The 231736-nt window shown below is 39.6% G+C and overlaps 1 protein-coding gene across 1 annotated transcript; it reads left to right on the top strand.

Annotated features, from left to right (window-relative positions):
* The first annotated feature begins 12956 nt into the window (after positions 1-12956).
* Positions 12957-197243, top strand: ANO2 (anoctamin 2). The gene is made up of 25 exons (XM_074572779.1): positions 12957-13063; positions 16074-16250; positions 16311-16475; positions 50122-50220; positions 54483-54634; positions 55863-55917; positions 56811-56859; positions 59999-60054; positions 60269-60310; positions 66176-66240; positions 83593-83727; positions 86320-86480; positions 90322-90404; positions 104325-104408; positions 150525-150587; positions 156123-156324; positions 160941-161052; positions 162256-162313; positions 163161-163261; positions 171786-171934; positions 185251-185403; positions 185508-185560; positions 187487-187668; positions 194518-194623; positions 196219-197243. The coding sequence occupies exons 2-25, from the start codon at positions 16137-16139 to the stop codon at positions 196498-196500; spliced, it is 2721 nt and encodes a 906-aa protein (XP_074428880.1). The 5' UTR covers positions 12957-13063; positions 16074-16136; the 3' UTR covers positions 196501-197243.
* The last annotated feature ends 34493 nt before the right edge of the window (positions 197244-231736 follow it).

Genomic DNA, 231736 nt, shown 5'->3' with positions numbered 1-231736 from the left:
AGCAAACAACAACAATAACACGGACAGAGGAATACACAAACACGGTTACGGAACCGCCGCTCACCGACCGGAGCCGGGACGCCCTCCAAGCGGGGGCTTCCCACCCCCTCCCCCGGCAGCTCGGGGCGAGCGTGGCTCACAGGGCATGGGATACTTGTGGCCCCGTGGAAAATTAGCCCTACCCCCGCCGGAACCAGGACAATCCCAAAGCATTTAGCATTGTCTTCAGAGACATTACATTTGCATTCCCCACTTGAGACCTTAGTGACACACTGTGGACTTTTACGGTTTTGCTCTTTTTTTCCCCTCTTGTCAAGGAGTACAGAAATTATGGCATAAGATTTCATAGTAAGAGGGTCATGTTCTTGGTACACAAACAATACTGGATATGTCTCAGACAACCAAATGTATTTCTGCAATGCATAGACATGTTCCTCCTGAAGCTGAATGGAAAGAAATTGTGTGCTGAGGACAGGCTGCGTGACTTCTGCAAGTCCTCAGTACTTGTGAATGGGGCTTACCTATTTATTTGGCACTTCCGCATATCAATTGAAGAGACGGCTTATGAATAATTTCCCTTATTTCCAAATACCAGAACTTCATCTGTTGCATTAACTACAAAAGTTAGAGTTCTTTCAAATGCAGAATTGTCAGTGGCAGGTTTAATTTAGTTACTGCTGCCAGGGATAAATTTAGCAGAATTTCATCTCCACTTGGTCTGGTCAGGATATGGAAATCAAAAGGCAATCAGAAGGTGGATCCTGGTGGAATATAATGCCAGTCAAGCAGTTTCATTGGGAAGTGCTAATTTCTCAAAAATATGAACAAGGGAAAACTGTTCATTCTATTCGCCTTTTTGAAAGACAAGAAATATTTAAACTTCTCATTCAATTTACTTTTTTAAAAATATATATAAATATAAAAATCAGCTATATATGCCTCCTATTGTTATAAAAAAAACCCCCAACCACCCCAAATTTTCCCTATGTTTGTGATAGAATCACTAAGGCTTAGGAATAGGCTGTGGGTGAAAAAAAATCATAGTTTTTCCAGCTCTAGCAGAAGTGAACCAGTGAAAAGCATATATAGAAGTCCTGAAGGGTAAGAGTGCTCCAGAGAAGTCTAGCAGAAAAGGGCAGGAAATCAGGTTATCCTTGTGCAGTTTTTAGGTTGGCATCTGTAGAAATGGAAGGCATTTCAGAGGACACTGTCACCATTGTCCCTGGGTCACAGGGAGGAAAGTTTTGAGATGAAGAGCTATTGCTTCTCACATGAATGCCAATGCGACATTATTAAACGGGTCAAAACACCTCCCCATCTGCATGAATGGCTCCCTTTGGGAGCAAACAAAAACTCCCTCTGTGCTTTCAACTAGAAAGGCAAGTTGTATTCCTTTTTGAGAGGAACCAGGCAGATCCCTTCTTCATCTCTTTTGCCATTCAGCTGTGGATTCAACACATATTGAATTGTAGGCCCTTTTTTCCCTTACTATTATTTATTCAAGACATCCTCTATTGCTGGACAGTGCTAGGAGAAACTCAGGGCTTGGGCTTTCTGTGCATCTCTGTTTCTTCTGCTACGGGACCACAAAAACCCCAGGGAGGGAAACCAAATTTTAATTGATCCCAGTCCCACTTACTGCAGTAGATCTCTGTCACCAGTTTTCCTCCATCCTCGCACTAGTTCCTTGTAGCTGGCTCTGGATATTAAGCTCCCCGACAGATGGATTTGGGTCACCCAGGTAATCAACTGCACAGCAGCTCATGCTGAAGCTGCAAATAAGCAACACCTGGAACAGCAGCCTGCAACATGAGAGAGAACCAGAGAAAAGGGGTGGATAGGGATAAAAGGCAATGTCTTACTCTTCCCCTCACCATCGCTGGACTGCCCCTTTGTTTCCATTGGTGCCCTCACCCAGACTGACCTTTCTTAGCTCATGAAACAGCATTGCAGCTAAGGCTTCAGGGACATCTTCTAATCAGATAATTGTATAAGTCAGGGACCAGCTTATTGGCATAGGGAGCACACACAGGAGCATCCACAGGGGCAGAGGTGGAACCACAGTTTTCTGGAGCTTCTGAAAAACAGACACATGCAGCAACAGAGTGGATGGAAGGATCTGCCCGACAAACAGGCGAGCATTCCTGCTTTCATTACTTCTGCCTCAATTAACAAGAAATATCTTGTGGATTTAAGTGTCTCAAGAGAGAAAAAGACTTAAATAAAGATATTGGCTTTCATAGTAGAGCAATTAGTATTTTTTCCTAAGGAGCTCCAGGTTATTTATTGGAAAACTGCTTGGTTATAAGATCAAATTCATAGCAGAAGTAACTCAGTGTGATTGGATGAACAGAACTGTATTAAGACTTTACACCGCTTCAAGAACACGTGTCATACTGTGTGGTTTTCTTCACCTTCCTTGGTTGCAATTTTGCTTTCAGGCACCCATGCCAGTGCATTGATTAAAGTGGGTGTGCAATACTTCCCATGAGAACTTATTGGGTTTTCTTACAGAATAGAGTTCTGTGGACTTCTGTATGGTCTATATGTTATTATTCAGGCCTGGCTATCACCTGTATATTCCAAGCAAAGACAAGGCCCTCTTGTGCTCAAGGCCAGAAGGAGCTTCTTCCTTGAAAATCCTGTCATAGAAACAGACAAGCAGGAAAAAGCAAGAGGAAGGGAATATTATAACATCTCCCTTGACAGACTGAGAAGCTACATACATTTGTCACCTTGACCTGCTGGCATGAGAATCAAACTTTTTCAGGCAGCCTGCCCCAAAAGAGCTGTCTTTCATCTAAGGCTTTAACGGTGCCAGTAAGGCAATGGGCTTAGACTTCCTCCATGCAGGTTCCGATTGCCTTTCACACAGCCCGGTTCCATTTAATGCAACTCTGCTGTTTCCAGAAGCAGTCTTCCCTAGCAGAAGTGAAGAACGTAATCATGCCTATATTCAAGTATCTGCTTAGTAGAGAGTTGTGTACTGTATGAGTGGTAGTGTGCCCACACATCAGACAGCGCTGTGCTTCAGACTGCTTTATTGACATTCACCAGCAGAATCCAGGCTTTGAGGAACATTGTTTTTCAACTTGTACGTACTGCTTGTTTTGAGCTATCTTAGTCTTTGCCTTTCTGCCAATGATTCAGAAGGTGTCCCACCACTTCAGAAGACCAGCTGGATCGTTAAGCATGCTACAGGATAGATTTACAGGAACATTAAATGGATTTGGGGAGGAGTCTTATATAACTTCTTAATTATTAAATGCATCTAATCTCTCTGATAACTTTTACAGACTCGTAAGCACCACTCCTCTACAGCAGGTGAAACACAATGTAGTACATTGGTATTATTTGTCTCAGCTCTGCATTGTCAGCTAACCCCATACCCAGGTGCCTCAGGAAACATAGTGATGCCAAGCTATGATTTTCTCCATTGGAAAATGGCCTTAAAAATAGACTACAGACTCAGTTCCATTTTAACCAGATGGATATTGCTTCCTATCATATTGCCTCCTGTGTATATTATTTATTACCTCAGCTAACTGTATTACCTGTAACGGACCCATCCTTATGTCTTATAGGAGCTAGTAACTTGAACCCACGTAGGTAGAGCTTTGTGTCCACAGGGATTCCAGCAGGACCTGGCTCTACGTTCCTACACTATCCAAAATTAGTGGGTATGCCTTTCTGTTCTATCATTTAGTTGGTGCAGCATATAATGTGGATATAAAATAGCATAATTTTAAGCAAATATTCATTCCCCTCTCCCGGAGATATGTACATACAAAGCAGTAGGTTTGCTCTGTGTTAAGGGAGCAGATTAATTGGTTATAAAACATCAAGGCAAAAAGCAGTTCAACAGTTGCTTCTCTTGGAGTATTCTCTGCCCCACTTTGCTAGCAAAAAGTTACCGGGAGCTCTATGTGATTGCACTATTGCCCTGTAGAAAGTAAGCATAAACATTGAGATCTGTGTAACTGTGGACATTTCAGCAAAGCAATCAAACAAAGAGCAATTAATTTGTTCAAAGCGATGGGGTGGTTATGCAATCAAAAAAAATTACAGGCCTCAAAACTTGTATGCGTGGGCTAGTGTGCAAACAAAAGACTATATGAAGTAGCATCCCCCCTACTAGAGAACTTAACACGCAGCAACTGAGAATACTTTTTTTGATTTTTTTTTTATTTCTGTGATCTAATAGTTTTTAGACTAATCAGTCCAGAAACTTTGGAATCCAGGTTGTTGCCTGTTTTGTAACTGAAAGCCGTTCTGAGGTTAAGATAAGATACTAGCAGGGTAAGAAGAACAATGATTTGATACCTGTTGATACATTACTTAGAAATTAGGAAATGCCACTCCAAAGGAGTAACTAAGAAGGGTGGGGCAATTTAACTTTCCCTATATGAAGACATTATTCTATGTGAATAGAAAAGTAATTATTAAAAAAGTATTCTGTAACGTTTAAAAGTACTCACCTTCCCTGTATGCATAAAGACCCTAATCATTACTTTTCCCCTTTTGTCAGGGGTAAATCGTAGCACAGAAAAGTTTGACTGACCTGTATAAAGCCATTCAAGATGGAGTCTGGGGTCCTAACTTCTCTCCTTTTTAAGTAAAACCAGGCATACAGCATTAATGTAGGTTACACATAAAATTCCTCATATGGCACTTCAGTTGAGCTGAAATAAACAGATGAACGCAGTCATCTAATTTAATCTCATTCTCTTTGGTCTGACTATAGTCATTTCATTAAAAGGGAAACGACCTCATGACAATTTGTCTGGAGTTTAAAGCAGCATGTGTATTTCTTAGCCTTGCTGGGAAAGTTTTACAGCACCCAGCCCAAGTTTTGGGACACAACAGCCACACCGGTCCCTGTATAAACTCAGTATCTTTGACTGATAGTTTAGCCACAGTACATCTGTACATTTCTCTGTGATATAGAAAACTGCTATTCTTGCTGGTCATGACACAGTGCGCGATGCTAATTCACAAGCTAGTAGAAACACTGTACTTTATTCAGTCACTGAATAAATCCATTTCCCCCTCTCACTCTAGTGAAACTCTTGTAGTGTCCTAAATAGGCTAAAAGAAGAAAAAGGTTTGAACTCCAAATAATTACACCTCCCTCCAATCATCATTAGCAGATAAAAGTCCTTTCTCAGATGGTATTAGTCATCAACAACTTTTCTTCCCAATACATTGCTTAAATAATAAGGTTGCAGGCTAAGCAGGATCCATCACCCGTTCTGATTAGACAGTTGATTACAAGATAATCCCCTGAATATTTCATGCAGGAATGACAGTGCTGCATCCAGGCAGTAAGGTAACTTGAGTAGTTGAGATAGAGCCTTATAAAAAGGTTTCTGCACTTACCTCCTACCTGGAAGCACTGTAAAGCTTTGCTTTACAGCAAAGACACTCTTCCCCACAGAAACCACCTCCAGGATAGTCTAATCCTTGAATAACAGTTTTTGGGACAGAGCTGGCTGGTTTTGCATTAGCTTTTTTCTTCCTTTCCTCCACTGCCTTCTGGGGAGTTAGGACAAGATATGTCTCTTGTTACGTTGCTTGTTGAGGCATTATGGAGCATGAAGACAAGATGCTGAAGTTCCAGCAGAGAATTGCCATGGCCTCTCAGGTCATGGGAGTTTTTCCTTGTCCCCTCTCTTGCCTCCATGATAGTAATCACGAAAACAGAAGGTCTCGCTAATTAGCTTCAGTTTGTGGTTTGCTGACAGCAGGATCAAGCCAGGATGGAAATAGCTGCTAGTGCTGTTCACTACTTAAGCCAGGGCAGAAGCAGATTGTGCACACGGTCAGTGTAGCCACATCCTATTAGCACTGACGCAACTTCCAGCCAAACCTCCAGGCAACATGGAAACACACAAACCCGGTAAGTTTATTCTCTGCTTCATTGTTAATTGCTGCCTATGAAGTTTAATAGGTGGAAAGGGGGTGGGTAACAGAGAAAGGAATACTTTGAAAGGACTTATCTGTCTTCTTTCAGGACATTTTCAAAAAAGGAAATACAAAAAGAAAAATCTGTGGCCCAGGTTACATGCAGACAGCTCAGAGACAAAACATGTAGAGTTCATTTCTTCTGAAGTCTCGGGAGTGCAGCTGTGGGTCAGTGTTGTGATCCTTGTGGAAAAGACAATCGCTAGGCAAATGTCGTGTGCTGGACTTCTGCTGTTTTCACCTGCATTTGCCTTATTGCAATGCAACTGGGGGGAGTGAGCGATATCCTTTTTCAGAAGACAATGTGCAGCAGTGAGCTTTCAGTTCCCATATGCAAGGAACAAATCTGCTCAGTGCATAAAACCTTTGTGTTTGAGTTCCCAGTGTACAAGCTTACAATAATGTTCAGGGCTGATACTGTGTCACTATTACTTTACTGCTACAGTCAAAAGCTCTGTGGTTCTTTCCACATTATCTCATTGTTTCTGGGGCCGCAGCTCTGCTATGAACTCCAAACTATGTTACACCTCACTGAATTCTGCTATTTCTGTGCTTTCCCATCCAGTCTCCTTCCTAAAATTATTTGTATATCAGACCACAGTGTGCAAAGAGCCATTAGATTTAATGCCTACTGCTGATCTTTGTTTAGTTATTCCAGTGTCCTTTTTCTATCTCTGGACCTTCACTGTTGGACTTAGTCCTGATATATGCTTTATGTCGGAAAAATCTGGTATTTTCTGTAATCTTTACATGTAGAGTAGAATTGGGAAAAAAAAACTACCAACCCAAAACAACCAAAACCAACAGGAGGGGAGTCTGTAAAGTTATATTCACAGTTGTGTTATATAGATACAGCTCCATTAATTCTTCAGGTAATGTAAATATTCATGAGGCATCTCAGGGTTTTGTGTTTTGTACTGTGTGGTTCCCACACCTGTCTCCACAGCTCTACTCTGTTTCCTTCATTCTTGACCATTCAGGTTCATAGCCTTCCACCCTTTAAGAGACTCTTTGTCTCATGGTATGTGCCAGAGGTGAATGAGCATCTTCATTAACTGAGGTACATTCTTCCCGCTCCTAATGTTGGAGGTGAGGGCTCCTGTGTACAAGGTTCTAACCAAAGGAGCACAATCAAAGGTTTGTACGTTTGTGTCTGTGACCACAGATATTCAGGTCAGTCAAAGCCAGCAAGGAGCCGTGCTCCCCCTTGCCTGCCCCGTCTGTTTGAGGTGCTGCAATGCTGTTGTTCAGGGGCAGACTGTGAGGGCCCGGAGTGCATCCCCCTTCTAGGCGTTTAGTTGGCCATGTTAAAGAGTTTAGCTGGCTGAGTCCAAGGCCAGCTCCTTCACCAACCAGAGCTGTTTTGAAGAAAGCTCAGGTGAGCTGCCCTCCTTTCCCTTGGGAGCTTCTTTTCAGATAAGGCTTTACTGCTCACCCCCGCCTGTTTTACGCTGCAGCTGAGCTACATCTGCACCAGGTCTTGGACCTTTGCCAGTTTGGCCCTGACTTGGACCCAGGGGCTCTGCTTCCCAGCTTGACCTCAGACCTGCCTTGTCACTGGGGGATTACTGAGCTGTGTCCAACCCTGATCACTGTTTCCAGCACTGACCCTGACCTGGACTTGCTGCTCTGCATCTGGTCTTCCTGTCAGTGGGGGTCACTGTGCCCTATCATGCTGTGCTCCAGGCTCACCTTTCCCTGTGGAGCAGATGGCCACGAGCCTCCTTTTCCTGAAAATGATTGTAAATGGATTGTTATTATCCTTTGTGTCAGCGACTCTTACTTTAAAGAATCAGTGAATATGCATTCACACAAAGGGCCAGAGGGTTATGGACAAGCCTCTCTGTTTACCGCATATTAACAGCTTCCTGAATCATTGTAGTGTCAAAGTGCATGGTGATATGGGAAGAAGCTCAGCTTGTGCCAGAATTACTTCTTGAGCACAGCTCCACCAAACTCAACACAGCTGCAACAGAGTGTGATTTCCTCCACTGTGTCTTCAAGACTACCATTAGTGCCTTTTAAGAATCATAGGAATTAAAGACAGACAAGGCTTTTTGGATTGTCTCTAATGCTCTCTAACGCAGCATGGTACAAATTAAAGAAAATTTATGATTAGAGGGCATGAAGCCTACCATGAAGAGGAGGAACTTAGAGGAAGCTTCTGGGAAATGGAAGTATAGGTGTGGCTTGGAGGAAGTAACAAGGTTTAAGACAACATCAGAGATGGAACAGCCCCGCTAAAGCTTAAGATAGGTAGCACAGCCCCAAGCAATTCCCTGACTACTTTCCATCTTCATCACATTGTCCTAGCCATATGCCCTGGGTTAGCAGACCTCCTGGGGAATGAAACTGGGGATGCAACCAAAGGGACAAAGAAGTGGAGCTAGAAGTAGAAAACATAATGTTTTCAGGTTTGCCACTTCCTACTTGTTCCCCCACAGCTGAGTTTCCACCAAGAGACATGAGATCCAAATTTGCAGCCTGTGGTTTGAGTCCTCATACAGTACCTTTCAGATTGCAGATGGGAAGGGAAAAATCACCTATGAGAAATCCTGAGTAATGCCTTTGACAGCCTGAGCGCATCTGCCTGTCTGGACCCCATTCCAACATTCAGTTTGAAATGCCACATCCTGAGCCTCCAGGACACACAGCAAGGAGATGCTCTGAGTAGGAATTAGTATCTCAGTTGTGTCCCTTTACATTTGGCTGTACTTAACACTGTTTCCTCTTTCCTCCCCAGCCTCCAGAATACGACCAGAGAAGAAATACTCTTTATAGAGGGAACTGTCTAATGTTGAGTTTAGTTATGGGACTGATTTCAGTAGAAGCAGCTAAGTAATAGGGGACTAAACATCTAAATAGTTCTTAAACCATCCTGAAGAAAGAAATATCAGATATCTGAAATTTAAAGGTCAAACTCTATCCTTCTTTTATTCAAAAAAGGAGTTTGAGAACACTGCACTAATCTAAATTATCTTTAATGAAACCTACTGCACCTTTTCCTCCAAGTAATATTGAATAAAGAATGGATTTCCTACATAAAAAAATTATTCCTAGACATTTTCTCTCGGTGGCCTGTTTCCTTTAAGCTTGACCAACATACATTCCCTTGTGTCTGGTGATAATTGGTATATTGAAGAAACAAGAGGTGGCAGTTTAAAACAGAAAACAGCAGTGCAATGAAAATGCTTGCATACTTATACAGGCATAACTGGCTGTATTGAAATGAGCAACTCTAGATGTGCATGTTCAGGACCGAGAAGTCATCAACTTAGTGGGGACCTAAAGAACACATGTGTAACCATGGTACATCTTTTTATTTATATATATCCTTTAAAGAAGATATGTTTAAGTTGAGCTACAGAGAAACAGTAAATTCAAGTAGTTCTTTTTCATACCTACTTGGAGGGTGGAAGGAACAACAAGTTTGCCAAACAATGCTCCTAAATTGCAGATGTTTTTAACAGCCTTGCAGAGGAGTCTGTGCGAGTACAGGTATACTTTTGACTGTGGTGTCTTTCAGAAATGCAGCCCATTTTCTGATACTTAACCGGAAAGAGAGGAGGATAAATGAAAGCAGGCCAACGTCTGTGCCCTGGGTAGCCAAACCATTTATAGTGTATTCTGCAAGTGGTTGTGCCTGTGGTAATCTGACCATCTGGACCACTCAGATCGGATAATTAGCTGTTACTCAGGATTTAATACAGAGCTCCTAATTAGGTAGAGTCCCTTAATGCATATTTCACAAGCATTGCAGTCCTTTAATACACCCTCTCACTCCTTCCACTTTTGGCAGTACGTGCAGCTTCTACATCATTGCACTTTAGACAAGGAACTGGAAACTCAAATGGTGAGGTCAATTGGTACACATGCATCTGACCTGTAAGCTTACAAAAAGCCGAAGCAAAGGAGTGCAGAGAGACTGTGTGAGCAAGTAGATGATTACTGGCTGTGAATTAGCATTGGAACTAGAGCTGGTCACTGGTCTCTGTGCTGGACATACCTTGTCCTTGGAAGCCATTTACAACTTAAAGAAGTTTGACAGGAGGGATGGCTCCTAGGGTGTTTTTCTGGAATGAGTGTAGTTCTTGAATATTTGCTTTCCAGGTTGAATTCAAGATTCACTCTATTGCTGTTCTCTGGGATATCTTTCTCTCTCTCTCTCTCTATATATATATATCTGTACCAAAGCTATGCATGTGTGCATGTATAAAACTGTATATATATACCCATACATACACACACAGCTTGTTTCTATTGACACTAATTCCTCTAGAATATTTACAGAATGAGAACATGTAAGGCCAGATGTCATAAAGGCTTACAGGGTAGAATGAGGTCAGGCAGCCTCTGAAGCAGAAGCCCCTGAGGTACTGAGTGCAGTACCACAGGCAAGCACTGTCAAATGTGGAACTCATTCACAACAAAGCATTTTGATTCAGTCAGTTTGATCTGGGAAGATGAAAAGCTTTTGGGAGAACAGGAGTCTTCCAAATTCAGATATGGAAATTGCATTTCTATTGAAAAACTTATTCTGACTGGAAGTCCCTGACTGCCTCGCCTGCTTACCAGTGTTAACCTCAGGTTCGTGACACAGTTCTGGAGGTTGGGAAGCATAATGGAAATGAAATCATTTTATTATAAATGAAATGCAGATTTTTTTCCTAGGCCCAGTTAAAAGGACTGGGAAGAAAAAAAGGTCTTTAATTGACTGTGCAAAGGTCTTGTGAGATATCCCAGGCTTAGTCTGAAAATACTGGAGAAACACTGTGTGTAGCCTTTGGGAATGAAACCTTCACTTATTAATTATTTTGCTTGGAGTTTCCCTTGTGGCATCATTATGTGCTTCATTAAAGTAAACCAATGCAAGCCTCCTTGAGAGATCAGAAAAGGAAGATTGGCGAGTCAATCTATGGTACTGTTCAAGTGCTGCAGGACCCTAATCCATTATTGATAGAAAACATAAGAATAATTTAGGGGTCAGGCTCCCCCCTCTCCAAGCATTACCATTTTACTGGCCCCTCTCTTAGTGCATGATTGTGGGTAAGTAGATTCAGCCTGTGTAGAGGGCATACAAGATTAGCAGTAGGACACAATGTCTGCCTTACACTCTTTGGGGGAAAAAAAAAAAAGAAAGGATTCAATTAAATAAGGGGGAAATATGACTTTGAGATTTTAGCAATCTGCCCCTGTGCAAATAAAAAAAAAAGAGGAAAAAAAAGAGAGAGAGACAAAGTTTTGCTATCACCATCTAGAAGAATGGATCCTTTTAGATTTCCGTTGAATTATTTGAAGATGATGATCACTGCACAACTCTATAGGTTTCCTGCATATAGACACATCCTTCAATGCTCTGTCTTTTGAGATGCAATTTAAGGTATTTCTGCCACCAGTTGGCTATTTCAGCAATGCAGGAGAAACACTCTTCAGTCACATGAACGCTGAGAAAGAGACACAGCTGTTTCTGCCTTCCCTCTTCCCCTGCTTCCATCACCATGAGGAAGGTGTGGAGTAAACTGCTCAAATTTCCCAGCACTTTCTTGTGGAGAAGGGTGAAATTCTTTCTCATAACACAGTGCAGCAGACTGGAAAGTAACCATACTATGCTGTTGAAGCTTCATGTTTCCTTAGACAGAAGGCGAAAGTGGAGGAAAAAAACGGCAGCGTTCCCAGGATTGCCTAGTAAGATATATGGGAGCTGAAGAATGTTCCAGTTATTTCTTCTTCCAGAGGAAGACAAAAGTCCTGACTGGAAAGGCATGGCGGTCTGTCTGTTTAGTGGCAGCAGGTCTAATTGTGTGGGTAGATGGGTCTGCTACACCTACGTCTTCTCTCTGGTAGAAAACACTAATGCTTGAAGGACTCAGCTGTAGTTTTTCACTCCTGTAAGCTTCTCAAAGAAACTTGAAAAGATCTATCAAAAGATCAAAAAGTGAAGACCAATCAACCCCATTTCAGTTATAGCACCACTAGAGGGGGAAAGAGCATGAAATATTGGTATGTCAAAAAAGTTTCTGTCCCCATTATTTTTTTTTATCATCATTTTTTTCACTGTACTACTGCCTGTATGGGATTGACTTTCTGCATTTCCTACCTGTGACCAAGATATTCTTCTCATATCTTGTTGTTGCTGTACACGGCGCTATGGCAGGTGGTGGTGGTGGTGAACAGGGAATGTCATGTAACTCCTCGCCCCCCCCAGCTCCTACACTATGATGCCTTGTGACCATGTCATTTTCCAATACAAGAGACGGTGAAGACATCTAAAATGAAAGGGTTTCAAGACATTAGTCCCTCAAGCCAAAACATGTAGGCATAAATTTAGAGGTACTTTATGAGAATTGCACACCATTACGTGTCCAAAAGTTAAGAGTTCTTAGTGGAATTGGACCATTAGCAAGAAGTTTGAACCTGTACCTGATCCCATTAGATTTGGTTACATCACACTAGAGCTGAAACACAGTCCATTTCAGGCCTAGTTGTAAGCTGTAAGCAAACGTGTCTCAGTTCGTTTGCAGTGATTAGGCTTCCATCTGGCAGGAGTACTGCACCTAGAAAACCAGGGCACAGTCACTTAAGACGCACAGCGCGCTCATGTCCTGGGAGTACTTTGCTAGCTGCAAAGCACTGACTGTCCAGCTCCTAACCTCATGACAGGAGTAAAAACATTATTGACCCACCAGGGCAGTGCTGAGCTAAGTGCAGTGTTGTGTCATCGTTCCCCCTTCCCCAGCAGTTCACCCAGGTAAGTACCCGCTGTTCCTCTGCAGCTGTATGCACCCCTTCTCCATTTATTGAAGCGCAGCATCTGAAGTTGAATAGTATCTATTAACTGCCCTATTTCCTGTTCCTTTAGGAAACTACCTGCACAAAAACTGCTTTATATTACAATGCTTACCTCTTATTTTCAGACTTTCCTCTAGTGTCTTCACACCCAACTCTGAACAGACAGAAGACGGCAAAATCAGCAAGGTACTCTTTGTCATCATACAACAGCAAATACCTCACAGTTCCTCAAAACCGGAATTCCTTTCATGGCAGCAGGATCAATGGATCTTTTGAAGCACCTAGCTGTACAGAGTCCTTCAGCAGTTCTGTAAGTAGGATTTTATGTTCATTAATTTACCTCTAATACCTTTGTGATGAGGAAGAACCTTGAGGCAGGGTGAGCAGAGCATTGTGCACTCCTCCTGTGCCAGAATGTCACATGGTGAGGAAAGCAGTGCAAATTTAGGGCCAGAAGATGTCCTTCCTGAAATCTGTGGGAGTTTTGATTTGCTTTCTGTGCAATAGACACCCATAATAATGGGGATACCACTTTGCTGCCAAGAGTGAGGAAAAGAGTCAACAGAGAGGGAGGGAGAGAGAGGCATTGTTTTATCTCCTCATCGTTTTATTCTGTGTAACTCCAGCAACATCAAATGTTGCTATGGTGCTCTCTCAGGTGGCTGGGATGTGGCAGCTGGCTACACACAAGTAATAAACAGGAAAATCTCTTAGCAACTTTTCATGTTCTCCAAACTCCTCGCTCCCTCTCCTGTGTTTTGTTTGTGCTTCTCATTTCTGCCCACACTTGCCAGTAAGGGAGGAGACGATGCTTAGAGCTCCTCTTCTCTAGAGTCAGCTAATGCATTGCGTTGTGCCAGTGACCTGGCAGTGGTGACATCACTACTTCTGCGCTGTATAGCGTGAAGCCCTCTGGAAGAGAGACGAGAAATCTGCAACGGGTTTCTCTTCACTGTGGCAGAGATATGGATCCAGGAGGTTTGCATGGACTGCCTGTGAGTACTACATGAAGATGTATTGAATGTGGAAATGGGGAATTGCAATAAAATGCTGTCTCCCAAGCAGTTTTACATTCTGCCAGGATGAGGCGTGGAGTGTAAGTTTAGATATGCCTAAAGGGAATGTATATACACTTTACACATAAAGTGTGTGGTAAGTGTAATGTGCAGAACAGATTATTCGGTGGTAATTTCATGAAAGAATGAACAATGTAGTATGCATATAAAAACAAGATTTATTTAGTGATATGATGATTGCAAGCTACTTTGTGGGAAACCAAGTGAAGTGAAGCAGTGAAAAACAAGTATTTGGGAGAATTTGGGGTATATAATAATATGCACATTTATATAATACCTTCAAAAATTAATGTTGTGTTAACAAATGAGAAAATTGCTATACAGTACGCTTAGTTAACTTTGCATTCAGGACTAACGGTGCATGTAATGGACAGGGAGATAGGGAGAGAAAGAAATCTGTAACTGGTACCTGTCAAGATTTTACTTGTATAGCCACCTATGGGAACCATAAATGTCTGGAATTAGGTTACAGGCTGATTGCTTTGGATCAGGTTAACCCTATTTGTTTACTTCTGTGTTGTTCCCCAGCCACTGGATGGCTAGTGTCACTCTAATGGATGACACATATAGAGGTCTGTGAAGGGCTTTAAGATACAGCATTGAGCTGGAAATGGTGGTTGGTAACAGTTTTGGAAAACATATGGGCCGTCTTAATGAACAAGAAGTGAAAGTGAATGCCTTACATTTGATATCAGTGTTCGACATTGGTGCCACAGAATTGCTATCCAAGCAGGGGTGCAGTGGTGGGGGTTAGCACTGGAACAGCTTCACCCCAGAAGGGTTCAGATAGTGGAGACAAGGAGGCAGGGATGGTCCGAGGGGGCAACTGAGCGCAACGTAGGCAATTTGAATGATTTCTAGTCATTCCTTTTGCAGAATTACTGGTCATTTACATAGTCTTTTCACAATATGTTAAAATACAGATCAGCTAGCATTTTTAGCCATCCATGGGGCATATGCTCTCTAATCCCTGCTATTTTCCAAAGCATTTCTGTCCAGCTCTTGTACCACATTGAGGATATTTCTCCCATTCTAGCACAGACCAGTTTCTTCCCTTTCTTCCTGCACACAGTTTTTTGCTTCCCTCCCCTGCCCAGCTTTGCTCCACAGCACATCCTTTCCCCTATCCCAGTCTGTAATGTGATCCTTATTCTCACTTCTCCATTCCATTTCAAAATCTCAGTATCATAGAATCATAGACTTGTGTAGGTTGGAAAAGACCTTTAAGATCATGAGTCCAATCATCAACTTAACACTGCCAAAACCACCACTAAACCGTGTCCCTCAGCACCACGTTTACACGGCTTTTAAATAACCTCCAGGGATGGTGACTCAGCCGCTTCCCTGGGCAGCCTGTTCCAATGCTTGATAACACTTTTGGTGAAGAAATTTTTCCTAATATCCATCCTAAACCTCCCCTGGTGCAACTTGAGGCCATTTCCTCTAGTCCTATCTCTTGTTACTTGGGAGAAGAGACCGACCCCCACCTCGCTACAACCTCCTTTCAGGTAGTTATAGAGAGCGATAAGGTCTCCCCTCAGCCTCCTTTTCTGCAGGCTTAAGAGTCCCAGCTCCCTCAGCCTCTCCTCATAAGACTTGTGCTCCAGACCCCTCACCAGCCTTGTTGCCCTTCTCTGGACTCACTCCAGCACCTCAATGTCTTTCCTGTATTGAGGGGCCCAAAACTGAACACAGTATTTGAGGTGCAGTCTCATCAGTGGAGGGGGAAATCGTTCCCCTCACCAGTACAGGGAGACAATCACTTCCCCAGTCCTGCTGGACACACTATTTCTGATCCAGGCCAGGATACTGTTGGCCTTCTTGGCCACCTGGGCACACTGCTGGCTCATATCTAGCCAGCTGTTGACCAACACCCCCAGGTCCTTTTCTGACGGGCAGGTTTCCAGTCACTCTTCTCCTGTATGGTCTGTGTACATGCAGGAGGATAGAGGCAGCGTCGGTGTGTACCTCCATACCCGACCGTCAAGTAGGTAGGCAGATATCCCACGTGTTGGGATAAGGCCGCTATCTTTAGCCACTCTCATTTGCTTTTGGTCGGAGGAGGTCAGCGTGACTTCATCTGGTCTGCAGAGAGCATGTTTGTAGGCCATTCCGATCACCGGCTGACCTCCAGTTTTGACTCTGTGCACCTTTATGTGCTTGTGTGTAGATAGACCCCAGGCCAGCCAACCTGTTGGGCTTTTTGGCTTTCTTGTCGGTGAGACTCGTGTGTTTCTCTCCCAGATTATAAACAATTACCTGGACGGGACGCAAGGAGGGGCCGTGGACAAGGCAGCGCCAAGTGGCATGCATTTCAGGGACAGCAAGAGAAAGGTTGACTACGTGTTAGCCTACCACTACCGAAAACGCCTGGCTCGGCACCCACCTGGCGTGGCCTCACCTAAGCCGACACACAGATCTGCCTCCTTGGCCCTGGTTTCCAACGGAGGGACCGAGAAGGGCCGTGCTGAGCCACAGCAGCAGGACGGTGGCCAACGTGTCCCCCAGGAGCAGCCGGGGCTGCCGGGGATAGAGGTGATCGAGCTCGGCCCACTGGATGCCCTGGAGGAGGAGAAGCGGCTGCAGCGGGAGGAGTACGAGCGCAACTTGTTGGAAGCAGGGCTGGAGATAGAGAAAGACCCTGAGGTAAAAGGGGGAGAGTAGCTCTTCATGCATGGCACCAGGTGCCCCGATGGGTAGCGGTCACTTCGGTATCGGAGGTGGCTATGTGCAGGATGCAACCACAGCTGGGCCATGCTGTCAGGGCAGCTCAGCGGCGGCTGGGTGCCCAGGGCATGGCTGCCGGCTCTCCCTGCTGGCAAGGAGCCCAGCTGTGGCCATACGTTAGGGCCCGGCCTGACCTGCCTTCATTCCTGCCCTGCATTAGTGTAAACTGAGAGGCAAATCACACCTGTGCCGACTCTTAAAAATGAGAGTATATGCCGCTTTCTTTCTAACACAGTCCCACTGATTCCCCCACTGTCGCCTCTGCAGCCACAGCACGTGTAGGGTGGTCTGGAGGTATGTCTCATGGACAGCTTGAGCAGCTAATCCTGAAGACAGTTTGTTCCTGCTGAACAGTAGTTCAGTACTGAACAGTCCTGGGTCAAATGCTGCCGCCATGGCAACCCCCAGTTAGGGATCTGCAGGAATATGTTGTACAAGCTATTTTATGCATGCCTAAAATATGGCATGAAGCCAAGAATAAGATGTCAGAGGTGTTTCTGTATTGCTTGGTTCTTACTGCCTAGGAAATACATGGTTGTTATTGCTGTTTAATGCACTATTGAATCTTATTTCAGCAGAAAACATATTTCTTTACCTAAATGTTCTCATGGCATGCAGTGGACACACTTTTCTTACCAGAAAATGCGTTTACATTTTAATACTGTTAAAATGAAGAAAGGCTCTCAAGTAATTTGCTGGAATACAAAGCGCTGTTAAGATATTTCATATTTCCTCAGAATAACTTGGTTCCCAGCCATACCTAAATTTTGTGTCATTTTATTCATTCCGCCCACAAAATGAACAGCTCCTAGGCTGCAACAGGAGAACCTCCCAGGCTTTAATGTATTTATTCTCACCACATGTGCATGATGTTGGAAAGCGCTATGGTCATATCAGCTGGGAGCTGTGGTTAGGTCACTTGACTGCAGCCAGTCGGTCTATTGAGCACGGGTCTTCCAAATCCCATGTTGACACACTGAGTTCTGTGCTATCCCTCTGGACCTCTTTGAAAGCCACGGATATTTATATCCACTGAAGGGGAGTCTTTGCTGGGTTCCAGTTTTAGGTGCTCCATTGTTTTTGACACCAAATTTAAGAAACTTAGGTCTTCTTTTCAGAGGTGCTGAGAACTTACAGCTCATATTGCTTTCAGTGCAACCACTCAACACTCCCAAAAGGGGGACCAAATTGCAGATTGCGTCTGAAAATTTGAGTCTAGCTAACTTGGCATAGTGAACACAAGTTAAATATCACTGGCAGGAATAGAAAGAAATAGAAAACCCTTTTGACTCTTAACATTTTCCTTGCTCAGTTTGCTGAGTTGCAGGTGGCTATGGGTTGTATTTCACTGCATACCCTGGCTGAGCCATCCTTGCACTGAACAGAAAAAAGTGATCTCAGATTCTGATTCTTTTATGCTAAACATTTGGGTTAAGGTTCAATACTGCTAACACATGACTATCTTACCGCTATGATTTTTATAACCAAATTGCATAAAGCCCCTGAGAACAGCTGGTTTTGGAGGCTTCTTTCAGTTCTGAATTTCATCAGAACCTGAAAAGTCTAGCTGGAGATTTGGATTTGATTATTCGATTCATTACTTACCCGAAGTCCAGCTGGATTCAAATTCTGGTTCAGACCCCTTCCAAGTGATGACATGCACTCTTAAATAATATACAAAGTAATAAATGATGTCATAGAGATGGTCAAGAAAAAAACTTTTTGTCACGGTTTTCCTTCTGTAGAGGAAAAGGCTTTTTGTAAATGTTCCGAGGAAATTGTTTTGCAACCTTTTTTTTTTATGGGAAAAATTAATTGATTTTGAAAATTACAAAAAATGCAATCCCATCACTTCTCTATCTGTATACATGTATGTACATAATCACTCCTGCCCCCCCAACACACAAGCTGTCTAATCAAAAGGGAAGGTGTTTTTCCCTCCAGAATCTCCTGAGAAACTGGAAAGGACTATGCGTTATCCTTTTACTTCCCTGACCAAGACATGTGGCTTTTAGTTCCTTTTCTTTTTCTGACTTCACTTTTGGGTTTTTTTTCCTCCTGTTAGTTAACTCCTGTTAAAACATGCTGAAGCTGCTGTTGTTATCTTGCTGTGAATTTCACAGAACGTGCTGATCAGGCACATGTGAAGGGTACAGCTGGCCTTATATGTTTATTAAAATTGTGTGTTGAACTGATATGAGAAAAACTTCTGATTTTAGTCCTAGTGAAACGATGTGTCTATAGTTCATTAAACTCAGAATAGTCTTAATCATAGCATGCTATATTTTTAGTGAATACCACAGTAGACTTTCAACTCCTACATTTCTAGTGGTGTACACTGAACAGGCGTGTTTGGGGTTTTTTGTTTGTTTGTTTCAGTGCTAGTATAACAAATGGATCTTTTTCATATAGTATTATTGGAAGTTGAGGCATATTCTATAATACATATCTCACTCTTACCATATGTTCTGGACCAGGTCCTAAGATGAGTCTATTCTCCTGTTGTGCTGGCTGCAAAGATAACTCAAAACAGTTGTATGTGCTGCAGCTCCTGTATGAGGGATTCTACTTTTGGACCCTTGGGTTAGAACAGGTCTTAGTTTCTCTACCTTATGTCACCTGCATACGGTCTTGCAAAGAAAGATATTATTTCCAGAACAATAGGATATCCCGAATACAATTGCTTTCCTGAAACAGCGTCAGTTTTTACTTGAAGCAATAGCAATAGAAAGGAAGAGAGCTAAAGGGTATCTGCTGTGTCTGTGGTCTTCAATAAACATCTCTGCACTGTCCTTTCTATGTGGCCTAGAGTAGCTATACAGCTATAAAAATTATCTTTGATACAGCATATGTAGTTAGGTTCTTGTTAACCTCATTGCTTGAATAAAAAAAACCCCACCACTCCCCCCCGCCCCCAAAAAAATAAAAAAAGGATCAAGCCATTGTCCTCTGGGAGTCCTGAAGCATATATTTACTAAGTGATACAGCTGATTCAGCATTTAATGACTTCTAAGGGCATCTGTCGTTTTCTGGCTGGTAAATTGCTTAATCTCAGTTAACTCTACTTTGTAAAGACTGCAAACTTGATTAATCTAAATGAACTAAGTACAGCATCTTTTGCATCGGGCTACTCAGTCTACTAACCTCACAGGATATTTGAGTTCCTGTAGAAGCTGATTTTGTAGGCTAAAAATCATAGAATCATGGAATCATAGAATTGTTAGGGTTGGAAGGGACCTTAAAGATCATCTAGTTCCAACCCTGCTGTGAGGGACACCTCACACTAGATCAGGTTGCTCAGAGCCCCATCCAGCCTGGCCTTACAAACTTCCAAGGATGCGGCTTCCACCACCTCTCTGGGCAACCTGTTCCAGTGTCTCACCACCCTCACGGTGAAGAACTGCCGCGATTGAGAGACGGGACGCTGCTTGATGCAAGCAAGATGTCCGTTTATTAGACGCGTCGGAAAGCTTTTTATACAGCTACTTAACAGTTACATAAATTACGCAAATTCTATCATTTCTAATTGGCTTAGCTCTAAATGTTTCATTACAATAATCCCTCCTACTTGCGGTTTCGCTACATGCTAGAAGCTACAGTTTTGGAATGTGCTAAAAGCTACAGTGATAACTTGTTGCTTAACTCCCTACTTCTTCAAGGTTATTTATCTCAGACCTGCAAGGCCAGTTGTTCCCTGGCTCCTCAGAGTTATTTGTCTCAGATCTGCAAGGTCGGCATGCCTTCAAGTTTCTTGCATACTTGTACTTTTCCGTTAGCTGCTTCCTAACGTCCAATCTGAATCGACCCATCTCTAGTTTTAATCCATTCCCTCTAGTCCTACCATTACCCGACATCCTAAAAAGTCCCTCACCAGCTTTCTTGTAGGCCCCCTTAAGATACTGGTAGGCCACTAGAAGGTCTCCACGGAGCCTTCTTTTTTCCAGACTGAACAACCCCAACTCTCTCAGTCTGTCCTCATAGGAGAGGTGCTCCAGCCCTCTGATCATCCTCGTGGCCCTTCTCTGGACACGTTCCAGCACGTCCATATCTCTCTTGTAGTAGGGGCTCCAGAATTGGACGCAGTACTCCAGGTAGGGTCTCATGAGAGTGGAGTAGAGGGGGAGAATCACCTCCCTCGACCTGCTGGCCACGCTTCTCCTGATGCAGCCCAGGGTACGATTGGCTTTCTGGGCTGCTAGTGCACACTGACGGCTCATGTTGAGCCTCTCGTCCACCAGCACCCCCAAGTCCTTTTCTTCAGGGCTGCTCTCAAGCCAGTCACTGCCCAGCCTATATCGGTGCTTGGGATTGCCCTGACCCAGATGGAGGACCTTGCACTTGGTCTTGTTGAACTTCATGAGGTTGACATGGGCCCACATCTCCAGCCTGTCAAGGTCCCTCTGGAAGGCATCCCTTCCCTCCAGCGTGTCAGCCGCTGCACACAGCTTGGTGTCGTCGGCAAACTTGCTGAGGGTGCACTCTATGCCAGCGTCCATGTCGCTGACGAAGATGTTAAACAAGACTGGTCCCAGTACTGATCCTTGAGGGACTCCACTTGTCACTGGCCTCCACTTGGACATGGACCCATTGACAGCCACTCTTTGGGTGCGGCCATCAAGCCAGTTCCTTATCCACTGAATTGTCAGTCCATCAAACCCATATTTTATCAGCTTGGAGACCAGGATGTCATGCGGGACAGTGTCAAAGACTTTGCTCAGGTCCAGGTAAATGGTGTCAGTTGCTCTCCCCTTGTCTATTGATGTTATGACCGTCTCATAGAAGGCCACCGGGTTTGTCAGGCACAATTTGCCCTTGGTGAAGCTGTGTTGGTTGTACCCAATCACCTCTTTGTTATTCTTCTGCCTCAGCAGTGCCTCCAGGAGGATCTGCTCCACAATCTTACCAGGCAAGGAGGTGAGACTGACAGGCCTATAGTTCCCTGGTTCATCCTTCTTTCCCTTTTTGAAAATGGGGATTATGTTTCCCTTTTCCAGTCAGTGGGGACCTCACCAGACTGCCATGACTTTTGAAATATAATAGAGAGTGGTTTAGCAACCTCATCCACCAGTTCCTTCAGTACCCGTGGGTGTATCCCATCAGGTCCCATGGACTTGTTCACTTTCAGGTTTATCAGATGGTCACGAACCTGATCTTCACTTACGATGGGCAGTTCTTTCCAACCCCTGCCATTATCTTCTGTGACTCTGGGAGTGTGGTTGGAGCCCTTGCCAGTGAAGACTGAGGAAAAGAAGTCATTGAGGACCTCGGCCTTCTCCATATCACTTGTCACCAGTTCTCCTGTTTCCTTTCTGAGGGGGTCCACACCTTCCCTAGTCATCTTCTTGCCATTAATGTACCTATAGAAATTTTTGCTGTTTCCCTTCATCTCCTTGGCTAGATTTAATTCTAACTGAGCTTTAGCTTTCCTCACCAGGTCTCTTGCTGCTCAGGCAGCTTCCTTATATGTCCCCCATTCTAGCTGTCCTTTCTTCCACTCCTTATAAAGTTTCTTTTTGTGTGACACTCTGTCCAGGAGATCATGTTCATCCAGGCAGGTCTCCTAGCATTCTTTCCTGCCTTCCTCTTTGTCGGTATAGTTTGCTCCTGGACATGGAGAAGGTGATCCTTGAATATTGACCAGCTGTCCTGGACTCCCCTTCCCTCTAGAGCTTTGTCCCACGGCACTTTGGCCAGCAGATCCCTGAAGCGATCAAAGTCTGCATGCCTAAAGTCCAGGGTCATAAGCTTAGAATACATCCTCCTAGTTGCCCTGAGGATCTTAAATTCTATCACTTCGTCGTCACTGCAGCCAAGGTTATCCCTGAGCCTCACATTGGTCACCAGCCCTTCCCTGTTGGTGAGAACGAGGTCCAGCATAGCACCTTTTCTTGTTGGTTCCTCTACCATTTGGAGGAGGAAGTTGTCATCAATGCATTCCAGGAACATCCTGGATTGCTGGTGCCTTGCTGTGTTGTCCCTCCAGCAGATGTCAGGGTGGTTGAAATCCCCCACGAGGACCAGGGCCTGTGAACGTGAAGCCACTTCTATCTGCCTATGGAGGGCCTCATCTGGTCAGGTGGCCTGTAGCAGACCCCTACTGTAACATCGCCTTCCCCTATCTTCCCTTTAATTTTAACCCATACACTCTCAAACAGCTCCTCGTCCTTCCCCATGTGGAGCTCCATCGATTCTAGCTGGTCACTGATGTAGGGGGCAACACCTCCTCCCCTCCTACCCTGCCTGTCCATCCTAAAGTGCCTGTATCCATCTATCCCTACATTCCAGTCATGGGAATCATCCCACCAAGTTTCAGTAATAGCCACTATGTCATGGCTTCCCAGCAGCACAGTGGCCCTTAACTCATCCTGTTTATTGCCCAAACTGCGGGCATTTACGTAGAGGCACTTCAGCTGGGCTGGCCACGTCACCCTCTTGTGTGAATCCCCCTTGATTCCCTTGGGGTGTCCCGGTGGGTCGTCTCCGGCTTGCCTCGGGGCAACAATTTGAGAGCCCTTGCTAGGACTCCAGCCCTCTGCCCCTGATGTGCTGCCCCACTGTTTGTCACAGGCAAGCGTGAAATTATTGACCCCTTCCCCCTTCAAATCTAGTTTAAAACCCTATCAATGAGCCCTGCCAACTCCTGCCCCAGAATCCTTTTCCCCCTCTGGGATAAGTGCATCCCATTAGCTGCTCGCAGCCCTGGTGCCTCATATACCAAGCCGTGATCATAAAATCCAAAGCCCTGTTGACCACACCAGTCCCGGAGTCATGAATTGACCTGTTGACTCCTCCTATATATTCCCTCATCTATCGCTGATGTCAGAGGGATGGAGGAGAACACAACTTGAGCTCCTGATCCCTTTACCAGTTGCCCTAAGGCCCTGAAATCTCTTTTAAATGATTGTGAGCCTCTCATTGCTACCTCGTTGCTTCCCACCTGAAAGACCAGAAACGGGTAATAATCTGAAGGACTCACAAGGGTGGGAATTTTACCTACAATGTCCTTTACCTGGGCACCAGGGAGACAGCAGACTTCTCTATGAAGCGGGTTCGATCTGCATAAACAGAAATATTTAGATGTCAGGAAGTTCATTTCTAGGAACACAAGATAGCATTATGACAATTTAAAAATCTTTTTTTCTACAACTACCTTTTTGAAAAAGTGGAAATTTCCTTATGTTAATATGTTTGGTAACATGATCTTAATAGGGTTTTTATATGCTGAATAACTAGGGACAAACACCTTTCTCATTTGTATTGTCAATTCATTGTGTAAAAGAATAGAGACAACAAAATTAATGAAGATACAATTTGTCTGTGGAGAGAGGAGTATTACTCTTTTTTGAATATGTGGAAAACAGGCAAGATTATGGCCTGTCTCAATATCCACCCAGTTATTTTTTGTGAGTAAAGGAATTTTTGACTAGTTTTCAACTTCCTTATAACTTTCTATCATTTGTTATTGCTGTCCTCCAGAGAAACTTTGCTGTCTCGTAATATAACCTTATTTGGTTTGTTTTACTGTTTTTAAACTGAGATACTATTTTGCATGTCCTAGACAAAGTGCACAGTGAAAGCAATGGGCATAAAATTGAATGTTACAAGTTTTTCCTCTCTAATGTGACACTGAGTCCCCATAATGATGAGTGGTTGTAATGAGATTTGACAACCTTCTTGCCATGCTCCCTAGTAAAGTCATACCTGATCCATTGCATCTATTCACATGTTATAACAAACACCGTCACCATCAACTTTCAATCCTGATGTTCTGTGTGTCAGACACTACAAGTGGCAGATCAAGTTTAAGGAGCTCTTTGGTTGGTTATCTTCTCTTCAAATCAAAATATTTGGGTGGTCCAGTCTAGCCTGTGCCCACGAAAACAACCACAATTTAGGGTCATGTAGAAGTGATATTTGGTGGAAAGAATAGAACAGAAGAGGAAACTCCCTGTTCACATCTGATGATGGCAACATGGCAATATAGAACTACCGTGTTGCATAGTTTGCTAAGAATAAAAAAAAAGTTTGCATCTGTGACTGGCCTGTTTGACCAGTCTATGAAGTTGGATAAAATTGGCCTGGTGTTGACTCTTGCACGTGTATGTAGAATTAACTACCTTGTATTTTACAATATTACATAGTGACTAATACAGACCCCACTAATATAGATCATGTAAACACATTAATCTGTATAGTGTTAAGCATTTGCAGGATTTGTTTCCCCTGCTTCAAAGTAATGCAGTTCAGAGTACAGTAAAACTCTTTTTCCAAGGTCTCCATGCCAGAACCCAGATTCTTTGGCATGTCTTTGTAAACTGCAAAGGAATGCCAGCAGGTCACATTTACCCTTGTGAGCTAGCTGCCAAAGCCTGGATAGTCATCTCCAAATAAACCCTATTTATCACTAGTGGCACAAGTCAAATTTTCATCAAATACAGAAAGAATTGCCTGAGATAGGGCCACCTTAAGAGTATCCTCAAATATTCCACCTTGATTCCCAGGAAGGGCAATAAACACCATTGACTTTGCAGGTAGTTCTTGGGGTTGCTTTTTTTTATTTTTTTTTTGTTTGGTTGTTTCAGGGGAAATTGATTGTTGTGTTTCACCTAATGTGGAGCACCAGTAGTTCACTTAAATTTTAATTGTACTGCTGCTTTAATGACTGCAAATGCAATATGTCATGTATTCAATTAGTGTTATGTATGGCAAAGCATAATAGGAATAGAATAAGAAGACACTGGAGATGCACCTTGGCATTCTGACAAAGTAGGATCATTTTCGAGCACATTGGAAATGAAATGTACTTTGCTAAATAGCATTTAGGAGATGAAAATATCTTTTAAGGGGAAGATGATGACAATTTTAAAGCCAAGTGTAAATTATCCTCCAAGAAGCTCATCTAACTTGAATTTTAGACCTAGCGTAATTTTAAGGGCGTCTCATTAAACTCCGTTGGCTACATTGCACTTTGAGGCAAGGAAGTCCTTAAGGTCCTCAATGTATCAGCTTACGCAGTACTGTTGATAACAACACTACTGATGATGGTGGTTGTGATTGGATTTTTCTGCTTGATATTCCAAGGCATGTTTTTGAATTTTTGTGGAAAAAAAACCCCAACCCACAGAAAAACTAAAAAACAAACCAACCAACCAAACCAACATCCCTAAAATCCCCCCAAACCCAAAGCATCTCCACCCCCAAACCAACGAATCAACTCCACCCACACCGCCCCAGCCTGAATCAAAGCTTATAGTGCTGCAGCTAGATTTTATCTATGGGATTAAATTGCACTGTTTGTCACACTAATGTTCTCCCCATTTGCCTGTGGGAGAAGGCTTTCTCTTTTATGTTCTGTCAGCTGTAAAGGACGAGAATAACCAAAATAACTTCATGGTAAATGGTTCAATGAAGAGGACCTTTTTTCTTTCTCTGTCTCCTCCTATCCCCATCTCTAGCTAAGGACTTTTCTGCTGAGCAGCGCCATCAATGTTCTTGCTATATGAGTAATTTTCTTGGGTCTGCTATATTCTCTAACATCCTCTCGATGTCATATGTAGCTTATTTTAATGTTAATAGTTTTCATTGTGAAAAAGTGGAATTCCAATGCTCAAGAGTTTAATTTATTTGGATAGACCTTTTTTTCCTTCACAAAGCATTTTTTTGGTATAAAATATTTCAACTTTTAGTTAAAAGGTTATGGATATTGCTTAACTTAGTAGTAATTAAGAGCCTGAAAAAATGATGTCTTTTTCCAAAATCTATCAATGTGACTTGCAGATAATTCCAAGAAAAGCATCTCATGCCCTTAGTTCATGTGGCATCTGGCAGGTACTCAGTGTGAATGTTATAGTTGTCTCAAAATGTTCATTCATCTAAAGTGCAAAGGAAAGCTTAATAGTAGCTAACATTAATTTTAAAAGGATAGGGAAATTTAATATGAGCCCAAGACCTTTATCTATGTTAATGAACGCCTCCTGAAGCCAATGAGAATGCGTACACAGTAATGTAGTATTGCAAGCAGACAGGGGTCTTTTGTGCTCTAGGTCTTTGGACTTTGTATTTCACTCTCTCTTAGTACAGCACTCGGAACAAGGCAATACTTCTTTGGGGGCCTCTTAGTCTACCAATTATATAAATATTTGATGGTTATTTTTCAACGACTCTAGTTACAGAAGCATTAATTAGCTAAAACATGTTCTGATCCTGTATGTTACTTATATGGGCTGAAATGTAATACACGGCTCTTATAAAATTAAAGTTGAACAGGCAAGGTGAGGTTTTCAGTTGTAGTGAAGTGGATGTGATGAAAATATTGGCAAGTTGATTAACTATTTAAGAAGGAATTACGACTCCATTTTAGAGAGGATTTTGGAGTAGCCCCATGGGAGTTAGGTGTGGTTCAGTCAGTATTAAAATAATGATCCATAATAACAGGAGACTAGGTAGAGCGACTGTGCTGTCGAAGCTGAAAAGTTCATACTATGAAGCCTGTTGTTTAACGATTGAATAGATGAACGGGCAGAGAGACTCACTCTGTGTATTTTAATTAACATCCAGACACTTAATGCTCAGCTATTAGGTACCTTAATCAAAATAGCTTCCAAGGGATTTAGAGAAAATTGAAGAGGTGTACAAAAATGGGCGTGTAAGTTATCGATGACGTTTATAGAGCTCTTGGGCCAGCAATGATAAATCTCATCAATTGTCTGCAGGTTGGGAAATGGAGGGATCAATATCTTGAATTTCACCTGGTGGTAGATTTGGGGTGTGCATTCTGGTGATATTTAAAATGGGAAGTGGGCAAGAAGCATCCTATTTTTACATATATTCTTACACAGTGCTGTTTCTATCAGACTTGGCTGGTAGAAATGGCAAATAGCCTCCTGAATTTGTGTCTCCATTTCACTGTGTGCTGTGTTGAGTTTTGTCACCTGCTGGAGGAGCTATTTCCATTTCTACAAACCGCCAGATAGATAAGAAGCCCACAGAAATGGCTTATACATGTCTGCTAGGGCATAGCAGGAAGAGAACTGGATGCTTGTAGGATAGCGGACAAAAGTAACAAAATTAGCTGCTTGGTTTGTTCACAGATGAATCCATGAAAACATTTTTTAATTATCAGTGGTCTTGTTTGCAGTAGAAATTTTAATCTGCAAATTAAATCCATGGAGACAATTTGGAGAGCACCAGAGGAAGCCCCGAGGGATGCTGCACTGCACTGATGACGCTGCAGTAGCTAGAGTGACTGCAGAGAAGCCTTGGAGGCTGAAGTAGTGCTAATTTCTGTAAGGTGTTTAGGCCAGCGCAGTTTGAATAGTAGTTTCATGAAAATAAAGTAGTAAAACATGAGACAGTATGGGGATACTGGTCTGGGGATTTATTGCTTTTCTGACCTCTTAAAGGACAGAAAACATGCTGCTATTGATTGGGGTGAGGAAGCAGCTTCTACAGGTGCTGGGTGAGGACTGCCCCTACTGCAGCACCTGCTCCTGATGCATCTCATCCCATTCTTTGGCAGAAGAAGAAATCCTGGATTTCAGAGATTCTGTTGTAGTGGAAAGGTGACTTTCTTTGCTTTGCTGTCCCCAGGTAATTGCCTACTTTGTCTATATATGCACTGTTTTATGTTATAAAAGACTTGAGCTAAGATGGTCCCTCACTGTTCTTGTGCTTTTTGGCCTGTATGAAAGTAGATTAAAAAGCAGTTTCTGTCTGAAAACTCTGTGTCTGATCCACAGAAACTGAGAAAAAAGGACAAAAATGAGAAACAAATTCATTTTTCTTCTGTGGATGGAAAAAATAGGGACTAGGATTTGTTCTTCAGTCACTTCTTTCTTTATGGAAGAGGAGAGAGGGGCATGTTTTCCAGTGAGCAGAGATAGATGGCATTCCCTTCCAGAGCCAGGGAGAGTAAATCAGAGCTGTCATGCCTTTTCACTGCCGGACAAAAGAACAGTTTCAAGTGAAGCGGTAAGTGGTTTCCTAGAAAGGGATCTTCCACCTCTGCTATTTCTGTTTTGGCCTGATGCAACTGGCTATGGAAAAGTCTTGACTGTCCAGGGCTTCTGGATTGTCATAGTAAGCATCAGTACAGTGTTACATCTCATCTCACAAACCAGAGCAAAATCCAGTTTATTTTTGTGGAAGTGACAATGAATATTGTTGAATGGCTTAGCTGGGGGAGAGGATAGAGAAGGGGTTAGAAATTAAAACTGGAAAGTCAGGGAGAGAAAGAGAATAAAAACCCCTGAAAGAACATGAAAAGGAAAGAAAAAAACTCAAACAAACAAAAAAATAACCCTTCAACCAACCAACTAAAAGTACAGTGACACCCATGCCAAGGGAATGCCATAAAGTGGTATTTACCAGCTTCTGTCATCTCAGATTCGGGAACAGATTCCAGCAGAGAAAAGGCTGGGGGGTATCTGACTATGGAAATTAGTCTTTGAAGAACGATAAGACTGTCTTATGGGGAAAAAACAACTGTTTGTGTACATGCGGAGTGAGGGAGTGGAATTTGCTGTCCTTTAGCAGATCCAGGGAAAGGCAACATAAATAATGACTCAGGCTTGTGGGGTTCTTTTTATATGTTTTGGAATCTTTTTAAGTCATCTTGCTTTACTGATGACTCTAATGGTTGTGTGTGTCATTCTGCCCAAATTTAAGTTATTAAAATGTTGGTTGCTTGTGACATTCTGGCTGGACAGACAAGCATATTTCTCATGAAGAGAGCCACTGTAGGGCAGGAATTATTCGCTTCCAGATGCACAACTAGACCTTTTTATAGTGTGTACATTTTTAAATGTTATTTTGTGTATGAAAGGGAGACATTTTAGAATGAAAACTGGATTCATGTTCAGGCTGTTGATATGGATAGTGGAAGTGTCTTTTAAAGGAAAACAAAGTAATTTTCCATTAGAAATCAGAATGTTCTGTTTAACACAAACTGTTACTTAAATCCTTTCTAGACCTAAGTTCTAGGTAGCTGCTGAGCTCCACCAACTCAGTAGCAGTTTGGACGGATGAGCACAGATTTAGTGGTGGGAAGCTGTCATAGATGGAAAGATTAGTTAACTGCCGCGCTTTTACTGCAAGACAACAAGAATCTGAAGATACATATATATAAGCGTGCGTGCACACACACACACACATATATATACAAAATGGAGGGAGAAGTGAAGAGCATGGTTCACTGGTCTGTGCTGGGTCTGTATGGGAGTTGACAATGAGTCCGTTTTTTGTTTAAATTTGGACTGTTCTGATGGTGACTGGAGTCATCTATTTTCCGCTGTTAAAAGATCTGTTTTGGCCACTGGAAACAGTCAAACTCTTCTCCGGTTCTCGTGTCTATTTCAAGTATGGCACAAAGCTGTTGTGTCAACTCCATGCTACCTAGGAACTCCACCTATTTGTATCACCAGAGGTAGCACTATGGAACCAAATGCTATCTCACTTCTTAACTTTTTCAGTGAAAAGGAGTGAGGGTTGGTCTGCATGATCTGATTTTAATGAATGGATTTGCAGAAAGGGGAAACAAGAGAAACCAGAAACCATGCAAGGTTTTTGAAGGCCTTTTGTATTTTACTTTCATGTAAGGACGAATATGTTTGATGATACCTAAACAGCAGCTTCTGAATGTTGTTCCTAATTTCAAAAATGTTGAGCATCGAGTTGCTCTTAGCAGTGGGAACTGTTGGATGTATAGCACTGGGGAACACTGCCGCATTTCATGTTTTTAAAAATAGTTTCAAGAGGCTGCCTTTTCAATCTGGTAGGAGTTGCATTTATGTTTTTCATTTTTAAGAACAAATAGAAAAAAACACAATGTACTGTCATAATTCATAGATACCATGATGGCATCTGCAGTGTTACAATGTTATGAAGCTTTCAGGCAACTGCTCACAGAAGTTCTTCTCTCCTTTCCACAATGACCCAAGAGATCTATGTAGGTGAAGGTAGGGCCCATGTGGTTCTGGAAGAACCCACTTCACTTGCCTCTCTCCAGTGTGGTCTGAACTCCAAGGCTGCACACTGCAGCAGACTGTCCCTCAAAGGGGCTTAGCATGATAACCATTTAACATACCACAGGTTGGGACTTCTGGAGGAGAAAAGACCTTTGAGATACAGCTTAGTCAAACTGAGGTTGGTTCTATGTATTAACCATGCCTACGTTCTGAAAAAAAGGGAACTGCAATACATAAGCCATACAGGACGTTGTAATCAGATTGGTTTCAACTAGAATTTGTTTTGTATTCATCATATGGTCTTTTGAATCATAGGACAAAGCAAATCATTCCAAACTGTATCACGTGTTTGTTTTTGTTGTTACAGATCACCAATTACTTTTGCCTGAATAGAGCAACTAGGAGAAAAATTTTAGCAGAGTCCATCAGGCTGCACGATTCCCATTAATGTTGATGGGAGTTAGGTGACTAAATCCCCATGCACAGCATGGAAAATTTACCCTTCGGGGTGAATTCTCTTCTTGATACACAGGCCTGATAATTCTGTGAGCCCTAATAAGTCTCCTTTATGTATACGGGTATGTGTTCGTGGTGTTTGGCCAAAGAAATAATCATGTAAGAGCTAGATTTTGATTTTTGTGCAGTTATTCGAGGTTAGTATTAAAATAACAAAGATTTAATGACCAGAAATGAAACACGTGGACAAAAATATTTATCTTGAATAGGTGTATGGATTTTTTTATTTTTTTTTAATAGAAATGGATAAGTCTGCTTTAGCTCCACACTCAAGCTCTATCATCTAGGAATTAATTCATCAGTCAGTGCTGGCTTCTCCCTTCAATTCCTTGATCTACGTGATAATTTTAGGGCATTATTGAATTCACTAAAAGGATTGAGACCTATACATTTATGGTAATTCTTCAGGTAGAATTAGGTAGATGACCTTTGAATTTCATAAGATGTCTAGTGGTGAAGCAAATGAACAAAGTGTATTTGAGAATGAGCTACTGATAGTTAGGGGAAAAAATGAAACTATATAGAGTGATATTTCTTCTTATCTTTGGAAACAGCAACCTTTCTAGGCATAACACCAAGACACCATTCTTGAAAATGTGGAGGTGGCCATTACTTTCTGTAGGCTAGTGTCAACATTGAGTATACTGGAAGAATACCAACATCTTTCTCTTCCAGAGGAGCACAGTGTACTTCCCTTAGCCATGGCATCAGTTTACCAGATGGAAGACAGGGAATTTGTCTGCAGGCTTTGTCTACGTATTCACCAAACTCAGTTATGACTTCCCTGGAGTAATTCAGTAATACAAAGAAAATTTAGCATCTCTGAGATACAAAATATATTCAAAGTCTTGTAAATGTTTAAGCAAAACTCGTAAGCTGGCACCTCCAAAGTGCTAGTTCTGTCTACTAGTTATTTTTCCTTAATCCCTTCAAAATGGAGAAAAAGCATATCCCTGTCCATCCTATGTTTAGGAAATTTCTGCAGATCACTCGGAGTCCTAACTCTGCTCCCATTGAAACTGGCAACAGGATGCAAAGGATTACTTATCTTTCATAATCCTTTGAAACAAAGTTTTAACTTTAGTTCAGGTTCTGTAGGTCATCTTTAGCCTTTCTGAATTTATGTGTGATTGTTTCTACCCCTCTCTTGCCTTAATTATCTCCCATTATCCTCACTCATTTCTAAGTTGTAATACCCCGATGCCTGTCTTAAAAACCTTTGTTGTTTCTGCTCTTTTATCAACCCTCATATTCCATATTTCATATTTCATTTTACAGGCTTTGAATAGTCCTTCTTTGCTTGTCTCTTAATGTTTACACGTATTCAGCTGCCACTGAACCCTGTTAGGTAATCAAGACAAATACTGCACCCTTTCATTGTCCACACTCTGGATAGCGGGATGTAGGAAATTTCATATGATATTCTTTGTTATGTAGGTGTACTTTCAGGCTTTTGCAGGACAGGTCAATAGGCTGCAGTGCCCTGTACCTCTGGCAAGCCTACTTGCTTGTCACAGGTCTCTGTGGGTTCACTGGATAAAGTTTACTCTCTACCTCCAGTGGCACCACTCGGCTTTCACAGGTCAGTGCATGGCAACTGCTTCACTGACCAGTGCTTGACCTGCTCACCTCTCTCTGGCCTCTGTGTACTCACCGCTGTACCTTCACACCAGTCTTCTGCAGCAGGGCTCACCTATCCATACTGTCCGTCAGTTATGATCAGTCACAGGCCTATATGAAGTCATAATATCCAAGACATCCGCTCTTCTGTGAAAGTCTGGGGACTGCTATGTACGTGAGGACTTCATACTCCACGACTGCTTATTTGCCAAAGGCTTCCATGCAAAGTTTTGTTCCTCCCTTATTCTCTCCTGTTTTAAAGTAATGCCGTCCTTAAGAAACTGCTCACCCAAAGCTGGCAAAGTTCGGCTCCAGTTGGGCACTGACGTTTGCTCATTAGAGGACTTGTTTTACTTTTAAGCTGATCTGTTGCAGGAGGCATTTAAGAGCACCATGGTAACGATGTAAGTCACAGCTGGCACCACAAGGGATCTCAGTTTGTTTTTCACCTGTGAGCCACGGTTCACAAGTGACTCTCCTGGAAAGTATTTGTCGGTTTAGGGGCGTTGTGTCACATCTGGCCGCCAGCTGGTAAGTCTCTTCACAGGAAAGTCAGCATGAAGAATGTTTTTAAATGCTCCAAGATCCAGCTGTAAATTGTTATTAATTTCCAGATCTTCATAATGCTCTACTAGCATTATCAGACTCGCTCCCTGTCAGGACAAACCCCACATATCAGGAGACCTGCTGGATTATGTTATTAAAGACAGATCATCTTAGTATTAAAAAGTAGTTGTACTTTATAATATAGTGATTTGTAACCCTCCCGATATGAGTATAGCTATTCTGTAGCAATATGCTGTGCTCCTTGTAATTAATTCTCAATTTCCATTATTTCATAAAAGATGTAAATGTAATTATAATGTAAAACCAATTTTGTTAATGTTTTAGAATTTTAAGTACCACAAAAGACTAATAGGTAGCTCTAAAATGTATTCTTTCACTTGTATACGTGTCAGTGGTAATTATCAAAGAAAATAATTGTCATATAATTACGGAGCACTCCAGTGCGATTAAAATCACAATAATCAGTGTAGCAAGCTGTAAGCCAAATCCAGGAAGTGAGGCACTGGACCTCTTCCTGCTACCTGGACCCTTGAAAACAGATGGGAAGGTGGAAGAAATGCAAGAGTGGGAAGGTTGTTTCCTTAGTACAAATCTAAGTGTTCTTTCAAGTTGGAACAGGACAGGGTAAATTAATATTGCCCAACACTCTCTGTATCTGAGGTAAGTGCCCGTATTAGCATATGGGCTTATATAAATGGGTGGGTACCTTTGAGGAACAAAGCTCCTCCTGGCTCTCAGCTGCCTGCTCAGCCCCATCACTTCCTATGGAGGAATGGCAGGGGCTTGAGGAGTTGCTGTTACCTCCTGCACGTGAGCTGCTCCCGCAGCTTCCCTTCTTTTGGTTCCCTAAAGTAGCAGTACTTGTCTCTGGCAGTCACTCCTACCAAGTGAATGGCTCATGCGGACATAAAAACTGATTGCTAGGCTGAAAATATGGCAAGATTCATACCCATGTCTTTCTCCATGTCAATGCCGAAACTGTCAAATGTCAGACTTTTAGAACTTAAAATTAATACTACTGCCATGTAGTTAAATAGATGAGGATAGAGACAGGAATAAAACATAACTAGCCAAAAGCTGTAATGGGTCTGAAGGTATTTGTGGGGACAGGACCTCCTGTGCCTGTCTTTCCTGGCATACTGTCTGAGCTCCTTACAGTTCTGGTTTCCAGTTTTCATGTCCTGTAGTGTTGAAATGTGTTCTTCAAAACAACAGTAAAGTGAAGGCTGGAAAATGAAGTGATGCTAACTCTTTTCACTGACAAATGGGTTTTCAAACTTATGGAAGCATTCCTATGAAGGGGAATAAGAATGAAAAAGGGGAAGTTGGTTTCTTAGCGGCACGTCTGTATTAATCTTTACAGTTAATGCTCAGAACTGAAAACCCTCTGTGCAGGTGTGCTTTCCAAGGCTTCTGTTCTTCACATGATATTCTTTTACCTGCACACACCCTCTGAACTCCTTCAGCTTTTCTTCTGCTCAACGAATTTTTATCTTTATTCTGCCAATTCCCTGCAACAGCAACGGCTGTGTTTATTATGGACTGCTTTTTATAAATTATAAAACATCAGTTGTTAATCATAAAATAAATACCAATTAAATTATTTATAATTTTATAGTTACTAAATATTGCTTACCAATCTGTTTTGTTCAGCTCATGGCAAAAGGTTCACTACTTCCATAAATTTAAAATTACTTTTCTCTAAAAAGCTGGGTTTAGCAAATATGTTATGGTTAGACTGTGATGCATGCCTGTTAACGACAGGCAGGAAAAATGTACTGGAGTGAGATTTTAATGGAAAATACATTTATGATTGATCAGAAGTATTTGTAGATTCATGACAATTCAATTATTAATTTGAGGGAGAAAACCCCAAAGTTTTGGAAAAGCACACTGTTTGCTTTATTCTTTTTTATAGACTGCACTTCTGATCTGTTTCAGAATGTTGTTTCAGGAGGAGATTTGCCTAAATGCTATTCAAAAACAAAGATTTAAAAAAACTAAAAGACAAAACCTCCCAAAAGTAAAAAAAAAATTAGTCATTAACTTTGAGTCAAACAAAAGTTTTTCTTCTTGCTGTTCTTTTCATTTTTTCAAACATCCTGAAGGCACGGGGCAGGCTGATCTGAGTTACGGATTCTGTGAATCTACCCTCTTCTTTCCTGCCCTGAGCAATGTGTCCGGCGCATTCCTCTGTCCTGCAGCGCTGCCAGGAGTTGATCACTCGATGTGTGGATCCAGTTGAAAGTTAATTGCTGTTTAAAACTAGGATTTAGTTTTCAGGCAACCGATCTGGCTAAAGAAACTCACTACCCAATTATATAAATGTGACTACTGGCCCAAGGGGGTGGAGGGGTGGGTGTGGAGCCAGGGCAGGGAGGAATTTGGGACCACAACCTCTGTAATTTACACCGGCCTGAATTTATGCGAAATGGCAACCTACCATTTAGCAACCTACCTGTGAGCCTGCAAGGTGAGGTGCTCAGGTGGATCAGAGAGAGAGGACCAGTGGTATTTCAGGCAGTTAAATTCCCCGGTGTGCTGCCTTAGAGAATAACAAAGCATGAGCCGGGATGCTCCTGCTCAGGACTCACTCTCAGTGCTACTCTCTGTATTCTCATCCTACTCTGTCGGAAGCCTAAAAGCTGCTTATTCCTTTGCTGGGGGCAGGGGGAGAAGGTTTGAATGCCGAGGCAGTGTTCCTAGACGGTCAAAGTTCAAGCAGGGGTTTCTAATTTGGAGATATAGATATAGATATATATAAAAACTGTGTGTATGTATACTGTGCGTGTGTATATATATCTCTATACTAATGTGTGGACTTAAGGTGAATTAAGGTACTTCTTAGACTTTTGGAGTTATATAAACTTACGTATGCGTGTTTGTGCTTTCAGTCAAAAGGAAGCATTGCAATTACTTGCATTTTTTTTTGTAAACCATCTCTATAAATATTTGAAAAGAGCTAACACATGTTGCAAATATTTAGCTAATGGTCTTTGTTGAAATGAAATTCAAGAAAGCTCTAAAATCATAATATCCTACTAGTATTAAGAGGTCATTTTGTGTATGTGTGAATGTTCCCGTTGAAGCCTGTTTCAGCCGAAACATCTGTTCAGTTATCTGTGATTGATGCGTGAATTTTTTGGCAAAAGCCCCACTCAATATTTTGAATAGTGAATGCTAAATTTAAAATTATATTCTTAATGTTTTAACATCATGTGCAAAAGTTGTATAACCAGATCTGGATCTATGTGGTTACTGCTATTTATACTACTGTTGGGGTGTATGACAGATGAGAATCCAATGTGTTCTGAACAAACGCAGAAGAAAAAGATGGGTCCTGTATTACCAAGATTATCACTTGAGTGTAAGGAAATAGAACAGAGTAGCCAAGATAAATCGCAGTGGGAGTACAAAGAATCAGTGAAATGTGCTGTGCTCTCAAACTTGTGTAAATGAGATCTCAGTCTGACCAAAGGAGTTCATGGTTAAAGATATTACAATACATTTAAATTATCCTTGACCACAAATGCAATATTTGTGCAATATAAATGCAAGTAAGGCTATTTTGTAATGGAAGGCAAGTCCACAATTTTCTGTATTGTTTCTTTAGTATGCCAAAATATGCATTTAATTTCTTGCCATGCCTTAGTCTGCTCATTTTTTATTGTTTGCAAATTACTGCTTAAATCTGCTTTTGTTTGTTTGTTTGTTTGTTTGTGTGTTTTTCTTGCTCTCGGTTTTGCAGAATAACTCTTGAGTCTCGCATCTCACAATACTGTCCCTACTGATTGCCCAGAACAAAAAGCTGAACTGTGGTCAGGACTAAGCAGATTTAGTGATGCCCCCCGCAAATGGACCATAGTTTTGCTTGAGACAGCTGTGTTTACTGAACACTGCCAAAACAAGTAAAAAGAAAAAAAAGGCAAAACAAAAAAATCCCCGCTTTTTTCTTTTGTTCTCAATCCTGATAAATCCTTTCTGGTAGAGTTAATGACATCACTTGACGTGTGGTCACCTCTGAGCTGTTCATATATGTTAAGACTTATCCAGTGATGCCAGGCATATGAGGACAGTGAATGCTGTAGCGTTCTCTCTTACGAGCCCATGTGCTGAAATTCTTTCTCAAGTAAGCAGTCACTGAAGTCCTTAGGAGCACACCCTACTGAGGCACTCAAAACTTAGCATAATAGAGTTTTTGCTACAGGAAGGACTTCCTGTAGCAGTGTATGCGCAGTTCGTGAATGCTCTTCAAGTACCCACTTAAGATGCACGTTTAAGTGTGCAAATCTATCCGGGCTTTAAAAATGATGGCTAGATTCTGCAGAACTTAATAACACCAGTATAAAAAGATTTCTTTTTTTCCCTCACTGATTTCAGAAAACTTTGACTTAGTGCTCACGGATAGCTATCGTGATGTATAGAAGGAAATACACTGGAGAGTAAGCGCATTACGGGACGCGTCTGAGGACTGCAGTGCCTAACCTACAGGAAAGATTTGGCTTGAGCATCCTTAGCCTCTGAGCAACTGTCCGACCTCACACACAGAGCTCTCCAGGTAGTAGCTGGCTTTTGCTATGCAGGATTTGGGTATTCCGTTGCTGAAAATATCTTCCCATTATTAAGTCACAGCCTCGCATAGTGTGTATGTGGCTTTGTTACACAGCCTCGCTTTTATGAACTTTCAGTGTTTATCAGAAAATAATAGTACTTGCTAATACTACTCAGCGTGGCAGAAATATGGGAAAAATATGGCAGAAACATGCCAAAGCAAAGCTACAAACGTGTTCAATGTGATGCAATACATATATTTTTTTTCAAAAAAAGCTGTCTAGACAGAGGTACTATGCGATTTTCTTTGGGTGTGCTGAAGTTAAGCAAGCAAAAAGATTTATGAAAATGACAAAATGAGGAGTACTTATAATGAGGCATAAAATGGATTTTAAAATGTGGATGAAGGTGCTTACTGTTATTAGTGCATAACACTACATTTATTACAAAAATCTGGTAGTGATTTCCTGTAAATTTCGATTTGTGAAATACCACCAGATTTGGAATAACAAATCTTACATTTTTGCTTTGATAATTCATTTCCCTCAAGGCACAAATAACTTTGGTGTTGTATCAGGTTAATATTCATATTCTACTTTCTATCTGCTAAGTTTCTTTTTCATAGTTGAAAGTTAATGGTCCACCTGACCCTTACATCTCTACAAGTGCTTTGTTCAGCTTTCTACATAAATCTTCATAGTACAATGGCAATCCAAAAATAAAATCTTACTAAAATGTGTTTTTGTTGAATGCTGCTGTGAAATGTGTTGGAGAACCTACAACTTTATCATGTGTCAAGCTTTAACAAACATTGTTATAGTAATGACATTTGCTGACAGTTTATTCTGAGAATTAGAACAGAAATTAAATCTCACATTTCAGTTACAATGATTTGGCAACTGATTTTTTTTTATTTTTTTTTTTTTACCTGACAGATGGCTGGTCAAATAAACAATATAGCTGATAGCTAATCTCTTTTTAATTTTTGTGTTACAGAGGAGCAAATTGGCACTTGTAAATCCTGACTGGCTGCTGCTGCTATTTTTTTTTTCTTTTTTTTTTTTCTGAAGAGTGACTCCAGATTTATGGTGATGATAGAAATGAGAGCTAAATCTGTCCAACATAGGTTATGGCATGTGCAAAGCAGTACTGCTAGGATGGATGAATGCAGCATAATGTTATGATTTAATGCCTTGTGGTTAAGTATGTGTTGTAATAGGTGCGCTACTGATATGTACTGAGTGATTGTCTTTTGGACCATAATTTCTGGGGAGCTGAGACACCCAGTATAGATGGGAGAGATACATGATGTGATAGAGTGTATTAAGGGCTGATTTTCAAAACTGTTGATAATTTAGCATGTTCCACAGACATCACTAGAAAGTGCTGGTTAATTAACATATATGAAAATCTAATGTTGGCCATCTACTAGCTGCTGTCAGTAGTGATCATCACGCCCCTGTGTGACAATATTATTTCCAGCCTAGGTACCGCAGTAGCTGAAAGAGCTGGGTCTCTTAGAGCTCCAGAAATGGTATAATACTGCACTTTCCATCTATGAATGAGGTGTTTCTTGGACACTGATTCCCAGCCTGTTTGCCAAGCTTCTCATGTTAGGCTCAGCTGCAGTATTTCAAGCAATTATTTCTCTTTGCTTGATGATTTGCTCAGATTGCAGGGCTGCTGCTGTTGTTGCTGCCTTCTAATCATCTGGAGAGCCTGCAAGCATCCAGCAGAGCTTATCAGCTTGGCCTCCGCACTTCATCTGAAGCATGCTTGTGCCTCACTGCCTAGGAACTGCTTCTCTAGGAAGTCCTTGGATGCAAGGAACTAGTCCCAGAGTTATTGTGGCTCTATTATACCCCTGCTGATGCTGGCCAGTTGGAAATGCAGTCTGGTTCCTTGCATTATATGTGTTTAGTAGAAGAAAAAAAGACATTCCTGCCTGAATTTGGTTGTCTCACTTACCGAAGTAGTACAAGAAATGCCATTGTACTCTTTTACAATCTGTCTTTGCTCTTCCCCACACCTGACTAAAGCGAATAGCACCAGGATTGTAAGTACAACCTAACAATAATAAAAACATATCATGTTGCAACTAACCACAGTCAAGTACTGTAGTCTGGAGGTGGGATGAACTCCCTTAAAGAACACATGCTTTGAAGAAGTTTAAACTGTAACATTGTCAAGATAAGCAGGGTTATCTTTTGTACTCAGTGTTGTGATTTTTTAGTGCCAAAATGTAGGAAAGGCAGATATAGTGACCTTTTCCAGTGCCCACTTTGCCCATCTAAAGTTAAATTCCACCTAATAGACAATAGGTCGCTAGTCTTTGTAGCCTTCAAATCAGTTTTTGAGCATTGATGTATCTTGACTCATCCAGTCTGAGATCTTTTGGTTGAAAAGAGAAATGAATTTCTGAAGCAGGCGTGGAATATGCCATACTTCAGTCCTGCTCCTGCTTATTCCTGTTGACAGCTACCAAGAATAGTACAATTTCCCTTGTAATATGCAAGAAGTGTTTTGTGTTTTTTTTTCTCAAATACCCAGAGTATTGGGCCACATAACAAATCAGCATCATTAGCTTTCCTTTGGTTAATTGGTGAAGATGAAAGTATTTCTGAGCCTTAAACCTCAATAATAAAATAAATTTTAATTATTTTCCTTGTGTTAAGTCTTGTCTGGATTTGTTCTTCCTTTAGTCACTGTTTGCAGAATCCAGATTAACTTTGATCTTTTCGCCTTGCCGATAAACCTGCATGAGTCCAGACTCGAGAGTGTTCCATTTTCAGGTCATAACCCTCAATCAGACCCATCTAAATAGCTCTGTTAACTTGGTGTAGCTGTGCCAAATTACATCATCTGACAGCCTAGCCTGATAGTCTCATTAAAAATCAGAAGTAAAGCAATTGTATCATAATCTGTGTTACTTATTATAAACTAATCACCAAATTGTAGCATGATCTGAAGATATGTGAGATTGCGAACTAATGACAGCTCTTGGGTCCCCATTATTCTCTAGACTTGAGGTGCTGCAGAGTGCGATATGGTGGGGAACCCCGGCATGATGTGAGCACCTACTGAGACACCTTCATCATCCCTGTTCCGCTCCACCACTGAACAGAGAGCTGTTAACAGCCCCTTTTTTGCGTGGCATGCACGTGACTTTCATGACAATAGTGAATCGTAGCAGCCTACAGTCTGTCCAAGGGTGAGGCAGTTAGATTGCTTACTGTGTATTTTTTGGCTATGCAGTTCATACAAGAAGAGCTGATAGTAGGAAGTAGGAGGTCCGATACTAAAATCTCTCCTATTAGATCTGGTATATTACCATAAAATCATCCTATCATTTGAGACAGTCCATCAACATAGTACTGTGTATTTAACAGTTGCAATGGTAAAATATTTAGGAAAGAATAGGAACAGTACAAACTTTTATGACACTTTTACTATATCTACTGATGACAGCTACTTTCAGGTCAGGTAATTTCCCCCACTTGATGTAGTTCGTCTATCTAGGAACTTTCCATGGATCTCTCTTCCAAAGTCTAGTATAGTTTCTTCTTGAAACATCATAGATTTTTTTGCACCCACATAGTCTTTTGGCAAGACAGAAGTACTACTACCCACTGCATTGATATCTGTGACCTTTTCTTTATTTTGAGTCTGGCTTCCAACAGCTTAGTCTGGCTTTGTCTGAGGGCCTTCAGTTCTTGCCCCAAAAGAGACAGTAGGCAGTCCATTCACACTCTCTCTCCTTATCACACATGTTTTTATACACTTCTACAACGTCTTCCTTAAGATTGCTCTTTCCCAGAACGGAGGCTCTCAGTCTACTCAGTGATTCCTATATAGCTTGTCATAGCAAGGCTTTTATGGTGATCTGAACCTCTGAATTCATTTGCAGCCTAATTTATCTCTTTGGAGGTGAGGAGACAAGGAGACATTTAGTTCAAGATGTGGATACAGCATGGATTGCTATGTTTAAATAATATTTTTTTCTAAGTCTCTATTCCTATCCTAATGGAATGTAATGGTTGAATTACTTCTTGGCTTTTGCAAAATACTGAGCTGATATTTTCAAGGAACTTTCTATTGCAACCCCAAGATGTCATTACTGACTGGTGTAGGTCAGTTCAGAGCCCAGCATGTTATATGCGAAACTGGTTTTAACCTATGCATATTGCTTTATTTTTATTTACATTTAACGCCATTTGCCATTGTTCAGTCTCTTACTCTTATAAAGCTCTTGTACGATTTTTCACAGTCTTCTGTTATTGTTGCTATCCTGAAAAACTTCATCAGCACAGTTTGTCTTCTCATTGCTTATCTCTTTTTCCAGGCCACTTATGATGATGTTGTACAGTGCTGACTCTGCAAAACCCCTTAGATGACTTTTTTTTCAGTGGTGCAGGATCTTCTCCTACCCCCTGTTTCCTGTTGGTTAACCAATTATTTATCCACCCCAGGACCTGTTGCCTTATCCTAAATGTGTCACATGATGTTACTGTGCGACTGCCAGTGCTTCTTCCCCATCTCTCCCTGCTTATAGTGAAGCTTTAACTGTCCAGGGAGGTTTTGAATTCCCCACCAGAAAACCAGCCAACCAGAACAGTTTGAGAGTCTTCATCTTCATCCCCTTCCAATCAAGCCTCTGCAAATACAGCCAACCTTCCTCTTAACTGCTACTGATCTTTGGGGAGAGACCTCAAAGGGAGACACCAACCTGAAAAGGCCTGTAGCATATGATTAGGATACCTAGTAAACGTATACATTTGTACCATCTGTTAACACTTTTAAATTAAAGAAAAGTAAACCCTTCAATTTTTTTTTCCAAGATTGAATTGAAATTGAAAATCTTTCAACAAAAAATTAAATCATCCCTTTATTTGCTTGTTTGTTAATACGCCCGATCAAGTATTGGCTGATGAAGCACTATTTAAGGTGCCATTCCTCTGTTTTTCACTTTGGTATCCTACCACTCCTTTTTTTTCCATCCAAATATTTTTTCTTTAGATTGAGTCTGCCGGAGTGAGGGTTCAGTCTCAATTCCATTAATCCCCCTACTGGTAACATGCCTGTTATCTGGTCTAAAGATTGACTTCCATGATCTTGCTGCTTCATCTGGAAAATGGTTTAGGGTATAAATCTCTGTGCAGATTACCGCGTCTCATTCCCTCAAGAGGAATTACATTTTGCCCTTTTTAATGTTAACTCTTTGGCCTCAAGAAATTTGTTGATTTTATTATTGATAATCAAGTCTGATATGATGTATTTTACAGAATATTGGCTTATTTGCTAGCTAATTTGGCACTGAATGTATCCAGGACAGCTGATTACGTGTTTTTCCATTCCCACTGCCAAAATACAGGAGGTGGTAGGGTAGACACACTCCTCCCTTCCTCTTTGAGGAAGTCTGATTTGGGTGGGTTTTTTTCCCTTTTGCATTTTATTATTATTTCTGGTATTCTTCAGTCTCAGAAGATCTATTGAAATTGTGATATGCTTTTGTAGCAAGAAATGCGTGTCATTGACATAGGAGAAATTTGCTGATAAAGTTACTGTAAACAAACAGGGGAGATTTTGCTTTATATTTCAAAGTTACATTTTTCAGGCTGTTGTAATTAAAGCCCATAGGTAAATATTTGGAAAATAATCAGGAAAATGCATTAATTTTGAAATCCAAAATATGCATTGGGAAAAAATTAAAAATTAATAACAATCCTGACATGCTTGTTACTCACCTCCATATAGGTTCTGCCTTGAGTGCTGCAGTAATGCAGAGGTCTGTGCCTTTTTTGTATTTGGCAGACTTAACAATCTATTCTACATTTGTGCTTGAGTTTCTAACAGCTCATTTTCATTCTGTTGTGTGCCATTAAATATTTCCATCTTCTTCAGGGGAAGCACGCCTGTGTTTTCAGGCTTCCTGTATCATCTTCTATTCAGAGACAGTTTCTGTCTGTAGATGAGTGGGAAGATTTTGTTTGGAAAGGTAGCAATGCCATGAAGAAACATTGCAAAGGATGTGCAAAGTCAACTGTTTCATTCCACAATGCTTTATCTAAGGAATTAAGGTCATATAGTTTCTTTTAAAGTGTTTTGGTCAGAACTTTCATTCCAAGGTGTTCTGTTCTTTGCTTATACACATTAGTATATTCTTTAACTGTTTATGTTCAGAGGTGGGAGTTAAGAGAGTAAAATAAACAGGACATTAACACTGTCACTGTTGGTATAAATGAAGAAAGAGAAAGGAAAACTGTCAAAATGTGTAAATTATTGCAGCTTTTCTTAAGGTCTGAAATTTGGACTTGAGCATGTTTGCTTTGTCTTTGTTGAGCCACTGAAAATAAACCTAACTGTGAACTGGATGGAGTTTACCTTTGCCATCAGTGAATAAGCCTGTGCTTTGCATCTTTACACTTGTGCTACGTGTGACTGGTTTTCTCTCAGGAGTGGGACAACTTTTTGGAGCTCTCGAGGATTGCTGCTAATTATCTGTAACACTGTTGCAAGAGAATCTGCAGTCATTAATGAAGATCCCATTATGCTAGGCACTATACAGCCATAGAGTAAGGTAGATCCGTACATCAGAGAAATAATGAAAATAGAAAAGGGGAAGTTTGGCAAAAAGTAAAAGGACTACAGTTTTTGAAGGTAAAATGTGAAAATTATAAGATGCGTAGTATGGCTACTGTCTATAGCCATACACTCTTACTGTATTATTTGAGCACCTCTTTATCTGTAACATATTTATCTTTACAAATGTCTTTTCATAGAGGGAAGTTCCATTATCTTCATTTAATCAGTGACAAAGAATTAAATTACTTGCCTACAATTACATACGTAACATGAGTAGGGAATTGTTCTGGACAGACATTTCCATATCAAGACGTTCCGGGTCTTGATGTCTCACCTGAACTAGTGCACTTTCTTTCCTTTATATAATGTAACTGACACATACTTTGAAGAATCAGTTTATCTATGATTTTAGATAAACTGATTTTGTATCTTGGATACAAAACGTTAAGATCGGCAAAACACCAATGCTTGTATAAATAGAGATTCAATACATTTGGCACAAAACATAGACGCTTTCACAGTTGCTGTCTGAATCTGGCAATGCTGTGTCATTCCATCACGTGCTACCTGTGCAGGGGGCCAACAGCTCAGTATTTGGCTTGGCTTTTGTAAAACGTATCTGACCAGAGTTCTGTGCTAGTAACATGAAATTGCATTTTACCTGCACTTTCATTGTTATTTGCCTCAATTTCCAGGGCTGGTATCAGGAGACTAGATGTTAATTTTGAACAATTGCATTTGCAGACGTGACTGACTCATTTGGTGATGGAATAAATAGGAAGATGATTACTTTTACTGAGCTACTGGGACCTGTCTTTCCTCCCTACAAACTGCCTCGTTGCTTTCCTAGTGTGGCTGGTATTACCAATGTCAGCAAGAGATGTCTGATTATATTAACTGAAGTCATTAGAAACTTTCTGTCTGTATGTGTCTGGTATTTTTCTATCTATTTAATAATCACAGAAGGATAAAATGTTTAAGGCCAAGATAGTTTGTCTTTTTAAGAAGGAAGTTTACATGCTTCAGGTTCTATAACTCATGCCTTTCCATTTCCTATGTATATTTTTTTTAAATCATAAAACAGATTAGCAGTTCCCTTGGTCTCCCTTAGACAGTAGTTAATCACTTCTGTGCAGATTCTTTCTATCTGTCAGTGTTTTCTTTCTTCCTACTAAGATACACAGCAGAAATCTATTTCTTTGGACAAGTATTTTAAAATAACTGATTTCCTTTAATTGTACATTATATACAACTATATTTCTTTAATATAGGATGAGGGATGAGTGATGAAGAAATAATGAGAAAGACTTACTAAAATATAGCATTTAGCAGTGAATTTTGTATTTAGAGGATTGATAGGAGCAATATACTAACCACAAAAAAGTCTGTGGCTCTACCAGAGGATAAGTATTGGTTTTGCCCTTTTTGTTGTCTTGACTGTGACTGACAAATATGATGCCTTTAGCATCAATTTGCTCTAGCTCATATTAGAGATGTCTAAATAAACTGTTGAGAAAACTTCATCTTGAGGTGACAGGACGCATGACAAATGGGTTGTCTGAATGAGGTAAGGTGGGAGTAAAATTGCCCAGAGAAAATAATGTCACTCTGAAAAATCTTTGAGATGGACAAAGATTTTTGACCACCTTTTACATGCCATGCTTTTATGGAGCAACAGAACTTCTTCACAAACTCCTGTTGCAATAGAGAATGCTTCACAGAGCATCTCCTCAGTATGTGGCCTGTCCCTACAAGATCTGGAATTGAGAAACTGTGAACTGGAATAGATTAATAAAAGCATGGTAATTGTGTTATAGCGGTTCAAAAATATTCCATGTTATGGTTGTAATTGTCAAATTGAAATATGGATGTGCCGCTAACTTTAGAATGACAAACTTCTCAAAGTTGATATCTGACTTCTGTGGAAACCTAAGTTCAACGACAAATCTCATTTTTTGGGGAGAGAGAGCTTTTCTACTTAGTCTAGCTATTATGCTTGTCTAGCCATGTTTCAGAACCTTCATCTTTTAACCAAAAAGAATAATCACTTTTTCAGTTTTCACTAGTCAAATTGTAATTGATAGGAGTACATTCTTTATATACATCTATATAAGAGCTTTTGTAGTTATAATACTTATTTTTCTGCTATGGCCTTGATGATGATAAGTTTGCAATAAATCTTAGACTTGCAGTTGAAACTTACTAATGTATTTTACTGTTATGGTGTGAAAGATAGAAAAAGTCTCTTTGGAGAAACTGGAATTTTATTCAGCCTATACATTTCCGCTATAAGACAGAAAAAAATGCAATATAGGCTGCTGTTAAAGTCCTGTTTTAAACTGCTATGAATACATGATAGACTAAAAGAAATATCTGATATATTTTTCTTCATGTGCTGATTGAAAAGCAAACCAGACCTTCCAGATTTTCTTCCATTTGACTTTAATGCTGAATTTTCCTACTGAAATGGGAAGGCCCAATTCAGTTTTACAAACTAGAAAAGAAGCCAAGATATAAATACATCTTGAATAATTCATAACCAACTTATTGAAAAACTTCCACTCTTGAAACTTATTGGAGGAACTCTGTAATATGGAATACAGATTTGATGAAGAAAGGATCATGAAAGCAACAAATCTGTTTGTCATCTGCATCGCAATGCTTAGTCATTTGAGTAATATAATGAGGGGGTGCAATGATATAGACATAGAACAAGAATAAAGTCCTGTGGGACATCAGCTGTAAGTGAAAAAGGACTTGATTAAGGATGGCTGTATTAAATAACAAGTGAATGGTCAGACAAAAATAACATTAGCCAGCACAACATGTTAGCTTTAGTGATACATCTAGAGTACAATGAATAAGCAATAGTGACTGTGAGTATTCAAAATAGAAGACTGACAGCATTTTGTTACAGCAAATATTATTCATGAACACATGCACCTTGATCATTTCAGGTGATTAACCAAATGACACCACTTTTTGGATGTCTCTGGCAGACAGTTATAAATCCACTCTGGCAATGAGAAAAACAAGTTCTAACTTTTGGTAGAATGTTTGCAATACAATAAGCACTCTGGGAATAAGTTAACTTGAACGGATCTTCGCCAGTTCTCATAATGACAAAAAGGGCATGCAATCAGGCAACTGGAACTACTGCAGATGAAGGCTTGAAAAGTGGAGAAAGGAGCCTTACCAGAGCAGTAGCTAGCATAGGTTTTTATTTTGGTGTCTCAGTAGAAAACTAGGTGTATGGTTTATCCCTTGAGATATGAGATTGATGATTTAAAATTTATTTTAAATTTCTTTGATTAATTTTGATGTTAGGAAAGTATAGGAAGAAGTGGGAAACGTGGTTCTAGTAATCCCAAGATAAATATTCAGCAGTCTTTTGTTTTGCATATTTTGTTTACCATGCACCAGGAATCACCTAGTCCTGTTTTCCCGACTTTATTTACTTTGCCGTAGTCTTTGTTAAAATGATCTCAGTTTCCTATTGTGGGGTGATTTTTAAGGTTTTTAAAGACTTTTAAGGCTCTGATTCCTCAGCATCTGTTATCATTTCGCGAACAGTACAACTTTCCAACATATTTTTGTTCAAGCATACAAAGGTCATATTCTTCATCTGGTCTTCTCTCTCAAATTATCTGAGTGATTTTATTTGCAATCTGTGTAGTCATATGAGCCTGAGCTGGAAACAACCAATTAGATCAGACTGTCCCTTCTCTTGCCAATGTGGAATATAGTCCCCCAGATAGAGGACACAAACCTGATTTTAGCTAAAGCTGAGAAGAAGCCTCCTGATCTTCACCCACTGAAATTTAAACTCTCATCTGTTATTAATACATTTTAGCAAATGATTACCAGAACATCTGCTCATGCTCAGTAAATTTTTACTTCCTTCTCTTAAAGCTGGCTTCCCCAGAGGTCTGATGAGAGAGAGATTCTGCAGCCCATTCTGCTCTTTAAAATAACATCGGTCCACTGAAGAAATGGCAGCTGAAAGTGATGTAGGGATCGTTATAGTTCATATTGCAGCTATATGGGAAATAAGAGCAAAATGATTGCAATAAGAATAGTAGGATTTCCAAATAACTCTTTTTTTTTTTTTTTTGAAATCAGGAAGCATTATGAAACATTCAGCAAATGCCATTTTTTTGTGTTTACATGAAGTTGTAAGCATTTATACACTTTGAAAAGATTAAATACTGGTTCTAAAATGCTGATACCACTGTGATATGAAACAGCTTTATTTGGAAATTGATATAAATTGTATGCAAAACCATAAAAAATAGCATTGTGGCTGAGAGGAGAGTTTTTTCTGAGGCAAAAGTGCTACAATAGTCTTTTAGATTCAGACATACGTTTAGACTGTTAATCATATTTCTGTTTAAAAGTTCTCTTAACTCAAAACTTTTGAGAAATAGAACTTTCCTGGAGTACATTTCCAACAGAAGATGCTAAGTTTCCATGGATACGATCTATGTTCCCAGCTTTGTTGAATTATGCTGCTTGTTGATTATAGTAACATTAAGCTATGTCCGTTAACATTCTCTCTCTAGACATGTGCAACTGTTTGTACATATAACAGGCAGCTACTTACAGGTGGGGCACCCGAGTTTTGCATTTATGTCCCACATGTAACCCTGCTATGCTTTTCATCAAGTTGGATACCCTGCGATTTTCAGGATATACGTGAGGGAGTGCAAGTAGAGGTTCATGCTTCCCTGAAGGGAGGGGACTGTCCTGATCCTTACACACATATGGGTGGGAAAATGAAAAGTGACAGTATGCCCTAGCACCAAAGCCCTGAAATGCTACACGAAGATCATTAATCTTAGCATTAATCAAGCCTTTAAAGTCTCCTTCTGTCCACTCCCATTCCCTTCCCAAAATATGTCCTCATATCCTCTTTCTAGTCTCCCTCCCAACTTTTAGTCCCTTCATTTCCACAATAAGCATCTATCTGGATAATTTACTGATATAATTTATTTGTGTGCATTGAGGAAAATTCTGTATCAACACGCCTACATTTCATTTTCATGCTTTTTCCAGAGGTGTTGCTTTCTGATCTTAGAGTGCCTTTGTGTAGCTCAGATGTGCTACTGGGGCAGCATCCTCTCAACAGCCCAGATCGCAGCAAACTGAGTGTACAGAAACCCTCTTGTGTAGTCATCTGCCTCTGCACAGCATAAACAGTTTTTACATAAATATTAGGCTCATGTCTCTCTTCAGAAGTTAAATTTGAACATTTTGTTTAGGGTTGGTACTCTGCAGATATTTAGAGCAGTAAATGTTGGGCCTGATCTGCTGTAAGCAACAACTAGTCTGATAAAGTGTCCAGGAAATAGTTGGGCAAAACTGAAAATGGGAACCTAACGCAAAGCCCACCCAGAGCAGAAAAAATGTTTTTTCTTTGTTGATTCAGGTGGACTCAAAAGCCCACTAATGAAGTCAGATGAGTTACAAAATATCTGAGTTTGGAAGCTGTAGCTTGGGAGTTTCTGGTTTACATGATTCCAAATCTGGAACTGTAACCTTCAGTCTTCACTGCTAGACTGTAGGCAGCATATTAATGGATTTTAGAGCATTAGAAGAAACAGTTTTGAAGAACAGTCACTCTTAAGCCAGTTGTAACAGAAGTTGGTTATTCACTGTGATTGCCTACTCTTGCATGATTTAGTTGGAGTTGACATCTTGAAACCTTATTACTATATTCTGTTCAATAATATTGAAATACATTGGTTTACTATTTTATGTTTCAGAATAAGAGCCAAGGATTGAGTTTTGTCCGTATACATGCACCTTGGCAAGTACTTAGTCGAGAAGCAGAACTCCTTAAAATAAAAATGCCCACTAAAAAGGTAAGTATCTTCCATCTTCTATCAACTAGATGTATGGCTGGAGAAGGGTGGATCAGAATAGTAGATAATGTTTAGAAGCCCATAGAGTTACTTTATTTCAAAATCAGAGCAAATGAACTGCCAGGCTTATTCTTTCACATTACTAATTATTTTGAGATGATTTAGTATTCAGAGTCACATTTAAGATGGGATTTTCAAAGGGGATTTCAAAAGCCACAGAGGCAGCTGGCTGACAGACTGTTTTCAGAAGAGTGATGACAGTGGTGAGTTTTAAGGAGGGCTCTGAAAGCTGAAAAGGCAGTAGCTATTTGGATTTTTGTCAAGGAACTTTCCTCAAAGTTGAGGTGCAGTATGGGAGATAGTATGATAGTTGGTTATTGCCGTAAGTTTTCTGTAAAGTCTGGGGATGCTGAGAGAGTCTGTTCTGGTGGTATCAACGACTTAGTGAATTCAGACTTGCCCTCTGTCATTAAAGCTTTGGCTCGCTCTCTTCTTTACAGTCATAGTAGCTGAGAATATCTAGACCTTTCAGCAGAGTTGCTGGCAAACATTGTAAATTCTGAGGAGCTGATCTCAAAATTTGTGGTCCTGCAATGATTTAGCGTGTTGGCTAACAACTCCACTGAAGTCGTCGGAACTGCCCTGTGCTTTCAGTTAGTGATACTCATCAGTTGCACTACCAGTACACAACCAGAAAGCAAGCATGACAGGAAAACTATGTTCATGTCTTAAGTTTTTGCAGTTAAAGACAGTTGGTAGAGAAATTTTCAGTAAAGAAAACAAAAATCCATTTTGAAAAACTGAAATCTTGTATTTTGGGGATTTGGCAATACAGACGGAAAAATTCAGCCAGTAACCACTAAAAAGGAAATTCTATTTTTGTTTTGACAAAAGGTTGTTTTCAAGGCATATTAGGTATTTTCTGTGATCATATTTTTATTTACTCAAACATCCAATGAAACCATAAACAAAGTATTTTCAGTGGAAAGTATCTGTTTCTAAACATGATGAATTGGTTGCAAAAATTTTTTTTCAAATATTCAGTCTTAAATCATTTTTCAGGACAAATGACATGCTGGGAAAAGGTACTTTTTGAGCAATTTTAACTATATGTATACTTCTGAATATGACAATACAGTTATTTTTGATGAGTAAGCATGGGCCACACTCAAATATGAGTATGAGAAACAAACAGAACCAACCAGAAGCGTTGGTCCATTCCCAGAGCTATGATGTCTCTGGTATTAGTGAGACTTGGTGGAACGAGTCCCACGGCTGGAGTGCTGGGTTGGAGGACTATAGGCTGTTCAGGAAGGATAGGCAGGGCAGGCGAGGTGGAGGAGTTGTACCACATGTAAGGGACAGGTTGGACTGTACAGCCCTTGCAGTTAGAGATGGTATGTTTGAGAGCCTCTGGGTGAGGATTAGGGGGATGGACAGCAAAGCAGATGTTGTTGTGGGTGTCTACTATTGATTGCCCAGACAAGGTGATAGCACTGATGAATTATTCTGTAGGCAATCAGGAGAAATTTCTGGATTGATAGCCTTGTCCTGGGAGATTTCAACTTCCCAGACATTAACTGGGAATATGGTGCTGCTGTAACAAGTAAGTTTGAGAAATTCCTGAAGTGTGTTGAAGATAATATCTTGCCACAAGTATTCAGTGAGCCAACTAGGAAAGATGTCCTCCTAGACTTGGTATTTGTGAATAGAGAAGGACTAATGGGAGATGTGATTGTAGGTGGCTGTCTTGGCCACAGTGATCACAAAATGGTTGAGTTTAAAATTTTCCGTGTAATGAGAAAAAAGATCAGCAGAGTTGTTACTCCAGATTTCAAGACAGCAAATTGTAAATTACTCAGGGAGCTAATTAGCATTTTTCCATGGGAATCCATTTTTGAGGGGTTAGGGATCCATGAATGCTGGTCAGTTTTTAAGAACCACCTTTTAAAAGCACAGAAGCAGGCAACTCCAGCATGTTGCAAGTCAAGCAAACTGGGCAGAAGACCAGTTTGGCTGAACAGGGAACTCCTCATGGAACTCAAGAAGATAAAGAAATTGTACCATCTCTGGAAGCAAGGTCAGGCTTTGCAGGAAGATTACAGAGATGTGGTTCACATATTCAGGGAGAAAACACAAAAGGCCAAAGCTCAGCTAGAGTTGAAACTGGCCTGTGTGTGTCAGACAACAAAAAGGCTTTTTGAAGTATGTTAATACAAAAGACAGTCTAAGGAAAATATTGGACCAATACTTGCTGAAGATGGTCAGATGACGAATAGGGATGAAGAAAAAGTGGAGGCCTTCACTGCTTCTTTTTCCTCGGTCTTTAATATTAATGATAGACCTTGGGCTGCCTGGTCCTCTGAGTCAGCGGACCACAACTGCGGGAAGAGTGACTTTCCATTTGTGGATACTGAATTTGTAAGGGTCTATCTGTTTCAGCTGAATGTAAGTCTCTGAGGCCTTATGGGATTCATCCCAGAACACTGAAGAAGTTAGTGGATATTAAAGCAGGATCCCTATCAATCATCTACCAAAGGTCTTGGGAGTCTGGGGAGGTCCTTGCTGACTGGAAGCTAGCCAGCATTATTACAATTTACAAGAAGGGTGAGAGGGAAGACCCTGGAAACTACAGACTTGTTAGTCTGACCTCAGTACCTGGAAAAATTATGGAGAAGATCATACTGAGTGCTACTGAAAGGCAACTGAAGACAATGCAATCATTGGGCATAGTCAACATGGTTTCACAAAGGGAAAGTCCTGTCTAACTAATTTTATATCCTTCTACGATAAGGTTACCTGCCTAGTGGATGTTGGGAAGATGGTGGATGTAATTTTTTTCTGGATTTTAGTAAAGGTTTTGGTAGAGTCCCTCACAGTATCCTTCTGGACAAGCGGTCCAACTGTGAGATAGGCAGGGACATGGTGTGCTGTGTGAAGAACTGGTTGAACGGCACCGCTTAAAACGTTGTAGTGAATGGGGCTGCATTCGGCTGGTGAACAGTCACCATTGGTGTTCAGCAGGTCTCAAAGGGTTGTTGTGAATGGGGCCTATGTCTGGCTGTCAACCAGTCACCAGTAGTGTTCCTCAGGGCTCAGTTCTATGGCCAGATCTGTTCAAAATATTTATCAATGATCTGGACGCAGGAGTTAAATTCACACTTAACAAGTTTGCTGATGATACTAGACTGGGAGGTGCTGTTGACTGTCTTATGGGATAAGAGGTCTTAGTGATGTATCTAGATTGATTGGAGTATTGGGCAATTTTCAATAGCATGAAATTCAACAAGAAAAAATGCTGGATTCTGCAACTGGGATGGAGTAACACTGGTCACAAGTATAAACTGGGAGAGGAGTGGCTGGAGAGAAGCCCTGCAGAAAGGGACCTGGAGGTGCCAGTTGACAGCAGTCTCAATATGAGTCAGCAGTGTGCCCTGGCAGCCAAGAGAGCAAACCACATCCTGGGGTGCATCAAATACAGTATAATCAGACGGACAACAGAGGTGATTATCCCACTGCATACAGTGTTGGTGAGTCCTCACCTTGAGAACTGTGTGCAGTTCTGGGCCCCACAATTTAAGAAGGATGTTCAGGTCCTTGAATGCATCCAGAGGAGGGCAACAAAGCTGGTGGAAGGGCTGTAAGAAATGTCTATGAGGAGGACATAAACTCATGTTTGGTAGGGTTGTCTGTGTTTTAGAAGAATATACCTTCATATCTCTGGGAAGCTCCCTAACACATATCAGCCTGAATCAGTAAAAGCTAGGTCCTTGCACTTAAAAATGCCACATAGCCGTGAGTCTGGCATCCTCGCTTCTAGTGGCATGTGAACATATGCTGTCAGACCATACTAGCAATTATTACCCAAGAATAATTTATTCTGCTGGGGCAGTATAATTGGCAATAGGTAAAGGCCCTTCTTGCTTTTTCGGCTCCCTCTGTTCCCAGTTACAAAGTCAAAATAATTACTCTGCCTTTCTGTCATCTCCCTGCACCTCCTAGTTTAGATAGTAAGGATGTTTCTTGTATTAACAATTCTGAACTGAGTTTTCTTCTGAAAGTAGCTTGTGAAGGGCAAGAATATCTTTTTGGAACTGAAACTCTTATGGATTCAGGTGCTTGCTGTTATATGGGAATATATCTTCAGAGAAGGCACTTATTTTAGTTACAGATTTAAACATACGTGCAGAGCAAATTCTTTTTTTGCATTTTAGTGGTTTTTTGGAAGTGACATGCTCATATACAATGTTTTATTTTCTCAGATGTATGAAATCACAGAGGAAGTGGGAATACTCAAAACATTAAATGAAATATGGTGCAAATTGACTGAGCCTCTGCAACCCCAGGTGCCACAACAAGAAAATACCAATATGAAAAGCTTGTCTTACCCATTTTCCAGAGAGAAAATATATTTGTGAGTACTTTAAATTGCGATGAGCAATGAAGAAAGCTATAATTTATCATATTAGTGTTGTCATTTTTTTCTGCCAACATTTCAATTAAAATTCAGAAATTCATTGAGTATTTCTGGAAATCCTGAGGAAATATCCAAGTTGTCAGATTATTCCTGGATAATATTTCCAAGTGATGAAAGCATATGTATGCATAAAACTAAATTTATTGAAGGCCAAGTAAATGAACACGGACTGGCACTGAGTTCAGTTTCAGTGGATTAACAGAAATCTACGTTGCAGAGATTTTCTGCCAGTGTTCTACTTTCTTCTGCTGAATAAGGAACTGGAAGCAGTACAAATAAAATATCATTGTTTTTAGCTTGAAGTATAAAAATCCTAGCACCTTATTCCTGATTATTTGGTTAAGGATATTACTGCCTGTTTTAAAAAAAGAAAGAGGTAGTAGAAATCCGATAATATTTTTCCTTTTGATAGATTTATTATAGTCATTAAAACTTGGTTAATAATATACAGATAAGGAATTCTTGACACCTGCCCTTTCACTCAGAATAATACTTCCGGGCCCGGTTTGACATTAAACACTCCTTTTTTCCTCATGGGTGTCTTCTTGTATTTATGTCTGATAAATAAAAATCAGTAATAAATTTAATGACCCACCATATCATTTATTGTCCTCTCTGACAATTTTAATTAATACTGAATACAAGTCAAATTGATTGAGGGGAATAAACTGGGAAGGCTAATTTCAGATACGATGATTTTAAAGTTTAAGGGAATGCATTATTCCAGTGGAATGGTTATTTGAAAGCAAGTGAAATGTTGACTGGTCGGTCACCTGGAAAAGAGTAATGAACATCTGTATTAGGCTAGTTGAAACCTAATAACGTAACCTCAGACTGTTATAGTGTTGAGGGAGGAAAATATTAAATGGTCATCTTGTGTAAACAATAGACAAGCTCCCTTTATCTGAAGGGCATTTTACATTAGTTAATATTTTTTCATTTTTACACCCACCATCATTGCAATCCAGGCAGAACTCGGAATGACTAGGTCTTAAATAGCACAGTCTATTATGCTGTACTGTTTAATCTATATTTCTTTTAAACATCTGTTTTTCTTACTTGCTGTGGTTTCTAAATGAATTCTAAATCACAATCTTATATGTTATCTTACTATTACTACCATGTCTGAAAACATAACTGATTTTTTTTTCCCTCAACATTTTAGGTACAACATTAAAGACAAAGACACCTTTTTTGACAATGCTACCCGCAGCCGAATAGTAAGTAAACAAAAGTAACATATCGTTGACTTCTTATGCTGAATGGGATTTGTTTTAATAGTGAGTGTTAGTGACTACTTTGCCAATTTCATCAGTTTATGCATTTCCGTGTTCCTGGAAAACACTGAGCAGTCACAAGTATGTAAGAAATACCCTTCTGGAGCTGCCCAGTGGTTCCAGAGTAGGTGATGTTATGTGGGGAAACACTGCTACTGACTCCTCTCCATTGCTATTGCAAAGTTGCTATTAAGCCTTGTTTCCTAATCTTTAACTAGTTTTTACTGCATAAAAGGACCTCCTCTGCAGTCCTATAGTAACTTCCTAGCTGCAGCAGTCTTTGGTGAGAAACCTTGTATCATGTTCCTGATATCCTGCTAGGTCTCCAGCGGGTTGGTGAGGCAAAATTTCTCTTTAGGTATGCCATGCCAACTCTTCCCTAACATGCTGTGTTCATCCATACTCACTTGGATTTCATAGATACAGCATACTTACTGATCAGTTTATGTGCACCTTAATGTTATACTTCCAAATATGAAAGCTAAATGTTTTTTTTATGAAGTCAGATTTTGTTGTGATTTTCTTTAGTGTAAAATTCTCATTCTACCTGAAGTCTTTATACTTCATATGGTTTTACAAGGACACGACGCAGCAGGACTTAGCCTACAAATGTTAGGGCAGATAACCCACTACTAGGAGCTGCCATAGCATTGTTAAGTGTTAACTAGAAGCCTCAAGTCATGCATTTATGTATGAGTGAAACATATGATTTAAATGTATGTGCAAATAAACTCTACAGAAGCCTCTTAATTTAAAGTTTTGTTTTATTACTAGCTCCGTGATGAAAATAATGCTAAAAGACAATTTGTGTGTTATATCACTGTTCTTTTCCACAGGTACGTGAAATTTTGAAGCGCACATCTACAAAGGCCAGAAACAACATGGGTAAGAAAGTGGGAAGATAATTATATATGTTGTTTTGAAAGGAATTGTTTAAGTATCTCACAGAATATTTATTTTTCTAGCAGGACACAAAAGTATGCTGGCACATTTCCACAAAAAATAGAGATTGAAACAAATGTCTTTTTCTGAGGAATAAAATCAGGCTTTCTGGCCCATGGTTTGGATAGGACATAGTAATGGGAGCTTGCTTTTCATTTCTACAGGTGCAGGAACTGGCACATAACTTGCATTTCATGAGCTGTTATAAAATTGGATTTGATTATTATATGATCTGCTTTTGAAAATTCAGATGTCAACTACAATATGTATTATTATTTCTTCCAGGAGCAGATTTTTCTTGCCATTTCAATAGAATAATACATCTTTCCAGGTTATTTTTATTACTGCAGCTTTAACAATTATGTCCATGAACTGCATAGTGAAATATATGACTTAACTATGACTGTTTTGAAGAGACTGTGTGATACTTTTGGGGTATTCCTGAAATATTTGGAGCTTTTGTTTTCTTGAGGTTCAATACATAAGTACAGGAGTGCTTATTCTCTTTTCTGTACCCTTTTCTTTCATCCATTGTGATACCACGACACAAATCTTCCTGGTGGTGAAGAAGTGACAGTGCTCCTTGTCTGGCATGTTTTCTGGAAGTCCTTCTGTAAGCTTGACTACTTATGTGCAGATCGCAATGTCCTAGGGTAATGTACTTGCAAAGAATAACTGTGCTGTAGCAACAGATTCCTGCACAGTCTTGGTGTAACTTTGTGCAGTGAAGCTGTAGTAATAGATTTCTTTGGTCCAGCAGCTGGAGTGGAAAATAGATTCATTTAGGTCTTCCTGAAATAGATTTTTTTTTTTTTTCAAATTAAAGGAAAAAGAAACCCCAAACAAAATAATTTGTCTTTTTTCAACCAAAAATACTTGGCTTTGCTCAGGAAAACAAAGCAAAGCAAAGCAAAACAAAACAAAACAAAACATTTAAATTTATGATTATTACACTGTTTGCTTTAGAAAAATGAAAAGATGGTTGAAAATATGTCAGGCATTCTTCATTTCTAAAACATTGTTCAGCTGGTGTCCATTTTGTTCACTGTTTGCTCTCTGTTGTTCTATGTTTTGATCTGTTCAAATGCTTTGGTGGGGCAGTAGAAAGGAATGCTACCTTATTTTGCTGGATTGCTCCAGCTGGCATCCAGGAAACCCTCCTGGAGACAGGGGAGACCATGCTTTCCTTGGAGCTGTGGAACCTGTGCAAGTAGATGTCTCTAGAGTGCAGGATTTTCCAGACAAGGCAGCGTAAGGTATACAAAGCAAGAAGCCTGAAGTGCAGCAGGGACGCTAAGCCTGTTGACAAAAAGCCAGCACCCAGAGCTGACACTTTCCCAAGGGAACCAGAGAGACTATGTATAACCTGTTGAAAGTTGTTGGACCGAGAGAAAGCTTGCAAGAAGCAATCCATCCTACAAGGGTGGAAGTAGGGAGGGAAAGAGCACTTTACCAATGGGGTCCTTTTGCCTCTTACTTAAAAGTTTTCTCTATTTTAATAGCTTGTTCTTGTTTACAGTATAAAAAAAGCCGCCATTAGAGATCAAAGCACTAGTAGTGATTTTTCAGCCCTTTTCTTTTTTGCTCTAATGTGAAAATACAGGCTGAACCACTTCAAGATCAGGTCACCTCAAGATCCCATCTGACATGAAGCAAATATTTTAACCGTCCTGTCCTTCCCATCTTTCTGGCCCATAACCAAAACATGATTATGCATCATGTTTTACCTAAATTCACTAATTGTTTTGGTCTTCTGAGAGCCTCCACCAAAAGTCCTATGCTTCATGTGTCACCAAGGTTTTCCTTCTCAGTGGTCTTAAGACTTAAAATGACTCATCGTAAGTGGTTTAAAAGATTTCTTTAAGCATCCTTGGTTTATTCTGTTGTTTTGTTTTGTTGTGTTTTTTTTTTTTTATTTTCAGATTTCATTGCTTATTTTCCACAAGAGATAGGGCAGTGGTGTTGGGAGTACGTAGTGCAGTCTTTGGTTTTCATAAACATATGCTTCATAATATAACAGGAGGAAAGTAACAACAATTCAAACACATTTGCTTCTTGATTTTTACATCTGCTGAATCTTATTCCAATTCTACAATATTATACAAGGATGACATATTTTCTTCTAGCATAATTCTGAACCATTGTAAACTTTCCAAACATGAAATGCTTTCAACAGAGGACTTGACATGATCCAAACATGAAGATTTCCTGATTCCATTAATGCATGTAGTAGTAAGAGTATTTTTCTTTGTACCAAGGAAGAAATGTAAAGGTAATGCCTATCTAGCATCTCTGACCAGAGGGCTTTTCCCTAACATTTCAAAATGATAGTTGTGTAATTCGACTATGTAATTTTTTTCACCCCTAAAGACAAGCTAGCAGGTTCCTTTTTACTGGACATCGAGAGCAAAGACGCCTGGAATAAACTACTAGTCTTAACCAGACTTCCTGGTTGCAGCCTTTACGATTAAGCAGTTTTTGTCCCGGTTCATCCAGGTTTCCAGCATAATCATGAATTTGGCAAGCACAAACTGATTTAACTCCTGCAAACAAAGAAGCTTTTTTTCAAACTCAGAAGGATGGCCTTATGTATTGATATGAGGAAGGGTGGAAAACCCAGTGCTTGGTTTAGTGAAAACAAGACCTGATCTAATATTAGTCACCAGAGAGTAAGGGTTTCTTCAATCACAAACTTCTGTGAAAGTGGTTTATTTTATTGTTTGGGTGTGTCAGTGGGGATCCATGGTTCTGATCATTGTCAAGCTTCAAGAAGAACTTCACAGATGCTCAGTCACGTGCCTCTGCTATGAGGATGAGAAAGTGGTCAAAACAGTCTTTGTACCATACTAGTTCACCCAAGAAAAAGCACTGTATTGAAAAGAGGTTTTCTGTGAAAACAGGTTTTCTGTGAAAACAGGTTTTCCATAGCCAGGTACTTCTAGGCTGGTATATACTCATCTTGACATGAGTTTGAATATTTTCAGTAATACAGCTTTGTAATGTCACAAAGTGAAATCTGTAATAATCTTTTCTGTTTAACTTTGCCTAACTATTGACCATCTTAATTTTTTTTTTCGTTTAGGTATTGGCACATTAATAGCAAACAATGTTTATGATGCAGCATACCCGCTTCATGATGTACGTATATACTATTAAAAATCTAGTTCTCTGATGGTATCACTCAATAGTGCACAGACATTAATGTTTATTGCCTGGGAAAATGAAAATATATTCTGTGTGTGATTCTAGTACAAAAACTCTTACATAACTACATTTCAAATTGTGACCTAAAATTAAAATGTTTATTAAATTTTATCTATTTTTACATGAGTTATTTTTTTTTTTTCTCTAGGGTGAATATGAAGGCCAAAATGATGACATGAATGAAAGAAAGGTAAAATACATTGCAAAATTAATTTCATATTAGATTTAATGTGATAAATGTGAATTAGTGTCCTAAATGCTCTCATAAGGCATTAACCAGTGTTCAATCAAATAAATGTTTTTACAAATGCATATATTTTTTGCATTATTTCTTTTCCTCTATTTCTGCATATAAAAATCTTTTCACAACACTTTTTATAAAGTTTTCTAATGAAGTATTTCAGTGAATTTAATTTGATATTTACATTGTGCAATGCTTCAATTTTCCTTCTGCATTCATAGACAACATTTTTCAACCTGACAGGAAGCAAAAGTTGTTAAATAATTTATATGATTATTTTCTTTCCATAACCAGATGGTACTATAGAACAATTGTTACTAGAATAAAACATAGATGTGTTTTTCATTTGATTGTGCATTCAATTAAATTACATGCAATTCCTAAAAATCTGCTTCCAATTATTTTGTAAATAAAAAGTTTCAGGCTATCAAATGACTTTTGAAAATATAACACCCAACAACTGCCTACACAAGAGAAATGGATGCCTAATCAAAGACTATGTGAATTCAAACTGTTTTTAATACATATGCTTACTATTAGAAATGAGCAAAACCATTTAATTACTGTAATCCATTAAGATCCATTCCATATTGCTCTCCAATGTTTGCTTTTTTTTTTTTTTTCCCTTGATATACAAAGAACAGGACAGGAAATTAAGAGGGAAAATTGTGGGGAGAGAAAGGGGGGAAGGAAGAATGAAGAAAAAGAGAATGTTTGGATATCTAAAATATTGACTATACTAGAAATTAAATTGCATATATTCTTGGTGACTTGTAAATAATTTCATAAATGTTTTTAACTCTGTGGTATTACATGTTGGTGTATGCCTTTTGTTGCTTGAAAAAGTGGTAAGCAAATGCCATTAAATTGGCAAACCACAGCGTAGCTCTCAAGACTATAATTGCCACAAATTATGATTATTTGAGCATTTGAAATGAAGACTGAATTCATAGGTCATACAAATAAATTTGATTTCTCCAGTTCTGGCTTTGTACAAATTTGAAAACATAATCTTCTTTGTAGTTATTGCTAAATAGTGTTAACATTCAGCCACTAGATGTCTTCATGTGCCATATACAATTTAATTTAATATATGAACCTTGGTAAGCAGAAGAGACAACGTTGGAAAACAAACTTGTATATTTATGTCTCTTATTTTGAACTTTTTGTTCATGAAGAAAATGTCTACTCTGCACTTACAGAATTTTCTCTAAATGGTAATAGTGGTACAGTAATGGACTCTGAAAGTCAGCTATCTAGTTTACTGACCTGTAAGGTTAGCAAAATTTTTAGAGAAGGAAGGTAAATGAACATTAGTCAATGGAGGAAGATTGGGTACTGTGGAAAAGGGGGAAAGAGGGCCTAAAAGGACTAGTGTCTGGAAAAATATTCACCCTACTAGTTCTATTTTGTGCTGCCTTCTTTTTATTCTGCCTATTAGGCTCAGTTATGAAGTGTTAAGTATTAAAAACATAAAAGGTTCTTTCCAGAAATACTTCATTGATTATTCACATATGTCTCTGCTGCTTAGCCATTGAATCTGCTGTAGTATTTCTATGCATAACATCATCTGTTTTCTATCTGAATCTAATAGTCCCAGTGTTTAATTTCCTGAAAAGCCCCGATCACATTTAAAGGAAGGGGGGCATTTTTCAGTTTTGTTTTTTTCTACCCCTTTTTATTTTGTCCATTTTAACTTATCTTTATCTTCCATTTCAATTTTTTGTTGTATAAGCCCAAAGAACGATGAACTGGGCTTGTCTGGCATATTTATGCCAATTAGGCAGCACAAGTAATTAAGGTTTATGTACCAGTTCATAATATAAAAGGTTAATCCCTATTAACCCTGTTCAGGATTTCCTTGAAGGAAATGCACTGTGAAATAATACTTTTGTCACATCCTATGAGAATTAGAAGTCTTCAGACAATGAAACCCACTCTTTTCTGAAGACTGTTGATTGGAGTAAAGGAATTTCCCTGTTCTAGTGTGATTTCTGCTCTAGAAAAAACCATTTTTAAGAAAGCTATTGCACAGTAGCATGGTAATAACTGGCCATGAGTATAAACACTGACTCAGTCTTTTTTAAGCTTCTAGCCCACTGGCAACTTGTAACCCATCATTGCTATCAATATGTCTGACACTGAGAAATACATAAGGGCTTTGTTACCTATCTGGGAAATATACTGCTGTCAGGTACTACAACAGCATCCCTGGAATATTAGAAGCAGTTGGAAAGTACTATTATAAACTTACAGAAAGTACTGCTTTTAAGTGAAGCTGATAAAATATAATAAATTATATTACAAAACTCTTCCTAGAATTCATTTCAATTTAATAAATTTAACGAAAGGAAGCACATTCTGGCTTCCTGATTAAGCTTAATCTTGTAAAATTGCAGTGCTGAGACTGAGATTTAATGTGGGCAACACACATTAATGGAAAATATTCATTCCATAAACTCACCTTCAGTGCGTTGGAATCAGAATAACCAGTGTGATTCTGTAGGCTGACATAACGTTGTTGCAACCTGTTCATGAACTGACCGCAACTTTAGAAAAACCTTTCTTTTTGCTCTTCAAATTCCATTCTGTAGCTACGTTCAAAACAGCTTTCAAGTAGTTCTAATAGTTCAATACCTTTAACATTCTTGTTTTTTTATATTTCAGTGAATGCATTTATTAGTATGATTATTTATGGAAATAAATAAAATTGTAGGTAATGCTGTGGGGTAATGGCAAGGAGTGATTTTGAATAGGTAACTACAAGTATTCATACGAAAATATCGATATGGCAGTCAGGGCAATCCTCTTCAACTTCTGTTGAAGCCAAAGAAAATCAAACCTAGTCTCATCATTTCTTTCCCTGAGTGCCAAGCACTTACAGAAAGATGAGTTTCTTCACTTACAGAAAGACTGTGCTCTGTAAGAATCATATTCTAAAAGCCAAGACTCTACACTCCTTGAATTTCATTGACGAATTCCGAGTTGCTTCAGCAGTGTAGGGTTTATTTCTTGATCTATGAACAAAAAACATGTTATGCTTTGTCCTTAATGAATATGCAATGGCATAGCTCTGTTGACTTAAGTGGTTGCAAGCTAGTTTCCATATTCTGAACAATAACACTTCATGGGGTGCATGTTTGCAGGATCCAGGTCTTAATTGCTCATTGGATGTTTAGTTCTTTTACATAGCATCTGCAGGAGGAGAGGCATTATAAACAGTAGAAAAATGTGATTGGAAGACCTCAAACTATGTCAAGATTACTCTGCACTTACAGTATCCGAAATTTCTCCACACTTACTTTAATTGTGCTCTTAAATTCATAAGATAGTGTAGCGTGCTGCTAGCTGTGAAAATGCACCATCTGACAGATACAACCACTGATAATTGAAAAAAGTGTATGTACTTCGTTACTAGCATCCTCTCCAGCTCTTGTATATTTACATAACTCCATTGTGCAATAATCTATTATTTACTGGGAAAAAAGCGCCATGCTTCATGAGCATCTATTTTGCACATAGAACTAAACATTTTGCAATCTAGTCTGCAACTAGGCTGATGAGTTTCACATACTACACGTTTTGAAAAAAATCTATATCTTACTATTTTAAAATTACTGATTTGGGCTATATTTGGAGTACCTTTTTTTCTGTTAAAGAAAAAAATAAACAAATATTTAATGTAACTTCTCTTGGAATATCCTCTGTTTGCACCTGTTTGTGTATTTGTGTGCGTGTGTTTCTTGGTTTGTGTCTTCCTCCCCAGTAGCTTTAAAACTTATTGCCTAATCCCAACCAAAGTTTACAGAGGAATAGAAGTCTCCAAGGTATTAACTCAGCAACTACTCTGCTTCACATTAACTACAATTTCCACGAGACAGGTGAGGGACTGTCGGTCAGTGCTCACAGCAAGGGAGGAACTGAGGTATGAGGTCATCTCTTGGAGGTAGCAGGTACTCCACACAGAAGCTTGTTCTCAAAACACAGTTTCATCACTACTCCAATCTTACTAGGAATCACACAGAATCACAGAATGGTAGGGGTTGGAAGGGACCTCTGGAGATCTCTAGTCCAACCCCCCTGCCAGAGCAGGGTCACCTAGAGCAGGTTGCACAGGAACGCATCCAGGCAGGTTTTGAATGTCTCCAGAGACGAGACTCCACCACCTGTCTGGGCAGCCTGTGCCAGTGCTCTGCCACCCTCAAAGGAAAGAAGTTCCTCCTCATGTTTGGATGGAACTTCCTATGGTCAAGTTGTGCCAATGATGTGATGCCTTATTTTAAAGAAGCTGACTGCACCTCTCATATGCTACTCTTTTTATGGACCACCTCCGCTTCCTTTTTGAAAATAGGGATAAAAGCCTGTCCTATTCTCCTATTTGAAAATAGGGATAAAAGACACATGCCTTTTTGGATGATACAGATTTATAATCTAGCAATAGTGATGTGGTTAATTTAGTTATATTTATCACCATATTCTAATTATTTGTTCGTTATTTTTTGATGCACTTTGTACTTCAAGAAACAGTTTTCAGTAAGCATGTTATCTTAGACAGTCTACAGTCTTGTCACAGTGTAAAACTGGGAAAGGAATACAAACATTTCAGGTGGTTCCATGGAAAATTTTAGTCTTTCACACAAGACTGTCCTGCTTTTTATTTTTCTCTGAAGATAAAACATAGTGAACAGTCATCCAACTTTGTTAGATCCTGCTGATGTTTCCTCTGGTCTTCCTTTGGTCTTCATATAATTCTGGAAAGTTTAATTTTTTAATGCCTTTTCTGGATTATTAATAAATGCATACACAGTTATAAAATCTCCTGCTATCAAGTTAACACTTTTACTAAATTGTTAATTGCATGGTAATTTCTATCCAGCATCTGGCTTTTGTTTCAGAATGGCATGATGTCTTTCATGCAATAATTACCAGTTTCCTTTACGGCCTCTTGTAAAAGATTGTCAAAGGTTTCTTTTTTCTTTTTGAAAGTTCAACAAGGTTGTGTCACAGCAATTAAAGAGCAATTAAAGAGGAAGACTATCCCCGAGTCCCTTTCCTGTTGCAGTTGAGTGTATTGTGGTTAATATACCACAGGTCCTGAAATGTTTCCTTTTAACCCTGACTCTCTTCCCACTAGATTCCTCCCATAGTAAGAAGTTTCTGTAAGATCTGCACCTTCCTTTGTGCTGTCTGTAACCTGTGGGTGAATTTGCATTTCCAACAGTAAACACGTGAACTTGTGTGTCCATGCGCAGCATGGGGAGAAAAGGGTCTCTACTGGGTGTAGTAGCCTCAGGAGCTGAGCAGGAGAGCAGGCTGCTTTTGCCACATTTGTTACCTCTTGGTATGTTTTTACATACCAGTTTTGGACTCTTACCTCAGTTCTCTTCACCTTGGACCTAGAAACACTGGTCAGTACTTACCTATGGTGTGATTCCAGACATTAAATAAATTATATCATAGAAGAATTTCACTCTGTAAGTAGGATTATTTCTAGCATCTTTCCAAAGATTTTCACTACAGGCTACAGAGTCTTTTATTTCTCCTTTTGAGGCTTTCTATTTAACATCAATCTCTAATAAATGTGGTGAGGAGGCGGTAGGTATGTGGAGAAAGACGTGTGTATGCCATGCTCGCGTTGCTGGCTTGGTTGCAGTCTTCCATAACTGGCTGAAAAATGTACTTGGAAGTTGGTATTGAAGTATGGGAAACTGCTTTTTTTGGTACATATATTTTTAACTCTTAGAAGATGTTTGTAAAAACAGATGGGAGCACTTGTGTCAGCTTAACTTTCTGTTTTGTTTGGGTTTTTTTTAGTTACTGTATCGAGAATGGGCAAGATACGGAGCATTTTACAAGTTTCAGCCTATTGACCTCATAAGGTAATCTGGATTTATATAATACACTAAGGGACCTGTTTTTTAGCTGGTGTAAATTAATTAACTTCCTTCCAGTTACTTCAGCAAATGAAATCTAGGATTGATCAGAGCATTAAAAATAATGCTCTGACTGCTTTTCTGTCGCTCTGATGACAGTTTACTTTAATAAAAATACACTAAATAATGTACCTTTGTTTTTGTATAGTGCTTATTCCTGGAAGAATGTAACGCTTCAATTATTTTTTTTTATAAAGCATTAATTCTTTCAAAAAAGAGGAATTTACATCTACATTCATAAATTTTTATTGTAGAGTATGGTCACGAAGTCTGGTGAATAATCAGAAGCTGGTGTTCACATCATGAATCAGTGTGAAAGTATTTGACAGTCTTGAAATTGATTTGATTTTTTTATTCCTGGTTTTACAAGTTTTATTCATCTGAACACATCCATATGTGTTCCCAGTGTTTTTTGTATATTTTGAATTTTGACATTACAAACATAGAATAAGTTGGGTTTAAAATAAGACAAAACAAAACCACCATGCTTTTTAAGGAATTTCCACAATATCTCTACAAGAAAGCCAAACCAAAACAAAGCAATTTTTGTTGTATACAACTGTTGTATACTGAGTAAAGAAAAAGAAATCTTTGTGAAAACTGCTGACTTGAAATATTCTAACATGAGATATCTGTCTGGGAATAAATGAACTGTGATATTAACAAACAATAGAAAAAAAACCTGTACCTGGATAATTTGTATACATAAGAAAGATGACATTCATTAGCATTTATGTTTTGAATAATCAAACTCCAACTAACTTTTATTATATGAGCTGCCCCTATGTCTTTACCTGTGAGAGCTGGTATCAGTAATAAGGATAATCAATAATCTTTGTAAAATGTATTTATTGTATTTTGAGTTAAAGTTGAAATACTGCATATAGTTTTTCAAGGGCTTAACCGCTAACTTGTAGCATGACCAGATTTGCTCTTTATTGGGAGTGAGATGTTTCAAATTGACAAATGGTATCGACACCACCAAATCTTACAAAGGTTCTGCAAGGCTTTGAAATTTCCTCTTTTTTGCCTTAACGTTTTTGTGAAGGATTTATGTACTTTTTGAATACCAGTTATTCCAGGCCAGGCTACTGTATGGAACAGGTAAATCAGAACAAGATTAAAACACCTGGTATGTTTTTAGTAAATATTACAAATATTAGGTTAAACTGTGAATGGCTAGAGGAATTCTCAAGTTTTACCAAACGTGACAGCCCAGTTGAATTAAAAATAGAGGTACACCTGCTTACACTCCATCTTCATTTGTATTTTGCTGTCTCCATTATAATGTTTCACTATACTGATATGATTTCATAGAAATTCTGTGGTTTAAACTTCTGTGAGAAAGAAAAAAAGAACCAGACATGTGCAATTGATTCTCTGTTCTCAGAGATGATTCTTCTATACTTTGCTTGACTGCAAGTTTGAATGTTACCACTAAAATAAATGTGGTTTTTATTTTCTGAGTAATGTTAGAGCTTTAGAGTATATATACCTGAAAAATTACCACCCTTTTCTTTCTGCAACTGAACTAGGTTTTTGCACCTCTGTACTGTGGGGGGGATTTGAGCTCAGTCTCAATGTGGGTGTGTTTATTCCCTTGGCAAACATCAGCCATACTTCGGGGATTTTGATAATTTACTGTGATCCTTCTTTCTTAGATTGATTAGCTTGTGCTCCAGTGGTTATGGGAGTACTGTGTAACTTAAAAAGTTTGTATTCAGCCTTTGATGGACAGAAGAAGCAGCATTTATTTTGTTTTATATTCAAAGCCTGTTCTGACTGATGTTTTCAAATACATTAATTGTGTTGAAGTATGTTTCTTAAATAATATTCACATCCCCAAATTAATTAGGCTTTTTAGTTTATTTCTTAATACAACTTACAACAGTGGAAATCTTTTTAACTATTCCTATTTCACCTTTATACAGTAAGAATGTAAATCAAAAGTAATTCTTTAACCAAAGTACCTATGCTGGAAGGCTAGATATGACGCTGTAGAATTATTATAAATTATTCCTCAGTTATAAATTATTATTATAAATCATATGCCTCAGTTCCTTGCTTCTGGCCATACAGTTGTTGCCAGTTTCCAAGTGATTGTACACCAAAGCTAGGAATGACATGTTTGCTATGCTCACTCTTGGCACAGTCCAGGGATTCTCTGAGGTCCCTTCTAAGGTCTGACATCCTGAGGGACTGCTAGCTGCATAGTCAGTCTTAGAATATTTTCAAGTTCTTAAAAACGTAAAACCAAATAAAGAACCATTATGATATCTACTGACAGTTCCATTCACCCCTGTATCTTCATCTGTAAAAGTATTCTGCGCTGGCTTTATGCACCTCTTTGGGCTATATGGAAAAGCTAATTTTTTTTGTAAATCAGGAAATGCAGTTGTGAGTGAGAAAGGTTTCACCAAATGAGAATATGGTGGGTCTTACGTATTTCTATTCTACAGCAAAATGATTTCAGTTAAAAACTTTAAGGGAATATATAGTGCAGATCACGCAGATAGTACAGTGTGAATTGAGGGTTTGTTTGTAAAATGTTTGTAACACCCAGTCTCTCAGTGCACATCCAGATATTAAATAACATTGCTTAAAACAAAGCCTAGCTAATGCAGTGCTTTATTTTCAAAAGCATATGAATGTTTAAATGTAGCCATATGAATTAAATGTTTGTCTTTCATATATGTCTATTTTCAACTCAGATGAAGAGGATGATAAACATTTTTTGAGAGAGAAATTAGAAATTATTTGCTAACAGATATCTTAAGGCTAGAAGTACTGAAAATGGTTTACCTTCTCTTTCAGTCACCCTTAGACTTGGAATGCACGAGTGATATATTAACAAGTAGAGAATGAAAATTGCAGTTCTAGGACATGCAGGGCTCTAGAGGTTTGCCTGTTATAATATACTTTTTTTCTCATCCTAATTTAAGTATTGATTTCTACTAGGGAGTTTCTCTAGTGTAGCTTTCTTGTAGGAATGTACTTACCAACAGTAGTTCCTCTCAGTCCTTGCAATGTAATTTAAAAGGTGCTATAAACATATCTGTGGTTCATTGATTTTTTTCTGTTTTGATGATGCTCTTTTCTCAAATGAAGATGAATTCAAAACCAGTTTTTAGCAATTTTTGCAGTTAATGCATTTGTTAGTTTCCTAAGGGGCAATACTACTGTTGATCCTGAGACAGGGAGGACACTTCCTAGCAGTTTTATGAACCTGCATAAAGAAAACCAGTTTTATGATTTTTTTAATAAATGTTATAGTATGTTGATCAAAGTTTTAACTATGTGATTCTAGAATGAACAGGTTGTGAACAGGGACCTCTAGAGGTACCTAAACCTATTCTCTGCTCACAGCAGGGCTGGCTTGAAAGCCAGATCAAGTTGCTCACGAGTTTTGATATCTCCAAGGATGGAGATCACGCGGCCTCTCTGAAATCCCTTTCCAGTGCTGCACCACACTCAAGGGGAAGATTTTTTTCCTGATCTTCAGACCAAATTTTCCTTGGTACAATTTACAGCCATTGTCTCTTGTCTTTTAGCAGTGCATCTCTAATGAGCTATAGCAGGTCAAGAAAACATATTTAGCAGGTGTAAGTGTAATAGAATTTATAATGAATTATATTTCTGGTTGAATGCAACCTTTATCACTTAGGAGCTCTAAATGACAGATGAAGTGAGTATGCTAAGGTTACAGATATCACAAAGAAGTGGTTATCCTTCTGAGACAAAAAGCTTGCTTAATTCCTGAAAAACTGGCAACCTATTTTCTTAATGGACATTCTGAAGCAGCTGCAGATGGGAACTTGTATGTGGACTACAATTCCAGATAGGGGACCATCATCGTAGAGGGGAGCTTCCCTTTTGTTATCTTGTTATTAATACAAAATTACCTTACCCTAGGAAGTCAAGCAGAGCTAGCTAGGTTTTAATTGTGATAGAGCTTATTTTAGTACTAGTACTTCTAGAAGGTTCCAGCCTGCCTAATTTTTCATGTTTTCATTTCTGTTTCCTATTGCTAGGACTTCACCTAACTTCTTAATAACGAACAGGCTACATTATCTATAGCATGACTACTTTCAAAGCTCCAAGTGCCTGCATATGCTTATCTTGCTGTAAAGCCTAAAACTGGGAAGACATGGTCATTGTAAAGATCAAGACTATGTATACAAAAATTCTTTTTGCAAGAGTAGGTGGAAAAGTGTGTTAACAAAAATATTATTTATAGTGTATAGCACGTAAATCAAAACTTGGGAGTTTCTGTTTCTCAAACTGTCTGCCTAATATATTTCTTCCTTCCTATTTTTAACTATGTTTTTCTTTTGTATGGAAAATTGTTTCAACTTTGTGTGTAATGAATTCTGGCCCTTCATTGCAGTATGCCTGTGTTGAACCTGCTCTTGACCACCGTCACCAGTTCCCCCTGGTTCCCACAGCTGAATGCTGTCTTCCTAAAGCAGAGCAGCCTGTAGCTTTCTCTTCCTGGAAGTTTTAAAAGTGATGACAGACCTACGATATCCTGAAGTTTGATTTTCTCAGCTCTGAATACTGTTGCCTTCACTTGCAGCATCCCAGGGCCTGTGTAGTACAGTGTTCAATGTAAGCAATCAGGCCCCAAACATGTTATTACTGGTTTGCCTTTTTTACATTTTTCTCTTTTCATCAGTCTTCACCACACGAAACAAAACGGGTATATCTGCTTACCCTACTTCAGATAGAGTAGTTTTAAAGGAGCAATAAAGTAAGAAAAGAGGAGTTCTACTGAAATGGTATTTTTATTGTCTTTAGAGATAAGTGTTTCTGCCTTGGCAAAAGTGGGGTTAAGATCAGTTTCTGGTACAGTCTTCCCCTAACTGTGGCCATCTATCCTAATTAATGGATTAGCAAATCACTACTTCTTTCACCACTGTTCTTTGTAGCCACATTTTCATCTCTGGAGAGAGAACATTTATCTCCACATACTGTCTAGAATTCTAAGAACTTGAAAATAAGGGTCTGAGATGCCCTCCCTAATTTCAACTGAAGTGTTGTTCAACCATTGATTAAACTTGATTAACCTAGGTAAATGTCTGATCTTTATTTTTTATGCAATGTAACTACTTTGGCAGAAAACAACCTTGTAATATGTGGTTATGTCACAGGGATTGAACAAACCTTTCTAATGCTTGCCTCAGAGCCAAGCCTGATCAGTCCAAAGTAATATTTTGCGATAGATACATATACAGTGCCCCATTCTCTACCGGGATGGCTGACCCAGCAAGTCAGTCTTACAGTTCCCAGATTTCCAACAAATACCTGTAACTTTTCTGAAAGCCAGGTTTCAAAGCAGGGGACGATGAGCCCTGCCTCCCGTATACAGCCAAGCAGACTGAGAGCAGTGAGCTCCCTTCACTCCCTCCCACTGCAAGGCTCACGTGACTATCACCAGCTTCTGTAAGGCTGCAGAGAAAAGTGAAAACTCCACCATGGTGGATGTACAGGCTTATATACAGTTCCTAATGCCTGGATAATAGTTACGCTATGATCTTTTCTCTCTGCTGAAGCAACTGCTATGTCAGGTGGTGGTTATTTACTAGCTTTTGAGTAAGACGTCACTTACAGCGTGGGGTCTGTACACTATTGCAATGAAGAGCTTTTCTCTACCTGACAGTTTGATTCCTTATTTAACAGAAATGCCTTTTCAGTTCAAACTAAGAATGTTTCAGGCTTATCCATTGATTCTTTTCCCTTACAGCCCTTTTCCTTCACTGTGTACCAGTGGGGTGCTCCTCATTTTTTGGGATTCCCTTTCCCTTTGAGGGAGGAATGAACTTGCTTTCTTTTGGGGTATTAGTGATCAGTGTGTTGAGAGTCTTGTGCTTTCCCCTTAGTCTGGCGAACTACTGTAGCGTTCTTCTGAGATGACACTGATTCATGTAATCCTGGAGAAGGACCTCTTATGCCAGGTGGGTAATGACAGTAAAAAACAGTTCTTGGCAAATAACTAAATGACTCAGTTCCCATACAGAATTATGGGAACACTATGCAATTCTTCCCTGACTGTCTTTAGCAGGCATATCTTCAACATTCACAAAGATGCTGAGGCTATATGCAAGGAACTCTTTATTAGGAAAAAGAGAAAACAGCTTTAAGCCTGGGAAAATGCAGTAATCGAACAAACATAGCATTAAGTAGAAAAATGCCCATGAGCTCTACCAGTAACTTTGGCAGTAGTCCATCTAGCTCCTTTCCAAACTTCTGCTGAGAATGTGCCTTAGGCAATAGTCTGAGCATATCTTCTTGCTATGACCCTTTTGCACTTTAAGTCCAACATCTTTTTATAGTTCCAACAAGATGAATCTACAACAAAGGTTCAGTCACAACATGGGGTACGTTCAACTTACAGTTCATCATCATTAAAACACTAGGTACAGTGGGAAGTGCTATGCCAGCAACCACTCAGCCTTGATGTTGTCCTTTGTGCCAATTTTTATAGCAGAGAGTTTCCTGGAGGGATCCAGGAGCAGGTGGGACCCTGTAGCAGAGTCCTAGCTGTTGAGAAAGGAATGCTTTCTCCATCATTATCATTCTTTCCCCTATCCAGTGTCTGTGTGATCTCATTACTCTTCATGACCCCAGTTTATTTATGAATGGACTTTTGTATCAAGTCATACGTCCATTAAATGGACTGCATATCAGCTGCTTGATGTTAAGACAGCACTTTTCGTGTGCAGTTGTAGGGATTTTCCCCTCTACCCCTGGAACTTCTCATCACAGGGCATACATTAGTGCTCCATCCTGTGTTTATTGCAAAGCAGAGGGTTTTTGCTCATGGTGCATAAATCACTTAAGAATTTGTATTGAATTATTCTGCTGGGTCCAGGCCGTGGCTGGAGTGGGATGATTTACTTATATCTCTGCATTTCATAGACTTTGCCAGTCCTGTAGGAAGTGGTTCTCTCTGTGTGTGTTTTGGCAAGAGCTTGGTCTTATTTATTGATGCTTGTATGAGAGATGGAATTTTAAACCAGTAGGCTCGTATTGCAGTGCTGAGGAAAACCAGATCACTGCTTTCTGATAAACATAATTCCCAGGCTTCAGGTCACTGTCTGAGCACTAAGATCCTCATTACCATCCAGATTCCTCACTCCTTCAGTGGGATTTTCAAAAGCTAGATCCAGCAAAGGATGTGCACATCTACATCAGGACTTATGCAAAGCCAAGGCTCTGAAGACTGTGGTTGTTTCTGTGCAGCTTCCTCATGCTTCCCCCTTGGATTGTGTAGTTTTGTAGGCAGATAGAGTTCGGTTTTATCTGTGTGCAGAACTGTCTCAGGCTAAGCTCCTTCGTGCCTGTATGGTGCCTAAACTTCACAGCCAGAAACTTACATTTCATAATGGACTTGAATAGGTCCCAATCCAACAGGTATCTTTGGAGGTGGTATCAGTGTATTTTGATAGAAAATGAAAGTTGTTTTAAATTGGAGAAGGAATACCCAGAGGTGGGAGGCCCCATTGAAACAAAAGAGAAAGTCCTGCACATTTTTATATGCATGCATACAAGTATTTGTAGGCATCTAGAGGTGTGTGTGACTGAGAGCTTCAGGGAGTAGAAAACAGTTGCTGCATTTGGGTGGTTAGTTCTGCTTATCTTTCTTTGAAAACTGCTATTGACATCTTAATCTCAGTAGAAAGTTCTGGTTATGACATGGTGGGGTGAGAGGAGGTCCTTTTCTGACTCCTTGAGCACTGACCAGGGGTTAAGACCAACCCTTGTCATCTGGTTTAAAGGTATACCCCAATATTAAGATGCTTTGTATGAGGATCCTATCTGTCTGTGTGCAAAAGTTATATTAGAGCAGACCAGATCTTTGTCTGATCCAGTAACCTGTCTCCAACAGTGGAAAAAACCAAGAGGGCAGGTGAGTGAAGAGATTAACCATGTAACTTCTTTGAGTTCTTCCACTGCCCAAGGAAACATGTAACAATTATCCACAGAAAACACCCGCATAAAGGTTTCCAACATGAGAAATCTCTGAACTTCCACAGTCAGTACAGAGAGCAGAAAAATGAACATCTTAATGCAGTATTTAAGCAGGTGATTACTGCTGTTGTGTATTACTTTCTTGGTGGAATAGTTGCAATTGAAGTGCTCAAAGATCACACAATCACAGAATAGTTGAGGTTGGTGGGGACCTCTGGAGGTCATCTGGTCCAAACCCCTGCTCAAACAGGGCCATCTAGAGCCAGTTTCACAGGATTGTGACTAGATGTTTTTTGAATATTTCTAAGGAGGGGGACTCCACAGCCTCCCTGGTCAACCTATTCCAGTGCTGTCACCTTCAGAGTAAAAAGGTGTTTCCTGATGTTCAGAGGGAATCTCCTGTGTTTCAGTTTTGTCCTGTCACTGTGCATCACAGAAAAGAGCCTGGCTCCATGTTCTTTGCGTCCTCCCTTTGGGTATCTATATACATTAATAAGATCCCCCTGAGCCTTCTCTTCTCTAGGCTAAACATTCCTGGCTCTCTCGACCTTTCCTCATACGAGAGATGCTTTAGTCCCTTAACCATCTTCGTTGCCCTTTTTTGGACTCTCTCCAGTATGTCCATGTCTCTGCTGTACTGAAGAGCCCAGAACTGCATACAGAACTCCAGGTGTGCCCTCCCCAGTGCTGAATAAAGGGGAAGGATCACCTCCCTTGACCTGCTGGCAATACTTCGCCTAAAGTGGCCGAGGATACCATTCACCTTCTTTGCAGCAAGGGCACATTGCTGGCTCATGTTCAATCTGGTGTGCACCAGGACCCCCAGGTTCTTTTCTGCCAAGCTGCTTTCCAGCTGGGTGGCCCCCAGCAAATATTGATGCATGGGATTGTTCTTCCCCAGGTGCAGGACTTTGACCTTCTCCTTTTTGAATTCACAATATTCCTGCCAGTTCATTTCTCCATCCTCTTGTGGTCCCTCTGGATGGTAGCACGACCCTCTGGCATACTAGCCACTCCTCCCAGTTTTGTGTCATCTGCAAACTTGCTAAGGGTGCACTCTGCCCCATCATCCAGATCATTAATGAAGGTGTTAAACAGGACTGAACCCAGTATTGACCCCTGGAGTACACTGCGAGTCACTGGCCTCCAACTAGGCTTTGTGCGGCTGACTACTACCCTCTGTGCCCAGCCATTCAGACAGTTTTCAATGCACCTCACTGTCTGCTCATCCAGCCCATACATCAACAGCTGCTGTATGAGGATCTTATGGGAGACTGTGTTAACGGCCTTACTGAGTCCAGGTAGACAATCTTCACCGCTCTCCCTTCACCTACCAGGCCAATCACTTCATCATAGAAGTTTATGGAATTGGTCAATTACACATCTGTTTATTAGCCACTAGATGGTGTCTATCTGACAGTAGTATTACTTACAATGCAAGTACTTACAAGTACTTACTTATTAAAGCAAATACATGAAATGAATTCAGACCCTGTAGTAAGGCTTAGCTGTATTAATTTGAAAAGCAAGAAAGCATTCATGAAATATTAGTTGTTATAAATCAAGTCATTTATGAAAAGAAGTCAGTATTTGAGCTTCAAACTCTGTTAAATTAGATGATAAAAATCATGCAAATTATCTTGTGAAAACTGAAGGTTAGGAAAGTGATAAATAATCAGTGACCTCACATTTGTTCAATGTAAAATCGTGGACAAGCATCTCATTTGCAAGTAAAGTAATGCCAGAAAAGCAAGTCATAATAGATGTTAAAAAAAATAGGAAGAAAAAGACTTGGTAACCTGCCTGCCAGTCTAAAAGAAAGGCTGATTCACTGTATCATATTAAATAGGTTACTCCTTGTTTGTAGGAGCTTGTAGAGTTTATTATGAGCAGACATGTTATATGTATAACTGTATTAATTATTTGTTTCTTATGTAGAGCGTCATTTGGTGTGCTGAGGTGCTTATAAGTGAAACTGTACTCACTTCCTCATAGGTAACCTCTACTGATTTGCGTTGGTTTTGACTCAGCCTCATGTAGCCAGGCTACCCGCTGTGGATTTTTAATTTGCCAGGTTTGGACGGTTACTGGCAGTTTTGGTTGATAAAGTATGCTAAAGAATAAAGTAAAGAAAGCTAAAGAGAGACGCTGAGTGTACATAGGTTGTCTTAAGCATGAGCTCTTACAGGTGATGGGACAAACACTGCATTACTACTCTTGCTCAAAATGTCTCTCTTTAGTAAGGTCTGCTGTGGCTACTGCAGTCTCAGACACGTAGAACTTTTAGGCGAAGAACATGACAGGCAAATCCAGACATCAACAGAATCATGTAATCAGGCACTTAATACTTTCAAATACTACATAAGGTTAAGGACTGCTGTTACTGCACCTAAAGTGCTATGCACGTGTTATTATTTTATGTTCCTGCAAATCGCATTCTCTTTGTGTCTAGCTCTACATAAAAGGTCTCTTTAACCATGGGGACCTGGACACTTTACAAAGGCCATACACAAATCAAAAAATGCTCTGTAGAAGCACTGAAGCTTTGCATTCTCCCATAACAGAGGGGAGAATGCAGTTACAGTGCTGCTGACTAACCGGCATCATGTTGCTTGCTTATACAATTGGTAGGTAGTCAGCCTTAATTTCTGTCTCAGTCACATTACATGTCTACTTATTATGCTTCTATTGTTCTTTGTATTACAGTCAGTAAACAAACGCTTTTTTTAGTTTATAATCCATCACCACAAACTATGCCCTTTCAGTTGTATTCTGACAATTTCTTGGAATCGAAGCAATAAGGTTTGTGCACCAATGAAGCTCAGTAAGTGGCTTGTCCTATTTTTTTCTTTACAGGCTAAGGTTTGATCTTTTGCTATTTTAAATTGCACTTAATACACAAATTCCGTGGGTTTTATTCTACATATTTTTCCCAGGTTTTTGAATACAATAGAATTTGAGAACTTGAATATTCACTTCCTCCACACTCATCACCTTCTCCCTAAACAGTACCCTGTTATTGTGTTGAATAATACTTATTTGTTGAGCCAAGAGTCTAGGGGAAAACATAGTTCTACATCTAAGTGAATTTCAAAATTTTTTTTCTCAAAGGAGTTGCAATATTTTGACAGTGTTTTTTTTGTGTCCTATAATGGATCACAAGTAATATTTCACAGTGCCTTGGAAGAAAATGTATCTATGGCTGATATGATACATAATTTAGGTAGGTTTGGCTCCAGATTTCAGTTACCGTTGAGGGAGATCGCAAATATTTGTTAACTAATGTTTTCAAACAAGAACTTTAGCTGAAAGGGCTTAAGTGAATGGCTCTTGTGGCGTCTTGCTTCATTCTACTTTCAGGCAAAACCAGTCAGATCCATAGTTTCTCTTTTCATCCTTGGTGAATGCTCTCAACCAGAAGCACTGCAGATTATTTGCTAGAGAAGTGCATTACTTGCTAGAGAAAATACAGAGTATGAAGTCTTCTATGGAAATCAAAAGACAGGCTCTTGCTCTGAACTTGTTTCCAGGTCTTACCAATCTGGTACCAAGTGTTCCGAAGTGAATGAGTGGCATTGGCAGATGTGAACACAAACATGAATGTTAGAGCTATCTTTCAGCATTTAGGGTTTTATTTAGGGTTCTAGCACTGGCTTATCAACTGTTTTCACAAACACCCTCATAATCACTGTCTACTGGACAGTCTTGATCTTTATCTCCGATTTAGGGAAAACCATGTGCTCTTGCCTTGGACAGAGGCTCCTTTCTTTGTTTTGTGCATGCAGAACCAGTTGGCCGCTCTAATGGACTTTTTCTTTCCTGACGCAGACTCAGCTGCATTGTAATTTAGCTGAGGTTCCGTTGTTGTTTTTTTTCTCCTCTTAAAATTTTAATAAAAAAAGTTTTTTTGTCTCTTGTCAAGTTGTTCCAAGGGGGGTTGTCTTCTGCCAGGAGCTTTTCTTGGCTTCCATATTGCTCCATTTGATGAACTCGCTGTATATCTGGATTTAGCAGTGATAAGTTTCTTCTTGGGACTGTCTGGACAGAATATGTGTGTATATGCTGTCAGGCACAAACATGGTAGAAATCTCTAGGATCTCTGGATGCGCAGCAGCCTCAGTGCTGCTGCTGAGCAGTAATTCTACCCAGGTGTCCCAGATGGTTGTAATAAATGTTTGAATCCTGCCCTGAGAAAATTTTCACGTGGAGAAAAAATGACAAATCCAGAAAAGTTTGGACATAGGCAACTCTACCTGGAGAGAAATGGTGGGGTATAAATAGATGTTATGGCCTGTTCCTGATTTGGTATAGTGACTGAGAATTTCTCTATACTTCAGCAGTTTTTAAACTAGTTCTGGTGGTAGAGATGTTCCAACATGAAAATATACTTTGAGAGGACTGCTTGTCCTTTCTCCTGACTGTAGAAATACCAGAATTTTGTCCACAATCTGTGCAAATAGGTTTATTTTGAAGGCATAAGTAATGTTTTACCACATTTTACCATTTTCACAGGGGAAAGCCTACACAATAAATAGCTGTAAATCAGTTCAGTTTTGCATAGAAACTATTGCATAGAAACAATTCCACCACCATAGGGGCAGTGGATTCCACCATGGGGATTTGTGGCAAACACGAAATAACAGCTGGCCTAGAATGGTGTATGGAAATGAAAAAACTGAAGAGTTTTGAACAGATTTCCCAGTTAGGTGACTCAGTGTCCATGGCGTCTTTTCATTGCATTTTTAACTTTGTTCCTGAACAACTCCAGAGTTCTTTCCAGAGTGTGTCATGCACCACATGCTTTATTCACATTCCAGGTATCCCACACTTGTTTTCACAGAGTCAAAAACTAATGGCTTTTTTTTCCTTTTTTCTTTCTCCTCCCTTCCCCAAATCTTAGTCGGTTTATAAATTGCACAACTTGGCATTGGAAGCACTGTGACCAATGTGCAAGCATAGAATTTAATTGTCAGTTATTCTTTTTGATGTTGGTTTGGCAACCAGAGAGACAGAAGTGCATTGCAGATGTCTGGTTCCAGTGTTATACTGGTGAAGCGAAGGGTATTGAGTAAACATTTACACTGAGGCCTTCCCAGTACTTCTGATTCTAACTCTGCCATGAGAGGGAATATACTTTCTGCAGGTGTTTTTTGATGTTGTTTTTTAACGCAGTTTCTGATCATTTACTTCATCTTGGGAGGTTATGAGAAACTGTGACTTTTGTTCAGCTTCTGAAGAAGTTATGGATGATTTGACCAAATCTTTCCTTAGAGACATGATTCTTACTGATTAGAACTTAGTGCGTGGTAGGTGGCCATTTACCCAGCATTCAAAAAGTCTTCCAAAGTGAAAAGTACAAAATTTCGCCTTAGACTTTAACAACACGCAGAACAAAATGCTTGGCTGCTCTTTCTGATAGGAGGAGTACACATTTTTTATCAAAGCCATTTACCCCTTGCTTTGGATGAGAACTGCTGTCCTTTTTGCATTTGTGTAAGTTACAGTTATTTCTTTACGTTAGAATACAGCTAAGGTACAGCTCACGTATTGCAGAGGGCATACTTTTTTTGTGTGACTTTGCAGCAGACCATCCATGAGCATACTTTGGAAAGGATTAGTCTTTAGCTTTGTCTGGATACATGTGAAGCGGATGTGAGTTAGCTACTGAGGTAGGGCGAACCTCTTGTCTCAATTCTATTTTTCCATGCCACCATAAATCATGAGTAATTCCTTGAGTATAATAAAGTAAGACTGCTTTTATCCCAATGTAAATGAGAGAAGATGCCAAGTTCTTGGTGTAAATATACAAAAACTTGTAAAAATTCCTTTTCTTGATGTACATCTTACTCTACCCTTGAAGAACACGTTTCTTTCCTCTTATTCACCATTATAATTTATTTCCTTTTTGTATGAAAATATAGAGGGGCTAGTATGTCCACATTTTAGGAAAATTATCATCCTGCTTTCAAAGTGAAATAGCATTGCGATTTGCTAGCATGAAACTATTGACTTGAGTAGGGGTGGAATGCTTTCAAACCTTGTAAAACTATGCTAGTGTGCCTTTCCTAAGAGATTTTTAGAGGGGTTCTGGAAAGGAACCCACCCCATGGTACCCCATGGTATTCTTAAGGTCTTAGCCAAAAATCACTAATCTAGCTGTGGCTGCAGTACATGTCACAGGTGGTCACAGGTGTTTGCAGAGGCTGGGCTCCTTTTCAGAGTAATGGGAGAACATGTCTTTGGACATGTCAAAAAGGAAGGAGCATGTCCACGTCCTGTGTTTTGCTAGCTTGATAAACTCAGATTTAAACTTGTCATCATGCTTCCAAACACTGTCGTTGCTTCTCCTTCGATTATTTCACTTTCTGGTACATTGGTGGACTGAGCTTGGGCACAGCAGTCCTAATTATTTTTCTTTTTCAAAACAGTTGAGCCACAGAACATTGTGCAGTTTTCCTCTTGGCAACTGCTTTTTCCCATACTGCCAGGACATTTTTGAGCTCTTCTCACTTTCTCTTGGCAGGGATGCAAATAGCAACCCTTAGCTTTATAGGTCACAGATCACATTTATCACTGGAAGGCTTAAAAATTCTAGAGGAAACCTCATGAGGCATAAGCTTCAACTTCGTTGACCCTGGTCAGCTGGTCTTTAACGCTTGTGGGATTTGAATACTGTCTGTGCTAATTTGTGGCCTTTTGTCAAAACAATAGACAGTTTAAAACAGCTCAGATTGTGGACTATTTTTCATGCCTGCGTTGACATCTTGGGAGCGCTGTACTAGCTGTGCATGTTGCCTAGCTCTACAAATAAGGAAGGAGTGAGAAGACAGATAATCAGAATAATCCCCCTGTCCTCCTTCTTGTTCCATGTTGTTAGGATGTGTTCAGTGAAGTTTACCTTACTGTCAAATGCAAGGCACGTCACTTCCCAATCAGGAGGAAACTTGAGAGCAAATTGAGTCTCCCTGTGTACCGCTCTGCTCCCAGGCCATTGCTGATGTGTATTGACTCACATAGGAGGCTTGAAAAAAAGCTATAAACCATCTGATTCTTTCTATATTTTAATCAAGTACTTCCTCCCTTACTTCATATTCAAAAAATATTCAAAAAACAATGAATGTGAAAATAAAGAAAAACTGTCTCCTAAAAATTACCTCCAGAATTACCTGGCATGTGCCAGGTTACAGGGTAGTCCCACAGTATTCATATTATATTTACAATGTGAATATTTAAGTTTATAATATTATAAACTACTCTATATCTTATTTCCTTATATTCTCTGCAAAAGTGTTAATACGTTGTCCCAAGGTGCTTAAAATGTATGCTGTCGTGTGAGTGTAGAGTTACTAAGCTGATATATGTTGTTTAAAGACTGGTTACTGCAAATAGTATTCCTATTCTGACTCGTGCAAGTTGTCTTTCTGAAATGAAAGAGAATTACACAGCGAATTAAGTTATTGCCATTCGAGTCACTCTGTCATGATTCCACTCGTGTTGTTTGATACTTCGCACAGCCTGTTGCTTATGACAGCCTGGCAAATGTCAGGTGTAGGGGCCGTGCGCCTTTCCCAGAAGAATCCTGAAATTTCCCTTACTTTTGTGCTGGTTCTCCAAGTTATGCCATCCCTTTATATTGAAGATAATGTTGTCTGTGTATCACCTTAAAGTACTTTTGTTCTTGTTTTCCCTTTTATGATTGCACGCGACCTTCCTAAGGACAAGCGAGGTTAGTTAGACATAATCAAATATAGACACTCAGGTAAAGCAACACTGAAATAGGCATGACTGTACTGCCTGCTTTCCTACGTGAGAGCCTAGGAATGTGAAGTTAGCTGCAGCTGTGATGCTGTGAGAACAGCATCAGGAACTGCAGTAATAAAAAAACCCAACACTGTAAATAAATTAAAAAAAAATCCTTACTCCTTTCATCTGACCTGGAAACTTGACTGTGGAGGCTTGTCTCGTTGTTCCATGGCTCTGTGCCTTGGTTGCGCTCCTGCCCCTGTCTCTCCTACGGCAGGAACAACCTGGCCCTGAGACCTAGTTTCTGGAGTAGAAAAGTCCATTTTGCTTATGCTGCTGAAAGCACTTGACCTCAACTCTGCAGACATAGAACTTTGTCATAACGTTATGTCAGAATAGAATTATATCTGTTAAAAGAAATCCTGGGTCTCCAAAAATTTTGTTTAACCATCTTCATTAGGAATAGTTTAAATCTGGGGTGCTAAGCTAGGGTAAAACCTTGGGTAAAACCTAGTGTGAGTGAGTTCAAAATCAGTCTCAAAGGGGGATTGTGATTGGTATTTATGAGGAACAAGTCTAGTCTTTCTTTTATTAGGCATGTTAATGTTAACTTGAAATTCTTTTTGTTCTTTCTACCACCACAGCAATGTCATGCCCTGGGTGCTTTCTGTATAGCTTCTTTCTGTCCAGCATTCCTCCATCTTATTCTGTGGCTTGTGAAATGTTTCTAACCGTGTTGTGTTTTATCTAAATTTAGTCTCATTTTAATGATGGTGAGGTCTTGAGCTCTTTGGAGGTCTTGAGCTCTTTGAAGCTCTTGGTGTTTTGCATTACTTGTAATCACTCCTAACAGTACTTTGGGATGATCAGTGAGTTTCATCTATGTTTAGTTTACTTCTTGCAGTGTGATTCATGAAGATGTTGGGCTGAGTACTAGCACATATTTATCAAGATCTACAATGAACTGTTCCTCAGAACAGAAACTGTTTTTTCAAACCAGCTGTCCAGAGACTGTTAATTTGTCAAAAATATTTATTCTTTCTGAAAGTCCAGTGCTAAGTGTGCAAGTAAACCTTCCTGGTTTAACAGAAATCTAAGATTACTAGTCTTTTACGATATCAGAGGATATTGTCAGTATGTTCCCATAGATGTAATTTCCATGACTTTTACCAGTTGGATTCAGGAGAACTACAAAGGCAAAGAATGATGGTTTATCTAGATATTGTTTTGAAGAGCCGAATCCTTTCCAATGCTTTCTGCAAAACATTTGATTGAAATTCTGCTATATATTAGAGATATTTTGATGACTTAAATTAAGAGATGCAAAAGCTGCAGTCTTTCCTGAGCAGATATTAAGTATGTATTATAATGATAGAAGACTGACTTTAACTTCTCGAAACGGAGAACTGCAATCTGCCCAAATCACCCCCTTCATTTAGCAGATCTGACTTCAAGATACTCAGGATTTTCATCCATGTCTTTGACAATCGGTATCTTAATTTTCAGGGATTGTTAAGAAGCTGTAGAACACATTTGAAAATTATACCCTTGACACGTGCCTTTTTTTTCTCTTTTCTTTTTCAGAAAGTATTTTGGAGAAAAGATAGGACTTTATTTTGCATGGCTGGGTTTATATACAGAATTCCTCATTCCCTCTTCAGTAGTCGGGATTATTGTGTTTCTTTATGGATGTATAACCATCGAGAGTGACATTCCTAGGTAAGCTTCTCTGGGATCAATAATTTGTTACTTGTAAGACTGTGCTTTTTGTTCATAATTCTTAGTGAGAATAATTGCTTTTAGCGTAGCTGAAGAGCAGTGATGTATCATTAACAACCCTGTGAGAATTAGAAATACACATGCATTAAGTAAGACGTTTGAATGACACAGTTTTATCTGACTGTTAAGTATTGCAGCTCCTGAAACAGAAATGTTCAATGAGTCTACTGCACTGTTGTAAGTTCTTTTTTACAACATCCATTTGCTTTTTATGGATGCACATATCTCTATGCTTATCCAGAAAGACATCTTGCAGAACTCACTGAAGTTAATGCAAATACACTCTCCAGTACTCTTGGATTACTTTGCTCCTCTTAGTAAAATAGGCTATTTGCACAAGTAAGATGAACAGTAGTTAGCAGATTTAGCGTATTTGGTAACCACAGTATTCTCCTTTCTGACAGTTGCAAAAAAATGTTGTTTTGTGCTGTGTGTGCTGAGACTGTTGTAATAAAGAAAAACTACCAAATTAACACAGGGATGTTAATCTCTGCTTCTCAGTGGGGAAAAAAAAAAAAAAGACACTACCTCTGTGTTATCTGTGTCTGACTTCTGGTGGAGACAGGATATTGGATTACTAGTACTACTGGTAACACTCGTTGTGTTAGCTCCTGCATTCTCTCAAATGAATTGGCAACTTTTAAAGTGGATCACTGCAGTAGGACATTATTACTGATAGGTAAATGATGAATAACAACACGTCTGAGTCAGGGTTTGTTTTCTTAGCTTGGTCAGGTTGAATCTTGATGGTCTGTGCTTGTCTGTGGAAAAGCTTGTGCAAACATTTAAACTTAAGTGAGATTTATTGCTAAGATGTATCTGCAGCACCCTCTACTGCCTTTTGAAATAGATGAGAGCATTACTTTAACGATATGATAGCTGGAAACAGCTGTATGCCTTTCAAATTATATAATATTAAACATATTGATACTACAGTTGGAATAGGTTTTGTTGTGGGTTTTTTTTTTTCATTTGAAGTCATAGAAAAAATGCTATTTAATAGTCAATATAGGAACAATCGCAATGACAATATGCCAGCTATCAATGAAGTGATGTTGCAAGTCTTTCCTTAGCTCACAATCCTGGCAAGGACGCTAGAGCTTTGCACTACTTAGTTCACTTGAGTAAGACTGCGCAGGTATGAAGGTCTTTCATATACAAACCTTATGAAAAAACTGAAAGCATACTCAGAACTGTCAAGTAAGGTTTGGCTTGTTAAAGGGATAATGATTTTAAAAAGTTTTTTAGATACCTACTCAAATACATAGAAAATAAAAGTAAAACTTAAAATAAAAACTTTAAAGTAAAGATTTTAAAATCTGTAAGAAAGTCTCTTATCTCATGTTTTCCAGAGGACAGCTTAACAACTGCTTTAAACTGAGGGAAAGGAAATACAATTTAACATCTGAATATATGAGGCAGAAGTGGAAGCTTTCTCATTTTTATAAGATTTAATTCTGGGAGGAGGAGGGGGCTTTTTTTCTATTTTTTTTTTCTTTTTGAAAATTAGGGTAGGACTCTGTACTAGAAAAACAAGGAGCTTTGGAGACCAAGAATGCCACATCCATATTCGGCAGGCAAACTTGAGAACCCTGAAATGTAAAGGTATCTGATTTCCTGAAATCACTGTGCGCACGATATCTGAACACCCTTAAAACATATCAGCATAGGTGCCTAAAATAACTGTTCACACTTGAAGAACTTAGCCAAAAACCTATGGCAGATGGTGGTACAGACCAGAATTGGTGTTAAAGTTGTATGTTGGGAAAACACCCATTGCTTTTATAAGTACCCTACAAAATAAAATGCAGGGTAGAGGTGAATTGGAAAGTAAATGTTGTGAAATATGACATCCTTGCTAAGAATGAGACTCTTGGCTGGTGGAAGGCTTTTAAATTCAGTACACGTACGTCAGTTTACACCAAAACGTAGCATATCTTGCAAATGGTGTTATTCTGTCTGTGACACAGACCAACCAACGTGCCTAGGTGCTGGTTCTGGATTTTATGCATACTTACATGGCCAGTCCTGATACACAAAGTAGCATGGTATTTGACATGGATTTTTGTGCCACCATGTTATAAATGTGTGTTTTGTCAAGGGCACAGAACTCCCTTTACAGCCACTTCAGAATTCTTTTTCATGAATTTAAATCTGACCTGAATCAAATCACGTCACTGAGTGCAGAGATGGAAAATTCCACGTTGACTGTGTTTTAATTATTTCCTTTTAGCGTGGTTAACCTCAGTCTTCAGTGATGCAGTCTTCGCTAGTTCATTAATGCAGTGTAATGATTAGATTGGTTACTGTGTTGCATTGTTTTTCTTTTGGTAAGTTGCCTCTAAGTATTTTAATGTTCCAGCACATGGAAATGTGCCGGGAAGAGACACACAGCTCCTGTTCCCTGCAAGTGCAAGCCGCGTATGTTGCAAATAGCTTGCAATGGCTATGATGTGCTGCTTGATATCACTGCTGTGCATCGCCCTTTGCTGAGTCATAATCTCTAAGAATTTGTGCACTTGTCATTCGTAGTAAAGAAATGTGCGACCAACGCAATGCCTTCACCATGTGCCCCCTATGTGACAAGTTCTGTGATTACTGGAACCTCAGCTCTGCTTGTGCTACAGCTCAAGCTAGCCACCTATTTGACAACCCCGCCACAGTCTTTTTCTCCATCTTTATGGCTCTCTGGGGTGAGTATTTCTTTGAATGTTAACAGTGTTGTTTGATCTTTGGGCTCCTGACAGAAATGAAAGCTGTGATGTACAGTAGTAGAATATAGTAGCCTTACATATAATAAAGTGCTATTAGATTGAATGTGATATACCTATGGCTTTATGAAGCTGTCAGGCCTCAGAGGGCCAGTAAGGGGCTGTCTGTGCCGAGACTTGAGAAAGCAATATTACAAGGCTTTCCACTGTCAACAGCAAGCTTTGGAATAAATGCAGGGGAGTTGGGTAGTTCAGGGAAGAAAAATGTGTCCTTTCTCCCTCTACTGTCTTGTTTAATGGCACTTCTAATCTTTGTCATGTTTTTCTTCATTTTTCTTAATTTTCTATCCATGGCAAGTCCCTTTAACATCTTCTGCACTTGGGGCCAGTATGTGTTTGGGGATTGGTACAGTGCAGGCAGCTGAAAGGGTTTAATTTAAGCACAGAGTGCACTTCCATGTGGGACAACTTAGTCACATAATTTTATCAAAACTTTATGGGATTCCAAGAACAATGGGACTATTACCATTTTAATTATAATATGTTCTAAAGTATTCAATTTAAACAAGCTTGGTTTTCTTTAATAGCAAATATACCCTGTCTCTCTGAGGATATCAAAACACTTCATAAACACTAATGAATGCATTGTAATATTATTCTTATTGTTTCTGGCCTCACCTCTGCCCTGAAAAGTGTATGTACTGTGCTTGCCTGTATTATTGCTGGTGTTATGCCTTCATTCACTCTGGGTCTTTGTTATTGTCACAGTTAAAGGTGTTATTGCTACTGGAAATTTTGGAGTTTTTTTTTATTTCCCTATTCGTTGTTCACAAAATGAAATTTTCATTATTTTTATGAAATTAAGCAAATATATTATTGTATTATAGCCATCCCTTAGCAATCAGTGTGTTATACTTTGCAACCTCATTAAATTTTACAGCTTTTTTTGGAAATAACTGATTGGTAGCTTGGTGTTGGTTATGGATAACATAGGGTTTTTTAGGAACTTGCAGACAGAACAGGTCATGGAAGTAATAAGTTCTTGTTTAGCAGTTCCTAGAAACCCTTCAGCAGAAGTTAAAGAATATGTAAGCCCTATGACTGACAGAAATGGCAAAAGATGATGAATTTATAGACTCTCACAATGACTTACTTTCCTACTTCAGATTGCTGCCAATTACAGAGTAGTCTGGCAGATGAGGTGTCACAGTTTACTTGCTGCCGTGAAGCATGTCATACACTGCCTTGTGCAAGTGTCGGTGTAGCTGTTTGGACAGCATGTGTATGAATGAGAATTCATTTACTCTATCATAGGTAAATAGTATTTTCCTGACAGAGAATCTTTACTCTAAACTTACATCCATGAAAATTACCATTTCCACGCAGCCTCATCCAAAACAATTGTATTTTAGTATCAGCAATGCAATGTGCAAAGCAAAATGTTGATATATCCTTGCACTAAGATAAATTAGTAGAATCTGTAAAGTAACAGAAAGGAACAAAAAGTTCCATATGTATTGCTTTAAAAAAAAAGGCATGTAAAAATAACAAAATTCTTTCTGAGCTGTATGCCCCCTCCAAAAAATGTTTCACACCGATTGGAAAAGTCTGTTCTGGGGACAATGATAACTGAGCTTGTCAGTGCAAAAAAATACAGCTGTCATATAAAAAGAACAAGAAAGTGAAATAAAGTATCCTTTAGTAACTCTGCCCAGCTTGTCTATTAAGTATTAGATTACACCAGTTTTTGGTGCCATACTACTAGGAGACTGTATCTAGAGCTCATTCTGCTGAATGACAGATCTCATTCACAAACTTAATCAGCTTGCCTCACAGTATCTTGAGTAAATGTTGCCTAAATGGTTTTTCGTAGGCTATAGTATAGTGAAGTGGAAATTGGCATGTCTTATGACTTACAATTGTATACTTAAAAGAGCAAAGTATGGTAATTTGAGCCACCTTCATTTCACGATGGTGTTGCGCACAAGAAATTTTTCATCCTGCTTGCCTTCTCCCATTCTGTAAAAGGAAGATGACTTACTATGGTTAGTATCTTGAAAGGAATCATGCTTTTACTAGCTGATCTTGATGCCTTATAAAGTATTTTTGTGATTCCAGCAGTACTGTTTGCAAATGACTATATTCACAAAATAATGGAGTAGTGCCTGGCTAATTGTGCTTAATGTCACTGGTGTTCTGGGATGCTGAATTTCAGCTGTCAGATGTGTTCATTAGAAGGACAGCTAAATATAATGGGACTGTTTTTCTGCTAGTGTAAGTCAGTGCAAACTTGCTGATTTCAGAAAAGCAACTGCATCTAGCCACAAAAGTTCTTACAGATCTAAATGCGGAACGGACTTTTTGAAACAAAAGGAAAAAAGGGAATGAGTAATAGCACCCTATAAAATAATCAAATGTTTTTACATTTAGGATATCTAAAAACTCTAGAGTTTTCAAAACATGCTAAATATAGCTTTTATAAGTCCTCTCCTCTGTAAGGGAGGAGCAGAGATAGCAACTTAATTGTTTAATGTCTGGATTTACTTTCAGTGTACTGACAGTCCTGTGTTTAAATGATATTTATTTCTTACTTTATGGGAGGATACCTGTGCAGAAAACATTTGCAGCTAACTGTTGAAATGTATTCTGTCTTGTAAGAGTCAGGTTGTTTTAATAGTAGTCTAATTTTTCCCAGTGTTATCTTACAGCTCACACCAAGCAGTCAAAAGAAAGCTGAATCTAATTCTCTACTGTTGTGGGTCTTGTGGAGCTATCTACAAGATGTTCAAAGTGATATAAATACTGCTGTGATCTATCAATGTTTTTGCAATGTCCTTTTCACCAACTGAAAAGGTGAAGTGAAGCATAAGAAAATGGAGAACAGTGCCCACAGTTGGGCGCATAGGTATACCGCCTAGGTATAGGTTTTATTGGTATACTGCGTGGGTTTAGTTGGTTTAGTATTGGTGTAGTCATCTGAAAATAGGTTTCCACAAGTCAAGAAGAGTACTAAGTGCTATTTCTAATAAATCCGTAAGTCCATAAATCAAGCAGCTAGGCAAAGGGCTATCTACAGGAAAGAGCAATTATGAGAGGAAGGTCAGGAGACTGTAAATACGAAACAACAGTACAATATCTGCTCCTTCATATGTAACGAAAAAGGAAAAGCAGGAGACTGAACTACTACTGGCCAGTCCTTCAGAACAAAATCACCGTGTCTATGCAGGACAAAAGCATTCAATTATACCACTATAATATATTTCAAATAACATTATTTTCTACATATTACTGAGGGATTTAGTTTACATATAGGTATCAATGATTTGTTTCATTAGCAGGGTACACCTATCTTCTTCACATGTTTCTGACTGATAAGAGACACTGAAACAGCAAAATCTCTTTGGCCGATTAGAGTATTACAGGTTAATATCTAGACCTAGATTTTGTTTCATTATATGCTTTGTACTCATGAATTATGGAATGACTCATGGTAAATTAAGAAAGATGATGTTCTTGAGGTGGATATCAGCAGATATGGGTTCAGTTCCAGTCTCTGACAAGAATTTACCATTGCCTTTGGGCGATCCACATTGTATCTTTCTGTATTTTATTTGTAAAAGGACAGTAATTATTGCTTCCATGCTTTGCTTGTATTTTTCCTTTAAAATTTGGCCTGGGGCTGTTTCTTAGTGCTTATTTATAAAGGGCCTAGCATAATGGGATTCAAATATCAGTTGGGGCTCATAAGTAACGCAAAAATTCACCATAGCACATTGGATTTATAATTTTAGAATTGTTTGTTTGTTTGGTTTTTTTTTTGAAGCTACTATGTTCCTTGAACAATGGAAGCGTTTACAGATGAGATTGAGTTACTTCTGGGATCTAACTGGACTGGAGGAAGAAGAAGTAAGTTTCCTCTCCCTGTGCTAATTTTCTATATAAATTTTTCTCTATGTGAAGATATGCACTGATATTTAGATTTTTCATGAGTGTTCTCCAGCCCAAAGCAGTTCATAGCTGTGTTTTTCTAAATGACTATAACTGATACAGTTTTGAGTACTGATGTATCATTAAGGAAATCATCACCTGTATCTTACTGGTCAGCACTCTAATTTTAATAATGTTGAAAAGGATTATAAGATAACAGCAGATCATTCTTTGCTGAAAATGCCCATATGCCATTGTACAGAGTGCAGTAACAGAATGATACAGAATAAATACTTTGCCAGATAAATGCTACTTCATTATGTATAACAAAAATTCTCTGTGACAGTGGTTGTAACACGTCAGGGTAACATAAAATTTGCATCCAGGCCTGTGCTGCATAGACGATACCTGAGCTCTGGGTACTCACCCGCAAAAGCTGTTGCAAACAACAAATGAGGTTGGTTTCTTGGGAACAATTTTTAAGTGCTCTGCAATGAGCCCGTGCAGCTTTTAGCTGTGCCTGAGTTGATCGAAAAGTGAGACACACTTGTTTATTAGTATTTATAATGTCCCTAAATCTGTTTTTAGTCCTGTTCTTAGGCATTGTTTCACATGTCATGGCCTATGGTCTGTTTAAATTACAGGCACTCACCAGAGGTCTGACTAAAGAGAGTGCAGTTCGTAGTTGTAAATATCATACTAAGGACAGGTAGACTTTGGAGCTTCCATTACATATCCCTTTGCAATAGATGCTGACGTGGCTCTAGAGTAGGGTCATATTCAGCAATTCAGAACTGTGGCACTTAGATTCTCTTTTATTGTTAACGGTGAGCTGAGTACCTGTATGAAACAATTCAGTGTGCCTTGCTCTCTTCGGTGACATAATAAAATGTGGTCAGTTTCCTGGAAGGTGAGTTGTAGGCCTACTTTGGTCTGATGGGAGGATTCGAATCCATTTCTTCATGTTCCAGCACAGTTTCTTAAACAACAGCCCACATACAAGCCTCCAGCCCTGCTACGTGAGCTCAGCTCAAACAGGATGTAGAGTGCAAATAACCTAGAAGAAAAGTAAACTGACATCATTAACTTCATGATGTAGCATGGTGATAATGTTATTCAGACAGACTCCAGTTGTGCGGCCTCCAGTAGTTCTCTTCTTCCATCACTATCCCAAAAGGTAGCCTTTAGCAATGTCTTTAGAGTAAGGGAGACCTCCCGAGTATTCCTTCACTGATGACTTGACTACAACCTCCCCTTTTGCCTCATGCTTCTCAGATTTTTCACTATTCTCTATCCAGTTATGATGTGGGTGATGCTCACAGTATAACCCAGTACTTAGAGTTTGTAAGTTGTGATGCGAACCAAGTGCATCAGCTCATCAGAAATTACTGCTTGTCCTATGTGGAATGTCATACTGCTCCCTGGGAGAAAAGCAATTTTGTACTAATTCCAGTACACACTGAGAGGCTGGAGAGGAGACTCTTGGCTCTGCAGCATACTTGACAAACCCATCAGATTTTACTGAATTTCAAGTTCATCACTTGCAGTATAAAATCCTAAGGTTTAGCTCAATAGTTGCAAAATGCTGTGAAAGAATCTATAGATTTGTGAGGTCCTGTGATGAAGAGCTCTGTAGTGGTCAAAGTTTGTGGACAGGAACTGTGGGATCAGCAAGAATCCTTTGTTTATGACAAGTGAAGGAGTGCCAGATACATCTCAGCACAGGCTGACAAATTAGGAACATAGAATCATAAAAATGAGCCTGGAATGGACCTTGAGGGGCCATCCCTTGTGCGTGGTAGGATCAACTCTACTTAAATCATTATGAAAAGATGTTTGTCTAATTTGTTCTTAAATAAATCCAGCAGTGGAGATTTCCCTTCCTCCCTCGGCAATCTACTCTAATACTTATCTATCCGTTCTGCTAATAAGCTTTTCCTAGTGTCTAACTTAAATCTCCTTGCTAAATGTTTGGTTTTTCTTGTTCTTTCTTTCAAAGATAAAGAGATTACCTTTGTTGTCTTTTCAGTAAAATTCAATATAATATCATATCTCTCTGTCACCCTTTTTTTTTAAGATGAACTAACCTCTGCGCTTTCATTGTTCTTAAATATTTTTCTAGATGTCTGTTTGTTCTTGTTGCCTTCTGGACTTTTTCTAGTTGATCTATCTCTTTCTTGAAGAATAATGCTCAAAATAGATATGCCCCTTGACCTGACATCTTAAGCAAAAAGCCGCGCACTGTCTCATGTCAGCTCTTGGTACTTCAGCAAAAGTTAGATCATGTTTTTTTCGTCTTCTATCCATTAAAATCTTAAAGATGAAGATAAGTTTGTTTGTAAGACAGATATTGGCAACATGTTTTAGTGGTGGTGAAGTCTTTCCAAGTGTTGAAAATTATGTTAGAAAATGGAAAATTGTGTCTGATCAGATTGGGCCAGAAGAAACGAGAAATGAAATGCACAAGGTCACTTAACAGAGCAAGACGGAAAAGGAAGAAGTTCAGAAGGTTTACAGTTTTAAGACTAGATGGATTTATGTTATTTATTATTAACAATTTATTTTAGAAAGGGAAGTTAAAGAATGAAAACAGGGAGGAAAACAACCATAAAAGTCGAAAAGCTGAGAGGTACATTGTGAGAATTATATTGAAATAAATGCCTTCAGTGTAATTTTTGTGGACTTTTGACTATAAATTTTTCTTTTCTTTAAAATTACTTTCTTTAAACACACTGGGACAAATCTTTTGCTTCAAAAGGGTCACATGAGACATTAATTTAGTCCATTTATTTGTAAATATCATGGCAACGGATGTCTCAGAAAGCAGACTCCCTAAGGCTTGCATACGTATTTGCAGCTGGCAACTGTACAGACTTAGAGGATTTACGTTTGTACATCTGAAATCCGCAAAAATAATAGGTAGCATTGATTACTAGACTGCAATTGAGCAACTGATAACTAAATGCGAGAGGGAAAGAAAAGAAACGAAACCAGACCAGAATCATGAAAACAGATAAAGTCTTGGAAATACCTTGAATAAGCACTCAACATGTCATGCCATAGATGTGGCTTTGTGTAGCCCAATCAAACAGGTTGTGCATTTGTTTGGTTTTTTTTTTCAGGTTGTGTAATAAGGGATATAACCATCCATTGAGCAGGGGTAGAGGTGAGAGAATCCATACCCCCTTCTACCTGTGAAGGAGCTGGTGAAGAAGTACTGAGGGACTGTAATTAATGATTTAGGCAGTAGAAACTATTGACCTCCCATGAATCTTCAGAAACCCAGCATGTTACTGCTTTAGGTTTTGTGGGTGGAAGAGATTTTACCTCATTTTACCAACAATCCTGTGTAAACTGAAATAGAAATGCAATTACAAAAGATGAAATCTTAGAATTTGGAGCCAAACTCAGAAGAATAAATGGGCAGAAGTCCACACTAACTGAAATGCCAACAAGTGGAAGTCTTATTATTGTTCAAATAGTCATTTTGTTATACTGTTTCAGTACAACAGGGAGGAATCTAGGTGTCTGTCTTTATTAGAAACATGTTTGGTAAGTTACAATTTTAAGTTAAAATCCTGTACTCTGTAAAAGGTTTGTTAACTTTTTTTGAAAACTCCCAAAGTCTCATTCCTCCTTTTGCTATTTGATGACTTCAAAAAAATATGTTATTGAACCTTTAAAGGGACACTTTAAGATACGCTGTGGATTATTGCTCAGTTAAGATAAAGTAATAAGGAAGGCAGAGTGGGTAAGACACTGGATGACATTTAGTATGTTTACAGACACATCCCATTCTCTCCTAACTTGATCATGGTTTAACTCAATCTTTACTACATTTTAAAAATTTGTTGTGATCTGATTAATTGGATGTTTTCACATTGTCTTCCACCTTGCAAATTATAGGAGCAGACTCCTTTTCTGAAGTTCTAATAGTGTCTACAAAAACAGTCAGTATAAGACATTTTTGTTTGCTTAAAAAATGGAGGAGTGAAAAGCAGACTCTAATAAAATAACCATGTATTCACAGATTTGTCTTCTTGGTAAAAGAGTCTTCTTGGATTTATGGTAAAAGGGTAATGTGTAGCTACAATATTTTGTGCTGTCTCAAATCTCTGCTTTCATGCTCACTACATCATCCTGTTTCTTGTTCCAATGAGATCTTTGGTTTGGGTTTGTTTCCAAATATTTTTGATCTCTTTCTATGCTTTTTTTACTACCTTTTCTTGGGTTTCACCACTCCATCCAGTGAATCTTCAACTTCATTAAATTCCCGTTAACAGTAATTATTTGATGATCCTAGGATAGCCCTTATCTTCTGGACATGGCCTTTCAACATTTGACTTAAGTGCTAACTTTAGGAGAATTGAGAGTTTAGGAGAGTTTAGGAGAATGAATAGTTGGGGAAGGAATGTTGAAAAATGGATGTTATCCCACACACCTTAGGGGAGACTATTTAGTACCAGCTGTTGCTCCATTAAAAAATTACACATGAAGGCACACTTTAAACATGTTTTAATTCATAAACTATAAGAACCAAAACAGGTGATAATTCCTTTGCTTGCCAAGAAGTTGGTAAAGATATTTGATTACATTTTTATCATTCCAAGACTGCTGATCCAGAGATGTGTCACAATATGCTGGGGCTCTAGATAATTTTTCTCTTTTATTTCTCTTCTACCAGACGCATCAACATGCTTTCATTTCCTTTCTTTTATTCTTTTTCCATGATGATGACCTCCTGTGTCCTTTCCAGGACTGAATTGTCTACAAGCCTCAAAGCTGTTTGATTCCTTATAGGTAATCTTGATTCCTCAAGATGTTGTGATGCGCCACTCAAAGGCTGGGTCTCCTGAGGTGGCATGAGTTCTTTCCTCCTGCAGTCCCCTGAGTTCAGAGAAGAGGGTCATATCTTCTCCTTACAGAATCACAGAATCACAGAAACTTCAGAGTTGTAAGGGACCTCTAGAGATCATCTAGTCCAACTCCCCTGCTAAAGCAGGATTGCCTAGAGCACATTACTCAGGACTGCATCCAGGTGGGTCTTGAAAGTCTCCAGAGAAGGGGACTCCACAACCTCCCTGGGCAGCCTGTTCCAGTGCTCTGTCACCCTCACTGTAAAGAAGTTTTTCCGTGTATTTGAACGGAACTTCCTATGTTCCAAGTTGTGCCCATTGCCCCTCGTCCTGTCACTGGGAACCATTGACAAGAGTCTGGCACCATCCTCCTTCAACCCACCCTTTAGATACTTGTATGTCATAATAAGGTCTCCCCTCAGCCTTTTCTTCTCCAGGCTGAAGAGTCCCAGCTCTCTCAGCCTTCCCTTATAAGGGAGATGCTCCAGTCCCTCAATCATCTTTGTTGCCCTTCGCTGGACTCGCTCCAGCAGTTCCCTGTCTCTGTTGAACTGGGGAGCCCAGAACTGGATGCAGTATTCCAGTTGTGGCCTCACCAGTGCAGAGTAGAGGGGGAGAATGACCTCCTTCAACCCACTGGCCACACTCTTCCCTATGCAGCCGAGGATTCCATTGGCCTTCTTGGCAACAAGGGCACATTGTTGGCTCATGGATAATTTACTGCCTACCAGGACCCCCAGATCCTTCTCCTCAGAACTACTTCCCAGCAGGTCCACGCCTAACCTATACTGGTGCTTAGCATTCTTCCTCCCCAGGTGCAGGACCTTGCACTTGCTTTTGTTGAACCTCATTAGGTTCTTCTCTGCCCAGCTCTCCAGCCTGTCTAGGTCACGCTGGATGGCAGCACGGCCCTCTGGAGTGTCGGCCACCCCTCCCAGTTTGGTATCATCAGCGAACTTGCTGAGGATACACTCTGTCCCATCATACAGGTCATTAATGAATATACTGAACAAAATTGGACTGAGTACTGACCCCTGGGGGACACCACTGGTTACAGCCCTCCAACTAGACTCTATGCCGCTGATCACAACCCTCTGAGTTCTGTCACACAGCCAGCTCTCAATCCACCTCACTGTCACCTCATCTAACCCATTACATTCTCTGGTGTAAGCGCAGAGATGGGCAGTTGTTTGAAGTGTGAAGCTGTAGCGGAGGAACTGGAATGGGCTCTTCCAGCCTGTGCAGAACAGCTCTCTACTGCAGTTGTTGCCCAGGGCAAGGTCATGGCATGGATGATGGAAAATAGGAGATGCTGGTGGAGGAAAGGAGCAACAGGGAGGAAAGTCTTGCTTTCCAATAGTTCTCTGCCTTGATCTACTGCATCCTGTATCTTTATCCCGCACTGCCTCTCTAGAAACAGGGACCACCTCCAGGCCTTTTCTTCTTCCACTCATCCTTCCCAGTCACCCAGGAGATCCGGGTGGGTAAGCAGGGTTTGCCAGCGATGTGCTTCTTGCAGAACAGGCAAGAGATGGGGTAAGTGTAGGGTATCTTATACTGCCAGGGAGTGTGTTCTGAGCGAGATGGGTATGAGGAGGTGGGGAGGGACACCCTCCTCACCCAGAGTCTCACAAACCCTGTCTGCCTTTTTCAGGTCCCCCAAAGTCACAGTACTCCCTCTCCCAGCTCTTTCATACAAAGGTCTCTTAGACAGCACTGTTTTTTTCTCAGCCCCGTTTTCCCTCCCCTCTGTCCTCCTCTGTTGCACCTAAAATATCAGTTTTTCTGTTCACCTAAGATATCTTGGGCTGATTCAGTGTTAGGTAAATTAGACACGCTGAAAACCTCCAAGATTAGCCTGCTATTGGTGTTAACAAGGAGATCAGAATCTGGTCCTAGTTCACGCTGTTGCTTCAGGAACCTCAGCACCACATCACTATGTAGTCTCTTGTGTGGGAAAAGAACTTTCTTTTTAAGGAAATGAGATTTTTCTTTTAAATTTAAAATGCATTTTACATTTACTCATATGTATGAATGGAGGCTGCCATTTTTTTAACACCAACTGCATATGTAAATAATGTGGAAAGGTGTTAAGAAACTCTTGTTTTAATGAACTAGATTTATTTAATGAATAAAGGGGGATAACTGTCATTTATTCTTCTGTAAAGTCTTTTATTGATAGGTCATTGTTATTTGTTCTGTGATTTTTCCCCTGGTGTGTCATTGACACAGGAAGATTGATCAAGACTAAAATAAGATGGAAGGAGAAGTAGCTCTTCTCTCAATCTGCACGAAGTACTAAACCCAGTGGAAGTTATTTCTAAAAGTACTTTTGAAATTGGGAAAAGCATTTAAAATTTAAGAGCAATAGTTTGTGATATGTTTTTAATGACAACCAAAATTGCCAATTGCTTAAAATGAAAGCAGAATTTCAGAACTCATCATATTTCAGCAGAATTGTTTCCTATTCTTTAGTTTTCTTTAGGCTTTTTTAATTTGTCTAATTTCCTTCATTTTCACATGCATATGGACACTTATGAGTAGTGCAATATTGCAAACTCATGCCTACAAAAACTCTCCCACATTGCACCTATATCAAATATGTGATTATGTGGTGTGAGACAACATTTTATTGATACAAGTTTCAAATGACCTTGCTTTATTCATTACTTTCCAAGAGCACGTAAGATTGTGGTTTTTTCTAGACTCATCCACACTTCTCTGGGTCAGAGGTATAGAAATAACGCTAACCCTTGGAAAACATAAGGACTTTTTTTTATTCTTCACCCTGACTTCAAATCAGTAGAGCACCGTTGACTTTTTGATCTCATCCTCCTGCTGCCATCCTAGTCTGCTACTTCTGCTGAAAGATTAAAAGCTGCATAAAATGCCTCAATAGTTCACTGATACCACTAGGTAGAGATCCCCTCCTTACTTTCATGCTACTAATTATATTGTCACATCCATCACCTGAACCTACTGTGGAGGAACCTGTGGAGAAGTAGTTCCAGAAATAAAGTGGACAGTTCTTGTGTTGGAAGGGACCAGTTAATTTGGTAAGTTTTCACATAGTACGATCAGGGCATTGGGCAGGGGAAGAGAAGAATGTGTGGGTTAGGAAGACCCTTTGAGCAATGGTGACCCATTAACTCAGCTCATCCGTAGCATGCAACTTCAGTTACAGATTGCAGCTGCACAGCAGCTTAAGCAAATCTAACTCTACGCTATCTGGGTGCTACTACCCCAGCCATGCAGTCTTGTTCTTCCTCTTACATGCATGCTGGCAATCATACAACGGAGTGGTGAACTGTTCAGACAGCTGGTACAGCTGAAGGGTAGCTGAGGGTATGAGGAATAGGAGTTGTTTATCGTGCAGCTGCATATGCACTGGTGTCAGTGTAAGGACAGAAATGGAAATGTGTGGCTAGTGCAAGGTGGCATTGAGTCTGAGAGTATGGAAGCGCAGGCTTAGATTGGCTTGCACTGCTGTGAAACTCAAGCTATTTAACTGAAGTCGCAAGTATAAAAGCCTTTGACTATAAATTCAACATTTGTGTTTGTTTCAAATAAGTTGTTTTCATGAACATTCCTGGCTGTAAATCCGGGCATTGGGATATTTATGGGAAACAATTAAAAGAGGTACTGGTATGGCTGAAACAAATTAATAAAGACTGAACAAGTATTTATGGTCAAAGATAGATTTTTAGTTCAGACTAGCTAAATCTGTATTTATCCGCATTAGAGAGGAGCCAGTGCTATAATCTGGATCATGGTTCAACTTGAAAAGTTCACAAAGGTTTGGGAAGACAGTGGTTGATCAGTATATACACATTCTGAAACCAGATAATTCTGGATATTTTAAAACTTTTGTTAGCTTGCCTCTGATATACGTGCCTTAAGATGTTTTAGGAAGCGTACCTTAGAATGCTATATAGAGTTCCATTGCTTTTACCTGGTAAATTGGGTTACCTGTAAGTGGTGTCTTCTGGGTGCACAGAGGCTGAAAGAAAGAAAACAACAGGGAAATGAAAATTCCAGATATATCATAAATAGCCAGTGCTGTGTGCCACCACAGGCAAGTGTTTCCACTATTACACATTATGATACAAAAAAGGAGAACAGTGCCCAAGGGAAAAAAAAATTAATTCTTTAGGAATATTTCTTTGGAGAAGGGGTTCCGTGCATATATAGTGGCTAAAGAGAGGGTCCTAATAGTAGACTACGACTACTCAATACTACCATAGGACAACTAAAACAAATAAATGTAACAGTGTTATGCACAGACATTTTAAATTTTCTAAAGTCCAGGTAATATTTTATCAAATTAGAGTAATAAGGTAAGCTGGAAGTTGTTCCACTGACAAGCTGGATGATGCCCATTTTAATGGGCTATCATCCAACTTTACAGCTGGGTTTCTTCTTTATGTTTGTCAGCTCATTTATTTCAGCCATGATTTATCATGCAGTAAAATAAATAATTTTAAGCAAAATTTTCAATACCACAGTTCAAGGGACATCTGGCTTCACACGATTCCACCTACTGGAATTGTAGGAAGCATAAAATAGGAGTATTTAAATGGGTTTGATTTGAATTGAATAATGAACAAAAATAAATGATGCTAGATTCTGCTACAGTTACCCACAAAATGTGATAATCTTGACATTGTAATGTCAGCATTTGGTTGTTTGGTCCTAGCTAAAGAACAATTAAAAATCTGAGGCCAAATTTCAAAATGTAGTTTTGCAGGTAATGCTCTGAAGCACTACTACTGTTCTTGCTCAGTGGGAGTAAACAAAGGCATTACATTTATATATCTATCTGGGAAGTATCTTTCAATAATATATCTTATGGTTTCTTTTGTTTTAAATACTTCAGTTTTCTGTTGCTTTAGAATAGCTGAGTTCCTGTGTACTTGTACAGTGGCTTTTGTCTTTTGTCTCCCTAAACTTGTAATAAAGTTAGATGACTTATTCAAGCTTTTGTTTTAATTTTACATAAATCACATTTATTGTGCAAGTGATTTGGACTAGAAAGATTGTGACCAGCTACCAGCGATCCCTTCATACGTGCTGAGATATAAAAGTACTTTTCCTTGGATGAGCATCCCATTACTAGGACAGTCTAAACAGATCATTGGCGTGAATGGCAGTCTCTTGCTTAGACTTCTCCCCCCCATCCACTGTGTCATCATCGTAAGAAACAGAGGGGTTTAGCCCCTGATTTTTAATTTGCAGCAGAGAACAATGGGGACCTCCGTTCTGTTCATTCCAGGTTTCCATCTTGGTTTAGGGCAGCAGCTGGGTTATTCCAGTTCTCATTTTGTAGAAACCTTCCTTCCTACCGGCGTGCCCTGCTTTGTTGCTCTGCTTGTGTTCAGCATATTAGGATAAGGCTGTTCAATGATTTCGCAGTGTTTTCTTGACTGTCCTTAAAGTGTAAAAATGAAGCAGTAGGTTGCCTTATTTTTTGCTGATAGCTCCTTTCGTCTGTTAATCTGGGAGAGTTTCTAATGTTCTACTTTTTCTTAGCAATCCAAATGTGTTTGTCATGCGCACTTTGTAAAATTTCATTATCACTTTCTTCCTAAATCAAAGACAAATTAATGAGAGATCAGTCTGCATTATATATTCTTATCCAACTGGATCATTACCTACACCGCCTTAATTTGCAATGTATAGTGGATACACATGTTGTATGTTTGAGGCAAATCCTGGAGACCATTCTCAGGGAAAATTCCCACTGACGTCAATGTGAGTTTTGTCTGAGTAAAAATTTCATGATCTGGCTCTTTGTTTTCTGGATGGAAATTATCATTTTCTACTCTAAGCACTCATTTGGCCTCAAAGTACCTTGGCTCACATGGTTTTCAATAAGTGTCTGGCAGCTGTACTGGCAAACTTCCAGCATCGTGGGATTCATATTTATCCCTACATGGACATTTGGCCTTCTTCAAATCATCACAACTATTTCTAGCTTATTGTCCTAACTGTAGAACTCTTCCCATTTTCAGACAAAGAATTGATTCTGAATCACACTCTTTTTACAGCAGAGTGGAATCGTTCCTTCACATACATGTATATATGATCAGCATCAAGTATCTCTAAATCTGTATTGTAAATAAGTGTTTCATGCAATATACTCATAAAAAGAATGTATGTATATACACACGTGCATTCCAGGAGGCACTGTGGTCTGTTCAGTCAAGGGTAAAATGACTTGGCAGATTCAGTGAAGACGGATCAAGTAATTTTCCAGTCCAGATGTAGGTGTATGTAGTGCAGTTAACAGGACATTGAAGTGTCTTACTAGGAAAACTAAAAATAACTTGACCAAATTTGAACAGAATATGCACTCAAACCAAAACTGTCAATAGCAAAAAAGTAAGTTGCAGTAAAATGTTTTGTTTGGCATTTTATTTTCTCACTCTGTTTCCTTTTAAGCTAGTTTTCAAAAGTTTCTCTGACCTCTGGCAGCTGCCCCTGGTGTCCCAGAATGCTTTGCTTAGCAGAAAGTAAGAAAAAAGGAAGAAAGCCAGTTCAGCTCTGCAGGTGCTCCCATGGTGTGATTAGATCTCCTCAGTTTCTTACAGCTTCATTTCTCTCATTTCCCTGCTTTCATCAAGCTGTCTCCTCTCATGTATCCATCCATGCCTGATGCTTTCATCCTTTCTTTATTTAAGTCTAAAGATGTTTCTTCCATGTGACCTCTGAACCTTATCTAAGGAAGGTGATACAAAGTAATGCAAATAATAAAGCTAGTGAGAACCAACAGAACATCAAGATATGTGCATTGGCCACAGCATCTTTAAACACTTACTGTTGTATATTTGTCTTTCTTTTCCCTGTCCTTCTTACAACCATTTTTGCTGCTAATCAACTTTAGTAATGTCAGAGATTACCTGTGTCTCATTATTTCTTGGAGTTCCACATACACTCAAAGCACTTTGTAAGTAATAACAACAGTGACCCTTGTGACAAGAAGTACTATAGTGATTCCTGAACTTCACTCATTGTGGTATTGATTTTTATGTGAGGCATAAGTAATGTGAGAGAACTTGGTGATGTAGAGTGTCACACTTGCATGCTTAGAACATGTTTTATTAATTTGAATAGGACATGAAATTAAAAGTGTAAAACAAGCTGTCATGCGAGCAGTTCCACTATATTTGTTTGGTATAGCATTGTAGTGGTGGAGTCTCAGAGGCATAGCCGTACTTGAGCTTTAGAGAAAAAAAGTTCCCTAAAGCCTCCCATGTTAGTACCAGAGTCCCTGGGAGCAGCAGAAAGAACGTACCATTTGTGGGACTGCCTTTAGGGCAGGTATACTTATGACTTGTTCATAGAGTTCAAAAAGATACAGAAATACTAATTTAAGGCAGTTATTTAAATGACAGGGTGCTCACATACCTGTTCAATCCATCAGGAAAATCTCTCATGACCAGGATAAACAATACATTGGAAGTCTCACTGTGTCTATATACTGGTGTACAACAGAGAATGCTCAAAATGGCGTCTGATGTAGTGAAAATGCTACAGATAACAGAAAATGAACAGCACATGTGTCCCTGAGGAAGACTGCAGAAGTTCCATGCAACCCCTGTTCTATTGTCCATGAGGATTAATTTAGGTTTTTTAAATTGGCTATTGGATTCATGAAAAAGTGTTAGTAAGTTGATTTTGTGACTGGGCTGACAGGGATACGTTCTAATTATACAAAGGATGGATGGTATGACCAATGCCATAGGAATAGTGTTTTTCTGGGAGGCATCAAATCCAAATTCCAGGCTCTGAATGAATTCAGAACTTGGTGGGAATGAGGAGATACATGGCATTTGTCTTTTTTGTGAGATGCTTTTTTTTAAAATCCTGGCAAGTTTGTGCTACCATGCTTAATTTATGCTTTAATTTGGAAAAGAAAAATATAATTTGCGAGTATACCTTGAAAGGTTATTGATAGGAGAAACTGTGCCAGATCCGACAGCCCAAGAGAGGTGAGGCAGCCACAGCTCCATGTCCCCAGGTCCAACCTGTAGTGAGGCTAAGCACGTAATCCCAGTAGACACAGATACACACAGCACACACATACACCACATGTGCATATATACCTGCCCAGCCACACAGATCACACAGAGGGACACAGCAGGAACACAAACACAGACCTCAAACAAAGACCTCATCCTGCACGTCTCCCTGGGTGAGCAGGATGGAGGTCTCTTAATGAGAATAAATAGATGCACATATGTACAGTACAGATCCCCCCAGCAGCGGGGCTCACTTCATCTGCCCAGTAGCTGCCCCTGGGCCACAGTCTCCCTAGTTGGTGGCACTCAGAGACTCAGAGGTATGAGCCCGCAATGCTACAGCCGCTCTCTGATTGCTCACTCACACATAGGTCATGCTTCCCCAGAGCTGGCTGGGACTTCCCTGGTCCCCTAGAAGCCAACGCACCCTGGTCTTGACTGTGAAGACACACACACAAACTTCAGTGGGTTACAATCATAAAGACCCACAGACCTTGTAGTCTCTCTGGCAGTTGGCTGGGACTCCCCTTGTCCCTCTGATAGCCAACTCCACCATGGCCTCACCCTTAAAGACACACACCTCCCTGGCTCCCAGAACTTCACCTACTTGCCAGCTACTCCAGCTTGATCTTCACTAGTGCTTACATACTCAGTCTTGCACTTGCTCCAGTTGCTGGTGGTCACACCCCCATACAGACCAGCAAACTATTTCATGTGACCGGCCCTTTATATCCCCTTAGTCCTCTGTTTTCCTATAGGTCCTCCCCAAGTGTCATAGATCCCTCCCTTCTCCACATTTGGTTCCTCCCTTAAGCATCACATGACATGCGATCCCTAAATGCTCTTCCCCTGTACCCCATAATGTATCCCATACCTCTAGGCAGGGATCCCCCTAATCTGTAAAGTGCTGTGCTGTTGAATTATCTTGATGGCTTGGATCATGCATAAATGACCAGATTATTTTTTTCGTTTCTCTTAATCATAATCACACATATGGTTGTTTTTTTTTTTTCTTTTTTCAGGAGCATCCCAGACCAGAGTATGAAACCAAACTGCTGGAGAAAAAGCTGAAAAATAAAAGCATCACGACAGAAAATTCAAATGAAGTAAGATGCAGTTTACTCTTTTCACTCACATTGGATTTGTGTTTCATTATATTGTGATTATCTTTTTGTCTGTCTCTGATGGATAGTTTGCAAAAGGTAATTTTTGGTACTCTTAATCAGCCTTGTCAATTGCTTGCTCGGGGTCTGGTGTTATGCAGCCCTGCAGTGCCATTGAAAGGCTTTGGTGTCACCACTTTGCTAGCCCTGCAAAGTAAAGCAATATGCATAGGAATATGGTTGACAGGTGGTTCGGGATCTAATCTGTAGAGTGACGAATGATTAGTAAGATAATCACCTCAGGGATTCTTATAGCAGTGACCTCGAATTTCAGTACTTTGTGGACAATAAATAAAACAGCTTTTATTAAAGTGATTTCATTTGTATAGGTAACATTGGCATCTTTAGTCATGTCACAGTTACACAGTTGTAAAATTTTGATAACATTTCCAATATAAATGGAAAAATAATGAATGGTATATAAATTTTAGATTGAAGTGTGTTTAGGCTTTCTATGGCTACTTCAAACCTAAAACCAGCACTTTTTTTCCCAATCCCCTTTTGTAAAATGCTGATTGAGGTCTATTTCCTAAGCAGTCATAAGTCCCTGTAGACTTTGTCCATTAGGCTTGCTTAATCATTGCTTATCTCCTGCATGCCACATGCGCCAGCAAAGCCAGAGCACTCCAAACCCATGTCCAGTTTCCAGGTAGAAGGAAGCAGTTTAATTTGTTTTAAAACTGAGAACCAGTACCTGAAGTGGAGAATACTCCTGCTTTCAGGTTTGGTCCAGCAAATTTAGCCTTGCAGCTTATGAAAGAATTTCATAAGAATTCATAAGAAATTCATAAGAATCCCTTTCATCGGCTGATCACCATCAAGATTGTAAAGCGTTTCCAGTGAATCTTTCATCTCAGTGAGACCGCCTCTCACCTGTTGGGCCCAACTGAACTCCACAGAAGACAATGGAAAGATTCTTAATTACTTTAATGGGCTTTGGATCTTGCCCAATATGAGCAGGGACTCTCACATAGCAACATGGGGAGGTCTTCCCTTACACATTAAACAGTTCTCTAGGCCTTCTAAGTGAGGGATCAAAGACTGTAAAAGGCGGATAAAGCAGCTGCTGCTGTTCAGCTTTTTCTGACTTAAAGTAAGTGAAATCTGAAAACAAGTCAGCGATTGATGCTGTAGAATAATATACTTTCATAGCCATGACGCAGTGTTAGATGATTATGTTGCTTTAATGAGACACAGAAATTACAGCGTTATAAATTAGAAATTAGGGTAAGAGAAAGCAATGAAAACTGCTAAGAGTGTAGGTGGAAAATGAGAAACTATGTAAAGATCCAGCACTGTAAAAATGAGAAGAATTCCTTTCAGACATCAAGAAGGGAAAGGCTTTCCTGGAATACTTTTTCTGCAATTACTTTTTGTGTCAATGTGGATGGAAAAATAGCACTCAGAAAGAAAACATTTCCTTCAACTTTTTGGGGTGCCTGTATGCAGACTTTCTCCAATGTCCTTATAGGAGACAAAAATCCTATTTTGGAAATTGATGTAGGCATTTTGAACTGCAAACCTCCTGATTTTTAGTAATATTTAATTCTGAAGTAATCTTGAAAAAAAAAAAATTCATTAATTGAGTAATTTAAGTATTTTCTGGAAAAGTTTCCCAGAGTCATCTCAATCTCTTTTCTAAACATCATTAAAAAATAAAGTACTTTGACATTTGCCATCAGTTACTCATAGGAAGCAATTATTCATATCACAGAACATTTCATTTGGGTTGATTAAGGTAAATTTCTAATAAATGCATTCATCCTGCCAACTTACTGACTACCATCTCTCCCCAAATTACTGAAATATATTCCCAAATTCTGAACAGTTTTCCATTAGTCAACATTTTGCTTACTAATTGTGTTGCAATCCTCTTTTTTTATTTCCCTCAAATTCTTTGCGGCAAACAGCACATTAGTTTGGGTTTCAAAGATGTATTGTTCAGTGGTTTGCACCTCAATGTCTTATGATATCATAAGGGTAAGAAATGTTTGTGTGAGACCTGTTGAAGAGGAAAAAGGCCAGTTCTTTAATTGAACTGTTATGTTTAATGTAACAGTGGAAATGTACCATTACATTTTGCTTTGGAAGATCCTGAAAAGTTAGACATTAAAAGTGATGAGTATTTAAGAGTTTTTAATCTTTTCTTTTTCCTCCTTCAGATGGCTGTGTGCTATACTCATTGCAAGACCTGCATGGCAGGTTAATATTAAGGCACAGGTTTCTGTGGGGTCTCTGGCTCAGTACTTCTGTCTTGTTGGGTGGAAGCCAGGGTACAGGATTTTGTCATATTAATAGTGCAGATCTAGTGTCTGGACAGACATCAAAGTAGAGGTCTCTCTGTAGTTACAGATTCAGTCCTAATTTCTTGGTTTTGTATGAATACATAGATGCCTGTGAGGTCTCAGTCTCACCCTATCTCGGTTGATAGTCTAATGTCATGGCATAAATCTCTGTGAAGTTCTCGCCTGAATATTTTTAGCTAACTAGTGTAATTTAAAGGCGTATCTTCTGAGTGTAGCTGGTCAACAACTGTAGTGTGCTATGTTGATATCAAAGGACAGGCTCTGGCACCACTGCCTAAAACTTCTCGTTACTTATCTAATATGAAGTCAGAAGTCTCCAGTTCAGCAGCTGTGGCTTGTTGGGATAGAAATGATGCCAAAGCTGCGGCTATTGTGAGAGTACTGATTTAGAGTTTACTTAAAGGCATATATTTCTATAAAATTACTGGCTTGTTTCCAGTATTTTAATTCCTCTGTTCCGGTGAGGATGTGACTAGTTTTATGGCAAGAAACTGAGCTTTTATGTAGAAAGCTCTGTGTACAGTGCAATATTTCTTTTTCTTGCCTTACTCCAACCAGGAGTCCTTGTGAAGCTAAATGGGTTATTTTTGCAAAGAAGGGACAGAGGTTTGGTTTTGTGATTGCAGAAGGAAATCAACACCACTTACATACACTCTCAAATGATAACTTGGGAATACCTGTTAAGAGAAAAACTACTTCAACATACAGTTTTTCCTGTCTGCTGTTGAAGTCATTAACTTTAATGAGTGTGGAAGATGCCTAGCACCTGTCAGGGCCAGTAAACATATGAGTCACTCTACCCAGGCAACAAATTCCAAATCAGCTTGATGAGACTTGCTTGATGGCAATAGAAAGTATTACAGATCTAATGTATTACTTGCCCAATGGGGTTTGTGTTATAGAATATAGCTTTCATACAAATACCACTTAGGGTATTTATGCTACTGTACTAAGCAAAGAACAGAATTTCAGCCTACATCACTCTGTGTGGTTCAGACTGTTTTAATAAATATTTTATTGGTTATTTTGAGAGTGGGAAAGAAACTGTGAGGTCTCAGTGAACTTCACAAAAGCTTGGTGTGAAATTACTCTTACAATAACACCCTAAGGTTCTACTGTTTCAGAAGAGAATTCATTTAAAGCTAAAGGAGTTGAAACATTTACATGAAATGCCTCAGGTTAGGTAGCAAATGCATAAACAGACAGTCCTTATGAATTATGACATTAATTTAAAAAAATGACAAGTTCTAAGGGACTGATTCTGGAAACCTGCAATAATCAGGCTTGTAATCAGTAGCACTATTTGATTCTCCGTGGTCACAGAAATAAAGTCTTGCAATGTAGAGCTTCTTGATTTATGTAAGTCTTCTTTGCCCTTGCAGCAGAGAAGACCTATGTATGCATGCATGAATGCATGTGCCTGATAATACATTCATGCAAATATGGCAGATGCAATTTTTGTAATAGAGAAATTCATTTTTTTTTTGTTGTTCTTATTTAATGCACTATAACATTGAAGATGTGAATAGAAATATTTAACAAACAGGGTAAAGTTACTGTATCTGCAGAATGTTAACTAAAAAACATGTTGGATATTTGTAATCTTCTGATAAGTGGTTCCTCTCTCTGTGCAGTAGTAATGTTCTCAATGGAAATACATGCAGGTCAGGAAATGAAAATTGGTCGTATGCCTGAAAACATGCAGATGGGGCTAGATCCAACTCTCACTGGAGCTGATGGAAAGAAAGCCTTCCAGTCATTTCTGGGAGAGATGGATCAGGCCCCGACTCCTTTTCATTAAAAGTCCAGCTGATCTGGCAAACATGATGCAACATCACATATATTCTTATCTTTCCTATTTGACAGGAAACTGAATAACTCATTCCACATATTTCTCAAGGAAAATTTTCTTTATAGGAAAAAAGGGCTCGTCTCTTGTCTCATGTCCTTACTTGGAGCAAACCCTGGGAGTAATAGAATCTGGAATTCTATCTTGCCTTTAATTCATTTTAAATAAGAAAGCATCAGAAGAAGTTATTTAAATTGTTAACTCAGCTGATAATTGAAACAAAAGATGGAAACATTTCTTTCCGAACTATTGTTTCAGTTAACAACTGAATTAAAGCAAGCTGGTTTGAAGAGGAAGAGACCTAGTGTAAGGATGATACAGATAAACATAAAGTAGAATTGTACATTGCTGATGAATATTTTATATATAAGTTTTAAATATTTCAGTACTGCGAAACACAAAATAGTAATTCTTGCTACTAGTCGGTTCCTTACCCAGTTTTGCATAAGAAAATCTCCCACAAGGTCTGAGAAACACATTAGATGTTGGCACCTACTTTATTAAGCAAGGCCTTGACAAGATTAACTAAAGAAAAAAAAAAAACACCACCCCCTTTTTTATTTATTACCTTTAACTCTGTAGAAGAAACCAAGATAATTGGTCATAAATACTAATTTGTATGATCAGAACTGTGAAAGAACTGTGAATAAACCCAAAGTTCCTTAATCACTGATATTGAGAAAATAATTTTTTAGCATTTATTGGGCCTTATTAGTAATGTGATTAAATCACCAATTTTGATCCAGTATTTCTTAAATTGTCCAGTGCCTTTCCAGCCTTTTTCATTGCTTTACTTTGACAAATAGCTTTACTTTCCAAGCATATAGGATAGTAAGAGGAATATGTAATAACTGGTTATTTTTTTCTTTTAAACTTATTTCTTCATCATTAACTCTTGAAAATAAAAAATGGAGAATGAATGAAGATGAATGAGGACACTTACGACGATAATCTTAGAGAGAGATCTCATTCTCTTGTACAAATATTTGGTTGGCTAATTGGATCAAATTGCATTTGAAGGGTAAATGTTATAATTCTAATTATTGTAATGTTTGTTTGAGTTCTGGGTTACCCTAGTTTTATACCATAGCATTTATAAGCAGAATTTGTCTTCAAAAGACTATTGACATAGTCTTTCAGTGTGTTCTTATTTAGATGTGTGTGTTCTTTGACTATAGGGTATACGATGTGTATTCAGACCTCTTCCCTATTGTTGTCTTGGAATTTGGTGAACTTTGTACGACCTAGTGTAAAAAATGCAGCTAAAAATGTCGCACTTGCACCCTGTGTCTCTTGAAACCTGAGGTGGGATTTTCTCATTTGTATCAAATAAATAAATCCAATGCATAGTCACAGTTCAGTGCTCCAGTATTTAAAATTATATTCCAGTCAGCCTTCAGAAAGTTGTAGCTCTTCCAATACTCTTGATATGAAGAAAGATATTGCTTAGAAATAGAATAATTCAGGTTGCAAAGGCCTTCAGGATTTTATCTAGGCCAAACTCCTGCCTAAAAGGGTGTCAGCTATGATATCAAACCAGTTTGCTTAGAGTATTATGCAGTCGGGTCTTGAAAACCTCCAAGGATATAAATGATAAAACCTTTCTGGACACTGCCTGAATGTCCTTATGGTGTAAAAGCTTCTTATTCTATCCAGCCTGAAGCTCTCTTGTTTCAACTGATGCTCATTGTGCATGCTCAGTGCGTGCACCACTGTAAAAAGCCTGTCTCTCTCTTCTTGACCTCCTTAAACAAGCTGAGGAAGCCATATTCCTCAGCCTCTCTTCATGGGCAAAATGCTCCAGGGCTCTGGCTAGACTCACATAAGTTGAGTAATTTGTTTTTTCCACTGAAAGTCTTAAACCCGAACACAATATCTTAGATGCAGTCTGAGTGCTGAGAAGGGGACGTAATCATTTAACTTGATCCACTATTTAAGCACTGGTTAATACAGCCCAAGGTGCTGTTGGCCTTTGCTGTCAGGGCACACTCCTGGCTCAAGTTCAGCTTGCCCTCTACACAGACACCAAGGGCCTTCTCAGTGGAGTCTGTACTACTGCAAGGAGTTTTCCATTTCAAAGGCAAGTCTGTATTGTTCCTGAGAACTTCAGCAAGCATTCTATCACCTCCTCCAGGTCCTTCTTTAAAGATGTTAAATAGGGCAGTCCTAGTATAGACCCCAGCAGTACTTCATCTGTTACAGGTCTCTAGGTAGAGTATGACTCATTAGCTAGTACCCTCTGAGCCAGACCATCCAACTTCTATTTTGCCGAAGTCAAGGCACATGACACTGAAAAATCTCCTCTTGCCCACAGGTCAAGTCATTTTCTCACAGAATGCAGTCAGGTTGGTGCAGCATGATTCACCTTTGGTAAATCCGTAATGACTGCTCGTAATCACCTACTTCTTCTTTATGTATGTGCTCAGAAATGGGTTTCAAAACCACTTTCCAAAAACCGAAGAGAGGTTGACTCCTTGATTATCCTTTTATCCTTTCTTTGAAGATGGATACAAAACTGTTCTTTCTCCAGTTGTTAGGGACCTTCCCTGATCTCAGTGCCCTTCCAGAGATGATAGAGATCAACCTTGCCATAACATCAGCCTGCTCCTCTAACTTCCATTCCTCTTCTCCAAAGTTATAGGTAAATGAAATCACTACTTACCTTTTCTAAAGGAATAAATCATCATTGTTTTGTCTAGACTTCAAAATGGTGTTTAACTCAGAATACTGCATGCTTTTTTATTCAACTGTTGGAGGCCAAACAGTGCAGATCAGAGCCAGGATTTTAACAAAAAGGTATCTAATGCTCGTGAGACTCTTTCTGCCAAGATAAAAATTAGTGGTCTTTTTCAGAAGAGAGCTTTGAACTTAGAAACAAGAGAAGGCAGGGCTACTGTTTGTTGGTCTTATTTGTGTTACTTATTAAGATTTTGGCTCAAGGAAGCATTCTTTCTAGGGCAGTACTGCAGCTTGCGTTGTTTAATCAAGTCACTGGGACTTAAGCATATGATTAAAGTTAAGCGCATTCCTCAGTGTCCTGAATATGGACGCAATTAAGTGGTTTCTTGAATTGAGGCCTAAGCTTCTTATTGACAACATTAAAGACGATGCAGGTCTCTTTCCTATTAAACTAAACAGAAAGACTCATTCCTACAGGTTCTATTCATCAGTTCTTGAAATTAATGGGACTTCTGCCTGAGTAAGTAATAAAGTATTAGTCCTTAAGTCTGCAGTTACTGCAGATGACTTACTAGCACATTGTACCCACTCAAAGACTATAATAACAGGTTAGAGGGTTACAGCAGAGTCTTAGGTTGAAAAATAAATCTCCAGAAGTTGGCTGGGTTTTAATTTAATGCAGATAGTTGAACTTAAGAAAAAATAGCGTATTTTCCTTTTCCCTTTCCTGTGTGCTGGTGACAAACTCCTGTATCTTGGAGTGTATTTTTTACCTTCTGTTGAACATATTTATAGGGTAAATTTCATGCTATTAGTCTCCAAGGTCAAAACAGAAGCCCAGATTTGGGACAAAATTTACACAAATTGGCTGTGGAAACAACAGTCAGTTAAGCTGGTTGCCAAGAATTTTTTATTTGATGCATACTGCAATACTGTCTGCAATTTCAAAGAAATAAACTGCATTTACATTAAATTCCTTTGGGCATCCATCTCATGAAGATTGAAATTCCACATACTTCAGGCTTAAAAGAGCTAAAGAAGTCAGTTTGAACTGCTCAACTTTTGCAGCTATTACCATGCTTAATTGAAAAATGCCTGTTTGCTGATCTGCTGATTTGCTGATTTTCATGATTCACTTTAATTTAGGGATAAGATGGTATTGTGTTTGGAAGCTTCTTCACACCACTGTATTTCATGTATTAGATAAACTTGAATTCTTACCAGACTATTCAAGTCAACTTTTTCTCCTGTTGATGTCATCTGGGTATTGTACAACTGAATTTACTGAAAGCAGACTTTTGATTATTAATACACGATGCCAGATTTGCTGCTTCTTTCAGTCTCTATTGTTCATGTAGTGAAAATGTAAAACTTGTTTAGCTGCATGGACTAATTTAACAACTTCCAGTGGCATACTCCAACTCTGGCCTCAGAGACCGGTATGTAGCTAATGATATAAGTAAAGATGGAACATTACCTTTTTAAACAGTGAAAAGAAAGCTTTAGTGCATCTCCTCTTCTGTTAGGGAGTTCACTGAAAGGTGATGGAGTGGTATGTATGTGCCTTTAGCTGTTTCTTTGTAGGTAAGCATGACTGTTCAAAATTCAACCCTCCGCATGGTTTTCTTCTATTCTTAAAGTTCCATGAAAACAAACCAGAAAATCAAAGGAGGATGTTACAAAGCTTTTACAGCTGTCTGATGCCAGAGAGTGCAAGAACAGTTTTAGTTTATGGCAATCTTTTTTCTGCTCAATTGCCATATTTAGCTGAAATCTTACAATTAAAATGGGTCTCATTTAAAATGGACACCTTACTGGTCTGTGTAATCCCCTCCCCTCCAATCCCTCTCCCTCCTAAACCACAGTGAAGTTAATCTTGATGGGTTTAAAATGTGATGGTCCTTTGAACATCAGTCTGGAATTTTCCTAACCCATAGACACCAGTTGCCATCTTTTCTTTGCATAACAAATTGCAGTGGCTTAGAGAAAGCATAGACAACTTAGTGTACCAAGTGTTGCACTCTGTTTAGCTTCTTTTGGACCAGATTTTCTTGCTCTGTTCTTGATTTTCTGATTGATTTTAACTGCCTGGAAAATAGGTTGGACCTCATTTCTTGAAACAACTTAAATACCATTTTGAAAGTGTTGATACTTGTTTCTTATATTGCAAATAGATCTTTAAAAATTAACCTACTGTAATATTTGAAAATATTTAATATCTCAGACTGCTTTGTTTTAGAAATGCTATATCAAAAATACGGCTTCAGTTCTGTCTTCCTGTTGATGCATTACAAAAGCCATCCTTTAGTCAGGTGAATTTTTTCCTTTTTTTCCCAGAATTCTGGGTCCACCCAGTGAATACAGTTCTTGCATCTGTTTCTCCTCTACTGTAACTCCCTCACTGCTTGGTTTCAGCCTTTCCTTCCTTCTGTCCTTCTGTCCTTCTCCTGATTTCCGTAGCTCCTATCACCCCTCTTCTGGTCTCATTCTCCTCCTTCTGCAGATTCTTTTCTTCCACCCCACCTCCAAATACTTGTCTTTATTTCTCCATCCTCATTTTGCATCTCATAGTTTCACAGCACTATCTATATTTTCCATCTATCTATTTTTCCTTAGTAAGCGCAGACAGTGTAGCAAAGTACAGTGGCTATGCCGGTGAAGGAGGAAGAGATCCCACCCTTACTTATGGCACAGTCACTGACAATCAGTTCTCAGTTCAGAGACAGCTTGGTGGAAGCTTAAACTTTAACATATGCAGACTCAGTTGTCAGTTCTGATTAACTGAATGTTAAAGCAACCTAAAATCAAAAGTAGAGAATCTTCACAAGAGAGGGAAGATCAAATTTCACTGTGTGCTGGTGATTGTAAATCAACAGAAAGGAATGAAAGCTCTTGGATGGCATGGCTTAGACACTTCTATGACTGCTTTCATTCCCTAAAGGTGGTATAGGCTTGGGAATAGCTTGCTTGAAGAAAGCTAATGTAGGGAATGTGGGAAACTTTACAGGTGATCTGATAATTTTAAAAATGTCTGAGGTTCTAAAGCTTTAGAATGTAGGTAAGTCCTGTTCTTGACAGATTTTGTTTTCCAATGGATATGGTATAACAAAAATATTTGTTCCTTAATTATTCCTACCCCAGGCTTGTTCAGTTACGGAAACAGGCACAGTATGCTCGGGTTCTGCCACTCTGTTCTTCAGAATTTAGAAGACTCCCATATTAAAAAGCCAGGTTTTCATCCACTTCCATTTATTCCAGTATAAAATTACTGTTGATGAAAATTAAGCCCCTTTTCACCTAAGTGCCAGGGCAGGAAATATCACAGACTTTTAAGACCACTTTTGCTGGTTAGTTTCTCCTTATGAAATGGAAAATCTACAACAGATTCAGAGAGACAAAAAATGAATCAGAAAAATGAAGTCAAGCACAAATTTGACTAGATTTTTTAACAAGTTGTAGAAGAAAGTAAGTAGGCAATTACCATTTTGTCTAACCTCCAGAATGGCTAAGATTGAATAACTAATAAAGTGTGCATTTAAGCATAATTTAAGAATTATTTGGATTTTTATAAAATAAAAGTGTATTTTCCTAGGTTTGTACTGCATGGTAAGAGATGGTCTTAATGGGTTTGCATGGAGCTGGAGCATTACCAGCCTGAGCAATTAAGCTGCAGAGTTAGAAGCAGCGCTAAAATCTGAGGGCAGAAAAGGATATAATGAGAGAACAAAAATAATCACAGGTGTTTGAGAAAAAGAATAATTATGAACAACTTACCGAACTTAATTGCCATCCATTTAGGAAACATAAGGTCAAAAGCAATGTAGACTGAACTGATCAAAACCCATAGTTATGTAAGTAGTGAAGAGCAAATAAAACTTGCTATAGCATTCTACCACCCCATCTCCTTGTGACAGTTTTTTGTAAAGAAGAAAATAAAAAAAACACACTGACAAAAAGACCACACTGAAAAAAAATTGTTGTTAGCTGATTTTGTCACCATGCCACAATGCATTGTCACAACAGCAGAACGATATACATATATTGTCTTGACTACCAGTGCCAAAACTGAGATTTGTCTAAGAGCTATTTTTTTGTGTGACCGATGTTATGAAGATTGTAATTTTTTCCTTGCCTGTCCCCTCCTCCACCTCTCCCCACACGCTTTCGGGTTTTTGGGTTTTTTTGGTAAGGTAGGGCTTTAATGTAGTCACTAGGGATAAATACTTCCTTTCCATCTTTTATTTACTTTTTTATTGATGAGTGCATGATGTGTTCCTTCATCCTCTCCCGTTCTACATCACAAATCTCTGCTTTACAGGCAGTTATGCATGCCTGAAATCTTATGCATGTACATTAAACATTTACTGAACCTGGTTTAGAAAGAGTTAGATGCGTGGTCTTGGTTTAGAAAGCACTGAAAGAGAGTGTTAAAACTTACTACAGTTTCTTTTGGATCTGGTGGAAAGACTGTTATGAAGACTGCTTACATGCTGCTCATTGAAATGTAAGATTTAAATAAAAAGTAAACAAAAAACTGATATGCAGGGATATGCTGACATGAAGCAGCGCAGTTGATAGAGAAGGTACACATCACTGATTGCAAAGATGAAACATGTGCTGGACCTAAGACGTCCTGTATATGAAATATAGATTTTGGTATTAGTTTGGTTAGCAGAGTTTACAGTTTCTGTCATTTCCTTTGGTTTTGTGTGGGATCAAAATTAACTAACCACGGAAACTAGGAGTAGCACTTATTGTCTTCAAAATAAAAACACTAAATTGTATCCAGGAATTGTATAACCTGTACATTGAGAAACAAGCAAATATAAGCTGTAAGCGACAACATAAAATTTTCAGCCTGTTCATAGTAAATGTATATGGTTTTCCTCTGAATATTTAATTTCTTTCCATTGTGGTATGACACAATTTCAATTTTAGCCATTCATTTAAGGTGTGATTTCTAATGTTGGTAAAATTTTACCTATTTTCAGTAGCTTATAGCTAGCTATATGAAACAGTAACTCTTCAGGGCAGAATTTCATGTCATGAATTTCTGCATAGATTTTGGAATTCACAACATCTGAATGTCCAAATTTTCAACTTTAATGTACTTTTTGATGTAATCCATTGGGCAGCAGCGTAGAAGCTGCTATGTGGAAAAAAATTATTTCTTAAAAATGCATATTCTGAGTCTTCTCCTACTCCCTAATTCTTAGAAAGCATAAGTTCACCTTCACTCCTACTTCACCATTGCTAAAACCTAGGCTACTACTGACCTGTGTTTGCCAGTGTCTTTTGAAAGTGTGAGAGACAACTTTTTTGTTTCATAAAGGTTATAATGGCCGCAAACTAGAAAGCAGAAATGAGACTTTTCTAAATGCAGTTCTAGCTTGTCCATTGATGAAAAATGAAACTACCATTGCAATTTCAGTGCACCTATTTGCAGTTCCAAACATTTCAATAGTATTTTTAACCTTCAACCAAAGCTTTTTGTGCCTAAGTCATTACCGAATATTTAGTGACATATTGATTCCTTCTACTCTGCTAGATCCTAGTGTGGCCATTCAGTACAAATAGGAGTCTTAATATAGTTTGTATAGGCTTAAATTTTTAGAATTTGCACTTTTAATTCTCTGGCAAATTTTAACAGCACTGACTGACTGATTGTATCTGCTCATTATTACTGTTTTCAACAAACATCTAATTCACATTCTTGTTTCTTGCTAGTGGCCAAATAAACACTTAATTGAGATATTGTTTTCAAAATCCATGTCTCACAGAAGGTGAGAATTTCAGTGTAGTACTGTATTTAATTTAGGGCTAGATTGTGTAATTATTAGTCAAGTGTTTTAAGGTTTTCTGATGGGTTTAGAAGCACAAATTAAACCCTTGCTCTGCAGTAATTCTGAATAGCCTGCTGCCCATCTCTTGAGTCAGTTATGACTGAGCTCTGGAGCAATCATTGCAGGAAAACCAAGGTAATGGGATGCGATGTTTAAATGCATTTCAATTGCATGTGCAGCTGCATTGCCTACAGTGTTAGCTGGACTGATGCGATGAGTCACTTCTATTTGTCTAAATAGACAAATTGTTCCATAGACAAAAGTCTATGAAGAAGCAGTTGTGACATCCTAGAAGAAATCCAAGGCAGAAAGGCTTTAGGTGCTCAAATTGTTAGTGGTACACAGCTGTTCTACCTGATGCTCACTTAAAGGTGTGCCCAAAAGAGTACGCGGCAGAAGCATAGTTCTTCATTTCATGGTTCCTGGCTGTTCAACAGAGCTAACGGGGGATTGTGAGAAAGTGCTGGCTGTTGTGAAGGAAAGCTATGATCTTTCATATGATACCTAATGCAATATCATTTCAATTGGGAAGTGAATCGGCCAGCTGCATTCAGAAGTGTTTGGTAGGGAAAATGACGATATTGAGGTTAGGAGCCTGCTTTAAATCCCTGGATGGCTTTTGGTGAAAGTATAGGAGGTAGGAATTTCAGGCAAGCAAAATAAAACCCAGCCAGCCAGGTGAAACTTAAGCAATGAACCCTGGCAAGCCTACCCTGAAAATCTGGAGAGTCGCAAGTTTACAGCAAGGTTTCCCTCCTGGAGCTTTGTACAGACACAGTGCTGTTGTGCATGCACTCACGCTAAATGTGAAACAGCCCTTAGGAGCGGACCGGTGGAATAATTTAGCAGTGTGCAATGAAAGTCACTAAGGATTATGCTCTATTTCAGCTGAAAAATAATTGGAGTCCGTACAACATGCCAAAGCATTTCACTGCCAAGCCAGCCAAGTGAGCTGGCTGCAGTTTTATAAGGAAGAGTCACTACCAGATGCACTGCACTGTGCTGATGCTGGTGGAGCCCAGGTATTCAGTAGAGGTGGCTGCTAAGAGATGGGCTGTTGTGGAGGATGGCACATTCCTCTTACAGTCCCAGAGGGTCTACATTTGGGCTGTTCTCAGGAAGGGATGCTGCTCATTGATCCACAAGCTTGAGGTATAACACTCTAATCACAGCTGCCAGGAATGCAGGCCAGAGGATAAATTGAATTCAATTTGTTTTAATTTTATATATGGCTATGTTTTCAAAAGGGCTTAACAGCCGATAGCTCCCACTGAGAATAGTATAAGCTGTTGGGAGTTGAGCACTTTTGAAAATCTGGCCAGCTGTGCATTTGCAAAAAGCATCTCTAAAGTTTTCTTTTGCAAGGACTGAAAGAATGAGCTCTTCTCAAAAATTTGGACCTGAGAGGCAACAACTGGAGCAGGACCATTTTTAGGGTGCTTTGGCCTTTCTTTTGTCTGGCCAGTGATTATGGCCCTATGATGTGAAGACATACTCAGGTCACTGATAGGCTCCAGAGCCACTGGGGAGAGGGGACTGGGATATATCCAGGAATGAACTGTCAGCTCTCCTGTGCCTATAGGTAAGTGTAATGTTCAAAGCTCTCATGGACAGCCTCAATGCAATGTATCCTTTCCAGCCCTATTTCAGGGTTCTGTTATGTCTACTGACGCCATACACGGAGGATAAACTATGGGACTGAGTGTTCCTCTCTACAGAAATAAATGGAGGGTGGAAGACTATATTGTCTCTCTGCCTTAGATATCTCACAAAAAGATAAGAAAATTACTTCCTTTGAGAGACAACCTAGGGAGCACTGTGCGAAGAGCTATTCTTTGACTGTAGATAATATAGGGAGCAAGCAGCAAGTATTAACACTTCACCTGAGCCTGTGGAAATCTGTAGGGTCCAATGTGAGATAATTTTGTTTGTTTGTTTTCAGCTCTTGCTTGATGGACAGAAATTGCAAGTGCTGAAAGTGAACAGCTGTTTTTATAAATACTGCCCCAGGATAGATGTCCTGTTATTTTCAAAATGAGCAGTTATCAGCTTGAAAATAGAGTTAAAGAAGAGAATGCAGAAGTTAATGAATTTCTATTGATTCGTTACTCCAGTCTGCTGAGGTCTTCCTGAATAGCAGCCCTGCTCCTCAGGGTGTGAATCACTTTATCCAATTTGTTAGAGACCGCAAACTTGTGAAGAATCCTAATATCCAGGCTATTAATGGATGTATTAAACTGTATTTGCCTGAGTATCAGCCTTTGAAGGACACTGCTGCCAGTGGAATTGGAATTTGTACTACTGATACCAACTCTTTGAGCCAGCAATTCAGTCTGGTTTTCACCCACCTTATTGTTTGCTTACCCAGTCCCTATCTGCCCAGTTTGTCTATACAGATACTGTGGGATATATACAGATTCTGTGTCTTGGTCGTGAGAAAAAATGAATTGGGAGCAAACACAGGATGGCTACTAACAGTTGAAATTCTACAACTGAGGAGGAAGCTAAACTCAAAGAGCTTTATGACATGGTCCCTAGCCACAAATCCTGTAACAAATAGTTGTAATAACTCTGTCAAAACTCAGTGGTATTGTACAGTTATTAACAACCTCTCTCTTCACGCTCTTTTCACGCACACACACAGATACAGTGACAGAAACATGCATACCATGAGAGCGTAAGGAGTTACGCAGGCTGCCGTCATTGTCTGAGCACTGTTTGAGTATTATTCCCAGGTGCAGAACAAATTTAAAGCTGTCAATAGTTAAATACACAGAAGTTAAAAGAGAAAAGGAAAAAATTCATTATTTTACCATAGGTAGATTGTTCCTGACTTATTTGGTATCTGACATGGAAAACAGAACATTTAGAAAAAAACAGAGTTTGAGAGGAATCATCTACCTGAATGTGACGTGATGCTGCATGGGAGATTACAATACTGAACAGCTCTAGAGAAATAGAGAAATTGTAACATGTGTGAATATATTAAAGGTTATATTGAATAGAAGTTACAGGTGGAATTCCAGATAGAGAATTCCTGATGAAGGTTACTGGTAGAGTTTTACGTTCATTGTGAGAAAATAAGTTGTCTCTCTAGAAAACTCTCTGAACTGTTGAAGGGAACTTTGTTTGGATGACTAAAGCTTACAAAGACACTTTTCTGGTGTCTTTTACCTCTATTTTTACAAGTATACATAGGCAGAGCAAGTGCACATTGCTACCATTTTCATAGTATTTTTCCGCTCACACAAGTCCAGTTGGATATAAATCAGTGGAAAACCCAGTCCCACAAGAGGAAACAAATTTAAGAGATATGTAAATGGGGTTGTGCAAACATTTAAGTATGCTTTCACCCAGGATAATCTCCATGAGAGAAAATACATTTTGAGTCATATCCAATTGATAATTAAAGCTGCAGAAGTGGTCTGGCTGAAAACACAGAAAAATAAAAGATGATAGGTGAGGGAAATTGCTCATGGAGAAGAGCGTACACTATATCAATATAGAAAATCTCAAATTTTTAACTGTGCAGAGTTTAACGGTTAACAGCTTAACTGTTGGGGTTTTTTGGGCGGGTGGTTTTGGTTGTTTTTTTTTGTTTGGTTTGTTTGGTTTGGGTTTTTTTGTTGTTGTTGGTTTGGTTTGTTTTGTTTTGTTTTTTCTGGAAATGGAGCTGTATCACAAACTGGTAGAATTCTGGCTAGATCACCCAGATTTGAATTAAGGTGTTAAGGAGGTGGGTTGAAGCATGAAATTAGGGATCATGTCAGAACTGGTGAGCTGCCTCTTGTGAGGTTCAGCTTAACAGAACCAGGGAGATTGTGCTCTGAACTGTGTCCTATATATCTGAAAGAAGGATGTGCTGATAATGTTCGCTGTATAAGATTGTGGTTAACACAATTAAAAGGTCTTGCATCTGAAACAAAACAGTTGCAACACAGAGCATCATGGAAAAAAAAATGTTGACTCTATAATAATACAGAATGTGAGACAGTTAGGAAACACAGTATGCATTTTTACTGTTGGATAAACCTAGAAAGCTTTGATATCATACAGGAAACTTACAAACATGCAGAAATACATTTACCACTTGAGGGAAGTACTGTACCGGCAAATGAGATAAGGAAGATCCTACTTTTAGAAACTGGCATATCACAATATTGCTGTGGTTTTCACAGTGTGGGTAATAGCATGATTGAAAGTTGCTCGAAAGCTCTTCAGCCAATTAGCATTATCTTTTTATTATTAAATCAGCAATAGCTTGTAGATTTAATTACCCCATTTTCATTTCTAAGGCTACTACTTCATACTGACAGACGGCAATGCATAGAGTAAGTTTTATGTGGTGAGGAAGAAAATGTTTTATAGGGAATGTAAAAGGCTCTTATGGAATGGAGAGGTATTCCTTAATTGGGTTGTATATCATCAGGATTTTAATAAATTTGATCAAGGGCTTGATTATGCTATTCCTTTCTCCAGAGCCCTTACTGAAGTCAAAGGGAGAGCTACAAGTGGAAAGCTTGCAAGACAAGGTCTTGGCATGAGAGAGCAATAAGGAAAGCTTTATCCAAGAAAGCAGATGCATAGCATCTGTATTTATCACAGGATTAAAATGAGATATTTATAAAGAGTTTTCAGGGTATTAAAACCATTATTGTCCATATATTAGAAGTTACTGGCTTTACCTTAATTGTTAGTAGAAATTACTCTGTAGCCAATGTCCATCAAAGTGGGGGGGTATTGCTTCATTTCACCTAACTGAGTCTGGTTGTTAGTAGTGATTGTACAGCTGTTACAACTGTTACAGATTTTCATCAAAAATAGCTTATGAGCAAAGACCTTGAAGATTTTCAAATGGCTTTTGTGTGGGCATGGTTTTACCACCAGAACCTTGGTAACAAGGGACTAATCACAGCAGTAAAATTGGCCAGATAAAGAAGGAATTAGATCTGTGAATCTTAAGGATTGTGTCAAGATTTGAGAGCTTCATGTAATTTACTTAGCCAGTTTATTTTTGAAGAGGAAAATGGCAAAATCAATATGCATTTGATTTCAAATGTATTGATTTCAGATTTTCTTTTGCAAGTTAGTTAAGTAAGCTTTTTACTCAATGGCCTTCCTTTATAAGACTGTTGCTGAGAATGTGGAGTTTTTCAGAAGAAGAAGGGACGAAATAGATCTTATTAGTATTTATGTCTGTATCTTCAATGATTTTATGTGAAAAATATGTTGGCAGTGAATTATCTTGGAGTTAAAATGCATAATTATCTTTTTCTTTAGGTGAACATTAAGAACAAGTTTGTAAAGATCATATTCCATTTAGATCATACAAGTGAACACTAAAAAGAAGCCAAGTAATGCCTAATGCCATAATGAGTCTTGTTTTCCATTTCTGTACTGAAATCTCCTTTAGATGATTCTATTGTTGGAAAGGTTAGGCAGTGTTAATGCATGATAATGTTTGTAGCATTGACATTCTGTCACTGTATAGCTGCACAATTCATGCTTAAAAACTATGTCAGGACCCCAGAAATTTAAAGTAATCTGGGTTTATACTGTATTCTAAGGCTGAATAATTGAATGAAGATCTAGCATTCAGTAAAGCTGAATATATGGCTTTGCAAAATATAAAAATATTACTAATGTATATTTACTCTTTTCTGAACACTCAGTGCATCCTTTTTGTATTTCAATGCAAAATAAATGCCATATATTTATGGACTTATAGTAATCTGGCTTCCATATTTATATGCTGCAAGAGTTTATATTTCTTTTTTAGATTATTTTTTAAATTTATATTATCCTGGGAAAACCAGTATTCTATCATACAAATCTTGGCAGTACTTTTGAGTGGTGTGACACAAATAAGAACAGTGCAGATGAGCATAGTTTTAAGTATTTACAGTGCCAAAACCAACAAATTAGTATCACTCTTTCAGTTGAACGGTACTCTACAGATTTGTTGGTTTCTCTCTTTTCATGTATTTAATATTTAAATACAGGTGTCAAAGCTGTTTTGCTTTTGCTGTGGAGAACATGAAAAGAGATACCAAAGGAATCTGTGTACAGAAGTGGATTTCTCCCTCTGATTGGAGATTGAACAACTTTTGGTTGAAGTGGACTAAAAAATTAACATTCTCTAACAACAACATGAAGACTATGAAATATTATAGCTGATTTTTACCGCTGTCCACTTTGCCTAATTTTTGCCATGTCTGGCAAGCTGAGCATAGCACGTTTCTGATAAGCAGGCAGGCATGCGTGCGTTGCAGTTGGGGCTGCTGTATCTTAAAAGGCTTCTCAGATGGACCAATCTTCTTAAAAAAAAAAAAAAGTTTCTGCTTTTTTCCCAAATGCTGTGCTGGCTTCCATTTTGCCTGTTATGGATATACGGGGGGATGTAAGCAACGTTGTTATTCACCTTATTATTTGAGGCAGAGAAGAAAGACTATTTTCCTTCTAGCTGCGCATCATTCTTTTTTGGACTACTAAAGTCTGTTCATCTTGGTGAGTCTGAAACTGTACATGAGCTTGTAGTCTCTGATGGTGATCTGCAGTAGGGCTTATAGAGTTGCTCCATGATTCTGCTGCTAAGATTTGGCTAGCATACCTCTCCTTAGTCATATTTTCCTTAGAAAGAAGTAATTACTTTCTCTGTGTTGTTCTGCAGCCAGTACTGGCTGGTAAAAAGAAATAAAATCCTTTTTCTTGCATGAACTAGTAGGGTAACCTTGTATAACACGACAAGCGATCACTGTGTGCTCATGAGAAGGTGTTAAGACCTTTCTAAATTTTAATGAATGTCTGTTACTTGTGTTGCGGGCTGCAAGAGAAGGGTAAACGTGTGGAATATTTGAGGTACTGGGGGCTGAAAGGGAGACCAGCTGGCTAAGATGCTACTGATAAGACAGTGATCTGTAGGAGATGGTGTGGTGCTGTTTGAATACCTGGAGCTACATAGGTGTTCCCATGTTCTCCATGAGCAGTGAGCACACACAGGAATTTCACTTAAGCCTTGCTCGGTAAATTTGTACCTGTTAATATTTTTCTGCTTGTTTGGAGACATGACTGAAAATAAATTTCTGGATTTCTTTGTGATTTAAAGTATAGGGACTTGGGGAGGCTATAGCCATGGGAATCATAAAACTTAGGATGAGAAGTGGAGATGTATGTAATAATTGTAGCAGAAGCAAGAACAAGATGAATTTGGCTTACACCTAAGAGTGATGATAGGAAGATTGAAAGACAAGGCATAAATGAGCCAAAAAATGACAAATCTGTAGTCAGGTGCAACTTCAAAATGTCCTTTTCAGAAACAACAGTGTGCTTTCATACAGCTGTAATTTACTTGTGTTATTGTGAATTTAACAGCAGAGAAATGAAGATGAAAATAGGAGGAATTCCACTCATGACGTACTCTGACTTTTCCTTTCTGTAAGTTTCTATAAGAAGGAAGTTTTCATTTAATATTGAGGAAGACTCTTCCTTTTAATCTCCTTAAGGTCCATGGATGATTTCAATGTCAGCTGAGCCTCAGGTAATAAGTATTCAAGAATGTTCTATACTATGCCATGCCTGGAGTAGCTGGAGTAAACTCAATGATTTTAGAAGGGATATAGAGTGAAATAGAAACATGAGAGGCAGAGCTCAGGTCGAGGAAAAGTATGATCTGTCTGTTCAAATGAAAGTCCTAACAAATTGTCTAGGGTCAAATTGCAACTATAGAAAGCCTTTTAATACCCTAAAGCTCTTTCATGCAATATGTAATTTATCATAGAAATGGCTACTGTGTTTTCATTATCAGGTAAGGAGAAGTTTAAAAATGACAGTTATTTGTTCAACCTTGATTGCTTTGTGAGTAGGAATAGTTTTCATTCATATTAGCTTCTGCCAACAGCAAGAAGAAAGATGCCACTTTTCTGGAAACCTGCTCTCGGCCTGCTATTTGACCTTTCCTTCTTGTTGGAAATGCATATCAGATAATTGGCCAATCACGACTGCCTACAGTGTTAGATACCCTGTCTTTGACTAGTAGAAGTTACGAGCAAAATCACTTAGTATGCTACAGTATGAAAGTCATCACAGGAGAAACTGAGTATAAAAACAGTCCCCCACCATTGAAATGCTTTTTTACTGTGCATGAAAAGCCTGAAATAAAAAGAGCCTGTCTGTCATATCTAAACACCATTGGGATACCTTTAGGAATATATACTCATACATATGTCCTTATGCACGAGCATATCTGTGCGTGTGTGTTTGTAGGAGGAGGATATGCACTTTTAGGGTGGTTCTTGCCTAAGAAAAAGAGTTGGCAGAAGGTCCTCTTTTTCAAATACTCCTTTGTTTCCTTGAAGTTAAGACTATCCCTGATGTTGTAGCAGGCCTACATGTGCCGGCCTGAGTCTAGATGCTGTCTCCAGATCCCTGCTTCTGGCAAATGGAGTTTGTATTTTGCACATATTCAGGCACATACTTATGTTTCTGCTTAAGCATTTTGTGCATGCCATTAGCCTCACTCCGCTTGTCAAAACTGGTCATTTCACTGCAGAGTTCTCCACTGAACGTGAACTCCAGTGGTAATGAAGGTTAGAATTATGTGAGGAATATACTGGCTTTCCTGAAATTGCAGGTTCCTATCATCATAGATAATATATGAGCATGCAAATTGTAATTGTCCCATGAATTGTGATTGTGCCAGCCTTTTCCTGACTCATACAAGCCACCATTTCTGAACAAGACCTTGATATCTGCTAAACTAGTATAAATTTGGAGTAATTCACAAGGCTTAATTGAAAGTCCTTCTAATTTACATATATGTAACTGAAATAAAAATATGACCCACTGCATATGTTGCAGTAAAAGAAAAGAAAGCAAACCAAAAAAACCAAAATTGTCAGTGAATAATGACAACTTCTTTCATATGTGAACTTTACACTTTATGCCTTACGTTCTGCAGTTTTCATGTTCTGGGGGAAGAGTTTTCTTTATAAAAAGTCAAAACCAAATAAAAAACCCCATGATTCTGAATTTTCAGAGTTGTTTATTGGGAGTGTCAGTAAAGACTTTAAATTTTTATCTCTTGTTAGTAGAATATTTTAATAGCTTGAATTAAACTTTTTTCTTAATTAAACTGATATTATCCATATTAGATCTTTCACTGATAAAAATCCAGTCAAGTTAGCAAGTTATGCGGTTGCCAACGCAAAGCTCCACAAAAGATGTTCCCCATTCACATGGTATGTTTTAATGATACATTTTATATTTGGGTCCAATTAGCAGGCATTTGCCAAATACAGGTATGTCAGTAATTCTCTACTAAACTGGGACAAGACTGTCATAAGTAATCCTGGAAAGTCAGAAAATATTGTCACTTTAATTATTGCTTCTTAATGCATTAAATTACGGTAGAAGGAGAGGTGTATCAGATTGAAATACTTCACTTATAACCAGACTTTTCTGTATTGCTAAGGGAAAGGAGTATCAGGTTGCTAACAACTTTGTGGATCAGCTTTCTGAAGCATAATCTCTCAGAGAGATAACTCTGCTGTGCAGAGGTGATTCCTCCGGTACAAGATTATTCCATCAATTTTGATTCATATGAACAGTTCTGACAGAAGGGGTCACCTCAGAAACCTGCACTAGTTTATTCTGTAATGCATTTTTCTAGATAACTACTGTGCTTCATTTTGTGTCTTGGGTATGCTTTTCTGGTTTTCTTATAAAATCAGTAAATATGTTCGGTTACTGGTACCAGAAATAGAGCACTTATCTAGCAGACCGCAGTCCCCAGTCTATCTGATTATGTGGTAGCCCCTCGTCATTTTTTTTGTGCCAGGACCTGTTTTTAAATAAATGTGGGTTTTGTTTTATTTGGTCACATTGATGGAAGTCAAGGAGTATGTATATACTTTGATAGATAGTGGCATATGTCTACATTTCTGCAATATAATGATATACTCTAAATCAATTAATGTCACACAATGCAGTAAAATACGATCGATGACCATGATAGGTGTTGGGTTTTTTTTCATTTTTACTGACAGGAACTGTATGTTTCGTGAAATCATGTCCTTGACTTCATTGTGAGAGGATCCACTGTTTTATAGGGAAATATATTTCTGCTGATTTTATATGTACAAAAAAGTCTCATGTTGCTGATACCTTTATATTGCTAATGGCTTTATGTGGCTGCAGCATTAGGTTGGATGCTCTAGATCTCCACAGGGCACCTGGACCTCCTGAATAGGTTATGCTTTGATATGATCCTGCTGTTGCAAAGAGTAATTCTGTTGGAAAGTGTTCTCTGTGCTATGTCTCCTCATTTGGGAGGAAAATTATCATTGGCTGCTCTGTGTTATACAAAATTATATATTTGCAAAAGTTTTCATAGCAAATATCATATCTGAACTGTGGGGCTGAGAGACATTTCTAGTATCACTGAGCAGCTCCTTGCAGTTACTTTTACACTGAGACGTTTCTATTTTAGGTAACTGCTATTTTGATGTTCCATCCCTGTTATCCCAAAGGATCTTGCCCTGCCTCTTCCCACATGGCATTGTTCTTGGGGGAGAATCACTATTTCTTTCTCCTAATTTATAACCGATGGAATGGAATGGAATGTCAAGGGTGAGAAACAGGTTTTGCCTTTAGAGGTATATACAGAAACACCCATTCTGTTGGAGTAAGAACATACATACATAGGCTCTAAAGATGATTCTTTTTTTTTCCCATCAGGATAAAATAGCTTTGAACAAAAACCAAGGACCTTCTTTTATTCTAATGATAATTATATGTTTTCACTTTCAGTACTGCTTTCCAATACTCAAGAAGCACAGACCAACTCTTAACTCCAGATTCAACAGCATTCAGCTACAGTTTCAGCACTTACCCAAACCAAACTTACGCTTATGATAAGTTGGAAAAGTTCAAATTTCCTCCCAAGCCTTGATGCATTTAAAAACTAATTGAATATTATTAAATTGCACGTTTTGACATGAAAATGACATACAAAATGCCAAAAGACATTTTCTATTCTCTTTTGTTATATATTCACAAAGAAAATGTAAAACAATTTTAGGTGCTTTACTTGGAGTAGCTGCCTCTTGCAGTAACAAAGGTAACAAAGATTTTGACAGCAGCCTTTGGCAAAATTGGAAGAAAGATAGAGAAAGCAGAGCACACACCGCCCAGATTTTTCTGGTCAGGAAAGGAATGTTAAAGCATAATTTTAATTTCTGATGTGTTGCTTTTCTTTATTAAAGTAGAAAGGATGAACGTATTCAGAACAAAGTGATGTGTATTTAGAAGCATGGTGTTGCCCTTGGCCCACATGTGGAAAAGCATCAGAAGCCTTTTCCCTTTGTCCATAACTCAGGGGAGCACGTAGTAATCTGAGTATTGAACTGGAAGTCCAAGGAGCTAGAGTTCCAACAGTCTGTGAGCTAATTTCTGTTTTACTAATAATTTTCTGTGGATGATGCAAGGTGAGAGAAAGAAACCAGAATGAAACTTTCCCTGCTCTTCAGCTCTGATTTTAGGTGACAGCTGTAATTCCTTCATCTGTATTCCTGAAGCACAAGGGACCTCTGTGTCAGTTTCCCTGCAGTTCATCTCACTCTTCCCCACTACGTGATGCTGCTGTGGAGACTGCTCCTGTGCTTGAGCACTCGATATGTTTCTTTGCCTATTGCAAGTATTTCTGCATAGGAGTTTAACAGCTCAAGTCTCTGACTTGTGCACTAGCACTCAGGTTTTACATAGTTCTATATGTAAGAAGCAGAAAAAAATCTAGTACAATTGAGAAGTGTAATGATGAGGCAGATTGATGAGCAACTAGCTGATACTGTGAAAAGAGACTTATTATTACAATTAACATTTTGCTGACTCTACACCTTTCCTGTGTCAAGCATTAGGCATAGGGTACATTTCTTTATTAATACAAGTGTTATCAAACTATTAAGCATGGACAAAAGATTTGCTTCAGATGAGGCATGATATCATAGTTCACAGTGCTCTTTCCAAAAGGTCATGAAATGTATCAATTATTGTGATGTGTATGAGATCTGCAGCAGAGGTTCTTCAGAGGGTTAATTGTTACTTTAGGCTACAGACTCTGCTAATTATGAAAACATAAAAAAAAATTAAGGAGATGCTTTCAGATGAGTAGTAGTATTCTGTGGCTGTCTGTCTATATAATGGCCAAATGGTGAACAGAGACTAGGCAAAGCATGGATCCTCCTGTATGTGGGGAATCCAATAGGAGTCCAAACCCCACAGGCAGTAGCAGAACAGGATCTGATACTAAGTATGCAAGAGAATGAAAGCGGCAGACAAATGAATTGCTGTGTCTCTCTGCTTTTCTGATTGTAACACATGGGGAGAAATATGATTGCAACACAACCGAGTCTTCTGCTTATGAAGTAGCATGATGTGTCCTTGTAGGTAAAGGATTTGTGCAAATGTCCTCCTTTTGAGTTGTATCAGTGATTGTCATTGAACATAACTTTGTCTTGTGTGAGCTACTGAATGTTCAGGACCCTCAGAGTTCAATTAGAACTTGCATTAACAGAATGAGAGTGATGAATTATTAAATAGTGCATCCTATATGAAACAGCTATCAATTAAAAAAAAAACAACTTGAAGTTAAACACAGTTCCAGTTCTCTCAAAACAATGTTACAGCTTGGAATTTAAATGTTAATGACTAGACTCCTCTATTCAACAGCATGATAATGCATTTCAGCCATAGTGGGACTTTTGCAGTACCATTTTTAATATGATACAGAATTTTGAATCTATAGAACTTAAAGGTCAGTTTTATCACTGTATGTTCCCTCTCTCTGAAATTACAAGCATTTGGCAAGAAGTTTCTTCTTAATACAGTTATGATAAAAACATAATACTTGGTCTTTCATTACTATTGCATGAGGTAGACTTCTTGCTGTTTTTTCTCTAAGGTTTCTCTATACAAATATGGACATATATTGTGATGGTGCAGAGACTACTTTTCTATTATAATAAAAACTGAAAACAAATTCTGAGAAAATATGTCTGTATTTGAAAATGCTGAATTTTTGCTCAGTATGTTGCACAGGTTTGGGAGAATGTCTTTGCAAGTTTTCCTTCTCTTCCTCTTACCGATTCTCTGCTCACCAAACAGTCTCTTCAAGGCAAACAGGCATCAGGAAGGAATCAACACATCTGAACAGCATTCCTTAGTGTCCCATCACTTTTCTATACAGATATAAACATCAAACCTAATACAGTTCAGAGCAGTACTACCTCCACCTTTGGAAGACCTAGTCAAAAGCAAGACAGTCTTTCACACAGATATGAGGTATGAAAGGACATAGCGCTACACCAGTGAGTTTTGGCCTGTGGTTCAGGTAGGAACCACCTCAGATGTAGTGGTCCTCACAGTTCCTCATTGCTTTTTGAAGTGCTTACCAGCAGCTGTTGAAGCGTGTGGAGTATGTTGAGTGCAGTATGTCTGCATGGAAGAACACACAGTCTGCATGGAAGAACACACAGACTGCAGGTCTGTCAATTTTTTTTGCAGGGTCCAGTGAGCTTAAGTAGTTTTTTGTATCATCAATTCTAGCAAGTATATACCGTGTAGAATCTTACCATTACCAGTAGGAGTCATTTGACATGACAACACACGGCATGCATGATTAGAATTAATAGCAGGGTATTCACAAAGCATGAAACTCCAGAAATCCCCCTGTGACATTTTCCTTCTGTAGACACCTGTTGATATTGTGTTGGAAGAAAAATGAGAGCAGAGCTGTTAAAAAAAAAAATTTAGAGTTGAAACCCCCCTCAACTGGAAAATACTGTTTACTGAAGCTGGTTTTTTGTAAAACATGTTTTGATTTCAATTAAATATCTTAGTTTAACTTTTATAGAGTGAGGAGTTTCCAACTGCTGTTATTAAATGACTTTTTCTTTCAAAATGCAATTTATGTTAGGGGGTTTTTAAAAATAGAGTAAATCAAAACAAAATATTTTAAGTTATTGATGTAAAACATTTGGTTCACAGTAATTAAAAACACCTTTGGAAACAAACACTTTAGCTTTTCACCCTAATTTGGTACATATCTCTTTCCTTCTTTATACTTTTCCTGAAATGCTATAAAGCTTTCACTGGAGGAAAAAAAAATCACTTATTACCCTTTCTAGCTTGCTTGAGTGCCAAGGAGGACTAACTTTTCATTGCCACCTGTTCAGAACAGATTTCCTGACTCCTTTTTTAGATTGAGGTTGACTCTCTAGTCCATCTTCTTATGATGACCCTTATGATCCTTATGGGTTTACTACCATTATTAAGATTCATTTTAACAGACATTTTGGAAACAAACAGAATGTTTTATAGAACTCTATGCCAAAATACCATCCCTATGAAAGAGAATTACAGCCTAAGATAAATGCTTGAAGAAAGCAGGTGACCAACATGGGCATGTGAAGAATAGCAGTGAGTAAAAAATAGTAGAATGCCTGTGTGTTGTAGCAGAACCAATTTGTTCTCTGTTCTGGGAAGAGCAAGACTGGGCAAAAGAGGGAGCAAAGACAGAGACCATTGCAAAGGGAAGCAGAGGCTTATGTCTCCAACTGCAGTAGGACTTGATAAGGAAGAGTGAGGTGTGTGCTGGAGGCTCTTTAAGGTGAGGCCACATAGCATATATGGAGATATGGGAGCAGAAGAAGAATGCTAAGAGAGGAATGATGTAGACAAAGACATCAGTATGTTTTCTGGGAGGCACCACTGCATAGATGCCTGCTCCTCACTCGCGAGAAGTCTTCTGGTGGGAGGCAGAGCAGAGGAAATATCTGTCTTGCTGAAGAATAAGGCAAGAATAGAAAAATGTGCACTCCAGAAGCTCTCTGACAAAGGGGCCTTATGGTCTCTGGGGTATTTCTGGAGTAGCAGGAATCTACAGGGCTAGAAATTATGACAGAACTTCTTTTGTAATTGCTGGGGAAACATCCCACCCACTCATTGTCCCCAGAGAAAATTCTGGACTTAAAGGCTGGCAATCCACACTAAACAGCATCTCTGAAGAAGCTGGCTTACATGAATAGCCACGTGGCATCCCTGGAGGTACTGACAACAGGATAATTCAGCAAAAGAGAAAGTGGTAGGTGCGGGTGGTGTTAATGTAATTTCTCTGAAGAACATCTACCTTAAATATGCCAGGTTCCATGTCTTGGGATAGTAGAAGGAAAGTGGGAGCTGACATTCCTTGCTGTGCCTCAACATTTGCCCCAAAGTGCAATGTTGGAAATTTGGAAGTTTGAGTTCACTAGCCTCCTTTGAACCTGTCAGTGTTGTAACACTTCCAGGCCTTTGTAAACCAGATTTCAGGGTTCAGTTGACCAACCACACACAGGCCATGCCTGGCAGGATTAGCACAGTGTTAGTTTTCACCTTCTTTAAAATACAGAACAAATAGTTCATTTATTGAGCAAACAAGCAAACTGTTTTCTTTTGGCTGTTTCTCCTGCTGCCTGATGAAGCTCATCTGTGGTGAAATAAATATTAGACGTAAATCCCAATAGAAGAAAACACATCTTTTCTTAATAATCCTGCACATTTAGTCAAATTATTTAAAAGGTTCCAGATGCTTAATCTGTTACTGATTTGTTCATTCTTATTTGGACTTAAATGAAATTGCTTTATTTCGGAACAAGTGATTCCATGTTATTGTTCACATGAATATATAGTCTTAGTTCTGTTATAATCCTACAGCTTCAGTTACGCAACTACAAACATGAAAAAAAATGGCATTGATGCATTTTAAGCAATAGGGGATGCAATTATAATACCTCCATCTGTTTGCAGTTGGTGAATTTTGCACAGTGCCAGTGCCATGAGCTATGTAAACTGGTAGTAGCACAATTTCACAAAAAAGAAAAGTAAGAGCACATGTAATATGTATCTCTTCAGAACTCCAGGGAACTTGAATTAATTGTAGTAGTAGACTCAGCTTTAATTATCAGATGTATCTGGGCAAGGATGCTGCATTGTCTTTCATAAGAGGACCAGAGCACAAGCTCCCAATGTTGGAAAGAACACATTTCCAACATGAAATCACAGCCCACTAATTTAAGTCACTGACGTGCATATTTGCGTGTGTGTATTTAGTTTGTGGGGCTTGATGGGAAGGCTTTGTGTTCATAAACCCTCTAGGTGATCATCATCTCCTTCAGCATCTCTGTCCTACAGTTCCTGAGGAAACATGGACTAGTGAAAAACTATGGGATGAAGGGAGAATTCGGCTCCCTCTGAAGAAGAAGAAGGAGGGGAAGCTTACTCAGCAAACACAAGTCCTAAAGCAGGAGCTCATGTCTGAGACATCACACATTTATTCCCTTTATTCCATCAGCCAATGCCAGCGAACAAAGTTTTGTGAACTTGCTGATGTGGATGGACTGTAACTTGTTGGGCTGATATTACTAGGTCTGAACCTCTGGGTAGTCATGGTTGTGTTTAGAACACGAAGCTCTGAGGCCTCTGAGCAATCATTTCATTAGAGAGGTGTCTAGGTTGACAGACTTTGTAGACTTAGTATTTCTGGGTTTTGGCCTGATATCAAGTGACCGGATGCCTTAGATCATTGATTCAGAATCTTGGCTTATTGGAAGGCATATTTGCTTGCCTATAAGGCCTACAGGTCAGTTCTCCTTGCTTTGTCTGTTGGTGTCAAGGACACAAGTCTGTTGACTCAGGAAGTCATGCTTCCCAGTTGGAAGTCAAGGGAGAGGCCACTGTTGGGTTTGCTTCTTATGACATGTGAAGCTAGAAGATTTCACTGGCAATGTGTGGTTTAGCAGCTCTGTTGGGTTGCCCTGCTATGGACAAGTGAAACTAGTCATTGGTCTGTTATATCCAAATTTCCTGGTTATATTCTGGGTACAGATTTCTGTGAGGTAATCATCATATAATAAATACCTTCTTTCATTTATTAAGGAACATGTCTTCGGGGCCAGGGTTCCCCTGAAATGGTGCTAAGATTGTTATATTTGCTCGCATGAGTTAATGTGTGGATTCATGATGAGAGAATAACTTATTTATGTGTGATAGTACCTCTACTCACATCCTATCAGTAACCGCTGGTAACGACTTCAATTTTTAATTTCTCTTACTGGTAATAAGAGGAAAATACATGAGATTTATCAGCATTTGATAATTTTCTGAAGAACAAGAAAAAGAAATAGGAAAAGTTCTCAGTAGTTTAAAGGAGCTTAAGACCACAAAGGTCATAGGCATCACAGAAAAAAAAATGCAGGAATTAAGCTTAGAAGGGAACCCATGAAGACGTCTAGTTCCCTCATTGTGCTCCAAAGCAGGACCAGCTATACCCAGTGTTGTGTTTGCCAGATGTTTCTTTGATCTGTTCTTAAAATTCTTCAGTAATGAAGATGCCACAGCCTCCTTAGGGAACTTGTCCCAGGCCTTACCCATGCCTGTTTGAGGAACTGAAGGATTTACTGTTCTGAGGATTTTCTTCATGTCCAATCTAAGTCTTCCTGGTAGCAATTTAAGCCCCTACTTACTTTTTACCCTTATCAGCAATAGATATGAAGACTATTCATCTATTTCCTTCACATAAATTTATTTTAAAGTACTTTTTTTGCCTTAATTTTGATATAATCTGATTTCCTCTAGTCCCCAAGTTATAGAATTTCACTAAATGAATCCTGCAACAAATCCATAACAACTGATCGAACTAAAACAAATAGGAAATTATAGAAAAGCATATGTACTTGATTTCAAAACTGCAAATAATGGAGAATTCCTCAGTATTTCTGGATTCCAAAGGTCTTTTTTTTCCTCCTTCCCTTGTCTCTGCAGGTGTACCAGTGAACAATGCATGTTCTATCAAGGGCGAAAAACAAACATGCCCTTTGCCTTTTGAAAGAGGTCAGGCACGTAGAATGAAACACAACTGTGAGGTCTCTACACAAGTTCTCTCTGCCCCTGTACTGGCTTTCCTCCCATTAACTCATGGTTGAATGGGAAGATCAGAGACTGACTGTACTACACAATGAGACAATTTGGAGAGACTGTTTGTTTTGGTACTATTTTGTCTCATTGGGGAACATGACTGTTTTGTGTGTGTGTACGTAATGATAATATGAAGCTCTGACATTTCAGCGGTTGCCTGTCAGAGGCCTGGTTGCCCAAATCACACACCACTTAGCTGAAACTTTGTCCAAAGACAGACCAGCAATGTAGGTGGCCTAGGCCATATCTGTCACCTTCATTTTAGCCACATATTACATGCTAGTCAGAGGAATGGGACATGTAATAGAAGCCTTTATATCAGATTTGTGTCAACAGAGGATTCCCAACAAATCCCTGCAGTTTTCTCTTGGACAGAGCCTACCTTGAAAGTCTTCCAGCAGTCAAGTGCAAAGTAGTTGCAGCAAATGAGAGGATCAGTCTGCATATTTCTGGGAACTTTGAGGAAATACTGCGTCAATGACTTCACACTGAAAGCTGTTTTCCAGAAGAAACTCTTTTTCTTAAGTTTTGTTGAAATTTGGTTATAACATAGGGTTAAGATGCAGGATTCCGTATCACTGTGAATGCTTTGTAGTCTTTGTCATGTAGTGAGGACAGTGTCAGAGTAAGAAGAGGTGTACATAAGCGTTGTTTACGTGGCAGCGTTACATTCTTCTGTGCTCTGCAGTAGGAGCTCTGAGTCTTCTGCACAGCCCAGTGAAGTGGGTGGTGATGCTTCAGTACTCTAAAACCACAGAAGGTGCATGGCAACAAAATGCTGCACAAGAGGCCTCCCTTGTAGCCTTGCCTCTGACTGGAAAGTGTCTGTTTCTCTTAAGTATTTCTGTTCCTGTTCCCATAGCTTAGCTCAGTGACCTGGTTTATGAATAATCTTAGTAAGAGGATCTTGTCCACTTTCTGTGACAACACCAGAAGTTCAGAATCTTCAGCTTGGTGTGGGGGCTTTGAGCAAATCTCTGAGGGGAAATGGAGCATCCCAAATCACCTTATTTGACTCATGACTCTTTCCAGAGGTCCTCTCGGCGGCCCCATACCCAGTTATCTTGGGGATCCTTTCTCTAATTCTAGAAATAGCGCATAGGTCAGCTCAGGTCTGTGCTCACTCAATTGTATTTATGCCCCCATGATATTCTCGCTCTTCCTCCTGTGTGTAAAGAACTGCTGTAAACGCAGCCTCATCCCTCGCTGTGTGTGAATGCCAGAGGTTTTTTTAACCCACTGCATTAGAAGACTGATTTTTTTGCACACCACTCAGTTCACTCTGTGAAATTCAAGTATTTTTAATTTACTCCCATGCAGATTGTGCATGCTTTAAAACATTCATCTCTTCACTACCTGTGAGGATGACCCAAGTATAAATTATCACCACTTCTATTGTCTCCAGATTCATTTTTCTGCAGGAACTCATTGCTCTCCAAGAATCTATTTAATATCCCTTTTTTCTTTGCTGAGCATTATTGCTGTTTCTAATTATTTTCCTAGTTGTATCAGCCTTAATTTGTCCTACTTGAATCTCATTCTATTTCATGCTTGTATTTCTGACTTCTCAACAGCCCAGTATTTAAGTCTCTGTCCTCTTCACTATTCTCAACCTCTTCTAATTTAGTATCATCTGCAAATTCAACTGATGTGACTTTCAGAGTTGCTATGTTAAATATAGGACAAATGTATAGTATGCTCATCTCTGACTAGATACTACATCACAGTCTCATGTATAGGTTGCCACTACTTACAGCATTTTTCTGGTATGGGACTACAGAAATTTATTTTGTTGATATACCTACTCCATTTTTGTTAATAATAGGAAGGAATCAGACAAGCATTTTCAAGAGAACGAAATGTGAAACTGATTCCCGCTGTTTCCTGTTTTGCCAACTTGTTTTATATTAAATCCAACTGGGGCATTTCAAGGCAACTTTCAAGAGATTTAAATTTTACTGCTAACTACCAACACAACTATTTCTTAAAGAAAAAAAAAAAAGGTGAATGATCTGGGATGCTGGTGGGAGGGAGCTCCCTGGAGATCTTTGTGTATTTTCTATACAGTTTTAGCACATATATACAACTTAAATAAATATTACCTAATTCAGCCTAGTGTATGGGTAGTTATTATTTCTCTGTTTGGAAATCAGAAAGGAGTTGGACTTAGAGTGCTAAGAATTTTTGCTTTCCATGTTATATTTAGATCTGGGAGATCTGAACAACTGTCTATGAAGTTGTTGTTGGCTTAGTGGAAAACAGTTAAGATGTGCTTGTCAGTCAACTTTGGTCTATTATCTCTACCCCCTTGTGTTGAAAACAAAAAAAAACACTAAAAAATCAAGTGAGCAGGCATTATGATTTGGTGGTTTGAACCTCCAGCTTTGAGAGCGCTGGGGAGTATTGTACTTCATGAGAAGTGACTGCCAATTGTATAATGTCAAAAACTGATATAATTTACAAAAATAAATTTATCATTGAATTTATATTTTGGAAAAATTAAAATTGATACAAACACTGATGGCTGTAATCACAGCTCTCAAAAGTCTAAAGATAATGCTAATAGTACCATGATGTATGCCTCATTACTCTTCCAGCTCCATTAATCTCTGATTTCTGTCTTTGCTTTCCAGTGTTTCATTGACATCTTTTTCTTACTATTCTATACTCTTCCATTCTTATATTGGCTTTTGGAGGGAGGCTGTGTGTGTGTGAAGATACAGGGGTGTTCATTATGGATAGCTACTCGCTATAGACTTCTTCTATAATCAGCCAAAATAAATATTATTCCTAGACACGAGCTTAGACCAAGAGCCAGGTTGGACTTTGGCCTTGCCTCTGGAAGTGCCACGTTCTGCACTGACTGCAGAGGAAGCTGGTAACAATTACTCCCACTATACTGAAGCAAGGTTTTGTGAGTACCTGCTCCCCTCATACTACTTCTGTCCATGTAACAGATCTGGTGTCTTTCTTTCCCACCTCCCTTTCCTTGTTCATTTTGTGTGCTCACGGTATGGTGATGCATACCTAGTATTGGTTAAAGAGATAATGCAGAAATGTTACACCCATAAATTTCACTGCCTGGCTTTAAACAGTCGGGTAAAACAGCCGAGAAGAAGAAAGCGCATGGACAGGACTCTTGTACCTCTGAAATCTGTCCTTTTTGGAGCAGATGTGGAGAGAGTTGAAGGCTGCTTTGGTCTTGTACCCCTCCCCATCCTTCCAGTCTTCCATTTGTTGACTGTTTACCCAGAACCCTTCTCTGCACATCATCTATATATTATTGGCAAAAGTTTGCCTTTGTAGATTGTGTTCTGCAATCCAGTGTCAATTTTTATAGCATATTCAAAAGTTAGAATACAAACTTAATTAACATTTTACAGCTGGTAATAAATGCTGTGAAGTCAGGGAAAGAATCTAGCATAGCCACATCCCCTTTTAATTTTTTCCCAGATCCTCAAACATTTCATTACCAACTTAAAAATGTTACTAAAATTTACACCACTTCACTCTCCTCTGCTGTTGGTGTGATCATTTACAGTTTGTGTAAGTTAAATTTGAAATTGCAACCAAAGGAAACTGATAATGTGTTGCATGCCTTTTTCTCCCACTTTGTGTGGGGATAAGTAATTTCACATGGTGTAAGACAATGGAGAATCTGGTTTTAAGTGTGCAATGCCGAAGCCTTGGGGTGAGATTCTGCTTCACTGAAGTCAGTGGAAATTTTCCAATTGATTTCACAGGAGCAAGAATTTCAGCCTAGATTCTTCAAGCTAGGACACTGGCCCAGGGTTGTGCCAGACAAGCTTCAAGGAAACCTACAAAGGACACCTTTCCTCAGAGTCTAGCACTAAATGCATTTCATCCAGAGTTGTAATCATATGCTCAGTTAAATTTTTTAATTGTGTTCCTTTCACATTAGGGGAACTAATGCATGCAGTTTAGAAAAGTAACAAGGCTATTAAATGTTGCTAAGAGACTCCCACATAAAGAACTGTAATTTGAGCTTTGCAAATTGCAAAATTGCCAACTGGCTTAGTTCCACTGGGCCCTGGTTGCTTATGTTAAAGTGTATAATGGTGACTAAATGAGTGATTTTACAGATAAATTTCAGGTAAACTGTTATCTGAGGCAAATAGACTTGAAGTTACAAAAGATAACATAATTTTGGACCTTTTTATATTCTAGGGAGAGATACTGCAAGTCGTTGGGTATCTAATTGTATAACCATCACCTTTTAAAAGGACTGACACAGACAAGATAGTCCTATACTTACAGAGAGAAACTTTTAAAATCACTGCCGGTATTAAAATGGTACTGAATTATGGCCACTAGTAAAAGGTCATTTTTTGCTGAAAAATTATACTGGCTAAATTGTTTTAAAATGTGCTGTGTTTATTATTCCATTAACTTCTCCATCAGATGTTCACAGTTTGCATGAGGAAGTGTGAAAGCAGATTAACTATTAGAGTGGTTTAAAATCCAGTTAACTCCAGAACAATGTAAGGTAGTAAGTATTGCTGATAATTTTTACTAAAGCCACTCTTTGAAATTCACCTTGTTCTCCCTTTGTTTAACATGCCTGATAGGACCATATCTAGTCAATATCAAACCATATGAAACTGATCTAATCATGCAAATTAAAGTAGGCACATGTCTGGCTCAGAATCTGTTTTCCTCATGCATAGCTGTATTTATATAAGCATACTTTAAAGCTGTGTGTGGCGTTTCATTACCTTCTTTGAGAAAGTTCAGGAGTTAACACTACAAATCAAAAATGGAGCAGGTGACAGGATATCCCTTTGTGCCATGAACTTAGTTTCTGGCATTCCACTACCATCTCCCCTACTACGACAGACCTGTGTACTACTGTCAGTCAGTTGCTTTGGAAATCCCACCAGATGTCTAAGTGTATTGGTACATCTGGCCCTTTGCCTTCTCAGGATCAGGCTTATTATGATTTATTGATCATCTACAAAGAGCATTGATAAACAATGAATATTTATGACTACAGATGTAACCCTATTGTTTGTGTAAATTATAGTGTTTTTCTGGTAATGTTCTGAATGGCTTCAAGTTTACATAAATAATTCATACTTGTAAAGCCATATGTTAAGCTGTCATTGTAAAAAAAAGAAGTGCTGCCAGTTTTCACTTGAACCATATGTAAATATCAAGAAGTTGATTTTAAACAGTGATATAAAGACTAAGCTCCTTAATGCCATTTACACAATAACGATGGCAATATGCCACAATGCACTAGATGCATTAAGATGAATATCAAAGGCAAAATAAGTTTTAAATACAGCAGAGAAAGGAACCATTTTTATTTCTGAATAAAACACAGCATATTAAATTAACCAAGTCTAGCTTTACAAATTTAAATTACAGGGATAGTAGACCTCCAGCTTTTGTCATTATTTCTAACTGAACGAAGCAGCTTGAAATACTTGTCTGAAACTATTGCAAGGACCATTAATTTTTTATCTTTGAAATTAAGGTAGAATTTTCAGTAACGTTTTCATATCTGTATGTGATTTTGAGATCTTCTGACCCTACCTGCCTACGTCCCCTACAGCTAATAGTTATCTCCTGATATAGTCTAAATACATGCTTTTGCTGCAGAGGGAAAATCAGTAAGAAATCTAGTTGTCTTGTTGCAGCTTACCCTTGTTCCAGCAGTACTGGCCACATTCACCATGCCTTGGAGAACTTCGACAATAGATTTCATCTATGTACTGAAGCTCATATCTTGGTTCTAATTTAATAATCAGAGATAGTTTTTATCAGGGTATCACATTTTAGCGTGTGTGTGTTTATGCCAAGTGGTATATATACACACATATGCATGCATACATGTATATATACTTGGAGAAAGTTCAGAATGTAGTGTTAAGACTGATAAGGACTAGAAAGTACTTGGATTAGCAGATCCTTTCCTCCATTCTGCCAGCGCCTCTGTCGACAGAGAAGATGCTGATGTCTTCTTTTCTATCAGGCTTCCTTGTGCTCCATGACTGGAAGTATGACCCTCACCTAACACAGTAATCATCACATCATCTGTCTGGTCTTGTGGAAGGGATGTGCATGTGTGTCTCTTGAGACACAGGGACTTTGCTACTCACACATGCTTTCATAAGCCTTCTTATGTGAAAGGCCAAGTGAGTGGCCCAAGTCAGGGCTGTAGCCTGTGAAAGATTTGTTTCCAATCTCATTGCAGGGGAAGAAACACAGCTGTGGGCTTGACTGATTGTTCCCATTCTGAGTGAGTGGTCTAAACTAGCAGAAAAGCCAAGGGGTGGCCTGATCACAGTTTGTAAGAACCTACCGCCAAAATGAAAAATCTGTCAGTAGATGCTCTTAACTGACAAAGTTGCAGTTAAATGCCAAGTCTGGAAGATGCAGATAGGCAAATTCAGCTTGGAAAGAAGCCATACATTTTCAACAGCTAGGATAATTAGCAATTGGAATGACCTAATAAGGCTTGTGACTGACTGTTCATCACAGAAATGCTCAAGCTGTGATTAGAGATTTCTCTAAAAAAAAAACGTTAGTTAAAACACATTTATTATCCTTCTAGCAAAAAGCACCTCAAGGACGGTCTGTGCTTACAAAGGGGACCAAGACTGGATGGTTAACAATAATGTTGCTTAGCCTTAAATTCCATTAATTTCTGTGATCCTAGTACTGAGCCTTACACACAGTTCTCATAGCTCACAATTCTGCCTTGCTTCTGCAAATGATTTAGAATCTCTCCATTAAGCTCCACTGACAGCTATCGGAGTGTCTGTGCTATTCTGCATGTTTCAAAGACAGCAAAAAGTTTTTAATTAAAGGTTTTGCAGGCCTTCAGCTGGCTCCAAATGAGTCTTGGCAGTTCATTTCCCATGTGCAAGCTTGAAACAGAACATTGCTCAGAAAACAGAGACATCTTTACTGTTAAAATACCCTTACTGCTCTCCAAGTGAGAAGAACAGAAAATGTTGTTCTTTCTGTTAGTAGGTTTTAAAACAAAAGCTCTTCCAGCTTCTGTGGGAGTGTGAAGGTAGAACTCCTAGGGTCAGATTCAGACTGGGATAGACACAGGCACAGGCAGATGCCCAGGGTGGAAGCAGTTTTGTCATTCCTCTCAGAAGCTGGAGGGCCAGTGGTTCCTAAAGCAGGCTGGAACAGACCCATGATCTTGTCCAGAGCTTCTTAGCTGTTGTTACCACTGTAGATCACTGCAAGATCCCATAAACACTGGTGTGCCTTGATTATGCCTTCTTTTGTGTCGCCACCCTGGAGTCTACCGTCCTCCAAAACTGCCTGTGCTGCAGGCTTTTTCTGCCTCTTAACTTCTTTTAACCTCCAAATAGCTCTGAAGCACCCATTTCTCCTTGCCTTTATCTTATTTCACGCCCAAAGTAAAATTACAGGGACCCGTTATTCCAGAAGCAGCTCATTTCATTCCTTGTCTTGACCCTGCAATACATGTGCAGTATTCTGGGTGTTACGCGAATACAGAAGAGCTGTATTTGATATTCAGTTCTTGTTTCTAGGTACTCATTTGGACAGCACAGTTTTTACACAATTTAAAGCTTTTCTTTCTACTAAGAAAACTGCAGTTATAAAAATGACATTACTTGTTTGATACTTCCTGGGCATACTTAGAGGTGAACTTCTGGATTTTGTCATTGGAAATCAAATTTTACAGCTTTTTGCTTTTTTGCGAAGATCTTTGCTGAGCAAGATCTTAGGAAGCCAAGAGAAATGGATCCTGGATTTTTTTCTTCCCTGAACATCTTTTACTAAGTTCCAGTCAATTATTGCAACTCCGTGCAAGTCCAGTGAAGTCATTGGGGTTGCCCAGGTGCAACCACACTGAAGAGCCTGAACTTCAGAACTGAAGTTACAAAACAGGATGCAGAACAGTTAAAGTATGTTGCTTTACTCCCCGAGTGCAGGTCGAGCTGGCATGGCTGATGGTTAGAAACACCTGCTTTGAGGAGGTGTTCTCTTGAGGGAAAATATAAGTAAATAACTGAAATACTTGTGATCTGAGCAAACTGGCTGTGGTTTAATTGACAGAGAAACATAGAACTGTTTGCACAAAGCTGCTTGGTGCTGTCCAAGTGCAGTATATTTTCAGGCTTCTACAGCTCAGAGGCCCACCTGAGGATGCAGAGCCGCACATGTTGGGTCTTTGCCATGTTAGGTAACTCATAAGGAAATAAACCATCCAGCAAAACCTAGATGATGCTTAATTTTATTTTTTTTCCTTTCTGATTTTGTTTGAATTATTTTTGTTTTCTAATAGAAATGAGTTGTTTCCCTGCAAAGAATATATTCAACGTCACCTTAAACGTAAAAACAGGAGTGCACCGCTACACCCAGAACAACAACAATTTTTCCCTCTAATACAGTTGTGTTGTATTTAGAGAACCTGAAACAAATAGTTTAAAATATAACTTTTAGGTTATCTTGTTCACCCTGAAAATACAATGTCTATTGTGAGGTTTTCTGTTTGCATATAAATAGTTCCCTGCGATACAGTTTCTCTGGGGGAATATTCCACAGTGTAACATGTCTGTCATTGAGACTGTGCTTCAGATGATCAGTGTCATCTTGTCGCATCAATAAATGCATACACCTCTTGGACTGCTCCAAATAGATTCCGTGTCTGTTTGGCTGAGTTTTCATTAACCTTCAGGAAAGCTTTTCAGCCCCTGTCTGAAATCCAGGCAATGTCCTGTAATCCATGTTATTGGTTAGAATGGGGTATCCTGGGAGAAATCTATGAATGAATTCTACGAACTCAGAATAAACCACACTTGCTGCAGTGTGCAAATGTAATATTTTGATGGCAGACAAGGTGTTCTTCATACCTCACAGTACAGTCTTTTAGCGGCTAGATGGCACTATTGCCAGACAGTAGAATCAGGTGAGATGTAGAATACCAAATGAATTTGCAGATTTGGTTTTCTTAGCAAGAGCTGAGACAGAAAGTAGCTTTATACTGTCTACTATATTGATTTAAATGGCAGGATTTGTTACTGTAGTTTGTGCCGGGCATGCTGTCTAAGTAACTCAGTAATATTTTCATCCAGCTTTTTCTTTCTTCTCATAATGGCATAGCAACTCGGGCATATTGTTCAGCTCTCCCTTTCGCTAAGTGTTATAGAGAATGACAGACGCATGGCAAAATCACCTAAAGTTAAAGGAGTCACAGAATCACAGAATGGTAGGGGTTGAAAGGGACCTTCGGAGATCATCTAGTCCAACCCCCCTGCCAGAGCAGGGTCACCAAGAGCAGCTTGCACAGGGACGCGTCCAGGCAGGTTTTGAATATCTCCAGAGAATGAGACCACCACCTCTCTGGGCAGCCTGTTCCAGTGCTCTGCCACCCTCAAAGTAAAGAAGTTTTTCCTCCTGTTCAGATGTAACTTCCTGTGTTCCAGATTGTGCCAGTTGCCCCTTGTCGGGTTGCTGGGCACCACTGAAAAGAGCCTGGCCCCATCCTCTTGACACCAGCCCTTTGTACGTTTATAAGCATGGATAAGATCCCCCCTCAGTCTTCTCTTCTCCAGGCTAAACAGACACAAGTCCCTCAGCCTTTCTTCATAAGAGAGATGTTCTAGTCCCCTAATCATCTTTGTAGCCCTCCGCTGGACTCTCTCCAGTAGTTCCTGTCTTTCTTGAACCGGGGAGCCCAGAACTGGACACAGTACTCCAGATGTGTCCTTACCAGGGCAGAGTAGAGGGGGAGGATGACCTCCCTCAACCTGCTGGCAACACTCTTTTTAATACATCACTTGAGACCATTGGTCTTCTTGGCCACAAGGGCACATCGCTGGCTCATGGTCAGCTTGTCCACCAGGACTCCCAGGTCTCTTTCTGCAGAGCTGCTCTCCAGCAGGTCAGCCCCTAACCTGTAGGGGTGCATGGGGTTATTCTGCCCAGGTGCAGGACCCTACAATTGCCTTCGTTGAACTTCATTGGGTTCCTCTCCACCCAACTCTCTAGCCTGTCCAGGCTTCTCTGTATGGCAGCACAGCCTTCTGGTGTGTCAGCCACCCCTCCCAGTTTTGTATCATCAGCAAACTTGCTGAGGGTACAGTCTGTCCCCTCATCCAGGTCATTGATGAATATGTTGAGCAAGACTGGAGCCAGTATTGAACTCTGGGAGCACTGCTAGCTACAGGCCTCGAGTTAGACTCTACACCGCTGATCACAACCCTCTGAGCTCTGCCATTCAGCCAGTTCTCAATCCACCTCACTGTCCAGTTATCTAACCCACTCTTCCTAAGCTTGCCTATGATGATGTTATGGGAGACAGTGTCAAAAGTCTTGCTAAAGTCAAGGTAGACAACATCCACTGCTCTCCCCTCATCTACTCAGCTAGCCATGCTGTCAAAGATGGCTATCAGTTTGGTCAAGCATGATTTCCCCTTGGTTGAACGCTCCCGATAACCTTCTTTTCCTCCACATGCTTAAAGATGACATCCAGAATGAGGTGTTCCACCACCTTTCCAGGGATAGAGGTGAGGCTGAGTGGTCTGTAGTTTCCTGGGTCCTCCTTCTTGCCCTTTGTGAAGACTGGAGTGACGTTGGCTTTCCTCCAGTTTTCAGGCACCTCTCCTGTTCTCCATGACCTTTCAAAGATGATGGAGTGATGGAGAGTGGCTTAGCAATAATATCTGTCAACTCCCTCAGCATTTGTGGGTGCACCCCATCAGGGCCCGTGGATTTGTGGGTGTTGACTCTGCCTAAATGATCTGTAACCTGATCATCCTCAATCAAGAGAGAGTCTTCCTTTCTCCAGACTTTTTCTCTTACCTCCAGGGTCTGGGATTCCTGGGAGCTGGCCTTAGCAGTAAAGACTGAAGCAAAGAAGACATTCAGAAACTCCACCTCTGTATCCTCTGTCACTAGGGCACCCACTTAATTCAGCAATGGGCCCACATTTTCCCTAGTCTTCCTTTTGCTACTGATGTACTTGAAGAAGCCCTTCTTGTTGTCCTTGACATCCCTTGCCAGATTTAATTCCAAGTGGGCCTTAGCCTTTCTTGTTGCATCTCTGCATACTCTGACAATGTTCCTATACTCCTCCCTAGTGGCCAGTCTATTTTTCCACATTCTGTAAACTTCCTTCTTCCATTTGAGTCTTTCCAGAAGCAACTTGCTCTTCCATGCAGGTCTCCTGCCTCCTTTGCTTGATTTCTTACTCATAGAAAGGGATGCACCAATCTTGAGCTTCAATATTAACCAGCTCTCTTGGACTCCCCTACCTTCTAGAACCCTAACCCACGGGGTTCCTCCAAGTAGGCCTTTGAAGAGGCCAGAGTTAACTCTCCTGAAGTCCAGGGTTGTAATTCTACTTTTTGCCCTGCTTCTTTCATGCGGGATCCTGAACTCCACCATCTCATGGTCACTGCAGCCAAGGCTGCTCCCAACCTTCACATCCCCAACTAGTCCTTCTTTGTTTGTTAGTGCACGGTCCATCAGCACACCTCTCCTCATTGGCTCCTCCACGACCTGTATCAAAAAGTTATCATCAATGCTCTGCAGAAACCTCCTGGACTGTGTGTGCCTGGCTGTGTTGCCTTTGCACCAAATATCAGGGTGGTTTAAGTCTCCCATGAGAACCAGTGCCTGTGATCGTGAGGTGTGAAAGCTGATGGAAGCACATGCATGAAAGAGAAAGCTGAATAGATGGCATATTGACCTTCCTTCCTTTATCCACTTGTCCTTTCCCATGCACACCCTCTCCTCTCTCCTGTTCCTGATTTGCCCCTTTGTGTCCTTCACTGCAAGAAGAGACTGGGAAAGCATTGCTAGACTGCCTGTCATTCCACTGAGCTCCGTTCAACCTGCATTGCCTTTTTTGGTGTTCAGTGAAAAGGTGATTTTCCTTGTGCTGTTGCACCAACACCATAGATGTACCGGGTGCTGGTGTCCAGGCACTGGCAGCAGTGGCTGCAGGTATGGCTTCTGCAAGGAGAGACTGGGACCACTCCAACACACCCACTGCACACAGCTGAGCCCCTCAGCAACATGGTGACATGTCTGGGAAAGTGTGTGTAAGAAAGCGTAAAATGCTGTCCAGCAGCAAGGAGAGAAGAGAAACCGTATGAGAAATAGCCCTGTGAGCACCAAGGCGAGAGCAGGAGGAGGCAAAATACTCCAGGTGTCTGAGCAGAAATTCCCTGGCAGCACTTGGAGAGATCGTGGTGGAGCAGGTGTTTCCCTGCAGCCCACGGAGAGGACCACCATAGAGCAGACACCCAGACTGCAGCCCATGGAGGATCCTATGCTGGAGTGGGTGGGTACTTCCTGATGCAATCCTGTGGAGAGCCCACACTGGAGCAGGTTCATCCTGAAAGAGTGCAGGCCATGGAGAGGACCCATGCTGGATCAGGGAAACAGTATAAGGAGGAAGAAATGGCAGAGAGGAGCTGTTATGAACTGACCCCATAACCCACCATTCCCCACCCCCCTGCATTGCTTGGTGGGGGAAATAGAGCAGTTGTGAATGAAGGACCGAATTTGGCCCTTGGAAGAAGTTGGGAGGGGGATGAAGTGGAAGGAGTTTTCAGTTTTGTTTATATTTCTGACCATCAAAATCTATTTTAAATAGCAATAAATTAAAATTATTTTCCCCAAGTTGAGTCTGGTTTGCCTGTGATGGTAATTGGTAAGTCACCTTCCTATCTTTATCTCAGCCCATGAGCTTTTTCATCTTATTTTCTCCCCTTATATTGTTGAGGAGAAGGAATGAAAGAGCAGCTGGGTGGGTGTCTGGCAGCTGGCCAAGGTCAACCTACCTATTTTTGTTCTGGTCAGCAATGTAATATCTTGGGGAGGCAGTCTGTATTTCATTTAGTTGTTCCCAGTAATAAATTGAAATTTTAAGTATCAGTTATGCTTCTAAAACTTTGTTCCAGGAACTTATTTTATTGAACTCATCAGGCAGAAAGTGCTCTTGTAAAGCAATAATTTATGTAAAACAAGTATTCAGGTGCTAAACCTAGGGCTTCCGAAATGACTGGTGATGCTAGATGCCTCTGTGTTCTTAACGCACATGCTGAGATTAAAGAGGGCAAACAGTCTGATAACTGCAGTCCTTAAACTCTCCTGAAGTTAGGACACTTAAATGGATTAATCCTAATATCTCATAATGCCTAAAAATGTAGGCTTAGGCACACTTTATCTTCTGATATTCATCTCTAAAAGCACATGTCAATCATTGATCAACATCCCCAGTTTTTCATCTTCTTTTCTGTAACCAATTCTATTTTACTAAAGAAAAAAAAAAGTGGGTCAAACAGGACACATAGCTATTTTTGCTATTTCTTTGTCACAATGGACAACTGATTCATAAGGTATTCCCAAATTTCTCAGTTTTGTAAGTTGCTGACATGTTATCAGGAGTCTTCCAGCATGTGATTTTTATCTTGAGTTGGAAAGCCAGTAGATCGTGTCTGAATCCTGGCTCTCATTTCAAAATATACTCAATGCCTTACACCACCAGAAATATTGACCAAAAAAACCAAAACCCAAAACATGAAAAACCTTACTCACTTTGCCACTCATGATTTGGCAAGCATAATTCATGATACATGAAAGTTTGATTTTGATATTGTGATTTCCTATTTGCCAAAATTCCTACTGCTAGTGAGATTTTTTAAGTAGTTTTCTTGGTGATTTTTGCCTCTTCCCGACCTTTTTGTATAAATAGCTATTTTCTCTTTCCACCTCAGTATAGTTAAAAAATGTTTTCTTCTTTCCTTTAACTGCTTTCGCTAGCATTAACTCATTCTGCTGTTTCAGTTGTTTAGTGTTTTTCCCCCAGTGAAATTGATAGACGTGGTGTCCTTCAGGCCTTCTTGGAGTATAATCGCTTAGAAGCCAAAATGAAATGAAATGCATCTGTGCTTTCACAGAAATGCTTTTCAAAGTAGCCTTCCAGCTAAATGAGGGATTCCATTTATGTACTGTATGGAGTATTTATGTACTGCATACATTGGGACAAATTATTTGCGCTTCTGCTTGGGTTTGCGGTCCTGCCAGCGTTCTCCCAAAGGAGACTTGCTTAACTTGTCTGTTTGAACAGCTGAGCTGAGAGAGGGGATGCTGAGTACTACCACTTCCCACAGTGTTTGAGGCACCACCACAATGGCAATGGATGTGTAGACAGGATCATGCCTTCAGTCTGATTCCACATCCTAGTAAACTCCATGAGAAAATTCATGGCTGCATTTCTGCACTTGGAGTATACGCTATATTCCTAGTGTTACTTTGGGAAAGCCTATTACAAAGGCATAATGCTCCCCGATTTTTATTTTTATGTGAGGGCAGTTGTGCCTTACAAATGTTTTATTTGAAACCTTTGACCTGAATTCTAATCTGATTTAAATTCATTTAAATTCATAATAACTCTGGGTTAACTCCAATGTAAGTGAAGTCCTAGTCCGTGGTATAGCAGCCGTGGTTCACAGAAATGCAAACAGCAGCTGTCCCTGTGTCCTTAGTTAATTTGATTATATAGTTTTAGTTTAACTTAAACAAAGTAATGACCTTATTATTATTTTAAGAAACCTATTTGGAGAGGAGGGAATCACATTTCTTATATATAAATCCATTTTCAAATATCTTCTTTAGGTGTCCACGTTGCTAGAGATGGAGTTGAGTTTGTGTGGGGAGAGTAAAGGTGTGCTATATTTCACTGATCACAGTTGCTTTAAATTAGGCAGTGAAGAGAGAGATGCTGTTTGCACATGAAGGAAACAAGGTTGGCAGTAGACATCACAGAGGGGGCTTGCCTTTGTAGTTTCTCTCTTTTATACAACAAGTATCAGGAGAAGGATTGGGGTGTCTTTGCAAGAATGATCTTAGGGGCCACATCTGGCTAAGGTAATCATTAGACAAAAACTCTGGGTTCAAGGCTAGTAAGCATTCTTATAATGTTTTCTGTCTTAAGCACTATCGTTCTGAAGTTTTACAAGAAGCAATTAAAAATAAATGGTTGAATCTTGCTTTGCCTAAATGTAAATTAAGGTGAATCTCAGGAGTTCCTCCTGATATTATGAAATTTAGTAAGAGCTGAATACATTTTCTCAAATATTAAAATCATAGTTACATATGGTATTTTCTGATTTTTGCAGACATTTTCTACATGTCTTATGTACCCTCTTACCCTCTTTTCTCTCAAATTAAAGTCTGTTTTAAAATATCAGTGTTCTAAATTTTATAATCATCTTCAAAATTACAACAGGAGTAGGAGAATTGAAAATGTTTTTCAATAACAGATCTTACTAAGTCTAGTATTTGCTACGGTACAGTTCTGTAATATCTGTTGTTTTACCTTTCTGTTTTGTCACAGAATGAAAAGGAGAAGCTGACATGGAGTGACCGTATACCTGGATATGCAGCAAACTTGGGATTGATTTTATTTATGGTAATATAATCTGCATTTCTCCACATTTATTAGGTGTGAGAAACTTTGCAGTGAGCATCTTGAGTGGAATCCTAAATTAGTGTTCTCAAAGATGCTAAAAATCTGAAGAAAACTAGGGTTATAACCTACAGTTCGTGAGAAATACGTGTCCTACTAGGAAGACTCATAGAGCTCAATGCCTCCCCCCAGCTTTGTCCTCTTTCGCCAAAGGCTGCTTATGAGAGGGCTGTTGGCTGAATGACTTGCAGTAATGACAGCAGCTTGTTACTAGATGCTGTCTCTCCCACAGGGTTTCTGCTCCATCCTCCTTTATCTGATTAAGGAAAGCCCTCTGTGTATTTGCTTGTGCGCACAGTGTTGCGTATGCTCTGTCAGAATGATATCCAGAAGCGTTGAGCCTGTGGTACAGGTGTCATAAATCTGTTACTGAGAAATATTTGTCCGACACGCATTCAGGGATGGACTCTACTGTAGTCAAGGAAGACCGTGGTATACAATCCTCACTTGAGAACAAGAATAAGGTGTGCAGGTCAGCCAACTGTAAAGTGTGGACACCACTGTCCTAGCAAAATTTCCAACAGACCATAAACACATCATCAAGATGCTAGCCTTTGTAAACAGCAATAGGAAAGCCTGGCTAATAAACCTTAAATTACATTTTCAAGGATCCCATTATCCCTCTTGTTACAGAAATTACTGAATGAAATATGCCGGTTTAAACCGCAGGAGCATCTGACATGGGAAATGTACTTAGGGACTAAATTATTTTGAAATATCTATGTGCATTTCTAATTTACTGGAATTTGCATATACTGCAACAGATATCCTGTGAAGATTTAATTTCTTTTTCTGGCAATCAAAAACATTTTCTATTCACATTGAAGTCAAATTAATGTCTGCATTTTTATAAATATATGTGTTTATTAAGACACGTGTATATTAAGTATATTTTCTTTACATATTAGCTGTGTCATTCATATATATATATATATGCACTAACAACACTTTGAGTGAGTCCATCATCCTGAGGCCATACCAAATATCTGCTTTTTAGACAGAACCTCTAACTGGCATCAGTTGGGGCTTTGCTTAAAGAAGAGTATACTGAGTATGACTAAGCATATAGCCCTATTTAGCTTTTACAAGTCATTCTTTTGCAGACAAGGTGCATGTGCTCTTGACTTTAACCATATGTTTAAATCTCCCCTAAGCTTGAGCTTAAAGTGCTTTCCCGAGTCATACCCTATGTATTACACTCCCTGCTTACTGTAACATCTCAGAGAGATTTATAAAGGTAAAATGTCTAGCTCCGATTCTTCAGCTTCTGTTAGTGACTAGTGGAACTATGCGGGCTTTCACCATTTGGAGAAGAGACCATGCTGATTTTTTGTAGAATATTTTGAGCATTAGTAAGATCTAAGCACCTACAGGAGACAACTTACAAACCATGCATGAAATTCAAGTCAGCTCTTGATGAGGGAGGGCCAGCTCTGCTTTCCCATGTGGAGATTACAATCTACTCTATACTGTATGTGATGTTTCTTTTTTTTTTTCTGCTAGATTAGTTAAGCAGGGATTGGAAACACCAGACTAAAGTTCATTGTCAGCCCGTGCAATAGAATTGTACTAAAGAAATTAAATTGGTCTCATCTGCCTCCATTATTAATATTCATAGAGATTAACTGTTTTAGCTGTAAGCACTACATACATAATAAGTGATGAAATATTGAATTTGTGTGTGTGTGTGCACATATACAGCACACAGACATAGAAGACTCAGACACAGATATACACACAAATGTGCTGCAATTTCTAGTGCTGCAGAAGTGATTGCTGAATTTCTAATACTACCTTTTCCAGGCCCAAAGGGTCTGTCGGCACAAACCCATAGGCTTTTTCCATGAAGATGTCTACGTTGCTGTAGGATGATGCTGTTGTGTTCTGTCCCGCCTTCCCCCAGCTTTACATGCCATAATTTCCCGTATGATTCCTGAAGCTGCTAATGGTTTTCTTATTGTAAAAGCTTTTCTTTTTATTCTTCATTTATGAACTTCTTTTGTGTAGTTCACTTTTGTGAATCCTCTTTCAAGAACTGTTGTGGTGTGGTTTTGGTTTTTTTTCTTTCTGGCTTTTCTTCTGTCTTTATTAAGCTAGGCATGCTGTTTGTGTCTTTAAAAGTGCAGGTTGAAAAAAAGGTTGGGTTTCATTCTCTTGACCAATTGGTCTTGATGTTTTACACCACCAAATAATTCCAAAGATTATTTTACACATTTACGGATCCTTTAAAATCTGGTCACAGTTCTTCTGTTGTACACAAAGCCCCACTCGACTGCAGAGAGGGCAGAAGATCCCACCTTGATTTAAGCAATGTCTTTTGTGGGGATTTTAGAACTGAAATTCACAAGTCTTATTTTTCCCAGTAACACCAGTGATACCAGGAGGTCTAGGCTCAGCTGGACTTATACAAGTTTGGCTGGTGTGCAATTAGTAATAACATGTGTCACAGTTTAGAAACTCCATATTTAGAAGGTACATGGTGCGGCAAAGGTGTGCGAGTGTGTGATAAAACATTGGTAGCTGCTGGAAGAGAGCAGGATGGCATGGAGCAATGCCATCACTGGAGCCTTTCTTTGTGTTCATTGCGTTTGGCTCAGTCACAGGAAGGAAGAAAACCTATTAGTGTCATAGCACAAGAGTTCAGCCTGTTCCTTCTTTTGGACCCGATTGCCCTATTCTTATCCACATGGCATACTACTTTACTCTAGAATAGCCCCACTGGGGAGCCAAAGAACTATTTGGACATTAAATTGTTATCCTACTTGGATAAAGGTATCAATCTAGCCCATGGGGTTTTATAGCTTCCTTCTCAGATCTACTATGCTTTCCTGTTTGTCTTCATTCATACCAGGCTCAGTAGGTGACCTTTTCTCCAGCCAATTTTCACATCTGTTTCTGAGCAATTCAGTCCTTGACAGACTAGTTTAGGTATTCAGTGAGGAAACTGTCTGCCATAGTAGGGAATTGAACTTGCCAGATGAAATGTTGGGGTTGACAACAAAACCCAAAGTAGGCACCTGAATGAAAGTTGCCCTTCTGATCTGGAATTTGGGCAGAAGAGGTATTTTCAGGAAGGGAAGAAATACTGTGAAGATACCGGAACGACTCCCTCTCAGTCGCTGTCTGGGGAGTGAGAACTATGCTCTCGGTTACTGAGCGGTCCTACAAGCCCTCCTCAAATTTCTCTTATTGCTGGATGAACAGATAATGAAGACTCCTAAAGGAGTGTTTTTCCATCTGTGTCTAAGTAAGCAAATGTTTAAAAACAGCTGGGCAGCTGAGGAGTTTCTGAAGCCCTGGTGCTTTTGCAAAACCAGTATCTTTGTTCTTTAAACAGATAGAACATATTTTTGGGGGTAGCTTTGTATATCTTGCTATGGCACTGCATGAATTGAAAAGGCTGCAATAGTGCAAGCCTCTGATAGTATCTAATCCTCCGGTAATCTTCCTCATTGCTATGGATCCCTTAAATCCTGTGGTCACGTTTAAGAGCTTGCTATTCAACTTCTCTGACCTGAAGTTTCTGCTTTCTCTCTTTAGTGATGACTGTCCTTGATGACTCTTCGTCCTGTACTGTTAAGATACCATTTCTAAGTAGAAGCTTGTGATGGAGATAGGTGTCTATGAAGGCCCAGAGAGCTCATGGTATCTAGAATGATACATACAAGTTTACTTTGCTGGTTTTCCTTGTCCACCACCGATTTTTACTAAATTTCAAAGAAATCCACAGTAGTGGAAGAAGAAAGAAGTAGAAAAAGAATATTTGGAAGGTGATAAAGAGGAAGGAATCTCTGATCCAAACTAAGAAAAAGAGATTAAGGTAGAGGTGGAAGCTGAATTAGATTGCTACCAGGTGGTGCTGTTTTGTTTTCTCTCTTTATTGGGGATATTACTCTCTACTGTAGTGATGGCTTCTGCAATGGGCGAGTTAGGTAAAAGTTCTGATCTTTGTTTCCTGCACCACTTCTGTCACAGCAAGAGCTGAGCAGATAGTCCAACATGAATCAGATTTTTCTCTGCATGTTTGGTAGAGAAGTCAAAAGAAAAAAGAGGAAAATAGGCAGAAAAATTAGAACTGTTTTCTCAACACAATGAAAACTACAAAAGGAAAGGAAATAATATTTTATGCCATTTGAAATGTTTTAATTCAAAGTGGTTTATGTTTAGACTTTTTAATTTAGACCAGTTATCTGAAATATTAACATGAAGCAAAAACTTGTCATTCACCTACATTTAATTTAAAATGAATGAAAAATTGATTTAAAAGGTAAAAGGTAGATGTTTTACTAGATCTGACATTTTATTACTATTTTCCCACAAAATGTATTTGTGGATTTCATCTGATATCTCCAGGACTTTCTCCAAATCATTATTTTTTAGTATGTTTACTAGTTTTCCATTAAAACAAAATGTGCCCGCTTTTCATCTTCAACCTCTGCTATAGCTCTGATTCTTGTTCTGGTTCTTTTGCAATAGCACTTTTTCATAAGACAACTTCCCTTTGTATACAGGAATTCAATAAGCTATTGCTGGGTCATTAAAATGAACTGTTAAATTTCCTTAAATCCGTGTTGTGAATCTGGGCCCCTAGGCCCATTGAAATAATTGCAATGGTCTAATCTTTCACATTAAGGTAGTCTCTTTCATCTGAGGATATCAAGATGTTTTACCTAAAATAATGAATGTACATTGGAATTCTTGCCAAAGGCAAAAATGAAAGGGAAAAATGTACCCTCTACCCCTTTCCTGCTATGGCTATGAAAATTTGCTCTTTTTTATTGTTATTTTATTGATTTTTTTTCATTTTCGAGTGGGATTTTTTTGAAACCAGAATACCACAGCCCTGTGAAATTCAAATTCTTCTTGTGGGAACTTGACCTTAAGATGCAAGGCTGACTTTCCTCATCTCATGGGTCAAAGCCTGCCCATGAAGGACGCCAGGATACTAATTGATTTCTGGGACAGAAATGTAAAATGAATCCCTAGTAACCCTGTTTAGGTCAGTCTTAAAAGAATAATAACAGGGGAAACTTTTTTTTTTTTTTTTTTTAATTTGTGGCAACAGTTGAGCAAACACAACTGGAGAGGAAGGTGTCACTTCTGTCAGAGGTGAAGCTGTTTCAGCCAGTAAAGCCAGTCTGCTTGACTATGCATACATGTAGGCCCTTCAGTCCAAGCCACCTGAACCTATTGCCGGATAACCAAACTACCCGAGTTTCGCCAGTACTGTATGGATAATGTGTGGAGCTTTCATCAGAGAGGACATGTGACATTTCAGTGTTCTGCATCCATTTTCTTCATTATGTTCCTGTTAGAGAGTTTATAATTTTCACATTTGAATTTGATTATCCCCATATTATTGTGTTGGTCTAAGAAATAACCACACAGTAACAATTCATGGAACAAACCCAACATGTCAGTTGAAGCTTCTGTTTAAATGCTAGTATCGAACTAATCTATCTGTACGTTTCTTTGCAGATTATGCTGACATTTTCAGCAGTGTTTGGTGTGATCGCATATCGAATCACTACAGCAGCAGCTTTGTCATTCAGCACAAATGAGACAACCAGGTCAAATGTTCGAGTGACTGTTACCGCAACTGCTGTCATCATTAACCTTGTTGTGATACTTATACTTGATGAAATTTATGGAGCTGTTGCCAAATGGCTGACAGAAATTGGTAAAACTATCTCACCACATTCTTCATTAGTACATTACATGTATTGACATGAGAGTATGCAAGGAGGTTCTAATAGGAATATTTCTCATTGAAGAGTGCCAGGGAAAATATTCAGGCCTGTGGGGTAAGATGCTCAGACATGCCTTTGTGAGCTAGAGGTCTAAGCCACAACATGCAGTGTGCCACTAATAGGACTAATTAGCCTGGCCATAATGCCATGTTAATGCAGCTGTGCTATTTCCAGGATCTCAGCTGGTATTTCTGCATTGCGCTGGCTCTGAGCCAAGATACGCTTATTTAGAGCTCATTGAGAATTTTTGACCTGGTATGTATTTTGATATATATCTTTACCTCTAGGAGCTTGGTTTACTGAAACTCATTGGGTTTTTCCAAAGATGTTGCAGGCTGTGGCAAAGCTACACTGGCAAACGCTTCCCATGTTATTTTGCTGATGTTACTTTTACCGGGTTTTTACCACTCAAAGGGGTTTTTTTGCCATTATAGGTGCTTGTTTGGGCTGGGCTTTTTATAGTAATACCTATTTCAGTTAGGGGTTGGATTATTTTTTTTAAAAATTTCATTGTATTGTTACAAGCCTGGCAATGTATTTAAGTAAAGTCAAGTCAATCCTTTGATTACAATAGGGGTTTAGGCTAGAGTTTTGTTTTGTTGTTTACATTATGCCAAAGATATTTACTAATAAGGGTTTAGGCTGGGATTTTGTTTTGGCATATAGATTAGGCCAAAGATGTTTCCTGATAGGGCCCTAATGTGATATTCTTATAGCTGCCATTAGGTATTGTTTCCCACAGTTTTATACATCACTTCTAATTCGAGATGCTTCAAAGTCTAGGAACATAAAGTCAGTTATTGAAAACACTGAAAATCAACCAGCAGCCACAGATGTTTTTAACTGTAGTGAGGGATCTACCTGTCAATTTTGGGCATCTAAACTTAGGCATACAAATTAGAAACTTTTTGATAATTGGAGCCTGACTCATTCATTCAACATTGCAGATTCCATCCCTGTAGAACCTACAGTGATGTGAAGCTGGCTGGAACTAGCAGACTTTAGAATAAAACCTTAGGAACTCTTAAGACTTGTGCTTCTTATTCTCAGTTCCTCAAGACACTTTCAAAGTCACAAGTGAGAACATCTATTTTAGTCCTATTTTCTGAAAAACACCATAGACTGAAGTTCTGCAATTGTCATAATAGAGGTTCATTCCTGAATTTTTGAAATATGGTCCTGTGGTTTTACCAGTAAGGATAGCGTGACAGTTTAGATTAAATTCAGAAAGTATTTGAAACAAATGAAGTCAAAGCAATTCATTTTCACAAAACACCACCATATGGGGTTAATTAGTTTGTTTCTGTTTGGAAGCAGCTTTGGGCAGAATTTATCAGGGTTTCACAAATGAACTCGGTTCCAGTGGCATAAGGAAGCTCAGACTGTTCAGGTGAAAATTGTACCCAGATTTTCAGCTTTCATATAACTGACAAGCTACTAACTGTGTGTGACCTGATCAGTCCTGTCCATTGCACCTGCCCAGGTAAGAAGGGCACAACTCTTAAGGCAGGACACTGCTGTGTGGAAAGCGTAGGAAGAGATGCGGGTGAGGCTTCTCCTCTCTGGCAGTTTCTAGGCAAAAGCTGTGAAGCGCAAGCCACTACCGTTGACTCTATGGAGAAGCATGGAAGGAAAATCTTGCCCTTGAAAAGGTGCACCGCTCTGAATTGTGAAAGAAACAAGAATTTCTTACTAACTTGCAGATTATTGTCCCCTTGTCACTTTGCGTTTAATTCTAATCCTGCTATTTTTATTTAGGCAGCATTCCTAATTAACCATAAGGTGTTTTGCTTAAGAAGGATCTGGTCTGAGTAATCTCTAGTGCTACAAATTACGAGTGAGTCAGAAAGTTCATTCAGGCAGCTTTCTCCCGTACTAGGCTCAGATGACAACTGTAATCAAAATGTTTAAAAAAATTGCAATACATTCATGCTGATAATTGTTCCTTACCTTGTGAACTTTAATTTTGCTGAGCAGAGCAAAACATACTCAATTCTCTTTGCACACTGCAGTTAATCGACAAGGTGAGGAGCACACTTCTTGTGCTGGAGGAACAGCTCTTGACAGCATAGGTTTCTATTCCAACCCCAAGCACACTTGAATCTTCAAGTTCAAGTGAAAAATTATGTCTGTAAGCACAAGAATAGTACCACTGGTAGCAACTGTATTCATCATAGGATCAAAGTAATGGATCTGCCTCAATATCTGCTAAAACAGTGCTTGTGGGGAAAAAAAGTAGCAGTTTTGTTGTAATCAATAAAGAGAGCTCATACAGGATGCACAAGGACTCCACACACCCTCTGTGGACCCAGCTAAGTGAGGCACTGATCACCCCTTATCACAGATTGGACCAGAAAAAGTGTGGATTATATCCTGGTATTCTCAGGTTGATCTTCAGTAATCAGATGACATGTGTCAGGCTTGACTTACAGCTCATTTACTCACTTGTAACTTTACTCAGGTCAAGGAAGAACCTGTCAAATGGGGACAAAATCAAAACTACTTGTGTTTGTACCTTATAAAGGCAGCAACTCCTTCAGTTAGCTGAGACCCAAGCCGCAGATATCTCAGCTCCTTCTGTACCTGGAAGTTTTCAGCTGCTCAGTTGTGGTGTAACATGCTGCACCACCAACCATGTATTATGTGTCTATCATTTTGGGGGGGAAGGTTTTCTCTCTTACTAATGCATCTATTCTGGCTGGATGCATTTCTTGTGTAGCAGATTCCACTAGCTAGAGGACAAATTCTACGCATGCCTCTGTGGGTATGGTATAGTATATCCAAGTGCAGGGAGGGAGTGAAGTGCTGAGTGAGTCTCTGGAGCCATATATGGTGTGTAAATTTTCATCCAGAGGCTGAGCTCATCTTTGTGGGAGTTCTCCATAAGGCAAAGGCTAGGATTTTTCTCCCTCAGATTAAAAGCTGCACTGCTGTTATTTGATATTCCTGTTGCCCTGAGCTGTTGTTCTGACGATCTATCCAGCATATGGGGTCATCTACAAATTGTTCAAATCCTTTTCTACACATAAAGGTGAATGATGGCTTAGGGCTCATCAGATTGTGTGTTGACCTTTTATGAAAATATGGTTGAAAGTATCACAAATAAAGCTGGGCAGTGGGGATTCATTAGAGTTTTGCTATTCCTTTAGTGCTCAAATAAACACCGTGCTTCTTTTTTAAGAAAAAACCCAAAGCAAAGTATTTTTAATTAAGTCCTTAAAGCCAGAGCTCTGGATCTACCTTATTATTTCATACTTCCCTTGTGTTATAGAAATTCAGTCGAGAACATACCACAATAAAATTATCTGCTCTCACGTTAGTTAACAGCTCAGGATAAGCATGGCAATACAAGAGTTTAACCCATACATAATGTTTAAAAGAGGATACTACTGCCAATTTGAAAAGCCTCTGTCTTAAATCTCTGTGTTCTGTTGCTAGAAAATTTCCATGGAAATTGGAAATAAATCTGGGAACAGAGTAATGAATCCTGAAAATGTTTAAGATATGTTTTTACAAGTTATCTAAAGAAGTCTAGAAAAGTAGAATATATATAGTGAATGGAGAAGTGTTAGCAAAAATGTGCATTTATTTTGCATGGCAGTTAACAATTCATTTAATGCCTTATTCAGAAAGGTACTTAGTCTTGTGTTTAGCGTTAAGAACATTCACAATTTCATTATAGAAAAAAAGGCTTGTGCACACAAAGTTAAGAAAGCTTTTAAGGGTTATTTTCTGGATGAAAGTCTTTGCACTTTACTTTCATCTTTCATGAACTGAGAATGCTAATGTTTTGTTATTTCAGTTGTGTAATGATATGTATGTTAATTTGTATATGTTTATATACATTAAAGCCATTTATACTGCTTTAGCTTTATGGAATTGAATATAAAGATCCAGTTATTTTTTTTCTTCAAACTCTAGATAGCTAGTAGGAGAACCTTCTAAATATATAATAATTCTATCTATTATTATTAATAAAACATACATTATGTTAATAAAGTATTTAATGCTATTATATATTTAATAATAGCATAGATGTCAGAGTAAATGACAGAGGAGGTCTGTGCTAAGACTTCACAGATGCGGCCTGAAGCAGAGGAAGGTGATGTGGTCTGCTCAGGTCTCTCAGCAAGGCAATGAAAGAGACTGGAAAAGAAGTGAGGTCCTGTCGGGTCCAAGCCAGGTGTCAGGATCTGTTGGGTTTTTGCCACCAGGGTATTGCATAGACATCCGAGAGCAACTTGGGATAAGCTGTCAGAGGCCTATTAGGGAATCAAGTTAATTATGATTATAATTTTAAGAAACATTATTAATGTTTCTATCAAAGAATCTTCAATTTCCATATGGAAATTTGGAAAGACTCTCTGGAAATCGGGAGTCAGTGACAGAGCTAGTGTGCACTGATTGAACTAAAAGTACAAAAGAAAAAAGAGTATGAGCTCAAAGTTTGCAGTTTTGTTTTGTATTTGGGGATATCAGGGATGTTTACATATTTACTCATTGATTTCTGATGTTTGCTTTCCGCCCTCCCCCTTCCTCCCCGCAGAGGTACCAAAAACAGAGAAAGCCTTTGAGGAAAGACTGATTTTGAAGGCATTCCTACTGAAGTTTGTGAATTCTTATGCACCAATTTTTTATGTTGCCTTTTTTAAAGGAAGGTAGGTTAAATGTCCTTTACAAATAGCTATTTATGCATACCACCTTCACCAGCTATGAAAAAATAGCATAAACAGGGTTGTCTAAAGCTTGCTTTTGAATGGCAAGACGACATGATGTCGAGTACTGTCCCGTTTCTCTTCTAAGGAGAGCATTGTTCTGAAGTGCAACCACTTTAGTTTTTTTCCGAAAATAAAAATAATCCCCACCTCAGAAAACAATTCCTTTTAGTTCAAAAAGGGCGTTGCACTTATGAGTGAATGGTAGTGCTTACAGGTCTTCACTTTCCACATTTAAAATTATGGAACTACTTTCTCTCTTACTTTCTCAATGTTTTGCACTATTTGCCCGCAGCAAGTTAAATTAAGAAATAGTTACAGTCAACTGGAAGTTGCATGTTTTGGCAAATGAACCGATTGACCAAAAAGCTAATTCAGCTGTCCTGCTAAATAAGTGTGACTTCCTATGGGTTCAGGATCATTGTCTTTTGGGACCCAGTTATCCACAATATAACATATGCTTTTGAATGGGAAGCTTAAAATGATTGTTTGCTCAAAGTTTGGCAAAAATGTTTAAAACAGCCTCTGGATTCTGTCTCATACCATTTTTTTGTTCCTTTGGGGGGCTGTAAAGTTTGTTAATCTATACTCTTCACTAATCCTATTCAGCATCATTGATTTAAGAATTAATGATACATTTACCAGCAGTTGTAAATCTTGTAAGACATTAATGAAAAATATCACCAATGTCTTTCTTTTTTAACCATTTTTTTTTGTGTTGGATGGTTATAATAAAGTCAGTCTCGCTGTTTCTCCCTGTGTAGTCAGAAAAACCTTGCCTGTGTATAGATGAGTAAATAACTCCATTCAGGGCATTATTCAGATGCAAGAGAATGTGAGTTAGGAGATGTATTCCCAGTTTGGTTTGTGATCTCCAATCAAGAGAGGGAAATTATTATTATTTTTTAGCACAGAAAAATATTTTATTAAAACTATTTCATCAAGATGTAGTAGAAAAACATTTGTAGAAGCCAACAGCTTTGAAATACTTTTAAATAACCAAAGTTGAATAGGTGTTGAGTCTTTCAAAATTCATGTTGAAGTAGCCCATTCTGAAATATTTTAGCTAATGTGAATGAACCAGTTATTTTACAGTTAACTTTTTTCCTATTTTTCTATTGTTTCATATATTGTTATTGCTTTCAGATTTGTTGGCCGTCCTGGTCATTATGTGTATGTGTTTGATGGCTATCGAATGGAAGAGGTAAGTACATATGAAATTTAAACAAAAAAATCCTTAACAAAAAGAGATACGTGAACAGTGTATTTCAGTGGATTCTAGGCAATAAGGGAAAAATAGAAAACATGTTAAAAGATGTTAAATCTTCAACAAAAAATAGACAAACCCCAAATTTACCATCTGAGGTGCTTGTATATCTGTCTGTCTGCAGTTTTGAGTACTTCACAATCTTTCTTAGGTGAAGCTCCACCATTTCTATGCTTTACAACTGGGCACTATGGCACAAACATTACATGATTTGGCTGAGGCCCTTGTGAAACCTATGACAAAGCTGGCGTCTCATTCTGTAGATCACTAGAAGCTTAGCAATTTTAATAGCCTAAAAAGCCAAAGCCATTTTGTGCTAAACCTGTAAACATTTTTCTTTTTCATAATTCCTTTTAACTGCTGTGGGTGTTCCCTTGAAAATCAATATACGTACTCAAGGTTTTACAATAAAGCTTACGTATAAGTCTTTGCAAGATTGAAGACTTTCTTCTCCCTTGGGAGACATCAGATTGGAAGAGTATTGGTGATACTGCATTATGTTTATTACATTGATTATGTAGTAAATATTTTAAAAGGAAATATAGTAGCCCCAGGGCACAGTAAGTTATTTCAGAGCTCTGCATATTTTCCGTAATGCAGTTTTATGAGTGGAGATGAAATACCTTGTTAAGCACAGAACTGCAATGATCGACGGGTTCCGTGCTCCTGCGCAAATTGGTGACGGGGCGAAGGGCACATACAGACATCGGTAGCTCTCCCAAGTGGGTACTTTTAAATTAATTCTCTTGCTCTCTTCACACTCTATGGTTTTGTTTAATTACAGTGTGCTCCAGGAGGCTGTTTGATGGAACTCTGTATTCAGCTGAGCATCATTATGCTTGGAAAACAACTGATTCAAAACAATCTATTTGAAATTGGAATCCCGTATGTATCCCAGCCTTCTCCATTACCATGCGTTATTCCTATGACACAGTAAATTAAAGGCTTGATCCTTATTCAACTGAATGGAACTTTTGCCACCGCCTTCAGTGGGTTCTAATTGAATGTGATGATAAATCACGCTTTTGGTTGTGATGAAATGATCTGGCTGTATTTTATGTTGAATAATTGGCTATATCTGCAGTAAATGGCTTAAAGAAAGTGATTGAATATATTAAATAATTGATCTAAATTAATTTTAGAAACCTGGGAAAACAGGCAAGGTATGATAGATCTCTTGGGAAGTTTTAGAGAAGCTTTCAGGGTAGCAGTATTGAATACAAATTAGTATAAGGTAGAGGAGAGATGGCGTGAAGAAAAGCGATAGCTCATAAAAGATGTTAAAATGTATTACTTGATCTATGACTATTTTACGGGTTTGCAGATGAAGTCCACACTTTTCTAAGGCGCCTGTATGTCAGTATGTCACTATGTGATGCAGGGGCTAGAGTCTGGGAGAGATGCTGACAGGCTGCTCAGTGGTTGTCAGCTCCAGGATGCTTAGTGCACACACAGTGTCCTCTGCTCCAAGTATATAGCAAGAAAGCTGTCTTGGTCTGTGTCCAGTGTCAAAGGGATCTTCAGGCACTGAGAACGCACTGAGAGCGTCCTGCTCCTGCCTCTGGGGAGGTTTGCTTTTGTTTCTGTTAACTGAATCACCCTTGTTGGTGGCAGTGATCTGTGAAATGTTGTATTAGATGAAGAGTCTGGCTTAGACACAAGCCTCAACTCTGCTGAAGTTAATCAGAATCTTTCATCTCTGGTCTCAGTAGCTTTTGGATGACATCTCTAAGGAAGGCCTTGACAATGTTAACTAGAAAACAAGATGAGTGATGCTTAAAAGATTATGAAATATTTTTAAAATGAGCCCTTTTCCTCCCTTTTCCTAGCAAGCTCTTTTATTTTGGAAGTAATTTAAATAGAGGGAAAAAAAAATTTCCCAAACAAATCAAATGCGGGTTATGGAAGGTTTCATTATTCTTATGTCAAAGTTCAATAGGGAGGCCTGTTTTCTGTCTACATCTCATTGAGTTTACAGTTTATTTTGAGAAAAAGGTGGTAAATCATTCCCAGAATGTCTGACATGTTGAAGGCTTAAAGCTTTCTCAGTGTAAACCTGGTGTGATTTTTTTCCTGTCTTCCAAAAACTTACTGCTACTGGACTTTTTTAATGGGGATTTTATGATGTTAGAAATACTGTATTTATTGTTTTTGACTCATGAAAGCAGAGACTGATCCAGTCCAAACAGAAAATTCCTGTCAAATTATTTCTCAATTCCCTAACTACAGCTCTTGGTGCAAGAATATGACCATTTCATCCCATTTTTCTCCCTCATTTCTGCTCCCCCACCCTCCTGCCAACAACCTATGGTGGCCTCAATTTTTAAAACTGAATATCTGTTCAAAAATATATCTGTTTTCATTCTCTCCTTCCCTGAGAAATGCCTCATTTCAGTCACAATGCTATCTTGTCATCCTGAAATGAGCACATGGGGTTTTCCTTTGTTTGTCTGGACTCTCAAGAAAATAATGTGTGTATCTGTAGGGCTCGGCCCTTCTCACCAGACCTGTTTGCACCGTGAAAATCACAATGCTTTACTGAAAATTAAATCAGAGTTAGCTTTCTATTTCTGCATGTACTACTCTACTGGTTTGGAATAGATCCTTAATGGTACTCTATCGTACCTCATCTGCTCCACATACACAGGCACACAGACTCACTTTGAGTACTGATCAATCAGATTTTCAGAAGGCTGTGCATAATTCTGATGCACACATATAAATTCAGACCAAAAAGGACTCCAAACATGCATGTGTTGCAGAAGTAGTAGTTCTGGGATGTCCGTGTCTCACATATAATCTACTACGTCTATACACGCTGTTGTTAGGGGATGTGACAGATGTATAGATAAACACGCCCTTGTTCTCTGCCCTCCGGCCTTCTCGTCTGGCTTCCTACTGTATCCTGTCCTCTGTGTTCTGCTACCTGTTTTCCTTGCTAATCTCTTACAGTCAGCTCATCTCCTCTGTTAGATCATCCTTTTTCTACCAGTAAATTTTTTTTATTTTCCTTCACAGGATATCTCTGTCTTCATTGGGCCCTTGTTCTATTTTCTGGTGTCTACTTTTGCACAGGCTGTGCACTATGATGAACAGTCCTTCTGTGGTAGAAAGATAGAACAATCTTTTCTATCTCCCATTTCAGCGGCCGTATTTTTTTCCCTCTTGCCTTGTGCCTCTTTGGAGGGAATGAGAGTCAGGATGAATAACACAGATTCTTCCACTGGCTCCCTTTATTTTCACTGAGGGCAGACTACAAGTGCTGCAGTCAACCTTACCCACAAGGAGAGGCAGAAGGGACTATCATAAATGGTGATTTGTTCTTCAGAATCTGGAACTGGAACTCTGGAACTCCCATTCAGAGAGAACTGTATCTCTCTGCTAAGTTATGTGATGACCCAGATGAAAAGCGTTTTCCTTACTGAAATCTCGGTATTTCAGGATTATTTTCAGAAAACCTTTTGATTTCATTCATCATAAAACCCCAGGCATTTTAATTGCTTTGCAGAAGATCACAAAGCTTTACTCCCATTTGCTGTCTCTTTCCCTCAAAAAACACTGCTAAGTAGATGACAGACTGAGTTTATAAGCAGCAGCCATCCATTACGTCTCTAGCACCCCAAATGTTGCCGCATTTGGGAACTATGATTCAATGTCTTCATTCTGGCTTATCTGCAGTCAGTGCTGGCCAAAGAGTTATGGAGTTAAACTTCAGATGGCAGCCCTGCATCATTGTTTGGGGTCACTGGGACACATCCTTGCTTTTTCCTTCACTATTTCTGGAGAAACTGCTGCACAGCTATGGCAGATGTGACTTCTGATCTTCTAAACATTTCTGTGATTTCTTTTTCAATTTCTGCACCCAAGAATATCAAAACAGCTAGGTGAATGCAACAACAGTTGAATTACGGAAAACTAAGCCTTCTTGAATTGAAATGTGTATTCTGTGGGGCTGGAATTCACAAGTTTAACAGATGTAAATATGCCACAGTTCGCTCAGATGTGTCACATACAATAATTCTTTTACTGTTGCCACAGGAATTGACCCTGAAAGGCTGCAGGCCTTGAGAGCCCTGACCTAGAGTTCTTATGAGACTCCTTTTCTTCAGTTCTGTTTTTCTGAACTTCCTGGAAAAAATTGGCGTGGTTATTTTATTACTCTCTGTCTTTGACCTTGGTGATAAACCCTTAGGGTGAAATACTGGCCCTATTAATGTCAATGGCAAAGCTCCCATTGACTTTAGCAGGGCTGTGATTTTGGTTTTTTTATTCAACATCGGTTTCCATCGCTTACTTCAAAATGTATTTAACTATGCTGGATGAGAATACTAAGAGTTCTGTTCTAGCAAGTATTGCCTTGCAATACTTCAAATCCAGTTCTTGGTGACTGTCACAGGTGATCTGCTTTTGCAGTACCCAAGGGCATTTGTTAACTGAGAGTCTTGAGAAATTGGTAAACTGATCCTCAGTTCCACGCTTTCTGGCAAGCTCTGGTGAAATACATCACGAGGACTGCACAGCCACTGAAGACACCAAGACTTGTGCCAACAAGATAATTTTCCTGCATCCGTCCTATTTCAACCTGCCTCCCAGCTGCCCTGCCTCTCCAGTCTCTACACATTCCACTCTGCCTCACATTTTCTCATTTTTCATTCTCATTTTTCGCAAGTCATCTTCATGTCTTGACCTTGATGCCCAAATCCTGCTACTCCTTTATACTGTATAAATGGAGAAACTGTTGAATCATCTGTCTGTTTTTTTTTAAAAAAGGAGGCTTTGTGTAAGTTTACCATGGGTTGACCTCAGCCAGGATCTCTTGATTTTGATTTCTCTCTTCTTTTCCTCATCTTTTTTTTCCTCAAAATCTTGTGGGTTCTTCAGGGTTGGGGCATTTTCCTGTAGTGATTTTATGCTCTCTTCAGAGGCTGATTACCTTGCATAATGGGCTTATTGCTTATATTAAGAATTACAAACAGAATAATTAAACCACGTTCCCACCTCTTACCTAACACAACAGTTTGGTGCCAATCCCTCATGAGAAACTGCAGCAGCATTTTTAACTTCTCTAGACGCAGTCTTCTGACAAAAACCTGTTCTTCATTTTCTTTCTCCCTCGTCCTAAATTCATTCTTCTTTCATGCTATTCCGTCTCCTCAAGAATGTGTTTTGCTTTTTGATATTTACTGGCAAAAGGACCAGAAATAATGGCTGTTCTACAGTGCTACTGTTTTCTCTGTTTGTCCAGAGCAATATAGCTATGAGGGGGGGTCATGAAACTTTGCTGCGTTCGCCTCTTTAGCACGAAGCTTCTTAGAGACTCATCCTGAATGGGCAAACCTCCTCTTTCTCACTGGTGGGGCTGCCTGGCATGCAGAAATCAGAAGCTCAAATAGCTCTTGATTATCATTGTCTCTCTATTTTGTTTAAGAATGTTGATCTGGGTAATTAAAAAACAGGTTTCTCACAAGTGCATTTAAAAAGCTTATTCAGTTTTAACAACACAATCATGTGTGCAGCTGTAGAGTTCTGCAGAACTCATTTTCATTGCCCTACTGCTGTATAGCTGGAGAAGAACACGGAGCAAATCCTTGTTCTCTGTTCCTTTAACTTTCTGATGCATTTCTGTTTGGTCTGAGACTTCACATGCTTGGATATGACACAAAGGTGCATTTTTTTTTGTGAAAAATTTAAAAGAACTAGTTTGGCTTGCTTTCTGTTAGTTGATCCTTTAAAAAATTACATAAAAATAAAAATAAGAACATTCTTCAAACCTTAACTCAAAATGGTTAAAGGTGCCACTCCTCATGCTTGGCTTATAGATGGCTACATGAAAAATTAAAAATTATTCTGAGTAACTGAGCCCTGGATTTAGTGTATTCCCAAATAAACATTGAAAACAACAACTATTGTTTTAGTTACTGGGTTCTCAGGGGAGTTACGTGTATGCATTAAACTTCATAACTCGACTCCGTGGTGCTATAACCAGAGGATTAGATCACACATGTACAGACTTCACATCTAAACACACCCAAATTTTATCTCAGCTGCTGCACAGTGACAGTGAGATGCTCTTCAATCTCATCTGCCCATGGAAATGTGAGGGACGTTTATAGCTCATATCATTTTATTGGGACAGAAATCAGCACTGTCTTGAACTTATTGTTTGCTGTCCTCTGAGAGTCCCTCACATTAGGAAATTAATTGGGATATGCTGGAAGAGCATTCTGGGAATTCTTTGATTGTTTTAAATCCTGCCCCAAGTCTCCTACCCTCTGAATACTACATCACCTCTGTCACAGACAAGTTCCCTTGACTGCCATAAAAGCAGAGGGGGTTAAAGGAAATTTTAGTGTCATGAAACGGCTGAGTTTGCATCATGTAGGAAGTAAATGTCTTTGTAGGGATCCATTTAATTCTTTCTTGTGAAGTATTTTAAATCTTCTCAGACTTCTATTAAAACTGTGTAATCTGAATGTTCTGGGTACTGAAAGTATTTGGTTAGCCTCAGTATAGCTGGGTATTCCCAAAGTACTGAGGATGTTACCATCAGACTTAGGAGCTACATCTTAGCTGCACCTGGAACAAAAGCTGGAATTGATCTGTTGATTTTTGCAGCTTTGTGTTCCTGGGACTGACAAGGCCTGATGCAATCTAGATCTGTTTTAAGAGCATCTGCCAATCCCCATTTCCTCCGCACTGGTGATGAAATTGAATGCGTCCTGTAAACACAAGTCGGTGAAATTCTGCAGCCACTGCGGTCATTTGCAGCTTGCTATAGAGCCTTGTGCTACGTGGTGATACGGTGTGCCTGTGTGGCTCAGTGTATATTCACGAACAAAGAAATAAACCTACCCAGCAAAGCCTTTAGTGTGGTTACCAGCTAGCCTTGCCCTGCTATTTATGTTAGCGTCTGAGAAAGCTGTTCTGCTTAACTGGAGTTACAAATAAGAACCCCTACTGTTTCCCCATACACTTGTGTCTCCAGGCCACACACCTCTAGTTCAAAGGATTTATTGCAAGCTGAGAGGGAAAAGTTTGTGGGAGAGCCCTGATTACACTACTGGCAAAACATCACTGGAATTAGTCTGGATTCTCACTCATATGGCACATATATGAAGAACTATAAAATAATGTCATGCATATTTGTGAAAGATGATTTTCATCTGCGAAATGAAGAAATACAATAAGTATAAATCTTGATGTTTTATCTTAGTTTAACTACATTTTGCTTCCTTGATTTTGAAGAAGTATCTCATTCTATTGCATTTTTCCATGGGAAGTTTTCAATGTGTAAAAATGTATGAAGTTATTGATGCATACGCATTTAAAAAGTCATCTGTCGGGGGCACTGGGAATACTTTACTCTTCTTTTAGAGATGAATTCATTTTACTCTGGGATTATACCAGTTGTGAAATTCGTGTATTTGTCAGTGTTGTGAAATTTGGATCTCCAGCTGACTGGGACAGTGATTGATACTGCTTTCCCTACTGAGGTCCAAAGAAATACTTGCACAAATAATTGCTCACCCATGTGAGTAATTTATAGTCTGGCCAAACTGGATGATGTTACTGCAAAACGTGGTCAAAATGAGAACTTCTGATACAACCTCTCCTGATCTACAGGATCTGGGAGCAATAACTGACCTGTGTTTACTTAGAAAATGGTAGGAAACCATTTTGCTTTGCCACTTCAGAGGCAGTGAAAACTCACCAGCATAGTTGGTCTTGCAAGATGTATACTTTTCAGGTAGCAGAAATACTTCCTGATTGAAATCGGGAATTTCCAAGTCTCACCATAACAGTGGTTGTGTGCTAGCTCGGTGTTCCACCTTTATACACACCGTGGCATATCTGAAGGCAATTTCAGAACCTCTAAAACTCTTCTGGGAAATCTCTGAAAGAAGATTATACAGTTGTGCAAGCACATAAAACATCTAGCTCCCAGGGAAGTAAGTTTCTCAGGGTCTACGTAGATCTGCATACTTTGCATTATACATGATAGGTTACACTCTCAGGAAAAAAAAAATTACTTCAGAAATATACATTTGTCACATAAGCATTCGATAAATTTTTCAATTTTGATGTTAGTAGCTATAGAATTATGTAGTTTCCAGTAGCTTAGGAATAAACTTGCAGAGAAGTTCCGGTGAGTTCCAGTTTTTCCCCAGTGAGTTCCAGTATGAACTGCATTGTGGAGTACTGAAGAAGTTGTTACTGCATAGATCCCAAGTGACACTTTTCTAACAATAATTTGTTACTCAATATGAAGTGACTAAGGCAGGATTTCTGGTTGTGTGTGACAGGAATACACCTCTCTGAAAACAAATTCTATTGAACTTGCTGAAACTCTCTCATGAGTCTTATTCTCTCTGTTAGTTTGAACCCTGTTTGCACATTAGGTAGAAGCAAGGGAATTGCATTTCTCTGGGATGAAAGGCCATTAGTAAAATTACAGCATTGCTTATACTTAATATTTCATAGGTACATATTTCATTATTTTTATTAGTTGTAGCATCATTTTGGTCGAAGAAAAGAGTGCTCCCCCTTTAAGGTTCCACAAGGAGCATCTTTTTTTGTCTACTTAGATAAACCCAGATATATGTGCTTGTGACAAGAGAGCACTGGAACCTGAAGAGCTGCAGGTGTTTTCTGGTGGTCACAGAGCTGCCTTTAAGTCAATAATATTCATTTTTAGAGTCCTAAATGGCTTTGGACCTATTAGTATCTTGGAGACACTTCTTTTTTTTTTTTTTGGTGCTGCAGATTTATTAGCAGAGGTGCTCATTCCCTTTTTCTTTAAACAACAGGTAGTTTTTCTGCTAAAATGTTCTTAAGTCGACCAGGTTTAGGAATTAGTACATTCTTGCGTCCTCTTTGTTTGGCAATATATCTGGTCATTTTGACCTTAAAAGTATACTATATTGGAAGTTCCCAAGTTTTATGGTGAGAGAAAAGTGCACCGGTGCTAGATATGTGGTATAAAGGTATCATACTGCCTTCTGGTATTTTCTTTCTTTCTTAAGAGAGAGGCGCTCAGTGTGGGGGTTTTTTTTGAGAGTATTACTTATTACTAATATTATTTATGTCCAAGCAGCTTGAACTTCAGGACCATGCCCACTGAACACATATCAAGAGAGATATCAATTACTAAAAAGTATTGGGTTCAACTCCATTTTAACAGCATTAGGCTGTTGTAACTTTCGTTTTGACACAGGAATACAGGAACTGCTGCCCCTAGCAGCCTGTCACCTGGCAATAAGCAGCATCAGAACTACAGAAGATGGTGTTAACTAAGCCTATGGGGCACCTAAGTAACATGACATACATTTTGTGTTGCTGCACAAAGACTTGGGCCAAATCTTGTAGGAAAAAAAAAAGACTTGGTTCAATCTGAACTTTTGTTCCTCAGGAAGCTAAAGAAGCTCTTCAGGAAGCTGAAGGATGAAAGAACTGAGCCCAAGGAAATGGACACCAATCAGTCAAAGGATCCTCAGCAATGGGATCTTGACTACGCCTTGGAACCTTTCACTGGGCTGACTCCAGAATACATGGAAATGAGTAAGTTTTCTGAATTCCCTTTCCCTTTCTGCAGCAACCATAGCTTTACATAGGACCAATCACTGTATATCATATGACTGTATGTCATAAATTGGCATGATAAAAGGGGAAAAAAATCCAAAACACATGTAGTTTGCAGAAATTACATGCAAGACAGCAGGGCTATGAGACAGTAGCAGCATAGCAAAAATTATGACTCCTGGTATCTTTTAATATTTATACTGTGAGAGTCCAGTGAGAAAAGTGCATAGAAGTCGTTGTGACACAGAAGGACAGAATAGCTAAAGTTGGAAGGGACCTCTGGAGATCGTCTAGTCCGACCCCCTGCTCAAAGCAGTGTCATCTACAGCAGCTTGCTCAGGGACTTGTCCAGTTGGATTTTTAATATTTCCAGGGATGCAGATTCTACAACCTCTCTATGCAACCTGTTCCAGTATTTGACCACATTTGATACTGATGATTTGAAGTTTTTTTCTCATGTTTAAATTGCATTTTCGTTATTTCAATTTGTGCCCATTGCCTCTTGTCCTTTCACTGGGCACCTTTGAGAAGAGTCTAGCTCTATCTTCTTTAATCTACCCAAGAATTATTTAAACACATTGGTAAAATGCCCCTGAGCCTTCCCTTCTTGTGGTACAATAATCTTTGTGGTACAAACCTCGTTATAGGTCAGGTTCTCCAGTCCCTTAATCACTTTAGTGGCTCTTCACTGGGTTCACTGCAGTATGTCCGTGTCTTTTTTGTACTGGGGAGCATAGAACTGGAAAGAGCACTCCAGGTGCGGTCACAGTAGTGCTGAGTAGAGGGGAAGGATCTCCTCTCTTGACCTGTTGGCGTTTCTCTTCCTAACGCACTCCAGAAGGCTATTGGCCTTCTTTGTAGCTATGGCACGTTGCTCGTTCATGTTCAACGTGCTGTCCACAGGGGCGCCCAGGCGCTTTTTTGCAAAGTTACATCTCAGCTAGTCAGTTCCTAGCATCTACTGGTGCTTGGGGTTATTCCTCCCCAGGTGCAATACTTTGCATTTCCCTTTGCTGAACTTTGTGATATTCCCTTTGGACCATTTTATCCAGCCTGTTGAGGACCTTCTCAATGGCAGCACAACCATCTGGTATAACTCCTCCCAAAATTAAAATTGCTCATTAATGTTTCAAATGTAGTAAAAATATGTAGATTCCAAAATGTAAATGTGTATTTTCCTGTAGAAGTAAATTACCCTTTACAACAGAAAACTGTAGGAATACCTTTTTAGATTACTTAGCTCATGACTGAACGTTACATGACGTTGAATCATGTACACAGCATTCCCAGCTATGCTTAAATTAAAATCCACACGCATATACAACAGGAGAGAATCTTCAGCCTGTAAGATCTTCTTGGTCAGCTGAAAGAGACAGTGGAATGGAGAATTGTTATTACCATTTTACTCATGTAGAGCTGCGGCATGCAGGTATTGAGCTGGCCGCGCTTTCTAAGAAAATCTAGGGCATACTTGGGAATGATTTCTCAGTCTCACACCTTTCATATGAGTTCTTTAGCCAGCACATTCTCTATTTTTTTACGTAGCATGTCTGTAATTCCTCTGCATGCATCACCCTGCTGGAGTGACTGACGTCACTTGCGGTGTGCAGCGCCAGACTTTTGGTCACCTTTCAAGCCTGTGTAAAGTAGGAGCAACTCTATTAAAGTCAACAGTATTCTAATTTTGTAAAGCTGGTGCCTGACGTGTATATCATCTATGTGTTCATATGTGCTTGCGGGTTTTCATGATTACTCAAATTACTGCTAATCTATGGCAGAGATCAGTACTTTTTCAAGGTGGTTCCACAGTTTGCTTTTCCACATTAGAGGCAATAAGTATGTTGGTGGAAACCCAGGTGGAACTGGGAGGAACTCTTTCTTGAAGTGGAAAGATGCCACCAGTTATATATTTGGTAACCACACCATCACGTCAGTGAGACAGCAGTTCCTGATTTGCACTAGATGTGATCCGGGAGCTGGATTTGCTGCTTCACAGAAGTGCCTCTCTCGAGATGCAATGTCTACCAGACGGGAACTGCATGCACTCTTTATTATCTGCAGGTGGGAATTGATGACATCTTAGTGACTTCATCCATTATTTGCATATCATTAAAAGACTCTCTGATTTAGGTTCTAAGATCAGTGTGGCCACTGTAAGTCATTTGAGAAATAACATTAGTTTTTTGCTATCTGGAAGTCAAGAGTGAAGAATGAAAATTCACAGCATGAGAATTTGTTAAAATAAAATATCATTAATAATTTATTTCCACTTTAACGTGTTTGGCACTGTGCCATTGTCCTCAGTAGTTACAATTTGGAAGTCTTGTTCCTTTGGCATCTTGATTGCAGTTTGCTCAAGAGAAAATACAACTCCATTGTCCAAAGTAGTGCTGATACTTATGAAATGATGTTTGACCTTCTGACTACAGCATCTGGCCTGTATAAATGGATACGGAGAACAAACCCAACAACTAGGCATTTTTTGTATAATTCTGCTTTGTAAGGAATCCTCTGTTGCCTCCTCTGAGCTTTCACTGAGATCGTTTTATCACATTCATCTCCGTGCGTCGACTTACACTCATCCACTGCTCCAGCAGGAGCAGGTCAAATAATAAAGGGGATAAAGAGGTACACTACAGATGAATTAGCTGAGGGCAAATATCAAGCATCTGATAGAGAATTCCAAAGTGAAATATACACATGCCTTCTTTCTCATTCTAAACTGTGTTTTTTACAAACTCCAAGGAGTATCTCTATAACTTAACAGAACCCAGGAGGACAGAGGTGCAAATAATTGCCAAATAACTCAGTCTTGCAGCCGTGGGACACAATCCAACTTCAGCTGTCCTCAGGGAAACAAACCTGAGAGGAAGCAGCACACAGGGATGTTAAGGAGTAAATAAGAGACCAGGATTTTCACACCAGATGCAAATCAAAATTGCACTGTACCCCTCAGCCCTGTGGCTGCCTCACGAGTAGACCCTGGAGAGGCAAGGAAGGAGAAAGGGGGAATGGCATGGGTGGGGGAGGAGGAAGGAGAGAAATAATCTAGGCAAACCCAAGCTTTAGGGCATGAAAGTATTCAGGAGAGAACCAGAGCTTGTCAATGGGCATGTTATCTAAAACCAGACATCTGTTAAATATTGCATGTGACAAGTCCTGTTTTAACAAGCCACTGTTCTCAAAACATCTGAAAGAGAATGCATTTTATGACAAAAAAAAAAAGGTGAATGCCCTGTATGGTTTATCTCTCTATATGGAAATAGCTATATAGATTTATAGGTATAATTTATAATATATTTATGAAGGTGTATAGGGGATTTTATATAATGATGGATTTATGTAAATATATAAATATGTATGTGTATATGAGGTATTTTATATAATGGCAGATTTGGGTGTCTCATATAGATATGTTTATGGATCTGAACCTTGCCCACTGTTGTGCCATAAAGACGCCCTCACCCGCCATCATCTCCCCCTCCATTGTTTCAACTCACCATAGGACCTGACTGTGTTACAGCCTCTGCTAACTTATCCCCTTCTGCACATCATGATACTTTGATGCAAAATTCTCCTTTAGGATTGCTTTTTTCCACACATTACTTCACCCCAAGATGATTTTTCCTCCTGGAAACTCTAAGCAAACTTCTTTGCAATTTTTGAGTTAAACAATGGTGAGAAAATATAGACGTTTCCTCTTGTAAACATTTTCGTATGTTTTTATTCTCAGGCATAACTCAGAAATGTCCTCACTTTAACATCCAAAATTTCCTGGTTAGTTCTCTCTAAGGACAAGGACCTTTAGTTATTTGTAATAAACAAACAGAATAAATACAACGGTTTATAAATATTTAATTTCTTGTCCTTGCACATCTGTGGTAGTTGATCTTACTCATTCTGGGAGCCAGAGCATGCGATTGGTTGCAGCATGAATGACTAATTACAGTGAAAGCCACTGTCAGGGTAAGGAGGAGCCAGACTTCTTCCCAGATATAATGGGCCGGTGACTGCTGAGTATGCTCTGTGGTAACCAAGAAGTATGGCTGACTGATAAGGAAGCAGGATGGAGCCTTCAGTGTGTTATGAACTAGAATATCCCACTTTCCAAGCATTATATACTGGTGCTTTCTCCTAATGCAAAAGCATCCAGGTGTGGGAGGAAACTCTTTCCACTCTCTGTTATCTGTGGCCAACTCTGATTGCATCTGAGATGATGCCATCACCCTGATTCGAGATGTCTGTGTAGGACATCACACTTGATTCATTGATAAGGACACTAAGATGCAAAGGTCAGACTTGTTGGAATAACTGGTAGTATCAAGATCGAAGCTACGGTTGTTATAAATCACTGGGCACTAAGCCTGTATTTTAGATTAGTCCCGTGAGCCTAGATCATAAACAATGTTTAGTGCCTCATTCTGCAGTCATTCAGGGATAATTAGATAGATGCCCTGCAAATGAATGGATGAATTACTAATGTAAACATTTGTTTACAACAGGAGAATTAGCTTCTCAAGTGAAGAGAATAGTTTGCTGAGCCTTGTAGTGTGCCACAGCGAGCTATGCCCTGCCCGTGGGATTCAAGACAAATGTGCAGCAGATGAAACCCAAGCTGCACCTCCCCAGGCCGCGTGTTGCCCCGGGTCCGTATCGCTGCACTCAGCTGTCAGATTCACTGCGGAGAGACTCGGACCACCCACGCCGACAGGAAGCACTTTGTGCAGCTCAGCGCTGAACCTGTCAGCTGGGATTGTTGTGAAGGGCATCAAGCTGAAGTGGGGAGGCAAGAGGCAGTTGCACAGCTTATTTACCTGTTTTTCTAAATTTGCTTTGAGAGGGGGAGGGCAGGGAAACAACGCCGCAAGTGCAGAGGAAGCTTTTTTTTCCCCCTGAATTGCAGAATGACTGGGATGTAAGAAGAGGTATGATATTTAAAAGAGAGAAATCTGACTGCTGTTTCAGAACTTAGTTCTTAATTTTCACACTGATTTACTCAGGCAAGCTCCCACTGGTATCAGTGGCTATCTGCCCAAGCAGGAATCAGGCAGCTGAATAAGAAACTGTAGACTGAGTTTACTGTAGCCTTTGGGTTCCCCCATCCAGATGATGATGGGGTTTTATGCAGAAACGGGCATGGACAGATTATGTATCCATGTGTGAGTATTCACTACATTCAGGTTTATCCTGCCCAGGGTGCTCCTACTTTTAAGGATGGGTGACATCTTTAAGACTACACAGAAAGCACCTGACCAAGCAGAGACCCTTGACTCCAGGTCTGCCATTCGCTAGACTGTACCGTAATCACAGGCTGTCCTTGCATTTTGTATCCATAGAGAGTTTTTTTCTACTAATTTCTGTCAAATGGGTTGACATGCACCCTTTCTGAAGGAAACCTGGAGTCTGGCCCACTCCCCACACAGCAAATCATGTACTCTTTTTGCGCTTCCCTATCAAGCAGATTAGCCCTGGTGAGGCACCACCTGTCTGAGGGATAGAGTTTGGAGTGATCTCAGGATGTGTTTTGCTGTACAATATGCCACAGGTAAAGGAGTTTTAGATGATAACTAGCCCACTTCAATTTTGGAATGGCTATGTCAAAGCTGCTGGGACTTCCTTTTGTTCTGATTTCTTATACTAGGAAGCCTGAAGCCTTGTGGAGGCTTCACCCCCTGCTAGCCGCACCCTCCCCTTGTTTAAGTCTAGGTAAATTAGTGGAAATAGTGAGATTTACTGTGTTTTTTAAATCTCCTGTATTTTCATGTTGGGAAATGTGGTTCTACCTTTGTTCACTGGAGTTTGATTCTGCAAAATGGCAGTCACTCTAGTCCATGTCAGCAAAGCCACTAGCACCATTGCCATGGTTTAACCCCAGCCAGCAGTAAGGACCATGCAGACACTCGTGCAGTTCTCCCCCTTCCCCCAGAAGGGCAGGGAGAAGAGGGAGGAAAGAAGTGGAAAGGGAAAGTAAAACAAAACCAAAAAACTCATGGGTTGAGATAAAGACAGTTTAATAGAACAATGACATAAAAGGAAAATAACAACAACAATAATAATAATAATGACACAAATCACTCTCACCACACGGTGCATTGTACCTTCCTGAGCAATGATTGCAGATTATGGCCCCTGCAGCTAACCTCATTTATATATTGAGCATGACAGCTATGGTACAGAATATTCCATTGGCCGGCCCATCATTCTGTCTAGGCTTCTTCTCAGCTTCTATGGGAAGCTGAAAAGACTCCTTGAAAAATATAAACAACACCTGGCAAAAACTAAAACAATATGCATTATCGACATTCCTTTCATATCAAATCTGAAACACGGCAACCACTAGGAAGAAAATCAACTATCCCAGCTGAAACCAGGACAACCATTAAAACAAGAGTCAGTGTGATGGCTGATGGGAACACTGAGCTGGTGCCTCTGGTCATGATTGATCAATTAACAGTGAGCACAAAGAACCGCAAACGTGAAAGAGGGAAAAGTTGGCAAGAGAAAAACAATTCAAGTTTCTCTCACTCACTCAGGCTACAGCGATCTGTGTCTCAGAGCTAGCCTGTGCTTAAGTGCCCCAGGAGTGTAACCTTTCAGTTTATGTGTTTTACGAGGCCACCTGGAGTTTTTCATCTCTTTAAATGCAAATATATGTTCTATCAGACTAGGATGTTTAACGTCACCCCAAGTTGAATCAGTTGCTTGGTGATCCTATTCCTCAGGATTCCAACTTCCAGCTGTTCCTGAGCCAGCACCTATACCACCATGCCTTCCCCATCACCTCAGGAGTGATCTACAACCCAATGCAAATGTGTCTGTATGTAGGAAGTTTTCTCATCATTTCCGCTAGATGTCATGGAAGGGGAAATGATACAACACTGGGCCTGTTGACTTCTCCCTCCCCATTCACAAACCCATAAATTTGCTGAGAGCTCTTTCTGGCCCAGGAAGACATACCCAGAGAAGAACGGCTACTTATAATTTTGCCTTTTTTAGACAGGAAGGGTGACATATTGAGGCTTTGGGCTAAAAACTTGTGACAGTAGGATGTTTCCTGGCCCTAAATACGGACTTAGGATTTTCTCAAATCAAGGCTTTAAAAAGATAATTGTGCTGGTTTGAGGTAAAACAGAACCAACTTTCTGTTCAGTAATTTTACATCTTAGTTAGGCCTCTTCTAACTCTCTGAGATTAACAGCATGTTGTGTCTGAAACGGTTCGTTCAGAGTGATAAGACAGTTTGTGCCAAGGAATGGTACGCAGAGAGGCTCTTGATTATACTTATCGCTATAACAACCAAGGTCAGCTAATTTCTTTATTTGCCCAGTTAGAGGGTCGGAAGCGGAAAAGCACAGAGGGGTCCCACCTGCAGGGAGGAGCGGACAGGACAGGTGACCCAAAACTGACCAACAGGGTATTCCATCCCATCTGCACCCCGCTCAGTATAAAAGCTGAGGGATCAAAGGGTCAACTCTCTTCCTTCAATGGCTGATGTCCGAGGAGGACCCTGCCTGTTCATCTGCCTTTGATCCCGATCGGTGTGTGCCTGACTCCAACTCTGGAACCTGGTTCCTACCCGTCACTGAGTCCAGTCTGGGACTTCCCTAGTGCCTGCTGGTGACATCACCCTGGGAGCTTAATATGGTTTTGTAGATACTGTATCTATTTCATTATTTTCCTTTTTATTTTATTATTAATATTTCATTAAAGTAGTTTAGTTTCTTCTAAGCTCATAAATCTCTTTAACTCTCCTCCTCCTCTCCGTGCGTGAGAGGCTGGGAGGGAGCATCTGTCGCTGGCCATTGGCTGATTCGGCCAAAACCACAACAATAATGAAACAGGTAGCTAGTACGGAGCTGTGAAATATGAGACAAAAAACGTATTTGCTTTTCTTAGATAAAAACTATTATTAAACTGCAATGCAAGTTTTCTTGAAGAATTGTGCTACAATAGTTCTGAACTGATTGACAGAGAGTCAGCAGCTGCAGTGTGGGCACTGCAAGAAAATTCAGGGCAGTGATGGTTTCATGGGTTCTGACTCTTGCATAGTTGTATTTCAACAGTTATTAGTTATGAAAGTGAAACATCTAACTAGGAGCAGGCCCAGCAAAATCAAGTACATGACTTTGGTGTAACATAGAGCAAGCATCAAGACCAAGGCATTTATTTTTAAGGTAAAAGTCTTATATAAATCATAAAAAAAAGAAAACAACATAAGAGGGTAAACCCCAAAGTCTACAAGTCATGCAGACTTCCATTAACTTCAGTGGCATTTTACAGATATCTATCGTGTGGGAGGAAGAGGCCAACGCTTTGTCATGGCAAATAAACTCTAAATTTTCCTTTGGGGAGAGCTTTTGTGGGTCATTTCTTCAGTGAGCTGAACTCTGAACCTGATTTCAGTCATCAGACTGTCCTGAACTTCTTTCTTGAACAGGCCTTGTCAGTCAGTAGCATGTCTGCACTTAGTTTTGATTTGCACCAGTGAAATTTCCGATGACTGTTTTACTACTATTAACTGATATACATTTGTATTTTTTAGCAGACACTCTTCAGCAGAGACACTCTTAATGTTCCTGAGTGATCAGAAAGTTTCGCTCAAGGAATTCTGAAGCATAAATTGCCATTGTTAACAGGTGTCAAATTTGTCATTAGTACTTCCTGTTTCTAAAACCGTGGCATGACTTTTGACCCAGCACGATACACCAGACCACATGCGTTCCCGAAGTAGGTAGCATGTACAGCAATTTCCTCATACAGCTGGTAGCAAGCTTGCAACATGTGTAACTAGCCTGCAGTGATAGGAGTTGGCAAGAAATTGACGTTTAGAGCAGCAATAAATATTGCTAACGAAACAAACTTTATGAAATCGGCTTCAAAACCAGCTGAATGATGCATGTGAGTGTGTGAAATTTATACCACTACTGACTCTTTTCTTGGGTAGAAACTGACATCAGCAATGACTTTCAGATTCTTATTTCATTTGGTCTTCCCTTTTCCAGTCTAACCCCTCTAAGAGTCCAAGGTTCATGTAGCAATTAATTGAAAACATTTTTTTCTGAAAGAGAAATAATAACAAAGGGTTTCATCATCCAATTTCTGTTAAAAATCAGTGTGAAAGCTCCCTTTTGAATTTTAAGAAGAAAATTATCGGATCCAACGTATGTAGATACCGACTACCATAAAGATTAATCTTAGACATTTGGAAGAATTTCCCCTAAAGCAGGAAAAGCCATCAAAAAGGCAATGTGTGAGGCAGCAATAGAAAGAAAAAAAAAAAAAAAGAAAAAGAATCACTGAAGAGAAACCTGCATTTTTCTATAATCTCTATAATGAGGATGGATTTGAAAATACTAACTCAGCCTGTTGTGTAGGCTTGTTGCATACGTTTATTACCAGAGTAGTAACTTACACCTTTTCCTTATTTTCTCAGCCAGGCTTGGCTGTATATTGAAAAGTTTCTTCGTAGGACTTGGAAAGTCGCATAGCACAGGAGTGACTCTTCCATTGTTTACTTCCAGTAACACATGATCCTGTGACACAGAAGTAAGAAAAAAAGCAACAGAATCATAAACAATTACCTTCTCTTAGGAAAAGTTTTGATGTAAAAGATACTAGGGTTAACCGCACTAGTCAGTGTGTAAATCTGGTAGAATCTGAGTGGTATTCACCATGTAAGATTTTATGCTGGGGACTGATTCTGTATCCCTTACACAAGAACACTAACCAGCACACTCCAGATCCATAATTTAAAAGCCTTGATCTGTGTCCTTAATCTTAATTTGGAGGCCAGAGTTAGCTAGAAGGACAGCGTGTGCTCTGTCTTTCTTTGTTGAGGTTGGGTTCTGTTCAGGCTCCGTGCACAGAGGAACAGCTTCTGTGAAAAGTGGACTTCTGAGAAGTGCTGTGGTCTGAAAGATTTCTCTAGATGATGTTTGTCTTTTATAGTTTTTGTCTCAGGGCCCAGCCATACGTCTGTATGAGATGTTGCAGGTGTGGCATTGGGTGGTGAGAACTTCATGGGCTGGCTCTAAGGCCTTTCCCTCTTTCCTGCATAAGTCAGGCAGTAAAGGTGACTTGTCCTGGGTACCAATAGTATGTGGTTCAGGCTTTTTCGCTCATCAGAAATAATTTGTGTTACTGGAAGCACAACTACTCTCCTGCTTCGATGCCCCAGGAGAAGGCTTTATTTCCCGTGTCCTTGACTTCCCCTTATCCACAACCTTCAATCATTTTGTTCACAACCTTCAATCCCTTTTTTTTCACTTTGTGCCATGAGGCTGGGTGGTGTTCATCTCTGTTGTCTCCAGGCTGGCCTATCAGGCAAGTACGAAAGCTATGGAAGAGGCTGGATATAACTCCTGGCACAGGTCTCTAGCCTTTTGCCTCAAAGCACAGGAGAATAATCACCCAGGTCAGGCAGGGCTCTTATGTGGGATCATAGAGTTGTATATGAACACTAGAAGAATTTTGTATGGACACTTTGTGGCAAAGGGTGAACCTAAAAAGGGCATTCCAGGGATCCCATCAAGAAATGCAGCCAAAAATAGGCTATCTTAGTGTCAGCTGTCCTTGATGGAACAGTCTTTTTGAGTGCCCTAAAAGTATTGTAAATGTTTCCACTGTAAATGGACAGGCATCCACAGAACTCCAGGGTGCTGCGACTAGATTGCTTATGGAACCTGAACTGTATGGCAGGGATTCTTCTCTTTTTAATCCATGCAGATTTATTTCTACAAATACTGACCAAATAAAACAAGTGCATTTAAATTGCTGAGGCTGTTCACAGACTGCTTGTTTTGAATGATTGTTTGCTGGTTTACTACACAAAACCATCTAAATTATGGTGTGCTTGGTTCTGTTTTGTTTTGTTGTGGTTTTTTTTTTTTTGCCTGCGTTTTGCATTATTCGCACTTTCATAAAAAGGACGATAGAAGATTGAAGAGATTTCAAGATGGCCACACAAACACTTCTGGCGTAGAGTTTTCTGTGAAGACATACTTACAGAATTGTCCAGAAGTCCTTTGCATACTTTGAACATTCTTTCATGAACTTGAAAAAAAATTAAACTGCATTTTCCCAGGCAATGAATAAAAGGAGCTGCAAACAACATCAAAGCAAATGTGTGTGTGGTTTATACTTAAAGCATTGCAAATATCTCTCTTTTTTTTTTTTTTAAACAGAACCCTCTCAACTCTATTCCTGCTGAATTCACTTAAACCCAAATAAGGCATATTTTGGCGCTCTGTATTTTTCTAAGCATTTCACAGTTTTTTGGGACATTACTCTAACATCTGTTTTTATTTCCTTGTTAATTCCTTTTCCTGACTCTGAACATAAAATATTCAGGAAAGTATGAATTCAACGGTAGAATGTTGTATGCTTTGAAAAAGCTCCATCTTAGTCTATGTTAGGATATACTCTTTATTGCAAGGCAAAGCAATGAGAATGAAAATCAAAAGGCCATATATATAATACACAGATTACACTTCACTGTGCAAATGTATTGTCACAGAAAAGAAAAGCAGGAATGTCAGTCAGAAGACTTGCGATCTGCATGCAAAAAAAAGATGCATGCAAAAAAAAAGATGCATGCAAGAGAAGATCCTGGAGAAAGCTGTTTTATCAGTTAGTTCCAGGCTGTGACAACAGTGCCTGAGGAAATGATTTTAAAGTAAACAGTTGTGCTACGTAAACCCGTGATCTTCACAAAAAGTGCATCAGATTACTCCCATAGTGGAGAGAGAAGTTATGCAGGGATTTGCCAAAAAAGAAGCCTCAATAAATAGGGCCTGACACACACCAATCCTTTTCCTATACTACTATTTATTTAATTCTGAAGTGTAAGTCAAAGTTAGATTTATTAATTTAATCATATTGGGATTACTGCCTTTGCATTTGGGCAGCATGCTTTTCGTTCTCTTTCCTCTTCTTCTACTCATCATTAGTTTTCTGGGGTAATAAACCTCTCTCACTTCCCTGAAGTATTACTTTAACATAATGTTGCATTTTTAAAGGAAATGATCCAGTCTCATGAGTAACATTCACCACTGATGCCTCCTGCTTTCTGTGGAAGACACAGCCTTTTATGCAATTTGTTAATGCCTCAGCACCTTGGGGGGAAAAAAAAAAGTCAGCCCTTTTCAGACTAATTGTACCCAAATGAGATTTACCGCTATGAGGCAGATCCTCAAGGGCCACTGAAAGAAGGGGGAGTTAAGGATACTCTGCCCACCCTAAAACTAAATAAGCTTGCTTGGAGGGACTCGGTTTTCTACTACATTATTCCAAGCATCTTTAGAGCACTGAGAGTTGTCAGAAAAACACAGTTGCGTCAGCATTGTGCTTCTGCAGGGTGACATTGGTTTCTTAGCTGCTTAGAAGATAATTTGTTTGCCTGAAGACTGGTCATCCTATGGCCTAGAAAAGAGGCATGATTCACTCAGAAAACAATGTGGTCTTTTTGTTTACATCATTATATTATGGGTGCTGAGATGAACTCTGTGGTGCTAGTAGTCTATTACTGGGAGCAAGATGATACAAAATGTGCCATCCACTTCAAAGTCAGAGGGTTTTGGTTGGTTGGTTGGTTGGTTTTTATCCCTTGTGGAAGAAGCCAAGCTTATTAGTTGTGTACCTGTTCTAACAAGCACAGAGAACTCAGGAGGTCTGAGGTCGGTGCTTCATTGCAGTACTACTTGTTCTTTAGGACCAGTGGTCTAGTGTGTTCTTTCTCCCAAACTACTTTACCCAAATTGCAAACCCAGCAAAAAAAAAAAAAAAAAAAAAAGAGGACAATAGCATGCTCCTTTGCTAGGACTTCAAGGGAAGATTTTGAACTTTTCCAAAGTTTTGCTGAGTCAAAGGATGCTAGGAAGAAACAGTGGCATCTTGTAGATTTTCTCTTCTTGCTTACTTGTGTATCATTTTCCTTATAGGCAAAAGGACAGCCTTGCCCTTACAGGGAAGAACAGCACAGTCTTAATCAGTTAATTATGATAAATGCAGCAGAATATACCCCAAACCCTTTGTCCTTTATTAAATTTATTATTTATTTTGGCTTGTGCTTGTGCTAGAGACTAGAAGCATTATTAGAAACATTCGTAAAGCATAGTGACAAACCTTTCTCTGTTTCATAATCTTGCTTTGTAATATTTATTACTGGGACCAAATTGTGAAGTGGAGGTTTTATGGGTTTTGTAGCCCACAAAGCTCATCAACATTTTGCTGTCAGTTGCACTTACCAGCGCTCTTCAGAAGATATTAAAAAAAACCATTACATATTTCTTTTCCAGTTATCCAGTTTGGCTTTGTCACACTCTTTGTTGCCTCCTTCCCTCTGGCACCTCTCTTTGCTCTTCTGAACAACATCATAGAAGTCCGGCTTGATGCAAAAAAGTTTGTTACTGAACTGAGGAGGCCAGACACAGCAAGAGAAAAAGATATAGGTAAGTAATGAAAAAACATTACAGTGAAGATAACTCCAAAAATTCAATAAGGAAGAAGAAAAATGATAGTAAATCCATTACTAAGTTCTGTTTTTTACTTACAGGAATTTGGTATAACATTTTGAGTGGTATTGGAAAGCTTTCAGTTATCATTAATGTAAGTATTTGGTTGCACCAGTTTCTAAACATGATCTTGGGAGCTTATATTGTCCCTCCAACATAATTTAAAAGTGAAGTCTGATTTTCTCAATTGCTAGAGAATACAATAAAATTTAAATCATCCAGATCATTCTTGTGGAAGTGTAAAATATGACTTAATTACAAAGGAGATGACCATTCACTCATCTCATTCTCTCTGTCCTTGTGTTATGTGGTACAGGAAGACCAATTCATATAACAACAACCGATGAAGGGCATGTCAGCAGGCAACACTACAGATAATTGATTTAGATCTACTTCTCATTCATACCCATGCCTTTTCTTGTTACTCTGCTAGTGTAACTGTTGGTATGAATAAAAAGGATGTCAACAAAACATCCTAGATTCTAGGAGCAGAAAGTCATTAACTAGATAGCATTAGCATTTGTTCTGGTCTCCAGATATATACAGGTATATCCCTAAACGTAATTCGTCCCACTGAGTGTGTATTTCTGTAAGAGCAGCCTTTTTTTTTTTTTTTTTTGAGTTGTTACACAGTCCCCAAGCTACAAAATCTTAATGGAAAAATATATTCTTCCATAGAACAAGAATGATTGCATTAACATAATGCATGTCAGGTATACAGATACATTATGTTTATTATTCTACATGTATTCCTTAAGTAAATTTTTCCTGTATATGCTTTAAGATAAAAAAGACTCATGCCCCAGGAGTTTAATCACAATACTGCCTAGTGGGTTTTTGACCCACAGATCATAGAATCGTAGGATCATTTAGATTGAAGACCTTTAAGATCATCGAGTTCAACTCTAAAATATGAAAAATATCAAAGCACTTTAGAAAGGCAGATGGTTGTTGCTACTGAAGGGGAAATTTGTGCAGAGGTGTTATGCAATTTATCTAGTACAATAGCTTCCAGCACAACAGCACTCTGTGCTTACATAGCATGTAAGCTATCATTACAACAGGGAGAACTATAATGCCTCCAGAGAAGCAGTGTTGTTTGACTTGGGTGGAGTATTATTCACTTATGGCTCGGCATTTTCCAGGGTTTAAGGTAGGAAATCTGTTCCGCCCTGCACATAACCCAGAATTTTGCTGTCAGGCATAGATTTCAGGTTTCCAGCATTGATCTGTGCTGGATAAGCAAAACTCTGCAACCTCTCAGTTTTATCTGGATACACTTTGCAGATTTACAATCCTTGATTATTTTCTGTGTCAAACAAGCTCTTTTATTTCCTGGGGAAATAAAATATCAGTTAGCTACATTTTCTTGACAGAAATGTAAATATGTGCATATCCAATTTTAAAAAATACCGAATGCCCAGCCCTGCTTCTCCATCTGAATAATATTGGTGCAGAAGAAATATTTAGCAAAATGTAGTTTTAAATGAACCTAATGAATTCCTATTGATATGATCTAGATACTTCTGTGTCTGATTCACTTCACAATTATACCAGTTTCATACCAGCGTGAGATCCACCAATGTCAGATGTGTAAATCCTGATGCAGAGGGGAAAATGGAGGATGACTACCTTACATTCAACTGGTTTATCTCAGATAACACTGTAACTACACCAAATTGTACTCCAGATTACACCAGCTAGCAATTACATCTTATTATAGTTTTTTTAAAACTAGCGTTAGGCCTCCTAATGACTCCAGGGGTGGAAAGAGTTGGAGAAATAGTCTAGGAAATATTCCACTTCCCTAACTACAGCCTTCCCCTGGAGAAACAGAGCAGGTTACTTTGCATTTTTATAAGTATATGTTCTGTACCGGGTCTTGCCATTTAACTCTCGCTTCATCACCACTCTAAACTTACTTCAATGTGAAAATTATCACCTGAATTAACTTAACCTGAAACACGTTAGACATAGATTCACAATGCTGTTGTTTGGTTGGTTTTTTTTCGTCTCTCAGGCTTTTGTAATTGCTATCACATCTGATTTCATTCCACGCCTTATGTATCAATATGCATACAGTCAAAATGGAACCATGCATGGCTTCATCAATCATACGCTCTCATACTTCAACGTCAGTCATCTCAAGGCTGGAACACAGCCAGAAAACTCCCCGTTTGCACAGGATGTTTTATTCTGCAGGTAAAGTACTTCTAATGGCGGTTTGCAGAGTCAAAGCAATTTCTTTGGGTCTTTTCTCAGAAAAAATTTTTCCAAGTGCAAACTGATAATATTTGTGTCTTTTAAAAAGGTGGTTTTACGAGTACAGCTTTTAGAGCATTCGCACTGTGTTAGAAGGTTTTTCCAGTGCATTAAAAGGCAAAATAAACAATTTAGTCAGACTTACTCAAATAAAAAAAAAAAATCCCTTCTTTATTGAAAGACATAACTTTAATTAAAAAAGCGAGTTTTAAAATGGACACCCACTAATTAGAACCAGGCTTTCTTTTTCTTTATTAAGTTCGGTGTTTACTTGATAAGATCTGAGTTTTCAATTATATTCTGCCCATCTTTAAAATCTTTAAATCCGTTCCCCATCTGCATGTCTTATATTTCAGATTCATCATTTCAGACTGGGGAAACAAGGCTCAACTCCCTTTAAAATTTGTCCAAAATATCGAGGCCCCTGCTCCCATAGTGCAAATACCCAGGGCGTAGTTGCAGTTTGCATGAGAAATCACTAACATGGTTCCAGGGCTCTCAAAGTAACCTTGCTTTTTTATTAAAAAATATGGAGAAATGCCAAGAGCTGTTTTAAGGCAGTACAACCCAAGTCTGGTCAAAACTGAGCTCCTTGGGTCGGTGCAACAGCCTGCCTCACCTTCCTCATGGACTCCCTTGAAATCACACCGTGCTTAGCCCCTGCAATGGCAATTAATCATCTTAAAACTTGCCCTTCCATTTTCTTTGGAAGGAGAGCCTTCATTTATATGCTTTTTACTACACAACAGTCTTTAATTGGCCTCCCTTGTTTTGATGCATTATATATTTGCCTATGTTCACAGTCTTTTTCTGATACATGCCAAGGCTTTTGAATCTTGTACTCCTAACAGTTAACATCTGAACCTGCCCTGGTTCTAAAACTAGTTTCCCTTCTGTCTTTCCCAACCTCCTTTCTCAGAGTCAGGTCTTTGGTCTCCTGCTTTCTCCTGTGGTTTTACTCTGAGATCAATTTTTGGCTAAGGTGCCAAAGGTGGGATTCTCAAAAATCTATCATCATATTCCCTCAGCATCACTGTCAAAGCAAGAACACAAAATTATTTACCAAGCAGAGCAGACTGATGAGAAAAATCTTATAGGTGACATTCACATACCATCTAGCATCAGATTGGTCTTTTCTTGCAATACTGGTTTATTGAATACTCAGATACTGGCAGAAAATACTGTTAGTATTGTAGATATTGTAGATATCAAGTAATGTTTTCTGCTTAGAGATTCAGAATTCTACTTTCCTCCCATTCACCTGAATTCATTGTCCTTGAGAAATCTGTATTCAAAATAAAGGTAGATTTCTTCATTATTAGTTCCCTACAGTGTTCCCTACATTTCTGCATATCTGACATTAAGAGTTTTTTAAAGAAATTTTTTATACAGAGTAGATACAGATAGCTAAGGCAGCTGGAAATTTTTATAGGGTTCCGTTAAGTTATGACTTTTATTCTCTTCTGTAAATCTGCAAGAGCAGCTCTCAGCGTGACATAGAAAGCTTGTCACTAAACTAGTTAGGATGCACCTTTTTATCCTACAAAAACCTTTGCTTTCATGTTAAAGTTAGGGAGAGAAAATATTTCAAATAAACCAAATATTTTGATTTTTAAAAAATAAAAAACCCACAAATTTCAATTAATTTTAAATATTTGCTTATTTTCCCCTTCTAAAACCAAATTAATTTAGAAACAAGCAGCCACTTAAAAGCAAAGAGAGAAACTAACTTTGTAATTATGCTTCGATGCTTCTATGCTTCTAATTTAGGTGCTGTCAATTGCCCTTCAGAACAGTTCAATTCTTTTCACTGATTATTTAAGGGACCATATTCTAGCTAGGCTCCTGAAGCAGCCCAAAACCTCCCCTTGCTTCTAAATGACTGCACATTCCTAAATGTAGACTACATACCCATTTCCCACAAAATCAGGGTTTATTTCCATTCTGATTTTCTTAGGGAATAAGAAGTTTTACTAAAATAGCTTAAAAGGCGTAGATGGAAGTCCTGCAATGAGGCCTACAAATCCATACCCATCTTGGACAATATATTAAATATCGTAATGTAATAATTTTCAAGAAAGAAGTCTTAAAATTGGCATTATTCAGTGTACTCTGTGCATGTTTTTCTTCTGCTCCTGTGTAAGCAAACTTTAATTATACTTAGGATCCCCCTGATTTTAGGCAGGGTATTGATCTCACCCAACTATAAGCCATAAAAATTACGTATCTCTGTTCCTTCACTGGAAGCAGAGTAAACGCAGAGAGAAATCTGACCCTCTTGACTCAGGCACTGCTCTTGGGGTTGCCTTTGGGACATACCTAGCATCTTACCTCGACTACAGCAGAGGCTATATGAGTGGACACCTAAGACTCTTAACTTTTAAGCAGGTAAAGAGAGAGAATATAACTCAGCACATCCACGTCCCAGTGTCAGGAACTTTGTTAAAGGGATCTGTGCTGCCTCTCAGGAGGCAGTCAGATGCGAGTTGAGGGCAGACAGAAAGGAAAAAAAAGCTCTCCAGTGCTTAAAGCTGTATGCTGTTCTCTACCTGCCATTTTGCTTGCAGCAGGCAGGGTAAAGCGCCTTAAACCTGGGGGCTGTCCTCTGTCTTTTCTCAAAGTGCTATTCCCCATTTCAGTGTGTATCTAGAAGCTATTTCTTAGTATAATGTTACATATGAGAGTACGCAGCATCCCTGTACTTTCTGATAGACTTGTAAGCTTGTGAAACTCTTTTCTGCTCTCAGTTTAATTTGTATCTCCAAATTTGCCTGTATTTTCCTTCAACAAGCATCTCGATCCACATGGATCTCCCACTTCACTGTCACTTTGCTGCTTTCACTTTGCTGCTGTTTACCTGGTCTCAGTCACTGGCCTCTCTTTACGGTGTATGAGTGCCAGTATATTTGGAAATGTTTGCATTAGCAACAGTGATGAAAGGCACCCCTCAGATTAGCGTGGATTCAACAGATCCAAAATACAGGGAGAAGGGAATAATCCACACTAGATATAAAAGTGGTCCCTGCTTGATAATATCAAGTCTACGCCACTGAGAAAAAATAAAATAAAATAAAAAATTGATTGCAAACAAGAAGCATATACTAAATGTTTGACCGTGTGCTAGTCTGAATGAGAAACAACTATGAGAGCATTTCCGTTCCACTATCAGCAAACAATTAGGAAAAGATGTCAGCATTCACATTCACTGTTTCTCATTATTATCCGCCTCATTTGAATCTTATCAAAATCTCAGTTTTGGACCGAACTATCACTGTGATAAAATATGGGGTCTCTAGCTTGTATCCCAAGAGACAAGCAACAAACACTGTCCCTTAAGCTGGAAATAAAATCTGCCTTTCTGTTTCTGGCAAATACGTTGGGAACAAGCTGACCTCTCTTATTCTTAGATTTCTGTGACCTCTGGAGATAAATGTGGTTACAATAAGCCTGAATTTTGCTCCTTACGGGCATTGCCAGAGATTAAGGTATCTTAAAAATAACCATAACAAGCCAGAAACAACTCTCCCACCGAACATCCAGAATACATTCTTTAAATATTTTGAGCAGCATTTTCTACAACGCTGTGAACTCTTTGACACTGCTTCCAAATAAACATTGCTGTAACGCTGTTCTGATGAGTAGCATTATTTGTAATGATTTTTTTTTCAGAGCAAAATGACGTTTGTGTAGATGAAGGCAAATTAAAAGCAAACCTTGCTAAGTTATATGACATTTTTATTGGTTTAGCCCTTTTAATCTTCATAATCTGGTATGATAATGGAGTACATGAGAGCACGTTGATCACACTGAAAAGAAGAAAGCAGCAGATAGGCAGTCATTACAGGAACTTTTCCCTTAACGCGAGTCTGCTCCAATATTCAGCAAATGTATAAAGTGTCTTTGAATTACTTAATTTTCTTAATGCCCTTGGACTCATCTCATCTATTCCCAGTGATCGGTGGTGGATTCTAAAGTTTTTCCCTGAACAATTCTTATATACTCCTGCATTGGTGAAGCACTACTTCCTTGTGATTCAGTCATGTTTTCTGAAGTTTCTTGTCCAAGACCAAATGAAAAAGGAAATGAAACAGATGAGCTGATTTAGACTGATTCGCAATTCCACCTACGTAGACATTTTGATTTTTTTCTGTCAGTCTTTCTTTCTCCCAATCCAATATGCATGTTAAATATACTTGCATATTTATTTTAGTTCTGGCTGCAGTTCAGTTTTGTCTAAATCTTGACTGGTCCTCTCCATCCATCCTCATTTCCCCAACATATCTCTATTCTCACTGTGCATTTTTCTTTTTTTCCGTCAGAACTTTTCTGTGCTCTATTCTTAAACCACATTGACTACTTCATATTCTTGTCCTTTTTCAGTGGAATTAAAGTTGTTTGCTATTTTTGAAACACTATATTCTTTGCAGCACTGGTCATTTGCTCTTCCTAGCATATCTGCTGAATCAAGTATTTGAAGAATGAAGAGCTGAAGAGGCGAGGGAAAAATCAGCTCTTTAAAAAAGAAAATACCTGTAGAATATAGCGGTTAGAAAAGGCCTGGGTTATTGCACTTTGAAGTCCCATGTGCTGTAAAATAATTAAAAAGGGAGGTGGGGAGGAGGCCCAGCTACCTTGTTCGTAGCTCTGACAACATCTCCCTTCACCATAAATCATTTGCTAGTGTTCTGTTGAATTCAGGCATCATAAGCAGTGTGATTTCCAGCTGAGCCAGGTGAAATTTCCATGGGGTCTGATGTCCTGCAACACTTACATAGTTTTTGAAGCTCAGAGTACATTAAATAGAAAACCCGCCACAGTTGGTGACCTTTCCAGGTGAACCTGGGCTCCATTTCAAGACTGGGATTGATTTATCACACATAAATCCACAACAAACTCGGTGGTTTTCCTTGGCTTTGATGTTCAAACAGATTAAATTCAATGGAACTGACTCTGGCCCTCGCTGCAGCCCTCATAGACAGACTTGAGCAACAGGCAGAAGTCCACATAGCACAGAAAAGTACCAGAAGGGGAATCGCACAGTGCCGGCACAGCACAGGACCAAACAGGAATCCCACGTAAGACAGGACAGAGAGCTCGGCTGCTGTGCACGCACCGCTGAACAAAACAAATGGTCTGGGGTCTAACACAGCTCGCGTAGTGCTTCCATGAACTAATACAGCCCCCAATTCAAAGCTGTTTTCTCGCCCGCTCCCTCCTGCCTCTCCCCATCGTGGGTTGTACCTTGTGTCCTTTGTCTCCAGAAGGTGCAGCACAGAATTGCATCCAGCATTGCAGACTGAATTTCTTAAGGAGGTGGGTGGATATAGGCAGTGTGTGGGTTGTAAATGTATAGTTTAACACGCAAAACCATGCGGATAGAACCTGAAGGTAATTTTGGTAAGCGCACCTGCAAACTGAAGCTGACAGATTTTATATATGAACCTTCTCCATTATCCCCCGATGGAGGCTTTTCCACAGTCTAATGAATCTTACTGTCAGGAAGCGTTTTGTGGTATTCAAAACAGATTTTCCCTTTCTTAATTTCATCCCATTACTCCTAGTCAAACACTGTGAACAGCACTAAATTATCCCTTTCAGTCCTAAGGGCACAATTTGTGCATGGTTATCATGTCCAACTGTGGCTGTTACTTACCAAAGTGGAGCAATACATGTGCTCTTCTTTAATCTTTTCTGGTGAGTCAGTTTCGTCAGCCCCTGGATTGTTTTGCCTAACTGCCTTCAATTTGTTGCTATCGTTTTCTTTTCCTCTCCGCACCCGCCCCCCCTTTTTTTCCCCCTGAAATCCCTACAGCTGAATGGCTGAATGCCGCATTCCAGGTGTGGCTTTACCTGAGCTGTGCAGAGAAGGGCTAATACTCCCCAGCACCATCGTGCCTTGTGTTTATAGGTCCACAAGTCATACTGTCATGCTGCCGTGTTTCAAGCTTGTGCTAACTTGCTGGCCGCTGTAAGCTCCAGGCTATTTTCACTGCATTTTCTTTCAAGCCCTGTCCTTTCAAAGATCCTTCAATTGTTTTATTTTTAATTATTTTCCATTTCCCCAGATTATTCTCATTGTGTTTCCTGTCTGTATTTCTTATTGCTTTCTGTGTTTCCTGCTATTTGCAAAACTTTCCAATTTAGGAGCATCTGTGACTTTTATTAGCCTGTTGTTTACTTCCAAATGATTGATGATAATACTAAAAGCATCAGTCTTTACACCAAACCACTAAGGCTCTGTTTTATCCTGTCTAAGGCTAGACAGTTAATTTAGGAAGTGCCTTTCCCATGGCTCCCCCTGTCGTTAATGCAAGGACAGGAGCCACCAGAGTGTGAGTCAGATTTTACATGGGCTGAATTATTCCCTAAATTAATCAAGATTTAGGTGAGATGAATTCAGACTTGTCTCCTTTAGTCTGTAAATGCTTTGGAGGGTCCTTTTGCTTTAATTTCAACACTTTATTCCCTGTACGCTGAGATCAATTTAACATTAACACACACAAAAAAGGGCACATTTGTAAATCCTGGAAAATCTGGAAATTTCCAACATTAGAACATTGTTCTTATTTTGGTTACAACTGTGAAAACCAGACTAAGCTTGCTAAATTCAATGGAGATAGTCCAGCTCTAATTCTGGAGTTGTATTTCATAACAAGGGTTGAAGTAGGAACATCTGGAGGATTTGATTCCTTAGATTTCATGATTGGAAAATCGTGTTAGTCAAAGCAATTGTTGCAGGAGGAGGAGATTCCTGGAACTGTGTGATAACTGAGCTGTCTTCATCGACAGGTTCAAAGACTACAGAGAACCACCTTGGTCCCAAAATCAGTATGAGTTTTCTAAACAATACTGGGCGGTCTTATCTGCTCGCTTGGCTTTTGTTATTCTATTTCAGGTAAGTCTGTTGAGTTGCTGCAGTTTCAGTCACGGAAATATCACAATAAATGAATTGAAATGCATGCGGCAAAGAAGCCCATCTCCAATAGAGATTTTCTGCGTGCAAATACCCAGCCTGATGTGCTTCCACCTGGCCTGCGGAGGTGTCAGTGGGCTGCAGCACAGTTTCTCCCTTCGCAGCACTGTGGCACACTTCCTCAGCAGAGGTTTCCTCTCCCTTCGTGGAAGGGAAGCCCCACAGCCTGCATTAGCCCCTGGCACGAGCAGTGATCCCCAAAATACCCCAGGGGTATTCAAGGCTCTTGAACGATTCAGTTAAGTGGACTCCGTGAGCTTTTATACTCTCAGGGGCAACACTTGTAAAAAGCACATAAATGCTATGAAAGCTTGCGAAATGCCGTTCTTTACTCAAAGCAAGAAATATACAGAAGTAATAAATCCTCCAATGTCTTTTGCTACTTTCTGCAAGTAAATGGAGTAAATTCTCCCCACTGTGGAGGTTTCATTGGCAAGGGATTTGCTGTCATGGCTTGCCTTCTGAATGGCAGAAACCTTCTGCTCTCCTCCATGATCTGGAATCCCTCCACAGTCAAATTGGGCCCACACCTCATATTGCAATCTGCCTGTCTTTTCTCCTTACCTGCCAAATATTCCTAAGTCTGACTGTGCGTCTTGCCTGGTTTGTATTGCCCTCTTCTGCTTCTTTGCTCTGTCTTCAGTAATTTTTCACCACTGGCTGAAAAACATTTGAAACCAACTGGTTACTCTGGGCTTCAAATAGCCTGCCTGCTGTTCTGCAAGAGCAGATTCCCTGGTTAATTAGCTCCATTGTTTCAGAAGTGGACAGAGGGTTCATTCTAGTAGCCTTGTCAGCAAATGTTCTCACACATTTTGAGGCATTACGCAACACAGCAGTTTTCAAAGCAGAATCATGATAATATAAACCCCAAAGCATAATTTATCTATTAATTTTACAAACAAGCAAAACTTTTTGCCCGGTCTGCTTCTTGCCTCGGTGTTATGAGCATCACCTTGTAATGAACCTGACACCTGACGTTCGGGGTTGTGGTTTGTATGCTGCATTAGTGGAACAAAATCCTGCTTGTCAGCAGACAGAAGTATTTGAGGACAGAGTGACCATGAAAGTTGTCTGCTCAGGCCACATTGGAAACACATGGGTATGATTGTGTTGGAGGATGTTTTCACTGATGTTGCCCTTATAGTTGTGGATTCTGAAGTCAGTCTCGACGAATTTGATCTTGAGAACTGGGCACCTTTGGATGCCTGTGAAGAATAAGGTTGTTTTAGCTACTTAGGCCATGAATCATTTGATGAATTCAAGTTCTTTCCCATTTCAAACCTAAGTAAAGCACGTGTTTAATTCAGCTGCTCCACTGAGGGGCTGTTGTGAACAAATGCGAGCTGTTTCTTGAACCTCTTGAACTGAGGCCTTGCTGGACTGCTTCATACTACATGCCGTCAGCAAAATGTGTTTAATACTGGCCACATAGCTATAGCAAGGGTTTGATTTTTCTTTAGAGTGAGTATTTTGGATTTTTTATTCTTGCTTCATGTCTGTTGCTGTGTTTGCAGAACTTGGTGATGTTCCTCAGTGTTCTGGTTGACTGGATGATTCCCGACATCCCCAAGGACATTAGTGAACAAATCAAAAAGGAGAAGAGCGTGCTTGTTGACTTCTTCCTGAAGGAAGAGCATGAAAAACTGAAGCTGATTGAAAGCTTTATTGCACGCGACAAGCAGAAACACAAAAGTGGGACCAAAGGCAAAAGGATCCGGGCTGCCAGCTCCTGCCAGTTTAACCGAAGTCAGAAAGGCAGCTTTGCCTCCTTTAGCTCACAGCACACAGAAGTGTGACTCCTTAGGGAAGGGTAACATACCACGCTTACCTCTGCAATACCTGCTTACTGTGTGATGTGATTCTGAACCTGGAGCAAGGGAGGGAAAGACAGTCAAGGAGCAGAAAGGAGGCTTCTTTTGCTTCCTTAGAAACTCCATACGCAAAGGTCTCCGTTACGTTTTATACGCTATATCTGGGCTGCAGCATTTTCAGACTTTACCAGTGCAATATAAGGGCTATATTGTGGCTGTAGCTGGTCCTCGTTGTGGTGCATGTGATTTGGGTAGGCACGCGGGAATTCTCCTCGCTCATGCAGTCTCCGTGGTAGGGCTGTAACCGTCCCTCTTCCTGCAGACACCCTGTGGGGCACGGGGAATAGAAGGGGACACTCCTGCTCTAGTACATGTCCTGTGGCAGATCTGACCAACCATGGCGAAGCGCGCACAACGCATGGTCTCATGGCCTGTAGCTGCCAGCGGATGGTTTATAAACATGTGGAGTCTCAAGGAGTCATTGTGCCTTCCCTGACATACGCTGCCACTTGGTGCTGCCTCTGTAGAGCATGCAGGGCTGTTAAGGGCACAGAGTGGTAGGAACAGAAGGAATGAAAATCTCTGAGCACTTTCGTCTACAGATATATTGTGTTTTGCTTAGCAGGAGCTTGAGTGCATGTGTTAATGAGCAGAGAGGCCACAACATACGCATCAGAATGGAGTAAAGCTGGTAGAACCAGGGAAGTTCATTGTTATTCATTGTCCTGAACAAAAAAAAAAAGCAAACCCTGCATGTTTGATTCTACTCTCACTTAGACTGGGAATTCAGCCAATATGAAGAGGAATCTTGCCACTAAACCAATGCTAGTGTGAAGCTGACAAGTGAGAATGGAATCAAGCCTTGGAAACCATGTGGCATTTTCATGTACGTTGCACGTAAAGTAATGGAAGTTGCTGCTGTTGTGCATTTACTATGAAGTAAAATATTTTGCAGAACTGCGTTTCATTGGAAGATTAACATATTCACTAACCAAGCTTTCATCTACAAGCACTTAATGAATAACTTTATTCTATTATGAATTTAAATAAAACTTTCTTAAAAAAATCTTTCTTTTAGTGTAGATTCTGTCTGTAACCTGACTTGAAATTCAGAACCTGGATAAAAGATTTTCTTCTCATTTTGTCTTCTCAACAATGCATTCAAAACCTTTAAAAGCACAAACCAGAAGAACCGCTTCACTTTCAGGCATTGTATACAATATGATTGCTCTTTAACATCGTAAAGATATTTTATGTATTTCTGAAGCCTAAGAATTTCATTGTTCTCTTGGATGGAAAGATCTTTTTCTCTGAGAGCTTTAGGTAATTTAATGAGAGATGTGAAAATAATTGTGCGTTTTTCATTCAGTACCTAAACTAAAGGAAATGAAAATGGGAAAATTGTTTCAGGGTGGGCTGAAATTAAAAGCTTCATTTTTGGAATTTCATTTTAAAAATTTCATTTAGGGTTATTTATCCCTTCTATATAGTAGATCAAATTTGAAATGATAACATCAACTTCAATAAAATTGCAAGTGTTTAGATTTCTTGAAAAAAAAGTCTGACCTGTCCAAATGTTTTCTTCTTTTCCCCCTGTCAGAACTCATCTGCTGAATTTTAAATTAATTCAGAGAGAGTTATTCTCCCTTCTGAAACTGGTTTTGTTTTGTTTTGTTTTTTAAATTAATAACAATTTGCTAGGGATATTGCCCAGATCTCAGTTTGTCTATATATACTCAAGACTACAAATACAGCCTGTAAATGTGCAAAAATGTGTAGTTTCCAATGTTTCTTCCTTTTTTACATATACATTGTCTAAAACAAGCTATTTGAAGAGTTCTTGACACAATGTACTGTGTATAAACTATTGACTGTGTATCTATTTGGTGTTTCAAATTGATTGAGATGGATGGATGGATGGATGGATGGATGGATGGATGGATGGATGGATGGATAGGTAGGTAGGTAGGTAGATAGATAGGAAAACTATAGGAAAATAGTTGTCTTCTAAAATAAAATTTAAGCTTTTTCTTAGTTATCTATGTCACAGTCACCTGTGTTCATGTGAACAACATCTTTGTCAGGCCTGAAAGTCATGGTATTGCATTTTGGGGAGGCTCAGATGGTGAGATTTGTATGACCAAAACATAGCTATTAAAATTTAGGTAGATTCCCTCTGCAGTCACCAGAGAGAGAAATGCACCACTAGCCAGCTACTCATCCCATCTCCACACTGTTGCCTGAGATGGGCAGAGGAACCACCTCAGACCATGCCCATCTCCTTCCCTGCACTGCAACGGGAGCAGCCACGATGCCTGCCTTAGACTGTGTGCTTGGGCTTTAGATTGCAGAAGACCAACACCTAACCTCCCGAGTCAGAGTGCTTAAGCTGTTTGGATCGCTGAAAGAATTAACTGCTAGATTCTCAGTTGATCATGCTTTTTTTTGGTATGGTTTGGTTGGGTTTTTTGGGTTTTTTTTGGTTTTGTTTTGTTTTTTTTTAAATTTTATTATGTGCTTAAATGAATATCTTTTTTAAGAATTTGGCTTCCTGCTGGAAATTTGTGACAGGGCTGAGACATAAATCTTGTTTTCCCCCCTCTAAGATTAACAGTTAAATGATGGCACTGTATCTCCTCAAAAACAAATTGTCTCATTTTACTGTCAAGAGACCAACAAGCCCTGTTGGGGATTTCATGGTCTAATATATTAAGGCAGTCGATGTTAATGACATCTATTCCCCCATTTACACTAGAGAGTATTCTGGCAGTGGATTTGGGGGTTTGGAACTGTCTGCATTTGTTGTTTACAACTCTAGTTGATTGAAATACAATCAATTTTCTTCACTCCAAAATGCCTCTGATGGGGAGAAACATTATGCTTCCAAACAGTAGCAATATCAGTCTTGCCAGACCTTTAGATTATGATAATGCTCCTTTTCTTTTTACAGGTATGTGTGAGAGCTTGCAGAAATGGGTTTAGAGAGAAGCTTACATGCATGCATGACAACCCTCTTCCACCCCCTCTTCTGAATATCCTTCCTTGTTGGATGAAGGGTATTCAGAGTTAAGGCTCTTCTTAAAATAGAATCGTTTTTGTACACCCTCCGTCTACCCAGGAAATACCCTCTTGTCTTTTTAAAAACTGTGAGTCACTCAAAAACAGTCAGAAAAATGTTATCCCAAAGTTGAATGCATTAGGCTGTTGTTACACAGAATTTCCATAACAAGCAACAGAAATGCTTGCTGTGGTCCAAAAATGATAATGTGTTTCTAGATTTCCTAGCAAAAGGAACTAGAGAAGCCGGCAGACGTACACTGATGCTCTGAAAGTTCTCCTGAGGTTTATATATTTCACCCAAACAAGGCTGGGAAAGCAGCATAGCAGCAATCACGGCTGACATCCAGATGGGATCTCCCATGATATCACAAACAGGACAGACGGCTCAATTATCTTTATCTGTGATATGGTTTCTATTTTTCTCTTAAACTTGAGAGTTTCATTCACTGAGAATTCCTGCACGTTTGGTACTTGACTCAGGTGCAGTCCCTGAGGATTGCATCCTTTGTTACATTTCTATGGCAACCTCTGGATTCTCCTGACACTGCTTCCCATCGGCTCCTGTAATTGTAGACCACTGATCGGGCTTTCATTCATTCCCAGTTTCTAACTTATCTCTTTCGGACAAAGCAAGACTTTATCTGATCCCTTTTTATCAGCGTGATACTTGTAAGTCTACCCACAAAGCGCCCCCTTACCGTAACTTGTGTCTCAGAAGCAGAGAATGACTATTTCAAGAGACGTGCATGGAAAGCTCTCTCTAGGGAAGAAGAGAACAGGGGTGGAAACAGAAACACAAAGCAGTAATAAAACCTGCGGGCTATTGTCATTCCTTGCTTTAGCAATGAAAATGAGCTAAAATCTCTGCAAAAGAAAGGAAAAACTAAGCAGAGAAGAAAATTTGCATAGATGTTCCTGCACATTTAGTTCAGAATTTCACAGCCCTTCTGATTGCTCCAACCCTGAAGTAAGTAAAAAGCCCAATTTAAACAAACAAACAAACAAACCCCCACATCCCTTTGTATGTGAGTAGATAATACCACACTAAGTACCACACATAGTCACAAAACACCAAATCCATGCTCTGCGTTTCAGGTAGAGTCTCATGTTAACAGGAATGTACATAATTGCACATCAAATCAGAACAGTGAGAATAAGAAGTAACAAAATGGACGGATGAGTCTTATATAAAGCCTGAACACAGATATAATTCCATGTAACCTTGTAATTATCAGGCAAGGCAAGCTGTGTCCACCTCTGTGGCCAGGAGAAGCTCATGGCGACTGAAAGAAGTTGCTGCTCCATGTACCACAACATCTCCTTTGGACTATTGGTGCAGGGTAGTTTCAAACAGCTTGCAGAAGTTATTCAGGAGAAAAAATGGACTCAGACTGAATGGGGTCCCTGCTCCTGAGTCATGCTATGACTGAAACGCCATTCAGTTGCAGAATCCATCGGATACACACAGCCAGATGAACCCTCTCGCAGTGGTTATCTCTGGTTTTGAAGAGGGCTTTCAGGAACTGAGTGAAGCTGCAAGAGTGTTAGCCCTTTCTGTCATGTCTTCTTCATACAGACTTGTCTGTTATTTTAATCATCAGCACTAGATGTCTTTTTGTGGTGGGTATCATTGCCTTTTCAGTCCTCGGCATGTAGAAAATATTGCTATCTAGACCTTTTCTGCAATTTGACCTTTCATGACACCAAAAACTAATGAAATGTAGTCCAGGAAGAAAAGGGTAGCCTATGTGGAAGTATGTCTGTTAAATTATTGCTTGGAAATATCCAGCTCAACATGCACAATATTTACCACTGTTAGCAATAAACTCTTCTGACTACAATAACGCAACATCTGTTGCTGTTATGCAGTCTCACCCTTTAATTAGGCACAGATGGTCTTCCTATTCCCCGTCTGGTCTAATTCTTTTGCTTTTGAGAAGAAAATATAAACCAGTTTTGTTTGTGACCTATTCTTGTAGGTAAATTCCTCCACACCATATACTGGTTAAGACATCTCACATCACCAGTAACACAAGATTTTCAGATATAGCGGTAGAAAGTGCCTTTGTTGCACTTAGAGGTACAGAGAGAGGAGGAGAATGTACACCTGAACTCCCAGTTTTTACCTTGGTTCATCTGAAAGGTCCACAGGCAATGTAGGTTGAGGTATATTTCTAGCATGAAAATGAGTATAGATTCTGTATGCCCTATGTGCAACATTTTTGAGGAAGATTCTGCCTTAGTTATTTTCTAAATGTGTTTCAACCCTTTGTAAATCCCTCAGTACCATCAAAACTCTGAATATTCCCTACAGTTCCCATCTTTTATCCATCATCTGCAAATGTACTCAATTATTAATTGATCATTAAATTATTAATCATTACATTAATTAACAGGCTGCCTTACTGCCTTTCACACCACCAATGGAATTCTAAAAATTAATCAGATTCCCTAACAACTCCTGAGACAGTCTGATAACACACTTTATTCATACATAATGATCTACTGAAATCTTTTTATGTGTATTTTCAGTCCGCTTGTCAGCACAATCCTGCAGCTTTACTTTTCCTGATTCTTGAGAAAGTAACTAACAACGAGTCTCCTATTCAAACATACAACATTTTCTAAGCTATTTCCACTGATGTCCTAGTTCTACAAATACAGTTTTAATGAGAAAAAATGGGATAATATTATGTCTGCCTCTAATGTGGCCGCCTGAGACAAGATCCCCAGATTCAAACCTCATTGGAATCAGTGGAAGCCTTTCTTTTGACTTCAGTACCCCCTGATTCAGAGAGTCTTTTTTCTACGCACTCTGCGTGCAGCTTTCACCCAAATGTAGGAAAGTTAGATAAAGAAATGTGACAGAAGTGAAAAACTATGCATCCACATCAAACCCTTCCATTGCTATGGTCTTCAGTGAGTACCATTATGTCAATGCTATGGAAAATGTGGGCAGTCAACAGTTTGGGATTTGACCATGCATTTTCCTGAGATTGGACTGCTCTTCAAAATCGACTAGCAATTTTGCCTGCGTTCGTACCGATATCTTGTTAGGGCTGGCTGTAATAAATCTGATTTTCAGAATCGTTATCACTCTGTGCTTCCATGTGGCATGGCTTTAAGGCAGACACAACTATGATTCACTTTTGAAAACTATGATCCTTGAATTTAAATATACAAAGAATTAAAAGAAGAATTATTTTGTAGATGCTATTTGATGAAAGAGCAGGTGGTACACAAATAACGTAAGTTAGGTAAGAACCTAAGAATACTGATCCATCGTTTAGTTAAATCTATGTAGGTTATGTAAGATACACAACTTCTGGGGACAGAGTGCCTGTTATCCCATGTTGTAATGTTTGATTTCAGTAAGTCCAGGGAGAGAATAAACAGGGAAGCAATGTGATCCATCAGCTTGGAGGTATTTAAGAGATGGGTAGACGTACTACTTAGAGATATAGTTTAGTGATGGTTTTTGTCAGTTAGGTTGATGGTTGGACTAGATGAGCTGAAGGATTCCTTACAACCTAGGCCATTCTATGATTCTATGATTCTACAACAAGCCAATTCTTAACAGGATTATTTTCCAAAAGCTTGTAGTAGTAGTAGTAGTAGTAGTAGTAGTAGTAGTAGTAGTAGTAGTAGACACTTCTTTAAATGAGGGACAAACAATCGTGACAATAAAATTACCTTGAATCCTTCAGGTATGGTGCAAACTTTCCTCTTGCATATACTGTTTTAGCTTCTTTTCCCTCTGCTCTGAAGTGTGTTTTTTTTTTATTTTATTTTAAAAAAGACACTAAAGGGAAAATGTCCTTCTGCATTAAATTAATTATATGTATTTATTTTATAAATTTTATAGCAATTTGTATTTTCAAAGTACAATTCAAATCTCAGCTAATTCCACAAAACATCCTTCTGATCATGCTGGGAGAGGGTTTTTTACTTGTTGTTTTCCTACACCTAATCTTTTGAGAAATAACAACATATTTTCATAAGAGTTTGGAAACTCTGAAGGTCAGTAAGAATGTGAACATATGAGGACATTTATATCTACAAGAGTATTCCTACTATCAGGGCTCTGATTAAGAGCCTGAAAAAAGGGAGGGATTTAGTATACAAAATGTGCACTTTGTTATAAAACTAAAATAACTCAAATGTTTTGGATTAAGAGGTTTCTCTTTTTTCTCCTTCTTCTTTACAAGAATAAATAAATATACCCATCATCCGATTTGTTCATTCAAATGCCATGTAGAACCGGTTCCAGTAGATGGAGCAATAAAGCAGAAGGAAAACAATGCCACATACCTAAAGTACTCAAAGGAGGTGGACATGTTCATGAGGCAGGACACGAAATGCACACACATTCATAAAACACGCCTCAAACTATCAGAGGAGAAAGTGCTTTGAAAGCTACTCCACAGATTCAAGTTCAGTCAGAAAAACTTTTACATAACTGACACTGACAGGAGTTTTTCCTTGGAATTGGCTTAGCAGATGAAGAAAAATAACCACTTGGGATTTTCTCCAAAGCCAAGAAAACAGATTAATTCTAAATATCTTGTTATTTTCTTGGCTTTAGTAGAGATTAGGACAGCTTAATCCTTCAACAAAAGCTAATGCTGTGAAGAAGTATTAAAGGAGACAAGCTTTACATATCCCATACGATCTTCAGCCTCTTATTTTCCACTGCCTCTCCCGTCTAATTCCATATGTGTTGTATATTACCTTGTTTACAAATGGGTCATGCATCGTGACAAGCATCACGTGCTGCAGGAAACATGGCTGGAGGCCCCGCACAGGCACAAGCCAGTAGATCTGTGGCTCTTGGGCGACACCGCAGCACCTTAGGAGCCAAAATAATGCCAGGCTCTTCATTTGGGATGGAATGACTGCTTTTTGTTGCCTTTTTTTTCTTTCCCTTCCCCCCAAGTTAACATCTTCTAGGAAAAAAGAAAAAAAAAAATCATTTGTTTCGGTGAAAATGAATGAGAAGAGCTTTCACTTGAATCAGTGATGTGTTGTGTTTTTTTTTTTTAACCGGACCTATTTATCACAGAAGCCTCCGGCAGGCGGCCAGCAACATCCGCGAGGCCTGTGTCCCGTCACCAGCCCAGGAAGTCTGTGACACCCAGCTTAAGGGAAAAGGGAACATCTGCGAGCGCGGCTCCTTCCCCTGCTGACAGTGAGGAGGAGGGTCTCCTTCCTCTTCCAGGCTCAGGGGAAGTCAGCCCCTCTTCTTGCTTCTTCCCTGACTCCTAAAACCGACACTCGTCCTTATGCCATCATCTCTAAGCCCTGTGTGATCATCCCCACCGGCAGGTATTTTCTATGCAGTTTTCACAGAAATCTTTTGGCAGCAAAGGTCAGCTTGACTTCACTTTACAGCTTCAACTCTCTGTAGTTTCCCGAGTTTCTTTGCCAAAATTGAGCTGAACTAGCTACCTTGAAAACTACATAAAAATTTGTGTTTTTTTTTCCTTAAAAAATAATTTAGGAAAAAAACACCACCAGTAAAAATATTGCAAAGATGCTAAACTTCTTTAAAACTGCCTCCTTTTTAAAAAATGTCTTCCATGGAGACTTTTTTGTCTGCCCGTGCTTGTCAGACAGGAGGACCTGGCCTGGGGGAAGTGCTGGTGCTTGACTGCGAGGATGCCCCAAAGCCATGGCTGGCCAGGCTGGAACCAGTGATTCAGGTGGAGCGTGTAAGCAGTGGAAATGTGGCTTTTGTGCCAGGGCTTCCATCCCAGCAGCACACCCGCACGAGTGTCAGGGGTGCAGTGGGGAGCCTTTTGTCATCTCCTTCTGGGGGTGCCTCAGCCTCAAGGTGCTCAGCTGTGATTTGTGACCGTATGGACACGTTGGTGTATACTGCGCAGTCAGGCTTGCTCCAACACAGAGGGGTCTGTGGCTGTAGTATGATACAGACAGCAGTGGTTCTTTCTGCTGCAGGCAACCCCAGCAGGTTTGTATGGTTTCCTATTTTCTCTTCCTTTTGATTTAAAAAAAAAAAAAAAAAAAAAAAAAAAAAAAGATGGGATTTTCTACCAATATCTTCTCCTTCATCATGTTCAAAAGACCCTAGGGAAAGGCAAAGACTCCCTTGTCTCCTACAAAACAACCCTTTACTTAACTGTGTCCTAGAGGTCTGATGTGGTTATCCAGCATGCGTCTGCCACAAGCGGAGAGAGAGCTGAGAGGTCTGTTCTCCCTCCTGCTGCGTCCGGACCAGGGCGTACGAGAAAGTCAATGGAGAGGAGTAGGGATGTTCCCATATACCAGCACGCATTCCAGGTGCGTATGCAGATATGCATTCATACACATTGATATATTGCAGAGGCAATACAAGGAGTGGGGACACCTGATAGAAAGAAGTAAATACAGCTCTCCTCTCCACTCTCTTTCCCTCCCCTTTCTCGTTCAGTAGGACTAGAAGACATCTGAGTGAGGAGAGCCAGCGTATCAGGGAAGGAAGAGAGCCAGGGAGACAGGAGACTCTGCTCACGTCGCATCTTGCAGCTGTTGGCTGCCACTGCAAGGACAAACAACTGCATGGAGACCTTCCCAAGCTGTACAGGACCATACCTCCTGTCAGGGATTGAGAGAGCAAAACAGTGAGCAAGAGTTGTGTGAAGCACAGAGAGATGTCTGACACTATTAATTAGCCTATATTTGTCGAAGAGACTATGTCCAGACATAAACATTTTCCGTTCCACGTTGTCACATAGTTACCTGTGTCAGTCATTCATCATCACAGTCTTGTAGAACACGTCCTAGCAGAGCACTGATGGCACATCTCAAAGAAGAACAAGGGGAAAGCTACAGAGCGAGAATTCTGCTCTGCATGTCTGTAAATAGTTTTTAATTAACACCAACTTGAAAAAAAAAAAGTGTTTTGCTTGTAGATGCTTTGTGACAGGAAAGGGTGGGATTTGTTAAATAAATAATTCCTTATGAATTAGTCACCAGGTCTAATTAAGAGATACTAAAGGGACAAGGAAAGAGAAGGGCAAGTTTAAAGGAATATCTAGCTAAAACATAAGATAAAATTAGTATTTGAGAATATCAAAATAAACAGCGTGTGTGAATGTTTTTCTTGGGATGAGCCAAGGGAAATATTTTCCTGGGGTTTCGCCCATACAAGATGTAACAGATGAAACCAATCTGCTTGCTCTTTTGAATGAATTACACAATTAGTGGATAAAAGGAGATATAGTTGATGCGAATGCAATGTCTGAATGACATTTGAGGAGTAATACCTTGTAAATCTTGACGTTTGGGGCCTGCCTGATCTTACCATTACCTTTCTTTGTTGATGGTGTAACTCCCTTGACTGCAAGGGGCTCACACCTGATTTCACCTGTTCGGAAGAGGAAAAGGCTATTTGATTCCTGGCAAAAATTGTAGATGTTTCAGCTCTCCTGGCAAGGCTGCATTTGCTGGAGGATTTTTCTCTTTGTTTTAAAGAGAGATGCAATTATCATCTCTAATCTGATCCCGAGGAAATCTATTAGTCACAGTCTTGCTCTTCAAACCAACCAGGCAGCCCAGCTGATCCTCTGCCCTTATGATGTTGCTAACAAGGTTTGCCTAAAGCCTTGTTTCATTCCAACAGCTAGGAAGTGCCTTGAAACATGCACACGCTGAAGGCAACGTATGGTTTCTCAGTACAGCATCAGGGATATGAAGAGCAGACATCCCTTTTTAGTGACCACCTGTTCTCCTCTCTCAGACGCTGGCATAAATCAGATGTGTAAACAAAGCAGAGGTGAGAGGAGGCTCTCACTCAAAAATCTGATAAGAAAATCCAGATCCCATGCTCTCTCTCACTCCTGAGACACATTCCCCATCTGTTCTTCCTGCCTTTCCATGTAAACCTAGGGTGACTTCAGTTAACTTTGAAAAACGACTCCAGCTCTATAAATGAGATACAACAAAACACAAAGTGAAGGTGAGATATACTGTGCAAAATGCCTGTGTGGCACTCAGTGAATATTAAATGCAGAACAGGTTACAATCCAACATAGTGCTTGGCCATGAGTTTCTATTTAAATACAAAATTTACTTTTATCCACAGTACAGTTTGCTACTAACAGTAAATCTGTAATGTTACTGAATTTCCATCACTACTGTTTGGGAAGGATGTTTTTTTAGTATGTGCTTGTGGGTACCCGTGCTTTGTGTGATTCCCAGAAACAAAGCTACATGAAACTGGGAGGAGGTTTGGGAGCCTATGCTAGCAACACATGAACAAAAGGTGTCATAAAAACACTGTAATGATGAAAAAAGTCATGCATTTCAAGTCCAGGAAATTAAAAAATTACTGTTAAATATAAAAGAAATCTAAGAATGCTAATGAAAGAAAAACAGTTAAAAAATCTTAGCTCTGCTGGAGAAAAAGTATGTATAAGACATAATTGCATTTTAAGACAATTTCTCTTAATGTGAACACTGAAATGTACTAATGATAATCATATGACTATTGCATAAAACTATAACTGCACAAACTTGCACAGTCTCAAAAAAGTTACTCTGTACTTAAAATAAGAGTGAGAACAGGTCTCCTGCTGTGGCTTAACTCAAGCATCCAGCTATGAGAGTTGATGGACTGCATTTTAACAGTCTGTGTATAGAGACAGATGAAGGAATAGGTTCTTGAAACTGAAGGTGAAGCCCAAATAATAAAATAGGAATAGAAATGCCAGTAACACATGATAGCTTTGTTTCCGCCTCTGCCCAGAAGGATGAGGCTCACAAGGATATTTTCTGTCCAGCCCTTCTCAGCTGAGGCAGAAACAGAGCTATCCCACATTACTAAGATGAGGAAAGCACAAAAAGGCACGGAAAGATTTTTTTCCTTCCCCTTTGCACATCTGCCTTGTGTTATCCCCAGAATCCTGATGTCGGTGCATCTGAGAGAAGGAGCTGGAGAGTATTATCCACACCAACAGAGCTGGACATTTGCAGGTGGGCTGCCAGAGGTGTTGTACGTGGCACTCTGGGGACAGCACTGCTTGTTGAATGGGCGCTTGCCTGGAGAAGCTTAACCTCTACATACAAGGAAGTCCAATATTTGATTTTCAATATTGCCTCTGCTGTAAGCATGACAGTATTGTACCATATTAGGCTCTACAGATGTAAGTTTTGAAAGCAATTGTCAATTTTATTTTTCCTTCCTCCGTACTCCTCTTGACACAGTCTTAGAGGACACAGCTCTATTTCTCAAGCTGCCATTTCAATACATGTTTACTAAGAATACATTAATACTCTGTTATTCTTGATAGAAAGTGTAGTATAGGTCAGATCCTTAGCCTGGGGCAACTGAAAGAGTTCTACTGTTGTAAATGCTACTATGAAGATTTAAACCAAATTACTATCTTGTCTTTATCTCAGATCCTTTGGTTTGATTTGCTTCTGTGGGGGTTTTCTCTCTCTCCATTTCTCCTGTCTCCAAAAATAAATACAAATTATCAGAAAGAAAACTAGAAGGAGAAATATTTCCTCCTCTTTCTTAGAAGTTCCTCTGCAAAATGTTACATATCCCACAAAAAAAATGATTCAGAAATGGTGCTGAGCATTATATCAAGGGAAGGAAACATTATTCCAGCTAGCGCTTGAGCTGGCTTGTGATCTTCTTTCTGTATTAGAAAACTTGCTGCAAAAATTGGGACCAACTCTCCTTATGCCATGTGTGGCATTACTGAAATGAATCTACACTCACCTCGATGTGTCAAGGACACAGGCCTTTTAATCATGGCTAAATGCACGGTCAATATATTACATTATACAGTAACTAGTACAGGACAAATGCCTGATTGTGGTACATTTAAAAGTATGGGGTAGGATATTTATTTATTTATTTATTATATACCATAGTTATCACATGCATTTGAACCTTTTTATGTTCCTTTTATATTTCCCATTTCTGCCCTCATTTGAATGTTTCTCCCAGGATGTTAAGTAAATAGGTAATAGAAACAGGTTAACTCTTTGCACTGGTTGTATAAACTCTTCTGCATCTTCCAATTGAACTGGGAACATTATTTACGGCCACAAATTATTCTATTGAAATTAAATGCAAGGAGATTGTGTGTCTGGCTGCTGGAATACAACAGGTAACTCACTTTCCTCCTTTTCATTTTTTAAAAAAGTCTCTACTTTGACCACATGTCTATCCCATAGAATTGTGGTAGAGCTAAATTCCCAGATGTAAGTGTACTGCCTCCATCATATGTTACTACTGACATTCAGCACTGGTTATCCAAGCTTTCATCTCTTCATCTTTAAAACACTGCCATCTGTTGTTTCCAGACGATTCAGTCTTCTGTTTATCCAAAACTTTGTTCCAGGCCATATGGAAAAAATATCTATTTTCAATTAACCATCGTATTTTCTTAAAATATACCAGAGTGATGAGAAAAAATAGGCATCACTTACGCATAGATGTTCGTGAAGGGGATGATAATTTATTGCAAACTGTAGTTTCAAGATTTTGACCATGTGGTCATTCAGTACACTCAGACACCACAAAAGCTGGCCAACTTTGTAATAGCACAAACATGTTTTAAGCATTTGAATGCTGTTATCAGATATAAATTTCATTGGTACTAGCATATTGATCCAGTCGTTTCCACTGGAAACTTCTCTATCTATGCCATTTTCAGCATTTTTCTTTGGTGGTCAGCAAATTTCTCATGTCTTGCTACACACTATGTGTGACTTCTTGTTGCGAATTTTAACCTGATTCCATAAGCTACTGATTAAGCCGTGTAAACCCCTCAGATATTATATTAAGTCTGCAATGCTAGGCATATGTTAAAATGTTGTAAGAATGGGAGATCACGCCTACATGAGCAAGCAATATAGACCATGGAAGCAGATTAGTAGAGACAAGCAGTGAGTGCTGTAGCCCAGATGTCCACCTTATGCACATTTGAGAGGTGGGTTCCTTTAGACTTCTTCCAGTCTTGTTCTCCGGACTGAATGTCTATTCATGGCTGGAGCCCTTCAGGTATAGTTCTGGATGCCTCTTCCAAGTTATTTTCCTCCAAAAGTAATCCTGTTTGTGTGCTGTGAGACCATACTGCAGTGTGAGCCAAAGGGCAGTAATGAGGCAACAGTGAGGACATTACCTTCAACAGAGAGATGAAATGAAGAGGGTAAAATAAGTCAGTAGAGGTATTCACCTAGGAATCCATTTCAGTAAGATCAATTCCCTCTTTCCTGAATCTGAATTTCTGATATAAATGATTTTCAGTGCTAAAAGTGAAGGAGATACCATGCTTGGGCAGAAATAGATTTCTTCAGAACTAAAAAAGAAAATATAAAAGGATGCTATTCTTAGGAATGGGCTATGCATGTCATTCCCCAGTTCAAAGGAATACTTAAAATGAGAAGTTGAGTTTCCATTCAAAGCCATCCTCTTTGATGCAGGATAAAGGCCTGCTCTTCCATCCTTCAAACAACTGCAAGATTTTCTCCTCCTGAGTTACAGTCTTGTCCTCCCAGCCACCCACAACCAGTAGCCTCCCACAGATACATGCAGATTATGAGCTGTGTAAAGTGAACCAAGTTGAAACTAAGGAGGAAAACAGGTGCCAGGTGGCCAGAATATGTGACAGTTGCTGGTAAAATCAGAACGGAGCTATAGTGATAAAGATGTGCATAAAAATGGGGAACATATGCATCGGGACTCAGGCAAAATGCTCAGACAGAGCATTCTTTTGATTGTCCATTTGTATAAAAGAATAAGGCCTTTGTCTCCTGGTTTAGTAAGGCACTTCCTGGCACTAGGAAGGAAAGCCACCTCTGTGAATTTTGAAGCAAAGTTGTATATATATTATGAGGACTGAAGGCAGGATGGTAGAGAGCTACCTGGATCTTTTGAGCTGTTCTTCAGGTCTAAATTTACCAGCTATAGGTGCTGGCAACCAGCAATCAGAAAAAGAAAAGAAAAGGCAGTGGTACAGACGTGGGAAACCTGTAACCAAGATCAAAATCTAACTACATACTAAGTGTACACATAATATTAATGTGTGTTATATTTAATTAATCAGAAAATTAGCACACCCAAGTTGAACACTGAATCCTTTCTGGTAGCTAATTACATGTTTCTACTCCATTTGAAACAGTGCCAGATAAGTTTTTGCCTGTCACTTGCCGTATTTAATCCAATTTTCATCCACTTGAGAGGGCTTAACTGTGTATCCACTGCAGTTCTCAAAAGGAAAATTTTGTGAGTGCTGTGCAAAATGTGTTACCTTAGATGTAAAGCATGGAGAACTTAGTGTCTTCCTCTGTCCATTTATATTATTTTATTTTTTTAAATGATCAAAGGAATCCCCTATCTAGTGGGCAGTTAGAATGATCTTATGTTTTGGATTTTCCAGAACCTTTAATCTTTCTACACCCTTCTATAAAGCTCATTGCTGTAGAATATCGTGCTTACTATCAGCTCACTTCACCTCTCATGAGCTCATTCAGCCTGCTCCAAATCTACTTGTTCTTTAAGTCTTCAGTGTTTATACCCTAGTGTCAGGGAAGTGGAGATCCTTAAGTGATATTTCACATATCCATTTTCGGGGACAATTCTTCTCTTGTTCTCTGGCAGCAGTGATCTTAGCCTTGGAGTATGTTGTGCTCACAACCAAAAAAAGCCCTTGCCATGAATTTACAACCAAGAAGGAAAAGGGAATGATAACAAAAAATATATTTTTTTTTCTCCACAGGAAACTGTAGGTACAAATATATGGTGCAGTGCCAGGCAGAGGTACCCAAGCCAGCCCCGAATGGAAACACATTGGGATCAACAGACCATGTCAGCTTGGTGCTTTTATATTGTGTTTATTGAGGAACAGTTGTGCAAATCAGAGAGCTTGCTAGAGTGTAAAAGGCTGAGGCAGGGGCCCAAAATGTCTTAGGGAAACAGTCCTCTAATGTCAGCCACATTTTGCACTGGCAGCACAAGCAACGTACTTTTTAATGTAATAAGAATATGTTTTCCCTAGCTACAGAAACTAAAGAGAATCTATAACATAACAAGATCAATCTATGATCTTTCTTCACTGCTTTTCCTTTCCTTTAGTAATTTGAAAAATGGCATATAGTGGTTGAGCTGCTCTGTGACTTTTGTATGGACTTTTCCTCTGGAGGGGAGAATTATTCTCCAAATGATTATACAACCCTTTCAAAATAATTCTACAGGCCCAAACTGTTTACTGCCGCTTGATGAGACTAATGATAGACACATTTTCCCTGTGACCCTGATATAACAGAGAGCATGCTTCACCTAATACCCTTCTCAAATACTTCACTCTGCTCCCTGAAGGCCCTCCTGCTGCTCTTGAGTATCAGTGATAACATCAGTTATATCCCAGTTGCCTCTAAAGTGGTAGTAGGTGTTTTGGTGTTCTTAGGTAGGAAAGCTGAAAACGCGGCAGTCATCCACTTTCAGGGCACACGCCCATGCTCAGGAAGGCCTTATGAAAGAGATTCAATGGGCTTTTAACTGAGTCTACAGTCAGGCAGGGCTGGCATCAGGCAACACACTTGATTTCGAAAATGTGTTGCCTGGAGGCCAGGAAACACAGGAGGCCTATGTTGTCTTTGGAGATGTAATGCATGTACTATTTGATAGTCTCTTGGTACAAGTAGTTCATGAACACATGTGGAGGACTGCTGAAAGAGCTGTGTTGCCCCTGGGTTCTGTTCCTATCAAATATATAAATTATTAATTTTTCCTTTGTCCTCTAATTTTCCTTCATGTAGTTTCATGACACAACTTTGGTAACTATCACCAATCTTTTCTACCTTGGCCCATCCCTTTCGATGTTTGAGTCATTAGATTTCCGTTGTCTACCTGACACAAATAAATAGTATCTTCAAAAGGACACTTTCTCCAGGGGTCCTGATTTGCCCAGTGGTTTATGACTGAGACGCTGGCATGGGAAGCACAGGTTCACACCTAGCTGTTACGAGAAGTGAGAAGAGCCACTTGAGGATAAATTCACTTACCCCCATACAATCAAGTTCTGCTGCCTGGAGATGTTCTGGGCTATTGGAAACATCCTCATGGGGCTGTCTGATTTGTCACAAGTCCTATGTCTTTCCATAAGGACAGCTGGGAGTGAGCTGGGCTGTGCTTGGAGAGCTTAAATGGACAGAGACAAGTACATAAGGCAACTGAATTGAGTCGTTGGTCTCTCCTTTTTGCCCAATTTTCTATCTGTATTGTGCTGTAAATAACACATTTTGCAGCCTGAGTCAGCTGAGGGCTTCTTAGCAATATTTCCCAAACCTGACTTTTACTGCCTTATAGGTGAGAAGTTACAGAATGGCTCCTTCTGCCATAGGAGGAGAGGGAAGGGAGGACGATGAGGCAGCTGGGAGGAGTAAAAAGGCAAAAAGCTCTGGAACACTGGGTTTTCCAGGTCTGGTGCCACAGGGGATGTGAAATGCATGGGGATGGCGAGAGCCGTTTCCCTGCGCTGGTTGATTCTCCTGCAGTGGATAAATTGAAATGATTGCCCAAGTACACCACTTCAGGTAACAGCCACCCCAGGAGGAGAGTGAGTACTTGAGAAGCTTGTGGGTATGTCCGTGCCTATAGGATTTCAGTGCAGTTCAGTATGGATGTGAGCTGGATGATGAAATATTTAATTGAGAAAGCTCAGGTTAAGCATAAGGGGTGGAAAGCTTATAGCCAAACACTCCATAAACAGGACAAAAACAATGAGATTAAAGATTCTGTGAGTATTCTCTTTAATGAACTCTAATGCTGCTCAAGACTGAAAATCAGAGAGTCAAGCTTTATTCTCTTTAACCTGTTTTCTAAGTCAAACTTCTCAAGTTACCCAGCTCCCCAGATACAGAGGAGTATGGCTTTTGTGGCACTGGATTTTAGATAACTTGGTAGTTTTGGCTAATTCCAACTGTGTCTTTAGGCATCAAAATATTTTTATAGACCTTCTGTCCATTGTCACAAGCCGTTACTGTGGTCACAAAGTGACTGGACAAACATGACACCTATTTACTTCACAGATCTCCTAACCCAAGGGCCAAATGTTGACCTTTGGCAGGCCCAAAGTAATAGACTTTCAATGTCCTCACGGCTGTGGGAGTCCAACTGGGCAAAGGAAAAAAAATGTTGAGGTTTTGGGAAATTTGGGAATCTGACAATGAGGACTGGGAGCTTCTGAAGCTGGCGCTGGTCTGCTGCACATCTTGTGGCATGTCTCAAAGCTGGTTAACTGCTTGAGGTATTGAAGTGCCAATCCCATTCCGCTATTGGCAACATAAAAATAATTCATGGACATGTCCTAAACCTCATTGCTGTTAGTTTTGTGCTGGAAACACCTTGGAGACTAGTGGTTAGTAAAATCCCTTTGTATGATGTACTTTATGTCCTGTACTAATTTAAGACTCCCATTTTGCTTGCACAAGTGTGTATGACAAGGGAAATTCATTGCTGCAGGATGTTGCTGAGGCGAATGTAATGTTAGGAGAAGGGAGAGAAACATCACATTAAAGTGAACTAGGTTTGCTTTCACTGAGAGAATTTTTAACTTAGCTACAGGACGAAGCATCACCATTCCTCATGGCAGTTTGAATGATGCTACAGCAAAAATTGGATAAAGCCAGTGTGAGGAGAAAAACTTGCAAGCATGTCAGTTTCTTTTTTTTCTGTCAAGATAAGACTCATTCAAAAGTTTCCGTTTCCAAAATTTGAACAGCTTTACCTTTTATATTGTAGAATGTAATAAGGGAAAATACAAGGATTTTATAGTAATACCCACCTCCTCTCTCAGCTGCCAACTCAACATTCTTGTTAAGTGTGTTTTACCTGAAAAATATGAGTTTGCGCTGAGGGTGATATGCTGTCTGGAAATAAAATCCACAAGCAGGGCTGGCAGGTAGAACATCTTTTTTACTATAAATGCAGTATGTATCTGTGTGTGTGTGAGAGAGAGATTGTCTATGGCTTAAAGATGGGCAATGATCTGAGAATATGAGAACACTGTTCAGCAGAATGAACTATTCCTCTGAAACCTTCTTCTGTGTCCTGTGACAAAGGGGTGCATTTGGGTATGGTCACTTCATAATGATATCCCCAAAGAGGCAGAACCTTGTCTGCACTAGGGTGAACCCCATGTTAGCAGGAGACACGGGCAGCCTTGTTGAGCATGTTTCTGCTGAATAACCTTGTGGCCTTATCCTCATCACCCCACGTCATTCCTTTACCCTGGCTTGTGCTTTATCCCCTGGCCCCTTTATTCTGTCCGTAATTAGTGTGTCAGCCTTTCAGGGCACTGACCACATCCCCTTATCTCTGTGGAGGCTTTTGTGACCTTAACATAGATGAATGGAAGACAATGACCTCTCTCATCTCATTGCTTTGGATGATTTTGGTGATTGCTCCTTTCTGATCTAGAGTACATTTAATCATGTAATACATAGACTTCCATCTGGTTTGCATATCCTGAATAAGCTGCTGAAATGGGATGGTTTGTACTCAGCTGCATTCCATGCAAGGGTTTTTAAAGCTTTAGTAGACTGATTAAAGTGGATATAACCCCTCTCCCTACCTTCATTATGGTGAAATCCAGTGGAATTTGCCTTGGATAAAACCAGTAAGTTTGAACGCTGAGTCCTTTCTACTAAAGAAATATAGAACCCAGCAGAGAGACGTGGGAGGTGAAGGTTTTATTCCTGATCTGGTCTCTGATCGCCTGTGTGACCTTGAGGAAGTTGCTTCACTGCAGTAGCTCTCATCCTATATTTTTTGTATCCTGGTTATTAAGATTTGAAGTGCTTTTCATGGCAAGGATTATTTCTGTGTGCTTACGAAGTGCTTCACCACCCCTGATCCTGGTTGGGATCTTAAGGGTCTTTTGTAACATTCCTAAAATCAGAAGATTTACTGACGGGAGAAATAGCTTCTACCAAGAAGAGAAATAAGTTCTAATATAGATACGGAAGTGAAGGGACAAACAGAAGAACAGCAAAGCCGTGAGGCAGAGCGTGTCAGTTACCATAAGTGGTCATGTTACTTTGACAAAAGTTATACAAGTTTCGCAGTCTCTGAAGAAGCAATTCAGCTGGTAATAAGACATTGCACTATAAAAAACCCCAAACAACGCACACACACAAAACCCCAATCAAAGCACCCACTTTTTTTTGGTAAACAGCTTTCTTTTCTTGAAATATTTGCTTTTTGTAACTGTAGTGGTGAAATAATTGTGTTGTCCAGTACCGCAAAAAAATGTAAATAAATATTAGTAAATATTAATTATTCAAACATTTCTGTCACACAGAGCAGCTATAACTGGGATGGAGGAGGTTAAAGTTCTCAGAAGACTATTATTTATCAGGTTTCTCAGGGTGATTTAGGGAAATTACTTAGGGATTTTCTTTATGGGGAGATTATACTTTAAATCCTTTTTGTGCAATGGTCTGAAACAAAACTTTTAACAGAAAAAAAGGTCTCAGTGCCCATTAGGTGCTGGAGATCATTTTGATAGAGGCTAGAGAGTCAGTTCTATGCTGTGTATCCCTAAACAGAGCTTTTAATGCTTGGATCTTGCAACTGATTGCATAGGCAAATATTAGTAGGCATCTGCACACTTAGGAGGGATCTGCACCAGTTGCAAACTGTGGGCCTCAGGGAAGAGCTAGTAGCCAAGCCTGCTTGAACAGACTTGGAGATACCACCGCCTAACAGCCATGCAGCCAGAAAACATCTGTATTTTCAACTGAGCACCTAAAGCTACTTGCTTGCCCTTCCAGAAACAGCCCCCAATCCTATTTGTGACCCTGTGACTGACAGGCATCTGCATTCCAGACGAAGTACAGAAGAGTTCTCAATTACAGGAAATATGTAGAAAGTTGCAGCAGGTTATTTGCTCATTAGACTTCCCCTTCAGTGACTGTGGGAGTGCACGGTATGTTGGTAAACCCTCCTGCTGCCGATCATTTGTCTGTCATAATGTGATCAGCCATTCATTCATAATGAAAAGCTAATGCCTCGAGAGAATCCAAAGGTTGGAGTTCAGCTTGGCTTCTTATGAAGATAAAAGGGGCAGAGCTAATTCTGAACGGATGTCATTTGTGTTTTCATGCGGCTGTGTCTGCTTTTATCTTTTTTTAAAACCTGTCCAAAGCTGTAGCCCTTCTTAGTGTATAAGGATGTCTTAGTGTCACTAAATTGCTTGGTAAAGGCTAACAGGAATTTCTCCTCTCTCTTGGTGTCTTCTTTTAAGGAAAACTGATTCCAAAGAATCAGTTAACGGAGCCTACCAGGCTCTGTTCTCTGCAGAGCAATGCTCAGTTCTAACAGAGTGCTTCTTGATTGTACATCATCCTATTCCCATTTCACAGGCAGGGAACTGAGATACGGAGTCAAGGTCATCCATCTTGTCACTGCTGCATGAGAAATTCAGTCCCCCATTTCCCAGCCTGGTGCTCTCATTACTGCTGCTTTTCACCCATTGGAGGCATGGGCTAGAGGTGGTAAATTGATTTGTTTCCTTAGTGATTACAAAGTGCCCTACAGTTTTTGCGTGAAGATCCCATGGACATGGATGAGATGTAGGAGATAATGAGATAGGACCCCTGTATGTCTACAGACGTCTTCTTCAGAGAGAAAAGGCAGGGCCTGTGCAACACAAATGTCTTCCCTGGGATGAAAGGGTGAGTGAGAATGAGATATTAAAGGAATGGACTGGAGAACTGGTTGCATGTAAATAGGGTTGAATACTATACGTTACAAGACACTGAGGCAGAACTCTTTTTTTACTGTTCCCAGAAGAGAGTAAGTTCATTAGAAACGTGGTCTCCAAGGGACTTTTTTTCCTGGCCATGGCTCCACAGAGATTTCTTCTGGCAGTGGTGCTGTCTTAGGCATTTCCTCTCCTTTCATACGCTGGTTGTGCAGTTGCACAGCTAACTGGAGTGCAAAACTGAGCAGGGTTGTTTAAAAATTTCTTTTAAACTTAACTGAGCTCCTACCCACCCCACTTGGCAGTCCTGTGGACATCTCTTGGTGGCACAAGAAGGAGCGATCTGCTTGAGCTGGCACTCCCAGTGAGAAAACTCTCACAGAACCAGGCCAGAACCCTTTCTGGAGTGCTAGTCTATCCTTGGTGACTGAGGTAGACATCTCCCCCTTACCTCAATGCATTGCATGGCCAGCATTTAAGAGGATTCATTATTGTTTCTTCCAGGTGGCCAGAGGTTTGAATTCAACCTTTTTTACAAGATAATGCAGTTTGATTGCCTTCACTTTTTCTACACAAGCTTGTGCAAGGGACAGTACTGTGATTCTGCTGTTCCCACTGATGTGACTGTTATTGTGCTTAAAAACATGCCAATCTGGAATTTCAAAACTGACGAATGTGTCTGCAGTGTTAGACAAGAGTCTGCTCTGGTTGTTTGATGCTGCAGCATAGAGGGAAGTTGTTACAAAACATTTCTGTTCCCCAATGAGTAGCAAATGTAGGAGTGTTGCCTAGTTCATGCATGGGAGCTATGGATAGTTCTCAAGAACAACCTGCACCGGCAGGATGCAGAGAAGTAGGGTATGCGTTCACAGGCTGGACAAATTACAAACCATTATAACTGATGGCGTGATGCTCCATGTGCGTACATGCTTCACTGTTCAGCGGTGATTTCAGACCAAGCTACTTGCCTATCTTAAAGCCTCATATGCCAAGCATCTGGGAAAGACATGCCAAGACATCTCCAGGAAAGACATGCCACGAGTGAGTGCCCATTTCAGACATGAAAGACCGAGGGGAGGCACAACAGAAACAAGCTGTGAGTGCATGTGTGAATAATAACACTGTCCCTTCCTCCCTCCAGCCCCCTGCTCCCAGCATCCACTGCTTTGAAAGGCTCTCGGCACCTTGACAAAATTTAACTTAAACAATCTTTTCTAACTGGTCAGCATGTCCTTAAGTAAACCTTTAACTCACTGCAGAGTTAGGCAAGAGAGGAAACAGCAAATCCTGACATCTCGTCCACACGCAATACCCAGAGCAAACACACAGATGAATTAGACAGAAACAAAAACATCTTCCACTTCTCCTTTAAAGTGTTTACCACAGCCGGACTTTGGCATGTGAGGAAGAGAGGTTCCCAGCATCATAGGCCACCATAGATAAAATCGTTATTCTACTGGCTGATTCAAGGGTCTTTAACTTTGGTAAATATTCTTTTGCTAATGCAATTAACTTTTTCATAGAAGTCTCCAAATGACTGGGGTTTTGTCCGCGAGCGTAGCCCGTGTAGTGAAAAATGCAACTCCATAATCCCTGATATATTCAGCAAATTCAGGTGCAATTCACCAAAGAGACTCAGCATCAGAAACTCTCAAAAAACTTCGCTAGAAAAGCTGAATAGGTTCAGGAAAAGAACGGGAGTTCAACTGCATTTTGTTGCTGGGAAGCTGCTACAGACTGTTTAACACCTGGGGCATTTGCCCAGAGTAAAGATTTTTAAAAATCATTAAACTCTCTGCTTCAGGAGATATTCCCTACCTATATTCCAACCACCCAAACCACACTACTGCTTTGGGCTATGGTCAAACAACTATGCTGTGACTCTTTGGTGCTCACAGTGACCTGTTTTGCATAAATGACTGAATATTTATACAGAATTAAGAAGAGGAACATTGTTTTCCCTTCACTGCCTCCTCTCTGTAGCCTGATGGGTATGACCCTTTCTGTGAGATGCTTTTGGGATAGGAAGAGGAATAATGAACCCTTGTTTTCACACTCCGGTTGAAAGCTGTACGTACTTCATGAGATACCACATTCCTAAGGTGATTTTGTGGCTCTGGTTGTTCCCTGACTTCCCTTTTTTTTTCCCAGGTACTTCATTAAGAACACTACGTCTGGCATCCTGACACAGATCAAGGTATATCTCATCTTGCAAGAGCAAGGAGCAGGGAGTTGGACTCCATGATCCTTATGGGTCCCTTTGAACTCGAGATATTCTGTGATTCTGTGATTCTAATTATCAATGTTTTCACTGGCAGTATATATACAAGCATGGTCCAAGGAGCAGCCAGGAGCATGGCATACTCTAAGATGAACCCTGTGGCCACGCGAGTGCCCTATATGTTGCAGCCTGTCTGGGTCTTCCTGTGATGTCTCCCTTAACTAACTGAGAATCAACACCCCATGAAGTTGTATCTGGCTCATTTGGGATGTGGAATTACATATATTTCAAAGATGGTCTCTGACTGTGCCTGGGGCTAGACTGTTAGGTTTGCTGACTACTGATAGATAATCTGACCTTGGTAAATTAGGTGTGCTTTTAACCATACTGGACGGACCTGCACGTTAAAACTGCTCATGGAATACAACTGCTTCTCAATGGTGAGATAAAGCAGTTCAATGTGGCATTAAACCTAGGTCAGATTAAATAACTTTTTGTCTCTTGACCTGAACATAACAGTGCTTCAGATAACTATATATAGGCAGTGGAAAAAATTCATTGCCTATAACTAACATTGTTTACAAAATGCTCTAAATAGGGCTATTTTCCATTGCCAAATATAGACTCATTAATTGAGTAGGAAAGCCAAAAGCCCTGCAGAACTCCCCTTATCGTCTCTGAAGCTTGGCCATCAGAAGACAGGAACTGTTACGGCAATCCTTTGTACTCTATCTTGGTTTGACATCTTCACCCAAACTTTACTGAAGCCGAGGAGAGTCTTTACATTTACTTCCACGTTACCTGGAACTGCCCCAGTGATCCAAGATGTGCATACTCGGTTGTTTCTTTTCAGGCGTAAATATTTGGTTTGACTTCCAAGAAGCAGAACATACAGGATATAAAGCAGAACTCTGATTGAAAGCCTTTAGAGAGTATTTTCACCTTAAAAATTAAGCATATACAGGTGCTTATGACCTGTTATTTTTGGAATGGTTTTGGCAGTTCTGTGCACGGTAAGAAGGAGCTGAACACTCCCTCTCTGTGCTGAATAAATAAATCTGACCACAACAATGTTACAGGGGAGTCATTCCAATTACACTGTAATATCTACCTAAACAGTGTCATGGCTTGGAAACAGAGGTATCCCAAAACGATAGTTATGTATGGTTATTGACATGACTGTTTAATAAGTCCCTTGGGAAAGGGGGAAAAAGAATCAAACTGAAGTGGTGAAAGTTAGAATATGCAAAGTGGGAATACATCTTCTGTTCTGATAATTGCGCATATGCTGAGAAGGTAGAAATGTGGTCCTCTGAGTTGTGGTGAGGGGGGCGGTCCTTGCATCTTGAGCTAGCTCTCTGCCCTGTCTGAGAGGGATACCATTGTCTCTTTCCCATGAACTGCTAGATGAAACTAAATTAAAACAAATAAAAAAATTTCAGGTGAATTCCTAGCCCCCTTACAATAAATAATAAGCTTCCATGGATTTCCACCTTTAAAGAGAGCATAAATCACTGCCTCTCGTATTTGAAAAAATTTCTTATCATAGAGATGGACAATGCTAAGACAAAAGAGCAGAAATGCAGAAAACCAGATGTAAAATATTAACTTAAAAAGGAGAATTAATTTCACACTTCTCCGTTTCATAAAAAGGTATAATACATGTGAAAATAAGGAAATTATTATTTGTTGCCCATCTGTTACGAAAAGACTTCTTCTACTCATTAGGGGACTGTAGGATTCCTCACAATTTTAAAAATGTATTTCATTTTTACACATCATCATATGAAGCACTTTTACAGAAATTCCATTTCAAGTAGCAAATGAGGGGTCTAATCCTACAAAATCTCCAGACATCGTTTTAAGCATGTGAACAGTGTTGCAATATACTGGTTTTGCACTGTGTGAAGCTAAGCACATGTGTAAGTCTTCATATAAGTGGAGCCTGAGGATATTAGTTCAGATGACTTCTTTTTTTCCACTTATGTTCTTGAAATTATACTTCAGCGTTGAATTAGATAGAATACATTACCCTGACCCCAAGTCTACTTAGGTGATAATAAAGACATTCTAGCAATTTCTTTTGCTTGTTTGTTTGTTTGTTTCAGGCACCTTTCATCATTTATATAAAACATATAAGAGATAAAATGTTTGAGTCACTCTAAAACTGGGACTTTTTATCAACTAAGACCTGACAGCAGGGAGGCTTCTGCCAAGCTGGCAACCAGTATCCAGGCTTCAACTGAGCTTTAATCTTTCTAATTGCCTGTATTGCTGGTAGCTGACAAACAAGGACATAACCAGCAGTGTATAAGCTGCATGCCAGTCATTAATTTCCTCTCATGAGCCAGTGTGTCCCCGGAGACTTTCCTCTTCTATCAGATCATTGCCCTGTAAGGAACGTATTTAAAATGCAACTATCTGGGAACTTTGATGTATGCCCTTGAAGAAAAGCTCTTTCTTGAGGAAAGATAGAGACTAATGTTTCTTGTCCCTCAGCCTATTCCCTCCTCCCATCAAACATCAGATACAAGAAACAAGCAGGTAAAATCCTTGTGAGCAACTGCTGTTTCTCCACTCGGTGCTTTCTCCCATGAATGCTAACAGGAGAAAAAACGTACAGTGGTAGACCTGCGCTCTGATTTCATAGATGTGCGGGTCTGAGATCAGCCCTGCAGATCTAAGAGCAGGATTTTCCCTTTGGTCTTTGCATCTTGGCTGTGTTCTTGCTAAACCACTTGGCCTGTATGTAAGAACCTAATCTATGACGTCCTGCCGTGCAGCAGGCAGCCTGAAGTTTCTTCTCCACAGAGCTTTGAATTACTAAATTTGTTAGAACAAGTGGCTAAGTCGGAATGGACGCTGCCTTATCTAACTGATTGCATTTGGAATGGCTTCATGCTTCACAGTGCTTTACAGATGCTTTTTTAGAGAGTTTAAGCAAAAGACAGCTACCAGAGGATAAGCTGTTTCTGAAGACATTTGGCTCTTGCAGCTAATTCATTTGCCAAAGAAAACTCTGTGTTCCAATTCTATGAGAACCACTGGAAACATTTCTCCTGCTGTTTTCTGCTCTGCTCTGCTTTCTCAAGCAAGTGCCTATTGTCTTCACTAGACAGGAAATCTCTTCTATAGTCTCTCTTTTTTTCTCCATCACGGCTGCTACTTTTGCTTCCTCACTTTTCCTTGTGCAAATATAACAGGTTTCTGCTGCCAACTACTTTATCTTCTTCCTTATCACGTTGCTTTTCAGCCAACAGTCTTTACAAAAACCTTTTTTACCTTTGGAAACAATAATAGTGAAGAGGCAATTTCACATAATCTAAAATAACCACCAGACAATTGTATGCTAAACAGCACTTCCACTTTGCGTAGAGCATTGTCTGACACATCCCTGGCTGCAGGAAGTCGCACCACCAGGCATCAGTATATCTGTGTGGTATAGGCACCTAATGTGGGATATGATAGCATTTGATACAGCAAAAGATGAATTTTTAAGCTGCAATACAGTAAAAAAAGTATATGCTTGCTTAAACAAATTCTTATGTCTACATATATTCAAGGGAGCACAAATCTAGCTTTTAAACAATTAAACCAAACTTTCTAGCAAGCTATGAAGTGACTTCTTGTATCAAAGCATAGTTGTATCATGGAATAATCTTAGTCTTCCCTCACATCTGGGGACACACACACTCTGAGTTGCTTCATGTTAAAGCAATGAAGAAAAATATTTTAAAACTTTTCCCCTCTCCAGCTAATAAATCTTTTGGTACCTAATTTTTTTAGGAGTATGTCTCTGCAAAGGGCAGCCTGGCTCAGAAAGCAAAAGGTTTCAAACTCTCTGAAGTTCCTTAGCCCTGTTTATCTGCTGCCTCACCCAGAGACGTTTAAAATAATCATTGGAACATTTCCTGTCTAATTTTTTTATCCCTGTATGGTAAATTCTTCCCACCTGTATTAATGCCTTACAAGGAACTTTTGTTTTAATGGCAGGGTATAAAGAAGTCCCCTTAAGTGATTGCCTTTGAATTTCTATTATTAAAAAGTCTTGAGACGATAAACCTAACCCCTTTAATTGATTACAGAATGCATGCAATCTTACCTTATTAGCAATGTTTGTCTTGTGTAGTATTAAAAGCAAAATTCAGGTTGCAATTGCCACGCGTTCAATGTCCGTCACCCCACCCCCATATCTTCAGAGTTGTTCTTGGGGGTAGGGTTCAGCCCACGAATCCCTTCTATTCTCACTCCAATGCACATTGCCTTCAGAGTTACTGCTCCAGAGTGAACAAAGTAAAGGAAAAAGGCATATTCAGGCCCAGCTATTCATTAAGAATCCAATTTTAAGTTACATCTGGCAAGTTTTCATGACATGTTGATAACATATAATCAATCATGCTAATGACACACTGTAAAAAAGTTACAACCTACACAACGCGAAGTGGGAACTAGTGGGACTAAGCACAGGGAAGTGGAGTCTGGTATCACCCTCATTGAGAAGACTGTGAAATAATAAAAATTAGCAGTGTAAGTAAGAGCAGAATAAGTCTCACAACATTTCAATTACTGCGGAAAAACCCACCATGTTTCCTGAAACACACTGTAGCACATGAAACTTGCGCAGCAATTCTTCTGGTGCTAAGATGTTTGAGAAGGTCATAGCCGCTTGTGCCTGGAGGCAATCAAGGACGAGTGGTTTATAGGTTCTGTGCAAGTCAGAGTTATTGCATATACAGGGTTTTATTTGGTGATATGAATTTAATGAAGTTTTACAAAGTAAAATATCTCCAATAGTCTCTAATGTTGATCTCATACTTGTGAAAATCTGAGCAAAGTATAGAGTAAACTCAGTGACAGGAAGAAAACAATGACATCGGGAAAACTGCTCAGATTAGCTTCTAGTCATAGGGAAAAATACGCAAAAAACCCCTAGGCTTTAAATTCTGTCAACGTTTAAGTACTTATATTATTTAATATAAGCAAATGAATCCCATCAGCAACCCAACAGCTGCATGCATGGAGCCACACAGAACAGACACTTCAGAGCAAGCCTGAGTCCAAATTTGTTGTCTATTCATATCACATAACAGCAGAAATACCCTACTGACTGTCCTGAAGTCATGATGCCACCTGGCATGCCTGAAAGGAAACCTCAGATATGTTGTTTAAGGTGTCTTTGCAGTGCACAAAAGGCTGATATAGGCACCGTATAGGCTCCAACTGTCCTATGCAGCCATGCTGTGGTGACCCCAGGCAACAAGAAACCCTCCTTTCAAACCCTCTGGTATTGCTTCTGTATCGTCTGCTTTTAAAGTCTCCTTCCCATCCAGGTCATTGTTAGAGTAACGGCTAACACTTGAAATGCTTATCAATCATGAAAGTCAATGAATGCTGCAGGTGAGGAAAATGTTGTAATCCATTTGGTGAAGAGCAGAATATTGAAGCAGAGCACGGGTGGGCATAAGATCACTTTGCCAATGGTAAGCCTACAAAGATACGTGTGCCCTGTCATTGGGGTGTTTCTGGTCTCACTTCAGAAATGTTGACGCTTTATTGACTGCATCTCTGTGATTCAGTTATAGAAGGGAGGGGAGTTGTAAAATCAGTAACTGAGGTCACTTTCCCTTACTTTGACCAGTCCAAAGTGCTTTTGAATTGTTTCAATTAGATAGGGGCCTATTATGGGTATTACACTGAATAAAACAGAAATTTTAGAGTGAGTACATGAGCAATGTTTGCTGCAATAATTTGAGATTTTTTAGGGGATGTTGTAATTACTTTTAATTTTTTTTCCTGGACACCTAGAATGTATCATAACACTATTCAGTGATCAGAGTTACTCATCAGAGGGGGAAGTAACTTTGACCGTACCCTTCTCCTTTTTTGATAAAGCTGTAACAAGCACTATGCTAGAGCATCGCCTTCCTGGGTAACTTTTTGTATGTCAGTAAACACAGTCCTGCAGACTTTTATACACACGCTTAATTGTTTGCACAGGAATATACAGACTGAAGTCAATAGGAGTACTCATATGCTTAGAGTTAAGGACATGCTTAAATATTTCCGGGACTGGGGCCTGCCTTCTCCCAGTGGAGAATTATGCTCTTACACAGGCTTTTCCCCCAGTGTGCTTGTATAAATCTGGCCCTTTAAGTTTTACAGAGCCGAACTGCTCCAGTCTTACTGTAGCCATTTTGCAACTGCTGGCTGCTGGGTGCCTGTTCTGCCTCCTAACTGGTTAGTACCTGTTATGCTTTTCCACAGCCCTCTCCTTCTTATCCCTGCATCTCACACATGTGATTGAAAAAGGTTCATCCAGCGGTAAGTCTGACTTTTCTTTTGTGTTTGATCATGGTGAAAATGCTGTAACGCATCATTTGCTAGTATTAAAACAATGTCCATAGCCTTGAAAAATTGTCTCTATTCTTCAGCCAGTACTGAAGAGCAGGGTCTGTTCCAGTATGCAGCACTTTGCCAGATTACATTGATTAAGCAGTCTTCCGTAGGCTCTTTCCCTTGCAATTTTAAGTAATATTTTTGTTTTTCTCTCTAGCTCAGGCAGCTCAGTGCTTCACTGTCATTGGTAAATACTTAAAACAGGTGCAAGACAGGTGCCCTGTTTATGGCATAAGTAAATTTCATTTAGCAGTATTCTTGGATTTGAAAATAAAAGGCAGAGGTAGCAGCTGATGGTGATAAGAGGCAGGGTAGCTAAAAGATATGCTACGTCACAAACAGATGTCATTGGATGCTTTTCTCAGATCTCTTTCATGCATTGATTCACAAAATAGGATCAGTACATGTTTCCACCCTTGATATATATCATATTATGTCATCTAAAAATCTGGATGCCACTGAATGCTTTAGAACTAGGTCCTGAAGAGTAATATGGAATAACACTGAGATAATAAAGGTATTGGAATAATAAGGATATTGGAATAATAACTTTGGAATAATAAATAATGGTATTTGCAAGGATGAGGAAGTAAATTTGGAAGCCTGATTACCATCACAAATCACAACGTTTAATAGAAAGAACTGACAGGCTTGTCTACAATCTACAAATACACATTTGATGAAGCAGCAAGGGATCTACACGGTCTTCTTGTACGAATGTGATTAGTCTGCCGGAAATTCGTGAGTAAGCTCAGCAAGCTACCTTCTCCTCTGGCATGCCAACACCTTGTCCCGGGGGAGTATGTGAGTAGTAGCTACTAAGTCATAAAGCAGTCAGTCATTACACTGCAAGATAATGGTCTTTTTCTTCTTTGTGACTCTTGCAGGCTTTGTAGGGGATTTTGGAAGAACTGATAAAACTGTAAGATAAAAAAAAAAATGTAGAAGTTGTCACTGTTTTGCATTTGTCGTGTACCGCAGCTTGAAAGAAAAATTTAAGAGCTGTAATAGTGGGGAACACTGAGCTGGCAGAAAGAGTGCAGAGAGGCAGTCAGTATCAGTGACTGTGTTCTATGTCGTTACAAAATGGGATGTTTGGGAAGAGTGCTTTCAGCTCCGGAGCTCGCAAGGCTCCTGCATCTTGTGATCAGTGGTTCTCCTGTGGTGCTCTGGGTGTCATCTGCGCTCACTCTGAAGCAGAGGTGCCACTGACAGGTGAATAAGGAACTCCTTGTAACAGCAGCCTGCCTGCGTTGCATCAGTTGGACTTCTGAACTAAAGTGCACACAAGTGCTACGCAATTAGTCTGAATCATGGTATATTTCATGTCTGTGCTCTAGACTGGGTCGGCCACTGCAGCCATAGCAATCCTAAACTGTAGGGCCAGGTGTTGTCCTTGTGGCAGTGGAAGTGATCAGACCGAACGCTGAGGCAGAACCAGAGTGTTCATCCCTATGGGGTTTGGCATGCCTGTGGGTTTGGTTAATTACTTCAAACGCCATCTGCAATGGAGGCTGCTTTCTCAGCATCCTGCCTTTGGTGCAGGTGCCATAGGAAGATTTTTCCATGGACTCGCAGTCCAAATGCTGCCTTTACAGGCAGTAGAAAGCATTATCTGGTACAGAAGAGACGCCTGTTTCCAAGTGCATGCAAATGTGTTTTGATGTGCTGCCTTCCTACTCCTTGGCCTGTGTTATGGGAACAACATCAATATAGTGGGAAATCCTTTTAAAACGTCTAATATTTCATTGTTACTTTGAAGACTGCTGCGCTGGCCTGTGGGACAGAGCTGTGTTGCCATCCCGGAGGAATGCGACCCTGCCTTTCTCCACACGAAGCTGTCCTGGCTGAGGGCCTGGCACGGCCTATCCCTGATAAAGCAGACGGTGTCTTTCCATTCAACCACCTTTCATTCAACCACTGAAGAAAACTTTGTTCCGCCGTGCTGTACAGCTGTTATTTTACAGCTCTGTGTTCCCAGATTAAGGAATTGGTTATATTTTTAACTTGCAAAATATCTTTCCCATTAGCGCTTTCCTATTTGATCTGCGTGGGTGGCCTTCAACTTCTTGGCTTCAACTATTCCTTAACCTTAGTCAATCTTCTTGCTGGTTTGTCCTGTCCCCTGCCCTGCCCAGAAATGCTTGGTTGTCTTGTACCCAATTTGTCATCTCTATTGTGAACTACACATTTTTATTTGAGGACTGGCATTTTATCCCCACTGCCAAATGTCCAGAGAAACTGTCACTTCATCTCTTGCTCTCTCCCGCCCTCCCTATCTCTCTCCCTCTCTTTTTTTCACTCTTTGAAGCTGTTTGTCCTGGGATTTAGATCTCCTATGTATGCTGTTTTGTGAGTCCTTTCATTTTCAGTCAGTGTTGACAGCTTTAACTTCATTTTCAGAGCTCACACTTGTGCTGAAAACACCTGGGACTTCCTCTTCACAGAACATCTTAAGTTGAAGTGCTGTCTTTTGCTTCTCAGTTCATGCCATTTTCCTTTACCTAGCTGGGTTTTGTAGGTAAAACATACTAGGGACAAGGCTTCCAGACCATGTGAGGTTTTTGGAATTGCAGAGCACAGTAGGTCTGAAAAAAATCTCACAATCATTTCAGCCATCTCATAATCAGTCTAGCACCAAGGGCAAAAGGAAATCAATATGTATATAAATGTATATTTGCCTGTGATTAACTATCATAGCTTTCATTATTTTAAGGGAAGATTCATTTCTTTATGGGCTAGATTCATGTTTTCTGAGCAGTTGGCTCTGATAGTGCCAAAAATCATAGAATCACAAATCTCTCTCAATAAATCCAATCCCCTTTCTCCTGATACATAGTTTCTACTTTTAATCTGCCGGTGCACATTGGACCAGAAAGCAAGCAAAGTGGTCTGCAAATAAGGTTGTGATCCTGACAGAAAAGGAATATATCCTCATTCTGTCCCTCTTTTTAAGTCTGTGATGGAACACTCACTCCCCAAGACAGGGATGCCCAGCCTGCAGCATACAAGCTGTTCCCAGCTGGCCAAATAATTCATCTCACGGTCTGGTTTTGGCCACCTTTCCTTAGAGTCCTGCACGTGTGGGTGACAGACTAATAAATTAATCTGGAGAACTAATTAGGAAGGAAAGGAACAGCAATCTGGTTTACTCTGAGTAGCACCAGGTAGCTCAACTTTCATTTAGAACTGGTTGGTTTCTTTTAGAGAATCAGTTTTTTCTTGTGTCCAAGATGGTAACTTTTTCTTTAAGTAGAGGGCATATAACCTCATGGACTTCCCTGTATTAGTTGTGACAGTTACTTAGCCCCTCCAAGGCAGCCAGGAAACACTGACACTTCTATCCAGAACCAGAAATTAACTGCAGAGGGGAGAGATATGAAAGCAATTGTAAGTCCTATCTTAACAGCAGTTTGTTAGCTCCAGTGACAGCTATTAGTCCCTTTCTTTTAACACTTCTGAATCTCCACAGTGAAGGATGCTCCCCTGTCCTGACAGCGAGGATGACATTAAACATCATTTAAGTCAAAAGTGCAGGAAGGAGGCACACAAGAAGATGCAGAAAGGAAATAGCCTAAGTACTTTCATTATCCCAGCTAAGTTTAAGCATCTGAAGTACTAGTGAGATCACATGAGTCAGAAGAGGGGTAGTGTTTGTTCATCCATTTCTCTCAGTATCTAGTCTCTGCTGATAAGAACCATGAATTTCCCAGGGTCTCTTCTCATGGTCCTAACCAAGTTCTGTGTCCAATGTTTGAAGTCTCCTTGCCTGTTTCCTCCATCTGCTGCCAATGAAATATTTTGCACTGGGCGTGGAGGGCATCTCCAAATTGCCCCATTAACAAGTACTTGCCTTTCTACACCTAAAGAGCAAGTCATACATTCCTTTTCCAGCAGCCACCAGGAGCTGTGGCTGAATAAGAACTGGGCACAGAAGTCTGCACGGATCATCTGCATGGCACTCACTGCCAGCAAGACAGGAGGCTGGCCTCAGCTATTTTTAATGCAAATGGTGGCACACCACTGCTTGCTTCTAGGACGTGTTTGCCAGGGTTCCCCTGTTGTTGGTTGCAGCGGATCTAGATTTAAGGACCTCTACATTTATTTTACCACTTTCATAAAACTTATTGCGTGTGTGTGGAACTAGGAGAAGAGGTGGGGGCAATCATGTGCAAAACTGCATGTGGGGGCAAAACTGATACCTTGTCAAGCTGCTTTAGGCCTGATCCACTTTCCTCTAGAAGGGATGCATGTGCCTCAGCCCCACAGCAACTAGTCAGGCACCTCGATGCAAAGTGCTCATGAGTGTGAACTGGGGTCCCAGCGTGCAGATCTGTGTCCCACTCTGCCACCCAATTTATAGCAACAGTCGCTACTCATAGAGCGAGCAATAAATTCTTTGGACTCTGAATTTAAGGCAATACTGAGCCCAGCTACCAAAAGAAATGGAAAGGCAAGAAAATAGTATCATCTGGTTTACATATAAGACCCTCCATTTGTAAGTGTATGATGCTTAGTTTCTTTCCTTTTGTATACAATGTACATTCAGCAAAAGAGTATGAGAAGAAGAAAGCGCTCATCCTTGCTTGGGGGGACCCTGCTCCTAGGTATCTTACTATGTTACTTCTATGCCAAGGACCCTTTTCATCTAAATTCTAGATAACCGGTTTTTCGCTGGAGGAATCCCTCGTCTTTCCATATGTTTGCTTTAAATCTTCCATAAATTGCTGGAGTCATCTACCAGGGACTTGGAAGGGCATAGGACCTTGTATCAAATTGCTTAAGTCTTGGGTAGGATATATTAATGGTAGGAGGGATAAAT

Source organism: Larus michahellis, chromosome 1 (assembly GCF_964199755.1).
Source record: "Larus michahellis chromosome 1, bLarMic1.1, whole genome shotgun sequence".
NCBI classification, from domain to species: domain Eukaryota; kingdom Metazoa; phylum Chordata; class Aves; order Charadriiformes; family Laridae; genus Larus; species Larus michahellis.
Note: the sequence above shows the minus strand (reverse complement) of the source record. Positions and strands in the feature narration are given on the sequence as shown.

What these genes read in the sequence shown, in the direction of transcription:
- ANO2 (XM_074572779.1), top strand. Translation starts at nt 16,137, where the DNA reads ATGCATTTCAGGGACAGCAAGAGAAAGGTTGACTACGTGTTAGCCTAC. An exon ending in CAAATGGCTGACAGAAATTG is followed by an intron (nt 156,325 to 160,940) that starts GTAAAACTATCT and finishes TCCTCCCCGCAG; the next exon opens with AGGTACCAAAAACAGAGAAA. An exon ending in CTTTTGTTATTCTATTTCAG is followed by an intron (nt 194,624 to 196,218) that starts GTAAGTCTGTTG and finishes CTGTGTTTGCAG; the next exon opens with AACTTGGTGATGTTCCTCAG.